Source organism: Drosophila willistoni (genome assembly GCF_018902025.1).
Source record: "Drosophila willistoni isolate 14030-0811.24 chromosome XR unlocalized genomic scaffold, UCI_dwil_1.1 Seg105, whole genome shotgun sequence".
NCBI lineage: Eukaryota > Metazoa > Arthropoda > Insecta > Diptera > Drosophilidae > Drosophila > Drosophila willistoni.
Window position 1 is genome coordinate 3,042,262 of NW_025814054.1, and position 204,240 is coordinate 3,246,501.

Below are 204,240 nucleotides of genomic sequence, written 5' to 3' on the forward strand. Positions count from 1 at the left end.
AGTAATATTATGCATTCAAATTTTGTTTGATAAAATGTTAAAAATCTAAAAAAAAAAAACTATTTTTTACATCATTCAAATTGTTACTTAGCCGCACAAAACGAGAACATGTCAAATAGATAGTTAGAGAGAGAAAGAGATAGAGAGAGATGAAAAAAATCAGGTAGTTAATTTTTTCACCTTCTCAACCTACCGGCCTGCTGCTGCTCCACACCCTTCACTTCACTTCACTCCCCTAGAGAAGCACACAATGCATTTTACGACTGTTCGTTGCGAATCAGTGCACTTTTTCCAAAGCGGATGATGCCGAAGAGAAGGGAAGAGAAGAAGAATGGGGAAGTGCGAGGGTGGTCGGCTGGGTGGCTGGTTGGCTGGCTGGATAGCTGGTTGAGTGTGGATGTGAAAGAGCAAGAGTCAGACGAGGCAGCTGTTGACGAAACGAAAAATTATAATTAAAATTTAATTAAAACAGATCTTAGCAGTAATATGTTGCCTTTAACCAAACGAAACGCAAAGTTAACGCAACGTTTCTAACAATAAAATTAAATAATAATAAATAAATTGAAAAACTATTGACTAAATAAAAACCAAAAGTGGCCTGCAATACCAAATAGACAAATAACTGCAAATGAAATAGAAATGTGATTCAAATGTGTAAAAAAGCCAACAGCAAAAGGAAAGCCAAACAAAAGATCAAGCCAAATGGAAATCAACGAATCTTTAACAAAACAATTAACTAGCAATTTAGTCACCTAAGCTCAAAAGAAAGCGAAAGAGAACGCCCAAGCCAGACATCAAGAGCAAGAGGAAGGAACCAAGGAAAAGACAAAGGAGGAAAACGGACAATTGCTGCTGTGTCGTCGTCACCTACTTTGGAGTAGTTGTAGCACCTCCCCCATCCCTTCTCAAACACACACACACACACGCACACACTCACACACACACACTTCAATGACCATACACTGAAGTTGTATGAAAAAACATTTATAGAGTTAGCCAGAAGTAGCAGCAGCAGCAGCAGTAAAGGACCTCCAAAAAGGACCTCAACATGGACATCAAAATTGAGCAGCAGCAGCAACAGCAACAACAACAGCAGCAACAACAACAGCAGCAGCAGCAGCAGCAGCAAGTGGAACTGGGTCCATGCTCACCTTCAGAGGTGCCCAATGATCCTGGGTAAGTGTTGCTGTAATTATTTTAACTCTTCTTCCTCGCGTTCATTTGTTTGTTGGCTAATTCCATACTCTGCAGTTCAGAAAGGCAGTCAAGATGGTCGGGAATAACGTATACGCACCGTGTGACTGCTAAATTAATAACAAAGAGGATATTATTAAAAAATTTTAATGCTATAAGTAGTTGAGAATTATAACTTAATAAAACGAAGCAAGAATTAAGTTTAAAAAAAAGAAATGTCTACAGCACAAGTAAGTCTAAATTTCTTGCCCAGTAATTAGACTCCCATTATGAAAAATGAGATGCCAACAAAAAACAGAAAACAGATAACATAAAGGGCAAGCCATTTAATACAGGGTATTTTTAAAATCGATGCGCTGCATAACGTTTAGTTTTTTTTTTTTTCTTTTGCTGAGGTCGTGAATGTGGCATTAATTGTTTTAGTTTTAAGTTGTCATTAAAGTTAAAGTAGGGGACAGGGACACGGACAAGGGCCAAGGGACAGGCAGTTTGTGTTTTGCCAGTTGAAGTTGTTGACAGAAAGTTTTCTATGTCAACTGCCCGCCAGGAATAGCGACAGCATCATCATCATCATCATCGTCATCATTGCTAACTCTGGGGATTTCCACTCCGCTCCTGATCCTTTCTTCTCGTTGTCTGCCAAACTAATTAGAAAACAATTTAGTAAGGACATCAAAATTCAATTAAAGCCATTGCTAGGATAGTTTTCTCAGTGCCTTTAGTTGCAATGCAGTTTTCGCCCATTGGCTACAGTTTATTATCATTACCCATTACCGTTTCATTTCATTCCCTTTCATCACACACACACAGAGAGGGATAAACTCCACAATGGGTTCAAGTTGTGATTGCGGCGGTGTCATATGCAGTAGATTAATTGCAAGCTGCATTGCTGATAATCGACACTAGATGATAGAGATATAGAGGCTGAAGCAGAGGCGGGCTGTCGTTTCGGGTTGTGGACAAAACTGTCAGAAAGTCAGACAAATAAATGACTGAGTCAATATGATTGGCATTCCAAGTGTTCTCTCTGGTGTGTTTGGTGTTTTTCTTGATTGAGGGTAATGATGTGTACAACACAGAAGGTGAGAGCCATGATGAGCCATAAATAAGAGAATTGGCAGGTTAAGCATATATCAAATGGGGGAGGAGCCATAACTGACGCAATATTTTTGTAGAGAGTGGGACTATTATATGTGTATATTAAACTATTTGAAGACTTTGCCACAGAGAGCGACCAATTCGACCATTTTCTGTTCGTTTCGAGCATGATTGCAAATATTTAATATAAGTGTCGCATTATTTCTAGAAAATATTAAGTTCTGATTTGGTGCTGAAAATATTCTAGTCATTGCTCAGTATTCGATTCGTTCTACATTCTATAGGACGTTAAAAACAAACATCATTTCACGGCGTATAAACTAAATTACACAAATGATCTTAATTCTCCGTTGGTCTTCTAAGACCTTGGATTGTACTCTTTGGAAATTTTCTCGTTAATTTTCCATACGTTTTCCATACATTCCATTTAGTATCAAGCATGTTTTTGGAAAACAGAAGCCAATCAAAATTTTAGCTTAGAAAGAGGAATCGCTTACGAAAATAGTTAAGAAGTAAAAGAGATGGGAGATATATTTTCTTATAATATCAATAAGGCGCAAAAATTTAATTTTTTAACCAATTTCTATTGACTTGAAACGGTTCGTTTTGATAAATTTGAGAAATCAGTAAAAAAAGCAAAGCAACATTTGGTTTTTGCCTAAAAAAAAACCCAGATTGTACAATTCGCTGAACTCAAAAACTTGTAACGTTTCGAGTCTGTAATTTGTGCAGCATTTCATCAAGTTTCAGTATCCTTTTTCAAATGGAAAACAAATTAAATGTTATATAGATAACTGAAAGCACAAAAGTTGGTTTTCCAAAGTGGAAAACGTCTCGGTAGGCGGTATAAGAGGGTTGGTCTTTACTGTAGATTCTTGTAATACATGTATGTACATTTACATATATGTTATGTACATATACGCATTAATATACAAATTTTGTTAAAAGCCAAAAACGAAGTGGGGCATTTGATGTCATGACATGTCGGCCTCTATTAGACAAACTCCCCATAATTTTGCATCAAGCTGCTTTCTCTAGGTTTTTTTTTTTTTGTTGTTTTCTTCTTCTCTACATGTCATATCGCTTCATATCTCGAGATGTAGAGCCATATGGCCCCGGTGGGTCGGTCGGTCGGTCGGTCGGTTGGTCGTTGCAATCCATTGAACACGCAAAGCCTATAAATTATGCAGTCCATGCATATACAGTAACATATAAATATATATCTATATCTATATAGCATATGTATATCTATTATTCGAATGTTGCAAATTGAAAGAAGGCAACACAGAAAAACAGAGATGTAGAGAGAAAGAGTGCGTTAAGAAATAGGGATAGAGATGAGGGGAAATGGTAAGGTGAATGAGTTGCAGCTCTTCTTGTCTATTTGCATTAGTTAGCTGAAAAAAAAAAAAAATTAAATGAAGAAAAAAGTTTTGTGGCCGAGAGAAGAGGCAACCGGATAAAAGAAATGGATCACCTGCTACTGTGCTCCATCGCTAGGTGGCGGGGAGGGGGAGGGAGTCCCTGCCGTTCTTCCATACATTCGTTCGTTCGTTCGTTTGTGATGTTGGCAGGTGCAACACAACTGACGGCGGTGGTGAAAATGGGAAATGCAGCACCACTAGCAGCAGCAGCCGCCACCTAACCAAATGTTGAATGCATAAATCTTGAATTAATGCAAAATACCTTTTGATGAGGCTGCCCAGATACACACACACACACACACAGACTTAGATACAAAGATACAGATACAAATGCATCCGCATCTCTTTGCCCTTTCTCTGCCTCTTTCTATCTGTATTTTTCGTCTCGTTGTGCAACTTTTCGTGAATATGCAACAATTCCATTCACAGTTTCAATTTTTTGTTTTTTTTTCTTATTTTTTTCTTTTATTTTTGTAATTTTTTTTTTTTTTTTTTGCTCTCTACGACTGGCACGTTCATCATGATGATCGCCACGGCTCAGTAAATTTTGAACAGCGGAGGCTTTCCCTTGCCCCCTCGCTCACTTCACATTCAGATTCGGCCGACCTGCAGTCACCCATTAGAGTTTTCCATTGACATGGACGGCGGAAAAGAATAGTTTAATCCCATCCAAAGATTAGGCAATAAATTCCATCAAAATCAGTGCAAAAAAAACGAAAATCTTTTAAGCTAAAAGCTTGAAAATAATGGGAACAAGAAATATCGGAGAAACTAACTGCGAAGCATTTTCAATCTTGATTTCCTTGATTAAGTCCTGTTTCTCACATTTTCTTTCTTCTGTTTTATGACTAGGAATAATTCGGTCGTACTGATCGTCCCTTTGGTCTGATGCGGCCAATTTTCTAATATTTTAATTTCTTTAAGGTAATCATAGGATTAATTACTAAATTTGTCGAAATACATATACAGATACATTTATGTATATTTATACCATGCACCCAAAGGTGAAATGTTATATTAAAGAAGGAAGCTTCTCCGGCCCCATAAAGTATATATATTCTTGATCAACATCAACAGTCGAGTCGATCTAGATATGTCCGTCCGTTCGTATGCACGAACTAGATCTCGGAGATTATAAAAGCGCCTCTTTAATTTGAAAAAACTCAATTACCTCCCATAATTTTACCTACCTTAAGCAATCAAATTTGGTACATACATCAATTTACAATTAATATTCACCAACATACCAAATTTAATTTAAATCGGACTAAAAAGAGCCAAGTTATGCGTATAAACGTTTTTCCAAAAGGCCATAATTGCCCGTTGGATGGTGGGGGCGCTAGGGTGCTCATATGCTCGCGTGAGATATTCTTGTAAGAAGCATTTGAACAGAATTTTTTCTAAATACATGAAGGCATTTGTTATTATAAATTTAAAATATGTTTGTTTTACTGTTGCAGGGTATAACCGGTTCGGTTTTGGTTTAGAAAAACCCCTTTTACAGAAAAAGGATGTTCAAAAATCTTTTTCGATCCGTTTCTTTAATGAATTAGTTACAGACTTAGATTTATCGACAATTTCGTCTTGAGTATGTTGCATTTTTTTGTCATATGAAACTAAAATTAGTCCTTTTAGGAATACTTCTTCCATATCTTCTTTTTCTTGATATACATAGTTATATTAACAACAACAACGAAAGGGAGAAATAGTGTCATTCGCTTTTGGCCATATTTAGCTTATTTATACCTTTAATAATGTGATTTAATATTAATGAATATCATTTGAAACTCCTTCTGAACTGTATCAAGCCGGCTCGAGGTCATTATTTTGTGGCTAGACCAAAAAACTGTAAAAAGCTATCACATTGTTTAGCTTATCTTTATCCCTTTTGCTACGTCCATGCCTGGTTGAGGTTCATATTTGGTTGCTTTATAAAATCTTTTGAAGGGCCGAAAAACAGCAAACAAAAAAAAAAAACAACTGATTTGCTGTAACGCGAAATAAATACAAAGCCAAGGAAACGAACAAAAAGAAAACAAGCAGAAATAGAGAGAGAGAGAGAGATAGAGATGAAATACGTAAAGAAGTAAAGAAAGATAGAAATAACTAAATAAATGCCCTGCTATTAATACAATTCACTTTGCCAAATGTATTTTTAAAGTGAAATGCAGCAAACACAAACAACAAAAACAACAACAAGTGCGATTAGTTTTTATTTTTTTTGTATTTTTTCTGTTTGTCTTTTTGATTTTTGGAATGTCAGCGAATCGATCATGGAGATACCCTGTAATAGAAGAAACCTAGATGTTTTCCTTTTTTTAGCCTTGCCTATTTCAAAAAGGTTTCTGTCTCCCTCTCTCTTTGCTATCTTTGTTGAGATTATTTTGTCATCTTCTTTTTGGCGGCTTTCATTGAGCACTTATTCCTTTGCTCTTTGCAAGAGAGTGAGAGGACCAAATGGTTCTCTGAATAGACTGAATATAGTTGGAAACCGTTTCTATATAAGATCTTCGAGTGTATTAAATTTTATCCTTTTGGCGAATCGGTTATTATAGGTAAAGAAATCGAAATTAGATATTAAAATTTAATCAGTTTTTAAGTTAACGGTATGCTAGGGAGAGGAAATTTTAACTCATTCCTCCACTCCGAGAATCAGTCATAGATTAGAGGGAGAAGAGACTTTTCACTTTCCATAACTAACTAATCTAACCCAAAAAGTACCTCATGTATGTACATATGTGTGTATGGGGGAAAAACAGAAACAAAATGCTCAGGAATGAGCTACGACAGCGAGTACATGGGCTGGCATCGCGGCATCGGCATCTGCGTCCGACAATTATCCATTAGAACTGACACACGCGGGTACCAACAAAACGAAGAAGATGAAGAACTTTGCACGCTGTCGTCGAACTGCCTTCATTCTTATTGTCTTCCCTTTCCCTCTCCAACCACAACCACCACCACCACCACCAACTCTTGATCTCTCTTTATCCCAGATTTGCTCTCCAACGTCATTTAACCGTGCCCCAAAAACAAAAACAAAAAAAAAAAAGTACAAAATAAAGACTCAACGTTTGGAAAATGCAATTGCATTGCATTGCATTGCGCCTCGTATTCGCGTTTGCTCTTTTTCATAATTGTCGTTTTGTTCTTGTCTCTAGTTGTAATTGTGGCTTTGTTGTTACGTTTCGTAAATTGATTCATTGTATGTACACGAAATACAGTTGGACCACCTTCATTCTCCTTCCCCCCCACCCCACATTTCTATCCACTCTCACTCCCTCTCCAACGCCCACCGTTTTGTCTAGGCTGTCTGTGTGTAATTGCTGCCCAAATGATTTTGTGTCGTTGTATGCGCAATTCCATATTGCCGGGTTGCCGTAGTTTTGTTTAAAAACTACTGTCATTGTCATCGAATGGTCGTCGACGTCGTCATCGTCGTTTCTCGTTGCCGTTGTCGTTGTCGTTGTCGTCGTTTGGCCCCAGCCAATAAGCTTTCATTTTGTATGCATAATGAGACCTGAGGCAATTTAACTCTAGGGCCAGAGACCATTGGTCATTAGTGCAAAGCTATCACCCTCACCCACACACACACACGCGCACACATACACACACACACACACACACAATCATACAGTAAGAGCAATAATAGCTTTTAAAAAACAAATCAAAAACATTTATGTCATTTAATTAGAAATTTCAAACAAAATTTCAATGACCATTTACCAACACTGAAAGCTGTTAACTTTTATTGTTAACCATGCGACAGTCGGCCAGCAGCAACAGTTGGTTGTTTGGTTAGTCGCATTGGTTAGGTCACAGCAATTCACATTAAATGAGATGTGTTTAAATCATTTGTAGTTCTTTGCTTAAAGAACACTTTATTTGGAACTCATCCCCAATACTACTGATTGTCATTTGCAATTACTGAAACAAGCGGAAGTGTTTAAAGTTTGTTCATTTCAATGCATTATCTGTTAATTTTTGCTAATAAATAAAACACCAAATACAATTTTAAAGTATCATTTACTTGCCTGCAAACATCAATTAATTGTCCAAACACTGTGACGATTTGGCTTGATTCTGGAGATGCTAATTTACAAATTTAATCAGATGCCTCTTTCCGTTTCCGCAGTTTTCTAACTTGCTGTTTCTGAATTGCAAATAAAAAATGCCAATTGTATTACTTTTCTAAGCAAAGTTCAAAACATTTTTTTTTTCAGGTTTATTGGGAATGTTAATTATTTGAGCACAATTTTTTAAAAAATAAATATATAATATTTTCGAATAAACACAATGACGTGTACTTGAAAATACCAAGCTACATATATTCGAATACAATTGGTTGTTTCATTCCATTTCGATTTGTAATACTTAATATGCTTAAAATATAAAATGTAATTATACCCTCGCTAAAAGGGTATATTTATTTTGGTCAGAACTGTGCAACGCATAGAAGAATGCATTTCCGACCATATAACGTATATATATTCTTGATTAGTACGAGAAGGCGAGCTTAAATAGCCATGTCCGTTCGTCTGTCCGTCCATCCGTCTGGATCAGCGCAAACTTCTCTTATTGTTAGACCGTAAGATCTACAGAGCTAAAGAGAGCAGGTAGGCTTCTATATGGTGCACTGGATGTATATCTGGGTTTCAGCCGGATCGGACCACTATATCATATAGCTCCCATACAAACGGCAAAGTCACAAGCAGTGACTTTTCTCAATAACTTCGTTATTTTCTGAGCTATTGTCATAAAATTTAATATTGGTGAGTTAATTACACATATAAACGACTGTGATCAAGATCGGGTGACTATATCATATAGCTCCCATAGAAACGATCAGTCGAAAACAGTGACTTTTGTCAATAAATTCGTTACTTTTGACGCGATTGCTTTCAAATTTAACATTTGTTAGTTTAATATGTCTGTTAATGACTTTGCCAAATTTGATAAAAATCGGGTGACTATATCATATGCCTACCTTAGGAACGATCGGTGGAAAACCGTGACTTTGATTAATAACTTCGTTATTTCCTATGCTAATTGTAAGATTGTAGGCAGTTCTTTCGCGAACATTAGCCTTTTTAGATAAAACGTTTTTCCACTTTGATGGCTATAGATAAGGAAACAGTTACCAAAAAAGTTGCAAGGGTATACAAACTTTGACGCGGTCGAAGTAAGCCCCGGGCCTCTGGTTTTTATTATATGTACATTAGATATCAACTTGGATTTGATAGATTATCCCATTAGTGGGTACCATATGCATCAAAATGAAAAATGTGAATGTTTTGTAAATTGTTTTTTAACTAACTTGATTCTAATCCTACCAATTGAAGTGGAGAAAATCTTCATCTTATTTAAAATCGTAACTAATCTAAAAATTTTGTTTAAAAACGACGAAAACATGTCGATTTTGTTTCAATGTTTTACTCACACACAATTTTTGGTGTGCTTGTATTTCTTAAATAATGAATAACAGCATTGAATATAAATATTAAAGAATAAAATTTAAAAATGTTTAGGAAGTGTCCCGAGTAATTTGGCTCATGGAATCGAATTCAAGAACAGGCCAGACAAAATCGTTATCGAAAACTAGAACCGACTTGAATGTTGAATTTGTTGTTAAGATGGTGATGTTTTTTAGTTACATTCAGTTCCATATTCCAGTTTAAGGAGTTTGTTTTCTTCTTGGCATTTTATCCTGACAATTAGATGAAGACACATGTGTACATATATGTATGTATGTATGCACACACATTCAAAACTTATCCACTCATCCAAAACTTTGCTTTGCTTTACTAATTTGCAGTTTGAGATACGAGTGAGTGAGTGAAAGACTTAAATGCCAAGCCATGCATTTGAAATGCTTTATTCTTCTTTCTATTTAAGTTGACAGAGTATTTTAAGACCGCAGCTCGGTGCGGTGGCTATGGCAAAAGATGTCTTAAAACTTTAACCCCAATTGACATTATCAAAATTCAATTTACAATCAACTTCTTCGAGTTGAAACTTTTCATTTGCTTCAGTTGGCGTATTTTTAAGTAAACAGTTCGATTAAAATGGCTAAATGGCTTGACAGCCGCAGCAGCAGAAGAAGCAGCTGCTGGGCAAATGGGCAAATCGAAAATGGAAATGGAAATGGAGAGCTTAACTTAAAAAGTAAAGCCTTTAGATAGAGATACACACATATGTACGTACCTCCTCTACATATGTACACTATATATTTTTCTTTTTCAAATCAATGCAACGAACTAAAAGAAAGTTTTTCCTTGCAGTCATAACTTTTGGCAGCAAAGTGCAAAAAAAAAAAAAAAACACAACTAAACTCTGTTTCTTCTTTTTTTTTCGGAGGGGGGCGCATTTTGGTTAGGAAATATAAGCCACCCATTAGAAAATGATGCAGGGGAGGAACAGAAGCAGGACCAAGAGCAGGAGGCAAAGCAGGTGGCTAGAGCGGGTTTATAACTAGGCAAACATTTTATTGGTCGCCTTAGTGCCGCCGATGGCTCTGCCGCCTACTACGTATGTTATGCAATATAAGACGATAAAAAGACAACGGCGAAGAAGAAGCAAACGAAAGGAAAGGAAAGAAAGAGTAAAGCCAGCGCAAAAGTTTTGCTATCTTCTTCAGTGTATCGCTGAAAGTCATTCTGTTGGTAGGGGGGTCGTCGGGATTGTTGGGAACGGCGGGACAGTTGGTTGGTAGCACAATGCATCCTTTGAACCGCAAAGTGCACGACGACGACGACGAGCGGCAACTATCAGAGTGTGCACCACCTTACCGCTCTTTTGCTCGACTCTTTGTCTCTTCTTTCTCTCTCTCTCCCTCTCTGTTTCTGTCTCTTTTCTCGTTTGCTATTCATTATAAATTGCATGTAGTGGTAATTGTGTTTGTGTTTGTTTGAAAAGCGGCAGCAGAATTGCTTTAAATGAGCCCAAACCGAACGAAGCGTATCCCAATTTAGGCTGTGTGTGCCGGTGCCCTGTCTTCCACTGCCCCTTGCCCCGTGCCCCGTGCCCCCTGCCCGAATGGGTCGGCACTGCCCATTGCCATTTTGCCTCCAGACGCAGTCGCCGGTCGCCTAGAATAGCGGCCCCAATGCGCCCATCTCCCTATGTGCCCTCCCCTCTTCATACCCCCGCCCCCAATTACCTCTCATCTCACTCACTCACTCACTTTACTCACTCGCTGGCTATGTTTCTCCTTCGTATTTAGCTTTCCGCACGATTAAATCGATGCAACTGTAAAGTTCTTTTTCTATTACGCTTTTTCGTGCACATTCGCATTACGCACACACACACACACACACACACACACACACACGCCCACACACTCTCACACACATATGTATCTTTCAATTTGACTGTGGTGTGAAATAAGGAGAAAAATAAAAATGCAAATTTTTCTTGCTAAACTCAAGACATATACATATGTAGTTTCAAGTTTACTATCAGAGGAACTTCCAATGGCGGATCCTCGGGGAAGGAAATGTGGAAAATTTCCTTCATCTCTTCAGGGGGTAAATTGTCAATATCAAACAACGAAGTCGACACGATCAGTAAAGGAAAGAAAGGACAGAAGAAAGGCCATGAATAACCGATAGAAAAGTAGTTAAGACATTAGGACTTTATCGAGTTAACATCTTAGTTAAGACCACTGTGTACCATTCATACACACACACGCACCCAACAATTCCCATGGCTATCTTCCACTTTCTCTTTCCCCACCTCCCTTTGCCTATTGTGGGTGCTACATAAAACATTGCCACTGCCGCCTGGCCAACATTTAGCTGACTGCGTCGTCCCGACGTCCGTTTCTTTCCTATTCTAGCTTTGTCTGCCGCTTGTCTCCAGCCCATCGTCGGTGGGTGGTGCTGCCACCCAACGCTTTCATATTTTTACTCTGTTTTGCGTGTTCTCTGCCATAAACGAGTATGTAGAAAATGCCGGCCGCCCAAGCAAGTCAAGCAATGTACTAACCAACCAACAATTCAGCCAGCCAGCCAGCCAGCCAGCCAGCCACCCACAGAGACGAGCTACACACACAAACTCACATACACACATGCTCCTTGTTCGACCCGACCATCCTTAGCAGCGCTCAGCTGCCTTAAATGTCTCAGACAATTGTCGGCAGCATATTTATGCTTTAGTCTACCTCCTCACCCCACCCCCCACCCCCCAATGCCATACTCAACTTCAGCTTCAAATGCAACTCGTTTTAGTGCTTGCTCTATATGCGTTTTAGTTTTCAGTTTTTAGTTTTCTGCGTCCAAGCATTCTCCTCATTTTTTAGCCATTCCCCTCTCCTACCAGAAGGATGATAGTAAAAAGGTTGTAACCACCAAAGCAATTGCTGCCACTCTTTCCGCTCATCTTGTGCTTCTTGTTGTTGCATTTTGATGATGTTGTTGATAGCCCGGGCCCAGCATATAATAGTCATCGCCCTGCATTGCCCCTGTCTCGCCTGATGGTAGAGTTGGTGGGAGGGGGGGAGGTAAAAAAGTGTTTGCGCATTGGTTTAAGTGTTAACAGCTTTTGAATAAATCGGTTTGAATCATTTTATAATTTGTTTTTACTCCTACATGAGCCGGGGGGGGGGGGGAGTTAGGTTGAGATTGTTTGTTTGTTTGTTTGTTCGTTGGTTTGTCCCTTCACACGTGTTTGTTTGTTTGGGTTTTTTCAACATTTTTAATTAAACAATAATTACAAATTGTTGTGTCGACCTGTGTTCGAATTGTATAGTTGCAAAATGTTCATAATTGACAACATAAACAAATTCGTTTAAGTAATTATAGCAATTTATGTAAATAAATACGAATATTATTCGCATAAAAATAAAAACAGAAGTCTTTAGTAACATTATTGCAAAAGGATTGTACGTTTAATTGAAAACTATAGTTCACTAGGGGTTAACCGACAGTGAGTTAAACGGTTTACTGACGAGATAGTAACATAATAGTAACAATCATCTAGTCAAACCTAATCCAAACCTTTCCAACCTAATCTACCTTAAATTAACGTTGCGGAACCTAACCTAAGCTAAGTTTACATTTTTTTATTGAAATTTCAGTCTAAATTGACCATTGATCTTCCAATTTATTTTTAGTAAATTTCTTATTTTTTTTTTATCCTTTTCTTATGTATGTACTGATCCATGAACCATATCAAAAGTCAGTCCACATTATTCGGTTTTCTTGCATAACACAGGGGCAAAGAGGGCCTCTGCCTCATTGCGGCATCACAGAAGTGATGCAGTTTTGCCTGGCCTCTTTGTTGGCCCTTGCTCCCACTCCTCACTTCTCAACCAACACTAACAACACCATCTTCTTCTCCTTCTCCTCCTCCTCATTCTGCTTCTTCTGCGTCAACCTGCTGCTCTTCTGTATGCTGCTTGTTGTAGCCGCTCACATAATTTGTCATGTGAAAAATTACTAAAGTTACAAGATCTGCACTTTTATTTCCATGTAAGCGGCAAGTCCACGCAGTGATGATGATGATGATGATGATGGCGATGGTGGGTGGAAGAGCGTCGGAGGGGGGCAATGGCAGTGGCATGCGTGTGGCATAGAGAGAACGAGAGAGGGTCAGAGATGGTGAACTGAATGGAGATGTGGATGGGATGGCGTGGCGTGGGGTGGGGTGAGGTGGCTGTTTTGCTATTTTCTTGCTGCTTCTTTATCTTTTTTTTTCATTTTTTTTTTTCGTCGTTACTATTTTGCACATTTTTCTATTCAACAATGAAGCCACAATAGAAAACGTCAACTAGTGCACCGAGTGAAAGAGCGGGAACAAAAAAAAAAAAAAAGACACTGTGGGGGAGTGGGTGGGAAAGAGATAGCATAAATGATATGCAAATGAATGTGGGTGGAAGTGAGATAGGCACACATTTGATGTGCATACAAAGTCTGAACGGATTTTGAATGGCAAACAAGCGGCAAAGCGGACGATGACGATGACGGCGGGCGCCAAGCTTACAAAGCCCAGGCCAGGCCATGCTCAGGCCCAGGCCCAGACCCAGGCCGAGGGTAAAGCCCAACCAAAGCCAAGCCAAGCCAAACCAAACCAAACCAAACCAAGCCGAGACAAGGCAAAACGACCCAAGAGTCAGGCAAAGGGAAACGAAGATATAGCCAGCAGCAACGAGAGCGCACGGGTGAATGGGGGGATCCGTCCGTGAATGGGCGCTGACGACTTGCGCATGAATGGCACAAGTGTGTGTACGGTCGTAAGCAGGGACGAGGCACTAGGCACTAGGCACTAGGCCCACCAGTCGGGGGCGAGGTTCTCTAAAAGGGAGGCCTTTAGAAAAGTGACGTGCGCTTTACAATTATTTCGTAATGCAAGCAAATGTGACCGAGCTGAGCCGCGCGTCAACACTGCAACAAAAAATAAATTACAATCATCAACAAAAATTGCAAATTACCCACCATCAATGAATTATTCTTGATGTATGTTGCCAAAAAAAAGAAATATACATATATATATATACAAGAAATTCTCATCTTTCTTTCTATTTACATTGACTTAACTTTGCTTATGTTATTATAGAAACGTGTCAAATAGTTAGTAACAAACCAAGAGAAATTATAGATGACTTGAATATGATAATATAGAATGGGAAACCTTGAAATTCTTATCACCCAAATTTAAATCTGAAATGTGGATAGTAAAATTTTTGATTTTTTTGAGTGCAGATTAGACTGAATGGAGCTGGAGGCAAGTTCCTTCCTTCCTATATTTTTCTCTTATGTTGTCTGCTCCTCGATTGTAGCAATGCGTGGTGTACATTTATATGTACATATGTATGTATGTATGTAACACATTCCATTCAGTTAGTGAGTCAGGCAGTCAGTCAGCCAGGCAGCCAGTCAGTCAGTGACAAATGTCAGTCGGTGGTTGCACTACTAATCGGACATGTTGCGTTGACTTGTTTATGACTAGAAAAGCTTAAAACGCATACATTTACATGGTGCTCCCACCACAAACCCACCCCGAACTCCAACCATTCGAATTCCCTTTCCGAGAAGTGTCTAAGGGAACGACTTGTGGGAAATCTGTAAATAGCTACGAAAACTGTTAAACCCAAAACCTCAACCCAAATGGAAGATGCTGAGTGTGAGAGAAAGAACGAGAGAGAGAGAGAGAGAGAAAGTGTGCAAGAGACGAATGTCATTAAAGTTGTATGTGCCCGCGGGAAAAGATCGACCAAGAACCAGACAAAGGCAACATGGCGTATGCGTAATCTATTTGCAACAAATCTTTTCAACACTTAAACTAAAGTAAAGAAAAAAAACCACCCCAAGTAGATAAAATACGACGACTTAACATCATCATAATCGGCAGTAGTAATCTCTGACTGACTTTGACACTTTTCTTCTCCCTCTCTCTCTCTCTCTCTCTCTCTCTCTCTCTCTCTCTCTCTTCATGCCCATAAGTTGGGTTAGTTGATTGCTGTTGTTGCAATTACGCATCACGCAGCTGGACGCACCAGAGCCAACGACAACGACGATGCACACAAATTGCTTAGTTGTAGGACAAGGTCGCATTTATTTGGTCCACTTGCAATTGGCTAGCTAGCTGTATATCTCTGAGCACACAGGGATAGAGCACGGTGCGGGATAGGGTGGTGGGGACAAGGTGAGCTTTAGCTGTGGTGGGGTGCATGGAGAGGAGTTGAGTTCGTTGTCATCATCATACTGTGTCCGAAGGTGACAAAAAAAATGAATTATGAAATTAAATAAATACAAATAAAATGTAGATCATCATCATCATCATCATCATCATCATCATCATGATAATGATGGCTGTTGCCTTTGGTTCGACTTATTTGTGTGATGGATGATCTCAATAGAAATGAGTGCTGCGTCAAGTATTTGCTTTGAATCAAATAGAAATGCCAAATGAATGAACGAGAATGCAAAGTGAATGGCACGGCATGGTGCGGTGCAGCGGTGGTGCAGTGGTGCAGTTGAATGCGCTGAAAAGTAAATGCAAAATCTATAAGTAAATTATAGATTTCTCATATAAGTTTTTTCTTCTTATTTTAAAAATAACATTTTCAAGTCTATTACCTTGGTTAGAGATACAAAATAGGGCCTATGACATGATACCAAAATACCGCTTACACTTTAATTGTTGAGATATCATTTTGATTAAAATTGACTAGAATAAACGAAACGAAACCCTTCTATCAAACATAACCAGAAAGCCAATTCAAAACCTACATCAACTATGTATTAGGGATTGTCCAACCAACGTCTATAGCTATGAGCTAGATTTTTTACATGAAGAAAGGAGTAAAAAAGCTAGGTCATAGAGATTTCTGATTTTTTGGAAATTGAAAAAAATCTAGTCTTCTCGCATACCACGAAGCTTACATTCCTAGGAGACATATACTTTATACAAAATATATATGAGGTCAAGTTGTCAACTTAAAAAAACTTTTTATTGACCAAATTAGCTTTATTTTTTTTACAGAAAACATTGTGAAGTTGCTAGTCAATGCGTTTAATTGAAAAAGTTGTTAAAAATGATGCCATTTATAGAATGCTTCTCATGTGATTTAAATTTGTCCGCTATATGCTTGGCTAATTTTGGTATTATGTCTGTGTATCTGTGGCTTAGATTTCTAAAAAATCGATCTTCAAATCCTTCGACATCTGAACTGAGCTGAAGTTTTACATTTTATTGATTGGATATCACGGTTTTTAACAAAAAGTTGTCATTCCTTAGTTAGTTCCTTTTAGTTAGAGCATTAGAACTTCGATGAATTTAATTTCAATATTCAGATGTGTTTTGATCATTTTGAAGTATCTTAAAGCAAACTCTCCTATGTTTTGATCATTTTGAAGTATCTTAAAGCAAACTCTCCTATGTTTTGATCATTTTGAAGTATCTTAAACCAAACTCTCTTATGTTTTGATCATTTTGAAGTATCTTAAAGCAAACTCTCCTATGTTTTGATCATTTTGAAGTATCTTAAACCAAACTCTCTTATGTTTTGATCATTTTGAAGTATCTTAAAGCAAACTATCTTTTGTTTTGATCATTTTGAAGTATCTTAAAGCAAACTCTCCTATGTTTTGATCATTTTGAAGTATCTTAAAGCAAACTCTCTTATTTTTCGATGTCCCCCTGAATGTAGTAGAACTTTTACTATTTTTGCGACCTTCTCAATAATATTCCATTTTTGTTTTGGCCACTGCCACTACGAAAACGGATTTTTCTTGCTTCTTTTGGTCTGTAGACTTATTTAATTAAGCTTATAATTATTGAAATGTTCAAATTGAAATTCTTTTTCACATTCAGCGCAATTTGTGTGCATTCCCTTCGTTCCTCTTGCCATGGGAAATGAGATTGAGTTTGCGGCGACGGCATTCAGTTTCTCTTGCTTTGCATGAACAAAATTTTTGCCAAACAATGATTAATGACAAATTGTTTTGCCATCAAACCAGAACCAGAATAAAGTTTTTGCCCATACCGCCCTCGTTCGCCCCCTCGTTAGTGGGTTGGCCCCCCTCCCTTTTCTTGGTCCACTATAAAAGTAAGAATGGAATGAAAGCAGAAGAAGAAAACTGAGCAAAAAAAAAAAAAGTGCAATGCCTAGGCCTAAATTTTTCTTTTTTCGCTAACAGCAACTATGCCAGACCAAAACGATTTTGCAGTGCTGTTACTTGGCGGCCCCCTACCCCGTGCCCCCTGCCCCCTTTTAAGCCGTACCTTCACATTTACCTCGAACCCTTTACACCCTCTCTTAACGTTTTGTTGCCTTTGCACTTTGCGCCTGTCTCGGCTTCCAGTGTTTGTTGTTGTTGCTCTTCTTCTTCTTTGTTGTTGTTGACGCTTCTTCCGTTCTCTGGTTTAGTTTTTCTTTTAGCTTACTTCACGTTTGTATCGTTGTTGTTGCACATTTTATTAACATTTTCATTTAGTTGTGCTCTGTCTCATTTTTTCGCCTTGTCCCCTGCTTCTCTCGTCGATGTCTCTCTCTCTCTGTTTCTCTTACACGCTCTCTTGTTGTTTTATTTTGCTTTTCATTGCAATTTGTGTTTCTATGCATTTTTGTGTGTGTTTTACATTCGTTTTTCGTGTCGCCCAACTGCATTGCCCCACCCCCTAACCCGATCTCCACCCACATTTTTCCCCCTGGTCCTCTGCCCTCTGTCATGCCTTTACTTTGCTTGTTTGTTGCCACTGTTGCGCTCTTTTTTTTTTTGTTTTTGCAGTTTGCGTTGAAGTTTTCATAATCATTGTTGTCGCCGTTGCCGTTTCTGCCCAGCGTTTCAGCCGCCGCCGCCTACTTTCGTTTTGGGGCACAGACTTTGCTTTTGTTTTTATAAGCCTTCGTTGCATCGGCTGACTGGGCCTGAGTCTGAGAAGGGTCTGCACAAAATGGAAATGGGAATGGGAATGGAAATGGCAATGTGTAGTTGAGAGCTAGATAGAAATACTGAGATATACACACATACAGAGAGACAGTTAGAGAGAGAGAGAGAAACAGAGATAGAAATAGGGAGAGAGATTTCGTCTAGCATGAAAACAATAGCGGGAAAAGCGGCTTATTTTCTATGATTTAAATAATGACGAAGACAAAGTCAGCGGCCACCTACCGCAACTGTGCAACTTCTGCTCATCATCATCAGCATTGTCATTATCATCATCGTCATCATCATTTCATGGAGTTGATAATAGACATAATAGTAAACGAGATCGTTATTCAACTTATATATCATTTCTATCTATCTTTTCGTTATAGCAAAATGTTCATTGGAGGCCTCAGCTGGCAGACCAGTCCAGGTAAGTTAATAGTTATTATTATTTTTCTTCTCCCTTTATCTCAAATTAGTTGTACAGTGTTAATACAACTGAAAATTAGCAATCGACGGTTTCGCAAAGCTTTGCTAACAATTCACTTGCCAATTATTGTTAGACTACTTGTTAGCTGTGGGGGCGATCTCTTGAATTTTTGTAGTGATCGAGAAAACTATTATATTATGTATATAGACGGCGGCATGTTAGATCGTTTAGAGTGTTCCAAATAGGCATCTTACTTTCTCTCAATTTAAAAGACAGAGAAAAAGGGAGTGCAAATTGCAACAATATAGGAAAATTAGTTTAAGTTCCTTTAGTTGATCCTACTAATCAAAGTGTCATGCAGAGGTTTTTTCTTATATGTTAGTAAGTTTAATTTGAATTTCTTAAATACGCTTTACATTGGCGTTAGTGGTTATCTCTAAGGGATTTTTCAGCAATATTGATGGTTAATTTATGTCTAGAATAAAACTGGGTTTTAGCCGGCTTAAAGTAGACCTAAATATATGAGATTTTAAGTCACAAGCAGCACAAAAAGATTCTGTAGTTGCAAGCTTGGCCATTCTTTTGTCGCTTCATTCACAAAGTTGCAATTCCCAACTACTTTTAGCGTTGAAGTTATGGTATCGCCATTCTAAATCTGGATTTTGAAGCAAAATCTGCTGATAATACGACTTGGTGGTTCTTAAAATATTTACCCAGACAACTTGCTCACTTTTTTGCTGCCTATAATATGAAATCTTATATATTTATACGATTTATTGACCTCAAGTAGGGTAAAACCCCAGTTTTGATTAATGTTTAACTTGAGAACTAAACTTATGCTCGAGAACTGTGTTGTCGTGATTATGGTATGATTATGGTAGCAAGACAATAAATAAAACATATACATAAAATATATATATATGTATATCTATCTATATTAAAATAAAATTGGCATTGATTTTCACAAAAAAGAATTAAGAATAACACAGGACGAAAACATCAAACTTTTTCTTTGTCCTAGATTTAAAATTAAAGGATTCACAAACCAGAAAAAAATGGTAAAGGGTCCTATACTTGAAGCCTATTCTAATTCAAGACTTAAATATATCACTTGACAGGTAATTACTTAAGCTCTCTCCGTTATTCTAAGTTCTCACTACAATTTAGAGTTTTCAACGAAATAATTTGATATAAAAATGATAAGGATTTCAAGTTTTTTTGAGCTGATTGCTTTGAAAATCTGCTTTCCAGTAATACATCCTTAGAAAGGGCAGCTTTTCCTCTATGCGATCAAAGAAAACAAAAGAAATTGGCTGAAAGATTTTCACGTTATTTAACGAAACTCAAGAGGGTCATTGAAATGCAGTAAGCAATTTCTGTGTAAATGATATTTATGTGATTTAATTATTTCTTGCTTAAATTCATCAAAAGTTTTGATAGATTGATATCTACGGGTTGTCTTTGGAACTTAATTTTTGTTTTGTTTTGTTTGGGTTACTTAAGGGTTTTTTTTTTTTTTTATGGAAACAAAAAAATTGATGACACTTTCACCCAAGATTTGCAACTCAATTTCATTCATCCCAACCATTTTGAAGTGGAATTTCTCAATTTTTTTGTTGTATCTCAATTTGAATTGTTAAACGAATTGATTCAGTTTCCTATATACATACAAACTATATATCCAATTTATCTATATATTGTATGTATTTGTATGTGATTTTCAACGAAAACAATGAATAATAACAATAGCAACAACAATAATAAAAAGGCGGGTAGTATATATACATACATATGTATGTACATATCTCTTCTCGTCTTTTTTTTTTTTGTTCGCTTTCGTTTTGTTTAAATTGAAATTGTAATTGATCAAATGCTTGAGATTTGCTGATGTTACTGCTCTCTCCCTCTCTCCCTCTCTCACTCACTCTTTCTCTCCCAACAAAAATTGCGCCGTACTCGTAATTTGACGTCAATTGAAAGGAGATGGATGCAGTGTGATAAACTAAGATGAGGCTGAGGGCTGAGGGTGAGGATAGGAAACCTTTTGGGACCTCGAGTCGAGAGTAAGCTGCTGCTGCCCTCATTATATGCCGCATAAGTTTCATTAGGCTAATCAAAAGGCAACATGCATATTAACCAAATTTGAGGCCACTCCAAAAATGTTGGCAAACCAAACCGACAAAGAAGAAAAAAAAGGTGAATTGCAACTGCCTGTGGCTAAGGAGATGTAAGGGAAAACCCTCTTCTTGGGGCCGCCAACACATCCGCAGTGCTGCTGCTCTCGACTAAGCGAGAGGGAAAGAGAGAGAGCGAGAGCGAGAAAGCGGGTGAGAAAGGGAGGGGCAAGACCTTTGTGTTGGGTTTTTTGTTTAGCGTAAAAATTGTTGGCTCCGCCCATCATCATCATTGTCATCTTCATCATCATCATCATCATCATCATCGTCATCTGAGTGGCATTACGCTAACATATTATACACACAATCATAGATCGGTCCAAGCACACTCACATATGTATATATATGTTTTCTATATGCATATATATCTGCCGCAATAGTTGAAGAGTCAATGCGGTCTTTGGTTTGTCTCTTTATTTCGTCTTTCTCTCAATGTTTTTCCCCTCTTCACATCCTCCTTCACCTTCTGTCCCTTCTCACCCATTCATTTGGTCCGTTTTTTTGGCTTTGCCCCCTTTGCTTTGCTTTCTGCTTTTCCTGTACCTGTGCCAAAAAAATTTTTCAAATTTTCAAATGGCTTCTTCAATACGAGTATATTGCCGCCCCACCCCCTGGCCATCGCCCTTTTGGATGCTTTTGTTATCTTTTGGCCATTTTGGTTGGTGTTCGCTGATATGTGCACACATATCATCATCTAAGTGTTTGTGTGTGTGTGTGTGTGTCTTCTATCGTTTTGGTCAATTAAAAAAAACAGAAAAGAAATTTCAACCTCTCCCTAGAATGACTCAATTGATGTTTAATGTGAATATAAAGAAAATAAATGGAAATGAAATCCAAATTTTGTTTTATTTTAAGTGTTAATGTGTCGCACAAGGCAATGTTTCAAGTGTTGCAAAACTATTTATGACTCAAGAGGACGACATGCCATAGGTTTTATGTATTTCCCTATTGAAAACCGGCTAATTTGCTAAAGGTGAAAACAAAATATTCTATTCAATGGAAATTTTGAACTTATGTAAAACTGTTCGACTAAACACTGTTTCCTACGGCAGCCAACTGAAAAAAAAGGTAAAGAACAGCTTTAAAAGTTATCGAAGATGCAATTGAGGTTACTACAAATCTTCAGTTTAGTTGAATAAAAATGTAAGAGTAAGAGAAATTTTTAAATCGTTGAGAATCCATGAATGTTTTTGATCTATTGACTTTACCTGGCGCACAAAAGCTGCTAATCTGACTCACAATCCACTAACCCGTTTCTCCCCTCAACAAAAAAAGAGAGAAAAAATAAAGATAAAAAAGATGAAAAAAGGGAAAAATAATCCTCGATTTCAAACAAAAAATATGCACCCAGCGGGCTTCTCATTTTCATTTGCATGACACAAGCTGGCTGAATGGCAAACAAACAACAAATATATATATATATATTATATATATATGTATATACATATATAACAAAGAAACGGGCAAATCGAGAAATGCATATTTATTTGCTCAAAGTATCTAGGTAGATTCTGGATTCCCAACTCAATGTCTCCAGTTCCTTCTTCATACCTTTCTTTTCTTTATTTTTGTCGTTTTTGTTATCGCTAAACGTCATCGAAATGTGAGTGATATGTGCATAAAGATTTCTTTACCCTGTAAATTAAAATGCATTTTGAAGGTATATATTAGAGTTAGTTCACTTTTTATTCTATTTGAAACTCATAAACCTATTGGGTTTGCTAATAGAGTTCCAGAATTGTTTAGCATTCCACGATTCGTGTTTAATTACCAAACACTTTCTCTAATTTCAAATTTTTATAATATCCTCTTAACATGAATATTGAGTAGTCTTTTACTTCTTACTTAAAGTCTGTAATGATCATTTAAAGTTATTAATTACAGACTAAGGTGTATTAGAGTTACCTATCCAACACTTTTCAAATCAGAATGTCCCGCTCTGCCTTACGTCCAGCCCCATATAGGGTACCTGCAAACGATTATTTTCGATTTCCAGTTCTTTTCATGTGTGTGTGTGTGTTTTTTTTTTTTTTTTTTGGTGCAGATGCAAATGTATTTTGTCTCGTTTAGTAAGCATATATAAATAGTATTTCAGTTGAACGCACAGCCAAAATAGCAAAGGGCTCCAAAAGGTGGGGAGGTGGCGGGTAGGAGGCATCAACACAGTATTGTATTTCAAAAAAAATTTCGTTAAAGTTGACACAAATCATCATCGGCCCAAAGAGAGTTGGGTGACGCTGACGCCGACGACAACTGCGATGAAAAACAAAAAGAAAAGAATAAACGAAAAAGTAAAAGAAAAAAAAAAAACAAAAAGTAACCCGCCTTTCATTCTGATGTGTGAATAGAACTGAGAACTGAGAACTGAGAGAGAGAGAGAGAGAGAGAGAGGAGGAAACTTCGATGTCGACGTCAATGTTGAGTGTTTCCAGGCGATAGCAAGCAGCATCAGAGGCATCAAATACGTTTTCAATGCATACAATTACTTCCAGTAAACTGCTTGACTGCGAAATTAAAATTAAATTACAACGCCAGGGGAATGTCTCCATCTGCTGGATGGCGTCTGGTGTTTTTTGAAAAGTTCATTAAGTTATATATGTAGGTATACATACTTACGTATATATCACTATATGGCAGTCTATATTTTGTGCATACGACAAGAGTTTGTTCTGCATTCCAAATTCGTCGAATTTCGTCAATAATGTAATGGCATTTAATGATTACAAATTCAGGCAATAAAATTTGCAAAATCTGCTGTTAAAGTTTCCAATGATTAACGAATCAAAAAAGGGGACAAAATTGTTTTTGACAGGAATATGGGAAACCGGAACATCCCTCAATACTATGACTTTTGGGTAGTTGACATGGAAAAGTTGCCACACAAAGAGTGGGCCAACAAAGAGATGAGATGATTGGGTGTGGGCGATGACTGTGGGGGTTTGGGGAATCTGAGGTATGCCTAAGAACGAACGAACCCATCATTAAGTAGCCAAGACAATCGTGCCAATCATTAAAAAATCTTTAGAGAGTAGAGAGTCAAACGCTGCTCGAGTGTCGGCGTCGGCAGTGGAGGCAATGGCGGTGGCGGTTGCGTCGATGGGATGGCGGCCTGCATTGCGGATGTCTTCTCTTCCTCATCATCATCATCGTCGTCGTCGTCATCATCTTGGCAGTTATCAACACGTACGCAGCAATAGCAACAGCAGTAACAGCAGCAACAGCAGCAGCAGTAGCAGCCGCATCCTAAGCAGTTTGCCTCTGTCGACCTGTCTAAAGCAGCCTAACTACTATGCTCTTCTATGGCCCAAGCTTATGTTTATAGACGCCCTAGATTAGGTCTTTGTCAGCACTTTTCGAGTATGTACTGTTAGGCAGCGGCAACAGGGGGGAGGGTGAGATTTCAACGAAGAGGAATCATGTATGCCTCTCTTTCTCTATGTCTCTGTCTCTTTCTGTGTGTGTGAGAGTGTGTTTAGTGCATTTGTGTGCTCGAGTGGCGATAGCTGCGAAAAAAAGAATCCAAAAGCATAAGCTTTGGCGCGAGTGGCGCCGACAACCACTTGAAAGCCGCCCAGACCCCTACACATAAAGATAGGGGGATATAAAGAGGGAGAGAGAGAGAGAGAGAGAGAGAGTCATACACACACAGTCTGAATCTTAGTTCCGTTCTGGCCTGCTTTATTCTTGGAGACTCTTTTCTTTTAGCCGCTTAACAACAATAACAGCAACAACTGCTGCTATTGCAACTGCAGCAGTAATGCCATGAAGGGGTCAGCTGAATGATATAAAGAAATACGATACTCAGAAATACTCTCAAAAGCAACTGTTATACTAACTGTTATACACATTTACGAAAATGGATCTCAAATTGTTTTATATGCTAGTTAAGTTCATAAACGCTTTATACTAACTATGTATTGTAAATATTTAAATCTTTAGGAAAGTAAAACAGTTGTTATACATATATTTACAACTCTTATAACAACTGTTATACCTTTCTATCTGCTATTCAGTTGTTTTACTGATTTATTTCTTCAGTACACATGATCTTTAATCCTGATTCAACTAATAAACTAATTAATTTTTGTTCAAATGTACATTTTTAATTGTTGTTTTGCATTTGCGAAATGTTTATACCCCATCCGACATAGATATAGCTGGTTTCGTTCCATACCATTTCAAATCGGTAACCAAAATTACTCGAAAACTAATGAACGCTATCCCCTTTATTCTTTGTTGGTGCATTGTATACATAGAAAGTCGGCGAGACGAGATGATATTTACCCCCAATGACCACTTTTTCTTAAAAAAATTCTTAAAACTTACAATTTTTCGGTGTTCTATGTGTAGAAGTTTTGATTTAGACATTGATATTAAAATTAAAGTTTTTATGTCGAAAATTGTATCTCACTAAGGTGAGATAATATGTAAAGTTGTAAGCACTAAAACTTACGACTCATTAAACAATATGCACTTCACTTTTTCTTTAAGCCAAAGATTGACTGACCATTTATTTTATTTTAGTTTTTTTCGTCACACATTTAAGATTCTATTTCAATTTGGTACGTGGATAGTTTTTATTTTTTTCCCTAACTAAATAAAGTTTTGCAGAAAAAAAACCCATTTGTAAACTCTTTTACAAATCTAACTCAGGTAGGGGAAAATGTGTGAATATGTGATCCGTTTTTTGCTTCTTTTTTCGAGTTTTGACATTTTTATTAGCCATTTTAGTTTCAATTTTTCGTCATATGCAAAATGCGGATGTAAGTCAATCAGGAAACAGAATGTTGATGAAAAATATTTCTCAATATTTCTTTTTCTAAAAAATTGTCAAATTTTCAAAGTTTTTACCAGGTGGTTGTTGCTGCGATAGACAGATTGTTCGCAGGTGGGTGGGTGGTTTCGCTCGGTGGTTCTTGGGGTTGGCAGTAGGGCGTCATCTAAGCTAACTCAGGATGCAGACAGAGGGCGGTGCTTGTCGATTTCCTGATTAATTTATATACAGTTGATGGGCCAGTGGGCGCACGGCTAAAGTATGTGCTAGTAGTGGTAGGTAAGGCTAGGTTGTTAACAACAATTTGCCGCAAGCTTTCGCCAAATTGAAATGCTGTATAACTGTAGAGGGTTTTTGGGGGTATAGGAGAGAAAAAAAAATTGTCAATAAAATAAACGCTGAACGTTTGCCTCCATCTCTAGTGACGATCCACAACTTATTCAGTCCGTCACTCATTCAACAAACCAACCAATCCACCCACCCACTACCCCGTGACGATGACGTCGACGATGACGACGACGACGACGCATCAGTCAAAGTTCAGTCAGAGTTGTGGCACTTCCCCTTTCACTTCCTCTACCCAATCGCCTAGCCATATAGCAACATTTCCTGTTTAGCTTTCTTTTTTTTTTTTTACTTCTGTTTTATTTTTTGTTTTTTCTTTTTGTCGTTTTCTATCCATCCACTCTTCTTTATCTTTTGTGTGATGTGTTTTTCCTTTCTTTTCGCTCTTTTTGTAGTTCGCTTCATTTTTCTTTTGAATGTGATTATCCCGAAGGCTCTCTCGCACATCTTGGCCTTTGATAGATGATGGTTTGCTAACCACTTCTCACCACTTCACTTTGCTACTTCATACAGGCTCTTACTTTACAACTAGCTATTGCATTGCATTGCATTGCATTTAATGTCCTGCAAAGGTCCTACACTTTGCTGTGTGTGTGCGTGTGTGTGTTTTGTTGACTTTGGCAGGAGGTTTATTTTTTTTGCCGCTTTCTTCTTGTTTCTTTTTTTTCTGTTTGTTTCTTTTCCTTTTTTTTTTTTTTTATTTTGGTTAAAAAGTTCACACATGCCAGGCCACTGCTGGCTGGCCATCATCATCAGGGCTCGCTTTTCATATACACGGTTTGTATCTCTATGTGTGCAGGAGAAGGGACACTTCGTTCTGGTCATGTTGTTAAGCCTTTGGCGATAGTCGCATTCACATTGTTGTAGCCCCCGCCCCCTCTTTGCACACTGAGAGAATGCCAGCAGGGAGTTAAGTATTTATAAGATTTAACATATTTTTTACTGCTCACTTTTGTGGCGTGCATACAACTGCGTCTCTATAACTAGGCTAATAAAATTGTATATGTTATATGTAGATCCATCTATTTAGTCACTTTCTTGGAGCAAGTCATTCCTTTCCCATGACAAGTATGTAAAAGTGATTATAAGCATCTATTAACAGTTAAAGTCAAAGATTTGCAAATTTAATTGCATACTTTTTGGGGTGCGCACAAGTCTTTACCCTGTTGTTTTGTTTTTGGCTGAGTGTACTTGCTTGTTCTTTCAGTAGCTGCACTCCGTCTCTCTCTTAGTTGCAGTAGTTGGTCCTAGCGCTGGTGTTGGCGTTGGTGTTGGCTTTCAACTTTTGCAGAAGGAGGCGGGTTTGGAATATTTACATAAGTGACACTGCATAGGGAGCAGCAGCAGTTTTATAGCAGGGAGCAACTAGGAACAGGAGTCAGGTCCCAGGCAACAATTAATTAACTTGTACAAAGTATCAAAATGTCTGTTTTTTCGTTCGTTCGGAGGTTGAGAACGTTAGACAGTGGGCGTTCGCACGGCTATTGTGAGCGTGTGTGTGTGTGTGTATTTGCTAAAAGGCGTCGGCAATTTTACCTTTAAAATTTTAAATTAATAAGCAAATGCCTAGGCATAGGCAGGCGCTCGGGTGGTCGGTCGGTCGGTCGGTCGATCGAGTCAGACTTTTGGGCAAAATGTTGCAACTGTTGTGTAGGATACTCCCTCCTACTGTAGTTGCCACTCCCTTACACCCCTTCAATTGCATCGGCATGTGGTGCTTGTCATATGCCATGATTATAGAATGTTCATTCTGGCCCAACTAATAGACAATTTTTTGGCAAACCCCTTCAAAAGATATACATACATACATACATGTGTATATATGTATGTATGTATCTATAGAGATATGTATAGGAAAGGCCATGGGAGCGTAGAGAGAGGGATGAAGGCAGGCTAGGCAGGCTGGACGCCATGTCGTGACGTTGCCAAGGATTCGCTTCGTGTGCAGCGGAAGCATTTAAATTAAGGATGACACATTAAAATTATGCAATAAGAACAAAAACAACAACAGCAGCAGCAGCCAAGAACTATTATTATGTGAGTAGGAACGAACCAGAACAGAAATTGCTGTTAAACTTTAGGCCCCTCACCGTCATGCACCACCCACTATGCCTGCCTCCTCCTACCCCCCTCTCACTCCTCCACCCTCCCACTCATTTAATGAGCTCTGTGAATGTCAAGAAAAAAAAGAATACAGAAACCAAAAAATGGTAAAGGAGAGGGTGAAGGCAGAAGTCATAAGTTGAGCCTCGGACTAAAAACTAAAATAGGCAAAAGGCAGACAAGCCAAATAGTCCTTGTAGTCATAGTCCTGCCTGCTCCTTTCTGCCACACACACACACAAAAACACACATTCAGAGAGAGAGAGACAGAGAGAGGGCGCAAACCTGACCTCCCGCCGCAAGTATTCAAGCCGGCCGGCGGGTTATCGACTTTATGTGTTTGTTGTTTGGGTGTCTTTTTTTCTCTTCTTTTTTTTTTTTTGGTCCCCCCTCGTCATCCGCTGTCACCATCACTCCTGCAGCCCCCTTCTTCATCATCCTCTATTTCAATTGCAGACGCCTCTTTCTTGCTTGCTGACTCTCATATTGGTTTCCTTTGGTTTCGGTTGTCCTAGGATGGGTTTCTTCTTTTGGCTGGCGGCCTTTCTTTACATACACATAAACACTGTGTGTGTGTGTGTGCAATGATTTTTGGCTACTATTTTTTGGAAGAGAACTTCTTCTGCTTGCTTCTTTATTATACATACATCTATGACTACCTGCTGCTGCTGCTGCTGCTGCGATTCTGAGATTCTTCATTGAGTTGCAGCATTCCTAAAGAAATTGCCAGCACTTCTCCTCCTGTTGGACACTAGAAAAATAAATAGTTTTACTTTATGTTTGAGCTTGGTATATCGGCAAGAGCTTTGTCCAGGTAGTCGATGATCAAATAAAAGATTTATCTTAATAATGTACATCGATTGATTGCACAATAGATTACCATTCAATCCACCAACTGAGAGAACGAGAAAGAAATTCAAAAATTTGTAGACAATTTCAAATAATAATTAAACATTAATTAAGAAATGTAGTAAACTGAAACAAATTAAATTTAAAATTGAAGCCTTTTCATTTGAAAATTCATGGCTTAGGCTATCAATTGGGCTATTATACTTCCTGCTTATTCATAAAATTCAGTTCCGTGTTCCAGTTAACTCTAATTGGCATTAAGTACCTTTTTTTGCGGGAAGAAAAACATCGATTAAAAAAATTTAAATTAATCCGAGATCTTAAATAAAAGATGTTTACTAAATTAGAGCAAATCGTTTTTCAAGAAAATTGTTAATTATCATTAATTTGCGATTCAAATTGTTTGCAACTAGTTCAATCATGTGAGTAAATTTTTAATGAATTCTCGCTCTCTTTCTCACTCTCTCTCTCTCTCTCTCTCCCTCTCTTTTCGGTTAAATGCAGAAGGCGTTTGGCCTAGAGTCTAGTTTGTCTCATTAGCAGTTAACTGAAGTATAGAAAGTTTCAGCCAACCAGAATATCTACCATATACCTTACATATATGTATGTGTAAACATACATATATATATATATTTATACATATATACTAGGTGCGACTAGAAAACTGTGAACTACCAAAAACCACAGCAGCAGGAACTGAAGGAGCAGTAGCAGGAGCAACAACTTTTAGCCTTCATTGCTTCCAGCTCGTTGACTCTTCTTTTTGGCTGCTTTACGGCGAACGCAATGCAACGCTTCTAAGCGACATTTTCCTTCTACAAAACCTTCTTCCTTTCACCTCCTCCCACCCCTTACCATCAGCACCACCCACTTACCAACCGAATCCGCCATTGTCAAAAGCCAGTAACAGGAGGTGGGACCTTAGTCGCGTTTCCGTTAGCAAAAGCAGTCAAATATATTGCCAACTTCCTGACTCTCCTACTTGATAGGCAGACAAAAAAGAAGAAAAAAAACCCAAGAAAACAAACCAAAAAAAAAAAAAAAAAAAACAAGCAATGAGAGGAAAAAGAAGGGAAAAAAAACGTATAAAAGATACTACAAATTCTCAAGTCTCCGGGCTCTAGGCTCAAGAGTCGACATCGATTAAGTTATTACGAAATTGTGTGGAGAGCTACGTGTCTTCTTTTTCAGCTAGAGCCAGTCACATACACCTTCCTCTAGAAATTCCTATATACACGTACACGCCGGAAAAAAAAACCGTATATATGACGTGCTATCAGTGGGTTAAGAGTTGTTATTTATACATATTCCATTCTGGTATTTATTATGTAACACGAAATTAGCAAAAATTGTTTATTGTTTTTCTACGAATAAACTGAAAGGAAATTGCCAGTGAAACTGAATAACTATCTTCCATTCCATTTATCAAATTAATCTATTATCAAATCCATCCAATGTTAATCTTATAATTATATGTAGTTTAAGCCCAATTTTAATCGGAGTTCCAACTCATTATACCATACACCCATAGGGTGAAATGGTATATTAAAGTCGCCAAAATGTATGTAACAGGCAGAAGGAAGCATCTCCGACCCCACAAAGTATATATATTCTTGATCAGGATCAACAACCGAGTCGATCTAGCCATGTCCGTCTGTCCGTCCGTCTGTCCGTCTGTCCGTCCGTCCGTCTGTCCGTCTGTCCGTATGAACACCTAGATCTCGGAGACTGTAAGAGCTAGAGCCACCAAATTTGGTATGTAGACTCGTGTAGTATGTAGAGTGATCAAGTTTATTTCAAATTTTTGCCACGCCCCTTTCCGCCCCCGCAATTTAAAAAAAACGTTTATCTCATAAACTATTCCAGCAGGAGACACCATATTTGGTATGTATATTCGCTTAGCAAATGCACACATTTTGTATGTATTAGAATTTTGCCACGCCCTTTTCCGCCCCTGTAATTTGAAAAACTTGATTATCTCCCGTATTTTTTTACCTTATGCAATCAAATTTGCACACTTAAATTTAATACTAATATCTAGCAAAATACCAAATTTGATCAAAATCGGACATAAAACAGTCGAGTTATGCATATAAACGTTTTTCCCATAAGGCCGGAGTTGGCCGTTGGCTGGTGGGGGCGCTAGGGTGCTCGTATGATTGAGTGAGCGAGATACTAAGATATGCTTGTAAAAAGCATGTGAAAATGCATTTGTTTAATAAAGTTGAAATATTTGCTTTACTGGTGTATGGTATACCTAAGTCGGCGAGACGACTTACTTACTTCATTATACCATACACCCATACGGTGAAATGGTATATTAAAGTCGCCAAAATGTATGTAACAGGCAGAAGGAAGCTTCTCCGACCCCATAAAGTATATATAGTCTTGATCAGGATCAACACCCGAGTCGATCAAGCCTTGTCCGTCTGTCCGTCCGTCCGTCTGTCCGTATGAACACCTAGATCTCGGAGACTGTAAAAGCTAGAGCCACCAAATTTGGTATGTAGACTCGTGTAGTATGTAGAGTGATCAAGTTTATTTCAAATTTTTGCCACGCCCCTTTCCGCCCCCGCAATTTAAAAAAAGCGTTTATCTCAAAAACTATTCCAGCTAGAGACACCATATTTGGTATGTATATTTGTTTAGTAAACGCGCACATTTTGAATGTGTAAAGATTTTGCCACGCCCTTTTCCGCCCCCGTAATTTGAAAAACTTGATTATCTCCCGTATTTTGTTTACCTTATGCAATCAAATTTGGCACACTTCAATTTAATACTAATATCTAGCATAATACCAAATTTGATAAAAATCGGAAAAAAACAGTCGAGTTATGCATATAAACGTTTTTCCATAAGGCCGGAGTTGGCCGTTGGCTGGTGGGGGCGCTAGGGTGCTCGTATGATTGAGTGAGCGAGATACTAAGATATGCTTGTAAAAAGCATGTGAAAATGCATTTGTTTAATAAAGTTGAAATATTTGCTTTACTGGTGTATGGTATACCAAAGTCGTCGAGACGACTTACTTACTTCATTTTCTTTGGATTGTTAACTTCATCGGGTTCATCGTCAAGAGTATTTTGATTTTAGAGGTCCTTCAAGGCATTCCACTTTGCACATAAATATTTTTTATGATCTTATTCTTATTGTTTTTATTTCAGTGTAGGATTTAATTGGAAACTATCAACTAGGCTATCGGCTTAGACGGCTAGACTAGCATGGGTTTAAAAACCGAATCCTTGTTGCCACCGAGAACTGTTCTTCTTAGGATCGTAATGGTTGGTTACTTTTAAGTTGCCTACTCCTAATTGAAAAACTGTTTCCATAAGAAAACTATTCAAAAATACATATTTTTCGATATGTTTTACAATTATGTGAACTTTTACATAATGAAAGTTATTATGATGTAAATATGATGTAAAGTTTCACTTATGTATGTTTCATAACAGACTTGTTATATTTGAAACTGAATTTTCTTTAAAAACTTTAAGCTAAAGAAAAACCATATATGTATGTATGTAAATTATATTTTCAATTTGCATAAATCTTTCTTCGTTTTTGTTGCAGTACTCAATTAAGAAATTACGATTGAATGAATACGTGCACGATTTGAACATAATCAAGATGGATAAATTGTAATATATAACTATTTCCAGAGTGTACGTACATACATACATATATCTCTAACTTATATGTACTAGTATATTTGTTCGTTTTTAGTCTAGCCAAAAAAATTGCCCACCCGCTCACGTAATACGTCCTCGTGTGTAGGTGTGTGTGTGTGTTTGAGTGTATGTGTGTGCTGCACTTTGCGCCTGGCCTTAAACTGGGTCACAATATTCCTGCTGAATGTTGTTTGTTGGTGGTAGACGACGACGACGACGACGACGTCGACGACGTCGACGACTCTTTTGCATAACCAAAAATTTTTGTTTCGTTGCAGACACACTCACACTAACACACACACACACACACACAGAGGGTTCATGTTGTTGTTTTTGGGTTTTGTTATTATGTCAGCTGGGGGTTACCTCTGATTGACATGCGTGCATACATATGTATATCCCATATCTATATATGTATATATGTATATAGACTAAGAGATGTAGAAAGATATACATACATATATCTCTTCTACATAGATTTTGAGTCTAGCTAGGGGGCTAGGCGAGGTCAAGTCAAAGAGTGTCACACACAACATGTCTGCTTCCGCTATACACAGACACACAAGCAGACAAACAGACAGAGAGACATACAGTCAGTCAGACAGACAGACAGATAGACAGACAGTTAGTCAGGATAGACAGACATAGGAGTTAAGTCGTAGGAAGCAGAGACAAACATCGGTGTTGTTTACATATTAAAGTTGCATGACCCCGCCAAGTTGTGCTTTGCTGTATTGCCATTTCTTCTTCTTCTTCTACTTCAACTTCTACTACTGTGTGTATTATGACGAAGTTGCCACGGCGAAGTTGCATGCAAATCACAGTTGTAGTAAGTAGTGCGCTCTTCCCTGCTGCATAGGCAAGGTACGAAGGTAGAAGGCGGCAAGGCGGTGTTCTCGAGGTTGGCCAGGAGCAAGCACGTGACTAGTGCAAGCATGCATTTTGTAACTAAAGTTTTTTGTTTTTTGATGGCTTGTGTCAGCTGCTATCGCCGCCGACTGCAAGCTCTCTCATTATCCCACAAAGATAGAGCGATAGCGAGAGGACTCTTTCCTTTATATACTATCTCTTACATTGCATTTTTCTCTTACGCTTCTCTCAGTGTCTCTTAAATTGCTAACGTAAAGCTTTGCTTGAATAAAAAGTGCTTTTCATTCATAAAAATAGCGTTAAGCTTTTTCTCTTTTACCCACTCTGTGTGTCTCTCTCTCTCTCTCTTTCGTTTTTCTCTTTCTCTCTCATCACATTTTGTGAAGTTGTCTAAAAGTCTTGACAGATGGCGCCAAAGTGATGATGTGCAACCCCCCGCCCGCCACCACGTTACAGACTTTCTTTTGGGAAAGTTCTTTAAGCCAAGGAAATGCCCAAGAAAAACGGACGAGCAAAGTGAGAGAGAAAGTGAGGGGAACCCCAGGAGAAAAACCAGAAAATGGGGAGCAGAGTAGACGAAAAACTGCATGTCCATATCATCATCCGTGACCCGTTACCCGTTACCCATTCCCTGGTCCCACGGTGTTCTTGTGTCCGTATCCATTCGTATCCATGTCCGCCCCTAAATGTCAGCGCTTGTTTTGATGCAAGCTCACGCGCCGTAAACAACTTATTATTATTGCAAATGCTCCGGCGTTTTTTCGCCGATTCCTTCGTTTTGGTTTCTGTTATTTGTGTTTTTTTGGGGTTTTTTTTTTTTTTGGCAGCTTTTCAAATTGTTGGCTAGTTTTGCAACAAACATTGCATACGTCACGGAAATGCAAACATCGACAAAAAAAATTAAGTTTAGCAACTTATTTCATATCCTGGAAAATATGCGAAAATGAGTCGTATCTAATTCTCAACAAAAACGAAGATTCTTTAAGAAAATATTGTTTAACAAGAAAAGTACATTGGAAAAAGATTTGAAATATACACATATATGCGAAGAAGGTAGAAGAGAAAGTTCAATATTTTAAAAACAAAAGATATAATATTGAAAAAATTACATTATTAAAGAAAAAATATTGACAAGAAAAATGTAAAGTTAAATTACAAGTAATTAGAAAAAAAAAAATTTATTAGACATTTTGAGAAATAATTCTTTAAGGAAAGAACAAGTCAGATAAATAATTTAACACAATAATTGTAATGTTTTCATAAATCAAGAAGAATTCAAAATACAGTAGAATCCGTTTATAACGACGCTCAAGGGATCGACGATTTTTGTCGTTATATTTGGAAGAAGTACTAACCGGAGACCCTTTGATATAAGTTTGTATTGGGACCAACCAATCACTCATCGAACTTTAGTCGTTATAACCGGACGGACGTTATAAGCGGAGTCGTTATAACCGAATTCTACTGTAGTTCAAAAAGAGAGAGATACAAAGCAAGAAACCAAAGAAAACATTGCAAAAAAAAGTTAGAAGAGAGAATAAAATATTTAACAAAAAAAAAAAAAGATTCAGAAAAAATTGTCACTGGCAAAATAATATTTGTAATTTTTACAAATGAATTTATAATTAAAAGAATGTAAACTAATTTACAATTAATAAACCAAAAGTAAAAATGAAGTAGAAAATAAAATTCTTTATAGCAAGAAAATGGAAAGAAATGAAATGAATATAATTACACAAAAATTGTAATTTTTCTTTGAGTAATTAACTAGTATGTCAAAGAGGCTCGAAAAAGTTCAATTATCTTAAGTAATGCCATCTAGATGGTATCATCTAGTCGATCAACTAGTCTGCACCTACTTCTCATTACACTTAGTTTCCGATATGAATTTTTTTTTTTTTATTTTTTTGCTACCTTTGTTGTGTCAGACAACGTTGCCAATCTTCTATGTCGGATCAGCTAAGGGAACTAAAAAAGAAGAGGCTAAGTACATATATGGTGGAGCAATGGTGATGCGGGCTTGTAAGTGAAAGAAAATGGTTGGAAAGTGGGTTGACAGGGCGGGGGCGTTTTGCTTTTGCTTAAGTGGCTCCTGGCTGGCCCCTGGTTCATGTCAAATCTATCTCATTGCTTGCCAAGTTTTTTTGGGGTCGGGGAGACTGTGAGAGGGGTTGAGAAAAAGGAGCACTCGACAACCTCGGCTTGCATTTCATTGCATTTTCTACTAATCTCCCCTCTCTCTCCCCCGCGTTCAACCACGCCTTCAACTCTGTCAAACTTTTATCTATGCGAGCTTGTTTTATTTGCCAGTGGTTTTTTCTCTGATTTTGTTCATATACATTTTGGTTCCATCACCCTCTATTCCGCTCTCGCTCTCTCTCTCTCTCTGTCTCTCTAACGTACTTCTAGTATATATTTTTTATTTTCATTTTATTTGTGGCTTGCTTATAAATCATAAATATATATTTTACGAGCTCGTTTTGTGTGGCCAGGCACTCACATTTCATTTGAAATAATTTGTGGCATATTGGCAATTATTCATTTTTTTTTTTTTTTTTTTTTTTTTTTTGGGAAACTGCTTCTCCTCGTCTTGCCTATACTTCAACTCATCCAGTTGGCTTAAGTGCCGTAAAGACAGTTTTTTCTTTTTTGTCTTTTGTGTTGGTTATGATGTGGATTTTGTTTTGGATTTGGCTTGGGTTTATCTACGACAATGACGGTGACATAGCGCAAAAGGTAAACGAGGACGTACGTATGTATGTTAGGAGTTAGGAGGGATTGGGCTTGGAAATCGGGAAATGTGGGCTTAGTCTGAAGTGTTTGCAGTTGGAGGTGGAGCTGTGGAACTGTCGCTGGCTCTCTCACTCTCTGGCATACTCATACTAATGGAGCATTCGAGCAGAAATTGATTTAGTGTTTAGTGGATTCTAGTGATAAGCAAAGCCGGAAGGACTTATGTACTTGCCTTTGTGCGTAATATGCGATTTGAAATATTTTGCATAATAATAATATATATTACGGAAATATCAGTTGATGGAAATTATGTAAATATAGCATGGAAATTTGAAATAGTTTTTGTTTCCTACCCTCCCCGTTTAAGTTAGCCGTAAATAAATTAAGAGGCGAAACAATTTTTTACAGCCTAAAATCAAAAATCGAAAAAAGAAGTCTTTAACTCTTTTATAATGCAGTTGCTTCACTTCCTGAAGCGGATGAATTCGATGACTCCCACTCCCCGATTGGCCACTGGTAATGCAATTGGGATTGCCTCTGACTAAGTCCAAATTCAATTAAAATCAAAATTTCATAAATAAGTATTATTTCACTTTGCCTTGAGGGGGAAACTGAATTTCATTCTTGATTGGTTTCATTAACAAAAGTCTTTAATCGATTAGAATTTATAGAATTTTAACTGCAATTTATATTTGATTGATTGATATTAGCTTGGCTTAGCTAACGGAAACATTTAACCTTCAATGGGAGTTTGCTTTTCTTTACTTGTTATTTTCCAAATACTTTCAAGCAAATTTGTTTTCCTTTTGAGCCCCTTTCCCCTATATTTGTTGTATGTACCTCACACAATGATGCAATTCCAAATCAAATTTTCCTAAGCATTTTCCTTTTGTGTGAACCCTTTCAATTCAATTTTAAAGCAAATAAAGCAAACTATTTCAACTAACAATTTGACTTGATTAACCTTTTTCTCTGTGTTTCGCTCTCACTCTCCCCCTCTTTCTCTCTCCCTCTGGTTTTCTCTTTCCATGTGCTGACCAAAATGTCGTAAAGCCAAGTGAAATTGGTTTATTCGGAAAAAAGGGGCGTAAACGTAATTTTTTTTTTCTGCTTATCTCTCTGTCTCTCTCTATACAATTTAGACCAAAAATTACTTGAATAGCAGGTGTTAATGTATCGTTTCAAATGCCATTTCAAATGAATTGAAATGAAAGTTAATTTGCCAATTGGTCGCCAGAGGAACATAGAGACAGAGACAGTGAGAAAGAGAGGGATGGAGAGAGAGTAGTATGGTGATGGGGCGGGTGTTTTGTTGTATGTGTGTGGAATGTGTGGGGGTTACTAGTTTCGCCAAGTGTGATTAAATGTTTTGTACGCTTGCAGCTTTTCAGCCTTTTGTTGCGTGTTTTTTATTGCCAACATGCAGCAACAGCAACAGCAACAGCAGCACATGACATTAGGCAAACGCAACGCAACGGCAACGAGGACATTTTGAAAATATGCTGCCACACAGACAAAGCATTTGCTTTTCCTCTTCACCCACAGGACCATACTTCTTCCCTTTCCCCTTATTTCTGTTAACTTCTCTCTGGGCTTTTGTATTTCCTTTCTTCTTCTCTGTGTCTGTGTGTGTGTGTGTTTTTTTCTGCTGAGTTGCTAAAAAACTTCTTTTCAGCAAACGTTCTGTGGTTAGATGAAGCGGTGGGAAAGCATGGGCTGGAGAGGTGAAGGGTGTGTAATATGGAGTTGGGTTTGCTGTGTTTGCCGCAAACAAGCATTCCCCCTTTCCTCCCCTCCACCGCACTCACCGCACACCCTAGGTTGTTTCTCTCTCAATGAAAGTGAAAAAAATCTGTTTGCATATTACACAGTGAGAAAACGAGAAACGGTATGAGAAGTGGGCAGGCATGGGGAGGCGGGGGACAGAAGGACCTGCTTTTTAGTTTCCAGCTGTGCACGCTAGGTGTCGCCATCGCGAGCGAGCATCTTCAAAGTTGAAGTAATGCGGCCTCAAGTGGCAGCCACAAAATGTAGACTCTGTCTCATGCCACTTGCCTTCGCCTTCCATTCCATTTCGCGGCCGCCTGTCGACATTTAAAATTGCTTGGTTTTCGTTCGGTTGTCCTCACCTGGATGTATGTAGGTGTATGGGTGTGTATGTGTGTGTGTGTGTGTGTTATGTTTTGAATGAACGCCTGCGTCTTTTATCTTTTCATAAATTTTCTTGCTTTTGTGTGTGCGCGCCTCACTTTTATTTCCCTTCGCTGCCGCCAAGTTTTTTTTTTCTCCTCCAAGTTTTTTAATGCTTACAAAATTTGAATTGAATTTGCCAACAGCTACAAGGACGACGCAAGTTGACGCAGGACAACGAGGACGTAGGACGGACGTAGGATGTGTTTTTTTTCTCTCTTTCTCTCTCTCTTGACGCGTCTCTCCTCCAATTTGCATCGACATTGCCGCTGCTGCCTTCAATTTGAAGCAAAAATGTTGGAACAACTTGAAGTTCTTCTTAGACTACGACCACGTCTACGTCTTTGGCACCTGCCTAGTTTTTCTCTCTGCCTGCCTGCCTGCCTGCCTTTTTCTTAATCGTTTAACAATGCCCAAAGCGACGAAAACATCCCAAGGGTTTTCTGCATCTACATAATTGGATGGAACTGAGGGGGCTGGGACGGGGTGGATCGGGTGGACTTGGGCAACGCGACCAGTTCCATCTTCACTTTACTGCAAATGTGCATTTAATTCGTGTGATAATGGCTGGTCGCATACAAAAGCGTGAATTGGGCTTGGTTTGGGTTTTCAGTTTTGGGTTGGGACAGGACATGGATGATGGATGGAGTTGGAAAAGCTTTTGATTTATATTGCCATCGTAGTACTCCTCGACTCATATGTGTGTATGTGTGTGTGTGTCTGTGTGTGTGTGTGTTCGTGTATGGTCATGAATATATGTATGTATTTATATGTATGTACTCATCGGTTACTTGCTGAGTATGCAAGAGCTGGTGGAAACCTTTTAGATTGTGGCAAGGCAAGTGCGACAAGGTTGCGGTTCCGGATATTGTGTTCTACACACACACACACACACACACACACACTCAAACTCACACACACATGCATTTATATATGTATGCATGTTGCGGTAAACAACATAAGGCACCAGATGATGATGATGAAGAAGAAGAAGATTTCGTTCGTTCGTTCATTCTCTCGATAATATGGAGAATCAATTAGGGAAGCCAAAAGCATTGTGTGTTCATACACGTACATACATACATACATATATAGATACGTATGTATAGAGAATCAATCAATAATAAAATGAAACTTTTTAATAAATGCAAAAACAAACTCTTCAAACTACTGTAAAAGTGGTAACCATCAACATCAAGAACAACAACAGCAACATCAACATCAGTAACAATGACGATTATAATATTAATAATGATGTTGATGATAAGTTTAATGAAATTTCATTTTGGATTTGCATTTGTAAAGTTTTCTTTATCTATTAATTTTATACGAAATAAGTGCAATTTCAAATATCATTCAATCATTGTCCAGACATGGTTGCGGAAAAGTGAGAAAATTAAAAGCAACTCAGAAAAATATCTTAATTAGCACCTGGGAAAAACCCCTTAAAGAATGAGTATTAATGTACGTTCCGATAGTCCTGAGATGTGCTGGCCTATGTACAAATTGATGTTTTCTGCCTTTATGCAGATGACTGCTTGGAAATCAACTTTTTGTAGCATACTTATTGGATGAAATTTAGTTTAAGGATCTTGATTTCGATATTTTTCTTTTATTGCTACTAAAAATATTGAAGATGATTTAGAGCTTGAAGAGAGTTTAAACTTAAAAGTTCTGGCTAATTAATTAACCAATTCAATTGCAATAAACGTTAAAATTAGTTAATAATTGGATTAAAATAACGATCTAGTTTTAATATCAAACTGAAGTCTACGACGTTTGCATAACTAAGTCGAATATTAATAAAAAGCTAGGTTAAATGCATTTCGTTTAAATTGTGATAAGGTGACCCAGCCATGTACATACATATATGCAAATGAATTGTTGTTCCTTATTTTGAAGGAATAGAAGGAATTTAAATCAAATACAAAACCCACTGCATTGCCTTCTCACAGTTGGTTTATTCTTGCTCTTTCTTTTCATTTCCACTCATAGACTAATCCAAAGCGAATCTCATATAATTTATATGTTTTCAGTTGCAATATAAAACTTTTTCATTGCCAACTTTAAAGCCATTCCTCACAATCACACACACACACTCATACACGCACACTTCTTCATCATTTAAGCATTCCAATTCCAACTCGCCATGTCTTTTTTTTATTTTTTTTGCGTTTTCCTCTTTTTGTGTGTGTGTGTGTGTGTGCTTGGTGCTATTTTGCAACTCTCTTTTATATACACCACAAATGCCGCACTTACGTAATACATCAACGAAAATGTCCAAACAAGGTAAAAAGGATTTTCAGGTGCTCTACGTTTTCTCTCCATATTTTTGTAAGCCAAAATGCAGCTTAACATATCAGCAGCAGCAGCAGCAGCAGCAGCGGCAGCATCAGACCCGGAGCCAAGCGAAACGAAACGAACCGTTGACCAGGCTCCTCTTCTCCGTGAGATGCCTAAAGCAGCTGCCAGGTGAAGCAGCAGAAGTGTGAAAGGGAATGGGGCAATAGCGAGATGCAAAGCAGGACGAGGAGAAGCAGGCAGAGAAGGAGGAGAGAGCATGGAGCACATGGAGGCCAAATGGAGGCCAGACCATGCCCGGGCAAACGTGCCACCAACTCACATTGGTGGAGGCTGCTGCGGTAATTAATGCAGCGCGTTTTGCGAAAATGTGAATACATTTCACTGGAGCGGCGCTACGTACACCTACCAACCTACCTACACACACACACACACACACACACACACATACACTTTCAAGGTATGTGGCTCAGCAGCACAGCACAGACCCAACCAAAACCGGCACAGTGGGTTTTCGGACCATCAAAATGCTATACTACTCTTCAGTTTTGGCCAAGTTTAAACGAATTTTAGAAAATCAAATCATTTTTTTTTTTGTTTTTTAACATGAACTAGCTAACTAGCCATGCCTCCAGCTTATAGCGGGTGAAAAACTCGATATTTGTAACCAACAATTCCACAAAGTTTTAGCTTAGATATGGAAAAGTTATACCTATACCTCAATACAATAATGAAGTAAAATTTTATTCTGATTTCACCATTTCTTCATCGAAATCTTCTAGTTTTGACTTTGACTTTAAAAAGTTTGCCAGATCTTTTGGCTTGCTGCTTCCCTTCTAATGTTGCCAGATCTTCGACATTGTTTTCCCTGAAACTGATTGCGTAACATTGCGTTTATAGGAGTAGGCGTGTCGTCAGATCGTCAATTGGCATAGATAGATGTGTGTATTTGCGTCAATTAAATTAATCAAGTTTGGCACCACAGTGTCTCTTTCTCTCTGGGTGAAGCGGGGGGACGCGGATAGTGGATCGGATGTATGTATGTATATACATATGCGCTGAGAAAGTGAGATGTGGTGGGGGAAAGAGAGAGGGAGAGTCGGTTGAATTGGGTTGGGGCAAAGGTGGATAGGATGAAAGCATGGTGACGGGGCAAATGTATTCACGCTGAAACGATTTTTGGGTGCATGGCGACACCTTGGTTTGGCGCCCGCTAACTGTAAACACATACATATGTATGTATGCGCGCACACACACACACACACACAGACATACAGAGATTTGGCCTGGCTTTTCGCATGTGTGAAAAGTTCCACGTCTCGCGCTGTTTTGCCAAAATGCAAACGACAACAACAATAGCAACAACAACAGCACCAACAATAACGACAGGAACAACAGGAATATATGTATATGTAGGGGAGAGGGCCCAGTTGTGACTCAGGCCCAGTTGTGACATTCTCAAATATTTTTGAAATGCGGTATTGAATGACAGTTTGAGCCTTGTAAATCATGTTTGTTAGACGTTCTGCAGTTTTTGGACAGACCCCAACGTTAATAATCGTATTGTATATACGCGTACCAAACATCGTGTTGAAAATCGTGCGAAAAAGTTTTTTTCCATTTTTTTCAAAGTACCAAAATTTTGTGAAATCAACAGTGAAAAGGTGCGTGCAATGCATCAAAGTATTGTATTTGCCGTATATTTTTTGATTCTATAAAAATTTATGTGATTATGTAGTGTATATAAAAAATATAGATATAAACTTTTAAATATAAAATGACCCGGTTATGACTCAGCTGGGGTGCCCAGTTATGTCCCATTTTTTTTTGCACTCGGATTATGTAAAATTATCAAATTCCAACATTTTTGTTGTTGTTTAACAACAAGGAAAGGAAATTTACATATTGAGACCAGTTTGTCCAAGAATATTCTGGAAGATCTCGATCGGGAATGTTCATTCGAAGTGCGCTAATATGCAAGCAAGTTATTTCGCTTGCAAAAACTGCGAAAGTGACATGGACGACGAGGGCTTAAAATCGTTCTCATTTATGGCCATTTTCTTTTGTGTTTTTCATTGTTTTTGGCTTTGAAGCCCTTCAAAATAAGTAAACCATTAAATCACAACAATTCGTGTGACATTCCTTTCATATTTTCTTATTTTCAGTGAATTTCTTAAGTTGAGTCATAACTGGGCCACTTTTTTTTAAAGTTAAAAAAAGTTATCCAAATTAAATCTGTTCCAAAATTTTTTGAGTAACTCAAATAAACATACATTCTTTGGAAAAAAGTTGCGTTTGGTTAATATTTAAATGTTAAACTTCTTAATTTTTCATTTTCCCGAACTGAAGAAAAAATTTCGAGGTTTTTCAAAACCCGGGTCATAACCCCTAGAGCAGCGGGCAAGGTGCATGCAACGACAACAACAACAAGTGGGAAAAGAAAAAGTAGAAGAAGAAAATCAAGCAGAAATTTTAAATTTGAATATGTTTTTCCACCTTCACTCCATGTCTCCGCCCATCCAAACACACACACACACACACACACTCCATTCGTTCTCTCTCACTCACCCACTCTCTATCTATGTATATCTCGTAACCGTTTGCCATTTGTCTGCTTGGGTTTTATTTTTTTGTTGTTTTTTTTTTTTTGTTGTTTGTCTTACACATTTCTCGTCGTTGCTTGTGTTATTTATTTGTTAGTTTTGTGATTCAAATATATTCCAGAGACTCAGTGGCAGAGGAGTGAAGAGAGAATAGGACCAAGACAGGGCAATGGAGAGGAGTGGGGGGGGCGGGCGGCTTCAACTGTTTCTCTAGTCTATATATTCTTCACTCTTTATTTTCTTCTTGCCTTTTTTTTGTTTTTTTTTTCTTTTTTTTGTCGTTTTGTTCGTTCGTTTCGTTTGCCGCTTATTATGCACATTTTAAATCATCTACGCAGCGACAAAGACTCAACTAACAGATGAAGAAGAGTCGGAGCGGAGCGAGATGCTGGAGACGCTACAAAGTGGGGTGGCAACTCTGGCAGCAGTTAAATTAAGCACACACTTTCATATGAATTGCATTGCGTATCTATGAGTTATTCGTAGGACACTCATATTTCCTCCGTCCCCTCCACTTCCCTCCTCTACCTCTTTGACTACTTGCATATGCAGTTTTTGCAACTAAAATAACAAATAGCATCAAATGGTTTTTGCTATATCAAATGTGAATAATAAAAAAGAAGAAGAAAAAAAAAAAGAAAAACCTTGTTCGAATTTATTTTTTGTTGTCGACAAAAGTATGCAAATATATATTCAAATATATATATCTATTTATATATAGGTATCTTTCTTTCATAATCGTTTCAAAATACAACTTAATTGCTCTCTTTCTACAGCAAGAAAACGAAAATATTAAAAATAATCCTTCCATATCCCTTTCATACTAACAACTTAATGAAATACTATGGGCCTTTAGGCTTACTCCAATTTAGTTCAGATACTTTTTAGCCAAGTTTTAGTTATACTTCTTAGTTTAATTACTTTTTACTAATTGAAAAAAGTTATGACGGGATATTTAGATTTGGTTAGATGCTTGGATATCGAATTTCGAAAATGATAATAACTTAGGTTGAACTTGAAAAACTTATGAAACACTAACAATATGTTGGAGAAGGAGAAAAATCTTGACATTTATCAATGCCCATTATGAATTATTAAGTTTTACGTTTTTAACATAATCATGTTGACCCAATTTAGATATATGTATATTTGATATTTTTCAGCTCCATAGTGCGACGAATAAAAATTTCTCAGCCCATTGAAACAAGTGGGCAAATATTTAACGACAAATAAATTTAAAAACAAAAAAAACCAAAATAACAAAACCAAAAACCGTAAATGTGCATAACATAATTGCATTAACATGAAATATACAGACACACAAATGCACTATACATATATGTATGTACATATATAAATATGAGTAAATAAAAAGTGTACTTTATCTACATTGTGAATCAAATTAACTATCCAATTGAATTCAGACCGAAACCAAAGACCCAATAACCCAAACCAACTCAAATGCAATGCCATTAGATGTGGGTAGTTCAGTTAGTGTGCCTCAACCTATAGAAAATCAATATTTGCTTTGCATTTTATTTGCCCATATTTCTTGCAAAAAAAAAAAAACAACAAAAATAAAACAACCAACAAACAATAACAACAACTAGCACTAAGTATATGGCTTTACTGTTAACTAAAGTGCTACTAGCTACTAACTAAAAAAAAACGACTAGAAGGAAAATGCAAACAAACAGCAATTGTAGAGGCAGCAGCAGCTGCAGTTCTCTTCCATTTACCGTTTTGGCAGCGTAACCCAGCGAACTGTTAACTTTGGCCATACGGAGAGAGAGAGAGAGAGAGTGAGACAGGGCAAGGGGGAATCCCGGCCACTGCCTGTCGCTAGATGGCGTCACACCGTCATAGTTGTCGTATTTAATTTGAAAACATTTTCGTGTCATTTACGTGAAGTGCAGCGATTAGATGTGGTTGCCATCGTCGAGGTTTTTGGGATCCTCCTCTATTCCGATGGGGACAAAAAAAAAGTTTTTGCAGTGAATATACACTCCACTTGCAGAGAGACACACACACATACACACACACACACACACCACTCACGTGTGTGTGTTATAACGGTAATTACGGAGCAAATGTCAGGGCAGCAACTGTGATTTCCGCTCCAACAACAACAGCAACAATTGATTGCTGTTTGTTAGTTATTTTGTTTGGATATTGCACTTTTCGCTCTCTTCTGTCTCTGGCTTTATCTCTGTCACCCTCTCTATATCTTTTTGTTTGTCCACCTCCTCCTGCTCCTGCTACTTCTCCTTCCACGCCTTCTTTTTTTTAGCCAATTATCAGAAGAAATAATTTATAGACTCGACGCTGCGTGACAAACATTCTATATATCTACTATATATGTATACTCAATATATGTATATATATATTCAGTGAAAGAGAAGGGGAGAATGAAAGAGAGAGAGAGAGAGAGAGAGAGGGAATATGGCAGTAGACAAAACGTGCATTACAAAAACTGCACTTCAACTTTGATATTTTTACCTTGAAAACTTGGCATGTTTCTAATGCATGCCAAATGGCCAAATGGCATCAATAAACCGTACGTCACTCTAATTGCAAAGACACATACAAACACACTAACACACATTACACACACATAGACACATACAAGCACAATGTACACTGAGAGAAATCGTCATCAGGAAAACCTTTTGTAACCCCATAAATGGTATTTTCTTTTCCCTCGACTATAATCAGTCCTCTGTCACATGGTTAAACATCGCCTTGAAAGTTAGTCCAAGTACGCACAAGAAAGCGATTTTTGTACATTTCTCAGTTTTCTTTTTACTTTGTCAATTTTCAGATAGAAGTAACAAATTCCAAAATTGAATTTAGTATTAATTCTGAAGACAGTAACTTACTAATGCCAAAACACCTCACAATAATGTACTAGGAGATCAATAAATAATTGCATTAAGAGGTCTTTAATGTATGTAGGTATATGGAGATTCCAAAGTGATTTCTTTTCCACAATAATATGTACATAGCAGGTCTTTGGAACTTTTTTTCTCTCAGTTTAGTTGCAGACTGGACTGGACCTCATCTACACACACATTGCAGTTACACTTTGCTTTTTCGCACGCTCTTTGTATGCAGTCAAAGAGACGACGACGACGACGGCGAAGGAGGAGTGAAAGGGTTGGGGGGTAGGGAAAGCGGCCAAAAGGATATACAGTGGCAATGTCAGTAGCTGAGTCAGTGGCATGTGGCATGGAGGGCAGGGAATGTGCCAGGGGGGGGGAGTGAACTGTAATGCCATTAGCTGGCAGCCGCGCGCAAAGCCATTTGAAAGTTCAACACGTTCAAAGGTCCACTATGTTTTACTCCTTTTTTTTTTGTGCTTTCTCTCGCACACTCTAAACCCTTTCTCTCTCGCCCGGAGTCCCTCTGATCCCTTTCGTTGTTACGTTCTCTTCATTGTGACACCCCGCCCTGTCCGTTCTCTGCTTCCCGATGGCCTGTTCACTGTTTCACTGTCTTGCTTCCTGTCTCGTTTCATAGGTCTCTGGCTCTGTGTCTTGGACTGTGTCCTCTTTTGAAGCAACTTTCACTGTTTATTCTGCTAAAAGCGATGGCCAACACTCATGCACTTGAGATAGCGAGTTAAGAGGGGAAATGAGGGGATGGAAAGAGGGGACCTCTTCTATAGACCAGCTGCAAAAGCAACTCACTGGCTTTGCTGGTTCTTTTTTTTAATTGACTTTTTATGCGCACTTCAACTCAGTTGGAATTTAACGCGCTTTAAGTTTTGCCAATTGCATTCGCATTTGCAATTTTCCCATTTCCCTCCGCCACATTTTCCATTGCGGCACAGGTCGGCGTGCAGCCAGGCAACCAGCCACTGTGACACTTTGCAAGCCATTAAGCATTTTCATTACCTGCCTCCCAATTCAAACCCAAAACTGAAACTCAATCCAACCCTATCCTATACTTACCTATCCTGCCTGCCTGCCTTGTTGTCTGTCCTTCTGCTTTGCATTTTGATAGCCGTAGCCCTTTTGCTATTGTCATTGTCGTAAGTCCTTTACGTCCTGCTGGACTTGGTCTGCTTGCCTCTGTTTTGTTTACGTGTGCGCTATTAATTGCTCGAGCATCCAAAATGCAAATTGCAAATGCAACATCATAGCCAATGCCCTGACCAGACCATACCATACCCAAAGAGTCGAGTCGAATCGAGTCGAGCCATTGGTTTTTGGCTCACATTTCTGCTTAGTCCCATTTTGGGTCCTTTGTGGCTGCAAGTGAATTATTGTCCTGGTTTGCATATTATCCTAAAGTTTCTCTCTCTCTCTCTCCCTCGTACTCTCTCTCTCACATTCTCTCTGTCGTTCGGTCTTTCTTGTTGCCTTCTGTCTCTTAGCTTCCATTCATTTCGTGGGTAATTAAAACGCTTTAAGATGCATCAGTGCGTGACAAATCTTACTTTTCACTTTTAACTTGGCTAGGCAAAATTGTGAGAACTGAATTTTAGGGGGGGGGGGGGGGGGGGGGGGGGGGGGGGGGGGGGGGGGGGGGGTAATTCGGGTGGGTTTTTCTAGCAGACCAGCCCCATTGTTTGTCCTGTCACTTACAATAAACTGAAAACTGTGAAAACTTTCTCGTAATTTGAATGAAATTTTCCGGGGTATAAGTATTTTATCAGCTATTTGACAGAGCTGAAATGACAACAAAAAAGAAAAAAAAAAAGAAAAACCACAACAAAACTAACAATTTTTTTCATAGAACTTATAGAACTATTTCAAAAAACTATCAAAAAATCCTTACACTTGACTTGAGGTTATAATCAACTAAAACTTCTGCATGTCTTTATTCTTTCAAATATATTGTAAATTTTAAGTATTTATTTGTCCTATATCATACACTCGATCTCGATTATCACAACTCTCCCTTCCTAGATCATCACGAAAATCAAGCTGAAGACATATTATTTTTGTTCTTTAATAAATAAACCAGCTCTAAAGTTGGTTTAAATTCGTTTCATATTTTTCAAACACTAATTTTTAAGAACTGGTTGAGAATTTTATTAGGATGAAATAAAATTAATTAAGATTAATTAGGAATGAAAAACTTTCTTTCAGGATATCTGAAATTCATCTTGGACGGAAACTGTTTTTAAATTAATTCATATTTGATTTGCCACTTAAAAGTTTTTCAATTGATTGGTACATTTTTAAAGTGTAATATTCTAAATTCGATAGATTCTGTCTCTATCTCTCTCTCTCTCTCTCTCTCTTTTTTTTTTTATTGATTTTTCCCTCTTCATTCTAATTGAAGTTTGTATAGAGCATCCTCTTAGCATCCTATCATATACCATTCCTTGCTGCATTGTCATTGTTACGAAAGGTTTTTTTTCTTTTTTGTTTTTTTTTGTGTGTTGAGTCCTCCCCTTCTTTATTCCTCTAAGTTGCAGTTTATCCTTGCTGGTTGCGCCTTCTCTACTTTCCTTATACTGTCTCTGCGATGAGTCTGGTTCGTCATCCATCCACTTGAGGCGCTCTTCTACACAATTCATTCAAGTAAAATTCTTATGAAAGAGTTGAAGTTGTATGTCCAAGAGTCGAAAAAGTAGAAGAAGAAGATGCAACATCAACTTGGAGCCACACAGAGGCAGCTGCTTCGATTGTGTCTAACACAGGCGACGGGGCCCAACCAACAGAACAGTTGCCCACTTTGAAGAGATGATAAAGTGTTTTTTTTCTCCTCATGATTTTTCTCCTTCTCCTTCTGACTGCTGTCCCTGCTGTTTGTTGTTGTAGTTATTGTTGTTGTTCCTTAAACTGTTTAAAATTCTGAAAAATATATAACAAAAAAGATATAACAAAATGCCACCAAAGTCTGGGCAATTAGTGGGGAGCAATAGAAAGAAAAAAAAAAAAAAAACGACAAAACAACGAAAATGTTGAAAAATTTGTCGCAAATCTAAAAAGCCAAAAAATGACTTAATAGCCAAAAGTTGTGCATGCGACAAAGTAAGCGTTCGTGCGTGGCAGCAGCATGAAGAACTTGTAGAGGGGGGTGAGGTGAACGAAGAGTGAAGAGATTTTCGGGGTTGGATATTTGTGGGCACACATAAATATATATATATATATATATATGAGTGACATAGCCAGGCTGCTGACACGGGATCAGGAAGCTGATGGTAAGGCAGAGCGCGTGCCGTTGGGAAACATGCCAGCCAGCCAGCCAACCAGCCAGTCAGCCATTTCTGTAGTGCTCTCTGTACGGTCGGTTCCCTTTAGTCTGTCATTCAGGCCCGCCGCAAGAGAATGCGTGCCTGTGGACAAAACATGTCAGCAGCCTTGTCTTTTAGCCATACGTAAATACATACATATGTACATGGTACCTATGTGAGAGAGATATATGTGTTTATATGTATTTTAATTCATAACAAAGTCCATGAATGAACTGAAGTGAAGTGAACTGAACTGCTGAAGACTGCTGCTACTGCTACTGCTACTGCTGCCGCTGCCGCTGCTTGTCTTGTTCTTGCCAAGCAATGCAAATTCAAATGCTGCTCAGCTGGCAATTATAATTTCCCATTTTCTTCTGTGTTAAAAATATGATTCAATTTGTTTTGCCTGGGGTGGCATTTTCAGTTTTTGTTCCTCATGTTTTTCATTCGTTTTTCTCTTCTTGTCTTTTTACAACATTTTCTTTTTGTTATTGCATTGTGATACACTTTATATTTTAAAATGGGGAATAACTCATTTTGTGAAAATGAAAATTAATCTACCGATCTTAAGGCTGCGTGTGTGCCGACTATAGATTAATGGCTTTTCAACTATGATTCTTTCTATTTCTAAAAGTTTGTAGACATTTTTCGAAGCATTTGAATGTTATTTACTTTGCTCACAAAGTCTTTTAAGATCTAGTTTTCTTTAAACTGCATTGGAACTTGTTTTAATAGACTTTTATCTGGGCTTCACTTACTATTAAAAGTGTTTAAAGATTCTTATAACTCTCAGATGCTGATATATCGAAATATTTCAAATTGGAGTAAAATAATTATAGTTTTTATTCAGTTAGGTTTCAGTTTCATAGAGAGCATACAATAATCGTTAATATTTAACAAAGTTGGTTTTAGCTGATTCTTTCATGCTATGTTTTTTTTTTTTCTTTAATATTTCATAATTTTTTATCTGCTTTGCCTTTCTTTTTGCTCTCGACAAATCCAAGCAACAAATGCGACATTAAAATTGATTCAGAGTAAGAGAAAGAGAACAGGGAGGAGGAAAGAAAGCAAGATGAACAAGAGGAGGCGCTAAGGATGTAATAGTATGAGTAAAGGACAAGTGCCGAACCCACTTCTTAAGTGATGATGGGCTGGCTTGGTCCTGGCCCTCCCCTACACCCATCTCTGACACTGGCTTTGGTTGTCTGCGCTGATTAGACTTAGAGACGACGATAGATGATGGCGTGTAAATGGCGCCTGGGCAAAAGGTGTTGCTACTGATGATGATGATGATGGTGAGAAGAAGGAGAATGAGGATGATGATGATGATGAAGATGACGATGATGTATATACATATATATATATATATATATATATGTAGCCGCTGGGTGGGATGGCTACAGAAATGGAGACTGAGACACATAGACACTGGGACTAAAACTTGTCGCCGCGCACGGAAGCACAAAAATTGAATTGACATGACAGTCGGCAGAGCCTGCCTTTACTTTATACACCCCCTCACTTTACCAACCTCCCCCCATATTTCCCCTTTTGTCATTTCTTTCTCTCTCTCTCTCACTTGGTCTTTTTCTGTTGGTTACTGACATTGGTTTATGCTGGTTAGGACAGTTTGGAAGCCATGGTTCATAAAATTCATTTCCGCGCCTGCAAAAGTGATTAAAATTATAATTAAACTGTGATGGTAAAACTCTTCTCTATCTCTCTTTTTCAACCCCTCTCTTTCTCTCTCTCTATCTCTGTGTGTACATGTGTCCTTTTTTCCTTTTTCTAGCCATATTCAATTTAAACTAAACCAAAACACACGGGACGTATGAGCAATATAAGCAGAAGGGTGTAGCAGAAGGGCAAAAGAAGCATTGGGCAAAGTTGGCATTTTATGCATTCAACATACTTGCCTGCAGTCGGCAGTCGAGAGTCGGTAGTTGGGTTCTCGGGTAGTCAGAGGTCCGTCTGTCCGTCCCCGTCCATGCATTCAATGGTTCATTGGTTGCTATAAATATATAATACGTGACAAATACGTGCCGAGTTCTTTTCAATTCCAATGCCTCCACCGTCCCAGAAAGAGTGTTCCCTCATCTTTAGTCGCACTCCATCCCATCTACTACCTACCTATCCACCACTTGCTCTTGCTCTTGGGAAGGAAACGTGTGTTGAGCGTACAAATGTATGTACAAATCCTTGCCAGCATAGAGAGAAAAGAAATGGTTAGCAATAAAAGTGTTTTCAGCTTATGTGAGGGAAGTGGAGTGAGAGAACGTCGTGGGTAGGAGGGCAAGGAGAGCGACCAAGATGAAACGCACTTGTTGATTGGCACTGAATGTTGCGTCTTAAAGGATTGATGTACTGCCACCGTCAACTCTGCCACCTGGTGGGAGAAACTGAATCAGATGGCGGGTAGTTGAAAGCAAACGAAGGAAGGAAGTAAGAAAAGTAAGGATGAGGTGAACCATGAGTGCCAACTGCTGCCCTGGGCAACGCCATCAATGTGATGCACGTGCATCCTCCTCCTCCTCCTCCTCCTTTTTTTCTGCTTTCCTCGCCTTTTTTGGGACTGTAAATGCGCTGCAATCTTTTGGGTTGGCATGGCATAACATACATATATACAGAAGGCATCCAATGGATGGCACAGAAAAAGAGACCAGACCAGCAGCGAAAAGAAGTCACACAATGTTGAGTAAAAGACTTGGTAGAAATGAAATGGCAATCATTTGGTGCAAGTAACTTGAGTTGTTGTTTCGTAAATTGAAGATTTCTTCAAATGAAGCATTAGCAATTAATTATTTAATGGCCATAAGTTTTTGCTGAAATAATGTTTAGATTGTTTTTTCATTGAATTAATCTTATTATATTTAGTTTTCTCATTGTTATAAAATGAAAGAATTTTTTACAAATTAAAGATGTTTTTTTCTCCAAAAAAATTAATTTTTTTGATGTCCAAGTAATTTATTTCCCAAACTTTATTACTCAACACTTTACTTTGATAATACAATTTTCTCTCTATCTCTTCTAAATGATAAACTCCTCACAACAGTGTGACCAACTTTCATTGTGTTGTCGGCCTTTGTTTCATTCAGAAAATTTTCACCAATTGCTGGGGATTTTCTCGATTTTCAGCCGACATATGCATTTCCATCCATCCATTTATCCTTTAGCAACAAGCTCCACACAACCAATGAGCGCGCTTATTCCATTTGCTTAGACAGGAACAAAAGAGCAGCAACTAAAAGAAAAAGGGAGAGAGAGAGAGAGAAAAAAAAAAGAAGTCTGGTCTGGCTTGGTAACAGAAAAATGGCTATCCAGAAAAAGAGGCAGTGAGAGAGACAAAAAAAAATGGGGGCGGAGAGAAGGCAAAACGGAAACGGAAATTGAAAATCTGAAGCTTTTCGGAGAGAGCAGTTGTGAGGAGAAGAAAGGGGGAGAGAGAGAGAGAGTGAGAGAGAGAGAGAGGGAAGTGGAAAGGAGAAAAGCAAGCCGAGCGAGTGAGTGAGCTGTGAATCCTATTTCAAGTGCAATCTTCAGTCGCGCAGGTTGAAAGTAATTCAATAGTTGGCGGCGGCTCCGGCTCCGGCTCATGCTGCAACTACTATGTGGCATCTATGGCATTGAATGGCAATCGAGAGTGGCACGTAATACCAACAATTGCACACCAATGCAAACAGTAGACAGGATCAGCAGCAGCAGCAACGACAGGGAAAGGTCGCTTGGCTCATTGCTGGCATGTGTTGCACGTGTGTAGATAAGGTTTACTGTTGCAGCAGCAGCAGCTAGTGGGCTTAGCAAGAGGTTCCTGTGAGGTTCTCCTCCTGCTGCGTACACACAAAATTCATTTATGTGCACGCAAATCCCTAATCTCTAGTTTTTGCCATTCTCTGCCCCCTCACAAAGTGTCGCCCTGTCGCCCTGTCGCCCTTGTTTGTTCTTGTCGCCACTGACAACATTTGCGGAAATGACTTTTGAGCGGCTCTACGCCATATGTTGTGCTGCTGCTGCTGCTGCCTGCCGCCTGCTGCTGTGGATCCTGTCAACTCGTGAGTTCGTACGTCTGGGCTTAGTAACAAAATTAAAGTTGCGTCTACCATGCGATAGAGAGAGAGAAAATCACCTGAGAACCAACACCGACAACGACATCGACAACGGTCGTCGCTGTCGTTGCTGTTGCCGTTTGCTGCCATTGCCGCCGTCACCGCCGCCGCCTGCAACCGACACAAGATTGATGTAGCATTCATTTGATGCGGATTAGTATTTTATAGCTGCACTTCACTACCATGTGGGTCGCCGCCAACAGCGACGTCGACGACGATGGCAAAAAAGGCTTGTGCATTTTGTGCTTTATGTTTTTTTTTCTCTCTTTTTTGTGCTCTTTTCTCCTTTCACATTCCTTGCAATTGATTGCCCTTGCTTCATCCTGTGTGCGTGTGCGTATGCTTTTACCTTCCCTCCACACGTTCTCGATTGAACTGATTGGGGTCAGCTATGGATGATGATGATGATGATGGTTGATGGAAATGGAATAAGGGGTGTAAGGGGAGATTCTTTGGTTTGCTGGCGGCTATTGATGTTGTTGCTGTTGTTATTTAGCTGCTAAGTTGCTTACTTGATTTGTAGCACAAAATTCAATTCAATTGCCACTCGTCGCACTTTCAATGGTAATCAATACACCAAACTGACCTAAGCATTTTGATTTCACTGTGCAACATGGTTTATATCTTTCTCCCTCTCCCTCGGTCTCTCTTGCCTCTCACTTTGTATTGAAAAGCAATAGCATACTTATGTGGCCATCAAATACGGATATTTCTATATTGAAGGACAAATTATTGAAATTAAAATGTAAACTATGAAATATTTTCAAGCAAAAAAAAAAAGATCAAAAGATGCCTTTGAAAATAGAATGTAGGACAATCTATTGAAAATAGTACTTCATATTTTTGAATAAAAGTTTACATGGATTTAATTGCGCTGTAGTCTAGTGCTAAGTCGTTTGATTTGTGGACTTACATGGCAAGACCTCCTCTCCACATTCTCAAACAGTCCCCATTTTCGGATAATCAAACAGAAAGCGAGTGAGTGAGTGAAAGAGAGAGAGAGAGAAAGTGAATCAGAGAGGGGCTTTGAGGGGTCGATGGCAGGAAAGTATAACCGCAAGCTAGATGGAATGTAAGTGAAGACTTTGGTTCGGGTCTCTATGCTCACTACACTGATGCTGATGATGCTGCAGCGCTGCAAATTAATTAATTTTGACGAGGCAAACCGGCTAAAGGATGTCGAAAACCATTTTTCCTGCCAGCCAGCCAGCCAGCCAGCCAACCATCCAGCGGCAACGGCAACGGCAGCGGCAACGGCAACGGCAACGGCAGCTTTGGCAAATATAAATTGTGTGTGCCCGGGTCGTTCGTTCGTTCGTTCCTTCAACGTATGCAAACGGCTCTTCTGATGATGGGTGTGAGTGTAATTACTTGCACACCTGTCGACAGCTACACATTTACTCACTCATTTAACCAATGTAGGAGGTAGAGGCACTCAGATAGAAAGAGAGAGAGAGAGAGAGAGAGAGAAAGTGAAAGAGACAGGTAGAGCAAGAAGAAATCTGTTTTCTGGTTACTAGAGTCCTCAGCCTGGGTCTGGGTCTGGGTCTGGCTATGGGTCCTCGGTAGCAGCTGCTTGCTAGCTGGGCTTAAAGTAATTTCGACCAAATACTGCCACAATTGCAAATGATTTTCACTTTCCAAATCGAAATGAATGCGTTCCACTACTAACTAGTTGGAGTTGAAGCTATGTGTGTGTGTGTATGTGTGTCTTTCTCTCTCTTTCTGACACTTTCTCGTTGAGTGTGTGTGTGTGTGTGTGTGTGTACGGTGGTTGTTGGTTGGAGCAAGGGGAAGCATAAATTTCATCTTCCTATGTAGAGGAGCTTGTGCCTCTTCGCCTGATAAATGACCCTTGAACACCTTTAAGTCCCCATCCCTTCAAACCTTTTGGCCGTTGCCACCGCCGCCGCCCTCAAGGCATATAAATTGAAAGCTATTTATCATACACATGCCACACTAACATCTATACAAGTGTTGCGTGTGTGTCTGTGTGTGTGTGAGTATGTATCTGAGCGTGTGTTTGTGTGTGTGTGTGTGTTAACTAAGTTTTTGGTTGCGCTTGGTTAGGCCCAGAAACCGAACCGAAGAACAAAAAGAACCAAAAAAAAAAAATAACCAAAGCTACCAACGCTTATTACCACCTACACTTAAAGCAAAATATCACAATCTAAGAGCCAGAACTTCCTATTCTTCTTTCAAGTATAAAAGTTCATAATTGAATATCTTTTTCTTAGGTGTTGAAATGTTTATTTCAAGAGCAATCAGTTTGACATAGCTTAGGAATCGTTCAATATTGTTCAAACCATTCTTAATTAGAGTTGTCAGTTGACAAATATGAGTTTTAGCATTTGATAATGCCGTTTTGTTTGTATATACTTACATTTTGTTAAGTGTATTAAACAAACCAATCGCATTGTATGATTTTGGCATAGGCGAAAATTTTCATACCCTACAAAATATATATTCTAATAACGACATTTAAACTATTTAAACAAGAATATAAACATATTGATGTTTCACAGAATAGAAATTAATATTTTTTGGAAAAATATCAACTTTGATCTGATGGATAAGACGTGATTAATTAAGCATTATCTTAGGAAGGTTTTTAGGAAACTTAGAAAAACAAGAAGATGATCATATACAAAAGTAAAAATTTTCGACTTACAGCAATATAACTAGTAATATACCTTTAATAAGTAGTCAGTGGATGGATAAATCCTTATAGAATTTCGATCTTTTTTTTCAATTAAATATATAGAAATAATAACTCTCTGTGCTTAGCAAAGCTTTAAGCAAACTTTTTACGTTTTTCTTTTTTGTATTTTTTTTTTATTTTCCTTTTTTGTTTTTTAAAAAGAGTATTAGAGATAAAGAAGTAGAGAGAGAGAGAGAGAGAGAGAGAGAGCTAGAAGGATAGGCAGGGGGCACGCTTCATTTCCTGCCACACTTTGTGTTGTAGGCTTTTTCTGGTCTAGGATTCAACTTGGATTTTTGTTAAATTTTTCTCTGTTTTTTATTAACTCAAGCATTTCACTGTACATTTAATGCAACACTGAGCCGCATAAATTGCCACAAGGCTTTGGCTTTGGCTTCGGTTCGTTTCTTTGGCAGCTGCTGCTACTGCTGTTGCCTCTCAGAGTTCTTTCTCTCTATTAGTCTCATATGTGCCATAAAAAATTCGCATAATCGGACTGCTATTTGTTGTTGGTTTTTTCTTTCCTTCTTTTTATTTTTGGCTGTTTTTTTTTTTTTTTATTTTTTAAATGGGCCCGCCTGCCGTTTTGTCTCAACTCAAACTCAGTTCAATTGTAGCTGGATGCAATCCAAGGCTATTGTTTTCCATAGTTAGCCATAGACTTAGTCTACCTACCCACATCACAATCTCAATCTCCTCCATCTATATCTCCACCAACACTTCGTGCAGTTGCTGTTGTTGCTGGTGTCGCATGTGGCGCAATAACAAACAAACAACAGTTTGTTTTTCTGGCCAAAAAACCAAATAATGAAAACTGCATGGATACAAACCAAAAAACGAAAACAAAAAAAAAAAAAACAAAAAAATGAGAAAAACAAACACAATGAGAAGAGTAACAAAACACTTCAAGTGGAAATTGTAAGCCAGTTTCAAAATGTTCTTTGTGGCCAAAGATTAAAATAGATTATAAACCATATTCAACATGGAAAATATTAGCTTAATGGCAATGATTTTTGTTACTTTTTTGGTATATACCTTTACACAAAACAATATTTAAATATCATTAAACGATGATTGGGATTTAAGTAAGTGAAGTGTGAAGGCGAATTATAAAGTCACTTCCAATTCCATTTTCTTTGCGATTTCAGTGAGTTGTTTGGCAAATGATGCACAGTTTTTACAAATTCAACTGAGGTCAGCTAGGACTAAACTTGTTTTTTAATAGATATGAAACCTTGTGAACAATCGATTAACAGATATTTTGAAAAACGTTTTTGTGTTCTCTGCTTGGAGCCCTTTATTTAGTGTTGGTTCAAAAAATTATTCGTTTATGCACAATCCTTTCCGCCAGCAGTAAAATATAAAGTATTTATGTATTTGTATAGATAGAGATAAAAGAAACTTGAATACTCTATAAGTTGGGTTTAAAGCTCAGGCCCAAAAAAAAGGTAAACGATATACAAAGAATGAATTTAACTCGTAACTCTTCAAGGTAAGACCTGGACTTTAAGTCCTTATCAATTGAAAGTTGTTATATAGACAGTATTTGTAAATATGTTTAGTGTTTAACAACTCTATAGCATTTGGAAAAAAAGTACTATGTACCATGTATTAGTGACGATGAGAGCATTGTTATAACTTATCATTGTGAACTCTTTTGAGAGTCAAGAGTGTATAATGCTTCCGGCATATCAATTTCAGCCACTTGGCACAGACCAGAAATGCATTTCTCATGGTCTTAAACAATGCGTTTATATACTTAATATATATATTTATATATATATATATAGAATGAGAGAGCCACAGCTATAGATACAATGGCACAGCATGAGATGAGCTTTTGGCCCTTTTAGCCCCCTCCACGCTACACTCTCTTCCCCGCTTCGTGCAACAACAATAACTGACAACAGATTTACGGCTACAAAGTCTAATTAGCGATAAAGACTGCTCTAATATTTGTCACTTGAGACCGAAAAATGGCAGCAGCAGCTTCAGCTCTAGCTCCATTGCGCCAAAGCTTAACGGCTCGAGAAGAACAGTGGGCAAGGGGAATGGGGTAGGTATGGGGACCTACCACAAAACGCTGCCAAATTGCAGAGAGGAGGCACTGGAAATGCTATGTCGTCGTCGTCGTCGTTGTTGCCAGCAGGCAGCCAACAGATTTTGCTCCGTTTTTGTTTATGAAAAACGCACGAAGAGAGACGCTACACTGCGAGAGGGAACAAGAGGCAAGGAAGTAGTAGGAGGTGCTGCGATGGTGTAGGATTTGTAGGTGGTAAAACTGCCATTTCTTTAGCCAAATTCATATAGTTGAGAAGTTGAGTTTGGAGGAGCAAAGGCGGTCGGTTGGTCTAGGTCTAGGACTAGGGATTAATTGCAAAAGGTGCGCTGGCAGGCAGTCAGCCGACCGACCAACCGACCGACCGACCGAACCACCCACCCACTGAACGCCCATTAGGCAAAAACGAGAGGCGGGCGGTTGCTTGCGAATGGGGGGCGGGGCTTAACTCATTTGGCATTTCGAGTGCTTTTTGACTGTTTTTATTATTGTTGCTGTTGTTGTTGTTGTTGTTGCTGTTGTTTATTTTTGGTTTTGGGTTTGTTTTTTGGAGGTGATGGACGGAGTTAAGAGACGATTGAGGGATCGGGGTGTGTTTCGTGTGGCTGCTGCCAACAGCGATAAAATAAAATACAAAGCAAACGAGCAGAAACTCCTCAAAAACATCAGCAACAATAAGAACGACAACAACAACAACAACAACAACAACAACAACAACAACAAAAACAACAACTAGAAAAGATTATATACATATATTTTTGGTCTAGATCCAAAAAGTCGTTGGCCATAAAAAGTTAACGCTTTTACCATTTTGACCACAAAATGATGCATTATCCCCTAGTCTTAGTCGCAGCTGGGTAACTTTAGTCATTGCTATCCATTTCCCTTTTTTCTTTTCTCGTTGGTTTTTTTTCCTCCACCTCTCCTTCTTCCCCGCTTCTCTATCTCTGATTAGCTTAAATTTGACATAAGGGAATATATTTAACCATTTGCTGCCATTTTATCCAATGTTCCTACTATACATAGTTGCTAGAATGACCCTCCTCCTCCAACCTCCTCAAGTTGAATAAGAATCTCTCTTGTCGTATTCGTTAAGAATTTTCAACGTTTTTCACCTCGTCACTGGGCAATAATTTTTGTTACTTTTGCTGAGAAAATGTTCATTCATCTAATATTGCTTTGGGGTCCGGTCCAGTCTGTCGTCTCCCCTCTTAGCAATTGACTTTTCCTCATTCCCCCTCAAAAAGAGGGGGAAAAAAAGAAGCTAAAAGTAAAAAAAAAAGTATAAATCACGTTCGTAAGTCGAAGGTTGAGATACCCTGGAGCAATCAATTGAATTGGCCATCACTGGAAAGTCCAGCAGAGCTTCAATCATAATTCTCTAGTGAGAAAAAGTTACTAATTTAAATTTTTACTGTATACCTTTGGGGGCTTGATGGTACCTCAACTTAACTGGAGAGATTTCACACTTTTTAACCTACTATAGGTCAGCTTAAACGTTATTTTTATTGCACACATAATACACCCATTGTCCCACTCTTTTTAAGTATACAGGGTATACAAATTTATTTCACTTTGTACAGTCAAATGAAAATTTGTTTTTTCTTTGCAGGTAGCTAGAAAGGGGGAGACTGAAAGAAGAAGGAGAAGAGAGATTGCACAGATGGGGAATTTAAATTAAACGCCATGGCCGACAAATTTCTACTCTGATTTCGTAGAATACAAAATGCTTATCTTTCGAGCAGCTTAATTTGTTTGCTTCGCAAAACGGTTTTTGGAAGAAAGAAATTAACAGCAAAATAGCCATTTAGTTACATAATAAAATTACCTCTCATCCTCTTACAGTTGTAGTTAAACTTTGTTTGAAAATAATCCAAAGAAAGGTCTAGAATAAATTTTTAAAAGAGATCAGTTAATAATTTCATGATCATCATTTCCACTAACTCGACTCCAAAATAAAGCATTTCCCCCGCACACACTTTCAAGACATTTTTCTATGTAAATAACTTTAAGAATTGGTCTATAAGTAATCTTACCCTCAATTTGATTAAAGTTTCCAACCTGTTACGTGCGCAATAGTGACCTTTTCGAAAAATGAACTGCGAATCGGGGAAGGCAAAAGGTGTTTCCAAGCGTTACCCTTTTGCATTTTCCCATCATCCTCTATAGACCTACTCATATTTCGTTTACTCTTCTCTAATCATGCATAAATATAGTATATCCACTTTTAGTTTATTTATTGAAAACAAACCTTTTCTGAAATTTACTATGCCTTCTTCTTCGTCTCTCCTCTCGTTTTTTCTTTCTTTGGTTGAAAAATAATAAAATGTATGTGATAAAGAACGAAAACATTGAAGCAAACAGTAGTAAAACCCTAGGAAAACACTGAAAAAAAAAAACAACAACACAGAAAACATGAGAGCTCGCGTAACAATGAAATTGATACTTTTTTAAATGTGATGTAGAAAAAGAGGGAATGAAAATGGTGAAAACGGGAGGGGGAGGGGTAGGAATTGCCCATCTACTCTGGTTCAGAGTCAGCAGTAATAGTGTGATGGGCAGAGGGTGGCTATATTGCTCTTGGCCCCATACTTGTAACTTAGTCCGCATCAAATGTAGGCGTAAGCCTGAAGGAATGGGGGAGCCAACTGGGGGAGCATTCGGTACGTGCTGGGAATAAGTGAGAGATTTTTATTTGACTGCGCCTGTAGAGAGGCTATCGATATGCCAATATTTTCAAGGTACTAGGGCTGTATGATAAGTTTCTTTTCATCTGATAAGAGAAGAAAAAGAATGGAATGGAAATGGAATGGGGGTAAGGTTATAAGCAATATCGCCAAACTAAAGCTATTATTCATTTTGTGGCAAGCTCTTACTATAAATGATGGCAAAATTCCATGAATTGGTCTTGAATCCTTTGCTTAAGCAATCCAAGCTAATTTTTTTGACCATATCTCGGCATGCTCTAGGTCAGGACGGTCAGGACTGTTAGACTGGTAAAGAAACCAGAATCATTTTCCAAGAGCAAAATAATAATAGGGCAATGAATGACAATCTAATTGATCAAAACAGTATTCAAATTTACTAACAATCTATTTATCTTGTTTCGATTGGAAGAACGTAAAGCAGTAGCAATTGGAATTTAAGGTCTTAATCATAACTGCTTGAGATACTAAACGTACAGCCCTCGTATGCATGTAAATTGTGTGTTTGTGTTGGTGTGAGTTTAAGTTTCAGCTGGCATTCAAAAAACAAAATGGAAAAAGTAATGATTATTTGTTTAGCTAATGCTGCACAAAGTGGCCAGAACAGAACTCATCGACGGGGCAACGTCGAAAGCGGCTTTGGCAGTGGCGAATTGCCACAATATTTTTTTTTTGTGTTTTGTTTTTGACTAACATTGCGTATACGCCCCATGATTGCCAAGCATAAATATACGCCAGCTCTCTTAATCTCCCCCTAAAACACTTGCTCTCTATTTTCATGTCTATCTGTGTGTGTGTGTGTGTGTGTGAGTCACTTTTTCTCTTTCTCATTTCAATTGTTGCTCATATTTTTCGCTTTAGCAAATTAGCAGATGTTTGGCCAAGATTTGCATATTTGTTGCTTCCAATAAGTTAGCTAACCATCTCCTCTCAGTTTCTCAAAGTTTCTCTTTTTCTTGCTCTCTGTCATGTGTCTGTATGTGTGTGTGTGTGTGTGTGTGTCTCTGTCTTTGCGTGTGTGTGTGTGTGTGTGTGTTGGTATTTTGTTTACCATTTCGATTTGGCACAATTTGTCACTGGCAGAGGCAGGCTGTCATCTTATGGCTTGTTAGTTAGGGGTTTGTTTGTTTGCTTGCTTGTTTGCCGAAGCCAGCTTATGGACACCAACAAGTGCCCCGTAGACGGCCAACGACCATCGACCAAAAGACTCAGCGACAAGGATGACAATGAGAAGAGGCAGAGAAAGAAGGATGACGACGACAACGACAACGACAACGATGACTTTAAAGGCTCTTCTCTTTGCCTGAGTTCTGACTGATATGTGCCTGGGCCATGTCGTTCTAGCTTCCTTTATCGTGTCACATGTGTGTGTGTGTGGGTAGTGTGCGTATGTGTGTGGGTAGTGTGTATGTGTGTGTGTGTGTTGTACTCGTTCTCTTCTTTGTTTGCACAGCTTCACCAACACCATCAGCAGCAGCAGCAGCTTCAGCTTCAGGCTCATCCCATCTGTCCTCTTTCTGTTCTGTTTGGGATTCATCCTCTCTTTCTCTCTGTACGATGGTCAAAGTGTGGCTGCTTATTGTTAGCCTCTCTTCTACTCTACTCTCCTTTGCCATCACTTTTAGCCTCTGGTTAAGTGTCAATTTGATGTTGCTTTCGTTGTTGTTGCCGTTTCATGCTGGCCCATAAGTGCCCAGTGCCTCACATTTTGTTCAGAGCAAGTTAAGCCACTAATGAGGCGGCCACCTGCCGCTGCCCATTGACGCCAATCAACTGCGGACAAACTGCGCACTTTCCCGCATCACTCCCCACTGCCTTCCTCCCATTTCCACTCTTTGTTTGTCCCTTTCCAATGTAAACACAAAACTAAATTGCTTGGTAATTAGTGTGAAAAATTGCGTGCAACAACAACAACAACAGCAATAACAACAACATTATATTGTAAATGACCTGCAATTGATATGGACCAAAGAAACACAAAGAGAAAGTAACAGAGAGAAAGAGAGAGGGGGAGAAGGTAAAACAGAGAGTCAGCACGATAATTGGAAGAAAAATCTGATTATTGGGTCAAATGATTTTGAAAAGCAAGAAACAGAATGACAACTCTTTGAATGAGGTTCTGTTTCTGCCTTTATAATAAAACGAAATTGCATAATTAGAAAAAATTAATTGTATAATTTCATATTAGAGAAATGAAAGAAGTAAAAATGATTTACACTTAATCCCAATTGAAATGAGTTTCTCGGTAAACGAATCATATATCAGGTTAAACTTAAAATTGCTTCAAAAAATTATACTCTTGTTGCTCAAACTATAAATATCGCGTCGGGGTCACCCAAAATGGCGATAGGCTCAAGAAAATTGAATGAAACACAAATAAATCAAGCTATGTAGGTCAAATGCATAGAAAGGATTTTCCCAAATGATGGCCAAATATGTGAATAAACCAAATTAATGAAATTTGTTAAAAAGCAAGAAAACAATTTAGAATACCAATGCACCAATCTGCAAAAGAAACTAAATTTATTATAATGAAAAGAGAATGCTTTCAATGCTTTCAAATCATTATCATATTGATTTCCATATAGATTAAGATTCCTGGTCATCAGCAAATTCGCTTTGTTAAGCTGCTTTAAAATTTAGTAGCAAAATGTAGCATGTTTTAGTAGCTCATTTCACACAGTAGATAATCCTAAGCCTCAGCTGAATGTCAAATTTTGAGTTTGGTCCCTCATCATCATGATTATTTCAACAGTTTAAATGTGATTAGAAAATCTATGTCAGTAAGAGACAGACAGACAGACAGACAGACAGACAGACAAAACAGAGTGAGTGAGAGACAATCTTATAGATTTAATTATCATCAACAGCCGGTTTAACCCTTTTCCATCTCATTTCTGCATTTCAACTTAAGCCGACAGAGAAAGAAATCGTAACAAAAAAACAATGAAAATAAAAAGAAAAGCATGGGGTAAACCCAACCCACTTCATTTTTAATGAATCCAATTTTGGCTCATCTATGTTTGGCTGTTTCTGTTTGTGTGTGTGTGTGTGTGTGTGTGTCTGTGTGTGTTTTGCATTAATTTCATAATTTTCTGCTATTAATTATAATAGAATTTTTCAGTCAGTCGGTTGCCTTGGCTCCGAAAAGTTGCCTTGCTCTTCTATTATCGGCCACCATCATATGCCCGTAATTAAAACTTATTTTTGAGTTGGTTTTTCTCTGTGTTTTTCTTATTTTCTGTTTTTTTTTTGTATAGCCAACAAACCAAAAACTTAAATCCAACTTGAGGATGGTTCATGGTATGGATGGGTGTACTGGGGGTGCGGAGAGTTTAACAGGGGTTAAGTTCACCCTTACACTTCAATACATCAAAATCTTGGCACGCGGCGGCCAGCCTCATCATTGCACGTCCCCTAAGTAATGGATTCAATTATAAAGTTAAAATCCGCAAGGCGGGTTAGTCCTCTGATGCCATTCCTCCCTCCCCCTCCCCTACCATTCCCCTCGTCACGTTCCATCATCACCTCTTTCAGTTTTCGCGTTGGCAATCCAACTGGAAATGATTCGCATAAATTCACAATAATTTATAAGGAAATCCTAAGACCTAATGCTACCAATGCGGCTGCCTGTCGCCTGTGACTGGGTTGGTTCGGTTTAGCTTGGTTTATTGCGTTGAAAGCTTGACCCTTTTGTTCTCTGAATCCTCCCCCCATTTTTGTGTTTTTTTTTTTTTTTTTGAAGGGGATATATATACATATATTGACTGGTTGGCCATCTCGAAATTTTCTATATCTTTTTACATACTTCAACTCACTTTGTTTGCTATCACAGTTTTCCGTTCACTGTTCACCTTTTCTTTCGTTTACTTTTTTTTTTTGTTCTTCGTTGTTTTTGTATACCCTGTTAAATTTTGAAAAAGGCTAGTCGATTTCTTTTTGCTTTCAATTTTCTCCTTGTTTGCGCCAAAACGATTGCCCAATATCAATAATTATGTATACTTAGAACAGTTATAGATTTCGTTTAGATCTCATAGATCAAACATCTACGAAAAATTATCAAATGAAGTTCCAAGTATTTTCTTTTTACCTGTTTCCCGCACGTGGTCAAACGTTTTGATGTGTTGTACGATGTCATGATATAGAGTATCATTTAGTTGACACAATTTTTCTGTGAAAAGAACGTAAAGAATATATTTTTAATTTGCTTTCAGTGATTTCCACGACGATTTACCTTGACTGCGAACAATTTATTCCACTTGGCTGCATTCGCAAAAACAAACTTTGCATTTATCTTCAGCATAGTCACCATCATCTCCAACCTCTATCTTCATTCGTTATTCGAATTTTACGTCCTCCATGCCGCCCAATCAGATTGTGATCCTCCAAGCCTTAACCATTTGGTTACGGTTTCAAATCAATTGATTCGTATGCGTTTACAAAAGAAAAGTCGAAGCTTTGCCATCTTCTTGACCCTTTTTGTCAGCATTGACTTTTTGGCCCTCTCGGTGTGGTTATTCACGTGGTGCGGGTGCTGGTACAGGGTGTGGGTGTGGATGTAGATGCGGACTGGAGGCGTGGTTTTTACTGGACATTAGCATGCTTTTGATGCTCTCTGGGTTTCATTTTGATCTCTTTCTTTGGGTGTGTGTGTGTGTGTGTGTGTGTGTCTGGGCGTAGATAAGCAACCTCTCACTTGACTGAAAGTTTTGCTTTTGTCCAAAACTTTCTTTCTATTTTTCGCCCCCTTCTTTCTACTGTTGCTGCTGCTACTGCTGTTTTTTGTGTGTTTGGGCATCTGTCTTTTGTCTTTTGCTTTTTCTTTTGCCCACTCTTACTTCATCTTCGTCTTCTGTTTGTTGTTGCTGCTGTTATTGTTGGATGTTCTCTTTTGTTTTCCCAAACACTTTTAGTTTTTCGACTTTGATTTTTGACATTCTGTTTTAGTTTTTCAAAGTTTACCTTTCGTTTGGGTGGGTTGACCATTGTTCATTGTTTTTTGTGCCCCCTATTTAAATGACTCTGACTTGACCCCACTAACCCCCATTTGGGCCTCATTTCCCTTTTCTCCCCGCCATTCAAAATACAAAAGGTAAAAGAGACAAGTGAACAACCCCCTTTTAACCTGCCTGCCTGCCTCTGCCCATTTTTGGGCCATTCATCAATCATTTTGGTGCGTTGATTTTAATTTGTGCGTCGTCTTAACTTTGAACAGCGACTTCGGTTCGAAGGCTCACATAAATTATTCAGAGTTGCCAACTGCCTCCTAACTTCTGCCCTACTCTGCCCTGCCCTGCCCCCCCCCCCCCCCCCCCAGTTGCCGTTTCTCTTTCTGCCTCGACCATGCAATTATCGTAAGTGCCATTATATATAGTATAAGTCGTCGTATGGCAAATCCATAAGTCTATGACTTTTTTCTTCTATTTTTGCCTTCACTCCTAGCATAAATCGCGCGAGCAAAAACTTCTTGAGGAAAGGAGAGAAGCCAACAACTACAACAAAAAGAAAACAAAAAAAGTAATATGGAAAATGAAATCCTTTCGTGGCTCAAGTTTTTCTCGTTCTTTCGTTTTTTTTTTTTTTTTTTTTTTTTTGGCTAACAGGTAAAAATGTTGACGCATGTAAACAAGTTTTCTATTTCAGAAAATGACTCCAAAAAAAAGGGTAATGGGGTATCCAAGACTTTTTCAAAGAGTTCGGCATGAAATAAGATCCATTTGAAATTATTTTTAGCTCAAAGCCCTCAAAACTTAATTTTCGACAAATAAATAAAAATATTTGCCAAATGAAATTTCGTTCAATTGGACAAATAAATTAATAGAATTAACATAAAAATCTGTTTTGTGGAAAAACTTTTGCTCTCTAAATGGGTCAACAATGTTTCTTTATTTTGCTTATAAATTGTTCTAATAATCAAATATATGTGTGTATACATATATATAAATTAAAAGCTTGTTTCAACAACATAACATTTCATATGTTTGCAAATATTTTCTAGTTTTCTGCTGCTGGAAATTGTTTTCCTCTAAAGTTTTAAAGCTTTTAGTTTTAATTGCTGGTCAAGGTTAGTTTTACCAACTATTTGTTTGAATATCAGATACATATGTAGATATACATAAAAAATGAATTTTTTATTTTTATTATTGTGAAAACGTTTGAAAAAGGCTATTAAAAAAAAAAAATTAAAACTAAGTAGATGAAAAATTTATAAACTAACAATGTTTGTTGGTAGTTTTTTTCGAGTTTCGCATAATTATAATTATATATAGATGGAAAATTTCTCTATATTTTTTATAGAGAGAGTATTTTAAAGAAATTATTTGGCCTAAGTAAATTTTTGGGCTGTCCTTTGTAGGTTTCCTTTACTCACTGTGTTTGGCTTCGCTTGCTTTGCTTAGCCTTAGTCTGCTGCTGTTGCTGCTTTTTGGGGTTTGTCTAAATATTATTATTTACGGCTTAAGGCCAAGAGCAAACAGCGACAACTGTTACCCATATTGCCCCACACGGTCTGAACCTTAACCCCTTAAAGCCTGCGTAATTCACTAAGCGAAAAGCTGTCGAGCCGAAGAAGAGTAGGAAGAAGGATCCAGGGCTGGCTGGAAAGAACGGAGGCACGATGAGTACGAGAGAGAGAGAGGGAGTGAGTGAGAGAGACGCCAAGGCCGGGGTGAGAAAGAGAAGGGAACACTAGGAACGTGCGTTGTGTCTTGTCGCAAAGTTTTTAAGACTTGCTTGACCGACCTTTGTCAAAAGTTGTTGGAGCGCATGAAAAATGATGCCACGGCCCGGGATGTGTTACAGCGCCTCATCCTCTCGACCACCCCTCTCTGCTGTCCTCCATAGAGTCTCTCTCTTTCGCTCATATTCTTTGTGTTTGGTTGTTCTTTCTCTTTTTCACTTGTGACTCAAACAAAATAGCAATTTGCGTTTTCAAACAGAAACAGAAAAAGACGAGGCAGCAACACAGAGAAGAGAGCTAGAGGGAAAGACAGAGAGAAAGAGCGTTGGGAGGAGGGAATGAAAGATGGAGAGTGAGAGGACCTAGCAGAGGTTTAGTTTTTGTTGCTGCTGCCTCACAATTGATTGAAATCCCTTTGCGCTCACCTTTTTCTCTTAGCTTTTTCTTCATTCCCAAAAATGTTGTTGTAGTTTTTGCTTTTGTTTTGCGGCTGGGCCCACCGCAGAGCATACACACTCAAACACACTCAAACACACACACACACACACACACACATACATACAGGGAACTTCCGCTTTCTTTGGCAAAAACAATAGAAAGCACATAAATTTATGGTTTCAGCATTGTGCTTTTGACAACATGTGTTGAGGGTGTTGGTAGCTAGAGAGGGTTAAGGGCAGGGATGCTGTGTGACGTTAAGGGGTTAATATGCCTGCAACCGCAAAACGGATTGAAAGGCTAACCCCCTTATTCTTCATCTCCATCTTTCGTTTTCACTCTTTTCCCAACACGAAAAGAAATAACTAAGAAATAAAAACCAAAAGAACAAAAACAAAACACAAAAAAAAAAAAAAACAAATCTAACCCCTAGACCAAAGAGTTTTCTTATAAATAATTTTACTAAATGGATTTGGTATCAAAATTTTCTGCTGACATTAGGCCTACTCAAAAATACGAGGGCGAATTTAAAATAGGTTTAAAAATCTTAAGTTATTATATATCTTTTAGACATATCAGGTGACGACTGACGTTGATAGAAAGAAATTGAAGGGCCAGAAATGAAGTGGAATTTAAAATTAAAGTTTTTACGCCGCTTTCGACTTGATTTTCATTTGGAAATTCTGGGGATTTTTTTGTTCCGTTTCCCAGTTTGCTTTTCGGCCATTCTCCTTAGAAATCTTACCAATATGTTGGCAAACTTTTGTGATCACCCTCGCCCGCTTCATACAAAGATGATGAAGCATATTTAGCTGGGTTAAGGAGAAAGATTTGCTGCCTGCCTGCTTGAACTAATTACGTGCAAATTCAGTACGAAATAATAATAAAAAGAAAAAGGGGGCACAAAACAAAAAAAAAAAAAACGGAGCAAAGGAAAATGCAACAATCAAATTTTTCCTCAAATTGATGTTAGCTAAAGAGGCTGAGTCTAAGATGAGAGCAAGAGAGAGAGAGAGAGAGAGAGAGAGAAAAAGTGAGTTTTGGCCAAGTTTAATGTTGGTTGGTTGGCATTTTCTTGCAGCTGTTTCGCTTTGTGGTTGGTTTTCTTTCTCGCTTTTGTTGTTGTTGTTGCTGTTGCTGTTATGCGTTTCAAAATTTATGTTTTTTGGCTTGGGCTATGAAAATGAAATGACTGTGGTAAACATTTTAATTAAATCCCCAAGTTTGGCTTTTGGCCCTGTTACAATATATTTGGTTGCTGTTGTTGTTGTTGTTGTTGTTGCTGATGCTGATGTCGCTCCTGCTGCTGCTTCTTGCTGTCCATTTTTGGTTGTTGTATTTTATTTTATATTGTTTGCCATAGCAAATAAATTTTAATTTTATTTTGTCGCGTTTTAATTTGTTGGCCATTTGTTTTTCCAACTTTTTCTACTTTTTTTTTTGTTCTCGTCTCCTTTTCTTTCTCTCTCTCTCACTCTCTCGCCCTCTGTTATGTATGTTTTGTTTTGTGTGTTCATTCGCATTTACACTTTATACATGTGCGCATTTATTTTGCTATGCGGGTGCAAGGACGGGGCCAGAGAGCGAGGTGGATGGGGGGTGGGGGTTTGTAAGAGCCAACTAACAGGACCGGTCAAGTGACAGTTGGCACACACACACACACACACACTGATGACTAACTGTTGCCGGAGAGCAGCGGCGAGGGCAATGGGCCAGCTTACAAATATGAAATGCAAAATAAACATTGCAGCTGTCACTCAAAAATGAACGTCGCATTGCCTGACAGCAGCAACTGGACATTGGGGAGGGCGATATAGGGGTACAGCGGAACTGCTGAAGGGGGCCCGAGGGTAGTGTTCGCTCATGCACTGTGAGAAACGTGAAATGGTTAATTGAGCGGAAGCCAGGTAGAAGTGTATTTGATGCTAGAGGAAATTTAGTATGTCTGTCTGTCTAACTTCATCTTGTTTTCCCTTCCCATGGGTGTGTGTGTGTGTGTCTGTGTGTGAGACAAATGTGGGCAATATGTAGCAAAATATGATTGACACTGTCATGACCGACCAGTTGGAATGCGAATGGGTTGTGTCATTGGATAGGATGGGTCCTGTGATCTGCACTAAAAACAAAAACTGGTTACCAGCATGAATTGGCTGGAAGGTATTTGTCAGCACCCAAAAACTGGACAATTCGATATGCAATGCGATGTACCGAAGAGGAGATGGCAGAGTTAATTAACCGACTTATACATGGTTTCGGATCAAATCTACTCAGCCTCAATTGTAGTTACATTCGACTTTAGGTAAAACAGCAAATAATATTTCTCTAAGAGTTGAATTTTATTTTCAATTTCATCAATTCGCATTCTTAAGTCTATTATGCGAAATTAGAATGTTGCCTTTTATCCAATTGAAGATTTAAAGTTAAAACTATCATAATATTTTGGTTGAAAGCTGAAAATAAGCTCAAAATAAGTTAAAGTTAAACGTAGAACAATGTTCAAAGATTTTCTATTTCAATTTACCCCATTTAAATCACAACAGTTTGCAAATCAAACTAAGCATAAGCAAGCACGACTGTACCTTGACTTTCAACTAATTCATCTACTTCATTTTAATGACTTTCATAAAACTTGTGGCAAAGCACACACACACACACACACACACACACACACTTCTAACTAATTGACTAGTCATTCTCGGCTACCTAACCAAACTGCCTCTATCACTATGCGCCTTCTTCTTTTACTTCTACTACTACTACAACAACTTCTTCTGCTTCTTCTCTTATACGCTCGATTGCCCATTAAAACTTAAAGTGTAGCATACTTTTCAGCTGGCGCATATTACGCGCCGTGAAATGTGAAATGAGGTTTGTGTGTATGTGCGTGTATGTGTGTGTGTGGGGAGGTGAGGGTAAACCTTTTTTTGTACTTGGGCCTGGCCCCAACAATTTACATGCCACACACGCAGTGCCCCTTTAACCCTCTCCTCCTTAGAGAAGGACAGAGAGCCACTCCGCCAGTTGCTGCTGTTATTTATGGTACCAAAAACTGTCATAAGCAAACAAATTGTTTTTTATTGTTCATAATTATTGTGCATACTTATGTAAATCACGCGACGCGTTCTGCGTTGCAATGTTCCACATATTTCCCCCTCCCTCCCCCTGCCCTCCTTTCTGCCCTGTGTCTGCACTCTGTCATATGCTAGCCACCGCAATTGTTAGAGCAACTAGTTGCTTCAGTTTTGAAGGGAGTGAAGGGTAGGTGTAGGACGGGGGGAAAAAAAATCGTTTGTTTTATTGAATTTTTATTGTAGTTTGAATTTATGACACTCAACTCTCGACTCGCGACTGGATTAGGGGTTTTCTTCCAACGCCATCTCACACACACTCACACACACACACACATAAACATAGATAGATACAGTGCGTGTGTGTGTTTGAGAGATGACTTTATCGGTTTATTTTTCGTTTTTTTTTTGTTCCGTTTTCTGCATTAAATCGCAGCCAACAAGCCTTGGTATTTCTCCTTCCAGTTTCCTGCCTCCAGCCTTTTTGTCTGGCAATTTTGTTGAAATAACTTCAGTTTTTGCGTGTGTATGTGTGTGTGTGTGCGTACGTGCCCCGCTGAAGCTCTGAAGCTGAAGTGGTGCTTTCGCAAAAACCCCGCCCTTTTACCCCTCTCTAACCATCAGTAAGAGAGAAGAGTCCGCCATGGTTTGCCCTCAGATTAGCTCACAAAAACCGCAGACAACAGCTGCTGCCGCCGTGGCAACCGCCAAAGCCAAGTACTAGAGGAGTATGGGTCATATGTATGTACGGGTGTATATGTGTGTGTGTGTATGGCATTTGAGTTTGAGTTGTGTGGAGTGTGTATGCATGTGAATAATGTGTCCAGTTAGGGCCTGAGAGTTGAATATGTGAGATTATTTATTTAGGCCGCGAATTTTTATTAAGCCCAGTTAGAGAAACAAAAAATTAGTGACTTTTTTTGTATGTGTTTGTGTGTGTGTGTGTGTGTGTGTGTGTGTGTGTGGGGGGTGTTTGGTTGTGTCGTGATTTTGATGACTCTCGTCTGCCGTGACACATTTCATCAGCAAATAACTTGCCCGTTGGTTGGTTAGTTGATTGATTATTTATTGCATTACGTTTTACATTCTTTCACTCTCATTTTATTTGTTTCACTCTTGTTCTTTACAGAGAGTTTACGTGATTACTTTGGACGCTATGGTGATATCTCAGAGGCTATGGTTATGAAGGATCCCACAACACGTAGATCTAGGTAAGTTTCATGAAGGAAAAGCCTTCAAAAGGAAAACTGTTTTCTGAAATTGAGACCAAAAAGAAATCTACGCCAATCCACGTTGTCTTTTTCGTTGTTTATCAACAAAAAACTGTAATTAATTCAAACTAATTCTGAAATTAACTTGAAAAAAAAGGCTCTTGCCAAAGTATTCAAAGTTAAATCGAAAGAAGTATATATATCCTGAGCTGGCACACAGTTTTAACTATTAACTCTGTCCCTCTCTCTTTCTCTCTCTCTCTCTCTGACCATAGATTTAAGCCTCTCAAATCTGGGTTAATAAAAAGTAACAATTAGTGATTCATTCGGAATGTCTGGATAATGGATCTAGATATATATGTATATGTCTTGGGTAGTATATATGTTTTAATTGATTTCAGTAGTTCAATTTAATGGATTAATGTTCAAATCAATTGTGAAGTTTGCTGTGTCTGTTTTTCTGTGATTTTCCCATTGAAATTTTCGCATCGTCTGTGGATTTACCTTAAGCCCAGAGAGAGAGACAGAGAGAGAGAGAGAGAGAGAGAGAGAGAGAGAAAGCGAGAGAGAGAGAGAGAGGGAGTCCGCGACAGAGAGACAGAAAGTAGGTGGTAATAGGTGAGAGAAACTCATTTTAATTATGGTTAAATACAGCCGATAATAAATTTTGTTACAGCGAGAAAACCTTTTACCTTTCAACCTTGTTATTGACCTCTGTGTACCTCTTTCCGCTCCATCCGCTCTTCTCTGTAACTCTTTGCTGATGTTGCTGTTGTTTATGACCATGCACGGCTGCATCCATTTCCAAATTTGAACAGTTTGGTTAACCACTAATTGGTTTTCATTTTCATTGATTTTATTTTTTGCTTTCCTGTTGTTGTTCATCCACCCACTGCCACTCCCACTCCCATTCCCCATCTCTGGTCCCCCCCCCTATCCAGACCTCTATACCATCTACCGGTTACAGACAGGTCTCTCATCCTATGCTCTCATCCCGCCCGCACTGGTTTTTCCTGCCGTTGCCTGAAACGTTTGTCATTTGTTGCGGTTTCGATCAACTTTTGGTTGGCTGAACCAGCCCAGTTTTCTATCATCTACAGCCCCGCCCCATTCGCGGCTTCCCTTTCCCTTTTTTTTTTCTCTCCAGTTGTTGTTGTTGGTGTTACTGCTGTTGTTTTGGTTGGCTGGTTGGACCTTCATGTTCCTCCTGTTTCCTCTATCAGCCTCGTTTTGACCTTATTTAAAAATGCTTAACGTAAATTAGCTGGTTTTTGTGGACAGTATGAATAATGAGGCCACACACACACACACACACACACACACACACACACATAAGCACAAACACACGCATACATACATTTTAAAATGAGTCAATTTCAATTGAATGTGAAAACTTTAGCCAGGATAATCCTGGGCAAACAAAAAAATAACAGAAATGTTTATGAGCTGATGCACTAATTAAGCGTTTTATGGGGCGTATACGCAATACGCCAACGAACGAAAAAAGAACGGAACAAAAACCTTCATTCTTTGTTACGCCCTCCACGAAATATATCTTTCTTTTAATTGAATTTCATCTAATGTCAGTAAAACGCTCAAAGAGCTGGGGTGAGAGAGAGAACTCTTCAGGTTAACAAGCAAGGAAAGTTTATGCCACATTCTCTCTTACTTGTTGGCATTGCCTCCTGCTCTCGCTGTTGTCGCTGCTGCCATGTGTCCTTTTGCCTTTTGTGCATGTCACGTTGTGCTGGCAAAATTTTTATGAACTGCGTGCAGCAGCAGCCCTCCCAGTGCCCCCCCCCTTCTATTCGCCATTCTCATGCACAACTGTGGCAACTGTCTTAAAATAGAGGACAATCCCACCCCCACAAACCCGCTTACTGCCCTCCTCTCACCCCTCTCTGTGTGCCATCCAAAAGGTTTCTTATAGTTGTAAATTCTTTGGCTCTATTTGTTGTAGTCGTCGTCGACGTCGTTGTAGTCGTTTGCCTGAGATATCATCGTGTCAGGGATTCACTGGGTTGTTGTTGTTTTTTGTTTTCCTTTTTTTTTTTTTTTTTTTTGTTTTTCGTTTTGTAGCAAAATTTAATAAAAACTTTATGTCGCTTAAAAGAATGTTTATGGAAATTTTTCACTTAAACTTGCGCAAAGTAATAAATGTAAACAGAATTCCTGAGAAGGTGCGACAACAAAATTCAAAACAGGAGAGAACCCAGCCAGTGAAGAGAAAGAGAGATGACGAGACAGACGGACAGGCGGACCAAGAGAGAGAGAGAGAGGGAGAGCGAGAGAGAAAGCGAGTGAGGCAACAGGCAACCGCCAGGAAGCAGGAAAAAGGAATCAGCCGAGCCGAGTTAGCTAGCTAGCTTGCAGCACACCACGTAAAGTGGTGCCACACACAGCCGTAGACGTAGAGTCAACAGTGCGGTTAATAAATATGCGTACCAACAGGCAGGCGGCAGGCAGGCAGGCGGGCAGGCAATGTAAGGAGAAAAAGACATTGCATACTAAGGATATATGTATGTGAATGAATGAATGGATAGATGGATGGATGGAGTAAGTGGGTGGGCGTTGAGTGGGCTGAGTCTAGGGCTTGTCTCTCTAGCTTAGATAGATGTTTTTAGATAACTCTCTTTCGTTCATTCGTTTGCTCCGTCAGTTCATTCATTCCTCCCGCGCTGCACCCACTTGCCACACTCTGTGTCTCTTTCGCTGGGCAAAATGAGTTTGTATATTACAATAAAATGAAGTGAAATACAAATTAGAAAACTTGCAAATAAATTTTCGAAACGAATAAAATGAAAAAGAAAACAAAAAAAAAAAAAAAAACAAAATACGAAAGAAAAAAATTAAACAAGAGAAAACAGAAAACAAAAACGAAAACAGCAAAACAAATGGCAAACAAAACACATTTCAGTAAAAGCAGGAAACTAGAGAAAGAGCGACAGAGAAAGAAAGTGGGCACAGAGAGGAGAAGCAACAGGAAAAACGAGAGAGGGAGAGAAAAAAAAAAATAGCAAAAAACTTTTGCAACTTAAGCGAGAATTTTCTTCTTTTTCATACTCCTTATTTCATAGAGTAATCAGGAGTCCATGAGGTTCATTTAAATGCAGATTTATGTTGCTTAAATATTCCATATACATATACTTGATCAACATCAGACGGACTTAAGACAACAGAGAACCAGTTCTCTAACCTTCTCTCTCCATTTGTTCGATTTTTCTGTTTTCCTTTTCTCTGTTTTATTCTTTATTAGATCCATAAAGCGGCATCTTAATCAAATGTCTAGCGCATCTTAATTGAACTAGTTCTTTGTCTGATTCTGATTAGTGATCATTATTTTTAGTATAGGCTGTTGTTGGTTCATTCTATGTCTTTCTCAGCTTATTTATTTTTATTCATTGTCTCGTTTCCTTTCTCTCAGATAGTCTATTCTAGATAGTATTTTCCCCTAATTTTCTAATATGCATAGCCTCGAAACTTTTCAGAGGCCTCAGAGAGCCTCTTCTGTCTGTTCTTCTACTAAACATTTCCATTAATGGGTATTACAAAGTCGTTTTAAGCTAGAACATCAATGAATTTTCTTCAGTTTTTTTTTTCTTTTCTTTGTCAGGAGGTCGCTGAAGTGCAACAACAATAAAAAATTGAGTAAAATGGCAAATGGCAGGCGGCAAACGAAAAGAGGCAAGAGAAACGAAAGGACGTAGGAGACGCTGAGTGTGTGGTGGTGCGGGGGGGAGCTATAGTGGTGGGGGTGGGCAATAGCAGCCATAAGTAAATCCAAACAATTTATTGTTGTACTTTTAACATTCTTCTCGCAAAAGCATTGTCGATGTTGTTGCTGTTGTTGCTGTTGCTGCTGCCGCCATTGAAGCAAACATAAGCGACTTTTCAATGAGTTTCGAAAGTTATTGAAACATAAATTATATCGCACGGCGCACGCACGCCAACAGCAGCAACAGAACAGAACCACAACAGCAACAAGAACAATAACACCCCTTTGGATAACGGGGGGGAGAGACAGAGATAGAGTGGGAGAGAGAGGGTGGGGGCGTGGCTGAGGGTAGCCTCACACGCATTTTTGTGTGTGGGTGTATATATATATACAAATATGTGTGTGTATGTGTGTGTGTGTATGTTGTTCTGTGTGTTTGGCAATTAAGTTAAATTTTTTTCTCCCCTTCGCTTGTTAATGTTAAATTTTTTCCTCTTTTATTTTGTTTTTGTTTTTTGGTTGGTCGTTGCTCTGTTTTTCGTCCACCCTCCCAACCGTTTTTTTAATACCCTTCAAGGGCTTAAAGGTATATGGCAATAGCGAGGATCCCCTACTATTTACAAATTCTAATAGAATGTTTCCACTGATCATCAACACCTTGAGGGGGTAATTGGAGCATAAGCAAGGATGAGATTTTGTCTTTGAAATCTGACAAATCACTAACGAAAATAACTTTTAAGATGGATGAGCTCTTTAAGTCGCCTAGTGCTTACATTAAAGCTTATCTTCAGACACAGAACTCATAGCTAATTGTTGTAATAAAAAGGGTATTTGCAATTCGTAGATATGTGAAAACTGAAAGAATATTATTTTTATTGTTGTTGTTGTAGCTTTGTTGCTGTTTTTACACGCGCCAGCTGAAAATTTCCTTTTATTTATTTGCTGGACGTTGAATGAATATTTTGTTGTATTACCTGTACCTACCTATGTATGTATATACAGGTACGAATATTCTCTACATGGTGTATGTTTGCGTGTGTGTGTGTATCGAATGAGAAATCGCATTTGCTGTGCCACAATAAATTTAACGGGTTTTTAGATAAGCACAAAGTGAACGAGACAGAGTCGAAACAGTCTGTCGAACATTTTGCTTGTAAAAAAATAAAAATAAAGAAAATGGCACAGAAAAAATATATGCGCTAAACGTTGGCCCAAACCCATTTAAATGTTGATAAACTCTTGATATTCTAACAGATTTTTTGTGCATACTTTCGCATACATTCCATACCAGAATGTTGTCAGAAGTATAATATCTTCTTAAAATAGCATCACACAGTTTCTATATAATTCATTTTCAATTGCTTTTTAAAAAAGCATAAAAACTGTGGAATTAGACAATTTATTTCTAATGAAGACAAACAGATGTTGGCTATGGTAAAAGTTAAGCCGAGAAAAGCGTAAGAACAGAAAGCATTTATCCACTTTTTCTTTACTTTTTGAGGACATGCTTTCATATACGTATATATGAACAGAACAGAAGACTCGACTGTGGTGTGAAGTGATATTAAAAAGTTGTTGTTGGAAAAACAAACTTGGCAAAAATTTATTGCCAATTTCAAGTGACAAAAAAGAAAAGGATCATTTTGATCATATTTGAATTTTTTCCAGCTTAAGTTACAACTTTTTTTTTACATTTTTGATACCATACACCCATAGGGTTGGAATTGTATATTAAAGTCGCCAAAATGTATGTAACAGGCAAAATGAGGTTTTTCCGACCCCATAAAGTATATATATTCTTGATCAGCATCAGTAGCCGAGTCGATCTAGCCATATCAATTCGTCCGTCTGTATGAGCACGTAGATCTCGGAGATTATAAGAGCTAGAGACACCAAATTTGATATTTAATCTCGTGTAGTATGTACAGCTATCAAGTTTGTTTCAAATTTTTGCCACGCCCCCCTACCGCCCCTGCAAATCAAATAAAATTCGATTTTCTTAAACACTATACTTACTAGAGACACCAAATTTGGTATGTATATTTGCTTAGTAAATGCGCACATTTTGTTTGTGTAAAGATTTTCCCACGCCCCTTTCCGCCCCCATAATTTGAAAAAATTCGATTGTACAATCAAATTTGGCACACTTAAATTTAATACTAATATCCAGCACAATACCATTAATTTGATCAAAATCGAGCTAAAAATAGCCAAGTTATGCATATAAACGTTTTTCCATAAGGCCGGAGTTGGCCGTTGGCCGTTGGCTGGTGGGGGCGCTAGGGTGCTTTTATGCTTTTGTGAGCGAGAACAGAATTTTTGAAAAATACGTAAATTCATTTGTTATAAATTTGAAATATTTGTTTTACTGGTGTATGGTATACCTAAGTCGGCGAGACGACTTACTTACTTCATTTAATTATTTCGTTGGAACTAATTGAGTTAAGTAATGAGTTTAAAGATGGTGCTTAATAGCTTATCACTCTTAGAATTAAAATTCTTTTTTTGGTAGAAAACTTTTGGCATTTTACTTTAGCTTACAAAATTTATTCCTTGTTGATCTAGTCTTTTATCTCTATAAGTTTTCAAGTAACAATCAGCTAAAATAGCTTTTATTTAGCTGTTATAATTATTATGTTAGCCTTAAATTAGTGTGACCATACTGAACATATCTCAAATTGCATACCTATCGAAAATCTATTTGCAGCCCTGACTCCACAGCCAAATAAACTAATAGTCACTGTCAGTTCTTTTCTTGGCCAGCTTTGTCTATCAACCTGAAGAAGAAATTTATTCATTTAATTTAGGAAGCAAATCGCGTAAGGCTAACCATTTGTTAAGTGTCGAATGACAACGTTGATATTCTAGTTTCCAAATCTGCACGGAACATTTTGATATATAAACTGAATTGAAAAACTTTTTATTACTAGCTGTTAGCTGGTTGTTTGGTCGGTGGCTTCACGGTGAATTGCGGAAGTAAAGTAAGTAAGTACAAGACATAGCAACTAACTAACTATTATTGTTCCCATACTGGGTAAGGACTTGCGACACTTGGAGTCAAGGCTGTAAAATGGAAATGAACATTACAAATTGTCTGTTCGCGATGCAAATGCGATGGCGAGATGATGATGCGAGAGAGAGGTTGGCGAGGGGCGGGAGGTTGGAGTGAAATGAAAAGAAATGCAAGACAGCCGCAAGCCATGCCCTCAACCTTAAGTTAAGTGGGCGGGAGACAAAGACTGTGAACTGTAAAGGCAGTAAAAGTAGCTAAGAAAAAAAGAGAAGAAGAACAAAAAAAAAAAAAAAAGACGAAAGAAAACTTTCAATCCACAGCTAAAGCTAAAGCTATAGTAATAGTTAGGGAAGAGTACGAAGACGAAGAGGAGGAGGAGAGACGGGTGAAGTGACGAAGGGTGCGGCGGCTTGGGGTGCGATGCGTTTGCCAAACGCATATTTAAATGACTTTTTCGTGTAAAAATTCAACAACAAAACAAAAGCGCCCCAAAACAATTGCAGAGAAGGAATGCAACTTGCGAGGGACAGAGACTGAGACAGAGAGAGAGAGAGAGAGAGAGAGAGAGAGAGAGAGTGAGAGAGAGAGAGGGAGAGAAAGGCTGTTGGGGGATATATACACTGTTTTTTTTTTTTTTTTTGCTTTCCATCTTGGGCACTTCTAAGCTTCAAGTCAACGTCAATCCCCGCACTAACAAGCACTGCAACACAAAATGGAAGACCGACCATACCAGACCAGCCCAGACCAGCAGTAGGACTAGGACGAGAAGGATGCTAGGATGCTGAGCCGCCTTTGTGCGGCTTTTGGCCCATGTTTTGTTTTGTTTTCTTCACCCCCCACCCACTCAGACTCTATCTCTCTCTCTCTCTCTTTCTGTTTGGCTGTCGTGTGAAGTGGGGCCGCGTGCATGAAACTTTTACAAGTGGCTTCCTGCCCAGCTTTTGCCTTGGCTGCTGCTGTTGCTGCCTCGCACTTTATAAGCCTACCTCCCGCTGAAGGGGTGGAGAAGCGGGGAAGCGGGGAAGCGGTTGTTGTTGGGAATGGCGGGGTCTCACGCCCTCGCCCACGCCCATTTTGCACGTTTTTATGCCTTTTGTCTTTGTTTCGTTTTTTTATGTGTGTGTGTGTGTGTGTGTGTGTGTGTGAATGTTGGTTTTTTTTTCTTCTCGAAAAAATGCATCCTTGAACACGCACACTTAACTGGGCCTGCGTGAGTGGCAACTGCTCCATCTTTTACCCCTCATCCACCGCCTTCGCCACCTCTTGCCCTCACTTTTCACACTCACTGTGTTGAGGCTACTCAAGTCTCCTTGGCATGGAGACATTTTTGAAGACGACCAACGTACCGACCAAGCGACGAACAGAAAGGCAGACGGACCAACCAACCGACCGACCGACCGACCACCTCGAGTTGTGCTGGTTTGGTGTGTGCGTGCCCTTGCGTTGATGTGTCCCGCCGCCACCACCGCCCTGTCTTCCGCAGCACCATTCATTTTTGCCTATCTATGTTTATGCGGGTCGTTGGTAATTTTATTAATCCAGCATATAAAAAAAAAAAAAAAATATATAGAAAAAAAATGAAAGAAAAGCCAGGAAAAGGGGTTGGTCTTGGGCCTGCTTTGACTTGGTCTTGTTCTTGTTCTTGTTCTTGCTTATGCCTTCTGCCTGCTGCTGCTTGTTCTTCGTCTTCGTCGACAATGTCGTCGTCTTTTTTTGGCTAAATATTTAAATGGCCTGGCCATTATGAAAATTTATCGATTTAGTGACAGTTTAAGGACACACATTATGGTTGCCCATTTGTTATGTTTTTATGGGCTTTGAGCTGCTGCTAATGTCAAATTCTGTTTTTTTTTCTTTCGTTCGGTAGAGACATTAAAGAGAGCAAGAAAGAGAGACAAGAGGCGGCTTGGTGGTATGGGGGGGGGGTTAGGTGGCAGGTGAATGTCATTTAGTTGTTGAAAAGGTAACTTTATTTTATAATTCATTTTATTATTATTATGTAAAAGTAAAGGCAATTACCAAAGAGAAGAGGCAACAGGAGAGGCGAAAAGATCGTAAAAAAATGAATCGCCACACACATAGGCACACACACACATACACAAAATTCGTCTTCCGCTCTTGTTGTTGATTTTTTTTAACGTTTTTTTTTTTCTTTTGCTTCTTTTATAACAAATACAAACATAAAATAAGCATAAAAACCGCGCAAGTCGCATGAAATAATCAACAGTAACAAAAGCAGCAGCAGCCGGAGATGAAGTGGGCGGGGTAGTATGGTGGGGATGAGGGACAGGGACAGGGACAGGAAACAGGAGGCTGCACACGAGTTGACAGCAGGCAAGTGGGTGTGTGTGTGTGTGTGACATCTCAACCAGCAATGGAGCATGATGATGGGCTTCTGCTTCTGCCACTCCTGGTGATGCTGCCTGCTGCTGTCCTAATGGTCTTGGCTCCTGTGACTGACTGATGTTTGCCCCGAAACAGTAACAGAACGGCGCCATAATTAATGATGAAAAATTGCCATACACCAGCAGCAACAACAGCGACAACAACAACAAAAACAACACAAGGATACATTGGACACTCACACATACACAAGCAAACACACACTCAAACTGAAACATGGACAGGACACAAAACATATGCAGGCCAAAACACAGGCCAATGGCAATGGCAAATGGGAGGAAAAAAGAAATTGTATAAAGCCATTTGGTTTGGTCATTCGCTCACTCTTTCTGTTTCTCGCCCTCTCTCACTCTCTGTGCAACATGAAAAGGGCAAAGCTTGAGCGCGGCATTTTGATAAAAATATGCGTCGCACTTGCTGAGAAAGGGAAGAGGAGTGGGGACAGCGGTCTCTCTGGTAGTGAGTGAAAGATCAGGCAGCAGAGTGAACCCCGAGTCATCAGTCCTTGGGCTTTTGACAATTGAAGTGGTCAATATGGTGGGAAAATGTGGCACACTAAAAAGCATCTGGCTTTGAGTACCGCCAAGCGATTAAATTGAGTTAATTATGACCGTTGCCCACCCATCACCTTCGTCGTCGTCGTCCCCTCTTCCCCACCCCCTTCTTTGCACCACCCTCACACTACCCTTTGAACCAGCGGTGGCCTCTATCACACACTTTTACTGCAATTTCTGCCCGAGTGAGTGATAAAAACAAGTAAAAGACCAAAAGAGGACAAAGGGGGGAATGAGGGGTGTGGCCATAAATTATTACAAGGCTATAAATTACACAAAAGATTAAAAAACAAAAAAAAAAAACAAGCAGAAAGTAAACTCCACCAAAAAAAAAAAATACATAATAATAAACCACAAGTAGACACACTTATTAACAAAACTGTGTGTGCTGTGTGTGTGTGTGTGTGTGTGTGTGTGTGTGTGTGTGTGTGTGTGTGTGTGTGTGTGCGTGGCAATCAATGTGTAAAGAAGTAAATTAAAAATTTGCAAGTGTGAAAAGCTTCTTAAATATATAATGTGCGGTTAATCAAGCTAATTTATTTGCACCATCTCTTCCCCTAAATAAACTAACAGTAAAGTCTGCTATAAAGAAAACCCGCATAAAAGAAAACACCTAGAGAGAGAGAGAGAGAGAGAGAGAGAGAGAGAGAGAGAGACTACAAAGGATATTTCATTCTCTTCATATAATGCAAAAGTTCCTCAAGAAACTTCTCAAATATCATTTGGCGATTAGATTCGTTTGATAATTTTATGACATACACATACGTGAATATATATTTCTGGGATACATCTATCGCATTATCTTTCGGGAATATACAATCTACAAGGTTTCGATCATTTCATTGCATCTCAAATGCGGAAATTTATATGTAGTTAAAAAAAAACTAGAAACCAAATTTTGCTTGGTAAACTTTTTGTTGGTCATTTTGTTATTTCTTAACTTATAAATTCCAAATTGCTATTAACAACAAATCCTTACCCTTAAAAATAAAAGAAAATTCTTCTTTTTTTATTGACTATTATGCCTTTTAACCATATAAAAACAAATCAAAGCAATATAAAATGCCATGATTTTAAGGGTTAACTTAAAAATCGTGAAACTATTTATTGTCTCTATCACATCGAATTAGGCCTCGATGATGTTGAAAACTTTTAGCTTTCCCACACTTTCATATTTACGATTTTTAATAGCTTAGAAAAATAAAATAAAAATAAAATAAACAAATATGCAACAACTCATTAGGAAAATAGACATGTACATAACATCTAACCCAATAGTCAATTATATTTTGATTTAATTTGTATATTTATAGGTATTGAAAATTTTCTCGATTTGTCATTGTCGAACTTCGTTTAGTTTTCATTTGTCAATTTTTATTGTAAAGATTTTTTTTGTAAAGTAAAATATTTGCATGCAAATTTGATTGAAAACTTGTTCAAATAACTCAAATTGCTCTAATGGTCTGCAGGCAGATAGGAAAGGATGTGACAGAGAATTGAAAGAGTTTGAGCCTCGATAGGGTTTCGTTGGTGTAATTTTCAAATATTCATTTATTATTGCTTTCTTCAGTTTTAAAACGAAAATTGCTTAAGCAATATTCTTGCCATAGAAGGAACTATCATATGGCTTTTCTCTATTCATTTCATTTCATTTCAATCTCGATGTAATCTTTGACCCTCCTTCCCAGTCCCACAACCGACCACTTTAGCTTCCATTCAGTATCCACCTGAATGCGCCACCACCCAATCTTGGTTGGTTTTTGCCTTAATTTCATGGCATTTTGCTTACAAAATGAGTTCAGTTTAGTTCAGTTCATAGCCCGGTTGTTGCCTTAAGCAAGAATATCATTTCCCATGGCTTGGACATATGTTGTAGAGTTTTCTTAATATTGTTAGCTGCCTTCCAGCTATGAGTACTACATGCATACCTATATATATATATATATATGTGTGTGCATGTGTGTGTGTGTGTGTGTGTGTGTGTGTGTGTGTGTGTGTGTGTGTGTGTTGGCATTACAAATTCTACTCTCGGAAAGCCTTTTGTTGGTAGTCTCTTCCCCATCCTTCCAAAGTATTTCAACTTACAGCATCACCGTGAGGAGCCCTCTCCAGAGTTGAGTGAGAGAGAGTAAGGGGTAAAAGGGGAGAGTTAGTGGAGTTATCGCAACACCTTGAAGTGAACTTTGACCGTTTGGTAACTCATTTAGTTAGATTATTTACGGTAATCCAAGACGCAAGCCACAAGCCAACCGCCAACTTAACTGCAGACACATTCAACCCAATCCAAAAGCAGGCAACAAACTACTTGCCCCCCAGCTACTTTTTCTTCTTATGCTACTACTACTACTACTACTACTACTACTACTGTTGTTGTTGTTGCTGCTGCTGCTACTTCTTCTTCTTCTTCTTGTTGGTAAACTCTATCTAACTATGAGTATCTACGGGCTAAATACATACATGCAAGTTGTTTTGCTAAATTGTGCGTAAGCTTTCCCCATTCTCGGCAATGCCATCAGCAAAAATCATGGACGTAGTTAAAGATTTTCAGCAAGGTATCGACAAAAATCAAGCCTACAATTGCATATTCAAATGTCCATCTCTATCGCAGCACGACTTTATCATGCTAAATCTATATGATAAACATCTTTTGAGATAGTGCAATGCTTGTAAAGTGGTTACAAAATAAATAAATAAATGTCATTGGGAAAAACATGTTAATAGCTGTCGGATGGTTTGGCTCTCTCTCTCTCCCATCCCCCCCCTTTCATCCAGTGCCATATCTATGGTGAACATGTTAGAACATTGGTTCTTGGGGGTCTTTTTGGTGAAAGTTTCACCAAGCTCTGCATGCCAATTCAAATAACACTTTTATTTTGCTTTTAGATACTCTGCTGTAGTAGCAGCAGCGTCGTCGTCGTCGTCGTCGTCGACGGCTCTTCTTGTTTCTCTACAACATGTTTTCACAACGTGTCTGTGTGCGTTACTTGATTGCCTCATACCCATACACACACACACACACACACACACATGTAGATACACTCACCTGGCGGCACCCTTCTGCATCTGGGCAGCTGGAGCAGCAACATCCTTGGCTGTCTTGTGTGTGCGTGTGCTCATTAGCATTCTGAAACGGCTTTATAAAATTCAACAACCAACCAACACACACACACACACACACATGGACAATGAGAGAGAGAGAGAGTGAAAGAGGGAGGAGTGAAGAGAAAAGCTGCATATATAGCCCCTTAAACCTTAGCTTGCCTCCCAATTCAACTCTCCCATCTCTTCGCTCTCTTGCTGGTCCATCTCTTTCGTCTTGAAGTTGTCGTCCTTCCGCTTTTGGTCCCGGCCTTCTTGTCTGCCTGCCTGCATTGGTATCTGCTGCTAGTGACCGGCCTTGTTGTTGTTTTTATGTTTGGTGCTTTTGTTTTTTTTTTTTTTTGTGTGTGTCCCCCTCTCGTCTTTTGTCTCTCACACATTTGTTGTTGCTGTTATCCTGTCGCTCCTTGCCTTCGAGTTGCATAAATTGAATCTGAATTTGTGAGTAAATTGCACACAGGAGACACATTATTTTTGAATTTTGCCTTTGAAATTTGTGGCTTTTCACTTTGACTCTCAACCCCCCCCCCCCCCCCCCCCCCTCTGTCTTTGCTCCTCCGCCTCCCTTTACATAGCAATTGCAACAATCTCTGACCCACTTGAAGTTACTTTTCACCCATTTCTTTTACCCCTCATTGTCTCTCTGTCTCCAGCTCTCTCTCTCTCTCTATATTTCGTATATAAGGATCAACCATTTAAATCAATATTAATAGGTAGGCAGGCCTCTTGTTTTTTTTTTTTTTGCTTTCATACAGGCAAATTGCACATTGCACAAATTGCTGCTGCTGTCTCTGCTCGCCCCGCTCCTCCTTTGACGTTCTTAACCTCCGTTTGCTGTTGCTGTTCCTCGTCTATAAATACAATAAAATGTTTATTTAATATGTGTGCCAGGCTGTGCCAGCTGTAGAAGTATCCATCCTAGAGATATATACACACATATCTACCCACTATAAACCCACAACGATTTCTCATGCCCCCTCTCGCTCTCTCTCTCTCACTCTCTTTCAATGGTGGGGGCGGAGTTACGTTGCAGAGGGTCACACAAACCTTTTTCCATATGCAAATTGTTTTTATAAATTTGCAACAAGCAATTGCTCGACTGCCGCTGCTGTTGCTGCTGGAACTCGTTGTTGTTGTTTGTATAGAAAATTTGTTTAGAGAATATGTAGACGATCGGATTACCTGTCAAATGGACTGGTTAAGGCCCATAAAAGTATGCTATGAAATATATATATATATATACAAAACAATTTAAAGGACAAAGTACACACAAACATGGGGAGAGGGGAGAATGCAAATTGTTTCCAAATTGAAAGTACATTTTCGTCTTAAGTTTACCAAATTAAAATACATTACAATATTAATTGTCAGTTTAACTATTTAGAAAATTAATTTCCTTAATGCAATTACAATTTATAATATTTGTTTTATCGATGCTATCTCTTTGGACTTGTTTTAAAACCATTTAGCTTGTAAGGTTTATACAAAAAAGTTTCAAGTTAATAACTGTTATAAAATCCAAAGTATATACATAAGTGCCAGTTCTTAGGTAACAAACGTTGTCTCTGTTCTCTTAAGGGGTCTCTTTGCTTTGGTGATCTTTAAAACAACGCTAAAGAAGGTTCTGATTAGATAAATTATAAATTAAAGTTTTTTATTGTAAGTTTTTTACATTAATAACTCAATAAATCTTTCGAAACCTGACAAATAAATGTTTGAGATCGATTGACAAATGACTGAATGATCCTTGTAGAGTTAAAGGTTTGTCAAAGACAAGTTCTTGATATAGCCTTAAATAATTTATTTCACGCTTTCATTAGATAGATTCTTAAAATCAATTTCAAGTTTTAGTTTTATGTTTTTTCCGATGTCTGAGGTCCTTCGTTATAGTTCTCGTATTTACCGATTCTTTTTATCATATCACTGGATTTCATTTTAAGTCCGAACATATTGGATGTGCTTAGCCACAGATGCTGAAGCCCCATCGTCGGGTTGACCATTTGGCTTGAGTTGGTTTGCTCTCTTGGGTTTTTTTTGCTTTCTGCTTTTATAGTTAGGAGAAGTTGGAATCAAAACCGTAACAATTGCCCACAATTGCAATAGAATCGTCGTTAATTACTCTCCCCTACCTTGGGTACTTGCCCCTCCTCTATTCTTTCCGACCAGTCTTTGGTCTCTATGCTGTCTCTTTGGGCTTGTGGTTCTCTTGTGTTGAGGAGAGGCCATGGCAATGGTGGGAATGATGGGACTTGGTTTGTTTCAGCTTAAAAGAGCAAGACAAATACCAAGCATGTGTCTTCCCCCCTAACCATCAGCCACCACCCCCTTTACTCTAGCAGGCTGCTCTTGTTGCCGGTGTTTGAGAATGAAGAAGAAACAGTTGGGAGTCAGAGAGAAACCAACGAACGAACGCCTGGCGCATCGTTAAGCGTTGCTGCCAAGTGGCAAAACTCAAATAAACATAAACGTGCATACACACAAATACACACACACACACACACACACACACACACACGTTGAGAAAAAGTAAAGAAAAAGAGGAGTATGGGGAATGGGCGGGTAACCAGCCACTGCCAAAATCTCTGAGCTGCTGCTGGTTGGTTTTGTTGTCTTTTGCTCTACACTGTCTGCCTGCCGCTTTGCCTGGGCATGGGAGACTCATTAAAATGCAGTGCGAGATAATAAGCATTTTAATTAAATATTTAACAAGAATAAGTTTATCACAACACGAGCCAGAGTGTGAGAAAGAGACAGCGAGAGAGACAGAGAGGAAGAGAGTAAGCCAGAGATGCCGAGAGAATGGGTGAATGTAATGGCTTGTAAGCGTCTGCCGCAGCGACGGCGGCGGCTTCGAACAGTTCGAAAAAGGGGCAAATGGGAATGAGTACTATCTCGCTTTTTCTCTCTATCTCCGACTTTCTTTCACTCTTTGGCAATATTTTGATGTAATTTGAGCGCCTAATTGGCGCACGTGCTAAACTGACGATGGCAGCGAGCAGTGAGCCTCCATCTTCATCTCCAACTCCTTTAGCGAACTCCTTCTCAGGTCTCAGTTTCAGTTACAGTTTCCTACAGTTTACCTTCCTACAACCATCATTCCTTGCTCCTCCCTCTATTACCTCTATCCACTTGCCAGTTGCCACTTTCTACTTCGTCGTTGCTTGGCAAATATTTGTTGACTTTGTTTGCTTACTCTTCTCTTCTTCATCACCATCACCATCACCACCATCATCATCTTCTTCTTTCTCTCTTTCTCTTTATACTTGCAGAGGCTTCGGCTTTGTCACATTCAGCGATCCAAATAGCGTAGATAAGGTACTCACCCAAGGCACACACGAGCTGGATGGCAAAAAGGTAAATGTTAATACCCCCGAAAAAAAAAAAAAACTGAAAAAAAAAATACTTTCTACTCATAAGTGTTCACCTCTTTCTCTCCCTTTTTTTTTTTTTTTTGGCTCGTTACTGTTGTTGTTGTCGCTACTTTTTGGCGTTTCGTTTTCCCATTTTTTTTGTTGTTGCATTTTTTTTGCCGACTGCCAAACAAAAAACTTTACCAACTATGCAAAATATTTGCGCAAAGCAGCGACCAGCTTTAGCATCATCCAACATCCAACATAAATTGCCTCTATTGACAGCAATTAGAAAGTCAAAGCATAACACATACAAAAACCAAAAAAAAAAAAATGGCATTAAAAAAAAGAAATGAAAGGAAAACAAGTAAAATACGAAGGAAAAACCATGGGAAAAACGATGCAAACTACAACAACGACAACAGCAGCAGCAGCAGCAGCAGTAGCCGTGGAAAAGAGAAAATCATAAAAAATCGTACAAATTTGTGAAAGCCAAACAATTTTTAATTACGTGATGAACACATCAAATGGAGTTTTTACATCCAACAACAAATACATTGAAAATGGATATGTGTGTGTGTGTGTGTGTGTATGTGTGGGTGTTTGTGTGTGTTATACTCCCTTTTTCCAGTTACAGGGTATTTCAAATATGCTATGGAATATGGAGAATTTCCATCAGTTTAGGTTTTTACCACTTTTATCACCAGAATTATCCAAAGCGCCATCTACTGGTCAGTTAATGACATAAAAGCATATAAATTTTTGCCGATAATCCCTCCACAATTCTAATAATCAGCAGTTCTGTTTTAATTTCCGAATCGTTCTGGAATTGGAAATTGAATACTTCTGCGCTCACAATGCAAAGGAAATCCTTTCCAATCCATACTTTTCCATGGCCATATGACTAGAATAGACAAGTTAATAATTAAAATTTAAATACCGAATGCAATTATAATTTAAAAATTAAAACATATGTGTACAAGGTAAAGAAAAAGTACAAATTTTTGTACCGTTGTGTAGTGCATGATGTACATTATTCTTAAAGGTCACCGAAACTCAAACTTTGTGTCCTGTTGTGTAGTATATCTTGAATTTAATTATTCATAGTGTTCGCTTGCAAATGGAAAAAAAGGATAAATTTAATAAATTAAAGGGTATTTTGGGAAAAGGTTTAATTTAATTCTTTTTTTTTCTTTCGTTACGTTTTGTTTTGGTTTGAATTTTTGTTACATTTTTTGACATTAGTATTCAAAAGCTTTTATCTGGCCATTTGGCATTTTGGTCATTCACCAGTTACATATTGATGGAATCAGCTTTGATTAGCTACAGTGAAAACTGGCTAAGCCGCCATCAAATGTGGGAATATATTACGCATTAGCCAAATTAACTGAAGCTTTGCTGTGTGTGTTCTTCGGTGTATCTGGTTTGTTTTATTCGTCAGTCATTCAGTTAGTTTGTCTGTTTGTCTGTTTGTCCGTGTGTCCATTTGGTCATGCTTTTTATGACTGGCAAACTGTAAATAAAATGCGCAGTCGGCATTTATGTATGTGCAGAATGCATTTATTCGTATATCTATATAAATGTATATACATACATTTATCCTATCTATATACCCTTCCTCTTGGCTTTGCTCTATCCCCCTTCCATCTTTTCCCTACCACCGCCTTACATCGTTACGTCTCTCGTGCCTGTTGTGCCTTTTCATGGATTTTCATGTTTCCGTTTGGCTGCGCACATCCAAACGAAACAAATTCATTTCATTTCGTTACGGTTTTTCGGCCTGATGTATTTTTTTGAAAAAGCCAAAAACCGTTGACGTTAACGTTGACTTCGACGTTGACTTTGGCGTTGCCGTCGACGTTTGCCACTCAGCGCTGATTAGTTTTAATTTTAATCTAAAAATCAATTTCCCGCCTGGCGGTTTCTGTTGCTGTTGCCGTTGCCGTTGCCACATTTGCTCTTGTTTTTCGTTTTTCATTTTTCTGCACACAGGAAATCAACACGGCAAACATCAACCATGAACTGGCTAAACTTTTCTATGGCATACACAATATAGAAATATATACATATGTATATCCTTCTGATACACGAGGGTCATTCAATATGTAATAATTTGAATTGCCATCGGCTTTATGTGGCCTTCGTCCCTTTGATTTCATAAACACTTCCGTATTATAGCTTAAGCTAAGCTGGTCCACTAGACCTATCCAATATTTGTCTAGACAAAGCTAATGCCAAAAGGTGGATTAATCTTCTTTCACGAAATGCCTTAGGAAAATGGATTAATATTGTTTACACCATAAGCTGATAAAAGAAGAACTACCGCTAACTGAAATGAGAGAAAGGATGTAAGAACTTGTCTGATTTTGGTTTTAAGAATATTGCAGTACAACTAAACGATCCATAAAGGTTTAAGTTTGAAAGTTGGGAGAATCCTAGGAGTTCAATTAGTTTTGTGTTGATCAGAAAGTGAAACGTTATGTTTGCACTTTAGACGATTAAGAACAAATCACAGGAACTGCTTCTGAACTGGACTGAATCGTATCCGTATTCGAATTCTAAATGGATCTTGCCATGCTCTAAGATAGGTGACAATGACTGTGACAACTGCCGAAAGAACTCCATTGTAAAGTCTGGTCTAGCATGCTTATAATCTGCCATCATCATTGTGGATTATTCCCAAACACTTTATCTATTCCTCAACTTTCTGTAAACAGTTGTCAGTTTATTGTCTCTTTTCCAAAATGAAACACCCTTAAGTGCGATATATGAAGGGATTTTGTAACTTCACTTTGAATGCATGTGTTCTGCTCCATTTCAATAGTTATTTGACTCCATCAAGGGAGTTTTGGCTGCAAAGAATTGGGCAGTTTTACTGATTTAATTACCGGTTAGTTCATTGCTTTGTTTGAAATCTTTGATAGACCCTCGTAGATACCTGCATATGTGTGTATGAGTGTGCCTATGTCCTGTGACAATTTTTGCGGTTATTATTATTATTGGTTTAGGATTTCAATTTTTTTTTTCTGTATTTTCTTCTCTGTTTTTGGCAGGAGCTTAAGGAATAAAATCTTTTTCAGAGATTTCCTCTAGCCGCCCATCATTTTTTTTCCTACCGCTCCTCACTCTCTTTGAGGTTTTACCGTTAGCTGTCAAGTCCTGCTGCTGTCTCCTAGCCCCAAAAAGCCAACGCCGCAAAAGATGGACTAGAATCAGAGGAGGGGTATAAGTGTGAGAGAGAAAAATGAGTAGCTAACGCTTAAAATTGAATTTTTATGATTTTTAATTATTTTTAATGACGCTGCTTATTGGGTAAAGCGTAGAGCAAGAAGCAGACGAAGATGAAGAGAAGCAGACGAAGAAGCAGGAGGAAGAGACTCTTGCTCTTCCCTCCTTTCATTCGCTTTTCACTCATCTACTTCAGCATCTCTGCTCTTCCCCCCATCCCTCCACTGGCCGAGCAATTTGTTATGCGTTAATTCGTGCGTGCTCAGCTTCAAGTTGGTAGTCACCTCTCACATGCCCCTCCGCTCATCGCTTCGCCCCTCTACCCCCACTGGGGCAATTTCGTTTAATGTGCAATGCAGGGCTTATGCAAGATTTATGCTTCGGCTATTAATATGAAGAGTTGTGCCACAATAAGTGCGTGTGTGTGTGTGTGTGTATCTCTGTGTGTATGTGTGTGTGTGTGTGTGCGAAATGTACTTTTCATTTAAATGTCATTAAGCATACGATTTTCCCATTTTTGGCATTTTCATACTATCATTCTATCTCTCTCATTCTCTTTCTCTTTTTATCTAGCTGTCTGTTTCTCACTCGTTCTATCTCACTTTTCTTTCGTTTTTCTCTCTGCAGGTCGATCCAAAAGTAGCTTTTCCGCGACGAGCACATCCCAAGGTAAGTACCCGAAAAAAGAAAAAAAAAACAGAAAATATCAAAATGAAACTGAAATTGTGGTGGGCTCAGCTCACCGGGGTCTAAGTGAGTCTGGGTCCTGGTTTTCGTTCTGGTCCTGGCGTAAAGGATGTGTCATAAGTAGCAGTAAATGGCAGATGAAATTAAAAACGGAAGACTACAACAACAACAACAACAACAACAACAAGCATGGGGAAAGGGGCCAAAAAGAAAAAAAAAAAAACGCAACCAAGATAACTTTGCGGCTGACAGGCTATGGCGGGCGTCCTTTCCCTCATTCACCCCCATCTTCTCCTTAAAGTGATGATGACAACAAAATTTCGCCAAAACGAAAAGCAACTGTATATATGGGTGTGTGTGTGTATTATGGGTGTCTCTCTCTCTCTCTCTCTCTCTCTGTTTGTGTATGTGTGTGTGTGTGTCCCGGAGCAGGGAAGTGAGTGGTGAGCTGCCAAGCTGTGGACCTACTACCGTTACCCATTGCTGCCATTGCGGCTGTCTCCTGCCACCTATTGCCACTTGCCGCAGTACCTTCAAAATGCCACACGCACATTTTCTTTCTCTGCAACACGACGACCAGTTAGACAGGCATTACAAATAGGCCTGGCGCTGCTCTTTGAGCACAGGCGGTTTATTCCTCTCTCTCTCTCTCCCACACTCTGACTCAAACACTCTACCAAACTTAAGACTTATATGGCTAAGGGAGTCGACATGGAGTCGATCAGGGTATTGAAAAGAAAACTAAAATTGTCCATTCGAAATTCCATTTTAAAAGAATTTGACTTAAATAGTTTGAGTTTGATAAGCTAGGCGCTTGAGTCTGCTCCTTGAAGGACATGGATGATGACTTCAAAGCGATTGGCTGCCTTTTTAGCTTCCTTTTCTGTATTCTTTTAAATTTTTCTTTTCAAAAAGTTCCAAGTTAGAAATATGGGCGAAATGAAACTTTTGCAATGATTAGTGGTAGAATAAATAGACCCAAATCCAACAAATTTAAATGCTTCTTATATTGTCCTATTTTTTCAACATCGATCAAGCAATTATCGATATATAGAACTGGCAATTGTCCACATTTCTAGACATCTCGATAAAAAAAAAATGTAGAAACATCATTCTTATCACTGCAAATCCTAAAAATACTTAAAATCATAACAATTTCAATGAAATTTCTTGTTTTAATTGTAGATTTGAAAATATTAAATACTACAAAAAATACATTTATCTTAATAATATAAACTTTAGTTTTTTAAACAAGGATCGTTATACATTTATCGTGGATCGTGTTTATATTTATTTTTATGTGTGTAACTCGATTAGACTTAGAAAAATAGCTATCAAAGACGTCTCTATAGTTTTCATTAATTAATAATAATAGATATCAATTGATAATTTGCCTTGTTCTGTATAAGAGAACTTTTTGAAAAATCTAATTTGTACCTAATATTTAAATATCTAAATCTTAACTCAAGGTATTATCAAATTCCATAAACTTTTTTGTTTGTGTATTCTGCCGCATTGAGTAGATGACGACGACTACGACGAAGACGGCGACAAACCGCAAAGCACAACCATAATACGCACGCAAAACGACTTACACACATATACACAAGAGGAGCTATATAGCAAAAGTCTCCTTTCTTCCTTCAAAATGAAAGAAAAAAAAAAACACACACACACAAACACAAAAAATAAAACGCGCAAGAAAAAAACTCTTCCTCGTCTCTTTTGGGCTTGGAGCTACGCGTGCTTATCAACACGCAGCTGATTTCCGTTGCTATTTCAGAGGCGCGTGCCTCTACCCGGCCCACCTCCACCTTCAAAACCCACCCACCCACCCACCGCCCTTTCCACCATACTGCGTCTCTCTCTCATCAACTTCCTCCTACTAAGGCTGCTCCTGCTCCTCCTCGCGTTGGCTGGCAGCACCCAACAATTATTTACGTAATGTTATTATTATAATATTTTTTTAAACGCATTCTCACTGGATTTGCGTTTGCCACATTGCCTCCCCTCTCGCACCCCTTGCGTGTATGTGTGTGTGTGTTTGTGGGAAGGAGCGAAGGAAGTGAAACTCTCGGACTAGCAGCATTTGCCAGTGGCTTTGTGTTGTTGCTGCTGCTTCTGCTACGCGGAATATCCTCTCTCGCATATTAAAAGGCGTTTAAAAACATAAATCCAACGTCTAACGGCTGCTTATGAAAATTACGAGAGAGAAGCAAAAAAAAAAAAAATGAATGACAGTGGGAAAAGAAATGGCGCAAGGAAGCAACGGAAGGGATGTGACGCAAAACAGCAAAAAAAAAAATGAAAACAGAAAGAAAAGCGAAAAACGGGAAGCGGCTTGTGCTTGGGCTACTGGTTGGTGGTAGTAAATGGCAACCCAAAGGAGTCGAACGAAAGGAGAACACACACACACACACACACCGAAAAGGCGCAGAAAAAAAAATTGCAAGCGACATCAAAAGCAGAGGACAATTTCTCGCACCGTTTGGCCAAAAGCCGAAGGCAAGAGAAAGGGAGAATAGAGTAAATGGTGGAACAGCAGAAGTAGATAAAGGAGATGGAGGTAGTAGCTGTAGCAGCAGCAGCCGAACGACTGCCCACAAAATGTGGCCCAAAAATGCTTGCGGTTGCAGCGAAAGTTAAGAGTTTTCACACAAAAAAAAAAAAAAACACAAAAAATAAGTTAAGGAGAATGGGGGGGACACATAATGAAATGAAGCATACTAAATGATGCTGCTAAGTTTTAAGAGGAGAACGAGATACACACACACACACACTCACACACAAACAGAGAGACATAATGAAATGCGAAGGAAAGGAAAAAATGATGATATTTTTCGACCATAAAATGCAGATGAGCCGACTAAGCAGAAAATAGTTGGAGGAACCAAAGAGAAATGGGCCAGGCCGAAAAGTAGGCCTCGATGATGGTACCATCAACCCTCGAATGGTGGCAGCTACACATGTTGCAAGCCCACCTAAGCCATCTCTCCCCTCACCAGCCCAGTTAATTTCTTTGCTCTTCCCCTGACTATGAATACGAAATGTAGCTATATTTGTGTTTGGTCAAGCCAAAGGGCGATGGGGGGCGGGCGGGATGGGGTGGAGAGTAGGTGATACTGTGGGATGTATGACTTTTTGGACGACAGGACGACAGAAAACGTTGGCGCTTTTAATGTGCAAAAATTTTGTATAAGCCATAAAAATGCAGGCGAATAAGTGAAATGGATTCTATGGTGGACTCAGCTACTGCCTGGCCCATATAAGTATGCTATAAAAAAGTGAACAACTGCAAACTAAACGGGGAATCTCTTTCAACTGCGCGACTTCTGTTACAACCACCCACCCACATTCACACACACACACACACACACACACACACACACACACACACACACATACAAACCCAGCTTGAACTTGGCTAGGATTTATGAGTGTTTATGTAGCTGTTCGTAACAAAAGAAAATCATTTTGGGAATTCCACTACTACTGCTGCGCTGCTCCAAATGGAAAACTAAAACTATTTTCAAGTACCAGCAGCAGCATCAGACGGAAGAGAAGAGAACTAAATTTGTAAAGTGTCACAAAAGTCTTTAATATCAAATTGAAATATGACAATATACATACATATATGTCAAGCATGTATATGTATGCTTAGGGTGTCCCTACCAGTGTTTTTTTTTTTTTTTTGGTCCCTCATTGATTAAAATTGAATTGGAAAATTTTTAGGGGTGGGTGACAAAATTGGTGTCAAAACGATCAACCACCATATAATGAAAGACTAACGTCTTTAGATATGACAACCCCTTTTTTTTTTTCTTTGGAGAACTATGAAACATTTTTGAAAGTTGTAAAGCCTCGCGACTTGACATAAATTCAAATAATTATATATGGCATAGGAAACGGTAAAATTACTGAAAATGAAAGCATTTAATGCAAAAATATTTAATTGTGTTAGATTGAAATATGATATGTTGCCTAGAATTGCAAATCAAATGATTTGCTTATCGTTAAGTTCTACATGAAATCTCTTAAATTATATATCATGCCTATCTAAAGGATAATTCACATAGATAGTTAATATTTTACAAACTCAACAATTGTTATTCATCGAAACAAATTCAACATTTAAACAAATATTTGCCAAAGATTAAATTTCATTATTTACATATAAACAAGTTTTTTGAGTACTAAACGGATTTTCTGTGATGTCATTTCGGTTGACAAACCGGTTTACCGTTTCGCTCAAATAACTGACTTCATGTTTTTCATAATTTTTGTAAAAAGCATAAGCACTTAGAGTCGTCATATCGTATCAATTGACTCACATATGACAGGGGAACCTCATTCAATGACTGACTGTCTGGGAAGGTTTATAGCTTCATTTTCCATTAAATTAACACGCTCAACGCCCTGGGCTCCCCGTCCCGTGCGTTGTTTCCTGCTATCCCGGCAGACACTTACACATTTTGCTGCTGCTGCTGCTGTTGGAGGAAAACTTTTCTAATTTAAACCGGCAGTTTCAGTCAATTGCCACAGCTTACCGCTTTTCGACATGAGTTTTACTTTTTTTTTTACAGTTTTTTTTTACTCTGGTTTTTTTTTTTTTTGCTTTTTTACTACCTTTTTGGAGTATTTCAACACCGACACAAAGAAGAACAAAAATTTCCAATACATTAAAAGTTGTGTGAATACATACACTTTGGCAGAATCCATTACAACAGACAGACAGACGGGGCGGACGGGACGACGGACGGACGGACGGACGGTTGGGCGGGCGGACGGATGGTGGGGACATGCAGACGAACAGACTGACAGACAGACAGACTTGAAAGCCAAGCCATAAATCTAATAAATACGTGTAGTTCTCACTCTCTTACCCTGCCTCCCCCCCAATGCCCTTTTAGTTTTCACTGTGTGCAATAACTTGTAAAATATGTAATCAATCAAGATGAAACAGTCGTCGTAGGAAAACGGCAGCCAAACTATGTCGGAAGTATGCGTCTGACTGCAGTTGAGAAGAGAAGAAGAAGGAAGAAGAAGAAGGAAGAAGCCAGTGGGTTGGCGGTGGGCGTTGGGTGGGTCGATTAATTCAACTTTTCAACATTGCCAGACAATGGGACTTGAGCAATACAAAGAACGAATGACTGCGTCGACAGTGGCAGTGGCAGCGGCATCGGCATTGGCATCGGCATGTGAAAAAAGTCAAAAGTTGAAAGTGCAATTTTGTCGTTATTATTTTACATTTACAACAAAAGGCAAAAGGAGAAGCAGTAGCAGGAGCAACCAAACCAAAAAAGTGAAAAGTTACTCAACTATTTCATGCGGCGGCGGCATGCTGCATGTGTGTGTGAGTGTGTGTGTGTGTCTCCTCTTACTCACTATCTCTTTGTCTTTCTCTCTTTCTCTTTCTGTAATTGTCAGTTAGTTGGCACTGTCAGTCCGAATGTTGAAATTAATTTATTTCAATTGAAGTTGAACTTTTGTGGCGTTATTACTTTGCAAAACTTGCCCCGGCTACGCATAATAAAACGTTAGGAGCAGCTACCAGCAACCAGCAACCAGCAGCCGTACAAAAGTCACCAGGTGCAGAGAGCCCCCTCAAAAAGCCACCACCCTTCATATTCTCTTTCCTCTGCCCACTTCACTCTCCTCCCTTTATTGCCCATTTTTCATACATATTTATTTTAGCTTGGGCGAAAATAATCAAATTGCAAAATTGCAAGTGTTGCCAGCACCAGGAGAAAGCAACGGACGTCAACTAAAAGTAGTAGTAGTGGTAATAGTAGTCGTAGTCGTAGTCGGTCGTCATCATCATCGTCATCTTTGTTTCGATCTTCGTCCTCTCCGCTTCAAAACAAGTCACTCCCTTCTCACTCTGTCTTTGTGAGTGTGTTTTTATTTGATTCGTTTGCCAATATTCGTTGTCTGTTTTCCCTATTTTAAAAGAGTCTCTTAGGGATGCGGAGCAACTGATGAGGGGGTTTTTGGTGGCAGGTTCTCTGGCAGGTGTCGTTGACGGGCTGCCCTGATAATTTGTTGTGCGAGATTTTCTTCATTTTTTTTATGCTTTCTACACACACACAGACAAACACTTTGTCGATGTTGGTGCCCAACATTTGCAAATGGCAGCCGTGAACGCTTCATTGATAGTTATTTGATATGCATATATATGTATATATAGAGTATTATATACGATATTGTATATTGAAATTGTTAAAGGGAACATAAAAGGGAAAAAGAAGAGCAGTAACTTTAGTGAATACAATAAAGTGTTTTGTTATTATTTGCAACTGCACAGAATGAAATGAAATCCGTAAATTTTATATTGTTTTTACCATACATTTTGACTAAACAAATGTTGTTTCCATTGAATATTTGGTATTTGGGCCTAAATATAAGTTATAAGAGTCGTATTCAAGTTGTTACTTTAGCTCATGGCAATTCTATATACTCTAAGTTGAATAAGATTAAATTGAGTAAAGTTCTGTCATTTCAATTACCATTTTGTTTGACTTTTGCTAAACAAGACTTAAATACTTGATTTAAATACTTGTTCTTTAACCAACTCAAATAGAGACTTTCAGTCGAAATTTAAGTTAACAAAAGTTACTTTGCAAGCAAAACCTGAAAGCCTTTTTAGTTTTGTTAAAGTCTAGAATTTAGTATTGAATTCTTAGGATTTTAAATGTCAAGTTAAAACGCCTCAATAGTCGAAGATATGCAAATGCCAGGGATAAAGAATGTGGAACTTGATAACAAAATGCTATCACCTAAACCAAATCAACACTTTTCCGATAAAGATATTTAGTATTGAAATGTTAGGAATTTAAATGTGTTTTGAAGAGAAAAAAAGTCAGTAAACAAAGACACTGATAGATGATTATAAATAATTTTAAAATTATCTATGAAATTTCAATAAGTTTTTAAATAATTCTCTTATTCTGGCAACTAGTCTGATGAGCAAAGTAAACGGCAGATCATTATTTAACCCATCAAAAGATTTCCAATTCTAAGATGGCAAAGTTGTTTATCTCGACAGAGCAATCTCACCCATTGTTGTGGGCAAACACAAAAGACCGACCCGAATATAGAAAGCCAGCCACATTGTTCCTTTGTGCTGACAGTGTTGGTCAACGAATTAAATGTAATTGGTATTAGTTAATCGACATTTTCGAGGTAAATTGCTCAATTCATGGTTAGAAGAACTTTTGCATAACATTTTTTTGGCGTAGGGAGAGAGAGTGAGAGAGAGATGAAGGGAGGGGATGGAGGGAGGGGAGGGCACATACAAAGAAGAATCTGTTTAAATCGAATTTTGAAAATTTTCTATGCTCCCCTCATGGAGCATTTTGTTGTTGTCTTCTTCATTTTCTAACCACAATTACTGCAGAAAATTCCTTTTAAGTAATAAACAGAAATTGTAATTACTTTTACGCCTTCTTCATGGCCCTCGTCTTTGCCTTTGCCATTGCCATTGCCATTGCGTTTGTGTTTGCCTTTGCTTCATATCCTCAAGTATGTAGTAGAATGCAAATTGTAGTTTGATTTTCTGTTTTCTTTTTGTTCCAAGTGTTTGGTTCGTGTTCGTGTTATTGTTGTTGTTGTTGTTGTTGGTTGTTGGTTTTGCGTAAGCTTTTTAAACTGAAATCAAAAATCAAAATCCGTACACACAGAGCTACACAGAATGTTAAATCCGCAAATAATTGACAAAGTTTAGGCATAAACGTGGCTCTGTCTCTGTGAATTGTTGTGGAACACACATTGAAAGCGTGGAGGAGGAGGAGGAGGAGTGGAAGGCGTATGGTGTAGGAGGATATGTGTGTGTGTGCTGGGGCCAACTTCAAAATATGTTGGCCACAAATGGCAAAAGTTTGACAGGTAAACGGAATTTTCGGCAGAATATCTATGTGTATGTGCTGTGATGATGGTATATTCCCGGGAAGGGAGAAACAGGTAGAGAGAGGTGTGGCTAAGGCAATGGAAATCGAGTATTTTTGGGGGTAGCATATGTAGCTACTATAAGTATATATATATATATATATATAAACACATAGATATATAGAAATGGGTAGGAGAAGTTAAAATAGCTTTAAAGTCAATACATTGTCTATGCTAGTTCACTATTTGCTTTCGGCTCAGTTCGGTTCGGTTCGGTTCGGTTAGGTTTTTTGGCGGCCATTTATGTTTAATGAGATACTTTTTAACAGCCTCATAAATGGCTATGATAACCACTTAATGTCGGAGCCGGAGACCGGAGCTAGAGCACTGAGCCGAAGCCGGAGCCGTTGCTGGTTTGCTGGTTGCTGTCGTCGACGCTATCGCCTAAAAGCGTGAGACTGTGCCTGTGCCTCTGCCTCTGCCTTTGCTTTTGCCTTTGCCAGAGACGACCGAGCCAGATCCAGAGCCAAAAAACAATTTACATATTAAACTTGCCCGCGACGATGAAAAAGCCATAGCCACAGAGTTGCCTCACAGCCTGTTATCCTTGCACACATCCTCTTTCCATCTCTTTTCATTCACTCTCACTCTCTCCCACACCAACACACACACACCAACACACACACTTTGGCTCTTCTCACCCAGCGCGTGCGAAATATGCTCGCCTGCGGCGCATTCACTTTAATTTGATTAAATTTTGAACATTTTCACGTAAAAAGTTGCTCCTTTGGCAAACGCTTCGACTACAGCTCGCTGGCTTTAGTTCCAGTTCGAGTTTGAGGCTGTTGCTGTTGCTGTTGCTGTTGCACATCCACAACTTGATGCTCATCTGCGCCTGGATGGATGGATGGATGGATAGATGGGCCATCAGTTCAGCTCAGCTGTTGTCTGTGTGTTAAATAGTTAAAAAAATACCCTAGAACAATTTCATTTTTTAACAATCGAGCATGTCGAATCATTTCCACAGGTTCTTGAGCGCAAAAAAGTATGCTACGATAAGTTGACACACAAATATATACGCTAAATCCATTGAAATGTTTATTTACTTCACTTTTCAATTAGTTTGCACAAAGTTAAATGGCCATAAAGGGTTAAATTATAGAATATATCTAGATAACTTTATAAAGCATTTGTAAAAAATTGCTTACTATGATTTTAATTGCAAATATCCTATATATACATACAATGGAAATTACACACACACATTTGAGTTTGCAACATTATATGTATTAACTTCAATACATAAAAAAACGAAAAAACCAAAAAGAACCAATCTATTGGTCATTGGAAAAGTAAAAAATGTAAATCTACCATTGCTTAGTTTTCAAATAAAATAGTAAATAAATTATAAATTCCCTTTGCTTATTTAAAAAAAACTCCACGACTCAGTTCAATAGCTAAGGAAATTATCTCACTCGCGGCTAAAGAGTTTTGTAGTGTGTAGAAGAAAAATAAATTTCGATCTAAAAGGATATTTTTGAGGTGTCTTCAAAATGTCTTTGCTAACTTTATAGGTTTCAATTCCTTTAATGTCAATTTATCACGAGAAGCCGAGGGGTATTTAAGATTCGTCGAACTGAATTTAGTTTTTCCTGTTGTTTTTTTTTTTTTTGTTTCTTGTTGTTGCTTTCGGTTTTATATTTTCTCTTTTATTTTTGCATAGCTGTTGTTGCAGTTGTTATTGTTGTATTTTATAATAAATAGTTGTTTAAACTTTTGCCCATTCGCCTGCTTTCGTTTGCCACCAATGTGGTTGGCTCTTGTTGCAGTTGCTCTGTTGCTCTGTCCGGCACTTCAACTATTTTTTATATGCAATCTGCTGTTGCTGCTGCTTTCACTGACTCTCTCTCTCTCTCTCTCTCCGACTCGGACTTTGCCTCTGCTTCAGATGTTGTGCTGTTGTTGTTGTTGTTGTTGTTGGTTATTTTCACCATTTCCTTCTTTTCTTTTGCCGCACATAGTTATGGCCACGATTTTGGCTTTTTGGGTTATGTGCACACTGAGATTTAACTTGGCCTGATTCCTTGCCATCATTTCCTTTTGTTTCTGGCCATCTTTCTCACAATCTCTTGCATGCCATCTCCCTCTCTTTCTTTGGGTGCTTAGTAAAGAAAAACTTCAAATTAATTTACCATTAAATCAAAGATGCTAAAAAATAAAGTGTAAGCAACTAAGAATTATAGGGGCCATTATTTTCTGATATATGTATGTATCTAGTCCTTGCCACGATTTGGTGTTGTTGCTGCTGTTTATCGCAGGACAATAATTAGTAACCCAATATGCGAAAAGGAAGCGGGGCGTAGCATTTGTAACTGGAAGCTTGTAAAATTGGTTAATTAGAGTTTGGAGTTAACCCATATTTCCAATACCATGGCTTCAACAGTTGGCAAATCGAACTTGATCCCCTTACCTCTGTATATATTACGCTCCTCTCTCTCTCTCTCTCTCTCTCTCGTACTCTTTCTTTCTTTCGCTGTCTGCCTGCCTGTCTCTTTCTCGCTTTTGCTGGGGCTGTAACCAAGTAAATTGCTTATGAAATTGACATAGAAGCCGCTGCTACCCCATCTCCCATTGCTGACTTTTGCCCTGCTGCTATTCCTGATGTCTGCCGGAAATGGAAACAGCGGTAATGATGAGGCAACAAACCCACATACACAGACACACACACACACACTCCCACAGACACAACATACGGCAAGGCAGAGTGAGAGAGATGAAGACGCACCCACATAATTGGCAAATCACACACATTGATTTCAACGTGTGCTGCTGTTGCTGTCATTGCTGTCGCTGGGTTCAATCGTTCATTTCGCGACATCGCCCCATTCCCCTCTCTGTGCCGCCTCCAAAAACCTAAACCCCTCCCCCCCCCTACGACAATTCCATCTCCCTGCAATAGCGCATACATACCACATCCGACATCCGCCTAAACAACCAGAGACGATGACGCCGATGCCGACGTTAACGCCGACGCCGACGACGCTGACGACAACGACAACGATGAGAGAGACCCAAAATGCTGACAGAAAATATGGCGCATAATTTAAAAGGCAATGATACCCAAAGAGGCTCAACCCCGTGCCATCCGCTACCAACCTACCTTCCTATCAGCCGCCACTCACTCCGCACAAGAGGTGAACGTAAAAAGAAGTAGAAGAAGAGATACATCTGACTACACTCTAAGAAAAAAACACTCGAATAAAACTTTACTGAAACTCCAAGAAGAGGGGGCTAATTTCCAAATGTCCTTTAAGGCAAACAACTTGAAACATATTGCACTTACCTACGATCTGAGATATATTTATGTAGATAAACATTGAAACATTCCCACAACTATGTTTAGGAATACAAGTTAAGAAATGGTCGATCAATGGCAAAATATTAATGAAAAATCTTTGATTAACTTGAATTATGCGAGGTACACATCTTTGTCATCTCTCGTCTAATGTATTTAAATTGAAATAAGTTTGGGAAATGTGCACAAAATTGAGGCTAAATAAGCATTTAAGGCAATTACAGTTAAAGAATTTGCTTCTTCTCCCTGTGTGGGTATGTAGGTGTATCAGAGAATTGTATGAGCGTGTGTGTGTTTTTTTCGGCATGGGGGTGTGGCTTCAGTGTGTGTGTGAGTGTCATATAGGGCATCATTAATAACATTGAAACATAGCAGGAGCAGCAGCAGTAGCAGCAGGCCCTTAGCAAAAGAGACAACATCATTTTCCTAACACTCTTCTATCCTTGGGTTCTTATTTTTCTTCGTTCCCATCTTTCAATTTTCATTGTTTGGCATTTCCTCATTTTTATTTTTTTTTCTGTTCTCTTCTACCTTTTTTTTTTTCTTTTTTGCTTGCTTAACTTGAAATGGCAGCTGCAGAGGCTGGCGGCAAGCAGCGGCAGCGTCAGCCTTCATCTTAAATAATTAGGCAAACTTTGTGTCTGTCTCGTACATGTAGGAGAGGAAGAAAAAAAAAAAAAAACAGAAAAGAAAACAGAAGGGAAAATCGCTTCATTGCTGTAATTTATATTATTCACTTGTCATTAACAGCAAAATTTAATCGCACAGCAGGCAAACAGCAATAGCAGCAGCAGCAGCACGGGAACGAGGTGGCGATGCCCTGGGGGAAGGAGCAGCGGGAGAGCAACATTTAAAGCGTGAAAATATATTAATTTATGAGCTTTTGGGCAATGAAAATTAAATGGCAGATAATGAGATAATATGAAATTGATATGACAGTTTTTGCAACCATCAACAACACAGTAGAAAAAGAATGTGTGAGAAAGCGAGAGAGAGGGAGAGAGAGAGAGAGCGAGACAGACAGACATTGGGTCATAAATGTTTCTGATTCTACTTTAACTCATTCATCAGGAAAAACAGCTCCCAGGCCCCTGGCCAAAACTCGATATGCCAATCCTTCTCAAACTCAAGCTCCATAAACCACTGCCCAAAATCCAGTGGTCGTTGTCATTTAAGTGTATCTCAGATAAGTAAGGGTAATACTCCAACTGAGATGGGGGGGAATGTTACGGTATGGTGGCAGGGGAAGGGCAAGACAAGAAAAGAGGTGGGTAAGACGAACTGGGGGAAAGGGCAAAAGCAAATCCGCTTGGCCGTAATCTGCACTTGCCTGGCGCGTATCTTAATAAACTATTAAATCAAACGCAAGCTTCAATGCACGCAAGCAGCAACTACACACACACACACACACACACACACACGCGTTCAAACCCACATATGTATTGTAAATAAATAAATGAGTTATATATTCACATTTATACTATATATAAATATACACACACACACACACACACAGACCAAGGAATTGGGCCCTCATACGTTGTTTTTCCCGCCTTTTCCTCCCCCCCCCCCCCCCCCCCCCCCCCCCACCCACATACATATGTATGTATATATAACCACTTGAACACGAAGAAAAATCTATGATAGGACCCATAGATAGATTTATGAAAAGTAGAAGGAAAGAGGCCATGTGGATGGAAGCAAACTAATACAGTCAGATGCGTAGTATGTATATAACAGGGCGGCTTATTAATATTAAAATGCAGAGCAAAAAGAGAGATTCGCGTCGGCCATTTATTTCGCAATACTAACTAACGCATTTTAGCCCATGCCAACTCCAAAGAGTAGCTTAATTTATGATGGCCAATCGGTAGGGAATGGAAGGGAATAACTATCATCTAAACGCACTCGCACTCTGTAGCTGCAGAACTGCATTAGGGTAATGTTGTTCCCCTTTGGTCTTTCATTTCATCAGGATAATTGAAACTATTTTCAGTGTGACGTGCAGTTGGAATATAATTGAAAGAAATCAAATCAAATTTAACTCAATTATATCAATAAAAATTTGATGAGGTTTCGCTTATTTGTAATTCAAACTGCGTTTATTCATGTCCTCGATGAATGAAAATCAAAAATAGCAATCATTTTCGAACAGAAAATCAATTTATATCCCCATTTGAACCCCTTGCCAGCTCAGCTCAATCTCATGACATTGCACCCATGAATATAATTTCTAGAGAGACAGAGAGAGAGAGAGAGATTGAGACCCTTGCGAACGGTTTGTGTTTTCCCAAAAGAGTAAAGACATTTGGGTTATTTGGATGCGGGTTTTTAGTTTCTTTCATTTCTCTTGCTGTTCGTCTACTTTTTCAAAGTTTCAACAAGTTTTTGTCAACAAACAATAGCAAAATCGAACGGAAAGTGTTTTCAAGATTAACATTTCACATTTACTAATTTGAATAAGAAATTCTTTTACTGAAATATCACACTTGACTAATTGATAATTGAAAAACTAAAGCGTTTTGTTTGTCCACAAATCGGTGCATATCGTTAGATCAGATTAAGATAAACATTATATTTTTACATTCTTTTCACAAAAAGGGTTAAAATTTGTTTTCTTTTTAAGATAAAGCCAAATTATTTGTACAATCCGGGATAAAAGCTTTGTTTAAGCTTATATCGATGAGACGGGCAGGGTCTAAGTTGCTTGCGTCGGGGTCACCAAACGCAATTCATATCAATTTCGTTTGGATGTCTGCATTTTTATTGCAATTCAATTATTTTAATTAAAGTTGCTAGTTATACACCCCAATATTAGTTTACACATATTTAAATTGATATATTGATATATATTTTGGTTAGTTTTAGGTGCTACCTGATGCTTATTTTCTCACTATGTGTCTCTTTCCCTGTGGCATTTTACCCTAACAGCGGGAGTATAGGAATCTGTCTTCCTCTTGCTCGTCCCCTCTGCCATTCATACTGACTTGGCTCGACTCTGGGTTATTATTTATGTTTTTGTTATCCGTTGACCAGAGCGTTGCCACACATATACGAGCCCACATACACACACACACACTCACACATACACATGCTGTGTTCACCTATTTTACGATAGAATGAATATCTTTTTGCCTTGTACCTCTGCTAACTCTGGTACCTGCCGCTGCCACTGCCACTGCCACCGATGCTGCTCCACAATGTAGTTTTTGCCACAGTATTTTTTGCACTCTAAGCTTCTGCTGGTGCTGCTGCTGTAGCCGCTGCCATCGCCGCGTGTTTTCCCAGTTTCTAGTCTTGTTTTTTCTTTTACGTATTATTATTTCGTTTTCTTTTTTCTCTCTCTATCGTTTTTTTTTGTGTTTTTTTCTTTTTTGGCTGGTTCTATGTACTTCCGTTTTGTAGTGAAAAGAGCTTTGCGTGTTGTGGCATCTCTCCGCCCGCCCCCTACCGTCGACCCACCGCTTCATGCCTCTTCCTTCAGTTCCTCTCACGAGATGTGCGTGTGTATGTTGGTTTTGTTTGTTGCTTAGAGAATTGATGGCAAAAGGATGTGTGTGATTTTGCTCCTGTGTGAGTGTGTGTGTGTGTGTGTGTGTGTGTGGTGCTATGTGTTTTCCCCTTCTCCCCTTGCTCTATCTCTGCTCCGTTCTGCTAGTCCTGCTGCTGGCCACAAATATCTGCTGAATGAAGTGGCATTTGTGTTGTGTGGTTTAAAGTAAAGTGCCGCGGCATAAGCTTTTAACAAGCAAAATTGCTTAAATGTTGCCCCGGACTCTCTCCCTCTCTCTTTTGCTGCGTGTGTGTTCGAGTTAAGTTTTGAGTGGCTTAAAGCAATTCCTATACCTTTTATTCTACTACTACTCCTTCTCCTTGTGTAGTTGCAGTTGCATTTGTTGTTGAGTGTGGCTCCAATGTTAAGTATTTTGTTTAGTGCATGGAAAATGACTTATTCATATGATACGTTTTTGTGTTGGGAAAGTTGCCTAAAACCAAACAAAAACAAGCAAACAGAAAACCACTTTCTTTTTATTCATTACGTTTGTTTGTCCTGCCTATTCCTGTCAGTAATCCATTGATTATAATCATAATTATTTATATTTGATCAATATTGTTGAATTTTAAAAAGGGTTTTCAGAAAAATTACAGCAGTTTGGATGAATATTGAAAATAGATTACACCTTTTCATACAATTTTTAATTTAAACTCTCTTCTTTTATTTTCCCTGACTAATTAATTTTTTGCAATTTAGTTAACAAAGGTTTCGTTTTGTCACATTTTCATGCTGCTTAGTTGGAAAACTAAAGTAAATTTTAAAGTTAGCAAAAAAAAAAAAACAAAAATAGATTTGCCACATTTATTATTGCTTCTTCTCCACTTGGTTTTGCTTTCTTTTTTTTTTTGGTTTTTGTTTGTTGGGTGTGGAATTATATCTTATGATTTTTTCTCATCAACTGAAACTCATCTAGTTCTCTCTCCCATAAGACGCAACGCTTTTCTAAGTGAATTTAGTTCTTCTATACATTTGTTGGCGGTTCTTTGTCCCCTTCTCAATGTTCTCCCGCCGCCGCTTGAGCTACCCCTGCTACACGACTCCACTTACTCACACTCACACACACACACACACACACACACACAAACACACACGCTTGGCATAAAATAATCTTTTTATGTGCCTGTTTTGAGCTGCTCGATAGCGCAATTTGAGGCAGCTTTCCCTCACTTGCTGCTCAGCATTGCCCCTCATCTTCTGTTCCATACACATACACACACATACATACATATATATATATACATATACACATTCATTGTTTGATCTTGGCCAAGGCGAAAGCAAAGCGTCCCAAAGGAGTCGTCAATAAATGCGATAAAGCCAAACATGTTTCATTTGCAATGGCCAATGGTTGAGCTAAGCTTCAGCTTCATCTCCCGCTCTATCGCCAGTTCCACAAGCTTCATCTTCAGTTGCCTTCATCTGTGAGCTGTGTGCTGCTGCTGCTGCTGCCGCTGCTGCTGGTGCTGTGTGCAACTCATAAAAATGTGCGTCAAGTGTTTGGCCAACTCCTGTGTGGATTTTGACCCATAATTGACTTGTACACATGGCCATATCCCCCAGTTGCCGCCTGCCAACTTCCTTCAGCTGACTTCTTATTTTGGGTCTTTCTCTTAGGTTCGTTCTTGCCATTGGGCTGCGTGTCTAAGTCAAGTTTACAGTTTTTCCCTTCACTCTCTTAAAGTTGCACACAAAACCGAAAAGAAAAGCAACCAAAAAAAAAAAACCAAAAAACGTCACCGAGTTAAGTAAAGTAAAGTAAAGTAGAAGAGGAGACATTTTTAATGCCCCCATAGCTATCATTAGTTGGTTGCGGGTGCCCGTTCTTGTTGCGATGGGTTGGTTGGAGGGGGGGAAGTTGTGGGTGGTGGTGGAGGGGGTTTGGTGGAATTCACAACAAAGGCAATAGAAATAATCAATACAAATTTTATTCTCTTGCCTCCGCCTCCAGTTTTCCTCTTTCCCTTCTTCGTCATACAAACAAACAACACAATACAATGAAATACATTACAAATCAATTGCAATCGCTCGAAAATCGGCATACGAATTTCCATAGACGATGTCTGGGTGGCTATGCTGACTGGCAAGGGGCAACATTATTATCATCATCAAGCGTACAAAGTTAGTGCCGGCGGGCAGGCAAGTGACGGGGCTAGAGAGCAACGGATGGTCGGTCGGTGGGTCGAAGGGGGGTCGGTCGGGTATAGCGGCCCGACTGAGGATGGATGTGGAGCTCCAAATCGGCAAATGAAACAAACCAGGATTTACATGTACACAGTTATTGCTGCTGTTACACACACACACGCACACCAGCACATGTGAGTTGAAGTGTGTCTGTGTGTGTGTGTGTGTTTGTGTATGCAGCATTTCCTTTGGGTTATTTTCCGGGAACAACATTTCATGGCACTGATAAAGCTGCCATGGCAGCAGCAGCACCAGCACCAGCACCAACGACAGCAGCCACCGTCGCAGTCGACGTTAACGTTGACTTTAACCGAAAAGGGGAAGACTCTTAACATATGAGTCGGCGCAAAGAGCGTCAATGTGCTCTCTTTGGAGCATTTGTGTTGGCTCTCTCAATGTAGTTTTCGGCTGCTGCGAGCATTGGCATGTCAGCAAACTGCCCTGGAGGCAGGCGAAACCACTAACAAAATCTATTTGACGCAAGCGAAATTCATTTTTTTCGCCTCCAGTATGTATGTGTGTGTGTGTGTTTGAGCGTTGGCGCGTGCACTTCAGGCAATGTCAAGTTGACACTTTCACCAAACACACGACAATGCGACAATATGACAACGAAATGAGCGAACGCGACGAACACGACGAACGTCGGCTTAAAGTTGGCTTATCTCATTTAATTTGCTAGCCATCATAAACTACATCATCATCATCATTATCATCATCGTCATCGTCAACATCATCATGATGAACACAACCTGCAGCAATTTGCATCACCGGCATTGTCATTCCATATACAAATGTACATCAAATCTCTAGACCCCTTCTAAATCGTATTACAAACTGTACAGGACTATTTACATCACAAAAAGCATCAGTTACAATACAACCTGCAGCAATTTGCATCACCGGCATTGTCCTCCCAACATCCATATGTACATCAAGTTTAAATAACCGTTGTTGCTACAAATTGTTCATCACTATTTACATCCTGAATATCATCAGTTCTACATGATCATTGGATGCAGCACTTTGATTTTAGTCAATTGCATCACATTAAACCCTTCAGTGCAATAACAAAGTTTACATCAACACTTACATCAACACTTACATCATCGCTAACATCATCATCGTGATTATCATCACCTTCGTTAGAGGTTACATTGCCGACTTTGCCATTGTTGTTTGTTTGCTTCCTTCATATACGAAACGCACACATCTTCCCATCTCTTTTACTTACTCTTTCTCGCTTGCTCTCTCTCTCTTGCTCAGTGTGTCGGTGTGTGCGGGCCACCCACGAAAACAAACATAAAGGTGCAACAATGACGCGCGTAAGCTCTGTGGCTCTCTATCTCTCTCCCTCTCTTTCTCTCTCTCACACTCATATGCTGCCGCTCTCCCGTCTGCTCTCTCACTCGCTCGCGCGCTTTCTCTCTCTCTCTATCTCTGTTAATATTACTCTCTTAGCTGAAGTTTACCGCTTCTCTCCATTTGACTGTTAAATTTGATTTCTATTCCTGCTGAAAGTGAAATGTTTCTTTTTCGATGGCCAAAAATCTTACCAAATTTCAAGAAGGAATCGACCCGCAAATACCTTGTTGCCAGTTATTGAAAACGAAAAAAACTATTTACCCTCTAATAAAAAAAGTCGTAAAAAGCTAAGGAGTTTAATACCATAACTCAGCCCATCGATATAGAATACTTTCAGATTCTAGTCCTGCAAAAGCTTAGGTTACTGCCAATATTTTTTGTCAATTCCGGATTACCCTTTCATTTTATAGGTAACCACAGGGTACAACAATGTAAACTGAGGGGAAAGATGAACAGGGTAGGCTACTGTAAATGTAACTGTTTTGAGTGTAGTCATAAAGTGTTAAGGATTCAAACAATTACTGATTTACTCTTTTCAACTGATTTTTATAAGACATTTAAGTTGCTTCTCATTCACTCGTTGAATTTAGATATTCTTAGTTGAATTAGCCATGCTATATAACTTTAAACAAAAAATCCAAAAATATTACGAAAAATCTATATAATTTTCTTAGTTTTACATAAAATTTGAAAACATTTAATTTTTAAGTTTAAAATTATTTATAAATATTGCAGTTTAAAATGGAGTTTATCAACAAAAACCAAAAAAAAAAAAACTAATTTCGGTTTTAGAATTAACTATTTTAATATAATTTGATTCAAAATCTAGAGAATAATTGAAAATTCTGTATTTGCTTGACAACCCTAAAGACTAATTGAAACTTTCTACTACATAGCCCGCATAACAGTTAACAGAGAGTGTTAGCTGGGGTTTGCCGCCCGCTCTCTCTCTCTCTCTCTCTCTTTCTCCTTTTGTCTCTCGCTCTTACTCTCTCTCAGTCGGTTTGCTGTAGCTTCCGTTGTTGTAATGCTTCTGCGCTGCTGTTGACTGCTTCCTGCTGACGACGACGACGACGACAACAAGAACGATGACGATGATGATGATGATGATGATGATGATGACGATGATGATGATGATGACGATGAGGACGACGACGATGAGAACGACGACAACAACGCCAACCGACGCCAACGACGCCGACAACGACGACGTCGACTGCGAACATTTCTCGGTTCGGCATGTATTCTTCCTTCTGTTGTGTGTTGCTAAAAATCCTACGCATTTGGCGAGAGTCCTTCAGTCGTTATCAGACAAGCGAGTCCAACAGTCGTTTAGTCGCTCTGTTCCTTGTTAGCGGTGCAAAAAGTAGCCTAGTGAAAAACAACACAACCAAACCGAAAAAAAAAATTCCAACTAGAGAGCAAACCAACAAAAAAAAAAAAAAAATAAAGATTTATAAAAAATTAAGGAAATCAAATTCATCTTTCAATTTAGTCAAGTCAGCTTTAGTCAGTCAAGTTAGTGAGTCAGTCAGTCAGTCAGTCAGTTAGTCAGTCTCTCTGTAGTATTTGTCGTCGTCGTTCTCGTCACAACGTAAAGCAACAACCGTAAGGAAATTTAGTTAATTTTGTTGATCACAAAAATTATCCAACAAGAAAAAGCGGCGCGGAACTATTTTTTTTTTGTACAAGTAAAAACAAAACACGCGTTCAAGTGCAATCAAATAACCGACAAACCAATCACAACAACAACAACAACAACTCAAAATAACACCAACAACCACATCCATAATAAAAACAACAACAAAGAAGACATAACAGGAGCAGGAAACTACCGTTGAGCTTTAGTAGTGTGTATTAAACATAACAAACGAAAAATAAAAAGAAAAGAAATCTAAGAAAAAAAAACACAAAATAAACAACAACAACAAAATCTACAAAGAGCTTCTCAGCAAAGTTGTGAAACACTTAAGAAACAACCGACAACCAACAACGAATATCATTGTCTAAGCAACAAGAACAACGCCAATCAACAGCAACAGCAACAAAAATAACACCAGCAAGAACACCAACAACAGCAACAGCAACAGCTAAGAACAATAATCATAATCAGAAGAAGCAGAATAAACATCAGCAAATTGATATAGATTGATTAAGACAAGAAGCATCATTATTAACTTATCTCTGCCGCCGACATATCCAAGTCGTCGGCACTTTTCACATCAATTTCCTGTCGAAGGTGTTGCTATAAATTCAATCAAAATTTCACACTTTGGAGTAAATCTGTTTTACGTGAAGCAGCCAGCGGAGTTATTTCAGCAGCCGCCGCTTCCGCCGTTGCCGCCATTGCCGCCAGCTCAAGCGACAATTAAAGCGATTAGTCCGCCTGTAGGAGCAGTCGCCGCAGCAGCAGTAGCAGCGCCGCCAACAACACAGTTGACGTCGCTGTCAACGACAGCAGCAGCAGCAGCAGCCGCCACAATTCCAACAAAGAAGCTCGTTGTAAGTTTCACATCCTTCTTCTTCTCTTACTTCAAAAATAAGAACAACAACAACAAGAACAACAAGAACAATATCAACACAACATCATCATCTCCTATCTCTCTCACTGTTCGCTGTCATTTAATCTCCTTTAAAATCCACTAACCCTCCTTAAAACTATATACACACACCTTTTTCTTCCGCCCGTCTCACCACATCCCTTTTACCATCATCATCAACATCAGCGAATCCAATTTTCCATCTCTTAATTATTAATGTTATTTAATGAAAGTTTTGTCCTTGTCTCGAGACTACTCCCCCCTACAAGCACCCCCTTATCTTGCAAAAAAACCAACAAAAAAAGAGCCCAAAAAAGTAGGCAATGAATTATTTTTTATTTTTATGCTGCGATTCCGCGAGTTTTTCTTTTACTTTTTACATTGAATTGAGTACCACGGGGTAAGTGGTGGGGGGTATAGACTGATGAGAGGGCAGTGAACGAAAGGGAGGGATTTTTATTCTCATTGTTGTATATATATGTGTATGTGTATGTGTATGTGTGTTCCTTTTCCTTTGGCACGCAATAAATTAATTTATGTCCCACGTCCAAGGCACGTCCTTCCTGCAGGCACGTTTCTCACCTGGCTTGAAAGTGGCCGCCATTCATTACCAAACGTGTCGTTTCTTTTGCTTCTTTTTCGTTTTCGTTATTTTTTATAAGATTTGCCAGGAAAATCGCTTTAAGTAGAAATTAAAATTCCAGCTGCCAGCTCTCTAAAATTTAGTTTTTCTTTCCGCCTTGGCCGCCCTCTTCTTGGCCGTTGTGTTTCTTTTGTTATAATTTGCTTTTAATTTGTTTGGCTAACGCCAACACTTCAACACGCTGCCGCAAAGCACAAAAAAAAAATGAAGAAAACAACAAGAAAAATAAAATAAAGAAAAAAGAATGTCATAAAAATAATTACGCACCAGCAGCAAAAATAAACGGACTATAGCACGTTTCTGTGTGCCCGTGCTTCAAACCTCCGGCCGACCCTGTAGGGCTCCCCCAAAACCCATCACAACGCACCGGGAAAGGGAAATTCGCGTGTCTGTCTTACTTTCTTGCCAGCGACCTCTGCTGGTTGCTTGTGCTTGCTTTCTCATTGCTTCATAAATTTTATAACCCAGGCTGGTCGGCTGTAAATGCTTATATAAACCCTCATCGAAAAGTGGCCATAAATAAGTTGAAATATATATTTATAGTGCGGTTAACTCAAACACACACATTGAGAATGAGCGAGAGAGAGAGAGAGAGAGAGAAAGGAGGAGGGAGAGATGAGAAGATATCACTAGATTTTCCCTACTTTCGCCCCTACTCTCTGTCTATATGTTTGTCTAACTTAACTAAGGATCATGACTCTATTTTTGCTCAACCAAAAAACTTTGTGTATTAAAAAGAAATTAACTTTAGTTTTTACCGAAAAAGTTTCAAATGCCATAAACCGGAAACGAAGCGCCAAAGCCTCGCCTTTGCCACTGCCTTACATATATGTATGTATGTATATATGTATGTATATGAAGCAAAGTTTAAAACCAATTGACAATAAAAATGCGAGAATGGTTATTCACTTTTCATTTTCATCCTATTCCCCCCCTAGACTTCTCCTCAACCTTCTTCTCCTTTTTTTTCGTTTGATATCGTAATCACAAACGTGTTCACTTGAAACCAAAATACTCTCAGTAAGCTTTGAAAAACATTTGTCTCTCATAAGTTGTTTTTCTCTTTATATCTGAATAAAATTATTTTTCAATAATTCACATTTCATTTAAATGTTTAGGCCTACTATACTAACTAAGACTTCTTTCTGATTTATTAATGTGGGAAAATGTGGCAAATGATTTGGAGAAAATTGCAATATATAATCATAAGTTATAAATTTTCATGTTAGTCAATCATATCAGAAAGATTTTTCACATTAAAAAGTCCCAGAAAAATATTTACAATTTAATTGAAAATTGTTTAAATGATAAGATATCGAAATTTAAGGAAATTTAACTTAAGAAATTTTATAAAAGTCTTTAAATAATATTCTTACACAATTTGTTTTTAAGGTAGAAAAATCCAATTAACTTTTGATAGCTTACAGTATCTAAAGAAACAAAAAAAAGTGTACGTATTGCTTTCGTATATTGACATTTCAATCTAAAGACAGCAGCTTAACCTACGCTAACGATAAAATGTTTTTTCCATGAATAGATTTTGTATTGTAATAGACGCAAGTTGAACTGAGATGTATTCGCATCAAGAGTCGTTGTCGGTCGCACTTACATTTCATATTCTAAGCCCATAAAATTGTATAAGCCATCATTTCCATTGCATCAAGTGGTACAGCCGCTTAGCCATCTTTTATCTTTAGCCAATTTTCATTCTCAGTTACCTTACTCGATATCTATTTTATGCCTTCTGTTCCCTGTCCTTCGCTGCCCCGCCGTGCCCTGCTGTGCCTCGTCCTTATGCTCTGGTCTACTACTACTATTCCTGCTGCTTGTGGCGAGGCTCTAACTGCCATTTTAGATTTGTGTCTAAGGAGAATGAGCGATGGAGTGAGTAAGCTATGAGAAGAGAAGAGTCGAGTAGAGCAGAGAAGTGGCGTGTGGAGTGGAGTGAATTGAAGTGACTTTGGGCTTGTGGTAAACACTTGAGTTTAATGGTTTGTTGACTGCCTAAGCCCAAAGACGTTTAGATAATAAAATTCTCGTCTATTTTTGCCAAATGTTTGGCCGTAAAAGCGCAACGGCAACGGCAACGGCAACGAGCAAAAACCTAAGCGAGCAGTAAACTGGGACCGAAGCTACTTCTCCTCGTTGTTGTCCTGTTCATCGTCGTCAACTGTTTTATTATTTACTAACTATTTTATTTGATTTAATTTAAGGCCAGACGCGCTTAAGGTTCTGTTTTATTTTCTACTCTCTTCGCCCCTCTCGACCTGAGCTTTGCCACAAAGCCAGAGAAGCCGCAGCCTAACACACACACAGCAAGAAGAAGGATTACAAATGTCTGAGGTTTTAGTTAGTTTTCCTTTTTTTTCTTTGTTTTTGCATTTATTTAGTTTTATTTCATTTTATGCTTTCGGTATTTGCCACTGGATCAATGAAAGTAATAACACAACTTAGTCAGGAGTTAAAAGCAAACAACAACAAATACAGCAATAAGTACAAAAAGCGACACTTTTCTCTCTTTCTGTCCTTGTCTGTGCCACAAACAATTAGCTGTCAAAGCGGGCGACGAAATGGTCCGGGACCTAGTCCGGGGACTGCCACGGTGTAGGGGGTGATGGCAAAACGGAAAAGCAATTGTCAGGCAAATTGGCATTGGCATTGACTTTGTTGAGATTTGATTTATCAACATGTTACACAGAAGCAACAACAACAGCAACAACAACAACATTAGCAACAGGAACAAAAATGAAAAAACGTGTAAGAAAAGCAAAGAAAAACGAAACGAAGGCAAAAAAAAAGAAACATGACAGAAATCATTGCTGGCAGCCAGCTGGGACACAAACCAAACGCCCAGAGTGATTGGAAGAGGAGTGATAAGAGGGAAGGGGACTGGAGCATTATGGCATTTTCGTTTTACGCGCGTATGTGTGTGAGTGTGTGTGTGGGGAAAACCAACTGGGGAAAAGCGCCCACACACTCATACACCCAAACTGACGCGTTTCCGTCAAGTGCAACATGCTGAACAGCGAAGAGCGGGAAAATGTGAGAGATGATGGGTTTTAGGAAAAAGTGGCAGGGAAAGAGGCGGGGTTTGGGGTTTATTAAAATTTTAATATCAACGCGAATGTCGACAGTCAGCCAAGTAAAAAAATGTTGAGAGGAAACTCGCCAAAAGAATAAAAGGACGACGACAAGCCAGTGAGTGAGTGAGTAAGCAATCAGCAAGCAACCCCCTCGCTAGCTGCCAACACCCACCCAACCCCCCTAAGTTAGTCAGTCAGTAAGTCAGCCAGTCAGTCAGTCAGTCAGTCAGTCAGAATCTCCTTTTGCTTTGCTTTGCTTTGCCTTGCCTCTTGAGGACTTCTTCCTTCTTGGCAATGTGTGCGTAAGCAAAATAAGTCATTTTCCCTTCTTGCTGCTGCAGAAATTCATCGATTGAATACAATACAAATATGTCAACGAGTCGCTTGAGATGTCGTCGATGTCGCCTGAAATCTCAGACAGCAGCAGCAGCAACAACAACAACAGCAACAGCAAGGGAAAAACTTGAGAGTTGAGACTTTGGTTTAACTCATTTCAATGTGCCTTGGGGAGAGTATCGACAAGGCAAAAGCAATCAGTCAGTGGAGTGGCTGCCTGGTCCTCATCTTCATCTGCTCTTCCAAGGGGTGTTGAATTACGGGTATTTTGTGTGAATTGAATTTGGCATAAGGGATGGAGGATGAGATGAAGATGGAGTAAGGAGTAAGGAAGTAGAGATCTAGGGTGAGGGGAAAACTTGGCGATGTTGGTATCACATACCAGGCCCACACCTTGCCAAGCCAGCTATTTACAAAACGCATTCCACAGGCACGGTTATGGGAAGAACGAAACGTAGGGGATTGTCGTGCGGGCGGCAAGGCGGCAAGGCGACAACCACCGGCGGCAATCAGGGGCGCCAATAACAAGCATGAAAGATGCCAAGAACAAGACCAAGACCAAGACCAAGACGATGACGACGACAACGAGGAAGGCGAATTGTTATTTTATGAAATTGCAAACACAATCAAGTTGGATTCCTTACCTCACTGTGCCCTTCGACCCACACTTTGCCAAGCAGCAAGAAAAACCCAACCTAAATTCAACCCACTCCTCATCAACCGAACGAGCGTCCTTCTGTCCTATCAACAATCGACCCACCCACTTTTGTCTTTGGCAATGTCACCACTTGGCTTTTGTTTTTGTCTCTTCTTCTATATACCACTCTCTCCTTTTCTCTCTATGTATGTGTGTGTGTGTGTCTGTGTGTGAGGCAGACAAATAAATTGAACTAATAGAGCTGTTAACATTGGCCAAGGCGAAAGAAAACTTATAACTAGAGGAAAAATTTTAGCTCCAAAACAAAAAAAAAAAAAAACTGAAGAAGTGAAAAAAGTAAAATATTTGAATTGCTGAACGACGACGAGAACAATGCAGAAAAAAATAAAAGAAAAAAGCCAAAGTAGAAGAAAATGATGAAGGAAAAACAAACCAAACCGCCAAAGCACTTGAACAACTTGCAAGACAAAATCCGCTTGGGTCAAAAGAAACCCACCAGCTCAACAAAAAAAAAAACATATACATATATCTATACATACTAGTAACAACAAAAACTAAAACAATCATGGGGGTTACGACTAGGTGATACCCTATATGAAATGAGTCCTTACAGTTATAATGGAAGCCGATCTTGACCGTTTGATTTGGTTCTTTAAAAACCCAAACTAAGTATTAAGTTTTGTTTTTTTATGATTGGTCAAAAATTAAAGTCAAATCGTGAATGACTTGAGAAAGTTTCCTTTATTGGTCATTTATGGATCAACGACAGATAAATCCAACTATTCCTGTAATGGGTACTATAAGGATTCTTCATCCAGTTGTTGTTGACCATTGTTTTTACCAATCTGCCATTCTCTGTCCCCTTCTCTCTCTTTGTATTGCTGTCTCACGCTCTTACTCGCACCCAGTCTATGGCTATATGGCAAGTTATTAGATTCATTTCAAGTTGTGGGGAAAAGTGCACTCCAAACATTCAGAATGAGAGAGACATTGAGGCTGGAGGGGACACAAAGTCACTCAAAGTGGAATACAACAACAAGAAAGTTCACCAAAATGGGTAAAAAGAGTGTGGAGACAGAGAGAGAGAGAGCAAGGAAGAACAACAAAAAAACAACCAAAGAAAAAGAACGCCCACAAAACTTAGGCAATGCTCTGGCGTTGACAGAAAAGAAAAGCAGCAACAGCAGCAGCATCAAAAGTAGTTGTATGTAGAAGGAAGATACCGAAACCCGCGCAGACCATCTTCTCCCTTCTCCAACCACAACACTATAAATGTGGATAGTTTTCAAAGGCGGCACAAAAGAAACCGCAACATCAGCAACAAACCGACAGTGGATGGGCAGGAAGTGGATGAAAAAAGGAGGGGTGGAATGGTTGCTGTTGTTGTTGGATGGGGCAACACTTATTTCAAACAATTAACTTGATATTGTAACGGGGCTTTTTTGAGAAACTGGGCAACCTTTTGCACTAGCCTCAACCTCGAAGAAAAAAGGTCGCCAACAAGAGCAAAAAAGAAAACGAAAAACAAAAAACTGAAGGAAGGCAGGCAGACTGGCTGCCTCTCTTGCCTTTTGGCAGCATGTGGCCGAATCTAAGTAGAAGGAAAGTAGAAAGTTGTAGGTGGGCGGAGGTGAAATGATGTTGGGTGGTGGTGGTGGTGGTGGCGCTGGTGGTGATGGGGGGCGGGGGCGTGCACCACTGTGGTCCCAAAGAAAAACATAATAAAATCAAACCAAAGTGAAGATGCCGATGCTAGCGTCAGCGTCAGCTTCAGCGCCAAACGCCACACGAAAGTAAAATAAACTTAAAGAAAAACAAAAACTCGAAGGAAACTCAAGAGATTCTCACTGCTGCTGCTGCTGTTGTTGTCTCTTGGAATTGCTATCAGTGTTACAGCTGGCGGCTGCCTGCCTGCTTCTTCTCCCACTACCACTCCTCCTCTTTCTCCTGCTCCTCCAATGTTTTAGTCTCTTAGCCAAGCCATCACTGGCAGCCGTTGCCGCCGTTTGGCTGCGAGGCGTCAACTCTTGTGCTACAACTTGAACACGAAGTTCATCAACTAACTGAGCAGTAGTGGCAACAGCACACGAGGGCAAGAGGAGGAGAAGGACGAGGAGTTGGTTGTATTGCCCACAAATGGCCAAGTCCAAAAGCGTTATTATTCGTGTTGTTGTTGTTTCTGTTGCTGTTGCTGCGTGTTTGTTTGCCACCAGAATGAATATTGCCCAGGACAAGAGAGATAGAGAGAGTAAGAGAGAGTCCTTGCCTCGCTTCCTTTAGCCCTGCAGCTGTTTGGCTTGACTTGGCTGATGAGAGAGAATATATATACACACACACACACAGTTTCTGACTGGCAGCAGCAGCAGCACCTGTCCACCTGCTAGCAACATCAACAACAACAACAACAACAGCAACAGCAGTTTCTTATTTTTACTTTGTTTTTTTGTGTGTTGTGTTGTGTGTGTGTGTGTTTGTGTTTTTTTGCTGCTTGTCCCCATGTTTGTTTGTCTTATAAATTTACTAACGCTTATTTGCGTTGACTGTGGCAACATTCCCCCGTTCCATCCCCCAACCACACCGTAAAAACCCTCCACCCAACTTCTCAACCACTGTCTAAGTGCAAACTCAGCAGTAGCAGCAGCCAGGGAACAGAAGATTTTTATTAAGGACACGCGGCGTATGCACAATAATTTTCCAAAAATAAAAAGTACTGTACAAAAAAAACAAAAAACACAAAATGTTTGAGCAAGAGAATGCTTTTTATATGATTAGTTGACAAAAAGCAACAGATAGGATGAGAAGTCACAAAAGTAGAAGAAGGAGGCGAGGAGCAGAAGTCAATTTTTAGGTGAGGGGTCATGCAATTTGTAGCTAACGAAATTGTAAATATTTGATTTGCCGGCGGCAAAAGTGAAACATAATGTAATTGTCTGTGTATAAAGTGAATAGACATTAGATGAATCAGAGAATGTCACAGAGACAAAGCATTAACTTATGTATATATGTACATACATAACTGAAATATCATTTCAATACGAAAATTGATCAGTTACTTTCAGATTGTTTATTTAGTTGAATACAAATACAAATAACAAGATTAAGTTCCATTTAAATATCACCCCGAAATTCCGCTTGATATTTTATATCTTTCAATAGTTTTAGAGTAAATTCTAAATTGTTAAACATAAATAGTGAAATAATTCGATGGTTGCACTGCGCGAACTGAAGTATTCGGGGGAAGGGAGAAGGACATGTTTGTCATTTGGAACTATTTAATCTTTGTCTGCTCTGGACACGGGATGAGTGGGAAAGTTAATGTAATTGAAATGGAGTAAGCAGTAAGCAGGATTGTTATGTAATGATTGGGCATATTAGGTTTCCCTGTCATACGCACACACACACACATACACACCATACACCCAGTTCGCCAATCAATTGCTGACCCCGCACACAGACACATAGACACAAGCATTAAACTATTTAGCCAATTCCTCGGCCTCTTTCTCCTCTTCTTGTTCTGTTCTTTCATTTCCTGCATGCACCTGCCTGCCTCTGGGATTGGCATTGGGATATCCAACACACACACACACACACACACATACATACAGACACGCACAGGAAATGTTAAATGATAATGCGCGGCACGCATAAAATGCAGTTACTTCACTCTGTTCGCTCGTTCTGTCCGCTCTTCTGAATTGTTCATTCTTGTATGTGCGTCACACATTACGTATACGTAATTTTTATTGCGTATACGTAATGCATTTTGATTTCACATCACAGACACAACCCAACCGACAACGACCAGCCACAACAGCGTAACAATTTAAATTGTCGGCGGTCATTTACGTGCACGCCATGCAAAATGCAAAAATTCATTGCATGTTGTCGAACAGCAGCAGCAGCACCACCAACACCAACACCAACACCAACTACAACAACAATAGCAAAACAACTAAAGAAGGGAGCGAAAATGTAAAATACAGAATGCAAAATGTGTTGTCTACTTTTACGGCGCGTGGCGAGTTATTTCCGGTTGGCGCTTTCCCCTTTTTACCACCACCATCACCCGCCCACTAATAAAATTCGTTTTAAAAAACCGCACCAACAGCAGCAGCAGCAACGGCAACAAGACCAAAAACAATGATAATAGTAAAAGTTGTTACCACACAACAACAGTTAACACCTCTGATGCAGTAGCAGCAGCAATACTTACTAATAACAGCAACTAGAAGCTATATCAACTACTAGCTGCAATCAGCAATACCTTTACGTTTAGCTCAATAAAATCAACAATTGAAGCAATATTAGCAATCATTGTTGCAATATTGCCAACAAACTTAGCGGCAGCAACATCTGCAGCAAACAAACTGCAACAGCAGCAGCAGAAAGAATAATAAGAGTCATGGGTAAATTTGTTGCTGTTGTTGTTGGTTTTGGTGCTGCTGCTGCTGCTGCTGCTGCTGTTGCTGTCTGCCGCCAGCTTGATGGATTTATCTTTGGCAACAACACAGTTTAAACTGCATTGTCGAGAGCCATAAATCTCAGCGAAATCTTTAGCTCTCTGGCTAAGCTTATTTGTCTACTTTTGGCTCACGCTTACTCTCTATCTCTTTCACTCTGGTTGGCTATGTGGAGGTTTGCCTGTTCTTTGTCTTTCCATTACGAAAATTAAAACGCCTTTTGCTATTCTATTACCAAAAGTGACTCACACACACACACACACACACACATAAACACATGCCGTAAAGGAGGGGAAGCTGAAAAAATAAAATCTTGCGACTGTTTCATCTTTCACTGCAGCAACATCGTGTGTGTGTGTGTGTGAGAGTGTGTTGCTCCTTCGTATTCTTTTCCTGCTCTACTTGACGGTTTTTACACTTTTTAAACGGGGGCGATGCGGAGCGTGTTATTTACGCTGCTTTTGAGACAACATGGAGATGGAGACGGTTACGGAGACGAGTCTGGCAAAAGAAACTAAGGCTGGAGCTGTAGCTGGAGCTGGAGCAGGACTTCTGCTTTCCAATTCCAACAGTGCACAGCTGTTGTTTTTGTGTACCTTCCTTTCCTTTCTCTTCTGGTTCTGGCTCTCTGTGATTTCTCGTCTTGTCTTCTTACCAATCGTTTGAGGGAGAGAGAAGCAACAAAAAAAAAAAAGAAAAGAAGAAAATACGTTAAATTAAATTATGATTTCAGTTGTGGCCTCTCCACTTCACTTCGCCGTTCTCTCTGCTGCCTTGCCATTGAGTCTGTTTTCATATTCGTTAAATTCATTTTTTGGGTTTCAGGTTTGTCCTTGCAAAAGAGAGAAGTATATATATATTTCACTGCCTGTGCACGTTCGTCACAAGCACCAACAAGGCAGGCAGGCAGCCAGCCAGCCAGTCAGTCAGTTAGTCAGTCAGTCAGTCAGTCAACACAACAAAAACAACGACAACCGGGAAGCCAGCGAGGCGTGCGTGCTTCGGCAATCCTCCAGCTACAGTTCCTCATGTCAGGACCCTCCGCCACCCACCAATACTGAGGCGCAAGTTTAGTTGTGCGGGCCTGTCCTGGCCTGGCCTCTCCTAGCCTGGGGTTCGGGTTTGAGTTCGAGCTTGGGTCTGGCCCTGTGCCTGGTCTGGGCTGGCTGCAAATCTTCAACAATTGCCCTGATTTATAATTTCTGCTTAGCAATGCAAAATACTTGAGCCGCGTTGGGCGGGCTTTTGCTGCTTGTTTGTGGATAAGCAGGCGGGCGCAGGGTCTGGAGGGTTGAGGGAGGCGTGGCATTGTCGAGCTTCGCATGTGTTTGGCTTAGCATACAAATATTTTGCTGTTTGTTTGCCTTTGCTTAAGCATAAATGGCAAAAGTGCGGTAAGGGCAACCAACGTGGGGCAGCGGCGACGACGGCGACGGTAGCGTCGGATGTAACGTTAGGGGAGAAGAAGGCCGCATATATAATCCTGCTGCTGCTGCTGCTGCATCAGACGTACGTCCTACCTCATCATAATGTGATGGTGCGAGGGGGACGGGGAGCAGCGAGTGAAACGTAGTGCGCTTATGCATAATTTACCCACTCAGCAAAGTTGGCAGCAGTCAGCAGACAACTGACGACTGCAGTGAAAAAAAAAAGAAACCTTCCTACCCTACCATCCTTCGCTCAGTCACAACAGTCAAAGGGACAAGTCGTCCTACCAATTATCTTCTGATTTATGATTTCACTTGAATTTCACCAAAAAAAAATTCTTTACTCTTAACTCAGGGGGGGTGCGAAGCATCTTTTGCATTCCGTTTGCCTCATGTCTCAACAGGCTTTTGAGTTCAAGAAGAGAAGCACATAAAAAAAAGGATATACTTTTCACTGTTCCTCTCTCAAATAGGCTGGTTGCCCGAAAAAGAAAGCAAAAAAAAGAAAAAACGAGACGAAACTGAGAGTCGTCAAAGCCAAGTTGTTTGTTGACTGACTGATTGCTTTGCCTTTCCTGCACCCAAAAAAAGAAAAACCAAAAACGAAGAAAACAGAAAACCTACCAAAAAGGGAAGAGATAGAAAGGCATATACATAGAAATGGCTTGAAGGGGGGAAACGCACGACGTTTGAGGGGGTCGGCCCGAGACAGGCAAAAGAGAAATGCGTAAGCCATAAATTAAAGTAGTTTTAAGTTCTTTTTACTTACCCTACCATTCAGCCAAAGGATCTGGGGGAATATCGGTTAAGGCAAACAGCAAAATGCAAAAGAGAAAGCTCCGGCCAGCAGGCATTTTCTTATTTACTAGCCTTGGACTCAAACACTTGGCTCCAACCAATCCTTTTTTGAATTTTGTCATTTATTAAATACAAATGCTACATATTATTCTAGAGTATCTCTCAATCGGTTGGCCTGCCATATTTTACGTTTGCTTTTATTGTGTTGTGGCCGCCTCTTTATTTCTTGTTTCGCATTTGCCATCCGCGTACCGCCCGCTGTTCCGGGTTCCGAATTACCAAGAGTCTGAGTTTGAGCTGAGTTTTTGTTTCGACCTAAAAATAGATATACAAATGTGTTTTAATGGTCGCCTTTTCCCTTTTTTTTTTGTTGTGTGTGTGTGTGTGTGTGTATGTTCTCCCTTTATCTTTCTCATTCTTTTTTTTTTTCACGAATCTGTGCGCTTTGTTATGCCATTCGTTTCGTTCATTCGTTGTCGTCTGTCGTTTTTCTATGTGACTGAATTTATTTGTTTGGTGGAAGCCCCGTAAATCCCGCCCTCCCAAAACTTCCCCATCTCCTGTCGGCTCCTGCCACACACACACACAAATATATATCTCTCTTTAGGCTATGCTCTGGGTGCGTGTTTATATGCCATTCGCCAAAAGTTTCCTCTTCTTTTAGCCTCTTCCTTCCTACTTTGTCGGCTCGTTCGTTTTCTTTCTTTCATTTTTGGTTTTGTTTCCTTTTTTTTTCTCTTTTTTTTTTTGGTTGTTTTGTGGAAGGGGCGCCTCAGCAGGGTGGCAAATGGTTTTGATTTGATTAATGAATGTTCTAATTAAGCAAAACCGTCACCTAGCCTATGAACACATTTGACCTTGGCCAAAAACAATCTAGCTAACGAAAGGCAGGCCTAAACTCAGACCCCAGGCCCAGTTTTATGGCCAGGCCTAGGGCCAGTTACAGAACCAGGCAAGAATTTTAGTTTGAGGGGGAAAAGTTGCCACAGGAAATAGAAAGACAAATTATTTGGCCAAATTCCTTGGCTTGCTTTCTGCTCACTGACTGACTAACTGAGTGTGTGTGTGGTTGTGTGTGTGTATGTTCGCTCTTTCTCTTACTGTTTCGCTGTGTTTGGGTTTCGGTTACGGTTTCGCTTTCTGTGTGACTGCAAGTGATTAGCGTTAAATGAAAGCCAAGCCGAGCCAAAAACTTTATCGAAATTGACTCCAAAGACGAAATGGACACAATTTCAATTACCTGGAAGTTTTCCTCCCACACTTTCTCTCTCAGTCTTTCTCTTTGTGTGTGTGTATGTGTGTGTGATGATTGCGATAATTATGTAATGGCCCGTCTCCTAATGATGGTTTTTTGGTTGAGTAGGGCGGGTCGAAGGGGAGGATAAGTTTATGAGACTGGTAATTATTATCAGAAGTTGAAGTAAAAGTGCCACCAGAAAACTGAGCTGACCCAACAACTTGACTTGAACGCCTCTTTGTCTTTCTATTTCTCTCTCTTTCTCGCCGTGTTTGTGTATGAGTCTGTGTGTGTGTGTGTGTGTGAGTGTATGTTATGCAAATTTAAAAACTTTAAGCACAGTATGCGGCAAAGAGTGTTACCAGAGAGAGAGAGAGAGAGGGAGAGAAACGGAGGGGGAATGGAACTGCTGCTGGTGTCCTGCCATAGAGTGTCTGCCATATAAATTTAAACAATGTTGAAAACATGCTGCGTTGGCACTTTTTAACCAAGCTGCCTTCGCACACACACACACACACTCACACACACAGACATCTATAAGCATGGCCATGTAAGCAAAGAGAGGCAAGCATTTATGCTAGACTGGCAAAAGTGTTGCATACATTGAGGGGCACACACAAACACACACACACACACACCCATGCATAGTCATACAATATTTACATATAGAGAGGGCAGCTTTAGCTTTGCCTCTTCGCTTCTGTCGCATGGGTGTGTGTCTGTGTGTGTATTTAATGTCGAAATTATGGACGACAATTTTAATGACAATTCAACTTAACATTAGAACGACAACAACAGCAACAATGACAACAACAACAACAACAACAACAACAACAACAACAGGCAACCAGAGCAGACTATGCTGGCTCGTTAGTCGCTTGCATATAACATGAATTCACATATATGTACAAGTAAAACCAAATCGACTGACTTAATACCTTTTGTCTTTAAACACACACAGACACACACAAACGCACAAACACACAGCATGCAAATGACACAATGAACAGGCAAATGCAATCAATTAAAGCCAAAGGCAAAGCACCTACTTTTCTATACACTTTACTTCAAATAGTCAATACAAATGAAATGCATTTTGTAATATGACAAATTACAATACCAAAACTAAAAAAAAAAAAACTTATCAATATCAAAATGAAACGTATTAAGAATTCCTAGATATACTCTGAAAACCAAGAAAAATAAAGATATACATGAAATCTGCAATAGAGATATATGCTTATAGATGGATTGTATTAGTTAGTTATGGGTTTTTATGCCTTAATGTTCTCCATTTCTATATTATTGGTTACTTTCAGTTTCTTCAGAAATTGATGAAAAATCGTTCTTAGATGCTTCTGGAAACAAATTTAAGGCCAACTCTGTTGAAAAATATTATTATAGAAATACAGAAAACTAGATTTTGTATCACAACACCATTAAAAACCCTTAAGAGTCTGTTATATTAATTACTGCCCTTTCTATATCCCATATTTTAAAAGTTGTGAGTGTAGTATAGATATATAATGACAATGGCATTAGCCTTAGTTTTGGTAAATGTTGATTTAGTCCAATATACCCAAAAAAAAAAAAGAATACTTCAAATTGAAAGGGTGTTTATAACAATGAGTTTGCTTTGGTCTCTGTGGCAGCAGCAGCATCAACGGCAGCAAAACAGTTTCCGCATCCGCCAGCCGAGCCATTGTGCCAGGATGCCGACATATATACAAACATACACACATACACATACAGATATACACACACACACATGTCCTGGGTTGGGCTGTGCTGGGGCCTGTCGACGACAATGCGTGTGAGTTAAATGTATGCGCATAAATTAATAATTAATTACAGAGAATTACATTTCGGGCTTGTTGTATAATATTCATTATTGTTATGCATAAATAAGGTGACTTGGCAGGATGCCCCATCCATCCATCCATCCATCCTCTCTTTCTCCACCACTCCCACATGTAACCAGCCCAACCAGTCAATTTGTGAATGATGCCAAAACGTTTTTAGTTTTCATTTTACAGGTCTCAGCTCTCACGATTCGCACATCTCACAGTCTCGGTCTCATTAAAATGCTTAAACTGAACTCAACTCTTCGGCCATAAAGTAATATATTACATTTGATTTACAAGTAAAAGCCAAGCATTTGCATTCCTTTTGATGCTCTAGACCATGTCCTGTCCGTCCCTGTCCCCTGGGCATTTTCAAAATGCTTCTATGAACGACGAATGACTGAGAGGCTGAGAGTGAGACTGAGACTGGCCCCATTATCCCTTGTCAGTGACAGTGGCAGGCAAACGTGTTTATTGGCTACGTTCAAAAAGGACATTTCGCCTTATAAATATCAACGAAATTAAGGAGCCAAACTAGAGTAGAACGATGGCAATACACACACACACACACACACATACACACATACTTAAACTCAGGGAGAATGCGAATGAGAGCATTGTCAGAGCCATAAATCAACAGGAAAGAAGAAATGCTTTTTGTCTGTCAAGGGGGCCAAGGGGCAGGCCAGGCCGGGCAGGCATTTTGCGTAGGAAATTGACCAAAAAGTATTAGTAACGGAAATTGCACAAAATTTTCGGTTTGGATCTCACAAAACAGCAGCTGGTCCTGGTCCCTTTGCCTATCTATCTACTCTAGTTGTGTTTGTGTGTGTGTGTGTGCGCGTGTGTGCGTGTGTGGGTTTTTCGGTGGTCAAATTAATTGAAATCAAGACAACGAAAAAACCCTCAAACAATGCCAAATTGATGGAGCATATCGAATTATGCATATACATATATAAATAAATGGGGGGAAACTAAGAAAAGGAAACGAAATATACGAAGCAATCATGTTGCCATCTTTCCCTTACTTACATACCCCTGATCCCGCTCCATCCTCTTGCTCTCTGTCTCTGTCACTCTGCGGACTCTGAATATTTGTCAAAAATTTGCTATCAATTTTCATATATCAAAAATTTTACTCCTGCTCTGCTTGTATCTGCTCTCATAAGTATGCAACACTTTAGCCTTCGTCTCAGCTCTCGCTCCCTCTCTCTCTCTCTCTCTCTCTTTCTCTCTTTCTATCTCTGCCATAAGTATGCAACACTTTTTCCCACGAGCCTTTTTGCCCCTTTTTTGCTTATTCTCATTTGCTCTGTGTGAAATTTGCATGGATAATTTGTCACTTTGAATGATGTTGAACCAAAAGCAAACCCTATACCCTTTTTTGCACTCCCACTCCTACCTTCGGCCCCCCGCCCCCTCCCGCTCCACCTTCCATGACCAGCCCGTACCACCCCCGACCCTTTCGTTTTTTGGAAAATGCTTGCGGGAAATGCGGCAAATGTTACAAATTGTTGTCGTTACCAGAACCCAACTCCCCTCCACACCCCTTCCCTGGCACACAACTTCCTCCCAACCCTTTTTATTTTTTTTTGGTGTTAGGCAAGCATAAAGAATGTGTTGTGTTGCTGGTAAAATTGAAGTGGAGTGTTGCTAGTGGGAGGTGAGAACGACAGAGTAAGAGAGATAGAGAGAGAGAGAGAGTGTGTATCGGTGGGGAGGGTGGATAAAAACTTTAATAAACCCGCTGTTTTGCCTACTAATTTCACAATAAAACCAAATGGCAAGCAAAAATTTTCGGGCCAAAAAAGGACAAAGAGAAAGAGAGAAAAAAAAACCCTTTTTAACGTTACATTTTATGACACACATGGCCTAACAGGTTTAAAAATTACATTTAATGACAATTGGCGGAGAGCCGAACCTGTCCCAGGCCGACAACACAGACTCACACACACACACACACACACATGGAGGAATGGGAGGAACATGTGTCGCCATTCTCTCTGATTCTTCGTTCTCCGTTTTTCGTTCTCGGTTTTCCATTCATTCTCCGCGCAATTTCCAGCCAAGTTGCTCCCATTAGCCACATAATTTTAAGTGTACGCGCGCTCTAGATGAGTCAGATGATGGTGTGAGAGAGCGGGGGAATGAACGCAGCAGCAGCAGCAGATATTGTATGGCCTGAGGAAGGGGGAAAAATGGGGTTGGAGGGAGATGGTAGGACAGCAAGCTCATTTAATATTAAAAGGATTTATGAGACATTTTCCTTTCATTTTGACAACGAAACGAACCATCCAACCAACAAGCGAAGCAAAGCGATAGGTAGGTAGATGGAGGACTAAAGTATGGAGGCTGAAGCTGTAGCCTTCTCCTCAACTGAATGGCGAATGAGAAATTTTTGCGTTGTTGCCATTGCCGTTGATGAAATTTTCGCTTAACAGAATTTGTGACGCTTCGCGGACAGCCGATGCCGTCGCCGTCGCCGTCGCCGCCTACGCACGGTTAAAGGGTTTTAGTCCCCTTAGTTTCCGTTTTCCCCGCATATTGTTCCATCTACCGACCCCTACGCCATCATCTTTTTTTTTTTTTTTTTTTTTTGCTCTATTGTTGGCAACTTTGAGCTGGTTTAGCTTACGCCTGGGAATTATTTGAGTGCTTTTAGCCCCCGAACCCATCACCCGTGCGTCATTTTCCCTGTTTCTGTTCTGTTCTGTTCAGTTTGGTTCATTCCGCAGCGTGTGAAAGTGCAGACGCTGACAGCCTGCGTGTGTATGTGTGTGTGAGCCTGAATTTTTGACAGATTTGAAAATTATTATGCAAAGTGAATAATTTAGTTGAAAGTGTTAAATTGATTTGGCCTTTCCACTAACAACATTGCCAAAAATACAAAACAACACAAAGAACAGAAAGTGAAAAAAATTGTGAATGAAAAGATGATGATGGAGGAGATGATGGGTGATGATGTTGATGATGACAATGTCGGTCAGCTTAAAATGGAAATTTCTTGCAATGCTTGTATGTGTGTGTGTGTATAAGTAAGGTTGAAATATTGTTGATTATAATCTTAACTATAGAAACTCTATTATAATGGCTTACATATATTATATAAAGTGAAGATAAGTCTTAATTCGATTTAAACTATATAAAACCCATTATAAAAGGGATTAGGGCATTTCTTTTGATATGTTCATAGATATCATATATATATATTATATAAAGTGAAGATAAGTCTTAATTCGATTTAAACTATATAAAACCCATTATAAAAGGGATTAGGGCATTTCTTTTGATATGTTCATAGATATCAATATAATGTAAATTGAAAGAGATAAAAATCTGTGACGAGAATCTATGGCATTAATTTAATAGATTCATATTATACTCAAACCTTTGACATATCCTTCTTAATGCAGTCTGGAAACTCAACAAATATTATTATCAAGACATAATGTTGAGAAGTGAACTAAGACAAAAGACTGAACTCCTCATGCTTAGTTGAAATTTTCAAAGAGTATTCAATGTCATTTTCGTTGACTCCATCAACTTCATGTGGAGCAACAACAATATCGAGAACAAGGAGTTGACTGTTTTCTGTCTCTCCTCTCCCTTTCTATCTCGACAATGATTTGCTGTCATTACATACATGTCCCTCACGACCGAAAAGTGACTTAGTTGTCAACTGCATTGTAAGTGGTTACGCCTACAATTCACCGCAATGCTGGCGCTCGATGGTGGTTCAATTCAGTCAGCTATTGGTATCTAGCGACCGCTTCTCTGACGTCATTTGTCAAATTTTCAGCATTACACATAGTCACACAGTCAGCCAGTCAGTCAGTCAGTCAGTCAAGTCAGTCAAAGTTGAACCATCATTGGTTAGGGCCCATTGTCTTTGCTGCCAACTGCCCCGCCTACTATTACCTATTCGGTTTAGGTATAGGTTTTGGTTACGGTTTTCGGTTTTTGGTCTCATTCTCCTTCTTGTGGCTAATATTGACATTCCTAATCTGTGCTACGCTGCTGCGGTGGCCGTTAAAATGCCGTGTCACTTTGTTAGTATGCGTGTATGTTGCCATTTGTCTATGTATTTGTCTCTCTATGCGCGTGTGTGTTTGTGTGTTGAGATTAGTATAGTGGAATGAGGATACACAGGGGTCAGGGTGTGTTTTTTGGCTTTTGATTCATGTCTTGCTATCAGCATTGGGCGTGGGTTTGGTTCATTTATATATTTTGATGATGACATTGCAAAAGCTATATAGCTGCCACCAAGAAACAAACTAACTAACTGACTGTTTTACTGACTAACTGACTAACCGACTGGCTATATGCCCGTTCAGTTTATTAGTTTAAGTAGCTGCCGGTGATTAGTGCCGCCGTCGCCGTCAAAAGCACCCACTAGGAGGTTGGTAAAACTGCTGGCTATTGCAGTTTGAATTGGTTTTTAACAACGCTGCAATTTCTGTTAACCATTTTTGTGGCTCGACGTGATGGCTGATGATGAGGCAGCCAAAACGGGGGCCAAGCGGAGCGGTTCTCCATGCTGGACGTCATGGTGTTACCCCTAACGCAGTCGTGTTACTTGGCGCAACTTGCAACTTGATTCTCTGTTTCTACTTCGCCTCTTCTTTTACTTCTATTATTTTTTTTTTCTGCTTTTTCTCTGTTGCAAATTGTTAGGCGGTCCCTCCTCAACCCTCCTCCTGTGCACCCCTTTGGCCACACTCTTTGCCACTGTCTGACTAAAGTGCAGCACAGACAAAAAAAAAAAAACAAGAAAGGGAAGCAAGGAGCAAAAGCGATTTGCCTTGCCAAAAGCTGCACGACCAACTTTGTAGTTGTAGCATTCTCTATCTCCCTCACTCGCTCTCTCTGTATGTGTGTGTGTGTATGAGTGTGCGACAGCACAAGTGTTTTAATTTTACGACATTGTATGAATTTTACTGCTGGCACTGCAGAAACATCAGCACCGCTGTTACATATCGTTAGCTTCCTTAACGGACGTATCCCACATCTGCCTGACTGCCGTTCCTCTTCCTTCTTATCCACTCTTCCCCGCTGCCCGCTGCCCGCTTCCCGGCCACCCTCTGGTCGCTCTTCTCACAGTTAGTTGTCTGTGTAGTGCCTGTGCCTCATAAATTGCAGCTTGCAAGCGTCAGTGCAATCAGCGTCATCAGCTTCATCCGGTCTACGAAGAGAAGAAACCATGGGCAACATGCAGCTGTAGCAACAGCAGCAACAGCATCATGTTGCTGCTTGATAACTTTCGGGGCAAAATGCCTTTTGTGGCAAAATAATTTACATTCAAATAATTTGTAATTTTCATTGTTGCATGTTAACTGAAATGTTTCAGAGACGACACCACTTTTCTATAACAATTACATTTATAGGCATACGCAATGTCTCCTCTCGATACGAACAATCGAAATGCAGCAGAACTACTTCAAAGAAAGAAAGTTGATCGATTTTTCATGGCGAAGAAAAGCAAAGCATGTTCTGACTCCAGCAATCACAATCTGAATAACCGAAATGCAACAGTTTCGGTTCGTTAACAACTTCTAAGAACCGTTTGGCTGATGCATTTGCCAAATATAAAGATCTAAGCTCGTAATTGCATAGTCTGCAATACCAAAATCAAACGGTTTTTATTTCGCTCATTCTTCTACAAATATATATACACAAAAATCAGTCGATTTGAAGACAGTAAAAGCCTTTAGAGAGATGTTTAACTTAAAGGTAATGTTAAATATGAAGTTTAACCTGAAAATGTTATGGTAAAGGTGTTTGTAGTTTCGGTTTAACATTGTGTCAGTGCATAAAAAGCGTTTAATTATTAGCATTGACTAGTTTTATACCACTGTGCTTTGGCCTTAACTGCCGTCACTTAACGTTAACAGTTTACGCTTGCCTGCGGGCTAAAAAGGCTACACACAGACACGCACAGGCATACACTCACACACACACACACACTCCTGCATAGCCCAGCAGCAGTCTCTGGTTTTGCCTTCTCGTCGTCGTCGTCGTCGTCCTTGTCTGGCCATCATTTTTCGGTGCTCGACTGCTGCTGCTGCTGCTTTCTACGCTAACTGCGTAAAGTTGGCACTTGAAACTGTCAGCTTAAATATGCCAGCTGCATACACACACACACACACACATGTGAATATATGTGTATGTGTCTGTAGTACATAAAATTTACAAAATGGTCGAACGACTCATAGCAAAAGTTGGTTGCATTTTGGACGTAAGTTACAGCTCAGCCAGCTTCTTGCAACAGCAGCTATGTCTTTCCTTGCAGGTCATAACTTTTGCTATCCCTCTATACACCTCGCCATCAACAATCATACTTACATACATATATCTATATAGTATATAGAAATGCATATTTAAATGCCAACATTTCCACTTAACCTTTTGGAATAATTTTTAACTCTAGTTTTTTTTCTCTTTCGCTTTCTTTCTTTTAGATGGTGACGAGAACGAAGAAAATTTTTGTGGGTGGCCTCTCGGCGCCCACCACATTGGAGGATGTTAAAAGTTATTTTGAACAATTTGGTCCGGTAAGTTGTCAAATTTGAACCTAACAATGAACACATAGATACCACAATATACATATTTATATAAATGTATATATACATATATATAACCTTAATGGTAATAATCATAAAAAAAAAAGCAAAAAAACGAAAATCAGATTGACAGTTGTGGAACAAATCATGCAATCTATTCGCATTGCGCGTGTTCTATACTCCGTAGAAATATATATATATAAGTAGATATATTTATACATATATATCTAGGAGGTAAGCAATGACACCTTCACTGGCTTTGCCACTTCTTGCTACGTTTTGTTTGATCAATAAAAACGCCAAAAAAAAAGAAAGAAAAACCAAAAAAAAAAAAAAGGAAGAAAAAAAAAACGAAACGAGAAAATTTCGTACCAAATTCAATCTTGACAAGTACTGCAAAGCACAGTGTTGTACCTCGGGTACCCTACGCTCTGCTGTTTTGCCTACCTTTAGAAACTCCACTTCAACACACACACACACACACACACATATGCATATTGAGTGTGCTGGTCTCGATTTGTGGGTGTGTGTGTGTGTGTGTGTGTATTTGCGGCTGAGTGCTGTTCGAGTGCTCTTTAAGTTCTCCATTCAGCCATGTTAGGTGGGATGTGGTAGGGAGATAGGGACAGGGACAGGGACATTTAGAAAGAGCAAAAAAGGAGCAGAGCGATTGCTTGAATGGAATGAGACGGAGGCCAGACTTGTTATAGCTTACAAAACAAATTTTTAGCACGAGAAGAACAAAAACCAACGAATTTTCTCTGTTCTGTGCTTCTTTTTTTTTTTTTTTTTTTGTATTTTATTCTTGATTACGGGTATACTAAACGAAAATCGATTTATTCCTTTCTATTGATGATAATGATTTTGTTCGCTCGCAGATTTTAATGAGCAAGTGACTCCACTTCAATTGAACCGAAACAGAAGACAAAGGAAAGTCATGGAGTCTCCATGGACAAACTAAACAAATCTCTAAATCTGAACATGAGCCAAATATAAACCTTCTAGTTTTTCGTAACAATTTCTTAAACAAGTTTATAGAGGATTAACTCATTTAATATGGAGTTTGGCTATTCAAGCCGTCTAATTTTGGTTATTGACAATCTGTTAGCTTCAAAACTGATACAAAATATTTACATTTCAGTTGAGTTTGGTTATTTAAGGATATTATATATCAATTCGCATGCCCACAATATCCTTGCAGATTTTGCAGTATTTGTAAGCAGTTTTCATTGCACTAATCAATAGAAGGCGTGGTTTTTCTAACTTCTGTTGCAAATACAAACTATTTACTGAATAATAGATAACAAACTTCTCTTTCTACAGTAATTTGAATGTTTTGAAATATATTTCATTGTGTAAATATATCATTTATCGCTGACAATGAACGTTCATCGCGTCCTTAGGGAACTGACAGGAGAAGATTCTGTTTGCAGCACTTTGTGTGTTGCCCTGAATAATGCAAATTGGTGGTTGTTATTTGAAACTGAAATGTTGTTGGCTTATAAAAATCATAAGTAAATACCATTTGGATTGCATTATCATCAACTTCATTGTCATCATCGGTGTTTTCGTCGCGGTATCATCTTACTGTTCGCAGAGATACAACAGTCTCTCACCTGAGGTTGCTGCTGCTGCTGCTGTGCTCTCAGTTTCGTCTTGATAATTGACACAAATTGGCATAACTTTTTGTCAGTGGCTGTGGCTGTGGTTGTGGCAGTGGCAGCCGCGGCTCATAAGACGCAAAGACGTCAACTGCCATTTGCAATGCTTCATTGCTTCAAACTTCCAACCTGCTTACACGATAATGCGAATATAATGACGACCACGAATATAGAAGGTTGAAAGAACATGACGATGAGAGGGGGTTGAGAGAGGGTGGTAAGGGTGGTAAGGGTGGAAGGTATAGGCAGAATGGTGGTGCGATTGGGTGCGAGCGAGCGAAACCCATAAATGCCCATCAATCAATCAAATCAGTGGCAACAAAAAATGCTTTTAAGTAATTTTCATCATCATAACTGAAAGAGAAGAGAAGAGAAGAAGCGAAAGCAAAAACCTAACGTTTCCCAGAAGAGAAAGTGAGAAAATGTTTGACTGATAGAGAGAAAGAGTGGGAGAGAGAGTAAAAGAGAAAGAGAGAGACGAAAACTGTCAGTAAGCATAACAATCAAATAGTTGAGACACCTTCATATAAATCGCCACGCGATTTCCGCACAGTTTCTCTCGGTGTTTTACCTTCTACCTACTTGTAAAGGGCTACTTCAACCAAGCGCAAATTCTTAATAGAAAACTTTTCAATTAATCCCAAAGAAAATTATAATACAATAATAATAACTTTTCGCAGAAAAGAAAAGAGCCAACCGAAGAGAAAAGAAAACCTCCAACTAGAACTTTTGGCTAAGGCAAACACATACAAAACAGAAGCAAACCGGCGTTAGTAGAAGCCCAACAACAATAACAACAGCAACAACAATAATAACAAACTGGCTATAGGTAGGAATCGGGGGGGGGGGATGGTAGCGGGAAAAACGTCCAAGTTATTGATTACAACTAATCCCCTTTTGGCTTTTGCCTGCCTGCCTGTATGCCTGGGCCAAGAGATTTGCGCTATGGCCATAAACAAAATAGCAAAATGGCAGCTACAGAGGCTTAGTCCAACCTAACACCACCATCCCCCATCCATCCCCCACCAACTTTCCCGCATTCCCCATCCCCTATTCTTGTCTTTACAGGCAGGTGGCCAGCGAGGCGTTAATGACTTTAACGTTCATTTTTCTTTTACCCAGAAAGAGATACAAACAACAATAAGAACAAAATAACGAAGAATGAGATGAGAGATATATAGAAAAATGCAAAAGGAGGAGTAGCCTCGAGATGAGATTGCTGCTAGAAAAAAAGATTGATTAGCTGGAGGATGGTTTAGGTTCAGTCACAGGCATTCAATATGATTAATAGTTTGTTGCTGCATACGCACGCAGCAGCAAGAACAATGACATCCCGGCAGCAACATACATAGATGAAAATTTATAACCCAACCATCCAGCCAATTTGATGTTACCAGACCAACATGCATAACATACACACATATATACATCTATTTATATATATATTTTCCTTTTATTTTTAATTTTTTATGTGTTTCTTTTTTGTTTTTTTTTGTTATCGTTATATGTATGTGTATGTCCCTTGACTCTTTGTGTTATTTTCATTCCATTTTTTATGTATATTTAAAATGTTTTGTTGCATTTCCATTCATTTAGCATTTTGGCTATGCAGTTGCCATGGATCGACCATGTTATTGCCCACTAAAATGGAAATATTCCAAAAAAAATTATAAAATAATGTTCTAATTATTTGTCTAATCATTTTTATACTCGCTAAAGATTTTAATAGAGTTAGGCAGATGCCTAGGAATATATTAATAATGTTCAATTAACAGTTTTCAACTTTCCTTATAGCCTATGACTACTGTAGCTCGATAAACTCGTCTTTGCTTCATTGATTTTAAGAATTCTTTTGTTGAAAAAGAACTTGTTTAAGGCACACACACACACTCACACGTATATACATAGACATTCCTTGAGCATTTCACATTAGCTGTAAAAATGCCTTTGATATTTGACCCGCCCACTCGTACGCCCTTAAAACTTCTTCAAATAGAAAAGAAGTGACTTTGTTGGTTGTTTTGTGTTGTTTGGGTGTGAGAAAATGAAACTAAATTACATTTATGACCTAAGCAAAATCAACTCATTTGTATTTCAAAAAGTAACTAAGACTCTTGCAAACTCAGAAATACCCTTGCTCTTTACCCTACTTTCTCCCTCTCCCTCTGTCTGTCATGACCTCTCTTTCTCATTCTAAGCTCCAGTCATTTGCAAAACGATACATAGAAAAGGCCAACTCATATATTTAAACCCACTCTTCCCGGTTCCTGCTTCATCACCATAATGCTCTGCTCTGTCGACACACCTTTTAAATGCAAATCAGAAAACTGTTTTTCACCCACTCCCATCCACAACACACGTACACGTACACACACCCACACAACCCACCTGCTCAATCTGCGCCCACTTCTTGCCAACTCTCACTAAAACACAAAAAAACAAAACGAGGCAAAAATTTCAATTCAAATTTTCACTGCGCTAGTTTTGTAGTGCAAATGTTCTATTTACACACACACACACACACACACACACACACACATACGTATACACTGTCAGAGAGGCGATGGATGGGGGGCGGTGGTGGACGATGGGGTTGAGGTTAGCTGGACCCCAACTGACCTCAGCTGCTGCAACCTTTGGCCACTGATTTTTATTGCAGCTGTTGCAACTGCTGCAAGCTTTGCGATAACAGAAATTTCACATGCCGAGGGGCCACACAAGAGCACAAGCAGGGTAAGTGAGCGGTGCGTGGAGGGGGGGGGGGGGGGGAGGCGGCCTGAGGGTAGAAAGAGGAAAAGAATCAAGCTCGTTGGCTAAAAAATTGCAAATAAACTACACACACAGACACATTACATTCCACCCACTCCTTCTCCGCATGTTGCCTCATATCTTTCTCTCGCATGGAAATTGCAGTGCCAACTATCAGGTTTAGTTTGGACCAGGCCAAAAGAAAATAGAGAGGGGACGAGAGCCGGGGGGAGCATAGACCCCTGAAGCTGGAAATCTCTGTAGCTTTTAAAGGTGTTTACGGTGTTTGCATTTTGCATAGTGACCCAACCCATCCCGAAGCTCCGCCGCTGCACTAACCTCTCTCTCTCTCTCTCTCTCTCTGCCCCTCCTCCCTTGAGGTTAGTTAGTTAATTTAAGCATTTTGTGGGCCAAAAGTGCAACTGTGGAGATAAGTAACAGCAGGAACTAAAGCACAAGCAGGATCAGCAGCAGGCCAAGGAGGTGGTTAGGCAACAGTCAAATGTCAGTTACCCACTTGGGTATTAATTCTTCTGATTATGAGCAAATCGGGCAACAAGGGTGAATAATAATAAAAAAACAAAAAAACAATCTACTAACAAAAAAAAAAAATTTCTCCACAAAAGACCAACTAACTAATTTCATTAAAAAACAATTTTTATTTTTATGATTTAATTATGGACACGCAGAAAGCAAAAGAGAGGCAGTAAAAGTTTGCTACAAATGGGGGTGAAATTTATTATTATTTTTTTGTTTTTGCATAGATGTTTTTTTTTTGTTTTTTAGCAGTTATTGTTGTTGGTGTTCACCTGTCCCGGTCCAACTGTCTGTCAGTCTGTCCGTCTGCCTGTCTATCTACCTGGTTTGCCTGATATCCTTGTGTGACCTGTCATAACTGTGGGCAATTTTTGAGGCGTTGTGTATGAAGTGTTTCTCCTCCTCAGCCTCCGCCTCCCGCCTCCCGCCCACTACCCTCCCACTCTTGCTCGCTTGCTCTCAGCCATTCTCTTTCGTTTGCTGTTGTTGTGGGTGGCATAAATTATGATGCGCAAATCTTCAGCTAGCTAGCTGAATGTAAATGTAAATGAAGGCATGCCAGGCACTCTTTCACTCTCCTCCTACGCCTACCCCGCCACAACCACCACCACCCCTACATATCTATCATTGTGTGTGTGTGTGTGTGTGTGTGTGCATGATGAGTGGCAGATTTGCATAATCCTTAGCAAAAGGTTTCATGACAACGCTCGAAATGTCAATGTGGGTTGATGATATTGTTGGAGTGTTGCTGCTGCTGTTGTTGTTGCTGGCAAAACTCAACCTCAAACCGATTCAACCCAAACTGCCACCCACCACTCAAACATTTATCTATAAGCTGCGGCTGCCTATAGTCGTAATTAACAGACGACATACACACACATACACATATAAAGAGATATACACAACATACACACATCTACATCGAGCTGCCATTTACATAGCCAATTAGTTATACATAAACACAGACAACAACAACATGAACATGCATATTGAGAAGGATGTTGTTTTTGTTGTTGTTGTTGTTGTTGTTGTTGTTGGTGGTGTTAGCAATTTCCACCTTAATCCCCTTGGCCGCAACTAATTTAATTGTGTTCAATTTGGCATAAAGGCGTTTAATGCAAAAGGCATTTTTGGACATGACACGAACCAACCAACTAACACATATACATACATACATGCAACCAAGAGGACGAGAGGAAAAAAGAATAAAAACAAAAAACGAAAACAAACATTGTCAGCCCACTTAAGTATGCTATAGAAAATGGAATTTTCCTAAACATCTTAGAAGGCAAAATACTTTCTGTGATATCATTTTATCTGATTGCAGCTGCCTAGTAGATTATATAGTCACTGCAAATGGCTAAAATTGTCCATTCCGTTAGGGATTACGACTTACACACGAATTGTCACACCAGAGAATAAACTTATTACCATTTCTATGAGTACTTATAAAGACATCATAGACGTGGAGCAGTCCGATTTGGATTTGGACTTTTAAGAAATAAAGTCTTCCTTAGGTTAAGATTTTTCGAAAAACTCTACCGAAAAGTGAACAAAACTTCACTCAGACTTTAGAAATTGATGTTGATTGTGGGATTTTCTTCTCTACTAGCATGGCTCAGGCAAACTAATAACTTTATGTAAATTATAAGCAATGAAATCGCTTATCTAAATGATGGATGATGATGATACTCCTCGCTTTTTTCTTTTCTTTCCGTATTTTTTTTTTTTTTTTTTGTTAGTGTATTCAAAAAAAAAAAAAAAATGGTTGATTTGAGGAGAACGTAAATGTTGTTACCCTTCGATGCGCTCGTTCGTTCGTTAATGCTTTGATAGACACATTACTTCCGTCTCAGTGGTTAGGCTCGACTACTACTACAGTAACAACAACAACAAGGGCAAGAACAGCCCTAGAATGGGATAGGGATTGGTATAGGGATAGAGCATAGAGTAGAGAAATCTAATACGTCTTGCAAAAAGGAAACGGCGGCGGCGGGCGAACGAGCCAACCGAACCAACGAACGAAACGAAACGAAAGAACGAATAAATGAAGGACTCGTCGGTTTTAGGGATAACCGTTTGTTTACACAGCTCCAGACTATTTGCCTGGCCCTGGTCGGTTGGGTTTCCTTCTGTCTCCCTTTAGTCATACCCCAACTTGTTCATCGTTGTCTGCTCTGCATATCTTTTGCTGGTGCTTCGTGCCTTGCATGGCTTTGGCAAATTGCGCAAAAAACATTGCAGCAGCAACACAAATAAAGCAAGAGTTGCAGGGCGGCAGCAATAGCAGTAACAGCAGCAGATTTCAGGCACAACAAATTGTCATGCGGACAGGCAGACACACTCGCACACACACACACACACACACACACACACAAGACAGAGAAAGAGAGAGGGAGAGAGAGAAAGACATGGCTATACTCTGCGGTTGGTCCCGCTTCCCGCTTCCCGCTTCTTCTCCTACTCCTACACCTCTTTCTCAACCTTCAGTTTCTTGCTTCGTGTCGTCTATCTGCTGCTCAAGCACATGAAATCCTTACCCAGGCGCAAGTCAAGCAAACAAACAAACCGCAATGACATGCAGCCAGGCAGCAGGCAGCAGGCAAGCAAGCCTGGGTCTGGATCTGGATCTGGGCATGGGGTGGGGCCTGGTGGAAGGACGCAGAGACGAGTGAATCTCCTGCTGCTGCTGCCGCCGCTCCTTCTCTCTTCTCCTTCTCATGTTTCTCCTGCTGCCATTGGCATTGCCACACAGTTGTAACCGGAAACTGTCGCACTTATTTGGCTACGCGCTAGTTTCGCATATTTCACTGTCAACTTGCGGTAAATAGACTTTAAACAAATATGAAAATAACTTCTAAGACTCGCACACACACACACACACACACACATATACACAGAGCCACACTCATATGCAGATCTATGCGGATATCCTAGTTGCAAAAAAAGGAGAAAAAAAAACTGCGTCGAGGGAAAAAAACGAAATAGAAAGAAATCTGCCGAGCCAAAAGAAAATTTGCAAGTAAACGGTGGGTAAGCAAAATGGGCAAGTTGTAAAGTCTCATGCTCTTCTTTCGTTCTGCTGTCAGCAAAGAACTCTCCGGGGAGGGCTTAGCGGCGGGTTAGAGGAATCAAATGAAGATGCAGATAAAGAAGGGAAGCGAAGGATTCATACTGCTGGCTCTCGGCCACGTAATGCAAATCAATTGTTTACTTTGTGTAAGAGTTTTTTTTTTTGTACTCTCCCATTTCCTTTCCTTGCCATCTTCTTCAAGTGCTTATTCAATATCATTAGATGACTAGATGATGTCCATATATATACAATATGTACTTAGTATGATGTTTTGCCTTATTGGAAAAGTTAACGTAAAATCTCTAATTGTCGAGTAGCTAAAAGAGAGCCTTAAGCTCTAAGCTTGTTTCGTCGTTTCGTTTTCTCTGAAGTTCAGACTTCAACTTTTCTCATTTTCGCTCAAGAGTCTAAAGAGAAGAGGAAGAAAAAAAGAACAAAAAAAAAAAAAAATACAAAAAATCAAAAGAAGAAAAAAGAAAAGCGAAAATCTTAATTTAAAAGCCAGCTGTTGAATCAAAGGTTAACCTTATCCCTTTCATGCGGAGGAACAGCAGCAACAACAACGACGACAACAACAACAACAAAAAAAGGAGAAACTGGAAAAACTGAAAAACTCATTTTGTCAGACGTCAGCTACCACCACCACGAACGAACGAACGAACGAACCAGCCAACCAACCAACCAAGCAACCAACCAAGCAACCAACCAGCCAACCAACCAAGCAATCCACCAACAACTCGAAGCCTCACATCAATCCCCACATGGCAAAAGCAGCTGAGGACTCTCATATATGCCACCTACAGGATGAGAATGAAACGGAGGCGAAGGAGAGAGAAACGAGTGAGAGAAACATGCAAATAAGCGAATATTCATTTGATGATACACGTGCGATGCGGTTCCAGTTGTGCCTCTCCACCATCATCTCTGTCTCCTTCTCCTCTGCAACGCTGCGACAATTTAAAAAGTACATTTTATCACAGAGAATGTGGTGGTGGTAGGAGATGGAGGTGGGTGGGGTGAAGGTGAGGGTAAGGGTGAGAGTAAGGATGAGGGAATCGACAGCTTGAGATAGTCACGTACGTTGTGTCTCCTTTGCCTCAGTATTCTACGCTTTTGTTTTTTTTTGTATTTTGTTTTTTATTTCGTGCCAATTGTGCGCCTAATTAGCGTCGAAATCGCGAAAACTGGCAGCATCTTGGCAATTAAAACGCACTTTTTGGTTGCTTTTGGTTGCAGGCATGGGCATGTGGTGGGGTGCTGCAACAGTGATGCTGCTGATGGGTGGAGAGGGTGGCAGTGAAAGGGGGTGAGAGATGAACGAAGAGTGGGCTACCATGTTGTTGTCTACAAAAATTAATTTGATTTATGTATGTTGCTCTTGCGAATGTCTGAATGAATGTTGTTTCTGTTCTGTTTCGCTCACGGTTTCTCTTTCTCTCTTGCACTCTCTCGCTGTCCCTGGGTTCTGTTTGTTGCCTTTTGCACCTGCCATTGGCTTGTTGTTTCGTGTTCATGTTCATCTGTCTGTTCGCTATGTTGTTGTTGTTGTTGCTGCTGTTGGGTGCCCCATGGCAGGTAACGAATTTTTGCCTGCCAAACAAACAACGAAAATAAAAATAAAATATTGCCAGGGCAAATGTAAAGTGTCGAGTTTTAACGTGGCATATATGAGCTATGTATATTTGTATGTGTTTGCACGTCTTTGCTATAAAAACAACAACAATAACACAACCGTGACTATGGCTGCTGCCGTTGCTGATCTACTATGTTGGGTTTTAGTCTTAAAATGAAACGAAATATCCAGACCAAAGCAAAACAAAAAACAAAAAACAAAAAACATATGCGACAATGCAAATAAAAAGCCATAAACTTTCATTTAAGTTTAAAATGGCATTTAAATGAATGAGTAAATGCCAAGAGTGGCCCCATTCCCCCCATCATCCTCCACAATCCCTTTTTTTGTGCGCCACACATGCGAAATTGGAGTCTTAATATGTATACACATTCGTGTGTGTGTGTGTGTGTGTGCGTCAGAGTGTGCGTGTGTTGTTTCGTCTTATGGGTTGAAACACATGTATCATAATTCATTTTCATGTTGTATTTTCTTGTTTTAACTGCAGACGAGGCTGGCCCAGTCACCCCAATCCAACCCAACCCCCCACCCCATCACATTGCCCACTGTTTCTTTACTTTGCCAACATAAATATTAAAGACCAACAACAAGGAAAATATGGCCCAAAGGCAAAACATTTGACTTGTTAGAAGGAAGCGCAACGGCAAGGGGAGATGGGATGGTAAAAAAAAAAAAAAAAAACATGTAGTATCTATAAAGCAATAATAATCGATTGCCCATTGATAAAAGGCAAAGAGGCTACGGTGCGTATACGTAATGGCAGCAGCAACGGCAATAGCAGATGATAAAAAAGTATAGCATACTTTTTCGCATGTCACAAGACAGCAAAACTTTTCCCTGATTCAAAAATTGGCTTTTCATAAGATAATTTCAATGAAAATTTAACCAAATAAAAGTTTTCCAATAGACTATAAAACAAAAAAAACATTTTCTTTTAAAGGCCATTGAATCTGAGAAAGCTTTTGGACAAACTTTCTACTAAAAAATGTTGTTTAATACTTTGGTTTCTTTTATTAATGAACAAGTTTTTTATATTTGAGTTATAGTTATGAAACATTTTAACGCTAAAATTAAAGAATTTATTTGCTTTTTGCTTGATTTTCCATTGGTTAGGTTTAGTTTTTTGAAAGGTTTGCGCGTTGGTGGGACAAATGATAAATGTCGATCACTGGAAATTAATGTGAATTCAGTTTTTATTACACTCTCTCTCTCTCTCGTTTCGATATCTAATCGAATCATATCAATTTTCACACATATCGGCAAATACAATTTTCGCGTTGATTGTTTGGCGTAGCGTTTCTTATTTTCATTTTCGATCTATTTTAATGTGCGAGCATTAGCCACGTTATCATTTATTGGCAAAAAAAACAACAACAGAAACGATGAGAACGGAATAACAGAAACGAAAAAAGGGAGGAAAATTGAAAGTATTTATCAAGCTGCTAATAAATGGAATGCCTCGATGGATTCTCATTCGACTTAGCTGCTAGACAATTTTTCAAAGTTGAAATTAATAACGATTTTTTTTTTTTTTTTGCCTTTGCTGTTGCTGCTGCTGCTCCATTGCTGCCTCGACATTGACGTTGCCTTTAATTTTTCTTTTATCTGCCATTGAACAATGGAGCAGAAGAATAAGAATAAAGAAGACGATGAAAGGGGGGAAAAGCTGAAACTAAAGATAGAGATGAAGATGGGAGTGGGATGGTTGAGAGGGAGAGAGTGAGAGAGATGGAGGACTAGGAGAGGAGCATAATAAATTAAGCGCTGCTTGCCCGTTGGCTGCCACTTGGCCAAAATAAATTGCACTAAGCGAAAAATAACAACTCAATCCATGGCAGGACACAACGACAACGACAACGTCGACAACGACGACAACGACGACAACGACGACGACAAACGACAAAAACTGCCGGCCAGAAAATTGAAGCAGCATCAGGACAAACGACAAATGGAAAAAGTGCGCAACACAATGGCCCAAAAAGAGCAAAAAAGAGTGATAGGGCAGAGCAGCGTAGAAAAAGAAAAAGGCATGGACTGTAAAGAGAAAGCCGAATGGTAAAGGAGGCAGCGAGGGAGGTAGAAAAAAGGGATATAAACAGATTACGTCGTTATTGGCGCTGCTGTTGCTGCTGTTTCTGCTGACCAGCACGTGCCCACACATGTCCCCAGGATGAATGGGGCAACTGAAACTGGGAGCTGGGAGCTGGGAGTTGGGAGCCGGGAGCTGAGAGCTCCATTCTTGCTATCTATGCATGGCCATGGGTTTTCTCGATTGATTTTGCTTCGTTGTCCGCACTCGTATCACCTGCAGGCTACTAATCTGCCGCTGCTCCAGCTCCGGGTCCAGCTCCTGTTGGTTGGGTCGTTCTGTTTTTTTCTCTTTCCTATTTTGTTGTTGTTTTTTTTTTTTGTTTGAAGGAAAGGCAACGCAGTGAAGCGTTAACGTTTCATGTCGCCTTTGTCCTGTCCTAGCCTGTCCTGTGTGCGCGCTATCCTTTGCTCTATCTCCATCACTATCTATCTACCCGTTGGCCTGACCATGCTGTTGCTGCTGCCTCCGTTCCAGCATTAATTTATTTTATGTCTCCTCTTCTCCCCTATTTGGCATTCTTCATTCTGGCGGCGGCGTGCAACAATTCACTTTTCTTCTTCGTTTTCTAGTTTGTTCTTTTTTTTTTTGTTTTGTTTTTGTTAATTAATTTGCTCATTTATTGCAGGCGACACTAGCTGATTGAGTCTTTAAAGCAGTCTTTACAGTTATCTTTACATGGTAGTTAAGTCAACTCCCCTAACTTCTTTTTCATCATTTCCTAAATGGTGTTTTTTTTTTTTTTTGTTGGTTCCTCTTGTATTTTTCAGTTTATGAAAAACAATAACAAAAACATAAATCATCAAAGACGGTGGCAGAAAATTTTCCGTTCAGCTTTTCTTTTTTTCTGTTCCCTCGCTCTCGCTCTCTCTCTCTCTCTCTCTCTCTCTTTCTCTTCCCTTGCTGTACTCTGCTCTGCTTTTATTTTTTAGCTGACCAAAGTGAAAAGAGAATGAACCAACCAACCGAAATTTGAACAGAATATAGCAGAAGAAAGCAAATTATTCGACAGCAGCTGCAATTTTGGGGTCTTTCTGTAAAATGGCCAGATTTTGTAGTAAATATAATCCTTAAAGCTCATACAACACACCAAAAGCAAACAAAAAAAATAACCATAGAATGGCAAGCCGCATTATTCGTCCCTCTTGTTCCCCAGCTCCGGCTCCTAGTTGGGCTTAGGAATTAAAGAAGATTGAAGGGATTGCATTTTACGGTAGAAAATGTTGATATTCAATCTATGCATTCGGTTGATTATTGTAGAATGCTGCATTCACACACAATTTCTGGAATCCAATCAATATACAGATACATTTTGGCAAACTAATTACATAAGCCATACCTCCCAAAAAGAAGAAACTCACCTGGGCTTAAAATTTTATGGAAAATGTGCACAAAAGTGCATATTGTTGCAAAATGAAATCATTTGTAAAACTTTTAGCCATATTCAAATGGACAAATTAAGCTGTCAAATTTTCTGTTATTGGATGAAGATTTTCAGTTGAAAGAATTTTTGTATTGGAAAGCAAATGCAATTGACTTTAATTTGCAACTAAAATTTCCATAGAATCACATCAGACTTAGTTCAATGGAAATGTAGTGAGATTAAGAGCTAATTAATTAATTGCCCATTTATTTACATTGCGTATACGTGATAATACATAGAGGTAATATCAAAAATGTAGCATACTTTTCTGCATGCCTACCAACAGTCCGTTTGTCTCGGAGTGAAAATTTGCAACCATTTTGTAGGTGTAAGAGAATTGTTCTGGAAAATAATAAATGAATGGAGAACAATGTTTGACAAACTCAAAAACTTTATTCAAACAAATTTTCTTTTGTTTAGTGTATTAAATATAAATAGAAATTGTACATCATTTGGCAAAAGTCACCTAACTATGACCTCTAAAAAATTTGACTTAAAGACGCTTAGAATTGTTTGCTCGATTCCAGAGAAAATCATCTAACACTGTTGTACTTATTTCCCCGAATTCTATTAAAAGTTACAACTTAAGCTTGGATTACCAAAACCAATGCCAAAAGAGATGCCATCTGAAATTGCAGTTATGAATGATTTTGTGGCTTATTCATAATTTATACGAATATAATCTCTTCAAAACTCACTCTGTACTCTGGTATTTGGTGCGCATTCGCCCCCACGTTCGCTTGGTGCTCATTGTGTGGGCAAAAGTTTCGTTTTCAAATTTAAGTTTTCTTTTGGATGATAGTAAATTTGCACAGATTTTCCACTTGCTTCCAATTCCCATACCAATTTCAACTTTAAGCCACTTTCATCTACTTCACTTCAACTGTTGCAGTGCCAGTTGGCTGAGGCTGAGGCTGAGGCTGAGGCTGTGGCTATGGCACTGGCAGTTGTAGTTTAGCTCTAAATCATTTTACCTGCCACACAGCTTAAGTCAGCTTCTTCCAGTCGACGCCAGCCTCGCTCCCTCCGTTCCCCTCTCACACGACTCAGGAAACCTTTCACCGTCACCACATAGCACTTAACGCTACCAGGGGCCCACTAATTTACCATTATGCTAGTAGTTCAAGCTCTGCCTACTACTCAAGTTGTCGTTCATTATGCGTACCATTCTCTTCTTCTCTCTCTCTATCTATCTGTCTCCCTCTCGCCGCTCTCTCACACATACATTTGCTGGCTGTTTGCTGGCTAAGGCTTTTGAGGTCTTCATCCTGCTCCTAGTGCCTCCTTTTCGTTCTAGTGCTGTTGGAATACTTATTATTTATTGCGCTTTAGCCTTAATGCCCAACATCTTGGGTTCCTGCTTGGCTGCTTTTCGCCTTTCACTCATTTTACATTTTTCATGCACGTTCATTATTATTATCATTGCCCCAATCCCCCTCTTAACCACCACTCACTCACTCACTCACTCTCTCTCTGTCTCTCTCCCTCTATCAAGTTGGCTGATAAGCGACGAAAATGTGCAGAAAGCTGAAAGTTTCGCACAATTTTTTATGCCCCAGTAGGAGGCAACCGGAAGTAGCAGAAACGGTGGCGTGGTGGGGGGTGGGGCATATATAGCCAGCTTAAAACGCAAAAATTTATCACTGCAGTAGGGAGAGATGCTGCTCCTTGGGCAAATAAAAAGCAAGGCAAAAGGAAAAAAAAAACGCAAGAAGCGAGAGGAAAAAAAAAAGACGAACAGAAGAAACTGCAACGCGCCATTCAATTTGATTACTTGCGTCATAAATACCGGAAGCGTCAGAGTCAGAGCCAGCCAAGAGAAAGAGAGAGGATGCAGTCCCCCCTCCCCCTCCCCTCCCTGCACTTCCCTGTGATGTGCACATGTGCGTGCTGCTATTCTGGGTAAGAGAAGAATATGAATGCGCCTCGATGAATGACGGCGGTAATATCCTGTGCCGTCAGCAATTGCAGTGACGCAGCAGCTGGCTTGGCTTGGCTCTTGGTTTGGCTGGGTTCCTCCTTTTATGCACTCAAAAGAATCTGCTGCTGGAGCGAAGAAAAGGCATTAAAATGTCGACAGTGAAAAGCATCGAAACCGAGAGAGAGAGAGAGATAGAGAGAGTGAAAAAAACGTATTAGTAACAGACTATTGAGACGCGTTGAGAGGAGAGGATTGAAGGTCGGCGGAATGGGAAAGGGAAAGGGAAGGGGAAGGGGAACGGGAAGTCGATGGGAAAAGCGGATGGGCGATATAGTGTTGCCTGGTCCTGGTCGTGTGAATTCTTACAAGTGCTGGGTTGCTGTTACCAAATGACTTATGGTTCTCTCTGGCACTCAAGGATGAGGGAAAGTAAGGACACTATCCTATCACCAAATCAGCAGCAGCACAAGCAGCAGCAGAAGCAGCGTGCAGCTTGCATAAAAAATTTAAACCGTTGGCGATAAAAAAGGAAACTGCAGCTGAAAATGACTTTGGGGCATGTTCATATGTGTGTGTGGTGGGTGGGTGGTTGTGTGTGTTTGTGTGCGTAATGACTGATCGTGTGATTTTTTATGCCCGCAGTTGCGTTGAAAGACGATTTATCTTGGCTATATGTTTGTATATATGTTTCCTCTGACTCGCCCCCCCATTCTTAACCCACAAATCAAATCCTTTGCGAACAAAAAAAAATGAAACAAAATAAACAAAACAAACGAGTTTTTTTTTCTATCTCTTTCAATCTCTCTTTCTCGCTCTCTCACACTTTCTGTCCCTGTCTCTTTGTATATATATATATATATTTAAGTTGTGGTTGCAAACAGCAAAATATCTAACCAGCTAGCTAACTGAATGCCAAGAGGGCAGTTTGTGGGTGAGGAAGGGAAATGGTATCCCAGCGGTTGGCAGAGATTAACTTTTGGTTCACTCAAAGCGACCACAGCAAGTGCTTTTGCATTTAAAAACTGCGCCAGGCTATGCCAATGTAAATGGGCGTTGGCGAGTGGGCGTGACTGAGCTTGTTAGTGGCCAACAGGACATACTCTATCGTTGTTGTTGTTGGTGATGCTGCTGTTGACAAAGCTCATGTATGTAAAAACAAAACAAAAAACAGAAAAAGAGAGAAAAAAGCAGGCCACAAGCCAGGCAGATTAACAATTAGCTGGCATTTTAATTTATTTTATATTTATAAGCCATAGAATGACACAAACTAAAAGAGACAGCAACAGTAAAAGGTGACATAGAGAAATGCTATAGAAACTTGTAGCTAAAAGTAGTTTCTTTCAAAGTTAATTCCACACATTGCAACAAATTATATATACATATATCTATAAAAAGGATGAATTCATAACTTTACATTCATGTGCAGCTTATTTTATTTCTGTCAATTGAATCTTTGCCTTAATCTAATAAGAGCAATCGTTTAATGAGCTAATTCTATATTACGAAAAACGATCCCAACTAAAGGCTAACCTTCTCTTGATTAGTTTAAAGTGTTTTATAGATAGTCACATATTAATCTATTTGAAATGGTAATCCTAAAACCATTGATTGTAGCCTAACACAACTAAATTAGAGTTTTGATTTGCATGAAAGATTTCAAAAATTATTGTTAATAAAAGTTACACAAAAAAAGTCTACAGAGTGAAATATAAAATTAAAAGAAAAACAAATTTTCAAGTGGACAAAGTGCAAAATATTATTTTTTTCTATTTTTTTATACAATTTTTTTCAAGTTGATATAAAAGGTGATCAAAAAGTAAAAGTGAAAGCAAAAACAAAACAAAAATTCTAAGCAAGTGAATTAAAGTGAAAAGAAAAATAGAAAAAAAGGAAATAACGTCTTAACGTTTATTTTTTATCAGCAAATCAATAAGAATTTGAATGGGAAGAATCAAATATACATATTTCAATTCAATAAAAATATACAAAAAATAACATTACGTAAACCTTCGACAATATGTTTTGTAGGTGAGTATCACAAGTCTTGTGTCCATTAGCTGTCGCCCACCACAAATAGTTTAGCTTAAAGTAGAAAAATCACTAAAAATGCAAAAGACTTTAGGTCTCGAATATAAATTGAATCCATCCCATTTATATCAATTGATGTTGATCTGGAATATTTGTTCCATGTTCACTGACGGGGTCAATTGTTTTAAATGACTTGTTTTTAACGACTTTTGATATACCCTTTCGTTCGTACAGTCATCATATGTATATAAACAATATACCATACAAGTCGTATGAATATTTGATTGAGTTTTCATATCATTGAGTTTTGCATAGTTTGAAAAACTTGCCTAATTTATATCAAATTTATGGAAATTAAGAGCAAAAAACTTGGCTGCAAAACTTTTTAACATTTCGCCCTTCACAATTGATGATGCCTCCCTTCACACATTCGATTAGGGCGGGGGTTGGGTGGTGGGGCGAGACGAAAAGTCATCTCTCCCCAGCCAGCCCCACTCCATACCAAATTCACATTCCCATTTCCATTAGTTTTGATTGTCTAACGAACTTCCATTTCTCGGCCCAGTCGTCCCTTTCCGCTTGAAGCAATGACTGTCAAAGCTTTGAACACGCGTCAATTGTTTGTGATTAGCATGAAAATCATTACAAAAACACAGAAAATGAATAGCCAAATCCTAGTGGAATCGAACAGCAGCAGGAAAGGACAAAAAAAAAAAAAAGAAAAAAAATGACAGGACTAAGGACGACCAAAAATAGAAAGAACAACAAGGAAAAAAAATTGTTACGCTGCTGAATGTTGTTGTAGCTTTGTCAAATGTGTTTTTGTGTGTCGTCTCAGATGTGTCAGTGACAGTCAAAAGAGAGAGAGAGTGGGAGAGAGAGCGACTAGCGTGGTGGCGGGGAGACGGGGGAGACAGCCAGTACCAGGAGGTGGAGTTCTCCAGCCAAGCAGACAAAAGCCAACCAGTGACAAAAAATCGAGTTAGGCAAAACAAATAGGAAAATAGTTTTGGACGGGATGTCGCCAGCGATGAGGCAGCCGAAGAAGAACAAGAAGCAGCAGAACCATCGACATAAACAACAAAAACAACAACAACAACAACTAAACGGAAAAAACATAAAATAAAAGTAGCTAACGGTAGAGTAGAATGAAGCGGAATGAAGTGGAGGAAGAGAAGGAGCTCTTCTCGGCCTCTTCTGCCCGTTGTAAAAGTCAAGCGAAATAATATTTTCCGGGTGCCAAGCAAAGGCAATGCCAAAAACACAAGAGAACAGACAAGCGAGAAAGAAAGAGAACAGGGGGGGTGGGGGGATAGACACAGCAGACAAAGAGGGTGGAGTTCGGAGGAAGCTGAAGAGGTTCGCTCAGGACGCGAACTTGCGGCCATCATTGTAGGCAATTTGCAAAAATAGCAACGATTTCTCTGCCCCTGATGCTTTCCTCGCTCTCTCACCCACCATAAGGAAGTTAGTTTAAAGGAAATCAAAATAAAAATCATAAAAATGCAGAAAGCACCAGAAAGAAACGAAAGAAAGAAAAAGAAAAGTAAAGACAAAAAACAAAAATAAAAAAGAAACAGCAACATTTTGTTGCTGCTGCTGCTGCTGCTGCTGCTGCTGCTTGGCACAAAAGATGAAAAGTTGTTGCTGTTGCTGTTTATGGCGGAAGTAGATAATGCCAAAGATGAACAAGGCTAAGGATGTCGTCGTGTCTGCCAGAAGAGGGAGAGACCAAGACCGAAAGTGGGAGGAAGACAGAGACAGTGAGAGATAGAGACTTGTGTGAGTGAAATGAAGCTTAAGGGTCCGGTTGGGGTCTATAATTTTGCCATTACAAAACAATAGTAAAAACAAAGCTGCAACAAAGTTTACCAGTCACTCTGTCCCTCTCCCTATCTCACTCTCTCTCTCTTTTTCTCTCCTTCTCTCCCTCTTCCATGCTCACATTTCTCAGTTGGAGAGAAATCTAGCAAGAGAGACAGAAAGTGATAGAAATGAAGAAAGCTTTGTCGCATTAGCTACAATTACTGTCGCAATTATGGCCAAAAAGAAACCTTCTTTGCCAAGTTGTGCATGTATATGTACATATATTTATATATACCTATATATATATATATATATATTCTTCTTTTTTTTTCTGTTTGTTTTCTTTTGGGTTATATATTTTTGGTGGACATACCGAATCATTAATAACCCAACCCCCGAGCTAATCAAGCGGAGTTCCTTGCCCAACCTTCTCCTACCCTGTCGTTCAGTGAACTTTAGCTAATGGAACCCGAAAATAAAATAAAAACGCAGAAAACCCTTAAATACGTGCGATAACATAGTAGTAAAGAGAGAAGTCACCCTTCTTTCAATCAGTAAACGACGACAACGACGACGACGACGACGGCGACGATAAAGTCAACAGAGAGATGGAATGAATGTACCACCAGTGGATGATAGTGGAGTTTGGGTTCGGTGGTTGGGTAGTATCCAGGGCCAAAGTGGCGTCTAGGCCTACGCAAAGTTCAGCTGTTTTGTCACTTATTCACAGCACATTAAACAATTTGCTTTTTACGCCGGCCAACATATACATATACACAACATCAATGACCCATCTACCCGCCCCCCACGTCTGCTCTGGCTTCTATTCCTGTTCCTGTTCCGTTGTAACCACCTCCTCCCCTGATGCCCTGGCTATCGTTTCGATTGCTGCCTCGATTGCCCAGCCAACCGCACATTTTAATTGTTCTCGTCATGAACATGTCATAAAGCAAATCAGATTAAATGCGTCACTTATTATTGTGTGGGGCCCAGTGTGCCTGATGCCTGATGCCTGGTAGCTGATGTTCCGCCCTCTGACTGGGCACGTGTTGGTGTGTATTTGTCTCTCCTTCCTCCCCACATCCATCCACGTCTCTATGTGTTCTTTGTTAACTGCGGTCAAATGTGGTAACGCACCACGCGACATTTGATGGCAGCCAAGAGAAGGAGCTGAGCAGCATATCGCTTTTATTGCATATTACCTTGTCGAACATGATGAAGACAATAGAGGAAAAGGAAGTTCAAAAAGGAAGGGTGAACTGTGGGTTCACATTAAACAGTTTTAAAAAGAACTTAATAAAACGAAAATGTACTATTTACACTTTCTTTAAAGAATTTCTTAGCATTAAGTTTAGTTAATTTCGTTAATTAGACTGCGATTTATCTCTCAAGAACTTTAGACTGTTACACACTTTCAGGATATTTTTTCCTTTGAGCCTTCTTCTTTGTTATAAGAACCACTGTGGCAGGGCACTCGAAAAGGGTCCTTTTGATAAAAACATCTTCTCTTCTTTTTCATTGCTGTTGGCTTGTACTTGTTCTTGTTGTTGTTGTTGGTGTTAACTTGCATGTTAGATTGTGCGTGCAGCTTAATTAGTTGCAAACTGTTTTTCATCATCATCAACTAGTAACACACACTCTCACACACACAGACACACACCCACATGAAAGGGACAAGTACAAGAAAGAGTGGAGTGAAGTGGCGGTCAAGGGATGGATGGATGGATGGATGGCTGGATGGAAGGTTGAAAGGAGGAAAGCCAGCTGACTGCATGTTAAGCACACGTTTAGTTCATTTTATGTTGAAGGTGTTGACTTGGCTTGCTTATGTTTCGGTAGGGGGGGGAGGAGAAAAAAACTTCTTCATCATCAAAAGGGAATTAAGTAAATTGACACTGAAAGCATTTAGTCAAGTTGAGGGCACTTTGTGTTTGGTTATCTTTTAATCGGTAACTTCGCTGTTGCTGGCTCTATCCTTCTTAATTCATTCATTCCTTCAGTCATTCTCGATTCCTTCACCCTCTTTGGCTATTTCTGTGAATGGCAACGAATCGAATATTGATTTCTAATATTTATGCAATTCCATTTTACAAATTTGCATACCAAATCCTGATTGCTAGGGGACTTTGAGACACACACACACACACACACAAACACACAGAGAAAAAGAGAGAGACATACAAATATATAACTATGGGTAACAGGAACAAATAGAACTAAAAACGTTTTCTTGGTAAAAGTCACACAATGACAGCAGCAACAGCAGAAAAAAGAGAGTGGATAAAAACCGAAGGTATGGAGAATGGAAAACTGAAGACTGGCACTTGACGCGCACCGGCAACAGTCGATTAGTTACACACAGACAGACAGACAGACAGACAGACAGACAGTCGAATAGACAGTCGGACATTATAGACAGATAGTGCTTTTTGTTTCATGTGTGTAATCACAGCAGCTCTAGCATAGCAATGGCAATTTTCAAAATGAAAACATAAAATAATAAATACAATTTGACAGCGCTGGTTCCCTTCTCGTACGTTAGTTGGCTCGCTTGTAGCCAATAGATAGTTTCATCCAGCTCCCAGTCATCCCATTATACATAGTTTCCTGCACTCAGAGAAATGGTCAATCAGATGTCAAAAGGACATATTGGTAACAAGTTTGTAACTATTTATTCTATATTAGGAAATCGTTTAGATAAAACGGTGACCAAAAACCACTAAGATTACCCATCTTTCGGGACCTCAAGTTAGAAACTAGGAGCCACTTCTAGAAACTGTTTTAGTTGCCTTCTTTTAAGGGGTGTCAGATTGCATATTGCCTTAACAACAAGCTGAAACTTTCTGCGAGTCTAAGAGAATTTTTAACACTTAGCATTGCCTACTTAAAGGGATCTGAAACTGCATATTTGTGGCGATTTTGTGGAACATAACCAACTATACGTGTATAATTTGGTTGCACTCTTCCGTTTTTATTCTTTCTTTTTTTTTAAGTGTATATAGCTTTGTGTGTATGTGAAGGATCTGATGGAGCAGCAGCATCTACATAATCATATTATGCTTGACTGACACAACAAACCAAGCGCACAAATGTGGGTCCAACTGCATTGAGTTGAATCAGATGAGCAGGAGCCAGAATAGGGGGAATGAGACGGGGAGAAGGGATGAGAGAAAAGGGAGAAGAGATTCAAGTAATTTGACAGGCGACATACATTTTCGGTTGCACACACACACCAACACTGACATATACACACACACACACACACACACACACACTGACACGAATACACCAAAAACAGCTGGGCAAATCTGTTAGCCAGTGAATTGATGAGGGGGCAAAAGCGATAAAAAGGCTTTGCCAATGGGCTTGGAGAATGTTGGGGATATATGTAAGCTTACTCCGACTGATGCTGCTGCTGCTGCTGCTGCTGCTGCTGCTTCTGCCATGATATGGGCGGCAGAGACAGACAGTTGGAGCGACAGCGCCACCTGGCAGCTGCCAAAATTGCAAAATTGAAATTGAAATGCGACTGCTGCTGTTGCTGCTGCTGCTGCTCCTGATGCTGATGCTGATTCACTAACACACATACATATACATACATATGACTATACTATATATGACCATTCGCATGCATAATACCCATACGCACTGTGTGCACTCGACAAAAAAAAAGAACCAACCAGGCCAAAAGTTAATGCATTTAGAGTGATTCTCGTTTTAAGAGTACGAATCGAATTGCAATAAAATCAAACTGATCATCATTTTCGACCTTACGATTCACAACTTGTTTAGCTAAAATGTAATTTCAGAGTAAACCCGAGTAGAAATAGTTTAAGAAATACTTCATTTATTTTACTTGATTACCTATTTCTGCTGTTTCTGCTTGTTTCTTTAAGTGTATAGGCTGTCTTTCCACCTTTTGCCCCTATAATCGGTTGCTGCTCCTGCTGCTTCTGTTTCTGCTGCTGTTGCCTATCGCAAAGACAAGCCAAAGCAATTAATGTAATGAGCAGCAGCATGTCAGAGTAACAGTCGACGTCGACATTTTTGCACAAGAATTTTCAATCAGGCAGCTCTACCCAGTGAAAAGGTAAAAGTGTTTGGGGGCAGGGGCAGCCATGAAACATCCACAATTCGCATTCACAGACCGAAAGTAAGAGAAAAAGAGAGTGAGCATAATGTGTAAAGGCGTCCAATGTAATTGTTTAAAACCAAGCTACTTAAGTGCCAAGTGTAGAGAGAAGGTGGTGGTGCGGGGAGGAGGGTAAGAAGGGGTAGTAAGTGGGAGGGTTATGCGAGTGTGAGTGCACAAACAAAAAGTCCAATCAGGCCTGCATTAATGAGGTACAACATCACGATGGAAAACTCAGAGAGAACACACAGAGATGAGAGAGAGAAAGAGAGAGATGGAGGGAGAGAGTGAGTAAGTAAGAGGGAAATGTTTCTGCATTCATTTGCATTTATGTTTTGTGCCAACTAATTTACAGCGGCTTCTTCTCTCTAGGCTGTGTGTGTGTGTGGGGATATAACAAAACAAAATCAGCGTCAACAGTCACGACAAGCGGCAAACGCCGCCCCTCCTTCCATTCTTCTATCTTTTTGCTTGACAAGAAGAAAACATGTTATACCTGGTATATCTCTCGCTCGCCAAGTGCATTTTGAGTTGCTTTGCCAACAAAGAAGCCACCACCCCACACATCTCTTCCCTTACCACCCGCATAGAACACACACACAACATGCATAGAATATGTGCATACTCATTAGTTTGGAGTGGTTCCGTCAACAGCAACAAGAAGAAGGAAGATGAAGAAGAAAGAAGGCTCGCAACAACAACAACAAAAACTGAAAGAAAAGAAGAAGATGACGTGAAGCACAGACGGAACCACCCGAACCGCTGGGCAAACATTAACCACCCAATCCATACCACCACCACCCACAAAACAGACTGAGTTGTCAGTCATTCAGTCAGTCAGTTGTCGTCATCTTCTCTTCTGGGCATAAACAAACCTTTTAAGTTGCACCTAATTGTTGTTGTTGTTGTTGTTGTTAATGTTGTTGCAACGGGGAGTTTTATGCCTTTTTTTCTTTTTCTTATTTTTTTTTTTTCTTACTTACTTTTTTTTTCCAGCTCATAAATTTTTTTTCATATTTTTGTCAATGTCAACCGACGGCGATGGCACAAAACGTACGGGGTTGGTGGCTTTTGTCTGTTCTGGTCGCTCGCCCAGTCGTCGGTCCTTCTAGATCCTACTCTTTATCTCGGTCTCTCATGAATAACTGATTAAAACCATTTTTTTGTGTTTCGGTGGGGTGGGTGGGTGGATGACGGTGGTGTTTGGAATGGGTTGAATGAATAGCGCTTGTTTGAGCTGACTGCGCTTTCATTTATAATGACTTTGCTGAAGCTGATGTAGCTGAGCTTTCTGATGCTGGACAGCAGCACCAGCAACAGCAGCAACAGCAGCAGCAGGAACAGAGAGTGCAATGTCACCAATGAGCAAATGCGCAAGGGGAAGGAAGCCAACAAGCATTGGGGGACAGATGGGACGAGACGAATGCATGATGTGCTGGCATATGCCAGCCTTACTGCGCTTTACTTTAGATGATAAATAGCTGTTATACGGCAAAGAAGTTAGAGCAACACAACTGCCACTGACACTGCCCGCCAAACCGGGATCAGGTTTAGTCAAGAAAAATGATGGTGACTGTCAATTAATGCAGCTGTAACAGAAAACTGTTCTATCATTATGCCAGCAACTATTATACAAACTGTTATATACGAAAAAATAATGGTGTACATTTTTGAAGAGAGAGACAAGCTAGGACAAGGGAATGGCAAAAAAGAGAAACCAAAAATTCGACTTTCGGCTTTTTCTTGCAAGACTAATGTCGAATGGATATGCAAAGATCCTTTTCGCAGCAGCATAAAAATCTTTTAAGCCCTTAAAGCCAACTGTTATACCATTTTATGGAATTCAGGCATTTAAAATTTTTAAAGCACATTTGGTAAGGAAGCCAAATTGCCAAATGACGGCGAAGAGAAATCATCTCATCTCACCTCACCTCATTTCATCTCAGTCAGCAGTTAGACCAAGAACTCTTTGGCCAACTATTCTGAGCTCATAAATACAACATTATTTCGCAACGTAAATCGCAGCCTTGAAGCGTACGTTCGTTCGCTCGCTTGCATCGTCGTCGCTTGTCTGCGCGCGTCTCAATTCACTGCACATTTTGCAAATAACAATCGCATTTTTTGAATAATTCAAATCCACTTTGTTGCCCCGTCTATCTGACTAACTGACTGTCTGTCTCAGTGTCTTTTTGTCTGTCTGTCTGTCTCTCTGTCTGTCTTTCTGTCTGTCTGCCATTCTGCGCGTCTTTGAATCGCAGCAAAACGACAACGTTGTGGCATAAGAACAGCGAGCGGGATTCAGTTTAGTTCTCAGTCAGCCAATTCTAGCAGCTAGCTTGCTATCAACTGGTAAAAGCATTTTCCGTATGCTCCTTTCTATATATATATATATATACATTTTTTTTTTTCTGTGTGTTGCTGCTTTTGTTAGAGGGCCGCATAAAAAATGTATAGCATAGTTTTGTGCGTTTGGTGCTGCTGCTGCATCAACACACACACAGACATTCAGAGTATTGCACAATTAGAGCTCACCCATTGGCTCTCTCTCTCTTTCTATCTATCTCTTTCTCACTCACTCGCTCTATTATCATCATCATCATCATCAGCTGGAGAGAAAAGCCAGAGAAACGAGAACTATTCAAATTTTTAAGCTCTGCATTATTTATGGCTCATTCTTTTCTGGTGTTTTTTTTTTTTTTTTTTTTGTTTTTCTACATTTTCGCCTGGTTTTTTGTGATTGCAAGATTTAAATTTATATTTAAATTTTGCGCATTTAAATTAAAACCCAAATTGCACATCGCAAAATGTTCATTTTGTTTATTTTTTTTGTTGCCGTGTTACCGTGTCCAGTCGCTGTTCGCTGATTTCATTTAGTTGCTCGCCAGAGTGATAGGCGCAGCATAGCAGTTCCGGGAGTGCCTGTTGGACTGAAGCGAGCGGGACAGCGGAAACCAAAGGGAACGAGTACTGGGGTAGAGATGAAATGGCTGGTGGGTGGGGAAGGTGTGGGCAAACTGAAGCTGTGCGATTGCCACCCACAATTCAAAAATCAATTTTCATTTGCAAAACGATTACATTCACATTCATTCAATGTTCGTTGGTTCGCAGTTTTCCTTCATTTTTTTCCTCTCTGTGCCATGTGTGTGTGTGTGTGTGTGTGTGTGTGTGTGTGTGTGTTGCTATCGGTTCTCTTACACTCGAATGAACTTTTATTCAATTTGCAAAGCAACCACAAGCTGCACAATAGCCGTTTTAAACACTCAACCAACCAGCGAACCAGCTAGCAGCGAGCTGCCAGCCAGCCAGCCAGCCATCCAGCCAGCAAGCCCCGTCCAACTGAGTGGACCTGAACGGGCATTTCGTCATTTCACAGCAGAGTCAGGAGAAGAGGCCCCACCATTGGGCTGAGGTAGCAAATGGAGGAGTTGTCCCTACCATTTCTTCTTCTCTCCCTCTTTCTCTCTTTGCACCTCCCTTATACCATTTATGTACCATTTCTACCCATTTCACTTATTCGTCAATGCCATTTGCATGTCCAACTGTCTCTGCGTCTTTCATTCTCTCTGTCTCTCTTTGGCTGACCTCCGATCCATCCACACTTTGCCCCTCTATATCTGCATTTCTTTCATTAAAATGCTGCTAAAAATTTGTTCGCCATTTCTTTGGCAATTTTTGCAGTCAGATACATTTTATGCATGTTTTCAAATATTGTTAAATATTATCATATTCAAAAATAAAAACAAAACACAGGCTAACTTTTTATCAATTCCTTAAAAGCTTTTGAAAAACTTATGTTTCAACTTGACAAATTGACAAAACTAAAGACGGTAAACTTTTCCAACTCAATTAATTTTCTAGACAATTGTCTGTCCTTTGTCGCTTTTTTTGGTCTCTTGGAATTTCAAATTTCAAATTTTTAGGCCTAACTTACATGGATCTTAAAGTAAACAAAGATTCTACTGCATTTTAGGTTTTACTTTGTTGAAAACTTCGATTAAATTCAATTAAATCGTTAAAGTTACTAGCTACTAAGCTTATGAATACATAATATCTGTTATATCATCCAACTGTTATACGAACCCAAAGAAAGCTATTTCAGAGGGCTCAACAGAAAAAAAAAAAAAAAAAAAAAGTAAAGAAAATGCAGAACGAAAAGAAGAAGTATGTAAAAATAAAACAAATAATAAACAAAACAATGGACGAAGGGCAAAGGCAACAAACAAAAGACTAAAAGAATGCAGAGCTCGTAAAACTGAGATTTAGGCCGAGCCACATTTGTGACCAACAAAAAAAGAGAAATACTACAATATATATATGTATATAAAAGAGTATATATATATATATATATATATATATATATATGTACATATAGGAAGCCAAGGAGAGATAGAGAGCGAAACGGGAGCTGAGAGATGGGACCTTAGGGTTGGCAGGCAGTTTTCTCTCTGCTCATTTTATGCGCTAACTGAATCAGCCCGACAGCCATTAACTGAGGCCATTTTATTCAATTTGGCTGCTGGCCCTGCTGTTGTCCGTCCAACCATCCCCATCCCGCCAACGCCAAAATACCCCAAAACCCCCTCCAAGCAGTCGAAAATAAAAGAAACGACAGTAAGAAGGACAGGACAAGCAAAAAAAAAAAAAATGAAAGAATAACGGGGAGCAAAAAAAAAAGAACGGGCAAAAGGCAACACAACAAAAAAAAATAAGGAAGTATATACGCAGGTTATACAACAACTGATGAAGGAGACGATGGAGCTGAAGCTGGACCTGGACCTGGAACTTGAAGAGGAGCTGCTTGCTGCCTACGTGTGACAACAATAAAAGTTTTTATTGCCGCCGCACACAGATGCTGCACACACACACACACACGCACACTCGTGCTGAAGCATCAGAAATTAGCCTTCTCTTCTCTAAACTCTCATTTCGCGCACTCAGTCTGCACACGGCGAAAAAAATCTTTCATTACACATAAAATATTTTCGGCTAGGCCAAAAAAAAAAAAGAAGAAAACTTAAATAAAAATCCATGTGGTTTGTTTGCATCCGATAATAATGAAAATCCCTTCCTTTAGTCTAAAAATATTTGCAATTGTGGTTCTGAAAATAAATTTACCACCGGTTGCTGAGGAGAAGACTTTGCAACGACAAATACCAGAGACATTCTGTGCTTTCTGTGGTCCATTTGAAAGGCCAGGGGCTAAGAGGCTTTTTGCCAGATTCGTTTGCACCTGCAAAGACGTTGAGAATACTTTGTTTATCTTTGTCTTTGACTCACTCTGCTAGTTCCTGGGTCCATGATAAAGATACTTTACCATATTCTACCTGACATTATGCTTTAGATGTATATTTTCTGTATAAACTCGTTTTAAGCATTCTTTAGTCTAATGACTTAAATCAAATTTGTTGCCAATTTCGTTTAACAAAACTTTCCAACCACTTTTACACAGTTTTCCATTAGCTTAACGTAAGATTATGAGCACTTAAAATGGAAGTAGTTCTACGGGTCTTTAAATATTTTGTGTGCATAAAGTTGCAACAAAATAACACATATGGAGTTGGAGTCGCTTCGGATACAATCATGTTTAAATGCTGTCGCATTTAGGTCGCATCTGTTGTTTATATGAATGACTCCTTCAATGTTTTTATATGACAATGATCCTTTAGGCCCCAAACTGGCAGCAGCAGCAGCAGAGAAAGGCCTACCAGTAGGAACAATTTTGATGTAACAAGAAATGTAACCGAAATAAATGTGGAGGGTTTCGTTTCATTTCTTTTTTTTTTTTCAAGCTGTGCTTAAAAGGCGAGACAAAAGCCTGCCACTCCTCCTTCTAATGGCGCTTCTGTTTCTCCTGCTGATGATGACGCGAACAAATGATGGAAATTTGAGTCCCCTCAAGTGGCCACCATTGGCGCTGGAACTAGTGCCGCCGCCTACGTGTGCCACATGCACAATGAATAACAGGGGGGACACTCCCCCACTCCCAAAAAAAAAAGAAAACTCTGACTTCCCTCAGTCCGTTTGCTGCGTCTTTGTTTTTGAAAAATTGTCTACTTCATTTGGAGGGGAAAACGAAAATGGCCATGAAATATAACAGTACTCATTATGTTGGGATTACGATGCAATCAACGCAGAAAAAAAGTGTCAGTCAAATAAATCACTCGCCAAACATGAGGCATAGCATGGGGGGGGGGGGGGGGTAGCATGGGTGGCATGAGGCATGGTGAAAGAACAAAAACAAAAAAAAAACAAGAGAAACATTTCGGCAGTGTCAACATCATTCTACCCGAACAACGACAACGAAAAAAAAAAAGAATTTCAGTGCGTATAAAAACCAAAGCGAACATAGTTGAAGCTGACAGGCAGAATGAGAGGCTGAGAAATGGAACTGCCGACTGAAATTGGAGAAGGCATTGCTAAAGAGAGCAAGCGACATTGCCGGAGAGTGAGAGGGGGGACGAGGAGATAAATGGAGCCTCCGGTGTGGGGGGTTAGCAGCAGTTGAGGTTGTCACTTTTGGTGTGTGAGTCGACTGAGTTTTAATTATTCAGTGGCTGACCGAATCTGAATTGGCATTTCACGATCGAAAATTGCATGATGGCAAGAGCAAAAGTGGAATTTAAGCGAACCACTTACTAAAATAGTTATCGCCATTAAACGATTAAAGAGAACATGGTCACCTCTTTGAATCTAGAAATCAATTACGTCTTCGGTTTTGTCGTTTCGCTACCGATTGTATATTGAATGTTTTCTCAAGACTTTTCCCTGTGTCACATGTCCATTAAATTGTTGCAGTTTGTTTAGGCCCAAGAGATTAGCTCACTTATCATCAATTTTAAGCTGCAAAGACAAGCAAGTTTGCCTAGGTTGAGCAAACATTTGCCAAAAAGATGAAACTTGCTTGCATCTCCATTAGGAGAGAGAGAGAGAGAGAGACCCAATCTCTTTATCTCTGTCCCTCTGCCTTTCGCCCACACTCTGTCTCTCTCTCTCCTTTATGGAACTTGTCATCACTTTTAATAAGCTGGCCGCAAAAACTTTGTCACTTTCTTTTAACTAGGCTTCGGCTTGCTCTCGCTTGCCCCCTTTTTTTTATATTCTTGGTTTTTTTTTGTTTTTTTTCTTTTTACAAAAATTTAATTAATATCGATTTTGGATTTTCAAAAGGAAGATTCTAGCGACCCGAAACCCACACACACACACATGTCAGTGAGGGGAAAAGGATGAGGGGATACATTTTGTGGCAAGCCCCAAACACAACTTGAGCGGGTTATACACACACACACACACACACACAAACACATAAAAAGGCAAAGAAAAAATTGAATGAGAATGGAAAATGTGAATGGGCTCATGGTTCAGCATGAATTGGGGTGAAGTGGGGTAGTAGTAGGTGAAGGGGGGGGTTGGGGAGGAAGGAGGTTGTTCCGCCCACCTACACATACAAAGATGTTACAGCTTAGGCAAGTAAAAACTTCTAGTGAAAAACTTTTAATCTTTGCCAGGGCATAAGTAAGATATATGTACTACTTTCTCTTTGAGGATATACATATAAATGCGTGTGTGTGTGTGTGTGTGTGTAAGGCAAGCAGCTGCTCAATATTTTTGTGCTAAGACTTCTTGCCGTGGCAGTGGGTTTTCTTAAAAAAAAAAAAAGGGAGAGAGAGAGAGAGAGAGAGAGAGAAAACGAGCGAGATTTCTAAATGGGATTGGTTTTTCCTATTGCTTCCCGGGCTCTTGAGTCCTAAGTCCAAGTCCAAGTCCGAGTCCGAGTCCATGTCCATGTTCATGTTCATGTACATGTCCGTTTCCATTTTTCGTTTGCTGCAGCGGTGTGTGTGTGTGTGGGGGGGGGGGGGGGAAGCATTGGTTGGTGGCAGTTAAAGTTGGCTATGGCCATCTAAAAACAACTTCTAGAACAATTTTCGTTAATTAAAATATTTTCAATGTGTAGTTATATGCTTTTGGTCTTGGTCTTGGTCTTGGCCTCCTGCTGCTCCTGGGTCGCCATTGCTCTCTGCTAAGGATGCTCGAATTACAAAGCAAATTATAATTTCATGAAAGTTAAACGAGCAACTCTCTGCTGATGCTGTTCCAGCTGAGGGTCACAACTTGCCAGCCAGCCAGCCAGTCAGCCATCCAGTCAGCAGAACATAGTAAAGTGGCAGTGAGACGGCAAATGAAGAGAACGGGGGGCATTTCTGGTCGTGGGCGTTTTTGGCTCTGACTGCGCACTTGAGTGCAAAGGTGGCCCAGGCAGGTCGCCGTCGAGTTCTGCCTGAGATTGTGAATTAAACATGCTGCAGAAGAGCAGTGAGTGAGTGAGATAGCAAACGGCGGCGAGGCGAGGGGCAAAATGAATGCAAAATATATAAGAATGAAAAGTGAATTGGGAAACGGAGGCAAGGGCCTTTACCGGATGCCATCGGGAGCCACCAAAAACGAAGAGCCAAGAGCCAAGAGCCCAAGCCAAAGCCAAAGCGAAAGCCCTGGCAACAATATAATAATAAAAAAGGCACTTTTTGTGCAAGTGCGAATTTATGTCTTCAATTATTCAACGCCTCATTTGTATGCCACCTTCCACTGCCGCCTACCGCTGCCATTTCGAATCCCACCCCACTTGCACTCCTACTAGCCACTCTTTTTTTCATTCCCCCACCCCGCCCCGCCCACTCAAACGTTTCTCTTTCTGCATGTGCTAAAATGGCAGCCTGCATTTCCGTTTCCGGCCAGCATTGCAATTCGCCAGATCTCTGCTCTCCTCTGCTTCTGTTGTTGCACATATGGGTTCTGGGCAATTGAAATTTCAACTGGCACAAAAGTAATTCAATTCAACGCCAGGGACTACGAGTTCTCTTTCCTCTCACTCGCTCTCTCTCTCTCTCAGATAGCATGTCCTTTTATTCTTATGTGTAACACAGACAGGAACAGCATTTAAGAAGTTATTGTCATAAATGTTGGAAGTTTGTTTGTTGTTGTTGTTGTTGTTGTTTGCCACCCAGCTCTAGCTTAAGCTTTAGCTTCACCTCATCTTCTTCATCTCCTCCGTTTTCTTTTTGCTCATCCTGCTGCTACACTGCCTTCTGTTCCACCTCCTCCTCCTCCTCCTCCTCCTTTGCCTGACTTAACTTTTATTTAGCCTGCCGAAAATGCCGCCGCCGCCGCCGCCCATTTGCAATTCTAATGTAATTTTTTCGCGAATCATAAGTTAGAAACGGTTCCGCCTCCTGCTCTCCATCCCTGCTCAGACTTGTGTCGCCTTCTTACTCCAGGAGCAGGATTTTATTCTTACTTTCTGTCTCTTTAAAATAACTTTTGACCAATTGCCGCACCATGGGCAACAAGCTTTCAAACGGTTAACAACCATTTTAATGGTAAAGCCTAAAAAATGTATTCGATATCGTGTTTATCACTCGATCTTCGGATCGAAACTTTAACCTCGATGTGGTAATAATATTATCATTAACTTTCTGTGTTATTTGTCCCACAGTGCAATTGTAAAATCTTACCGAAATTCGATTCGATCAACCAAACAAAAGGAGAGCCACAAAAAAAAAAAAAAAAAGAAAAGGAGGAGAAGAAAATATGTTAATTTTGCTCATGTTTATTGAGGAAAAGGAAAAATTAATACGAAAATGCAGAAGGAGAAAACCGATGAGGGAAAAGAAAAGGACGAAAAAAAAAAAAACGACAGAAGATTCAGTCAGTCGACTATGGGAATGCCCTTTAAATGATTTTGTAATCAGTGTTGGTGAGGTGGTGTGAGGAGCAGGAGGAGGTAAATAAAAGGGAAGGGCAGCTTGGGAAAGTTGGGGGGAATGGAGGACAGCAAGAGAAGAAGGAGGAGCCAAGGCAAAGGCAAATACTCGCTACAAGAACAACAAACTCAAACAATTTGCCCTGGCATTTACATTTGCATTATTTAGCATTTAAGCGTCACGCTTTGGGTAAACAAATTGTATAAACAGCAACAAAAGCAGCAGCAGCAACAACAACAACAACAACAACAACTAGAACGCGTAATTCATTAAACCATCTTTTTTTCATTTGCCTTTTTTGTCCTCTCCCTTCCTTCCTCTCTCTCTCTCCGTGTGTGTGTGTGTGTTTTCTGTGCTGGTATTTGTTTTGTATGTTTTATTTGTGCCTGGGCCAAAATGGGAAAAAAGGGGGACAAAATTCTGAAGCTAAAACTGAGAGCCCAAGAGCTGAAAACTGAGAGCTAAAGCTAAAGCTGAAGGATTTAGTTGGTCAGTTTTTAAAGCCACACACACACACACACACACACACACACATGTAAAGACACACACATACATACACTGAGACACATACAGTCACACATTGCACTTATTGGTTTACTTGTTTACATGGCAAGCTGCTCGTTTTCACACTCTTTTCTTATTTGCTTTAACATTTTCGCATGCATATGCAAGCAAGGACCCAAGAGAGCCCGAAGAGTCCTTTTTCTCGTCCTCTGTGGTGTGCACTTGTGTGTCTCTCTCTCTCCCTCTCTCGCTTTCTGCTCTCTGGTCTATAAATGTGTGTGTGTGTGTGTGTGTGTTTGTGTGTGTGTGTGTGTCGCTTTAAGTGCGCTTGTATGCGTTTGCCAGTTGTTTGCGAATGTTTTTACATCGAATGTTGATTGTACAAAACCACTGAACAAGAAAAATTAATTATACAAAAACGTCACCGCCAAACTACGGTCTCTACTACTACGAGCGACAACGACAACGACAACGACAACGACGATGTGGGCTATGGTGGACCCAACGAAATGCACACAGAATGTGTGAACCCCAACCCAGTCACCTCGGCCTGACCGACCGCCCAGCCGCCCGCCCACACACTCTCAATAAAATTTTCCTGATGGAATTTTATGTTTTCGCATATATTTCATGAGACATACTCTCTCTCTCTCTCTCTCTCTCTCTCTCTCTCTTTCTGTACATACATACATTTGTATGCATTTATTTATTATTTAACATAGACTATAGGAACATTGTCAATGCCTAACCGCAAATTGTTTAAAATGAAACTAATAAATCACAAACCAAACCAAATGGCAGACAAACCAGACACCAGAAAAGAGGAGTATATATCTACAGAGAGAGAGAGTGAGAGAGAGACAGAGGACAGGGTGAGATATAAGATGGAATAAGAAAGAGATAGATCTAGCAGCAGCTGTGGCCATCTAATAGGAAAATCAATTTTGTGCTGGGAAAATAATCAAATAATCATGCCGATTCGAATTGCCGAAAAATGTAAGAAAAAACGCTTCACAAAGAGTGAGAGAAAATGCATAAGGAGCGAAGAACCTTTTAAGCAGCAATTGCAATTGCACACACACACACACACACACACAGACACGCACACAGATGGAAAAAGAAAAGCAACGAAACTGTAGCATACTTTTAAGAGCTGGCTTAAGATGTAAAGGAAAATCGACAACAAGAACAGAAGGAAAGAGATGCCGTAGTGGGGGAAGAGGGTCGAGGCTACGGCAAAATAGAGTGAGCCTGCAGGCAGTGAACGTGTTCAAGTGTGAAGCTGGCATTGCCACGCCCCCCAACTGCTGTTACCGCCTCCTTCTCATGCTGTTTCTTCTTTTTACACAAATCGACGCTTACGCTTATATTATGTATTTTTCCTACCACGGAACTTGCATTTTTTGCATTTTTTTCCTAAAGCATTGCATTTAGATGTTGCCCGATTGTTGTTGTTCTTGTTGTGTATGTTGTGTGTGTGTGAGTGCGCGCGCTTTTGTTGCGTTTTTATTTCAAGCAGCGCGCAACGGAAGTGTTGCCCTTGCTAAGAAGTAGAAAAATGTATGTAAGTAGTCGTCGTAGTCGTAGACGTAGTTGGAAAAAAAAAAACTGTAGGAGGAGGAGGAGGAGGAGGAGGAGAAGCAGTAGAAATCCAAGAAACATTGTGCCACATGGCAAACTGATGACAACAAGAATAACTGTAATGAAACTGAGATAAGCTGTGGCCACAGGGCACTGGCAAAAACGGATGAGCTGCTGCTGCTGCTGCTGCTCTTTCTCTCTCTCTCTCTCTCTACTAGAATTGCTGTCGACTAACTGTCCGGGGGAGATGATGACGACGACGACGACATTGCAAATCGCTTGCTCATTTGTTGTGCCATTGTTGCAACTGACTCGCTTCTCTTTGGCTCTGCTCCTGCAACGAGACAAATTGTTAGAAATGGAGTTGAAATGATGATTATTAAGTGGGGTAAAAGTTGAAGAGGTTTAACTACAGATACCACCAGTAGCAACAGAAGTACCACAACCAAAAGACACCACATCATTACCTTACCATAGACGAAATTTGATGTGGATTTGATTAGATTTCAATTCAATGAGAAACAAATAATATCGTTGATTGGTTTGCATATATTTATTACAATTTATTAAGTGTGCAAATGCTTATCCTTTATCCTTATCAATTATCTCAATTGAAGAGACAAAACATTTGCATTTATCTTTACATTTCGTTTTGAACAAAAACATTTCTCTATTATTGCTTAATTGTGCATTGATTCTTTACAGGTCAATTCATTGAGAATTGATTTAAACTTAACTCGATACACTAAGTCATTGTTTTATGTAAAGATTAAAGAATGTTTAAATGGAAGACATTTTGATCAGTTTCCTGTTTAAGGCAATCATCTAAGTTTAGCCGATCAACATTCATATAGAAGAAGAAGAAGCCTTTAGGATTTTAAGCCAGAGTAATCTAATAACGTATGCTTTTTTTTCATATGCAAATGTGTCTCTGTTTCTCTGACTCTCGTCAAATCGTTGGCAAATGTGACCTTTTGAGGGACTACATTAGACTGGTAAAGGGCAACTTTTTGTGCCTCTCCTCACATTGTCTTCATTTCCATCAGCTTCAGCTTCAGTTTCAGCTGCTACTGCTATTGCTGTCTTGTCTCTCCTACTACTACTACTACTACTACTACTAACTATCTATCAAATTCCACTCGTTTTGTATGTTGGTTTCTTCTTCTATTGCTTTTGGGTTGTTGTTTGGTTCTTACTTTCATTCGTTGGTTAGTTTTTGCGCCCTTTTTTTCCCATTAATAGTTGATCTAGCACTAAGCCAAGGGCATGGACCATGAAGTATGCAAAAGCTTTTTTCTTTTTTCCTTTTTTTTTTTTTTTTTGTTTGTCCTAGTCACTCTACATATGCTGCCACCTTTCTTTCTTTCCCCTCTCTCTCTCTCTTTGCTGTGTGTCTCTCTCTTTCTGTTTTGGTACACTTAATTGCTCAACTCTCCATACACAATTTAATATTCATACTTGCGTTTCAGTCGTCGTCGTCGTCGTCGTTGGCGTTGGCGTTGCCGTTGCCGTTGCCGTCGTTTGCGTTTGCGTTGGGGCTAATGTTGTGGGTTTTTGATTCCGGTTGGTTGCCTCTCGTTTGGCATAACAAATCAAGTTGCTGGGATTATAAATGGAATCCTTTTTTAATTGAAATATATAACCACTGCTGCTGCTGCTGCTGTTGCTGCCTCTGCCATTGCCGTTGTATATATCTGTGTGCCTCATTAATGTGCATATGCATGTGTGTGTTAGTGTTTGTGTGTGTCCCTCTCTTGCCCTCTGGCATCGTCTGTCATCCATTCTATCAATTGATGCTTTTTTGATTGCAAATTTGTCACAAACATTTCGCTTGACTGCAGCTCTTGCTCTCTGCCTCTAATACCGCCCCCAACGCGTTCTCCCGCTCCACTGTTTCCACCTCTCCTCTTTCCACTTTCTGGCTAGCTTGCAAAAAAGCAAAGTTAAATTCTACTTACAGCCAAATATATGTAATAAATACCAGCTTAAAAAAAAAAAGAAAAAAAGTATACAAAAAATAAACTTTATCTATATTTCAACCGCACGCAGTCATGTGCTTACACACGCACACACTCACATCCGATATACATGCCATATATAAGAACTGTTAGTTCGAGGCTCTTCTTTTTTTCTCTCTACTTTTTCTTGCTCTTGCTGTCTCGCATAGCCAAAAGTTTTTTTGAAAGATATTCCTTTTACTACTACTCCACTCCGCCTAACCCAAAGTCTTACACCCCCCACGGCCTTTCAAACGGCCACCCGCGCACCGCTCTCACCACTCAGGCTTACACGTCCAGCAAAAACTTTGGGGGCAACAAAAAAAATAATATATATATGTACGTATAGAATAGAATAAAATAAGTAAGTGAAGTTGTCGAGGCAAAGTCTCTGGCAAGACATCATTAGATTTATAACTATTTCGAGTTGAAAGCTTTAAAACAAAAATTTTCAATTTTTACAACTAGAGATGGAGATAGAGACAGAGACAGAGACGATGGGAAAAACCCAAACCAAATCCTAACAAGCCCCTGACGCCGTATAAATTGTCGCAATCAACTTGAGACTGAGACTGAGACTGACACAGAGACCGAGAAGCAGGCAAAAGTGTGAGAATAAACCGCCAGTAAGATAAATTACTGCAAATTATCCATTTAGAAGTTCGGAGAGTTAAACCCCTCCACATCCCCCCTCCTCAACCCAGACACAACAACAGACTAAAGTATTTTATAAAATGATGATCCTTAGGCTAATAATGATGTTGCTGGTCAATTCCGACAATTTAACAACCCTTAAAAGCAAAAAAACTTTAACATATGTGTATGAAAACTCATATTCATCTACAGACATACCACACACACACACATATATATTAAAAGTGTGAAAAGTGTCTAAGGAATAAATATTTTAAAGCCATTTATGCAAGTTCAATTTGACAATTCATAAACCAAAAATTGCAAATAAAGTAAGATACTACTTTACATGAAGTTTACAGAAAACTTAAGTATTTTACTTAATTTTCACTCTTTAATCTAATAATTAACTTGGCTAATGTCTTTGTTACCAATTTTTAATAAATTAGTAATAATTTGTTATAATTTTTGATTTGAAATGTCAATAGTTTGGCTCATAAAACGATGTGTGAGCCTTTATTATGGGAAAGGCTTATTAAGAATAAGAACTCGTAATACCTTTTCCCTGTTAATTGAGAAAATTAGAAGAAATTAGTAACTGCGTAAAATATATCAATGAGTAATTATAAAACATTGTCTAACATGAGGGATTACAAGGATTTAATAACAGATACAAATCTCAATACTAAAATAGGACTTCTTTACTTTCTGCTTTCCGTAATTAAAGAAATTTAACAATTGGAATCGAAAAATTTTGTCTTCTTCAGTTGGATTTCAAATTTCAAATGTGTAGCAAAGAAACTGTTGCAAGTTTCACAACATTTACTGCGGGGTAGGGCAAAGTAATTAATGCCTCCATTAAGAGGGGTCTATCCAGCAAAAACAAGGGAATGACAAATTTTAGGTACAAATAGACAAATGTGGGTAAGAGAAATTGTGTGTGTGTGTGTGTGTGTTCTTTTTGCCTATTATGAGATGACCCTGACCAATGTCTGGCTATATATATGCCTGCTTTTAAGTTGTTTCACTCGATGGTCGTTGGGTGAGGGGAGGCTAGAGGGGATTGTTTGAGTGTTGAGCATAAATAAAAATCACCCGCAGCACTTTTTGTCGGTTACTTACATTCATTAATGTCAAAAGCAGAGCCAGTTGCTGCCCTGCCTCCCTTGCGCTCTCTTTTTGGGGTCTAGGACAGTTGCTCTGAGCACATTATGTGCCACAAAACGCATAAAAATACACACACACACACATACACAGTGAGAATGTCTGTCTTTGTAGTAGTCGCTCGGTCGGTCGTCTGTATTATAGTCTGAAGTCTGCCCGCTGTTTTATATAACGATTACGATAATGAAGCGTCGCCGTTTCCAACGACAAGAGGAAGTGCGCGCGCGGGTAACATTTTTATACACAAAATGAGCCAAATGAATGGCATGGCTTTTGCTGCTGCTGCTGCTGCTGCTGCTGCTGGGAAAGAAACTGGAGGTGGAGAAACTTTTTGGGATTCTGGTTAGGGAAGGGAAGGAGGGTGGCGGCGCAGGGAGACGACAGATTGGGCAACGTCTGTCGTTGATGGCTTTTTGAAGTTCTGTTCTCTGTGCTCGCACTCGTACTCGTAGTCGGCAAATGGCAGGCGGCGCAATGATTGGGGATTATGACGAATTAATGAATTCAGATTTAAATAAAATTACCCAGCGCGCCTGCTTGTTAGTGGCAGCAGCAGCAGTAGCAGTTGTCACCCTCTCTCCCACTCGTCACTCCCCCCATCCCCATCTCTCTCTCTATCACTGTGGCTGTGGTATACATTTAACGTTTCCTAATAGAATTAAAGTTTGCGGTTGCCCGACAAGCATAATGAGCCGCCGACAGTCCAAGCCCAAGCTCATGCCGAGACCAAACCATCAGACAGACACACTCAAAGAGAGTGAGAGAGAGAGAGAGAGAGCCATAATTATGACAGTCAGCTTGCAGGAAGGAGGTCTTCAATGTGGGCGTGGCTGTTGCAGCAGTTGCAGCAGTGCTTAATTAACAACAACAATTGCAATTGCAATAGTAACGCCCCGCAATTGTCTCCTCTTATGTAGCTGCTGCTGCTGCTGCTGCTGCTGCACCTGAGCTGGCAATTTTTGTGTCATTTGGCGCGTGTAACCTTCATTCCTTTTATTCCCAGTTTGCACCCTGTTTGCCACACCCCTCTCCTCCTCCATTTAACATCGAGCACTGCCACCCAACTCATCTGTGTTGAACTGTGTTCAGTTTGCATTGTGTTGTGGCATTGTTGTTGATTGTTAATTGAAAAACAATGTTGTAGTTGGTTTCATCGACGGCTGCACTTGAAGAGCTGCGAAATGCGAAATGCGAGGCGTGAACAACAGCAGCAGCAACAGCAACAACAGCAGTAAAAGGAGCTGAAGCGGTGGGCAGGAGAATTTGCGGTGCAAGCTTAATTAATTTTTATAAGGCCGGCTCCGTTCGTTTCTTCCTCAGCTCATCTCATCTCAATTCCGTTCAGTTCGGTTCGGTTCGGTTCAGTTTTAATTACAATGCACAGGAGTTGCCAGTTGCCCTTAAGCGCATTGATTAAGTTTAATCAATGGCCCATAAGCAGCAGCAGCAGCAGCAACAGAAGCATCGGTCAGCCTCAGCCTTCAGCTTGGAGCTCATTAAAGGGCGCAAAAGAAAACTTTGACAACGAAAGTGCAATTAGCACAGTTCTGTGTCCAAAGAGACGGGGCAGAATGATGCAGGGGAAAGAAAACACTCCCACTTCGGCCATAATGTCATTTATATATGAATGGCAGACAGCAAGATGAAGCTAATATAAACGTTAGTAAATTAGTATTGCTCAAGCATCTACTTAAATAAAGAGAAACTGATGCAAAGAATGTCAATTAGGTCTTTAGAAACTTTAAGTGAAAATAACACTATTCGTGCGATAAGTCATTACACCTTTCAATCACAATAAGCCATCTACAACATGATAATAACAATGCTTATATCGCTTGAAATATACTTTTTAGTAAGTATGATATTCACTTTAAACATAGTAATCCGTTCATCTGAATATCAATATATGCGTATAAATTACATAGATTGGCAATTGCCTTCAAGGCATGAGCTAATACACTTTTTATTCTCAGAATCTGAATTCTTACCATTAACTATTACTTTCAAAGATAATTGCACATTAAATATAGAAACTATTGTCATATCATAAAGAATCATGGCAAATTACTTATTAAAGTATTATTACTTAGTTCAATTGATTATTAATCTAACTTTTTTTGAAATACTAAAGGAAATTGAAAATTAAATAATAAACTTTCATCTCATGAATATAACTACTTCAATTATAAAATAGAAACTTTCATTTGCATGACTCTCTTTAATATTATTCACTTAGTGTAATGTATGTGATTTAATCTACTTTAGTTTTGTATATATTATATATTATTATCATATTATATCATTCTTTATATTAAATAAATAAACCATTTCATACTTTGACGCACTTACTCTCTCTCTCTATCTCTCTCTCTCTCTCTCTCTCTCTCTCTCTCTCTCTCTCTCTCTCTCTCTCTTTCCCCCTGACTCTTTGTCATTTAAGGTCTCAATTATAAATGACAAAAAAAAAAAAAACGATATCAAATGACCAAGAGGGTGGTGGAGAAAAAAAAAAGTAATAGTAACAGCATCATTTTAATTCCATGGCATGGCTGGCATTCCATTCCATTCCATTCAATTCAATGCGGCAATCAGTCAGCTAGTCAACTAGTCAGTTCATCATGGCCCAGCATGGCCAGCTAGATGGCCATTCCCTCAGTTGCATAGCGTCAGAGTCCCAGACCAGTTAGCGGCAACATAATGAGCCAGTAGTCCCAAAGTCAGCTCAGTTCAGTTAGTTAGTTAGTTAGTTAGTTAGTTCGCTCGCTTGCCGCTGCTGCTGCTGCTGCTGCTGCTGACTCGCTGGTTAGTTTGACAGTCAACTATCATTATAAGTTCTTTTGCGCCATAATGGGCAAAAGTTTTTTCCCACCAACCAACGAAACTAAACCCAACCCAACTCTTTTAGTACACCCACCCGTCGTCGCCCACACTCCGTTGCTCTTTCAGTTGTCTCTGTCTCTTTCTATGTGTGTGCAATTAGCAGCAGTTTTGTCTCTGTGCTGCTGCCCAACATTTCTTCAGGCCATTAATTGAGTTTGCCTTTTACACAAATCAAAAAAAACGATAAAAAAGAAGTAAAAAAAGAAACAACAAAAAATAATTCCTCAAATATTTTTAACAAAAACTTTACAATTTTCCCATTTTCTTTTTCATATATTTACAGATCGAGGATGCCATGTTGATGTTTGACAAGCAGACCAATCGGCACAGAGGTGAGTTCATTAAGAAAATAAAGAGAAATCCTTAGATTTATGTTCATATGGTTTGGCATTGAGATATTCAGATCAATTTCACTTTGTAGAGTTGTTAATAGCATACTTTTGGGCACTGGAAAATTAAGTAATCAAACCTGACTTTAGTTCTATTCATCACAATTCAAGTTCAGTTTTCATTTGCTTAATCGATAAATATATCAAAATATCTTAAAGTTTAAGTTTAATTGAAACTCCAAGCATACAATTCATGTTTGATTTCGCTTTCTCTATAGCATACTTTTGGGAACTTCGAAGTCTAATTAAACAGATAAGGAAAGGGTGTTGCAGTAGTAGCGAATTTTCATAATTTAAACAATAAAATTTCTATGTTCTTATATGAAACAAAGCTATGTCACTTTGTGAGTGAATCGACATAGATATTTATATTTATATATGTAGGTGTATATAAATATTTGTAAGTATATTATGCAGGATATTATAGCAAGCCGTATCCGGACTTTAACGATGCAGAAAAAGAAATAGAAGAAGACGACGACGACAATGCTGAGGCCGGAAGTGCGAAAAGCTTAGCATTTGAACAATGTCAAATGTACAATATGTGATAGACACAGATACAGCTACAAATACTTATGTCCGTGCGACTGTCGGAATGTCCAACTGTCTTTACGTGTGTGCAACGGCATAAAGAGCTAATACAGTTTTAAAAACGTTTGCCCTCTCATGTTAAGGCATTAAAATGGCCAGGCAACAGGATGTAGGATGTTGTATAGAGACGAGAGACCCCCGAAAAGATTACCTGCCAATGCAACCGGATATAAGGGCACACACATACATATAAGAGGATGGAATGTTCCCTGTGTGTGTGTGTGTGTGTGTGTGTGTTGGTAGAGATTCTCCCAAGGGAAGCATACTGGCATGGAGCGCAGAGGTTTGGGGAGGAGACGGTTTGAGCGTAAGGACGTTCTATGGGCTGGTTAACTGGGTCCGGCCAAAAGGCTTAAATCTCCAGTGTACATCCGCTACACGAACTTGTGAGCGCACGACTGAGTTCACATTTCCATTGCGTTGTCGTCCTCTGTCCATGTAACTGACTGCCTGAATGCCTGACTGCCCGGCCCATGTCCTGATGCTCCTCATCCACAGCCCTCACCCACAGCCACCCCTTTATTGCCCCACCACCAGCCCCCCTTGTACTGCTGTCATTGTCAATTTTGCTTATTAAAGTTTTAAATGACGCGCCGAATTTCGCATTGCGACCAGGTTCCGACTCCTATTTGACATGTGACATGTATCCAAGCATCTATAGAGGAGGAGAAGGAGCACTCAACCTGAGATCTTGCTCTCTCCCTCTCTCTTTAATTTGCTCTCTTTCTCTATCTCGTTCCCTTTCTCTAGGAACATTAAGATTGATGTGACCATTTCCAGTGACCCACCCACCAACAATGTTTCTGACCAAAAGTAATTAGCTTTGTCTCACACACACACACACACACACTCGCACACTCGGAAACATGCATCAATAGTTACCACCCAGCCAGTCAGCCATCTATAGCCTGCGCTTCTCTCAACCACTGACATTGTTAACTTTTGTTGGCCGCGGCCGACAACTGCCCCACCGCCCTCCTTCAAATTACGCACACGGGAATAAGGAAACATGATTTTTGCTTGTGCGCCATAAAAAAAATTGTAGCATACTTCTGTGCACCAAGCCGCATCGAGATAAGCAAGAACGAACAGAGATGAGAGAAAAAGTAAGGGGGACATGGTATGTGTGTGTGTGTGAAGTGAGGGAAAACCCACAGAACATTTCGCTTAATTGGACGCTGGAGTATGCTGAAAACTGAAAACTGCATGATGATGCAGTCATACTCATACATACATAAAAAACGAAGGCTTCAAACGACCAAAACAGCCAGCAAAGGAAGCAACAAAAAAACCAGGAAAAAAAACACACACACACACACACAAACACTCACATATGAAATTGGAAGAGATCTGAGACCCAAAGCCAGTTAATAAAAATAAACAGACATTTTAAAATGACGATGTGGACAACAGACACACACACACACACACACATACAAACAATATTAGTTACACAATTTGAAAAAGAGAAAAAGCAAATTACACAAAAATGTTGCAAGTTACTTTTAGAGATTTGTTTTCCTTTAAGTTATCTAGAACTCTGTTGATGAATCACAAATCACAAAAGAATAGTGAAAAATATAAAAATATTCTTTAGTTGTCTTCTATTTGGCAAATTGTTTAAAAAATCCATATGACAGCAATTCAATATTTTCATTTGCCAACGTTCTCAATCCAAATGGATATAGAGTATTTTATGGTCGCAATTAAATGTGATGAAAAATTTATATTTAATTGTTAGGATTAGAAATGAATTAATTTAAAAATATTTTTTTTTGTTTTTGTTAAGATTTGCACATTAACACGCAAATCGATAACATAAATAAGTGTAAACTTTGACAATTCTTTATGGATGGGCAAAATACAAAATGTTAGCTACAGCTAATTAGTTAAGACATTGTAAAATGGTTTATTTAAACATTAATCTATTTGAAAACTGTTTCCAAATCGACTTAAATGTTGGAAATTGTAGAGTTCTAGACAATTTAAATTAGCCAAGTCCTTCACCAGCTAATAACTCTTTGTGCTTGGCTGTTATTTGCACCAAACCGATTGTTAGCTTTAGGCATAGTTAAGTGGATGAATCACTTCTATATACACCATGTATATACATATGTATATATGAATGACTATTTCATATGTATATACTTACCATCTGCCATTAAGTCTATAATTGCTTTGCATTATTGTAAGGACAAGCAATTTGTTTCCACTGTTAAGGTTTAATTTCATTTCAAACTTCTGGTTGGCCTCATTTTATGTGATTTCCGTATGAAAAATGCATGAGCAAATCGTTTTACTTATTGACAAGACTCATTGCCTGAACTTCTTCCTCACCGACCCAGCCCGAAGTCGTCGTCCCCCTTCGGGCAGAAGGTCCGCTCAATCGCTTTTCTTTCCATTTCTTTTTTTTTTTTGTTTTCTCCATTTCTTTTCTTTCTTTTTTTTTTTTGCCAGGGACATGTCAATTTTTTGCGCAAATTACAATTGCGTGGGTCGATCGGAACACATTTACACTCACACACACACACACACACACACAGGGAGAGAAAAACACACACAACCAATATATAATGAAATATGCAGACATTGTTAGTTAGCCGAACCAACAACTGGCCAACTTCACAGGAGAGACCCCGCATCATTCTCATGCTCCTTTCATTTCCACCATCCTTTTACCATCCTCCCAAGTCAATAGCAAAATGTGTGTCGTTAATCAAAGGGTATTAGTTGTAGTAGCCATAGCCTTCATTGCCACGACGACGACGACGACTTTTTGTACATTGGACGACCTTTTTTTTCTTCTTCTTCTGCTGCCCAGGTCCCGCCTGATGCCTGCCGACTTCTGCTGCTTCTGCTACTGCTGCCTACTGGCACTTGCGATATGCCTGTAATTGCATTTTATCGATCCAAGAGCGGACCTTCTCCTCCGTTCCGTCCGTTTCTATATATATGTCTGTATGTATGTATGTATGTCTGTAGGTTCCATACTACGTGGCAATTGCCAGCGTGTTGTGCTCGCACACAAACAAGGCCCGAACTATAATAAAGAAGAAATGTTGGGCAAAAGACGTCGTTCGGTTGCTCTGGTTGCTACACGGCAGCAACTTTGTTACTCATTCATAAATCATGTGTGCAGCGACAGACAGACAGACAGAAAGACAGACAGAGAGACCGAAAGACAGAACGACCAACAGTTAGACAGACATTGGAAGCACACATGTATGTTACATAGTATTGCCTGGTCACTGAAAATTGCAGCAGTAACATACAGTAGTTGGCAGAGCAAGTGGCCTCCACCACCACCACCAAAAAAAATAAAAATAAGAAAAATGAAGAAGAGAATATAGTACATATAGTTATATATATATATATATATATATATATATATATGAATATGCCATAAAACAATATAGGCAGGCGGCACTAACAGCTGCAACAACAGCAGCAACAGCAACAAAAACAACGACAATTGCTATTACAGTAGAAATTGCTTAAGGTAAACTTTGACTTTTTCCACTTATTTACATTATTTAAAAACCTCTCTTTAAATTTAAAGTTCTTTGCCATTTCATTAATGTAGTCATACTCTGTTTCGGGTCTTCTTGCAATCTGTTGACTATATTTATGAGATATTCAAAATTCTATATAGGGGAAAAATAATAATAATAAAAAGATATTGACCATCTAACTTTTTCTTTGATATAGTTGATAGGAGTAATATCTGAAAAGACATTTGCAGATTGCAACTAGAAACAACGATTAAGCATCAAATTCTGAATTTTCAATCGTTGTCAGCAGAGCAATATGAAATTACAAATTTTTTGTTAAGCAAAGAGCCTTGAAAAAAGTCAGTTTTGAATTTTTTTATTGAAATGATTTTGAAATCTAAAATATTATAGAGGTTTTGTCAATATCAAACACTTAAAGCTCTTGAGCAATTTGTTTTTTTTTCTTTTTGGTCAACTTGACTAAATAAGAAAAAATAACATTTAAGTGAACTTTACTGTATATTACCCAAAAGTATGCTATGAATTTCATTTGGCAAGCCAAGGACATAGACAACGTGAGCCTAAGCAGTCAGATGCGGGTGTAGGACACCCACCCACCCAAAAAAAAAAAAAAAAAAAAAAAAAAAGACAAAATGATGGGTGTGGGAAGGAAGTGCTATGCAGTGCCGTGCAGTGAGTGGTTTGGTTGAGCGTTTGGACGTATGGGAGTTGGGCCTTAGGTTAGTTGGCAGTTGGCGCTGCCAGCCGCCACTAATATTAAAATTGAAAATTTTGTAATTTTTCTTTTTGGCAAGCAGCGACGCGGCGCAGTCATAACAGCTGGCAGTAGCAGTCCAATCGCTCTCTCTCTCTCTCTCTCCCTCGCTCTCTCTCGTCGTGTGTTGCTCCCCCAGCAACTAACCTCAGTATACCTAGCTATAGAGGATAGGACCATGCTATGCCATGCCATAGATGTGTCTATATATCTCTGTCCGCTTCTTGGCAATAACATGCATGAGTGTGCAATTTTTTTTGCAGTTGCCAAAAAAAAAAAGAGAAAACCATAGTCCATAGCCCATGGCCGTTGTCGACGTCGTCTTCGTCCTGCGGGAAATTTTCGACAGGTAAAAATGGCGACCGCAGCAACAGTAGTAGCAGCAGCAGCAGGAGCAGGAGCAGAAGCGAGAGTAGCAGCTCCAACAGAATTAACTAGACATTCTGGTAACTTGGCTAGAGGCATTTGTTACTAGCCAGATACATTTTTGATTGAGTTGCATGTGTGTTGGGTGAGGCCAAAAATTGCTTCAGCTTCATTTGTTTCTACAACTTGATTTATGAGTGGAGGAGGTCTCCCAAAAGGCAGCAGAAACTCTACGTGCAACACTTGCAACGTGCGCTAATTTTATATAATTAAAACAAACACACACACACACACACACTGAGTGTGAGAGAGATAGCAATGTAAGGAATACGAGATGGGAAAACAGCACTAGAAATTGGAGGTTTCATAGGAAAAGAGGAAGGAAGCCCGCACGTTTATTCTCCTCCTAGAGAAGTTGCTGTTTCTTGGCACATGTCGCTCTAACTCTGTCTCTATCTGGTTCTCCATCTCGCTCGCTCTCTCTTCTCCTCTCTCCCTCTCATTCCCTAATAAGCCTGCGTGTTTACTGTTACTTGTTTCAACTAATTTGTCAGTTACGCCCAACAAGCGCCCGTTTGCCCGCATGGCATGGCAAACATTAAGCAAAGAGCATGCCACAAGAGTAGAGCAGCAGAGAGAAGAGGATCCATGGTAAGGAATGAGAGGGAGGTAGTGGAAAGGCATCAGGTGTCTGCACTTGGCCTTGCTAATTGCATAGAGGCACTCTAAACGTCGCCCTTTACTCCCAATCTCTCTCTCTCTCTCTCTCGCTCCTGCCACGTTTTTTCCTCTTTCGACTCTTTTTCGACCATGTGAAATCTCAGACAATTGCGCTAATTGAAAAGCCTCGATAAGACCAAAAGTGGTGGAACGTCGTCTTAGCTGGTAACCTCTCTCAACTTTACCAACCTCTTTGCCACGAACTTTGTGTGTGAGTGTGTGAGTGGGTGGATAAAAGGAAGTCGAATGGAAATTGCTTAAGCGAAAAGTGTGTGGAAAGGAAATCTGATATTTGAATTGTATAATTTAATTAAATAGCAAGACGAGAGAAAATACCAATTGCACTTTCCTTAGTCATATTTGTGAAAAGTAAGATTGGAAGAGAAAGAAACTGAGCACCAAAGGGAGAGGACGTATGGATGTATCGTATTTGCAAGCATAATTCTTTCTAATTAGATGAAACCACAAAAAAAAAAAAAATAAACAAAGTGGCAACAGAAATGTGGTGTGTTGAATTGCTTGAAATATAATAAAGATATCGAAAAACATGTATACACATTTGCAAAATAAAACTCATTATCCTTTAAACCAACCCAAATAGTACTCATTAGGCTGCACTTTGAACGTTTTCCGAATAAAGAAACTTTTGAAAAGAATTTGAGTTTTTATATGTAATGTATATATGTATGTAGATAAGCATTTTAACTAATTATGCAATTTTTAAAGACTGTGTCCTTCTCTAGTGTCCTAAGATTGTATTTTGCTATCACAATTTCGCTTATTCATTTGTTTGCATTGCCCAAAAAAGTAGGCTATAGATATTTTTTCAACCAACAGATCAACGAATATATGTATTTATGTGGAAAAACTTTTGCGTACAGTTTCAGTGTCCTTCTTTTTGTGCACCTCCTTCTACTGCTCCTGCTCCTCCTTCTCCTCCTTCTGCTCCTTCTATGCAAGCAAAGAAATAAAGTTTATTATGTAAACTCGGAGCCGTCGTCCAGTGTTTGAATTACTCATCCAGGCGGCACTTGAAGAGTCCCTGCAGGAGGGCTGGTGTGTGTTGGCTGCACCAGATTGAGGTCAGAGCAAAAGGGGGGAATAGAGAAGGAACAGTCGGGTCGAGTCCGCCTCTGTCTCGACACTTGAGTAAATTATTTAGCTGCTCTCGCCGAGCTCGACACAAAAGCATATTTCGTTCAATTTTTGCAGCTCTTAAACTTGTTTGCCTGCTTGCAGGACTCTCTGCCAGGACTCTGACGCCATCCTTTTCTCATTCTTGCTTGACGATTTTTTTGTTTTTTCTTCAATTTTTTTCAGGTTTTGGCTTCGTTACATTTCAAAGCGAAGATGTGGTAGACAAAGTTTGCGAAATTCATTTCCATGAGATAAACAACAAAATGGTAAGTCAAGCGTAGCGAAATGAAACGCAGCACCAACACGGAGATTTCACTGTTTTTTTTCTCTCTCTCTCTCTCTCTCTCTTTTTCGATATCGCTCTATCTCTATCTGGCTGCAGGTCGAGTGCAAGAAGGCTCAACCCAAGGAGGTAATGCTGCCGGCAAATCTGGCCAAGACCCGTGCGGCCGGTCGTTCTGCTTACGGTGAGTTGTTAGTCTGGGGCAGCCACGCAAATCAAGCGGCGGCGGCTGCTGCAACATCCGCTGCTGCTGGCCTTTTGCCAAGTAGTTTAGCGGCCGCAGCAACAGTGCTGCAACAACAGCAGCAGCAGCAGCACCACCACCAACACCACCACCACCACAACCAACACCATCACCAACAACAGCAACACTCACAACAGCAACAACAACAACAACCACAACATACACCTCATCATCATCACCATCATCAACATCATCAGCAATTGTTGGGGGCAGCGGCTGCAGCAGCCTCATTACGTTATACTCCCTATCCCTTGCCATCGCATATTTCGGCTGCAATTTCAGCTGCAAATCAGCAGCAGCAGCAGCAGCAACAGCAGCAACACCAACAGCAGCAACAGGCTGCGGTTGTCGTTGCCGCCGCTGCCCAACACCAACAGCAACAACAGCAGCAACAGCAGCAGCAGCAACAACAGAGTCTAGCTCTGGCCGCTGCCGCCCCCTCACTTCTGCCCCTCTCGAGTCCAGCGCCTGGTGCTGCCGGCCCATCATTGCTGCAATATGCAGCCGCTGCCAATGTTAGCCATAGCAATGCCGCGCTGGCCAATTCGCTTTATGCCGATGCCGCAGCCGTTGTTGGCTATAAGCGTCTCTTGGCTGCCGCTGCCGTTAGCCAAGGCCTGAGAGCAGGACCAAATGCTGCCGCTGCTGCCAGCACACTGGGCGCCCTTACGGCAGCTGCCGCAGCAACGGCGCCGGCAGCAGCCGCTGCTGTCGTCCAACAGCAGGCGCAATTGCGTCAGAATGCTGCACTGGCAGCCGCTCATTATCCTCTTAGCGAGCTGTTGGCCATGCCGACGGCACTCGAAATGCCAGGGGCAGCGGCTGCAGCGGCAGCAGCAACACTTTATCAATTGCCTGGCATCTGACCACCTACAAGGCATCAATAATGAATTTTAAAAATGAATTTGATTGCCAAATTGATTTCTCAGATCACGTACATAGACACAAAGACACACACACAAACACACAAACACACACAGACATTCAGACAGATACACTGACAAACAAACACACACCGTATAACTTTCATTCCGTCTCAATGTCCAAAACCAAAAAAAAAAAAAAAGAAAAAATTATCAAGCAAGAACTATCTTAAATACATTTAACTCCTAGGCCTAGGATTACGTGCTTTAGCCATATAAAATTAATCTATATACATATACATACATATTGAACAAATTAATGTAATCCGTATACACACTATTACTTACTTACTTCATGTACTTGTACTTAATTATACATACATACATACATACATATATATACCCAGATATATGTGTATATATTTGCATATATCTGTATGTGTCTGTCTGTGAAAACAAATATCTGAAAAATCGTCAGCAATATTGCGTTATAATCCCAACTTAGCGGCGCATTCATATATTTTCTTTCCACATATTTTAGGAACTTAAGTGAAACTTTTGTTTAAGAAACTAACTTAACTAAACTTACATATTACATACTACTACTATATATCTAGGCTAAGAGCAGATCCTATAGAGTGAGCTGCTTAGGCAACAACTTAACTAACTATATCAATTTTTAGATTTCTTTAGCGGCGATTTCCATGTAAAAAAAAACTTAAAAAAAAAAAAAAATATACAAAAACAGAAAAATCAAGGTCTAAGTACAAACAAAAAGTCTTAGCGAACAATTTTTTTTTTTTTGCATATATTTTTTTATACTTTTTTTTTTTTTTTTGTACGTTTTAGAACCTAAGAGATCTTTGAAATATCAATATATATATATATATTTACTTATATGTGTGTAAAATGAATCGAATAATATTTATTGAATTAAAAAATTGTAATTAACATTAATCGTCGACACCAACAAAAAAAAAAAGCTAACAAAAATCTTGTACATCTAACATTATTAAAATCATATCAACAAATAGCTCTTCAAAAAAAAAACCAAAATCAACAAAAGAAACGAAGCGAAAAACAAAAAACCAAAACAACTAGCAAAATGTATTGAATTAGATTGTAAGTGAATCTAAAGAAGACAAACAAAAACAACTTAGAAAGTAACTACAACCAAACACACACACACGCACATACACATACATGCCTATATGTACATGTATGTATGTGTGATACTTTATGATTGAAGGAAGTTTGCCATTGTAGTTGGCGTTGCCGGACAGCTGTCAGTTTTGTAATTTGCCAAAAATGGATAATGGATAAGTTATGCCAATTATAAAAGCCTTTATCCAAATTACAGCCTCAAATGGACAGCTCGAATGGCCCGACGACCCCCTTTGAGCAACTAACTTGTAATACGTAATGACAAGGCAACTTACTTACATTTACATACACATACACATATACTAATACATGTACATATCTATGAGATATGAGTGTGCTTGTGTGTGTTTCCATATAGCCATTACAAATTTGTCTTTAACATGAGAAACTAGCTACATATTTCTTCTAATTACATAACTTAAAGCGCACTAAGCGCTAACAAAAAACAAAAAAAAAAGCGATATAATCCTAGTTATATATATACATACATATATCCAAATGGAAAAGTAAACCCAACCGTCTCTACACACAATTGATTTGATGCCAAAGATGAACGAATGAATGAACGAGAACATATGGTGGAGGAGTGTGGAAAAGATGATAACAGATGATATGAGAATTAAAATCAACGTAGTTACAATATTAACAAAACGAGAGGAATCGATGCCAAAAAAAAATAAAACGAAATTTTATTTGTAAAACTAACTAATCAATTAATTAGCTAAATCAATATTAATTCCAATGTTTGTTGGTCTCTTTCTTTTTATATTTTTTAATTTGCCAAAACATAAGTTTTTAATTTGTAGTGGAATTTCTATTTGAATTACATTTAGATCATCTTAGTTTCTCTAAACATTCTTGTCATTTGTGTAACATTAAATCTTTCGTCTTAACTAGTTGGTTTCCGATGCCAATGAAGGAAGTGGTGCTTAGAGAAGGAAGAGGGAGAGCTTCATTCCTATAGTAGAAAGGAGTGTGTGCTTTCTCTCTCTCTCCCTCTCTTGGTCTCTGCTCCTCCTCTGGAGAAACCTACACACACACACACACACACACACACACACAGAAATATTTTTAGCTTAGTAAAACAACTAAATGTCTTAGTCTATTGATATATTCTACGTATATTTATCATATTATATAACTAATAAGTGTTTAGAATTGTGTCTCAAGACGTTTGCTGTAAACGTCGATATTTAAAAACAACAAAAATATATAAAACACACATATAGCTCAGATCAAGGCTGTTACAAGTGAAATGCCAAATACAAAACAATGAATAATTAAAGCAGAAAAAATTTAGCATTAACGATTTTAGATGATATAGTAAATAAACATATATTACACACATATATATCCATATATAGATATATAGTGAAACAATCGACTGTTTCTTAGTTGTCTTACACACACACACACACACATAAATATTTAGTTGTCTAAGAGTACATACACACACACACACACACATACACAGATGAAAACCGAATAACGAATCTCTCTATAGTCAAAAAAAAAACAAACAACTCTTTCATACATATTACATAACATATAATACTTCTTTATATATTTATATATATATATATCAATTATATATCGATTTATATAACAATTAGTCTCTTCAAATCTTATATCTAACACAAATTTACTTGATTTCTCTAACTTTAAATTAGTTGAAACCAAAAAAAAAAAAAAAATTAAACAATCATAATAATTAATATTTTCTTTATGCTCTCTCTCTCTTTCTCTCCCATTCTATCTGTCTCTCTCTCTCTCTCTCTCTATCTCTCATACTCTCTTTGCGCTTTGTGAACTCCAAACATCTTTAGATAACATCATGTGGGGTCTGGGGACATTGCCAGAAGGTAAGCATTATAACAATCTTTAGTTACTTACATATATTAATAAAACAAAATCCAGTTTGAATCAGAAAAGTAACATATTACACTATATTTCAATTAGAATTATCATTTTTCTCGAGCTTTACCTAAATATTATATTGAAATTCAAATGTTTCAAAATGTTTCTCTCAAAACTAAGTAGAACCTCTCAAAGTTGAGATTGCACCCCAGAAGTATGCAACGATAATTAATATTTGCAACAAAACTGGATAACTTTTATTAACGTTTTATTTGAATTGCTACAACATGAAAATTAATTATGATTTTCCATTTTCTTTTCATCATTCTCTTTTAGGCTTTCCAGCAGCTGCTTATGCTGCCTATGCCGCTGGTCGCGGATATTCCGGCTATCCTAGCTTTGGTCTACCCTATCCAACTGGTAAGTTCTATCCGTTTATTACTTACTCACACAAACACACACACGCACACACAGAGAATACATTCACATATGCAAACATACATACATATATGTGGAACTCAGAGCCCTTTTGAAAAATTGGAATTGCTAGTGAAAACTGCGAGAAGAAGAAAACAAATGTGTAAAAGACCCATTATTTCTGTGACTAATTTTTGTGTTATTTTGATATGACGAAATGCCCGATTCATACTATAGATATACACACACACACACACACACACAAAGACATACCTACACATAGTTAATTATACTATGGCAAAAAATACATATATATATATATATTTTAGTCTCACTAACTTTGTCTTTAGATCAGTCCCATGTTGGTTCCCCCTTTCCGCTTTCACTCGTAACTCGTGATTTGAAACAAATTTTAAGCCTCCTCCACCCTCCCGCCCTCCCTACGTCAATGTCAATTGCATTCTTCGTGTTTTATTTCTTCTTTTCGTTTCGTTTTATTGTTGGTTTTCTTTTGCTTTCTAGCCAATATAATGGGCGTAATGCCGGAGAATCGCATACTGATCGGTGGTGATTATCTGGTTAATCCAACGACAAGCTCAGCCTAGGATTGAGCAAATATACATATATATAGTTATATATATAAGTGACTTTTACGTCTTACTTATAAGTAACCCACATACACACACACTCACGTCTCTCTATCTAACTATAATCTACATTTAGTATATATTGAGTATTACGACGATTTTTGGTTAATTTTTTTTTTTGATCTTACTCAAATAGTAAGAAATTATAATTATTTTTTTGTTCTACTTTTTTGTTGTTTGTCAAATAAAGTAAAATCGAACAAGAATAAAACCTTGCGTTCGTCATATCAATATACACACACACACACACACACATCAGGAAAATGCAATTCAATAAGAATGAAATAATTTCTCCAAGCAGAATATTCTCCTAATAAATAGGATATATGCATTTGCATTCCCAAGATGGCAGACATTTCTATGGAAATTTACATACATCATTAGATACTTGATACGTTAATGTGCTGCTTGGGTTTGTGTTTATCATTTGCATTACTAACCCACACACGCACACACACACACACACACACTCACGCAGACAACACCCACATGCCACAACTAATTTGCGAATTCCAACCAATTAAGCAACACTGGCTACTAGGGCTTTTACCTTATGATATACACACATACATATATTTGAACCTTCTTTCCCACACACACAAACGCACACACTCTCTTTCCCATTGAATTTTTCAAACTGCGACTGTTAGAGCTGTGAAACAATCGATAAATCTATCGAATTGGCGAAAAACTTCTAGACCTCTTAAGGATGAGAAACATTTTGAAACTATTAATCAAAATGCTAACACTAATACATCTAAATACGATACTTTTTAGATATTTGCTGTATTAAAAAGATCGTTTTAACAAATTGTATGCATTTGAAATGTATTGAAATTGAAAAGTCTTAGCAAAAGACAAACATAACGTATTGCGTATATGAAAATTATATTTCAAATGAAAATTGTGAACAATTTTCATTGGATTTTCGTTACAATTTAAGGAATATTTGTATGTTCTTTGTTTTTTTTTTTTTTTCGTTTTCTAGTCGTTAGCATGTCCAGGGCAATAAATGAATGAATGAATGAATGATGGTTGTAGCTGGTTGCAATTGCAGTTACAGTCCTTCTATACCGGCTAACGGCTGGTTGGGTGAAATTCCTTCAGTCATAAATCAATTGTTTTGCAGCTACCAGCAGTTTGTAGTATATACTACATAGAACGATATAACTTGATGTCCTGTCCAGCTTCCCTTTTTTGTATAACTGCTGTCTGTTTCACTCTCTCACTTGCTCTCTTTCTCTCTCTCTCTCTCTCTCTCCCTCTCTCTCTCTCTTTTTCTTTCCCCATTTATAAACTGTGTGTGTGTATGTTTCTTTACACGCATACATACATACATATATATATATATATATACATATATATCTTGTATCTCGTATGATTTTGTAGGCTTGACAATTTGTGGCATCGGTAGAAGTTATGGCACCACATGTAGCACGACACCAGGCCGCAGCAGAGGTCCACCGACTGGTCATGTTGGTGGTGTCTCTGCTGCCGCCGCTGCTGCTGCTGCAGTTGGTCCAAATGCGGCAACTGGCCAAACGGCGGGGTACCATCAACAGGCGTTGACATTGCCCTTGGCCACGGCATTGACGGCACGCTCGGCGGCAATTAAATCACAATTTCTGGGCAATATCAATTTTTGAAACTACTAAAAACGAATATATGTACATACATATATACAAAACTAATATTGTATGTATATCTATATAGACAAACTGAACCAAAGTCTGACAATGAGAGGACAATTAAGATGAAGAAAGGCCGTGCTTCAATTTTTGAGTTTCATTTGATTGATTTCTCCATTTTCTGTTCATTTTACGTTCAACGGTCTCTCAACATGAGCAACAACCAAAAGTAAAGAAAAACTCATTTGTACTGGGACAAGTAGGTACAACAACAACAATATTAATTAAAAATAACAGCAACAACAGCCGAAACAAAAAATAAGAATCAAACATTTTTAATGTTAAATGGTAACAACAACAACAACTAATTAAAAAGAAAAACAAACTGAAAACAACAAAAACCAAAAAAAAATCAAATTTGAAAACTTATATACGTTAGTTGAAGAGAAATCGATACATGTAATCCACATTTAGATCTGCAATTAATATAGAACAGTTATTCACAATATATTAGAATTAACCCTTGCTCTATCTCTGTCTCGCTCTCTCTCTATCTATCTCTAGTATCGTATAGCGATTCCACCCTATATAGCATATATAATCGTATTCGTATAATGGCATTCGTTGAACTCGTTAAAACTCAATTTTTAGCTAGTTAGATTTATTCTAGAGATCATAGAGAGATCCGGCTAGTTAGCTAACAAAACATACATACAAAACATAGCTAACAAAACACACATACATATATATCTGTGTGTGTGTAGTAGTAGTAGTAGTAGTAGCACCCTGTATTACATATATAAATGTCTTTATAATCGTAGACTTTAGGATTAGACACAACTACATAATCAATTAAACCAAGAACAACCGCATATAACATACATATAACTGACACTTGTGTGTGTGTGTGCGTTGAAATTTAACTGGGAAAAAAATTACATTCTGATTTTGAATTTTGATGCTCTTGCAAAAAATGGAATCATAACTAATTCAAACAATACCTAAACATTCTTTTCAAATCCTTCTTTTGATGAAATAGTCATAAAGAAGATCCAAAAATGACTTCTTTGTTGGCAGAGAATGATAGCCCAATCACGTCTCCTTTTGATACGTTGTTTATAAGTTATATCCTCTTCTTTGATTCAATTTTTGATTACTTTTTGGGCCATTAACAACAAGTTTTATCGAAATCCATATGAGACTTATTTTAGAATCATATTTTTCATCACACTTGACTCATATTTTAACTGATGAGCTGATATGTTTCATGTTGTTTGCTAATCAATTAGGAATAATACAATTTTTTTTATACAACAATAAACTCATTAAGTTGACTTCTCTAAAAATAAACTTTCAAATGCTGGATGAGATATAGAAACTAGTTTTTTATTAACAAAAAAACAGTCATTTATGTTTAAAAACTATTTTTTTTTGTTTCTATAACTAATCAACTTAATTTCCATTTTTATCTCAACTTTGTACGATCAAGGGAATTCGAATTTCTCTATTAGCTTTTATTATCACAGAAGAATTTTCTACATTTAAGATGAAATATTCATATGTTTAGTTAGTAACTCAATTAATTATTCAAACTAATAGACAAGCATTTGTCGTTTTTGATCATTTATAAGCTGTCCAAAATGTTAGAAATGAAATTTAATTTTTATTAAAAATATATATAATACCATAGATATATATATATATATATCTAGACGATGAGAAAACTTCAAGTCCCTTACAAATTAGTTTATTATCAAGTTTTGTTTCAAATGCCATCTAAATTTATGGGAAATCGGTCATAATATGTGATTTTGCAAGGGTATATTAAGTTGGTTTACTTTTGGCTTAGCCAGAGCAAGTGAATCTTTGTCATTTTCCCATTTTCCTTTCACTCTTCATCAAGCTCATTAAAATACACACACACACACACACACACGAATACATATACTGAGATATATTTCACCAAATATTCCCATTTGGTTGGAAAATTCTCATTTTTTTGTTGTTTTTTTTTTTGTTTTTGGTTTTTGTTTCAGGGACATATAACATTTATCTATTATTTATAAAACTATTTTGCCATAGCATTTAAATGAACGAAAATTTCATTTTTGTTTTGTAGTTTGGCCATTTGTGCATAAATTAGTTTGTTTCGCTTACCCACAAAATAACAAAAACAACAACAGCCAGCAGCCAAAACAAAAATGCGCACAGTGGAAAAACATTTAGATAACACCCAGACACACACACACACACACACACAGGCAAACATATATACATAGGTCTAGTGTCCCATTATTATCCTTTAATTAATTTGCTGCATATTATTATTGTTACCCCTAGAGTTTTCTAGATAATTAGCGAATAAACCAAACTAAACTATATAAAAAGAACGAGCAAAAGAGGAAATCATTTTTATTATTTAGTAGATTTAAATAGATTTATATACCTACTATAGATGAGTTGCCATTTTTCATCATTATTATTATTATCATCCACATCATCATCATCATCATCATCATTATCAGCATCAGAATCATCATCATTCTGATCATAATTATAAAGCATTTGGCTTACATTTAACAACAGAAAGAAATTTCCTTCATCAAAAAGCATCAAATGGGAAAAAAATCAGATACATAAATTTATGTATAAACCAAAAGTAAAAACTATGCAAAAACTAAATTTTACAAAACAGATAAAAAAAAAAAAACCTACTTATTATAATACATATATAATATACATAGAAAATATGTATATATACACATAAACTTATATCTCTATTTACTATATTTTATAAATAAAAAATAAAAACCAAAAAAATTAAAACAACAAGGAAAAGGAAAACCAAAATACAATACTTAAAAAAAAATATGTCCATCCATTTTTGAAGAGCAAAAGCCAAATAATAAGAACAACAACAACATAAAACTGAGAAAACAAAAAAAAAAGGAAAAGAAAACTTTTTTTAAGTTGCATATGAAAAATCAAATTTTTCTATATATACAAAATATGTCCCGAAAGAAAGTTTTTTTTTTGATTATTATTTGTGTAATTTTTTTTTTCACACTCATAAAGATTATTGATGCCATACACAAATACTTATATATAATATATATACACATGCATACTAATACCTATACCAAAACAGATACATATATATATATATATACATACATACATACATATATAATATAATATTTATATATAATCCAAAGAAAAAAGGAGAATGCATCTTTAAGCTGTTACTTAGTTAATTGTCCAGAAAGCGGGACAAAAAGGCAACTGCTCCTCGTGGCATAAAAAATAAAAATATCTTATCAAAATGCTTGCAAGTTGTTTATATATATATACGTACTACACACACACACACACACACACACACACATGGATATGTATTTTACACATATATACTGTGATTTATAAGAGACAACAAAACAAACAAGAGAGAAAAACGCTTCGAAAATTGATTATGCAGCATTGAAAAAATATAAAAATCCTCCTTTTTTTTTTTTGCTTGAGCAAAAATCTCAAAAAGTTATTAACTAATAACAAAATGCACAAAATATTACAAAAAAAAAAAAAAACAATTAAATAAATATAAACGGATACAAAAGCCGAAACCAAAAACAAAGCAAAAGTCTCTGCGTTTTTCTTCTGCCGCGAGGCTTTTTGGCTTTAGATGGATTTCATTTAAATTAATACAACTACATACATACATATATAAACGCAAATCCAAAAATGGAATTGACAGCAACAAAACACACAAAACAGAGCCAGGAAGAATGGCAGAATGGGAGAATGAGAGAAAGGCAGAGCGACAGTTTGAGTGACAAAGTGGCTATCGAGGCGTATGCCTAAACAAACTTGACAGCAACTTGGCAAACGACGGCAATGGAAACGACGGCAACAGCAACAGCAACATCCCAGCAATGGCAGCAGCAGCAGCAGCAGCAACATCATCATTATTATTATCATCATGTTGGTCAGCTTTCAACAAGGTCAGCTAATGGTCGTCTTATAATACAAAAATTTTCTATGAAATGCTTTATGTGCAACTCTTTCGTTTCTGTGTTTTTTCTTTCGTTTTTTTTGTTTCGTGTTTTTATTATTGTGTGGTGGCTCTACATACAAAGATATGCATATACATGTATCTGTATGTATATCTCTATATAATTCCAAAAGCCGCTCATATCACAAAATTTTGTTTTAACAATTTCTAATCAATGTTAGTTTAGCAAAACATTAAAGAAACAATAATAATAACAAATTTGTAAACTGTTTTTAGGAACAGTCCATAACCATATTAACCCATAGAGAAACACACACACACACACACATACACATATACACCCACATATATATACATACATTAACTGTGTAGTTTTCTTTATTATTACAATTATATATACTTATACATTTTACTTATATATATCTATCAATAGAATAGAATAACAAAAAACAAAACAAACAGCAAATAATAATAATTAATTATTCAAATGAATTTTACAAATTGTGTCATATAATCTCATTAGTAGTAGCTACTTATATAAACATACTATATATGTGAAACCGTTATTGAAAAAGCTGAAATCAAAAACCAATAATTGTGTAGTAACTAAATCACGCCAAACAAAAAAAAAAAAAAACCAAAACATGTTGAAAAACTAATTGTAATTGTATTTCTGTTTAATTTAGCTTAAGTATATTTAATAATATATTTTTGTAGTTTGTTGCCAAAAACAAGAAACCAAAAACCAACCAAATTGTGTGAGTGTGACCAAATGCCCCAACCCCTTTAGTGTTTAGGGTTGCCAGCTTCATAAATGAAGCTCACACACACACACACACTTGCTCACTTAGAGAGATACTTCAGGTCGGAAATGATGGATAATAAGTTACATATATGGCTAAAAGTGCTGCTGGAATATGTGTGTGTGTGTGTGGGTGTGTGTGTGATTGTGTGTGAGGGGACCTTAATCGTTTACTCTGTAACTTCTTGCAAAATTTCTCTGCTTTTCTAATGAAAACAACATGGCGCAAAATGTAAACGTGAACGTAAGCCAAAGTTGATTGGCGCCACAGACTCACAGAACGAACGCACCACACACATACATACACACACACGGACACACGCACACAATGGCAAAAAGGACAACAAAATCAGAAATCTGAAAGAGATCACTTTAATCAACAACGACCCAGTCATTACCCTTTCAAAAGCTAATGGAAAAGTTTTTGCCTTTATTGTGATTTTAGTTTCTAAACTGATTTTTTATTGATTTTCGTTTTCTTTTGTTATCAAATATTTATTCTACGGATTAATTTTCATAGTCAGCCATGCTATGTCCATGGTCCATGGTAGAGTATCACAGGCAATGACTGGGCCATGGCTCGTTACGTTACGTCACGTTACGTTACATCAATTTTTGTGTTTCCGCAGGAAATGCAACTGCGCTACGTTCCCATTGACCATAACCCGTTGCCTTTACTCGGTTTTTTTTTTTTTTTGGTTGTCGTTTTGGATTCGCTTCCCTTTTCCGTTTTTCCCATTCTATTTCTTGCTTTCATTCATTTTCATTTCTTTCTTTCTTTATTTTTTTTTTTTTTTTTGGGGTTGTGTGTGTGTGTGTGTTGCGTTTTTATTTTTTTGCTCTGTTTGTTTGTCTCGTTCATTTCACATTCTGTGTTGTCATTTCAATATTGGTGCTAGCGTATTTTTACTTGCTGCAGCAGCTGCGACCAACGAACAGCAACGAAAAACAACAACAACAACAACAGCCATAAGGCCGAAAGGAAAGTGCAAACCTTCCCCCTTCCCCCCCATGCCCTTCCATCCATCCAGTGGGTGGTTTGTGAAGGGGGAGGCCAAGCCAAACGTAGTAACTGAGTTTGGGGTTTTGGTTTTGGCTTTGTTAGAAAAGGACAACCACAACAACAACAACAACTACAGCAAGCAGTGTCAACCCTGTGGCCCTGCTCTGCCCCTGGTCCTTGCCCTTATCCCCAGCCGTAACCCATTCTGTCTCAATGTTGCTCGTTTAATAACCGAGCACTTTGTGTTTTCATAACCTGCGTTCTAGTTAGCTTTTTTCTCCATTTTGATTTCTTTTTTTTTGTTGCCCACTCCCTTCCCCCCACAGTGTTTGGTTTGAATATTTCCCTCTTTTCTTCTTTTTACATTTTTTGTTTCTTTGATCGTAGTTAACGTACCGGTATATTGTTAGCTCTTTCAGTCTTACAATTAGTCACTGAACTTCACATACACATAGAGAAGTCACACCACAAACGCATTTAAAGCGTACATATATATAAGTATATAAACATTTATATATATTTATATACTTGTACTTCAAACTGGTATACTCACTTGTACTTCGTTTTGAAATATGTTTTATCAATTAGTTTTTTGAGCATCTATATATCTTCAATATATATATATATATATACCAACATATACATATTTATCTCTTAGGTACTACATACATATATTTATACATATCCTGCCCAAAACCAAACTTTTAACCAACTTAGTAGCTGTCTACTACTTATTCCATTAACTAATACTACTATACCTATAACTATATATATATACATATATATAATGTTACCCATTACCCACATACTTATCTCTATTAATGTCCATTCGTTTTGTAATCTTTTCTGCCACTTACAGTTGATCTAACCAATGGGCAACTCACTCCCAATAACAATACGCCACTGCTAACACAGGCGCTATCAGGTAAGTGTCCAAGTCCATCAGCTACTCCAATCATTGACCATCCAGTTTCTTTAGTTTTATTTAACATATTTCTGTTCTACATCTGAATTTGCGAATGATATGCAACTATAAGGCGATAGGCGATTTTTTTCCAAACCAAACTAGCAATATGAAAAGTACTTTTCCAACATTCCTCAAAGCGAACCCATGACTAAGTTAACGCAATCGTTCAGTAAGATAATTTCAATTAAAGGTGAACTCTAGTTCAGGGATAGTCCCAAAGTGAGTCATAGAAAATTGTCAATGCATGTGTGCGTTTGACACTTCGCAAAACAAAGAAGGGGAACAAATTTTGCCTCAATCATCGATCTACAAAAGGGGTAGGCACCCACATTTGATCGTTTTGCAATCTTTGTGCATCCCGAAGTCAACACGAAGTGCACTTGAGAGCAGCATGGAAACGGGGCAAAACGAAGAACACTCGTACAATAGGTCCCACATGGGCTATGGGCCGCTATCTGTGCTCTAATAACTTATTTAGATGTAATTCTCAACTAGTTTTAGCAATGCAATGCATTTTTGGACTTTTTTTTTTATAAGAAATAGTTCTGCCGATTATTCCATGAAATAAACGTTATTGGAAGACTGAAATGGTGCCGATTTGTGGGCAATGTTTCATAAGATTTAAGGAAATCAAAACTAGATATGTAGATTCAGGAAAAAAACCAATATAAAGCACTAACAGAACTGAGAGGATTTGTACATTTTTTTAAGTAATCCCCACTAGAACATATGACAGCATATTGAGGCTGCATAACATTCGTTCAATTAAGCACTTGATGATCAATTAATTGGAGAAATTCAAGTACACTTAATCGTTTTATCTATTTCTGTCTCTCCTTTTGTTCGCCCATAACTAATTCCTTGCTCTGTGTCCTTCAACTGGTTATCCCTTTTGCAGTGATGAACAATTATCAGGCAGCTGCTGCGGCTCATAGCTTTGGTCCATCGGCATCGCCGCATGCTGCGGCCGCGGCTGCTGCCGCCAGCACGGCCAGCAGGCAGGGATTCCCGTCGACCAATTCGCCGGGACCGACCATCGATATGTATAGCTCGGCTACCGCTGACAATGTGGGCTATGTGCAGGCCACCAGTCCGCAGCCATCGGGCTTTCCCATTGCCGTGAGCCGTGCTCCTTTGAACTATAGCCCGGTAAGTTATACACTTCTCTACACTCCAACACCAACACCAACACAGTCACACATACAGACGCTTACACACACACACCCCTCCACACACTCACACAACGTCAGACATGAGACAGTTGGTTTTAATGCCTAGCGAGAGCGAGAAAGTGAGAAAAAATCACATAAAAATCAAAATAATGAGAATCTCTTTAGTTGAACATTTTGTTGGTATCTCTCTCCTAGTTTTTAGTTTCTCTCACACACTCTCCAAACAGACAGACAAAATATAATCAATATCAATAATAATAAAAAAAAAAAAAAAACAAAAAAGATCTTAGTGCAAAATAATAATCAACAAAATCAAAATAGAAATAAATACTAAATGATTGCGTTATCCTTTCCAAAAAGAAAACATATATATATATATCGTATCGTATTTCTCTTTCATTTCGTACAGATTTATTCGTTGAACTTTGCGATGGCTAATATATAAAAAGACTGATAATCCCAAAAATAAAGAAAAAGAAAAAAAATACCAAAAATATATACAATTATATATTTAAATTGAAAATATATATATAAAAAAACAAAAAAAAAAAAAACCAAAAAAAAAATATAAAGTAAAAACAAAGAAAGAAAATAAGAGTATATAACAAAACGCAGTTGCACAAAGGTAGGCACACCAACAAAACTACAGAAGTGTTTTTTTTTTTTTCATTTTTTCTTTTTTTTTCTTTCTCTCTGGTCTCTTTTTTGTTTATGTTTTTTGTTTTTGTCTCTCTTTTTATTTCTTCTTTGATTTTTGATCTCTCTTTTGTCCAAAAACCTCTTTTTACTCTCAACTAAAACAATTTTCAATTACACTGGCCTACAAGTTTGTTTATGAATTCATATAAAAAGTGTTTTACATTTGAAATTTTAGTGTGTTCTGACACAAATGCGGTATGTTAATTAAAAATCTAAGCTTAGTTTTCAATTGAATAGAAAAAGTGCCAAAAATATTGTCATGGTTGCAAGAACAAAATGATGTAGCTTTAAATTGGCACCGAAAAGTATGCAATATGCCTTTAAAGTATTCTATTATTTTTGTAAAATTGTTCCCACTCATTGTCAGTCATTGTATTTCGAATTGTATCTAAGTTAAGTCTACCCAAGAGATTCTAATGCCTGTTCATGCATTCTATAACCAAGTCACATGGATCTCTACATTAGATATTAGCGAGACAATCCTGAAAACCCGCTTTTCGTCAGATCGAAACACTATATATTGGGTTTAAAATGGGCTTTTAGAGTAGCAACTTGTTCTATGGTCGCAGTATTGATTATCCAATGATGTTTCTTCAGTTTGGAATTGTCTATTTTTTAGAACATTGAAAAAATTCTTAACAATTTGCAATAATAAAGTTATCTTTATTTGCATAATACATATTTTAGGATTCAAAAGATTTTGAACTATTATTTTGTTAGAGTTATTTGAGAATATTTGATTGGTGATTCTACCTATTATCCTCAGACTGTTTTTTTTTTTCTTACCAATTTTCATACAAAATCAGTCGATTCCGTATTCGATAAGGACACTTTTTGAATTCAAAATACACATAATAATCATGTCGGCCAGTGTTTTTAATTAATCAACAACTAAATTTTATGTTTTCTCCTTTTATTCGTCTAACTACAACTAGTGAAATGAAAAATCAAGCATAAATCTAAAATAAAATATATATATAGCAAAAAAAAAAAAAATTATAATGATAATGTTCGTATGCACGTCACAAAAGCACAGTTTTTTTTTTTCTAGGCCGTTTCCAATTAAAATGTTTATGATTTATTTAAATTTGTTTTTCCCATACAATATAAATATATGTATTATATATACACTATATATGTGTATCTCAAATATTCAACATAAAAAAACAAAAAACATAATACTAAGCGCAGCCACAAATAACAATTCCATAAATCATATCCATGACAGCGAGGTTTGATAAACTAAAATGTGTGCGCGAAATGTGCGAAAAGTCAGAGGAGGAATAGGAGGAGGAATATGTGGTGGAAGATGAGCAGAAGCAGGAGCAGCAGCAGGAGCACCGGCAGGAGCTGAATAATCCATGCACTAAAACGATTTGCTAGAATGGGGAATACGAAATCTACGCGACAATAGAACAGTCATACCTGTCATTTTGTCAGTTTGTCAGAAACGTCATTTCGCTAAGGTTAGGCAACCGACACTACTAACATTTTGTCGATACAAATGAGTGGAAGAGAGAAAGAGAGAGAGCAAAAGTGGGAGAGAGAGAGAGAGACTTGAGGAAGAAAAGCTTGCCACAAAAACGTGACCTTTGCTGTCTCAGATGTCACAGTAAGACAAACGACATTAACACAATTCCAAACACAAATAACAAGTTAAGAGACTGAATACTTGATCACCTCTGATAGATTATAGGGATCGATTCATATAGACAAAAGATCTTTAGTTTTAGCTCCTGGCAGGATTTGTCCGATATATGTACATATGTATATAGTAACAGAACTTTGCTTCTTTATCAAGCCTCGTCAATGTCAATGGAATAATTTTTTAGCACATTTTCATTATTCTTCTTCTTTCCGTTTTTCTTAAACATTTTCTTTGTTACTCAATCAATTTTCAACTCAAATTTTTCACTTGTACCTATTATTATTATTATTATTATTACTATTATTATAGTCTGTGTATATATACATATATATCTGTCTACTTATCAATGTTTTATACTATATAGATAAACTTTCACTTTTCTATATATGTATGTATATATACATATTTAAATGTGTGCGTAGATGTGAACCAATATGAAAAATAATTTCAAATAAATTAACGCAAAATTACACACTACAAAAAAAAAAAAGAAAAAATTGAATAACAAATAATGATATATTGTATTTAAATAATTTTGTTTTCTTCTCTTTCTTTTTTGTTTTCTTTTCTTTCCTGTTTTTGTTGCATTTTCTTGGCATTTTCTTCCGTTTTCAATTGCAACGAAACGTTTATTTACAGGGACCACTAATTCCTGCGGCATTTACAAATGGATACCATTAAAAAAGGTGGCGCCGACAACCGCAATGACAACAACAACAACAACAACAATAGCAGCAGCAACAGCAGCAGCAGCAACAGAAGCAGCAGCAGCAATAACAACAACAGCTCGACAGCAGAAACATTAGCAACGGCAACAACTGCGAAGCTGCAACACACACACACACACACACACACACACACAGAACCTACATACATATAGCGCAACAACAACATCAAGAATAATATTATATAAAAAATATACTTCAAAGATATATATATATATCTATATATATATATATTTAAATGCATATATGATGTATATACATACATAACCATATGAGCAATGGAAACACACATACACACACACACACACACACACACACAACCAAACATATTATAATTAATTAATTATTGCGTATATATGTACATATATATGTATATACATATGTATATATATATATATATATATATATAGATACATATATATAAGAAGAAGCAACACGCAAAAACAAAAATAAAAAAAAAATTATATAGAAAGCAAAAGGAAAAACCACAAAAAGAAAGAAAGAAAAAAACAACTATGAGCAAACACAAAACGAAACAACAACAAAATTAATTTTAATTTAATGACAACAACGACAACAACAAAAGCAGCAACAACAACATCAGCAGCAGCAGCAGCAGCAACTACAAGCAACGCCAGCAACACGAGCAACCAGCAACCCGCAACCTGCAACCAGCAACCAGCAAGCAACGCACATTTGTCCTTCGTTGCAACAACAAACAACAACACACAAAAAAAAATATATAAATATATATATATATATAAATATAAAAAAGACAAAAAGATGCAACGTGTGCAACAAAAATCGTTTAAAATGCAAATTAAACTCGTTGCAGCAACCAAAAACAAAAATTTTTACACACACACACACTGGTTGCAAAGTAGGCGTCAATATGGGCATGGTCCTGGTCATCGGCGTAAGCGTGGGCGTAGACGTAGGCGTGGTCAGCAAATTTCTTGTTGTTCAACCTTTTTTCCGACTTTTTTTTGTTCTGTTTAAACTTTTTTTTTTATTTGATGTGTGGTTGTTGTCATGTCATCATCAGTTTTAAGTAATAAGAAATGAACATTAAATCAGAGAGTGCAGAGGAAACAGATTGACAGATTGCACGGATTACAAGGATCCGCAATGGACGATCGTTATCTTGGAATAATGTGAGAAGAATTAAGGAAAAAATGTTATGACATTTGCTATTTCATTTCTGATTTCCTTTTCGATGATCCAGGAATAGAATCCTTATGGAGTTTGATTAAGGGAAACAAAATAGGATAGAATTCGAAATAAAAACGAGGGGAATAATCGGAATTTTGTAACTTTTTCAAATGTAAATTGTAATCTGTCTCTCTTGATATTCAAAAACTCTTTGACACTCGGAAAAAAAAAATTGAGAAAACACACAAAATCCAAACCATAAAACACCACAAAGAAAAGAAAAAGAAACCAAAATACGAAAAGATATGAAAATGTTGCAAAAACAAATTAAAAAATAATAATAATAATAATAAAAATACCAAAAAAAAAAAAACAAAAAAAAAACCAAACAAACAAAACCAAAAGAAAAAAATGTTGCAATAATAGCGAAAATGAAAAATGTTATTATTTATATTGCGTATTATTATAAATGCAAATTATTATTATTATTATTATTATTATTATAAACTATTCTTAACAACAAAAAGAAAGAAAAGATAAAACGCAAAGATAATGCATATAAAAGTTGTAAACTTTAAAAGTTAAAGTCGATATATACCATGCATATATATCATTATATATATATACATACATATATATATAAAAAGGAAAGGAAAACAAAAACCAACTGCAATATACATATACAAATGAGAAACCAAAAGTAAATTACATAAATCAAAAACAAAAGGCAAAAAAAAAGAAAGAAACAAACACAAACAAAACTCAAACCCAGGATAAAATTGACTTGGGGGAAATTTTTGTTTTTCGTAAGTAAAGTTTTGCGAAATGTTATAGATATTATTTTTCTCAAACGAGTTAATTTTGTTTTTATGGATCTTTGTCACATCTTGTTTTCAAAACAAATCAAAATCAAAATTGTGCAATTTCGTATTTTATGAATTTATTTTGAAAGTACAACAAACAAAACCAAAATTTATTACTTAAAACCATTTTGATTGATCAATGTGGTAACAAAAAGCCTAAAAAGCAAAAAAAATCTGTTAAAACTCGTTTGAAAAATATTTTAAAAACAAAAAAAACAAATACCAAAATGAAAGCAAGGGAATAAGGGAAAATAAAGTAATAACTACAACTTTTTGTGTTCAGATGGGAAAAAGCAAAGAACAAAAAAACAAATAAAAATGTATTAAACAAAACAAAACAAAAAAAAAACACCCAAAAACCTATGGCTAGTTAGACAAATATGTTAAAGCATTAATTAATGACAATGAAAGCAAAAAAAACAAAAACGCGAAGAAATCGGAGAAATTTGATGAATTTGAAGATGATGAAGCATAAATCAATTTATTTGCTAAAGGAAAAACCAAAAAACAAAAACAAAAAGGCAGAAAACTCTCAAAATATCTAAAAACATATACACAACAGACACTAGTACACTCACACAGACACACACACACACACATAAAACTGATGAATCAAAAAAAAAAACCAAAACACAAACAAAAAACAAAAGATGAAAACTTAAACAAATTACAATCTAAGCTCGTAAGCAAAATATAACAATGAACTATTATATACATACAAAAAAAATAAAAACAAAAACAAAATACAAATACAAAATACAACAACAACATATATAAGTTAGTACATTTAAGTAAATAAAATATTT

General features: G+C 38.6%; 1 protein-coding gene across 6 annotated transcripts; it reads left to right on the top strand.

The window, feature by feature from the left end:
• The first annotated feature begins 472 nt into the window (after positions 1-472).
• LOC6646085 (RNA-binding protein Musashi homolog Rbp6) lies at positions 473-201,443 on the top strand. 6 transcript variants are annotated; one of them, XM_023177881.2, is made up of 14 exons: positions 595-1,176; positions 18,478-18,518; positions 72,197-72,278; positions 88,332-88,416; positions 92,268-92,309; positions 134,153-134,245; positions 176,106-176,154; positions 183,475-183,557; positions 183,674-183,758; positions 187,672-187,707; positions 188,039-188,122; positions 197,068-197,133; positions 198,074-198,324; positions 201,334-201,443. In XM_023177881.2, exons 1-14 carry the CDS (start codon positions 1,049-1,051, stop codon positions 201,373-201,375), a joined length of 1,167 nt encoding a protein of 388 aa, XP_023033649.1. In that variant the 5' UTR covers positions 595-1,048; the 3' UTR covers positions 201,376-201,443. The 6 variants fall into 6 exon arrangements, with proteins under 6 accessions (XP_023033648.1, XP_023033651.1, XP_023033652.1 ...); XM_023177882.2 differs by lacking the exon at positions 201,334-201,443 and adding an exon at positions 198,757-198,829; XM_023177883.2 differs by lacking the exons at positions 197,068-197,133; positions 198,074-198,324; positions 201,334-201,443 and adding an exon at positions 190,156-190,430 and having other exon boundaries at positions 561-1,176.
• Positions 201,444-204,240: the final 2,797 nt, after the last annotated feature.

What these genes read in the sequence shown, in the direction of transcription:
- LOC6646085 (XM_023177880.2), top strand. Translation starts at nt 1,049, where the DNA reads ATGGACATCAAAATTGAGCAGCAGCAGCAACAGCAACAACAACAGCAG. An exon ending in CGCGACGAGCACATCCCAAG is followed by an intron (nt 92,310 to 134,152) that starts GTAAGTACCCGA and finishes TCTTTCTTTTAG; the next exon opens with ATGGTGACGAGAACGAAGAA. An exon ending in ATGAGATAAACAACAAAATG is followed by an intron (nt 183,558 to 183,673) that starts GTAAGTCAAGCG and finishes ATCTGGCTGCAG; the next exon opens with GTCGAGTGCAAGAAGGCTCA.